This window comes from Brachyistius frenatus, unplaced genomic scaffold, assembly GCF_029030835.1.
Source record: "Brachyistius frenatus isolate BFR_SWC_R1_liver_20210118 unplaced genomic scaffold, ASM2903083v1 Contig_10, whole genome shotgun sequence".
NCBI lineage: Eukaryota > Metazoa > Chordata > Actinopteri > Embiotocidae > Brachyistius > Brachyistius frenatus.
The window spans coordinates 2,942,435-3,212,887 of NW_027210609.1; the positions used below are offsets into that span (position 1 = coordinate 2,942,435).

Genomic DNA, 270,453 nt, shown 5'->3' on the forward strand with positions numbered 1-270,453 from the left:
ATAAAAAGTTTCAGCCCTGCTGAAAGGTGTGTCATGTCTTTTTTGGGGCCTGTATGCAGAGTACTTAGAGGCCTGAGGTGTGTTTGGGAGATAATGAGTCACCACATATCACCTTTGCTTTGAATCAACCAACAACATAGCTGTTAGTGCGATGAATGCAACGTGTGTGTGTTTTCCCATGTCATTCCCACAGTCCCATCCTCCCAACAGGAACCATAGTCTTCCCTTATCCCATTAAGACAATTGCCAAGACTGGCATTCAAACATGTGCATGTGTGCGTGCGTGTGTGTGTGTGTGTGTGTGTGTGTGTGTGTGTGTGTGTGTGTGTGTGTGTGTGTGTGTGTGTGTGTGTGTGTGTGTGTGTGTGTGTATACACAGACACACACGAACCCACACATATGGACGAATGCACACAAATATACCAACCCATACACATACTGGGAAGAGTAATTTCAAAATCAATCCTTTTGGAGAAAAAGAGTGAGAAAAAGAATGAGAGCCCCAAAACCTCCACCAGTGTTGGCTGATTGTAAAGGACTGTCAGTTACTGCAGCCTTCTATTGGGCCAAAGGGAAGCAGCAGGATTCAAATTTGGGGCCCAATAAAGGGCTATTCTTCCTGGAAATCAGCCCTTGCACATGGACTTGAATGCACTCTGACGCTAATCTTCTGAGCTGTGGGAGCCCACTCTATATTCACAGGCTGTGCCACCCTGGCAGGCACAGCCACGAATGCTGATGCTACTACAAACACTCCCAGGCTAACGCTACGGCTAACAAAGGGTTAATGCTAATGTACTGAAATCTCTAGATTTGTCTGTCACACATCTTATATTACTGGTGCACAGGAATACAAATTTTATTTTAGAGATGCAATTTCTTTAAAAAAAAAAATCCCAAACGTTTCTCAAAGACCTTTGCATTAATTAAAACAAATTTTTGTATTAGAGGGGCAATGTAGACACTTTAAACTACCAGTTAATCAATTTCAATTCGTTGGTTTTGCACAGCACGCAAGTTGGACTTGCAACTATTTTGGAAGAGATTGACAAATCAAGCTATATAATAAATAAAGTTTCTAATAATAAACAATTGATAAAATGGTAAATTGGAACTATTTCTTTCCAGAATTATCCTGTTTTCTACAATAAGTTAACTAACTAAAATTTTCTTTCAATACAACATCCTTGAGGATAATTAATAATTTATGTACCTTTAAAATAAAAAAAAAAAGCTAAATATATTTTTTCACTTGTGTTTAGAGGTGTCATGCTGACAAAATAGTTTGGTTTTTAATTGCTCATATTTTGAAATATGACTTTGGAACCTCTGCCCCCTGACAGTAGCCTACCTATAAATAAAGTTGAAAACCACAGAAAATCTCAAGGATAAGTCACAGAACACAAAACTTGAAGTAAAAATAGTGACAGTAAAAAAACTTTCACAGCCAGGTCTACATTGCCCCTCTAATACAGCCAGGTCTGTGAAAGGGGACAAGGATTTTGGCAAGACACATTTTTACAATTTTGTATTGCTGTGAGCATCACAACCATTTAAATTCTATTCACCTGCTTTGCATAAACGTGGAAGCAGAAATCTCAATGGCGACTGTATGAACTGAACCGTACAAGTAAAACCATATGTATGGATAAATACTCCAAGGAACACGTGACAAAATACTGTATGTATGATGTTTTTTTGTCATTTTGGATGAGAAAGTCTTCTGTCTACGAGGTAATGTTTCACGGTTAGACAAATGAGCTCACCAAATGTGAACCGGCTCTAGCCCAAAATCTTTTGCCACATTTGACTTGGTTTTGGGTGTGTGGATTGGGGCCCTTTAGGGCTGCGAGATCAGTCACATTCGGACCGACTATGGACCATGTGTGGTGACCTTAATTTGAAAAGGATACAGAGCTAGTCCAGTTTCAGCACCTGAACATGGGCTGATTCTGGGGGGTCATTACCGTTCCTGGGCCTGAATTGCAGCAGGAAGCAAGTATTATGATCACAACCTGTCAGACTGAATGTAACCCAACAGTAATCACCTGTATTTAAAATGAGGCCAGGGCCAGAGCACTCACAGGAAGTGTAAATAAACAAAGCAGATAGAGGTCCTATTTCTACTTAATGTTGTTGTGTTAATCCTGTGAAGGATGACAGTCATCACCACCTATTGACCTGCAGACAAACAGCATTTATTGTTATTACACACTGACCCCGTTTTAACTCCTCCTTAACAGTGTCCTGAGTGTCGATCAATTTCTGCTCCGCTTGTGTTGAACCAGGTACCAGTCAGTTAATGATACACATCTTATTCTGCATGGATTGGTCAGCAAAGTAAACAGTCTGCATTCTAATTATGGCATTTGCAACCTTGATTTATCAAGCATACATTACCTTTCCCTTGATAAACAGTGTGTTTATGGATTGGGATTTTCATTCCTGTTCATAAATTGTTGAATTGTATTGTGTGTGATGCAAAACAAACAGACAAAATGTATTTGATCTATAAATGTACATGCATATATATTAGGTACTGCAAAGGACATAAAGGTTTGTAACTATAGATGGTGTACATAAAGCGTTTAGCAGCTAATGAACCAAATATTTCTGTCAAGAGCAGTCAAAGAGCTGACAAGAGAGTAAGTGATGGATTTACATGCATTAAGTTGCCCAAAACACAACTACAAATATACTAATAGTGCTCCATTGATAGGCAACTTGATGACACGTTCAATAACTTTAAAGGTGCCATATGAAAGATTTAGGTCCCATCTTGGCCCCAATTTGTACGTTGAGATTTAATAGTGAGTCACTGCACCTTCCAGTCTGCAATCAGTGTCTCAGCAGTTTGGTTGAATTTTGCATATTCTTGTCCAGCTACTGGTTGTTGGCGTTGTTGTTGTTTTTTAAATATATATATAACTGATGATTATAAAGTTACAATTGTATGAACCCAAATGTGGATCGACTAAAGAAAAAGGTTAAGCTTATTGGGTGCACTATAGCTTGCTTATTTCCTATTTTAGCCAGATCAAAGTAGCAGAAAAAAGGTCACAGATTAACCATATATTGACGCCATGCATTGTCCAAACCAGGACAAACATGATTTGTTTGCTACATAAATTCGTCCCAGTTTAGTAGATGACGAATTAGTTTAGTTAATTACATAGGTACAGCTATACTAACTGGTCTGATCCGTGTATCAGCAAACAGAAAACATTAATATAATCAGTAATGTTACCTGTATAAGGTATCGCTACATATCCAATGTTAGCATTAACAGCTGTTTACTCACCAATCTAGAAGAAACATTTCAGCATCAGACTTTATTCCTTTACTCGCTGTTGGTTTTCCATTCATTACATGAAGAGGCTGGAACTTATTCTTCCTCTCATGTTGAACTGTGGGCAGACTGGACGCTGCAGTGACTCCTTATCGCTTCTTGAGGTGTGGGGTGGCGTTACAAGACAGGGCAGGCCAGCGCTATCTGGTTAGCATTCTAGTTTAAGGAGATATCTCTGCAACACAATACATACATAAAACTAGTATTGTTTCAAAGTCTGTTGATAGTTTTAGTTCAATTTTGAACATTTTAAACCAAAAATTCTTACATATTGTACATTCAAGGTGATGATATGGCCCACTAGTGGCCAAAGATTCCATTAAAGTAGGTTTGATCATTTCAAATTGGGTATGCAAGGCTTTGAAATACTGCATACAACTTTTGTTTCAGATTACAATTAAGTAAACAAATAAAGACAAACGTCCCATGAAGCTCTTCTGTTTCACCTTCTAACTTGACAAACATCATCATTACAAGCTCATAAATACAGAAGCGTGAGCAAATACAGGACGTTAAATTTTATGTCAACGTGTAAACCAAAGTTAAAATTGGATATCTGAACAAATACATTGATAAAGCCTTCAGTGAAAAGAAGCCCAGGACATCTTTTTCTATTGACCGCTCCACTTCCTTTGCACCACTCACAAGAATCTTCTGATGTCAAAGTGCTCTTTGCTTCAGGATGGAGGACTGAATCATGATGACCTTCATATTATAATGAAAGAACACTGATGTTGAAGAGGCTCTTCATGGGGAATGTTACATGATGAGCAGGATTGTGAAGTGTCTTCAGTTATCTTTGGTGAAATACTGCCCTCCAGTGGACACAGACATTTAGATGAACTTCATTCATGACCTTGCTTTTACAGAACAGATAACCAGACATCATGGCTTCACTGACTGTTGACTACTGATTAATGAAAAACTGTATGCTGTGAGACACTAGCGTGCCACTTGAATTGTCCATCCATCCCTCCTGTGGAAACAGTTGTGGGCTTGACCTAAATCATACTGATGCTGCTGCAGGCGTAGAGCCATTTTAAATTAAATGTAAAGAAGATTAAGTCAGCGCTATGATGTTCTTCAGAGACCGTCACCCCCTCCCCATCAACACTGGAGGAGATCCGCCCTGTTTAAGGCTGCTTTAGCTGCAAGCATCAACAATGTTGCGTTATAGGAAGAAATTTGCCATTTTAATGTTTTTCACCCAAATACAGAGCTTTAAAATATGAGCATATTGCAGTACGCAAAAACTTCAGGATTGTAACAGATACATTGCTTTCAGTAAAACACCACAGTGACAAGTACAATGGCAGCGGTTTCCAAGATTAGGTTTGGATAAATCTCTGTGATGGAAATGAAATGCTTGCCATCCGTCATTACCACAACTGGGGTGGCCTTTAGCATGGTTCTTAACCCTTCACAAACAGATCAGACTTTAAGGTGTAATTGAGTGAATATGAACACAGCACTTCTGAAAAACAGCTTTGGTCCAAAAGGAAGCGCCCCAAAGTGAAAGAAGAGGATAGTGATACTGCTACTTGAAATTATCTTTGTTTTCTTATGCAAATTCTGGATCGTATTAACCCTTCAGGGCCCTAAAAGGGGTTAAAATATATACATGTAAAAATCTCTATTTGGTGGATCTCATCGCAAACATATTGGTTATATTTTTCAAAGAGTAACTTAAGACATAACATAAGGTGGAACGTTTTAAGCCTGTTCCACCTCTGACCATACCCTGAGCATCACTGAGGTGACATATTAGCCTCGTGTGGCATCGGGCCTCATTCAAAAATCCAGAATCCAGATGCTCATTGATTCTTAATATTTTTTAATGTTTGTATACCAGATGCTCCACCTACAATTCATGAAATCCATTATTGTCACGTGCAATGCAGACTTCACACTAGGATTGGGTTCAAAGCTAGTGTGATGTCACCAATTCTTCCTGCAGGTATACAAACCTCTAAAAGGCTCAGAGATACTTCCCACTTTCAGCAGATGATTCTAAAACAGCCCTCTAGTCTCAAATTTATTCTGCACAGGAAAGTTCAAACATCCAGGAGAAGAAACGCTGATGAAAACAAATCTTTCAATGGAGGGGATTTTGAAAATAACTGGTGCATTAATTCTGCTCCCAACCTCATAGCTGGGTGGGGTCAGGTGTGGTCCCTGCTGGCCACCCACCACCATGATCAACTGTGTGATGTCAGAGGTTCAAAAGACTGTTTAGATTTCCCTTCCTTAAAAAAAAAAAAAAAAAAATATGTAAGTTTAGAGTTTAAAGGTACCATGTGCAGTTTTTGCCCACAACTACTGCTGAAGCAGAGTTTTTCAATTGGGTCCATCTGTAACCAGTTTAAGTGCATTACCGCTGCTGGTTTTACACCAAAATCTGGGACCATAAGATTCTGTGACCTGCAGTGTTGGTTAGGTTTAGACATGAGGACTAAGATGGTCAAGGAAAAATATCAGGACAGGTCACAGCATCTGATGGGTCACATATTTCAGTGCAACACCTGTTTCACTTTATCTGTGTTGGCAGACTTCTGCTGGACACTAAAGAGGGATGTTCCTTGGGGCAAATATAGGAGAAAATCATACACATTGGAGTTTTGAAATTTAAATATTTTAAGAGTAACAACAGCCTTATTTATGGATATGTAATATACACTGCCATTAAAAAAAACATTCTGATTTGAATTCAGCATAAAAAGTATATAAATATAAATATAAATATTATATAAATATATTTATATAAATATAAAGTCCACCTGTCTTAGTTTCATAAATAAAGTAAAGTTAAGATTTCTTGCCCATTAGGCCCATTTAGTCAGATTTACTTAGAGGCAGCAGGGACGTGTGTTTTCTTGAGTTGAATCTGCTTGCAGTGGTTTATTGTGCTGACAGTAGAGATGAGGATTGATTGGAAACAGAAACCCTGAGCTAATTGCAAATGGCGGGTCACCATCTAAGATGTTCCGATGTTGCCTCATCATTAGGGGGCATAAAGTTAAAGTGCTGGGACCTTCCAGTTTGGGGTGTATAACATAAAGGGCTTCTTTTCCCAATTAAACTGAAAACCCAAAACATTTCAGCAGAATCTGCTGAAACAAATCAATAAAACTTAAGAGAAACAAAAAGGTAGTTTTTAGTGGGCATTAAATGGTAAAGCACAACGAATCAGAACAGGACATGTCACACGGGGCCAGGACACACCATGCTGGGTCATGCTGCTCTGGGAGATTTATTTAGTGATTTTTCCTTTTTTTTTTTTTTTTTTGTTACTGTTGTTTTTATTACGTTTTTCACTTGCGCTCCTGTCAGGAGTGTGTTAAATGGGACAGTCAAGCAGCAAGAGACACAGTTCATCATCATCATCATCATCATCATCATTATCATCATCATCATCATCACTGTCACCACCATTGTCATCATCTTCCTCACGGTATCATAATAATAATTTTCATCATCATTTAACCTTTTCAAACTAAAAAATAATTTACATCACATTATTTTTACTGACTGTTGAGACCACAAACATTCCAGCAACACACTCTAGGATTAAGGGTGGGTAACAATCAGAAAAGCATGACTTTTTGCATAGTATTAAATGAACAAAGACATTGAGTTCTTTATTTACAATTATTGTATAGATAAAAAAAATATCATAAAAACAAGATGAACACTTAAATCACTTACCCATGAATGGCTAAGTATGCCAAAAAGTTATCTGTTGGCATTTCTCTTTTTCTTTGTTCCACAAACTGCATGCTGCTAAATACAGTACATCGAGGCAGGTGAGAGTATATTGCAAGAAGTATCATTGATATCATCATCAGCATCATCATTGTCATTGTCATCATCATCATCATCATCATCATCATCATTATCATTATCGGTGTCATCATCAACATAATTAGTGGTTGTTACAACACGTGTTATGATTTGGATGTAATCACGATGTTTTGAAGTTGCTGACAGGAGCAGGGATTGATTACATACAGCCAAACAGCTGTGGCAGTATGACTTGCTGTGGTGCACGATGGGACATGTAGTCAGGAAGAAGAGTTCCTGTTTTTCACACCAGTCCGGAGTTTCTGTCCTCAGGGGACTCACTGCTGTATTTACAAATGTTATTTTTAAACTCAGTTTCTTTGCATCCTCTTAAAGCTGAATGTCCTCTTGGATGTAAAAGTGGTTCGAGAATGTTGGCTTAAGTCTTTTTTTCATTATTATTATTATTGAAAATGCTATTGTAATGTTTTTTTTTTTTTTTTAGTTCTGTTTATTGTTTTTATTTTTTTTTACAGACAAATAAACAAATAAATTGTCAAGTTAAAACATTGGAAACAAAATAAATCAACAGCTTCTAAGAAGAATATCAGAATCCAGACTGTTATTTTTTATTTTTTAACTTAAATAAAACAGATTTTTAATCAAATGGTCCATGTTACGTTTTCAGCACGCCGGAGCTGACTGGTAAAGCTTGTGCACCCTCTCCAGATGGACGGATCAGCTGGGAATTGACAGAGGAGGAGGATAGAAAAACAGAAAAAAGATCTGAAAAACTGGTCCGATAAATGATTGTATATACTGTAGTAGGGTATAGGATTTTCTTTAGGTAGAAAAATCTTTTTAAGTTGCATAATGAGGCTATCACGTCATGCTCGCCAATGACTTCAGTTAGTAATAGATATAACAATAGTACAGGCTAGTTAGGTGGCCTTGTCCTTCTGAGTGCAATAAGACAGGTAGATGTGCCTTCTGTATGTAACTTCTCTCTGGTAATGTCTGATTGGTCAAAGCACAATAAATAGTTTACAACTAGTGAGTACAGTTGAGATGCTAGAGTACTGTATATTCTGTGACGGCAGGAAGACAAGCTTGGTTAAAACACACAAAAGCACATCTAGAATTACACCACAGAAGTTTTCATTCATAACCAGATAGTGCAGAAAATCTTTTTTATATATATTCTATATATATATAGAAAAAGAGTCAAAGCAACATTCCATTTTGTTGTAATTTGTTTTTGTTTTTTTTTGTCAAGTTTTTCCCGTTTTTTTTCCGTTGTTGTTAAAAATGCCAACAGCTTTGTGGGGCTGTGCGTGTCTCTCTCTGCTCGAGGAAAAGAAACTCCTTCAAACAAAACAAAACAAAAAGTCATAATTGAATAAAAAATAAACAACACGATATATTCCAAGTTTTTAAACCCAAAAGTCTGATTTCCGTGCGGTACAGATAAGCCAAATATAACTCTTCAAATCTCTAATATGACTCAATTGCAGCCTTTTGATGGTCACACATATTTTCAAAACATCAAGTCCTTTGAAGAAGCAGGTTCATCTAGAAGACAGTTCACTATAAAGGTCCTGATATCAGCCTTTGACTCGAGCCCTGACCCCAGGCCAGCGCTGAAGCACAGAAAAAGAAAAGAAACATAATTTAAACAAGAAGAGTAGTGAAAAACAGAATTAAATATCCCCCTCTGTCACAAAAAGGAGGCTTCCATTTAGAAAAGGCAAGCCACTCCAACTTGATCCCAACAATCATATAGAGTAATACTAAGATTCCACATTTACTATGTATCCCATTATATTTTGGTTTCTTTTTGTTGTTAATCCTCTAAAAATATCTACATTATTTGACAAGATAGCAGGCAAATTCCAGCACATGGTTTTTCAGTAATAACACACCAACACAGCTCGGGTCTGTCTGAGCTTCAGCTTCGCATCCCTCCTTCTAGAAACCAGGAAGTTTATCTCTACGAGGTTGTAAACAAATTACATTCTCTTTAAGACATAAATAAGTCAAAGTAATTTGAGCCATTGAAGCAGGAACAAGGCAACATGCCAACAAACAAAGATAAACTCTCTCTAAATATATTTATATGTATTTATATTTATAGAATATATCCCATAAATGCTATCATCGTTATTGTTATTTTACGTTCCTCTTTTCCGACAGGTGCAAAACTACTGTGCAAGTTGAGCCCTACCACCTCGATACACATTTCCGTTTATGGATGAAATAAATTTTTACAGTCGGGTACATGTTCATGCCACACAGAAGAGGGAACTTTGCAGGCCAGGAACTCAGAGAAGCTGTCTTTAAAATAGCAGTCCGCTGCGAGGCCGAGCCCGTCAGAACGAAAGAACTCCAATAAAATTAAAACCCTTTTAAATAAAACTTGGGTAATGTACATTCATGCAGGAGCAACAATAATAATAACAATAATAATCAGAATCAGAATTAGAATAATAACAATGTTTTTCAATTTAATTTAAACTATTATCAGTATTAACAATGTTATTGTTGAGGAGAGCGAGTGTAAGGGGAGTTGAAAGCCTGTCCTGTTCTGCCATTTTGGACTCCTCAGCAGGGTCTCCCTCCTCATCGTCCTCCTCCCGGTGCCACTAAAGACACAGTTCAGACATACAGTATGTGCAGTCAGCCGCATGCTTATACAGTACATGCTAACCAGTACAAGCTTATGGTCATACACACCATCACGGCTGCCACCATACACATACAACCACAAAATCAGGATGGCTGTGTAGGTTGTTGTGGCTTTGTTGCACTTTTTTGATTGTATGTTAGTTCACATTGCCGTATTACTTTAGATTTTCTCCATTTTGAAAGGAGCGGAGAGCTTTAAGGGCTCGGGGTTAGGGGAGGAAGATGGGTGTTTTTTCCACAGGACCTGCACTGTGTAGGTGGTGAATGGATGTTTGGGAGACTGCAGGGTGAGAATTGGGAGAACATTTTTGGGTGACGAGATGTTACAGTTAAAGGTCTGGAGGAATTGGAGGAGGTACCCCCTGGATTGCAAGAAAATTACGTTAGAGGTTAGAGCTTAGGATCAGGGTTAGAGGCTGGTCTCCAAGCTGTGCAGAGGACTGGCGGGGCCGGAAGAGGCAGCTGATTTACTGGTGTCGATGGTGAGATTGATGCCACTGTCAATGGCGTTGTTGTTCTTGTTAGGGGATGAGGGCTGGCTGGAGTACTTCCCCTTCTTCCGAGCAGAGTCATCGTCCGTGTCATCAATGAGGGGGATGTTGGGTGTGGAGTCTTCTATCCTAAACTCTGGGTGTGTCATGAAGTTGTGGATGGATGATCTGGAGTCTGGTTTTTCCAGGCCTTCATAGAGGGAGCTACGGAATGCATTCACAACTCGGATCTGTCATGAAAAGGGACGAAAAAGAAGAACGATGATGAGAGGCAACGTCAGAGACTAAATGGAGGAGTGGGAGGGACCCTCGGGATGAGACAGGAGAGGGAAGAGAAGGGACACAGAGGAAGGAGGGATCCTCTAATTTGAGGATAAAGAGGTGAAGAAGGAGAAGGTGAAGGAGCAGCCAGAGAAGGTAACTGCAGTCTGTGTTCTGCTTTCACAAGATGACTACAGTTCACAAGTCACTCAATATTGGCGTGCACTAAGGAAAACTGTGAGGAACACAATCATAAAAAAACCACAACAAAATCATACATTTCAAGAAAAACAAATACCAAAAGCAACATAAACGCTCGTTGTAAGTATACGCTTTAGTCCAATGTGCTGTATACCTAGAAACAAGCCACGTTAATAAATGGAATGCTCACAGAAAAAATTAAAGGAGAATATCACATGCAAGTTGGAAGAAATCTGGTGGACGAGGTCAGTAAAAAAGAAGGAGGTTAGATCTGAGAGATCCAATCAGGTGGTTTAAAAACTTCTGGAGGTACCAGAGCACTGTCTGGGACAATATCCACACAGACTCTGAATGGGACACACAAACACAGATATAGCACAGGGTGGGGAAAGCATGGTCCCAAACAGGGCAATGGAGAGAGTCAAGTCTGCATGAGGTTGGCTCAACACAAGCATTGCAGTGGGGAGAGTCACAACAAAACAACACATCCAAAGGAAAAACGGTGGCATTGAGACAACGAGCGAACACAGTAGTTTAAAATACTGTGAACACAGGAAGTCATCATGAGGTAAACACAAACTACATGCAACAAGACAACAGGACAATGAAGTGGTGGACACCGGTACACTGACTGGTGACACAAAACACATGGAAGTGAATAATGAAAATAAAAGTTTTATTGCCAGAGGTTTGACGGTCAAAGCATGTTCTCAACTCCATGCACATCTAAGTAAACACTCAAGTATAAGTCCCAAACAACTAAGTGCCTCTTTATTGAGACTAAAACAGTGTCTGTATATATTTAGGTAGAAGATTATGGGACGGTGTTGTTTAAATCCAAACCCTGTCTGCATGTGCAATATCATCAACACGTGGACGTTTAGGAGGGATAGGAATAATTGAAAGGCTAAAAAGAAATCATTTGATGTTTTACAGCAACTGAATCATGTCAGTTTTTATACAAAAGAAAACCAAAAGGGGAATCATGTTATTGTTTTTGAATCAATAATGTTTATTATGTGTGGAATGTTTATTTAGTTACTTGCAGGATTACTTGACCGTCTGGGTTTACTTAGTAGTTGCCTATTCTTAAGTAAATGACTTCTTGTTTTTAAGGAGATGAAATTATAAGAACATATTTGCTATTATTATAGCAACATTTCATCCCGTGAAATACATTTACTAATATTAAAACAGAAAAGTGCTAATTCAAAAATATATTTATCAGCAGACAGAAACATTTTAGGCCTACAAATAATACGACTATTTTTCTGATTTCATGTACAAAATGCAAAGTTTTGTCCAGTTCCATGGAAAGTTATTCCATAAGAAACACTACTTTGCACTTATATTGACATACATAATTTATAAATATTAGGTTATCCAACCCAGTATATTTTTTTATGTATATAACAGTGCAGAAACAATGTCAAAGGTGTTAGTCTTTAAATTTGATGAGATTATCCTGTATATATTGTAGCACTGCAGTTGCTGTGGTAGGTAGAGTAGGGTGTAAGGAGACAAAACAGAAAAAAATAAGAATAAGAGAAGCCTGTCTGGATGAGTGCATATGACAGGATGTCTGACAAGTAACACTGATGGGGTGTCAGAAACGGGTGGGGGGTTGAATTTACGTTGCTGGTGCTGCTGAGGATCTATTTCAGTTACTATGGCAACGTGACAGTCAACTACACTGACAGTATGAAGCGACAAGATGGGATGAATTATTGATACATTACTGACTTATGGTGAGTGTCCTGCATCCCCCACCCCACGCCCCCGCCACCCTGTTCCACCCACCTCCTCCTATCCAATTCCAGTCCACACATCCTACGAACAGCGTTTTCATCTGATATTTATCAAGCAGGTAAAGAATAAATCAATTGCTGATACTACCAGTGCCCCCTTGTGGGATATTTTAGTTTCATCTTTTAGGATCCCCTTTTGAATTAAAACAAAAAATTGGCAAGGTGGCAAATGTCGAGCTCTTTAGGCTACTATTTTAAGCAACACATGCTGCAGCTTCCTTCATGTTTCCTCATCACTGCAGATGATGTGTGAGCTGAAAAATACATGAATTAGCAGGTAAAATCTGTTTCATCTCAAGTCAGTGTGATTTGCCACATCAGTAGCAAACTCAGCGATACAATGAGACAACACTGCAACTTATACTTGAATGTTCACCCAGACTCTGGGTGAGTTGATTGGAATTAGTTCACATTAATGTCTGTCAAGACGTGAAAAATGAGAGGATTGAAGGATTGGATGATGGATGGGGGATGAGCAGAGGGAGACAAACTCACAACCTGAAATGTCACGCCGTGGGTATCACCCTTAGTCCTGCGCTCCTAGCACTCTGGGGAAACAAACACACATTCACCAATGAGAGGACAGTACACCCAACCATGGCAGGAGATATCAAGATGAATTTGAAATCCAGTATGAACAGCAAAAAGATAGAAGAAAGAGAGAAAATAATAAATTTAAAAAAAAGCAGATAGCAAGATAGAAAAAGACAAATCTTCAGGGATGCCACACCCAGAATGGAGATTGTCATCGTAATTTGTTTAGAAAATAATACGCAGTGAAAAATAAGTGTTTATGACAGGTGGCACCCCTGAAACAAAGAGAGCAGAGAAGCAGACTGACAGAGTTCTGACTCACGGCCAGTAGTGGGAGAAGCAGTAGCAGCAGTAGTGCTTGTAGGAGAAGAAAGGGCATTGGACAAGGACACGTGACTAGGACTAGAAACATTGGTTACATCCTGGGTCTGGCTGGTGGTGGATGATTGGCGTCTCAGAGCCCCCGCCCCCTGAAAGGAGGTGCCGCTCTTGAAGGTGTTGACTACATCAATCTGTGGGAGGAGAGCGGAACAAGAGAGGACAAATGGCTGCTCAGAGTGAAACAGACCAAATGGCAACACAGGTTGACTGGCTGGGTGACTTCAGTGGTAAAGGGAGTTTCTCAGTCATGACACGTTGGGGGGGGCAGTTAAAAGTCAAGGTGGAGTTTCCCCGCAACAAAATGCTGAATCTTACTTAAAGGGTTTGTTCACCCAAATCAAAAAAGGGTAAAAAAAAAAAAAATACACCTGTAATGGTAGCCATGTAGATAGTTTTCAGAATGCTTGTCCAATTTCTTAGATTTCCGCCTCCATCCTGATAAAGTGGAGGCGCTAAAAACATTTGTTTAGCGTGCTGCCAGCAATTCATTTCTTTTAGTGTTGTTTTTTTTCCATTAATTTAAACAGCCAGTATTTTTCCCATGAAATGATGTCTCATCTCATGTGAGCAATCAAAAAAAGTATATATCTGTAATTGTAAGTTGGAAATAGTTCCAAATACACTTGAAAGACCTGCTGGGATTATATTTGCTCAATTACCTAGAAGCACAGTGACACTGTTTGTTGAAATAAGTATAACTTTTTCTATGTTGCCAACGCCACTGATCAAACGACCATTCACCTCTTTTGTATTAGTGATGTGGAAAGAGAGAACTCTCAGAGTCAGATATAAAAAAATAAAAAAATAAAAAAAACTGGACAACTAAAGCAGAACTAGTTGCATGTTTACATCCCAGGAAAGTTCAGTGAAAAAAATATGTTCATCTATAATTTTGGGTGGTCAAACCCTTTAAACAGACGAGCCAATGTAAGATTTTAAAATGTACAGATGCAGCCATTTATATCATACAATGCATTTGTTTTGTGCATCTTTACACACCCTAATTCTGGAGTTAAAAGAAAGCTAAGGTTTAGTACAATTGTGTTTAGTACAGAACTGCATGTAGAAACACACATCCTGATCTTAGAGATAAACTCAGTATGTACAGTGTTATCGTAACCTATGGGACAACAGTCTGTAGTGTTAAGAATAAAGTTAAAACAAATTTTTGTTCATCTTCAATACTGAAAACCTGATTTGCCAGCCCAGCAGCAGTCCCAGCTCAGTTGTATTACTAACTGTCTCTTCACTGTGTTTGGCTGCGTCTGTCCACATGCCATGAAATCGCTTCACCCAGCACAATCAGTGACACATCAGTGAGATGAAACCAAATCCAACACAAAGACAAAACTGCCTTGAATATCACAGTGATACCGGTCAGCAGAGTTTATCCCAGTGTCAATAATTCAGTGACTATTTCCTGTTGTTTTAACTCTGAGGTTTTGACTGTAGATCTTCTACACGTCCACGATGGTCATGGCCACAGTCCAGTGAGGGAAAACTGCATCTTCATGTTCCTATATAAGCCATCTTGAGATAAAAATTATTTTTAGGGCATTACTGACTAACATGAACAACATACAGCATCATCTACCATTTCTTCTTAGCTTTACGTGTAAAGTCTGTGGTGAAGTGATCAACATAAAATGTATCATATGACAAAGATAGATATATAGTAAAAGAAAAAGTCATTTTAGAAAACATCAAAGGTGCAATGTTTACCTTTTAATGTGTATTGTAGCTTAACTCGATGAGTTAAATTATATTATAGTGTAATAAATTATAAAGTAAAAATCTCAAATACTGTATCCAAAAATGTCATTTAGGTCAATTCAATGCAGCGAAATGAAACAGGAAATCACAACATGGGCACTGAACTTAAACCGTGTCTGTCACTTGTCCTCACCTGAGTCTGTATGCGGTTGAGTCCTCTGAACCAGAGGATCTGCCCTCTCCTCAGCTCCCTCTCTGCGTGGTCGATCTCCTCATTATCCTCATTAATGTCCTCCTCTGGTAAATCATCTTTCTGAGTCAATTGGCCAGCCCGTCGCAGGAAGCGCAGCCTGCTGTTGGGTATGGTGGCTATCACCTAACCCACAGAGAGGACAGAGCACTGAGTCAAAAGGAAAAGTGACAAGCTTACAGTAGAGACGCACAGACAGTGTGTCTGTAAATGAGCGAGGCTGGAAATGAGACCTAAAGACTGAGAAACAGATGAGTTTGATTGTTACCTGTCCCCAGACAAGCTCTCCCAGCCCCAGGAAAACACACCACATCCACTTTTCCAGGTCCAGAGGTTGACAGCTGAATGGCTTTCCTCCAAACTGCACAATCACAATCTACACAAAGAAAAACCCATCAACCTATACAGTACACATGGAGAACAGGCAATGTCTTTCACTTATTTATTCTGGAAAAACCCTTCATTCATGCAGTTTAATTTCACATGCCACATCAAGAATGTGAAAACAACCAACTAAAACTGAGTACTCAGTATAATCAAATAATAAGTATCTGCTTACCTGTACAGCAAATGTGCCAAAAACAATAGAGCAGAAGATGGGGTTCCTGAAAATACCATCAAAGACGTTCCTCTCTCCGTGGATTTTGCGGGCATTTATCTCATTAAACAGCTGCATCATGACGAAGGTGTTGAAAATGATGGTGTAGTGCTCAGATGGTGGAGAGTGGAGAGGAGCATGGCGGCCACTGTCAATGTCAAAGATCTGCTCACCTACATGGAGACAGTTTGATGTCATTAACTTTGAACCTGTACTGTGTCACATCATGACCGCAGAGAAAAACGACTGTACGTACCAACAAAAAGCAGAGTGAAGATGATGATGAGTTGATAGACCCCGTGTCCGAGGATGTTCTTTGTCATTGTGCTGGAGATAAGAGGCTTATTGCGGCCGTATGGCTTCCTCTTCAGCAGAGACTCCGTGGGAGGCTCTGTCGCCAGGGCCAGAGACGCAAAAGTATCCATGATCAGGTTCACCCACAACATCTGTACAGCTTTCAGGGGAGAGTCCTGGGAAAAGGTAACAGACAGTGCTGTTAGGAACTAATAACTTCAATACAACCGGGCAGTGAAAATAACAAGAAAGAAGTCAGCCCTTTTAATAACAGACAACAGTATTGCTATTGTAACCAAATCAGGAAGATGTTTCTTTTCAAAAGCATCTATTCTCAGTCTGGCAGAGATTTACACATTTGAGAGATGGTAATACCGTTCACACAAAGTTTTGAATCCCTCTGACCTGTGTGATGCAGGCACCAGTGAAAGCCACTATGACGGCCACAACATTGACAGTGAGCTGGAACTGAAGAAACTTGGAGATGCTGTCGTAGACATTTCGGCCCCACATGACCGCCTTCACAATGCTGCTAAAGTTATCATCAGTGAGAATGATGTCTGACGCCTCCTTGGCCACGTCTGTACCAGCAATACCCTGGAGGAACAATGACAAGCTGCAATTAGACATAAATGTGGGCTTTCTATATTATTTGATCATACTGTATCATTCAGCCTACCATGAATAAATAACATAGAAATCTCTCTGAATCAACGCTGCAGCCACAAAAAGAAAACTACTCTGGACATGAGTGAGCTCTGATGATTGATAATGATGAAGACTAATTACAGAGCCAGTGTGTGTGTGTGTGTGTTGGTGGTTTGATGACAGGAGGCTCCATATTTACAGGAGGAGCAGGACTTCCTTCCTATATTTTGTGAGTCATAGGATGACTGGCAGGGAGCAATACCTTCTAATCTAAAACAGTGGCTGCATTTGTGTTGTTAAAGTGGTCAACAATATTTATGAGAACATCTCTGTGAGTGGGTTCCATTTAATAAATGTAGAGGGATTCATCAGGCTTGAAATATCAGCCTGAGACAATGTCCTCCCAACACAGTACATGCATATAAACACAAGCAGAGAAAACTATAAAACTACACACTTGTTGTTTCCCATCAGCCTGGTAAGTACTACCAGCTTACACCCTTCATCTCATATCGGCAACTAGCGACCAGAGTTAGGAGCTAATTCTGCAGTTTTCAGTGGGTACAGTAATCAGGTTTGTAGATGATCAATTCACATGTGGTGACGCAGAGTGTATGAACTGTAGCTTTCAAAGAGAATCAGAATGCAGAACTTAAAGTTAACGATATGTGGTTGAATCACATTTAGTGGAACAGAAATACAGAAAACAGGCCAACAGAGAAGAGCAAATAAATGTCAAGTTGCAATTTACAGGAATACAAATCTGTATTTTGTTTGTTATGTACCTATATGGTCTGTAGTCTGACAATTCTTGAGTAGTCTACTGCAGGGAAACTGTGTGACCATAGAGATCCACTAGGGGGAGCTCTTTATCTAAACAGCCAGAGGCAGTGTGCCTAAAAAGAAACTCAAAAATACTGCAGAGGTGAGGAAGACATCTGCAGATTATGACTGAGATCAGTCCCACAGGAAAGCAAGACAGAAAGAAAGAAAAAGAGATTTTCTCTCCGTTTTTACCATGGCGAACCCAACATCAGCTTTCTTTAGAGCAGGTCCATCGTTGGTCCCATCTCCCGTCACAGCCACCACCTGCCTCTGGTCTACCATAGTGCTGTCAATAATGCCTGTTAAAAACACACATACACGTTAACAAAGCAGCATAGGCAAAACAGCACAAACAATATATCTGAAGAAAGGAAAGGCAACACAACCGTATGTGATCTCTGTATGCATGATATAATAATATCAGTTGACGAGTGTTTGTGTAACAAAGAACAACGCCAGAAAATATTTGTTTTTAAATGAACAGCGGTGAATCAAATCAACTAATTCACCTTTGACAAGTGTGTGTTTGTCGGTCGGAGATGATCTCGCCAGGACTCTGAGTTTGGGCCAAACCTTGTCCATCCGCTCTTGTTCCACCTAACCACGCACACACATGCCCACAAAACGCACGCACACACACACACACACACACAAATGGAAACAGAAGTGGTTGCAGTTAAGTTGTTGTTTTTCTTTCACTTTTCTAGTCTCAACTTTCTTCCTTCAGTCTCTCTCACTCTGACAGCAGTTCCTGTACCTCTCCTTTCTCGTTGCGGATCCTCCTGTTGAACTCTTTGCCGTCAATGCAGAGGAAGTCCTCTCCGGGGTGGATGATACCACACTTGATGGCTATGGCCCTGGCTGTGTTTATGTTGTCTCCTGTCACCATGCGCACTGTGATGCCTGCACGCTGGCACCTCTGAATGGCATCGGGAACCTGACACATAAACACATGTGAAAAATGATTTGGTACATTAGAGGCATGCATACAGTATAACGTTCACACCAGTTATTTAAACCTAAAATTAAAAAAAATTGTCACAAGCTGAAACAAGCTGAAACAAAATACTGATATTTAATTACCTATTAAATGGCAACCTTTTTAGTAAAGAGACCTTTTCAGTTGCATTTTTGGCCATCACATGATTGTAGGTTCATTAATCACTCCTTTTCTCTCTGGTTTTGGTCCCCATTTTGGAAAATATTATTTTTCCCTGTCTGTCATTTGGTCGTGTTGGTACAGTGGGTTTTTAGAGCATTTTTACTGAAAAGAGCTGACTGCAAAACAGTAAAGAGTGCAGGCTGATTAAATAAAACAATTATTTAATTGCTATATAAAACTGACTGCCTGCCCTACGAATGACCCCTTTCACATGCAAGTAGCAGTGTGATCCATTGTTAATATAAAAACATAAATTAGAATGCTTCGAAGAATTTTGCACTCCTTGACCAAACACATATTTCATTTTATCAGAACAGTTGCCTCTGTGTCTGCTGCCTCTGTATTTATTTTGTATTAATGTGATGTATATTCAAGCATTTTATCGAAGTTCTTTTCCCCCAGATAGAACAAAAGCTGCGTATTAATTCAGAAATACATCTTCTTCCATGCAAAGGTCAGTGTGGGAGGGAGTTCGGCTCTCCAAACCCACACATAAACAAATGTGTGCACATACAGTCACAGCTCACATCAATTTACAAATACATGCAGGCCTGCACTCTATGCTTGTCTCTTGTGAACACAGATATGATATCACATACACAATTAAACAGTGGCAGGAAAATGTATTCTTTCCACTTCACACTTATAGACACTTGGGCATCTTGAAAATACAGATGGGAGCATGCTTGGACTTGGACACACACGCACGCACATACATACACACACACACACACACACACATGCACACACACAAATTTTATAATGCAGGATGGAAGACCAAATGGATCTACCATGGCAAATTGTACACGTGTTGCATATTTAAGTGCCATATCATGCTGCTCATGCATGTAACATGAAGGAATAAAATCATTTAAAAGGAGGTATTTAATGAGCTGGAGATTAAATAAACAGAACCAGTCCGTAAATGGATTAACTATCACTTGTCATTATCACTATAACACTTGTGAATGTCCATTAAATAGCAATATTAATCCAATTTTGGCTAACATTAGCCACAGAATTAACAACTCCATTATCTTTCTTTTAAATCATGGTACAAATACTAGTAGTTAAAAAAATAAGCCAAATGACCTTTCATGCAATCACTTGCACAAAATAAAAAAATAAAAATAATAACAATAATAATAATAATAATAATAATGTTAGGCTACTAATACTTTTTAATATCAGTAATCATAAATGTGCTGATACATTGGTTAAACTAATTCATTCAAGGCCATCTTTTACGTAATAGTATTTGACAAAATAAAAAAATATCTTCCAAAAGATATTATTGCAAGTGGTACAAGTTATTACGTTCCACTTCTTCTTCTCTCACTGAGTCATTTTTATCAATATATCAAGTTCCCATTTGCTTGTCTATCATCCTCGTTTTTTTTTTTTTTAAACTCGTATTTCCTTTGGATTCTCACTGCTCTGGTTGACTGGTCATCTGAATAAAGGGTTGAAAAGAAGAGGGGAGGCTTATTAAAAATACAATCTGGCCTGGCAGAGGAAGAGGGTAGGAGCCTAGTACTGGAAAAACAAGCCTATCGTGTCTCTAATATGGATCTGGTTACACCCTGGTTTTTCTCCATTTCTCTCCTTACCCGTCTTCCTCCTCTTGCCTTCCGTCATCCCTCTGACATGAATCGGATTTTTAATCTGTTTCTTTTCTGTCTCCGTTTCTATTTCTCTTTTTACTCCCGTTCTCTCTCTACTTTCCTCCACTCTCTTGTCTCTCTGGGGGCAAACCTACAGAGCAGCCATTTATTCAAAGAACATCACATTCTGGAGGAAGAAATTAGAGACTAATAAACAAAAAACATGTTTACCCAATCTGTTTGACCTTTTTAGCAGAGGGGAAACTCATCTCCTTACTAATATTAGTCAGTCTTAGCAAGAGGGCTGGATATATGTTACTGGAGTGCAGCAGTGCTCTGTGCACTGCTTTTGTACCTTTGCTACTCAAAATGTCAGATGCTAGGTGACCTCTGGCGTGAAAGAAAAGGGAAATTCTGCAAACATCCAGGCTTTGTAGCAATGCAAACTAATATATTATTCTTAAAGTGTTAATTAATTGATCATACATTTTGCAGCATCTCCGCAAATCGACTTTAGCGTATGCTCCACGTGCAATATCTTGCTGTTTTTCCTGCATATTTCTTCTTATAATGGAGTTTCTGTTTTTTTTTTTTTTTTTTTTTTAGAAAAACACCTTCATAAAAAATATAACATTGAATATCACTGCAATAGAAAAGAGGTTTCTTGTTAACTTGTCTGTTCACTCATAAGATTGTTTGCTATTTTTCACTGTTGACTTTTTTTTTTAATCCTAGTTCTGTTCAGATTCTTACATAACTCGGCTTCAGACAAAAAGGGAGATTGGAGAGGGAACGGTCGCTGCAAAGAAAGTAAAAGAAAAAAGAAAGCAACCAGGGAAAGGTGGAAGTCAAACCTTATACTGTAATACATAGAGAGGTGGAAAGGAGAAAACATGTTGGGGAAAGGCTGAATGAGAGATGTTGCCGGAGAGTGAGGAGGGGGATGGAAAAAAAAAAGATGAAAGGAAGAAGTTGAATAATGCAGTAGTCAGTTAGTTTCCTGCTTCCCTGTACCTGCACTGGAGCTCAGTGAGGTCAGCTTTCCTATTGTCCAAAGATACCTCTTCCTTCCAATTATATTGCTCCTTTTCTTCATGTGAAGTTTATTATAAAAGATTTGTACAACCAAAAAAATAATTTCTTGATTAATCAGTCATTGCATTATAAAATTGCTTTATTCTTCCTTCAATAGTGCTGAAAGAAACAAAGTAGAATATGTTAGACTATAAACAAAATTCTGCAATCAAACTAAATGGTGAAATGATCAAAATGTAAAGATAAAAGCAGTAAAAAGAACTAGTATAAAAACTGTCAAAAGGAAATTGTTGAAAAGAATTTTCCATTTCAGTGTTAATAAATAATGTCACCTTAAATTGTATACAGTTTTTATCGTGATAAAGTGGTGTTACACAGATTTCACTGTTTTTGTGTCAAAACTTTGTCAATGTGTCAAACCTTATACTTTCTTAAGAGATTTGGGGATTCTTAGGCTTTTCATTTTTAGGATTATTTCCTCCTTCTAAACGTGGAGTCCATTCTTTAACTTCTAAAACTGTCAAAAACTATGCTTAAAAACTTCACATTTTGGAGATACATCCAACCAAAATGTGCCCATGCCACAGAAAATCTGTTACTGGATTTAATACTTTTGCCTATGACCCAGCAGCACACATTCAGTATTCAATAATGTCCTTATTAAGCTCTGCTGAAGCATAGATAAATAAAATAATGTCCTGCCAATTCTGGTTTCTCTTCCATTAATAGCTTGCAAAATATCGCTGTTCCAAGCCCACTTTAAAAAATTAATCATTACCATAGTATAAACACATTCAAGTGGTTATGGATGCACAATCGTTGATGTTGTTGTCAAGTGGCTCAGGAGTGCCTGAGAGATTTGTACCCAAAAGAAGGATATTTCGTGATCTTATTTTATATTAAATGTAAAACCCTTATTAACCAACCACAGCTAATGCATTTAGTAGAGTAGCAGTTATCTTTGTAGAGTATAAGTATAAAATGGGAATACTAAAGACAGGCAGTGACACCTTTACTTTAGTAAAGTGAATGTGCTATACCTATTCTTCCCATGTGACCTTTAAAAGTTCACCCCATTCAGAGCAAACAGCTGCAGGTCCATGCTTCAATACCAAGCATAATGTGTCTGCATGTTCCAGAACCCAACCAGGAGTCTTACATTTGACAAAACAAGATAATATATTGACTATTATGAAAATGATTATTGTTCATTCTAATTTTACCTGTAGAATAAATGATATTTTCACAATATGTAACCCTGTAATTGTAACACATATAAGTAGCAACTGTATGTTTAAAATATGATCAATGTATGAAAACTGAGCAGTGTACATTAAAGAATCAATGTGTAGTATGTAAGGGGATCTACTAGCAGAAATAGAATATAACATTTATATTTATGTTTTCATAAAACTAAGATTGGTTATGTTTTCATTTCCTAAGAATGGCCCATTCATATCTACATAGGGAGCAGGTCCTCCACCATGAAGCCTGCTATGTTTCTACATTAGCCCTGAGTGGACAAACAGAAAACTGACTCGAGAGACGGCCTTTAACGGCCACCCTAGATTCTCCGACATGCTTGGAAGGGGAGGGTGAGGCGCGGGGTATTTAGTTTGTTGCAATCTCCAACCTCAGCATTAGATGCCACTAAATCTTACACACTGCTCCTTTAAGTCAGAAATATCTTTGGCTAAAGGTGATTGGCCTCATATGATATGGAAGTGATCGCAAGAAAAGAGCTGATCTGATTTTTACTAAAATCCAATGAAATACTTCTGAGTTTGAACTTGGAATTCTTGGGAAAAAATAATGAACTTGGCAAAATATACAGAGGTTTATCAACAATCCCAGGATTGGAACTCAAAGAAAAATGGAGTAGGTACGAAAACTGTGAGCGTAAAGCTATATGGTTGATAACATGTCTTCTTAAATCCTGGAGTGAAACAGAAAACACATACTGTACTAATGAGACCTAAAATTTAGAAAAAAATATTCAAAATAATAAAGTGTTGAAACGACTGAGGCGAGAATACCTTATATGCTGCATAACTACCTAAAAACGTAAGGTGACACTGCACAGTTACAGTGAGGGCACACCAGTGACAAAGCTGCTGATAGCTGCGAGCTGCCCAACATCTCCTTCTCTCAGTACATTACCAAAATATCTCCCACTCTCCTACCTCTGGCCTGACAGGGTCCTCTATTCCGACAACACAGATGGCTGTGAGGTCATTGAGGATGTTGTTCTCATCGTCCCAGTGGGGCTCGGGATCGCTGGGAAAGTCACGGTACGCCACACAGATTGTCCTCAGGCCTTCACACGCCATGGGCTCAATCACCTTCTTCACCATCTCGTCCTTGTCTCGTGGACGGAAAACCCTTGACTCACCCACCTCGTTCAGGATATAGCTGCATCTGCAAGTGAGAGTGGTCAGACTGAGGGTTAACTCATGTTGTATACTGTAACACTGGTACGGTCAGTGTTTGTACCATGCCAAAATGACCCCATAGAAAACAATAAAAAATTTTTTTAAAAAAACGTTCAAATCCATCAGCCACGAGTCACTGTTTTGTTTAAATGAACATCACCGAACCAAAACAACTTACATTTACCTCATGTCAGGATTTCAGTGAACTGCAGAGTTGTACAAACACGAAGAGGCAAATTATAGGGACAAAGTCACCAGGTGATTAAAGACATGACTTAAAGAGCATTGGTCAAAGAGTTGAGCAAGCGAGGACTGGAAACTTCAAATGAACAGACCAAACAATTTGGTCTAAAAGATTATTATTAGTGTTTCATCCCTTTAGGACAAATATAACCTCTTAAACGCTTCTTTGCCAATATTCAAGCATTTTATGATTTATTTATTTTTTGCATGATGTGAATGAACGTCCCAGATCAGCCACTAAGTGAACCTTTAGTTGAGCTTGTCTTGTCCACTGCTATCTGCAAGGTTTAACATCAACCAATCTTTATGCCAACATGGATGAGAAGAACTTCAAGTGCTGATGAAAAAAGTGGACATTTGACCATCTTCAGTTCCCTGATAGCTGGTATACTCACAAACGCTATATGATTATGATCCAATGCTCCAGTACCAATTTAACCTTGTGGCAGAAACTGTCAGCTATCAGGATGCAATGCCGTGCTCACTCCACATAAATTATACTGTAAATTCCCTTGTAATTTCATCTTATTAAAAAAAAGAAAATTCTTGCACTTTGTATTTTATAAATATCACTTTTCCAAGCATTCTCAAAGGACATAAACTGCATCTTCACTACAGTACCAACACATGTACAGCAAGTGGATCTGAATGCATGAATAAATGTGTCAGGAGTTTCTGACAACTCTCATTCAATGAGAGCAGAATAAAAGCACAGCCAGAGATTTGGCTAAATTACCGCAGAACTGTAGCCAAAAGATTCTAACATCTAATCAACAGTAAATGGATTTCTCAGGAGCTAAATAAATCAACATCCAAATGGAAAACAAACAGGTATTTTGGCAGACAACTGAATTCAACAGCTGTGCATCATTTAAAAAAACAAATTAACTATAATTTGTGCAAATACGATTTGAGGACTTTTGTAAGTTGGGCAAAAATGTGCATTTATAATTTCCTAACTATACCTTCAAATTAAGCTATCTATAGCTTCACCTGTGTTATATCATGTATGTTAAATAAAAAAAAATAAAAAAAATTGTCATTATTAACTTATTAATTCTAAACAGAGAATACCATGCTCTTCCTTAAGTGGGTAAAGGAAGCCTAATAACTGCCTGTCGTGCTTCTTTCAGCTACTCATTTATTATTGTACTGTCATTGTAATGTACAGCAAAATGACACATTTGTGAGGGCTTTTAGTGGAAGCTCAGCCCACGCAGCACGCAGGGGGAATGTACATCAGGCCATGCCCTCAAATATATGATACACTCATAATAAATCTGCTTTACATTCGGTAAAAAATACAGCACCTGATAAATCATATGACTGTACAAGTGCTATTATTATCAGCATTATGTCATTTCAACCACAACACCAGACTCACTTTTTGAGTACAATCTCAGAGGCTCCCTTGCTGTACATGCGGAAACTCCCATCAGGCAGTTTGATGACAGTGCTCATGGACTTCCTGACAGAGTTGAAGGTGTAGACTTTGTAAAGCTTCTCCTCTGGGATCTGGTTTCTTATTGGCTGGTAATCCCGCTTCAGATCCAAGACCAATCCCAGCAGGCCGCACTCTGTCTTGTTGCCCACCTGCTTTGGCAGACCACCTTCCTTGTCTGGGGGCTGGAGAGAGGCAGGGGAAAAGAGTACAAATTATGTTGTGCTTCTTACAGTATCGATCTCTTTCTGTTTCCTAATCCCATAATGTTACATGTTACATTATTTCAACCTCTTCGAACAATTTAATTTTGAAATGTTTTTATTCCATCTATAGTTGTAAAATAATCCTACTTTGGGGACTATCTAGTCTTCAGTTGAACATATTTTACAAAGAGTTCATATGGTTCATTCTGCGGTCAATTCAATGAATGAGACTCTCTTTTTTTAAGTGCGGTGCAACCAAAGTAATACTTGAAATAGCTGCTAGTGATAATTAACTGGCTAGCAGGTGAAAAGGTTCCTGTGTGTGGGAGGACAGGAGCTGAGATAGATGGAATCAGATTTGAATGTTCTTATTTCAGGCGCGCAGCTCAACCCCTTGCAATCTGTGAATGTACACGTAGAACCAAGTATTTCTCTGGTTCAGAGAACATGTCAGTGAGTTATAGACGGCACACAAAGCATGTGATGTTGTTTCTTTTTACATGTGACAGGTACTGTATGGCATGAAATATGTTTCTTATAAGATTACTATTAGTATGTGCTTTCAATGTCCAATCAAAAGGTTTTATAAATTAAGTAATCTGCTACTTAATTTTCTCAATCAAGACCAGACAATGTCATACAGTTATGTGCATAATGTCAAGGGAGCAATTCTCTGCTTTTCAGAGCAAGAACATTTTTATTTTAAGCCAACAGCAGTGACTTTTATCGTAGGCTGTGTGTGAGTATGTGTGTGAGCATGTGTGTGAGTATGTGTGTGAGTGTGTGTGTGAGTGTGTGTGTGTGATACAGTATCTGTTCATATTTGTGCAGGAGGCTGGTCAGGTGCTACAGTACATGTTCGCACACTTACTGTATGAGCAAGCATGTGAGTGTGTGCATGTGGTCAGCTAGTGGAAGACTAGGCGTTGCCATGGTAACACTGTGCAAAGCACACTTGGAAGAAGAGACTTGGGGAAAAAAAAGAGGGTGCGCTCTCCACCACTTGGGGATTCTTACTCGTTGGCTCTGATTCACTTCACACATGTCTTCGAATCGTTTTGTGTTTCCCTCAATTATTATTATTTTCTGAGCCTCGCACCAGTTGGAAATCTGTTTTTTCCCCAATATTACACAGAAATACAAGCAAGAAAGTATATAGAAACAGTGCATCTGCTACTATGACAAAATAAATCTCATTATTGTCAATATCTTACACAAACACACGCACGCACACACTGACCATTGTTGTGACGCTGATGCTCATACGTTTGGACACATCGAAGGAGTGTGCAATCCTTTCTGTCATTATTCATAACATGCCTCTTCACACAATCACACATTCTCAAGCTGATTTTAATTTTAGCCTGATAAAAGAAGTGAGGATTTAAAAAAAAAGCTGTTCAACTTCACTCTTCACGTAAACAAATCATTTGCTCAGACAATGTCTGAAAATAATGAAAATGGCCTGCTTCTCATCTCTACTTGAAAAATGACTAAAACGTATAACACATTATCAAAATAGCTGCCAACTCATTTTAATTTTTTTTTCTTATCACGTAATTAATGAATTGCTTAACTTAAAAAAAAAAAAAAAAATTAAAAATCACAATTCGGGCAACATAAACCAAATTGGTTTTAAAATGCTGCAGAATTGCAAATAAGTGTTGATAAATGCTATTGTTCATCAGTATTACAAAACAAAATCCTGTTTGATTGTACATCATGTTACATTTGCTTTATTTGGATCCCTATTAGTTGACAGTGGGACGACAGCTAAGTCTACCCCTGGTTTTGCTACATAGTACCTACAGTACATTTGACACCTTCACTTACAGCTAAAGAACAGCTTGTCAGGTACACTCTCTTTCTCTTACACACACACACACACACACACACACACACACACACACCAGCTTGTCATAAGCACACTGAACATAATGCTTCTACCTTGCTGCTAATCGGACACCTCCAGTCTATGCTATTTGCCTCAAAATAGATTGACTTCCCGTTCTGCGACTAAACAAGCCCCAACCAAGATTAGATTCAAAGCTTGACATTTCAACATTTTGTATTTTACTTTATTGCTTTTGCTTTCTTCACTCAAGCATTTGCGTATGTGTTGAGGAAAGATTATGTGTCTGCAGTACAGTTAATCACATTCATAGCTTGTTGGAACTGATTCACTCACCCTCTCCATCCCAACACTGTCCTTGCCTACTTGCTAACAAAGTTTTGTTAGTGGACTGTAATAAACTGCGTTCTGTGCAGTAAATAAGAAAATGTTACAGAACTGTAGAATGTATTATTGACATTTATTTTTTCCATCGAAGAAGGATCTTTCCTCTGCAGCTCCTCCTGTAGTTTTTTGTTGGTTTTCTCATGATAATGCTTATATTCAAAGGTTTTCGTTACGTGAACAAAGGGTCGAAGCATAGACGGTGATATACAAATTGTAAAGCCCTTTCAGAAAACATTGTGATTTTGAGCTATACAATTTAAAATTTGACCTAATTTGACTTTTCTCAACTTGGTTAAGATCAACAAAGTAAAGGTTTCACTTTTTGGTTTTGTGATTTGCCATTTTTTTCATACCAATTCTCACATTAAATTATATAAATAATTGTGAAGGATCTTATACAATCTGAGTAAAATCCAGGTGAATTCTGCAAACTTTTTTTAAAAGCCTCATTCCATCTGTCTTCAACATGACACACTGGCTTTCAATGTTTGCTATAGCAGTTCAACATTTCGAAAACACAATTCCTTGAGTAAAAATGAAAATTGATTAATTCAGGCTCAGACATATTTACTTGTCCCTTTCGCTGCAGCTGCAGAGAGCCAGTGAGTCCAGCTAAGAGGGTCATCTAAAATCTCATTAATCATTAAAACCCAATCAGAGTGCTGGCCCATCTTCACCTAGTAATTGGACACGTCTGGTTATTGTCCAGCTGTGTGTCTCACAGACACAGACAAGAGTATAAATACTTTATACCGAGTTTGTGGTAACTAACAGAATTAATGCCTTTTCCTAATGACCAATGATTACATCAGGAAGGCACTGCCTGTCATTGGCTAATGAAGGGGTGGAACAAATGGCCTCATCTAAACTTCCTTGTAAAGTGTTTGGCTTTTGTGTCAATTCAACTATATACAGCTGGTGCTGTACACAATGACAGGAAACAACGTTCCTCCAGGACGATGATGCTACACAGACCTACACAGAATTAGATAAAGTGCACATGTGCAAAAATACAAACAGCACAAGATAGTAACAAATGATTAAAACAGGACAATATGCTCCGAGTGAGAAGACATGATCAAATCAAACCACTGAAATGTAAATGACAACAATGAAAAACAACACAATGAAAATTTCTCGATGAACTAGATTGTTGATATCTCTCCCTGGTTGGTGTAGTTTAAATTCTGCAACTAGAAGTAAAAATGAATTACTGTAGGATATAGTTTGCTTTTTCAAATTCAACCTAGCTAGTGGTACAACTCCTACCACAACGATAGAAAACTATAAAAGTCAAAGACAGCAACAGCCACTGTAATAACAACACAGGGCAGGAGAAAGGACAATGAATAAACAGATCATAAACAGAGGGCCGACACAAACATCGCTGCTTTATATTCCCAGAGATTCCTCAGAGGTTTGGCTTGACGTGAGTTTCTACGCACAAGAACAGACGTTGGCATGGGATGCCCGATGCTGGCATGACTGAGCTACTGTTGGCCTGGACGTGGCTAACGACCAGCTGCCCTCTCCCTGGTCCTTGGGTGTTCCTGCAGGCAAGGACATATGCCAGAGGGATAGCTGGCAACTTTACTTCCTATTCCACCTGGGGCTCTCCTTAATCCATCCCCCCCTGTTCCTTTCCTCGCTCTTTTCATGCACTCCCTTTTCTTCCTTTTTCTTTTCACACTCCACCCCAACCTTTTGCTACTCTACTTACATCCCCTTCATTTCACATTTTTCTCTCGTCTTTCCCTCTCTCATTCCCTTCCATTCCGATCCTCCTGTCAGGTTTTGGATGACTCTCTCCTCTTCCTCACTATCAGGCTCCCCAGTCTCTTACAAGGTGCTCCACCTTCTGTGCCTCCGCCTGCCCTCTCATTCCCTTTTTGCTTGTAGGAGTAGATGATTTTCTAGATCTCCACATGACTGTACCAGCCAACTGGGCTGAGGCCTGGAGGCAGGCTGGAGGGCAGTAATACAGTCTTCCACTCCATGATGAGAACCCTTGTCACGCAAGTGTGGTTGCTCTCGTGTCTCTTTTTCCTCTTTTATCTTCTCCCATTCTTTTTCTTTTGTGCTAATCCTTGCTTTGTTTCCCTCTGCCTCTTCACTACATCTCAACTCCCTTTCTCCATTAGCTTTCAGCTTCTACCTCTAACCATTTATTTCCTTGTCTCATGATATCCTTTACTTGCTCTTGTACTGTAGACTTCAGATTTTTCTAAAAACCAAAAAGTACAAGATAAAAGCTTTACATTTCAACCAAAAATCATGTCAAAATACACAAATACACAAACCTTAATACCATCTTGTAACTGCAAGTATAAGTATAGTCCTTCTCATTTTTACTTACAGTATTAATACCAGTGCACAATTTAATAAGTATCAAACACATTAACTATATAATTTCTATTTCTGCTATCATGAAATTATTGACTGTGTGGACATGCTAATTTGCTTGACCCTGATGAGATAACTATTCAGTGGTTTGGTAATGAACATACAATTCTTCATGGTGGATTGGTATTGACATAGGTTTGGTTTGTCTTGATACCCGAGACTGTCCTCCTCCAAAAACTGATCCTGCGGGTCTTTTGTGCAAGCATCTTACTGCAACCCACATCTGTGTTTTTAATCTAGGCCTGTAGCTGTCGTTGATTCATGACAATCTGGTGTCCCGGAGAAGTAACAGTTTGGCTAACGTCTATGTAGCTTTTCGTTGTTAGGAGGAGGCAGGTTGGGCGGATGGTTCGGTAGAACAGTGAACTTTGGTGCAAGAGGCCGTTGTTCGCTTCCTGTTTCCAATTTTTAGTTGGGACAGTATATATTCAAGCAGTGATCAGTGTTGCCATGACAAGGAGGTTGCATAACTTTAAAGTAGTAGTATGTTTAACGCATATCATGGTTCATTTCATCATTTCAAGCCAAGCCATTATCTTTTCCTAATCAAGAAGTGTTTGGTCCTAAACCTAACCTGGGGCACAGTTTTACGAGACACTCCTGTGGGTCACGTTTCTGGTTAGGAACAAACAAACTGTACAGTGGTATGGCTTGGAAGACTGGTTGTGATGCTCTTGCTATTATTGATTTTCCTCTTTACTTGTTACTTTAAACATTTTTTTTTTTTATCACAGATGCGCAAAACTCCAAATGTGGACTATTGTGTTCCCCTGGGCATTGGCTTTGATGTATGATTGACGGGTTATTAATTGTCTTGTTGGAATTGCGAGGCTGGATAAAGTCCTTTTCAAGATGTTGTGCCAAATATTCATTGTCATTGTGATTTAAATGAGATGCTTGATTATCATTCTGCCTATTGGGGAACAAACCATTGATATCTGCTGAACACTACACAATAATTACTATACAAATGTTAAAAAATGAGAAGAGAAGAGAAGAGAAGAGAAGAGAAGAGAAGAGAAGAGAAGAGAAGAGAAGAGAAGAGAAGAGAAGAGAAGAGAAGAGAAGAGAAGAGAAGAGAAGAGAAGAGAAGAGAAGAGAAGAGAAGAGAAGAGAAGAGAAGAGAAGAGAAGAGAAGAGAAGAGAATGACATTGTTCTGCTGTGGGAATCTCTGTCTTCTCAGCCTCCAAAACTATTCCAAACGTGGGGACACGTGGTGCTCAAAGCTAAAGACATCCAAGACACTCTCATCTCTCCTCCATGGTGAGCATACAAGCACGCAATGTCCAGATGACACAAGCATTGTGAGCAACAGCCAATTATACCAAGGCAACATGAACTGAATATTGTTCTTCTACAGTCTGTAATTTGACAGACACATTCTTAACCCTTGTGTTGTCCTTGGGTCAAAATAACCTGCAGCTGTGTTCAACCAAGTTCTATTTCATTTCTATATTTTTTATATTTTTGGGGATTATTGGTCATCATTCTTTAAAGAAACCCTCACAGCCTCCTTGTCACCAATGATCCCAAAAAATATGAAAATAAAATAGAATTTGGTTGAACATAGCTGCGGGTCATTTTAATCCAAGGACAACACGAGGGTTAAAACCACACAGTGAGCTCCCCAAACTGTCAGTTCCTTCCCAAAAAGCACACATATTTCAGAACTATTTGTGTGTATGCAAGTGCTATCTCCTGCACCTCCCTTGTCCCTGAACGGAATAATGACCCGAGCAGGTGGTTGAATCTACATGAAACTGAGCTCCCAGGACACTCCCACAGCCACGCTAAACACACACCACTGTGCTGCGAGAACACACACCTGTGACTGAATACCTCCTACTGTGTCAGTATGTCTGATAGGACGTGTCTATGAGTGCGCAACTGCAAAAGTGTCTTCACAAAGCCTTTCTGTGTTTTTGACAATTCTAATATGTCATGCAGATAATGAAACAACATAGAACATGGAGTTGAAAGGAAAAAAAGAGAATAAAAGCACGGCTGATTCTTTGGGGATACTGCCGCTGGGAATGACGCATGTTCCTTTGGAAATGACGTCGGTATATTAACGCCACTGTTGGTGTACCACGTTTGACTTGTCTATAAGAGACATCCAAGGCAAAGTTGCGTGTTGCCTGTTTGTCTGCATGTGTACATGCGTCCATTTTAGATTGTATGAATAAGTACACACATGCAAATGTGTACAGTATCCAGAAGGTGTGAGTGTGCATATACCGTTTGCCTGCACGGTTCATTGTGTAAATATGTGTGAATTTCTCCCCCGAGGATCAGTCTTCTCCATTTTAAACTATAGTCTGTATGTGCTGACAGAAGAAACACAGCAATACCAGTGGCTGTATTATGAAGCCAGAGAGGCAGTAGGGGGACTGATACGGGTATCAAAGCCTGCCTCTTTGCCTTTGTGCCTTTGTGTGGTGGCCATCAAAGACTTCCATAGCCATCCTGGCATCCCACAGGATTGGCCTCTTATATAAGAACACACCAGCCAGCATACTGCAGGGCTTGAGTGGTGCTGAGGGAGTGGGGGCGGCTGGGGGAGGGAAAGAGGGATGGACCAAATATCCTTCAGAAATCTTCTTTCTGCATTCTGAGTTACCTTCATTTCTTAATTAGATCTGTACTTCTTTGCCTTTGCTCCTTTCCTTTTTTCCACATAGTAAGAGCTCTCAGTAAATTAATACAACAGATTTATGTACATTTTGCACTTTATATGCATGTATGAACTGTGTGTATACTGTGTATGGGTGAAATAAATAATGATGTATGTATATAAATGAGAGTAGTCAGTGCTTGGCAAACATTGCATTTGCTTCTGTTAAAAACAGTACAGGTATGTAAGCTGATATCATTTGAAGTTCACTGAGAATTTAATTTCTACTTTGATGCATGAGGTAACCTCTTTTATGAATGAAGAGATTATATAAAAAAGAGAGAAAATGTGGCATTTAATCCAGGAAGTCTAAGCTCTGCTCTTCCGCTGCTTAACTCTGTTGAGCTAAGCAGCTATGGAAGTTCAATAGTCTGATGTAATGCTGCAAAGCATTCCTCCAGGTTTTTTTAGAGGGGATAACATCTTGTAAATGTAGCACGTCTTGGTAGAAATATGCTGTGGGAAAGGGGAAATGAGGCAGCCTCATAGTTCCAAAAACAAAATCTATCTGTATTTTTAACTGTGAACACAAATAACATGTTAAGATAGTATTTCAAGTCTTGCTAGTTTTTTGGGATGTAGGCAGGTTAAAGTAGTCAAGCTGATTCTGTCTTATCTTGGACTTAGTAAATACATTTTAAAAAACGATATATGTAAACTGGAACATTCATTCTGGAAACGCACCCCTGCTAAAGGGGAATACATGACCATGCACATTGTTGAGGAATGAAATTTAATTTGCAGCAGTTTTATATAATTAGATAAGTGCTCAGGAAACTGATATTAAAAGGACATAAAACAAATTAATGCCCAATCTGGATTCACGTTTGGGAGACACAGTTATCTCAAAATTTTTCACCTGAATTTTTCAAGTGTATCTTCTGTGTGTCAAAGGAACCAAAACTCAGACTAGAGTAGAAACTAATCTGCAGCTCTCCATCTTAAAAACCCAGTGACTAACACTCAGTTTCACCAAAACTGTGATTGTGCCTTGAGGGGTAGGAAGTGAAATCTGTGGGATCCTTCTATCGCAGATGTCCTGCCTGCCCAGCTCATTTCCAATGCAAGTTCCATGAGGACATTTGTCAGCTGGTCAGCCATCAATGAATAGGCTCTGCAGGAGTTTACAAGGAGGGTGACACATGGGCAGGTGCAAATAGTGTGTGTGTGTGTGTGTGTGTGTGTGTGTGTGTGTGTGTGTGTGTGTGTGTGTGTGTGTGTGTGTGTGTGTGTGTGTGTGTGTGTGTGTGTGTGTGTGTGTGTGTGTGTGTGTGTGTGTGTGTGTGTTTGTGTGCATGCAGGTGAGTAAACATGGCCATGCCAGGAAAAGGATTACTCAGGCATCTTGTACTAACAGGCAGAAGACATCCTGATCTTGGCAATCTTTGCTTCTAGAATACCTGACCAAGGGCTTTATTCAGGAAATCATATTTATGACTTGTGGCCTGAACAAATATTCATGCAAACAGGTTTCAGATTCTAAGATTAGAACACAAAAATTGTCTGCATGTGAGTTTATATGTATCCATCTTTTTGTTATTACATGCAGTTTTAATTGGCTTAGAAAAAAAAAATCTCTTCGTTGCATTCACTGTAAATAAGAGACTATCTCCAGCACTTAGACAGATTGGATTCAATTACAGTCTGCTATGCTCTGAACATCGGATAAGACAAAATTATACAACCGTTCTCAAGGTGACAAGTTGAGTGAATGCCTGATGAATCTAAAGCAGCAGCCAAGAACACTGGCTGCCTGCTTTGCCAAGAAGAAAGCGCTGCAGAACTGTCTCACTGTTTCAGAGCTGCTGTCATCATATGGTTTTACCTCTCACACAGGGTAAGCTGAACTATTTGCAGCCAACCCAAGAATTTAACTTTGATCTTATTTGACTTTAGTACATGAGCATATCTTTAATCACACCTGTTTAACTGGTATCCTGCAGGCCAGATTTTGATTTTTGTTTCCATGGCTGTCTACAAGTCAGGCTGAATCATAGACATACAGTATACTGGATGGATGTCAGCAAATAGGAGTGTGCAGCTTGGGTCACTGATGATCTATGCGGGTAATCTTGGTGACAGGATAACATGGAGGATGATGAGGATCAGGGAAACCCTGTGTGTGTGTTTCTAACAGCGTGTGCTTAGACTGACTACAACAGGATGACAGCTGTTCTGCACCTGCCATTCAATCAGTCAACCCTCACGTTGACTCATGTTAGCTGAGCTAACAAAAAGCCTCAAATGTCTCTGTTGAAGCTAAAGAGACATATTGTAACAATTGCCAGTTGTTTAGTTACTTTACGAGGCCTCTAAACTCCGGGTACAGGATGACTTTTACAGGTGACTTACCAGGATCTTCGTGGTATAGGCGCTGTTGATTGAGATGGAATTGACCAGTAACTCCAGTGATTTGGGTGGCAGAACTCCAGGTTCAGGAATCTCTTTGTAGCGCACATCCCCAACGTAACACTGCACGGCCGTCATGCGGTTGGTCGTCAGCGTGCCCGTTTTGTCAGAGCAAATGGCTGTAGCGTTGCCCATCGTTTCACATGCATCCAGGTGACGCACCAGGTTGTTGTCTTTCATCATTTTCTGTTAGGAGGAAATAATGTGTTTGCATTTGAAAATATATTTAAAATATTTAAACTGCCAGGCGGATGCCTGAATTAGGCTATTATGCACTTGAATTGCTAAAATTTCAGTGGTGACAAAACAAAATAATTACACAATGAAAAATGTACAACGATCTCCAAGTTTTCACAACTTAAATATAATCCTCTTTGCAGCAGCTAATGGTCATGTTATGTTTTAAAGTTAATTGCTATAAAGATCAGAGTGGTTAAATAAACACCCTACAAAATGTCGACATTGTGTACGTGGTTACAACAAGAATACAGCTTTGCTTCACGACATGCACGGTATTTGTTTTCTCCTTACCTTGACGGAGTATGCCAAAGAGATGGTGACAGCCAGCGGCAGGCCCTCTGGCACAGCTACCACCAACACAGTCACACCAATGATAAAGAACTTGACAAAGTACTGGATGTAGATGGGAGTGCACTCGGGCATCCAAGGCTGCTTCTGCAGCACAAAGTTGTCGATGGCAAAGTACAGGACCAGGATGATGACCGTAACGGCCGACATGAGCAAACCTGGAAAACGTACAGAAGACATTAGCTGAGGACATTGAAGAACATTGAATGAAAACAAGGGTGTGGCCCACCAGTGTAGCATATGGGGAGCAACTCTACTTCTTACCATTACTGGAACCCAAGGTAATATAATTTGATTTTGAATTCCTACTGAAACATATAGTGTGTTGGTACGACATCTAAAAAAGGAAATTAGTGCAACAATAAAAAGAGGAAGATCCTTTGAACTCCACACCGAAAGTTCACAGGATTTAACTAGAGGCTTGTTGCTATGAGTCAATAGTGATAACCTCTGAGCTGCCTAAACTGACCTTTGTTGACAAAACTGTAACTGATAATATTGAGTATAACTGTTTTACATGCTGCCTGATTTTTATGAAACTGAAACGGAACAGATCAGTGTGTTATGTTATTTGTTACACTAGTGCTTTTGCTGCAGTGACGTGTCAAAGGGTCTATCTATTGCACAAATGTTGTATTAAACTGCATTAGTTTAGTTTATTCCTCTTTGTGGCATTGGTCATTTACCATAAATGAGTGGTACATGAGTTGGACAGACCCTAAACATGACCATTCTTAGCTCTTTTCTTACTATTTTTTTTATTTCTATTATTCATCTTTATGGAAATTCCTACATGCCAGCACAGGCAGGGGCAATAATAATGTGCAAATGAGAAGTTGTGCTTTGTTAGACTTTGTGACCGTTGTTGCTTAAATTATAGCCACTCTATTACGATGAATGGTGTAAATGCAACGCAATCACAAAAAAACTACTAAATACTGCTTTTTTGTGATTGCATTGCATTTTAATGAGAACTATATTTGGGGTCAGTATTCAAGCTCTAATCGCTAATGAAGCACACCTGGCATCAGGTAACTACAGACCAGGTGTGGCTTTCAAGATAGACAGGCTCTGAAGTGTGTTATGTCCAAACATTTTCACAGGAATGACCTTACAGTGCTGCTCGTACGCTAATCAATTTGTGTTATGTCATTGTTCAGAAACAATGTCCTCATTCCATCACTCAGGACAAGTGTCTGATGTAACTGCACACTGTAAAAACATGGACTACTTAAAGGAATTCTCTGAGAAACCTTCAGCTCTTTCCTAAAAATAAAATAAAACAGCTGCTATAGATGAATGCTTTGGAACTCAAGTTCTTTTAACTTTCCAAACAGCAAGGATTAATATTGAGGCCTTTTGTAAAACAGCAACACATTAAGAAGAGAAAATTCTTCAGAATGGTCCAGTTTTCTTTAGGTCTTATTTTTTTTATCATCATCATTTGTTCAACAGTAATCCTACTCTGTTCCCACAAAAAGGATTCAGCAAGTCTCTTCATTTAAAATCATTTAATAAAATTTGATCAAAAAGCTCTTCAAGAGATCTATAATTCTGACACTTTGGCTTTCTTATAAACTGCTTTGATTGCTTTAAGCAACTGAAAAGTGGGCATTATTAGTGCATCGTTCTTTGATGGACAAGATGATCTTTCAGGACCTTCTTGTCCATGATTCATATGCCTGCCTGAGTGATGGACTTGTACCTGCTTTGCCAATCTGTACAGCCAGTTTGGTCAGCTTCCCTTGCAGTACAGACTTCTCTTTCTTCGGGGCTGACACTTTCTTCTTCTCTTTCTCATCAGACTCGCCGCCTTCAGCACTCTTCAGAGGCTGCATCTCCATGGCAGCTGCTCCATCCTGCTTCTTCACTGTAACACCACAAAAAACAAAAAAAATAAAGACAACACCTGCGTTAGAAATGGACATTAGGCAAAGAGAATGTGGACGAAGAGGGACTTCCTTGATCACCCAATGCAATATTAGCTCCGTTGCTTTAAGTATTGATACAATTTAGATTTAAAGCCAAGAAAAGATAACTATGTCATCCCATGATGAGATGGGAACTAAATGGTATGTATTAAGCTTTCACATACCAAACTAACCATGTTTGTTTTGTCCCTGAATTGTCTTCTCGGTAAGATCAATCAGGCTCCGAACCGTTTTACTGTGTAGAATCTTAAAACTAAAACACCGTACACTTCTTTTGCAGTAGTAAGAAACACATTGTGATTGGTATCATCCATCACAAACATATTTAAAATAAATCATTAATAATTCAGTAGGTCTGCTGAATTTGAGGAAGGTAGCTAAAATGAAACATTATAAAGCACATTTCATAAACACACATGGAAAATTGAATGTGCTTTACATTAAAATTTACAGAACCAGAAAAGAAACTGAAAGATTTAAAGAGAGAAAATGAAGAACTTTTTTTTTAAATCAATGCAAGCAATAAAGGTAAAAAAATAAAAATAAAAAAAAATTAAACCAAGACTGATGATATTTTGTTTATCAATCTAAACCCGAGTCTCAAACCTGACTCTTCAAACCTCAAAGCGTAGCATAATAAATAAACACACATGTTTGTTTTTACTGTGGGCACACTTTTCAGACCAGCTGAAACACTCATATTCTAAAAACACACCAGAAATATGTCTGAGCCTTAATCTGTTTAGTGACATACAAACCATGATGAATACATGTCTAGATAGCAGTGTATCCTTAAAATCAATGTTATACCATACTGTAAAACCAGGCCAGGGTCTATGGTAAAAAAAAAAAACAAAAAACATGGTTGCACACCAGCAATAATGTCATCATTGTTCTGTGTGAGAAACTGTCAATAGAATAAAACCCACATTGATGAAAGTTGGTCTCTTATAATCATCTAAAGTTATATGAGGAATCTAATCATACATTTTACTGAAATAAACCATCTTATCAGGGAGGAAACTGAGCACAAAACTAACTTTGCCATGCACAGAAATGAAACTAGTCAAAATCAAAGTGACCATAAAAATAAATTTTCTAAAACACATATTGGTACATCTATGCTAAATATATTTAAATTCTCTTTTTACTTATATTTGAATTAATATTTTATTCCATGTTATGACTGTTTCATGGCATAGAAAAACAGGGTCTTCTATCACAAATACTGTTGTCATTTACCTCAGTCCGTCTCCATCTCTCTCTCCCCCTCACACATGCGTCTCTGTTAATGTAACCCATTACCAAGAATAATTTCAGCCCAGTTTCCCAATCACAATGAGGCCTATGTTTGATGGTCATGAAAAACCTTTTAATGTTGAACATTTGTCATACTCTTTAGTTGTGCATTTAGTTTCTCCATACCCTTGGCAAACAGAATGTATCATCTGTATCCAGCAAAAGAGCAACACTTGAATTTAAAACATACTCAGGACGAAAGTTTTTCTTTGGAAAAATACATTTAGTTAAATGTTCTAGAAGTATATAATGGAGTTTTAAAAGGCCTCCATTTACTCTTAAGCCCCTTTGCTTTGGGGACACTGATGTTTTTAGCTTATATCTGTTATTCCATTTGACCATGCTTTTTGTTTTAAGACAGGAAACCTATTTTGACATGACATGAAAGCTTAAACTTACACAGAATTGTGGCTCTATTCATAGACTTATTGTTTAATAAACACCTCAGTAAAGTATGTAGTAAAGAATAACTTAAGTAATTAATTGGTTGATTCAATGAAACTATATAATTAAGCTTTTGTATAAAAAAAAAAAGGCTGTTTTTGCAGTGCTTTCTCAAAAGTTGCTAATAACAGCTATGTGAAAAGGAAATATGTTTTGTTTTATATTAATGAGAATTTGATTGCTTGAGGGCTTATAATTGTCAGAACACATTACGTATTTTTAAAAGCACCACTGTGAACCTGGGATGTGTATTTTCCTTGTGTTCTTTTCTTAGCCTAAACAACATTACTTACACCCCTATAAGAACCACATAATTTAATAGTATCCAATTAATCCCACACCAGTTTGTGTGAAATTATGTGAGGCAAACTTCATGAAACAGTTGAAAGGGTATATAACTTGAGGAGAGTACTGAGAGGACAGTTTTGGGTGTTTGCGGAGAAAAAGGCAACCCTGAGGCAGACACAGGATAGCTGAGGGACATGTTGCTGTCCGAAAGAACAAGACGAGTCAATGACAAAACAAGAACAACAACAACGGAACAACAGACCAGGGACAACACATCAGTGACAGTGAGAAAATGAAGGGGGGAGGGTTCTAACCTAATGTGACTGTGGGTAAAACCTGGGTCAAATAAAAAGCCACATTCTTTCACACAATATCTGAGACTTAAAAAAAAAAAAAAAAAAACATTCTGAATTAGCACTGCACAATTCGTTGTAAGACAGTGCGCTATTAAGACCAATGTGGGATGACATAAAGATGGTAATTTAGGATTTTCCACCTGCATCTGACCCAGAGCTTACACCGCAGACCACAAAAGGAAAAAGATGAGAAGAGGAAGAAGGAGGAGAAGGAGCGAGAGAGGATGCAGGGGAGGAGAGAGTGAAAGCACATGGTTTGGTTACCTTTAATCTGGTTGCTCTCCATATTGCCATCTTGCATTTTACCTATGATGGAGACATACAAGACAATAACAACAAAAATAACCAAGGCAGACGTCAACGAATTATCCGCACAAAGACAAGACAAACAGTGAGAACCAAAAATCACAAAGAGGGAGACAGGAAAATGACTTTTAATACAACATCTCTGACAGTCACATAGAAAGTTTTGTGATACGTAAGTGGTGTCATGAAACTAGTAGTTATTTCCGCTGGAAAGGAGTTTAAAATGTTTTTATTGCGTTACTCTAACACTAATCACAGACATAGTGCAGTGTGCTGACTTTCTTTTAATAAAGTGGGAGGAACGTGGATTTTAATAAATTATACTTTACTGCATAAGCAAATAATCAGGTAACTAAAAACAATTAATGGGCCTTTTTCAAATACAAATATTTTTGACAAAAATATCAAATATTAAGCCTAACATAAAAAACGGAACATTTCCTGCTGACTTCTTTTACTTTAAATATTGTTTTACATATTGACTCTATGAGCAGAGGTAATCCCACACACATTATCAACAATATGAGTCAAAATCGTCAGCTTATAAAATGAGATATATGACAAAGAGTAGATACAGCATTACACTGAACACTGACAGTGAGGGAGGGTACACACACACACACACACACACACACACACACACACACACACACACACACACACACACACACACACACACACACACACACACACACACGTACAGTATACACAAACAAGAGACAGCATGCATAAGAGGAACGTTCAGAAAACACATGCAAGATTACACACTGAGAGAGAGAGAGAGAGAGAGAGAGAGAGAGAGAGAGAGAGAGAGAGAGAGAGAGAGAGAGAGAGAGAGAGAGAGAGAGCCTGAAGGAAAGCCTCCCACATGGTGAAGTTACATAAGAACAACAGGAGAAAAATCGAAATCTATGTTCGGGGACAATGAATTTATTATGCTGTTGGATTCTGCTCAAAAAGAGTCAACTTAATTTAAATGTTCAGTTCAATTAAAAAACAGTTTTAAATTACACAATCAGCTTGTCAGTTGTCAAATGGAGCTGCTAAGAACCTTGTACAAATACAAATAGGTATCATTTTGAAAGCTGATGAAGGACATACTAAAAGAGTCTTACCAAATATACACACAGCATTTACAAAATAGAAGATTACATTAAGAAAGCATTCATTATATACTGTACAGCAGTCACTAGCCCATTATCGGCCTATACCCATATATACTTACTGTATAATGACATAGGTTTGCACTTTTTGTGTCGGTGCTAGGCGGACCAAAAATTTTAGATAATCTTTCTTTCAGTGCTTTGTACACAACTGTCACTTTGAAAATTATTCAGGTAGAGCTGGCAAACCAGCAGACCAGAGCTGGCTCATTTCACCTCCACATTAGCCAGTTCCCTGGAGTCACAATAAAGCTGAAAATGACAAATCGCCCTGTACCAGCCCAGGACAGCACAAGGTCACCATTACAGCGCAAATCACGCCTCTTCTGCCTTGAGTATAAACACTTCAGGGCTGCTCTCCAAGGAGACACAGATAAGAGAGAACCCAGTGCAACAATGAATGACGTTAATCTTTTTGCCTCTTGTCCAGCTAACCCAGAAATAGAGGATTTGCACTAAGTGATCTCAGAGGACACCCAACTACAGGAGATGGCCCTACAGTAGGATTTTACCACCACTTATCAGCTACCGTCCTTTTTCCTGTCAGATATCTAAACTAAGTTATTTACAATTACGTTTTATTACAAGGCCACAAAATTAGACCAACAGCACCACTTTAAAAAAGGGCTGTATAGTTTCGGAAATATCCACATCATTTATTGCCAAGAGTTAGATCAGAATATCAATACCAATTAGCTTTATGAAGCACAATGACCAGAAAGAGGGGAAACAACTAACATGGCTCTGTACGAAGGTAACAAGTTATATACATAGTATATGTAAATGGGGTATATATTGTATCTCAAGCTATTCAAAAACCAATGACACTTTGTGGGGTTATGTGTCAGACTATTTCTTGGCAAGAAAGGGAAGACAGCTACTTCCCAAAATTTCAAAAGATTCCTTTTAGACACCCCACTCTAAATATTGCAAGATTTCACAAATGTTGTCCTTGTTTTCCTTTGCAAAAGAATTGAAAGGTTACCACTACTTTCAACATTACAGCGGCCTAACAAAGGATTCTTATTTGTTTTTTATATTTGATTTTAAGATCCAGAAAAATAAATACTTTATTCAGTCATTACAAATATTTCCACGACTGAATGTATCATTTGCATTAAAAGCATTAGAGGACAAAAGACAGCATAAAGAGAAGAAAAAGAAACACAAGACTAGTTTCTACAACTAAAAAGGGCATGCACTGACAGCATGGGTACTGAAAGGTCCACAACAACTGAGAGAGAAGGCAGAACAGAGCAGAAGGTGAGCACCCACGGTAGGAGGCAGTTGGAGAATGGAGAAAGGTAGGAGGAGTCAAAAGTCACAACAGAAAGAGGTCAGAGATCAGACGTTTTGTCAACCTACCATTAATTAGGCTGGCACTGCCAGGGGCATTAATGCCTGCAGCCCCATCCGTGGCTATAGTTGCGATGGGGTGGATAGGGGGATGGGAGCAGTCTAGCCAGTAACAATGAGGGCCGAACATGAATGAACAAAAACACACGCGCGCACGTGCACATACACACACACACACACACACACACACACACACACACACACACACACACACACACACGCACACACACACACACACACACACACACACGCCCGTCCGCCCGCCCACACACACACACACACAAGCACACGCACGTGCACACACAAGACAGTGAACAGAAATAACATGGTTATAGCACATTTAAGAGATTCAGCATATGTAGACTGTATGTGAGACTGTGTGATCAGTGTGAATTATAAATATGTGTAAATGCAATTTTTGGCAATTACTGTGTTGTTTAAGATGTTTAGTAAAATGTCATAAAACAAACAAGTGTTACAGTGGACAAACATAAAACATGAATTCCTAACATAACATGTAGATTACAATATATTAAAAGGTGAAACCAGAGCTACAATAAAAGTTAAACATATTGTTAAATTATTTGTTTTCAATGTAGTGCATGTACTCTATATGACCTTGAAAAACTGTGGAGATAATAATATTCATATTAGGATTAATAATATGGCTATTTTTAGTCATGTGAAGTCCATTTAAACCATGTTATTCATGTACTTTCTTTTAGCATCACAAAAATCACAATTTGAGCCAAAAAAAAAATCTGAAACAAATAAGCTAAAAGGAGTTGCATAACCAATCTCAAATTAAACTACAAAATAAACAAAACAGAAGAGGGTACCCATTTGTTAGCCAGGGAAATACACATGTGCCAACCAGTTAAATAGAGGGACTAATGAACCTGAAGCCAGGGTTAGTAATTATATTCTTGTGTTCTTGCATTTTTTTTTTTTTGTGTGTGTTCAGAGTTCACCATTAAAACAAACACTGATTTATAAGCGTTTGGTAATTTCACCACAATTATTTTTTATTATCTTACTGCCAAGAAATTGCTTTATTTATTGACACAGCACCTCAGTGGTTTTGGTCTCAAATTCTTTATAATCATGAGAAGTGTTTTGTCAACAAATCCATGTTATGAATCCAACGGTTGGCTGTAAAAAGGCTCAGGTGCCTAAAGGTAACACTAATTAGTACTAAAAATCTAACATTTATTTAGTCTAATAAAGTTTTAAATGTATTTGTCTAAGGGGCACTAATTTGTCCAGCCAGTGTGTGTTAAAATTCCTGTTAAGATGTTAAAGGACATTTCTACCAGTGAAACTGTGCAACTATCAATTTTGATCAAATCTGCAGCTTTAAATCAAAGATCATGGATTATCAATTTTGCATTAGCATTAAGGGCTTTTCAGTAAATTACGGTTATAAGTGAATTTTAATATGATTACGCGCTACATTGTACAGTTTGTCATTGGTTTATCAGTCACCCTGGTTTAGTCATTCAGATCAATTAAACCTGGAAAAATACTGACTCTTACCACTGTGACTCAGCCAAAATTGTATTGTTAAAGCATTACAATTAAAGTACAACTCAAACCAAGGAGGCATACTGTACAGTATTTGTTAGTTTTCAGATCAGAGGAAGATCTCAGGGGATGATATGTTTCACTGTTACCTCTTAGAAAATGATAAGTCTGAGACAGCACAGTAGGAAAATACTTCAAAACATGTAGTATGTTTTCTATGCAAACTACTGTTGTATCTGCTTATTGAAACTACAAAACTGGCAATAACACCACTACTAAACTTAAGAAATATGTAGATAGTATGTAAGATGTCAAATTAACATCTTACAAATGCTTACAGTGTCTACATGACTCTCTACTGCTGGTACATGTGCTGTACACCTGCAAGGCTGTCGCTCTCATGTCATTGCTCTGTTATGCAGCAATAAGATGAGTCTGAGAGCCTATTTTTATTCATGGCATTCAACACGTATATGAAACAGGACTGATGTTGGATGCTCGCTAGTTAATTTGATGAGTGCAGTGACTGTTATTAGGGGGGAAGGATTATGCATTGTGAAATGTGTCATCTGTCAACACTTAAAAAGATGCAGTGTGGTAAATATGAGGCTTCTCTTTTTAAGTGAGGAATTAAACGGGGTACTCGGCTGCAGAAACAGGGTGAATAGTAACAGTGGTTTATTGGGAATCATTAGGGGTTGAAGGTCAAAGGGATCAAGTACCACTCCCGGGGGTCAGAGAAAGGTGATACTCTACCTGTATTCTGGTGTCCGTCTTCCACTGCCCCTCCTTCGAGGCGAATTTGGAACGATAAGAGAGTAAGGACAATGATGCACCTGAACCCACAGAACCTGGATACTGCAGCTCACAACTGTACCACCAATACTCATCTCATATAGTATTTATACACATTCAGCTTAGTGTCAGGTATTGTACTACAAATACCTAAAAAAAAAAAAAGTTAATACAGATTAACCCGGACTAAACAAGTGAACTTTCATTCATTTGTAAGTTTATTGTGTAGAACGCTTTTGATAACAGGGACAGTTAAAAACACTGACATTATGCAATGAGCTTGCACAGACTTACAGCACATAAGGTTATGAAATGACAAAAGCTTGTTTTCAAGGGGACGTTGCCGGGCAACACTGATACAAAAAGAAATTACCTCAGTATTCCTGAAGCAAGTGCACATACTGTAAATCTTATGGAGCATGTTTTAAATCAAAGAATTATTTAAGGATATAGTCATCTTACCTTTCTTTTCTTTCTTCTCCTCTTCCTCTACACCGGCCCCCAGCAGGGTGTAGATGATTCCAGTCTGAGAGTTGACACCGACAGCAGTCACCACCATGCGTCCTGACCCCTCCATCACATGGGTCCCTGAAGAAAGAGCAGCAGAGTGTTATGTTAAGATATTACAGACAGAAGGGATGTACTTTCAGTGTTTGCTAAAAAAGCAACACTCTTTGTGTACTTGTAACTGTGAACATCTGTGCTAATGAAAGCAGGCCTATACAGTGATTTCCACGGTGCTCTGGAGATGTTTATAGATCAGGAAAAACACCATTCAGATATATTCATACTAAAGTTTGAAGTTTTACAACCATGATAGAGAAATTCAAAAAAATGGTAAATTTAAACATTTTGCCCATACCATTTTGAAAATCGTAAACTATAACACTATGTCCCATTTTTATAGTACTGTAATAGTACTGTATATAAGAGCAATATGTTCCTATTGCAACAACATTTATGACTAACCTGGCCAATCAAGAACATTTAATTCAGCTCTAGAAAGGGACTGCTGGATTTTGTTCTATAGTGATTCTGTATTTGCAAACACTGTCCTGCTGCATTGACCTACAAGTTGGGGAATAATTTGTTTTAAAAATGGTTACAATTCTAAAACATGTTATAGAGAAAGTACCTCAAACATTACTAAAGTCAAAAGTCAGAATTGACCTTTATTATTATAAATCTAATGTGCTGAAGTTGAGAGCTAAAGGCAGTGCAAAATGAGTCACTGTACAAATATGTGAAATCTGTAGACTGCTTTAGGCTGCTGTGCATTTGTATATGCACAGTGTACACACAGAAAATCATTAACCTTTGGGAGAGAAAGTCAATGTGGGTGAATAAGAGGCTAATTAAGGAAGGCAGCAAAAAGGCACACAGCTAATTATCCACAGGAAGAAATGCTAAAATGTGGGATCAGATTAACCCAAATTCCTGTTATCAGTGATATTCTTCATTTACAAGAATCCCACTACTGCAAAGTCTGGTGTCTCTACAGCTGCAAAAAACCATACCAATAAAATAACAGTCTCCTGCATTGATATTCAAAGTATAGTTAACAAACCTTTGTCTTCTCTCTTAGATACTGAGATGACTGTGACTTATAATTCGCTTGAATTTATAAACAAAATATTTTGTAAAATAAAATACTCAGACCAAACTTAAGCCTAATAAGTGATGGCAGGCAACCCTCACTGTAAAAACAATTTGAAATATTTCTCTGTGGCTTTTAAAGTGTCTGTCACATTATTTTGTTGCCTTAAGCGAGTGGAAAAACACATTATTATTATCTACTTAAAAACATTTTGATTTTGTATTTCTGTAATTCATTTGACACATTTTTACTAGCTCACTGGCTGAAAAATGCCACAAAACATCCTTACTTTAAAAAACAACTTGCGGTAAAAGAGGACTGTCACATAAACTATATACCATCTATCTGAAAAAAAAAAAAGAGAGTGTCAACTGGCTACATACCAGACAAGAGCATGGGATCCCTGTCTGCAGCCTTCTTGACATGGTCGGATTCTCCGGTCAGTGATGACTCATCAATCTTCAGGTCATTTCCCTGGATCAACACTCCGTCAGAAGGAAGCAGATCGCCTGCAACAATAGAAGTGGTTGACTTTCTGCAATTGTTGATATTGTTTCATGCAATAAAATGGTGACAATAGCGCCTCACTATTCATTCATTCAAGAGTTAATGTACGGCAGAATAGACTGTAACCCTGGTATATTCTTGGTACCTGATGAAATTAGGACAGCGTTACTTTGTGTATGGGTCTGTCTGCAGATAATTAATTGCTTGACTGTAGCTTAAACATATTTGATTGCTTGAGGTGTACTTCATAACTTTAATCCCCTTCTGGAAATGAGGTGGTAGTCTATTTTCAGCTTATGAACCATGAAAATTACTTTACAAAGAACAATGGCCAAGCCAGTCGAGGCAGTCAGTGGGCTCATCTGACTCTGCTAAACTTTTCTAAATATTCCTTGAACTTTTGGTTCATAATTAAGATCCAAAAAGAGAAACAAATAACGCTGCAATCTTTCTGATCTTGAAAATATCCCCACACCTACCGTATTTGATTTGAGCGATATCCCCCACCAATATATCAGCAACAGGCAGCTGTATGACCTGGCTACCGCGGACCACCTGGAACTTCTGCTCTTGCTCGATGCGGCTCTGCAGCCCACGAAACTGCTTCTCTTTCGACCAGTCATTGAAGGCCGTCACCAGCACCACACACACTACGGACAACAGGATGGCGGCACCCTCAATCCAGCCGGCATCTGCCTCACCTTCGTCTTCCACGCCGCCCGCGGCTGCACCACAGGCTGCAGAACGGTGACAGGAAGGAGAAGAGGTAAATTATATAGATGATGTTTACTTGCAAGCACACTTTGTTTATTTTTTTGCACGCATACAGACTGAAGTGTTCTGTTGACGCACATTGGTTATCAACTCACATATTTTATACATGGGTATTTATACTTATAGAAGTATGAACAATAATGAAATATCTACAAGGCTGTAATCAAAGCTCAAACATATTGGGGACTGAAAAGCCGTGGACATACATCTGTGACTTGTGCGTAATCATAGTGTATATAAATGAAGCGAAGCCTGAATGCTCGAAGAAGCTCAACTAGGGTTTGCTTTTCGTTCGCAATAAACCCAGGCTTCCACTGGGCACAGCAACACTGTTTTGTTCGCTCTCTGGGGGGGCGTATATTGTGAAAATTGTCTTTCTGACTACCTGCCCAGCTGACTACCTGCCCAGCTGATATGCTGTGTAGTTTGACATGGCATTCATTCCAGTTTCCGTCAAACATAGAACAGGTACATAGTTCTATCAAATGGAGCATCAAGCTGCTTCTGATGTATGCTGCATGTCAGCAGCTTTTGGAATCGCAAGCATTGTCTGGAATGGCAGCAATTAGCTCCTGTGACCGTGTCAGAGCCAGAACGCGATGCAGCCGATTCCAGTGAAATCCAGACCTGAGGACCAAAACACACAGGTGGTGTATGGTGCGCGTTAAAACAGCCGCTCAAATTATTTTCTATGTATAACCCCCACATCACCTGTAAAACTCTACTGTAGCTGTTGCTTGCTGCTGCTATAGCTAACACCATTTCATGAGCTTCACCTCTACCTTAGCATCCACCTGTAGGCTCTGAATCGGGCATCCTTTCTGGGGGGAGGCTAGTATTGTAATTCCCCACACCCTGTTGAATTGACCTTGATGGAGAGCGTGGAGTCACAAGGTCAGAGCCGAGATGGCAACCATTAAAATTACATTTAAATAATATTCAATGACAGTTGGTTGACTGACGTGCATTTCCACTGCCTATTCAGGCAACAACTGTGCATTAAAAAGACAAAAAGACAACAATTTTTGGAATTACTTGAAAAGAATTCAGCTCTCCTCGCCTCTTCATTCATTTGCTCTACTTCAAATGAGGCTCTGCACTGTACTGGCTGTGCACTGACAGACTGGAGTATATTTGGGAATAAAACAGGGTCTATTCCCAGTCCTCCTTGTGCTGCTTCATCCAACACTCTAAGAGCCACTGTGCTCTATACTCCTGGCTAGCTGACTTCAAAAGCCCACAGTGCAGTGATTTGCTTTGGACTGTAAAACACTTGCAGCTCTCAAAAGAACTAGCCCAGACCCCGTATGACAAATATTACATACTGTATCAGGATGTGATTTAACCAAGAACTAGACTCCAAGGAGCTATTTGGACCTTCTGGTCCACTTCAATGGGGTTCCAATCAATATGATGTTCATTAAGTGGCTACACTGCATGAATGAAGTAAGTATTCATGCATTCACATTGCCTCTAGCACAAAGAGCTATATATTTAGTTAAACAACCAAATTAAATAAGCCATTATCATTATTTACATATTCAGAACTGATCTTCTACCTTTATTCTACCTACTATTATGAAATAGTATCCAGCAGAAAGGCTGACAAAGGAAAGGTGTTTTAAATAGAGCCCTTTAACTATCTTGCAAAAAAGTGGGTGATAAAAGTTCTAAGGACAACATCTCAAAAGAAGATCTTGTGTAAATCAAGCCATTACCATTTCTCTGTCTTTCTTTTCTGAAGGAACTAAAAACTAATGAATCATTCAACAATGCAGTAGATTTCTTTGAATCTAGTCTGCCCTGCTTGATCACTACAGTACATTGACAGTAATACAGTGAGTGTGGTAGCTGTCCATGGTTCTGAATTTACAGTTGTGAGATGTGTGTGTGTCTCTCATTGGAAGTCGTACACACAAACACACATAAATTCGTCGCTGTCCATGGTACTGAAGTGCCAACAAAATGTGCAAGCAAGACAAAGCACTTTCTAACTAGTGCAGTTAACTGAGAAACTTTTACAATCAGGTAGCACATAAATTAATAAATAAGTATGTATGAGCAACAAAGGAACTTTGCCATTTTGCCACACATTGCTGATTTATATATCAACTAATAGTTTTTTTTTTTTCTTTTTTTCACAGTTTTGTTTTGTCGCATTTCGTGTTTAATAGAGACATAATTAACAGCCTCCTCATTCAACTGCAGCCAGGCCGTTTCATGTGTAAATGATAATTAAGTCATCCCACTAGCTTCTATTTCTGGATCGTTGAGCTTTTTTTTTTTTACCTATTAATAAACAGCACAGTAAACCAGCAGTGAGATGTGTGTGCATGTGTGTGGATGATGTGTGTGGGGGGGGAGTCTTATTAGTCCAGGTTCTCTTGTTGTCAGTTTTTGTCTGTCTTGGTAGAGCAGGACCAATACAGCAAAAATACATATTATGAGCCAATATTTCCTTAACTAAAATCTTTGGGTGGTTTTTTTTTCCTTCACAAGGATTAAAATATTTTTTGTGTATTATTGTTGTGTAATACTCAGAATTTTTCAAGACCACGTCCTAAATTTACTGCGATTTCATATGTGGTGTTTCTATAATTTAGTCAAATTAAAAAAAATATATATATATATTGCATCAGAATAAGCCCCTTGTTCATATCATTGTTTTCAAAGGGGTCTGAAGACAGTCAAGTCATTCATAAAACATCCTTCCTTAGTACACATCTTTGTCAGAAATTGTAAATGAGAAAACTTTGCTGAATCTTTGCCAGACATTTTGATTTGTGTATTTCCCTGTTGGTGTACATATTATCCCTAATAGCATCCTTGTTTTTACCTTCAGATTTTGTTGTAAAGGGTCACAAAATCTACATACAAGTATAAGATGGCCTCCTATTTCTGGATGACACTCATTCCTATAGCCAGCTGTCCATATCTCCAAACATGTGCGACACATTCATAGCTTTCCTATTTGCTCTGCTATTCATATGTATTCATATCTGCAGTAGTTTATGTTCTAAATTTATATTCATATCTATTCATATCATTCGATGTGAAATGAGACTTGCACATCAGCACCTTTTTTGCTGTGAGTTAGATGCATCTGCAGATGGACACAGTTATTCGGGCCCGAGCACCAAAGGTGCGAAAGCCCTATTGTTATTCAAGGCATTATTCTCGTTCCTTATTCTTTATACAAATTAATTGCCTTTTTGGAGGCTTTATCATATTCAAAAACTCATGAAAGTTGGTACACACATCTCTCCCGGCGAAAAATTTCGTATTTTAGTGGAGTCACGCCAAATGGTTCGCTAGCGCCCCCTAAAGAGATGCCCCAGCGGCTACATTTACCTACATGCATGAAATTCGGTGGACGTGTATCACACCTAGACGTACAAAAAAGTTACGTTGCACCATTACGTAAACTCAACAGGAAGTCCGCCATTTTGAATTTAGTCATTTTTGGTGATTCGCACATATTGTACTTTTTGAACTCCTACGGATTTTGTCACACCAACTTGAAATTGAGTCAGTTCACTCTAAACATGTTTGGGATGAAAGGTTATCAAACTAATTTGTTTTCGTCGATGGGTGTGCCAGCGGCGTGGCGGCCATTTTGAGCGTCTCGCCATGAAACTACAAGTGACTGTAATGTTTATGTACATATTACGATTTTCCTCAAACATTACATCTTTGATAACAGTCCCGCGTTGAAGACACCTGTGTGGTAATATTCGCTCATAGTCGTAGCACCCTTTGCTGGAGACATAAAATGAGAAAAAAAAATTACATTTCAAGCGGGGATATGCAGTCCCTCGCGCGCTGCATGTCGGGGAACCGGTGGCCCCGAACCACTGGATCCCCAACGTGCACCGTGCGAGGGCTCGCATATCACTGCTTGCAGTTTTATTTAGCATTATAATGCCTCTGGCATTTCTCTGCTTTATTTGGACTCGGTGATGCAGGGAGCTCTTTTCATAAAGCGATTCAGCCCAAAATAAAGTAGCTAGTGTGTAGGTAGAGGTACTGCCCATAACTGATGATAAAATTCCAATTAACCACTATGTTTGCAATGTAATTATTTGGCTGACTGAATAAATAACGTATTTAGTTATCCACTCCGTCTTTACCTTCTTAATTGTAACACAACAACAACAAAATTATTAACTGAGGAATTATTATTCAATTGACTTAACCATACAACAGACAACTCAACCAGACAACTAAGACTGAGGCAACTAATTCTTCGTTCTCTGGTATTTCCAGCTTCATAAGAGCTTTTAAACCCCCTAAATTGATGACTGGTCCCTTTGGAAAGGTAACTAAATTCCATTACTGTGATAACACTGAGAGCAATGACTGATGTCGCTGACTCAGCACCTCGTTATGGTCTCTATCTTCATTTCCTGTTTCACGGCTCACAGGGCTGATCTATGGGCCCTAGGAGCTCAAGGTTATTTCTCTGCTCAACACTTCATTAACCTTCCCAGTACTTTTCATACGCACATTTAACACAGGCATAATGTGCACAGGCGCACGGGCGCAGACACACACTCCCCAAAAAAATTAGCCCTATGATCGAGGTGAGTCACTTGACCTCCTGAGGCAGGTCACAAACAAAGTGCGACCTTCCTCACCAATTAAAAACTGTGTTCTCATATATGTAGGTGTAAGTGTGTGAGTGAGTGCCAGAAATGTCAGTAGGCCAGTGCAATTATGGTCCTTTGCTGGTGCCAGCAATACCAGGGATGATGGTGAGTGTGTGTGTGTGTGTGTGTGTGTGTGTGTGTGTGTGTGTGTGTGTGTGTGTGTGTGTGTGTGTGTGTGTGTGTGTGTGTGTGTGTGTGTGTGTGTGTGTGTGTGTGTGTGTGTGTGTGTGTGTCTATCTCAAGACCTCAAAACAATTGACATATTTTACAGGAAGTGATGTTACAGGAGCTGCTTCACTCACATTCTCCGCCACTCTCTCCGGGAGGGTGGTAGAAAGAGAGGCCCAGGGAGATCAGGGCAGCGAGCTCCAAGATGATGAGGGTGACGTCCTGCAGGGCCTCCCATACCAGCTGCAGGAAGGTTTTTGGCGTTTTAGGAGGTATAAGGTTTCTACCAAATATTTCTTTTCTCTTGTCCAGGTCAGTTTGGTCACCTGCAAGACCTGAGAGAGGACGACAAAGAAAAGAGGGGGAGAAACAACAAGATTTATTGATAGCATAGCACATTATTATCAAATGAATATAAGTGTGTGCAGGACATTCAAGTTTAATACTGTATGTTATTTCTTGATATCATAGTCACAAACAGCAGTCTGCATTATTTAAATTTTTTTATTTCCACAAAAAAATATTTATTAAATGCTCAGCTGTTAGGTGACAAATTTAACAGCAGGTTTTCTAGAGTTTTTAATTGTTAAAAGCACTAATCTATAGTTTCCTTTGTACTTGATCTTTTTTCTTGATTTTCTTCCTTACCTTTTTTTTTTTCTCACTCTCAAACCATACAAACTATCTCTAATTACCCGTTTACGTTGTGGTGGGCCACAGGTCTGCATTCTTTAAATAATTCTGCTCAAGATATGAGGGTCTTACGCTTAGACCTCATCCACCTCCTCGTGAACTCTTGTTCATAAATATCTTTGGCTTTTTTTTAAGAGAAGAACCTCAAACTGGCTTCAGGAATACTGAGAACAAACTACGTCAAATGCAATACAAACAGTATGGACAATTTAGAATCACAAAACATTATGTTCTGTGCATTATGTACGCCATTAGGTTGAATATGGACATAATTTAGGGTTACCTCATTGGTTGACTGTCCTGGTGTTGATTCTTTAATAGTGCTGTAACAGCCACGGTTGGGTATGTAAAGTCTGTTTTGGGGTCATAGTTCAGTATTTTTTGGTTTAAAATTTTTTAAACATTCTCAAAAGGCTCACTGGCCACTCAAATAGAGAGAAAAAAAAAACAGAACAAATGCTGACCTGTTACTCTCAATTAAGAAAAAAAAATCATAAAAATTCCCATTAAGTTAAAAAAAAACAACTTTAATATCATAATCACTCTACCAACAATAAACTGTATTAAGTTGCCGGTGGATGAAGGAGAGGTTTGGTGCTTATATGTGAAAGCTCCACATAGTGTCTGGTTGATTGACCCGTGTAGTGTGAACAGAGAAGTTGCAGGCTCTGGCTGTGCAGGAAAGCCAATTAAAACATGCAGTGGGAGTTAACACATCATGCAAAAATAATCAAAATGGCACAGTACCTGCCCACTTTTAACAGCTAACCCTAACGGCATGCAATAGATGACCCACAACAACTGGTGCACTGCCAAAACATTTCAGGTGGAACACACTCTACAATTTCCATTCCGGGAGTGTGAGCACATAGATATAAATAGATTCTCAGCATCACTGTTTGGATCAGAGGGCATATCAAACAGAGGTCTATGCCTAATGTTGCATACTGAGCAGTTAAGGACAAACATGCCTCAGTTACAGCCTTGTTCTATACCGTTTTTTTTTTTTTTTTTTTTTTTTTTTTTTTTTTTTTTTTATCAAAGCAGATTTCATACAGTTTGATTTTTGCAGTTTTACTGAGAATAATCAAACATAACATGATAGAGAACCTAAGAACATTGTGTTCTGTGCAAAAAAGGGCTCAGTCTGTACAGTTTGTATTGTATTGATTTTTTTTTCAGGGACTCAAATTACAACCTCTTTTGACAAAATTGCACTCTGGTTGATTCCATGTATTTTATCAACCTTCTTGTTGTATGCTAAATTAGAGTATAAATTAGAGTATAACATGCTAAATTAGTGCTTTCTTTAGATATATATTAAAAAAAACTTCTGACAGCTCTGTGCAACATAAATCAGTCACACTAATGTATAAGAAATGACTGTGGACTGTAAACTATAAAATCCTTACAACTGAATTGGGGTAACATTGACTGCATTAATTGTAATGCAAATGTTTATATATTTTTTTAAGTCATTCATAAACAATAATAGATTAACTTTCATTATTCTATCCAGATGTTTTTCAGTACCATATCAATATCTTTTTCCTGAGCACACACAGTGTGTGTACAGTGTGTATGTGTGTATTCACAGTTGCTCTCTCTGTCTCTCTCTGTCTCTCTCTCTCTCTCTCTCTCTCTCTCTCTCTCTCTCTCTCTCTTTCTCTCTCTCACAACCACAGACATTACCACAGCATTATGTCATGCATGGTAAGTCACTGGGTCTCCCAGGAATGGCCCTGGATTGCACCTGATAACACTGCTGCTTCATGACAATGCTTCACATGTGAACGACTTTGAGAGGACTTATTAAGATCAGAAAATAACTGATGATCCATCAGAGCAGAAGAAAGAAAGCTGAGGACTGCACTGTTGTGTGAAAAGCAAACGTTTACATACTGCAAAAATGGGAGAAAACATTAAAAAAAAAAAAAAAAAAAAAGAGAGGAGGAGTAACAGACGTGAGGATGGAAGGAGGGCAGGCTGAAAAGAGGAAAATTCCCTGCTCCTACATTAGAGAATGCCCTGCTTACAAACAGATTAGTCTATAAATAGCCTCATTAACCATTCTCTTTTAATTGTCTCAGTGAGAAGACCTACCATGCTCTCCCATTGATCTCCACAGCACCCTGCCTTACATTACACACAAACATGTCAGTCTGTGCGCTTGTGTGTGTATGTGTGTGTGTGTGTGTGTGTGTGTGTGTGTTTGTGTAATAAGGCTGCCTAAGCATGCCTGCAGTTGCTTTCACTTTCAAATAATAAAACTAGAGCTCATGTAATCAGACTTTAGCCAGTTCCAATTGGTTAGATGCACACACACACACACACACACACACACACACACACACACACACACACACACACACACACACACACACACACACACACACACACACACACACACACACACACACACACATTTATACATATTCACATGCAGCTTTTGCAAAACCCCTTCCATCTTTTAACTACAGATGGACATCAAATGCATCTCTTACTTATATTTCTACCCACTACAGCATCCAGAGATTTTTTTTCCCATGGTGTTAAAAACAACAGATACATATGCTAATCCACATTTCTTGCATCTGTCCAGAGGCATGGGAGCTAGTTATAGCATGCAAATACACCATTATGCACCAGGGCAGCAATCACTTCACATTTCAATAGACAACATACTGCACACTCTCAGCCGTTATGCTGGTTGTCCAAGTGCAATGTGGTCGGTACTACTGTGTCTGATGATGCTTTGGTTCAGGATGACATTTAACATTGTTAAATATTTTAACTACATACCCCAGAGATATGCGATATGCTGTACTCAACCTTCCAAATATTAAATACTTTGTGCTTCCTGGACAAGCATCTGCTACGTTATCATTTCTTCATGGATTGCTGATTACAATACTGCTCACTGAAAAAGATGCATTTGCCAGATTATGAAATATCACAGGCTAAATACTGTCAGCCCACCTAACTGTGCTGGCAGTGGATTTTGAGGAGGCAGTGAGAGGGCAGAAAAATTGTGGAGATACACAGATGAGTCACAGCATTCTCAGAATGGATTAAGGCTGATTGCAAGGGAGTCGTTGTGCAGGAGTTCAATTCCATGTAGTGAAGCCTGAACACAATAAACTCACTGACTTCAATAATTATCATCGGTAGAGCAAAACCTGGATGGTTGGGACTTTTTCACGCCTCATTCCTCAGAATCTTAACTCCCCATCTTGACACACTGTCCCATTTTGTTGAATCATGTACAAAAAATAAGTAAATAGATGTTAATAAAAAATTACAAAAAAATCAACAAAGGCTTAATATGGGATTCAACCAAACTCAGATGAATTTTTCAGTGCCCCATCCATGCTTTTATATCATCCCACCTGGATAGCTGTAACTGTTTATACTTTGGTGGCGTACAGTCTCCTCATCTCCAACACATCCTAACTGTAATCCCCCCTACACTCCCTGTTTGATATTAAATTGATTTCAAAATCCTGTTGTTTGTTGACAAAGTTTTAAAATGTGCTATCTCTAAAGCTGCTTCAAAACTGTGGAGCTCTCTTCCTTCTGTCATATGATTCTGCCCTTCTACTCCTGAGATTTTCTAAGAAACAACTCAAATCAAAGTTTAAATGGTAAAAACCTTTTGCAACCCACCCTTGAAAAAAAATTGATGTACTATCATTAGTGTTGGATTGCAGTTCCCTTTTAGATCAGCAGCTGATAAAGTTAAAGAAGCAGTTGGCATCCTGGTGATTTAGCAGCTTGAGGCAGGAGCCATTTACTGCACCAGCAAGGAATCCTGTGTTTTAATCTTATTTATGTGAGTGAATGCATGCCTTCGAACTCTCAGTGATATCATATTTTTTTAGACACTTTTTCACAGAATATCAGCCAGTCACACACGGACGTTATACTCTATTGACGTGTACATTGTATAGTTACTCTTATAACATAAGTTAATGCCTTATCTTATAATTATGAAAACGTCTGCATCCTAAATTATTAGTATGGGCTTCTTTGGCTCTTTGGGTTCAGGGTCAAGAAAAGCTGCCTCTGCTTCTGTAATTTAACAGACTGGCTCTGAAATGAGCCTCTACTCTGCAAAGAAACCTGACCACGTAGTTTGGCACCGTTCTTATATTATACTATATCATTAAAAGTCCACTGATGAAGATGTTAATTATTACTACTAAAAATGAGAACCTGTTTGGCGTTTTATCGAAATAAGTGACTGACTGATTAAATGATTAATCAATATTATTGTGCCAGATCATAAAAAAATATGTTTATGACTAACGATTCACAGACACTCTTTAAACGATGGAACCTTGTTTTTCTCTGCTCTCCCCCACTGTTCCTACTGTATAATTAATGGCTAGTAATGCACTGATCTGTCAAATGCAGCAAGATCTGTGATCCAAATCTGCTTTGAACAATGGCACCTGCGTAACGTCCTGTTTCCAAATAGACCTGAAGGGATATGAAGAGTAAAAAAACAACAACTTAATGTCATCCTTACTGCATGAAATGAAATGGGATTTTTTTTTTTTTTCCCCCGTCATGATGGCATATTTTAACAGTTGCCCTTTTTTGTAAGTGGCTAAAAATAGATCTCCATGGAAACACTATGCATCCCACTCATTGAGTGGAAATACCCGTGACTCTAAACCTTGGAGAATGTGTAAATATGTAATATGTGTGTGTGTGTGTGTGTGTGTGTGTGTGTGTGTGTGTGTGTGTGTGTGTGTGTGTGTGTGTGTGTGTGTGTGTGTGTGTGTGTGTGTGTGTGTGTGTGTGTGTGTGTGTGTGTGTTTTGTGTCCAACAGGATGCATGTACGTGTGGGCAAGGCTACATTCCAACAAAGAAAACACACTGAAGAATGCAATGTTGCGATGACCTCTAAATGTCCTTGTAAAACAGACACGTCACAGTAATGCGGTGAAAAAAATAAAATGTATACATATAAAAATAAATTCCACATGATGAATTTACACAACATTATTTTTAAGGTGTCTCATTGGGTCCCAGCTGTGTCTCCTCCTTTGATTTTACACCTTCTTTCTCAACTTGTTTCCCCTTCAGATTGCTGTGTGCTACACTGTCCAAAACAAGTCACCATGGCAACACGGTTCTATAATGAAGATGATCGCCATCATCATAACGACGCAGAACATTGATGTTTTTTTTCCGTAGCAAATCAATAGCTTCAACATATATTCTGAGCTTTCAACATTTTGAAAAAGAGAGAGATTTGGGGGGGGGGGTGAAGAGGGAAGACACAGGGTTGACGTGTGATTCACAGGAGAGTGAGAAGAGGAGAGAGACGGGAACTGAAACGGAATGAGAGTAGGATGGATGCAGAGTAACTCTATGAATAATAACCCATCAGCGGCTAAAGGTGGATAATTATCGTGCTCTTATTAGACGAGAGATTGATGGAGAAATGTGTCACAGTGTCCTTGAGACCGACCTCCATAATAATGACACCATTTTATGCCATGAAAGAGGAGACTTGCTACTGTATGTACAAAGGCAGATTATTAGCAAAATGGCTTTAAAGGGGAAAATGTAAAAGTACTGGAAAAGGAACTATGGCATGTGAATATATAAATGGCATACGTTAGCTCGGGGGAAGAAGAGGGAAAGAATGGATTCTAAAAAATGATTTAGACAATAACAGACAGGTGCACACAAAGGCAAGAAAAGAAAGCACTGTATCCTCCAATAATCATCATTTTTGGACTGTACCTTTTTTATTGTTCTAGGTGTATGTTTATGTATGCATTGCTGTATGTTTACACAGAGAACTGTAAAGAAGTACACTGACAGCTACTGCAAACAAGAGTCAAATTCCTTGTATAATGGTCACCTAATATGCCATTTATACAGTCATTGTGATGGAGGGACATGTAATTTGTTAATTTTTTTTGCTATCACGTCAGACTGTAAATGATTTATTGTCAGTGGACATGGGCCTTTATGTTTATTTCTTTATTACCGGACTCTATAAATAAGGGAAGTGACGTCCCTGTGGGAGCGCTTGGGTAGGTGGAGAAGTCTGCGTCCGGAGAACAGTACCTGGCAGAGTCCAGGGATCTTTTTAAGGGAACCACATCATTCTGGAATATTTTCCTTTGGATTATCCCGACACATGGACGTTTACGAAAGGGAGGTCAAACTTCTGGACGAACAACGGTGGATAGATCTGCGTGGCTTTGTTTGGAGGCATTAAGCTGTGGCGGCTCACCACTATCGGACTATTCTTAAAGACAGTGAAGACCATTTAAGTTTGCATACTTTGGGACAGTGGGGATTTGTTTTTGTTTTTTAGGGTAATTCGGCATGTATTTATTGTGTGTTGGGGTTGGCCTTTGTGTGTTACAGCCACCCGCCCTTTGTTTGTTAATTGCTGTCCAGGTTGGACGTGTCCCAACTTGAAACTTTTCGTTAATATATTGCACATTGATAACCCACTTGTTTCACTTTTGTTAATATATATTTTTGTTTGATATTATAGTAAGGTGAAGGGTTATTATGTTTATTTCTTGAGTTTTTAGTTAATTAGGAGGTCAGCAGGCGGTGTCCATACGACAAATCAGGTCCGCCCGTTCCTTCAGTTTTCCTGTACAGTACTATGTGTGTGTGTGTGTGTGTGTGTGTGTGTGTGTGTGTGTGTGTGTGTGTGTGTGTGTGTGTGTGTGTGTGTGTGTGTGTGTGTGTGTGCACGTACGTGTACAAACAGTGATCAAATGGTTCATGGCTTTCTGGCAATGTTTAATATACATTTACTCAAATTTCAGTTTCCAATGTGATAAGTTTTCCACAGCACATACTCTCAAAGTTTTTTTTAGAAATAGAGATAAAAACAAACCATAAAGAAAGAGTGCAGCAAAAGTAATGTGAGCATAGAAAAGCATCTAAAGCTCTTATTTTGACAGCAGAAGTAGCTTTTGTATTCTATGTCACAGATTATTTGTTTTGTAAAACTATCTCACTTTAATACATGTTTTGCAACTTTGAGCCCCATGGCTCTGTAAATTCAATAAAAATATAAAAAAAGAACTAAAATATTTATGTGATGTGCAGCTTGCTTATTATCATATGAAGTAGTCACTTCATATGTAATCACATATTAGTCTTTGTCAGTTAGTGCTTAAAAAAATAAAAAATAAATTAAAAAAATTCCCCTCGACTTGTGACCCCCCCCCGCAATTTTCCTGCAAAAAAAACTCAGCTAAAACGCTGCAAATTACATCGCAATCTTTGAGAAATTCCACGGCAAAATGAAGCATTTTCGATCGCAACAATAACAAAAGAAACTCAGCAAAATCCTGGAGGGACTGACTTCCAACAAAGATAACACAGTGGGTTTCACAGCAAGCAGAATTCAAAGCTTGCCAGATGCACACGTGAATGAACACCTATATGTCTATGAAGACTTATTTCAATAACAACCAGGTGGAACTGGACTGTCTGGAGAAAATTCAATCCAAAGCCACTGGATCCAGGTTTAGTTTGAAGACACTTTCATCTGAACGGCCTCTCTAGTTTAAGACAGTGGGGAAGATAGCTAAGTTAATTATTCCTATAAGGGGGGGCCACACCCAGAAACCGAGCAAGTCCACCCACTGTTAAATGAAGACATAATTTAAGAAAGTAATTATGTTCTCATTTAACAGACATATGGCTGCAAGTTGAGGGGGAAATATCAGGGGATTATTAAATGTTAGTGCAGCACTTAAAACAGCAGGAAATGGTTGTGGTGTCAACCAGCGTCTTGTGTCCAGGGAGAGATACTCTAGTTTAAAGAATTGTTTTGTCTTAACGTCTCTTTTGGGTTTGTCTTGTTTTCACAGTCTCTATTCTCGGCTTCTAATGCGGTTTTGCGTGCACTGATTCTCTGTGCAGTCCACACTGTCAGAGCGTGAGAGGCCGTGGCAGGCGGCAAGCTCTCTCTGTGAGGAGCTGATGCGACATGTCTTCAGTGGAGCAACAAACATGCAATCTTGCACTGTTATGTACAGACCATTGAGCAGTCACATTCACACAGGCCAAACATGCAAGCAGAGATACTGCAGTGTATGTAAACAAGCAACTGAGAGAATTCTTTCATTTCATGGAGAGTCCCGGGATCACACAAAAACAAATACATGCTCACATGAACAAACGCACACATAGATCTATCATTGATTCCCCCACAGACAGCCCCATCTGAAATGTTAATGGACTCGACAGTGACACCGTGCAATTTCTGACACCATGACTTTTCCATCATGAGTGTACTGCATGTACAGTATGTGTGTATATGGTTAGATGTATGTGACACCATACAGCAACCTGTTATTGGTATGTGAAAGATGCAGTGTGCTACATCTACAATTATTTTTGTTTATGTTTATTAGACAGCAGAGAGCCAAAGGAACTGTGTTCACAGTTGCTGCTTTTACAGGAAGTTTGACATTTTGGGAAACATACTGTGAGTTATAGATAAAACTCTCATGTCTACATGGGGACTATGTAACTGGAGTCAGCAGCTGGTTACCCTTGCATGACTGAGACTGTAAAAAGGGGGTAACAGCTCGCTTGTCTCAGCACAAAGGTAACCATATCTACCTAACACCTTTAAAGCTCACCAATTCCACATATATTTATCCTGTTTTTTTAATTCGCACAAAAAGCAAAGACAAAGAGACGGAGACTCAACTGAGTTACTGTATTTTCATTATTTTTTTAAGTTACCGAGTCACATTCAGACTTGCTCAGAAAAAGGCGCACAGCATAAGGTGTCATTTTGACAATGCTACAAGCTGACCGTTAAAAAGTCAATTTTAACTTGGCATTAAAGGTCTATCATTATAAAGACTGCCACATGTGAACTTAATCTCTGATGTCACATATGCGTTCTCTTTAAAAAAAAAAAAAAAAGGCTTAAATGTTAGCCCAGTTTTTAACACCAAAATGAAATGTATGCTGCAATGCCGAAAATAAAATATGAAATTTTGTGTGTGTGTGTGTGTGTGTGTGTGTGTGTGTGTGTGTGTGTGTGTGTGTGTGTGTGTGTGTGTGTGTGTGTGTGTGTGTGTGTGTGTGTGTGTGTGTGAGTGGTGTGTGAGTCTGTGGGGGCAGCTGTACAAGTGGGTGAGTTTTGCTGTCAGGCACTGTGCTCTGAGTCTGACTCATGTGAGAAATGGCAGAGTGGAGTGAGACAACACAGCTCACAGCTCTCTCTCTTACACACTCATACATACACAAAAACACACATACATACACAAAAACACACACATCCACTCCACTCACTCTGCAGAATAACTGATAATTACTTAGTATTCGTACTTTGCACTATATATCAGCAACAATGTGAGAAGGAAACCTGTTTAGTGACAATTGAGCGAAGACGGAACAAAATCTTCTGGTCTAAAAGACTCAATAATGCAGCCCACATTCATTTTAAAGCCGTTATGTGCTGACCCAAAGTACACAGCCTCTTTTGTTTCTATGATGATACTTTTCGCAGTTTGTTTTTTAAAATGAGAAAAGGGCACATTATATAATGCTTAGAAAGGAAAACAGCTCTCTACAATTCCTAGTCAACAAAACAGCTATAGATGTGCTTGCTGTATTCTGCTCAGATCACAGAACTTGAATACCCAAAGGCTTAATTTACACTTCTTGGAAAATCAGACAAAAAACTGATAGTGACTTATGTGAGGCTAAAGCCTCAGTGCATATGGTCCATTTTAAAATTCATTACACAGTTTTTTGGGGGGGTTTTTTTGTGAGAAAATTCTGTGCATGGGTGAGGAATTGTGGGGTTTTTTGGGTGTAAAAAACTTTCATTCTCAACATGACGAGAACTGTGCAGTACTAGTGTGCCTATACAAATATGCTTATTCTAGCCACTGAAAGTGAAAAACAATTTAAAAAAAAAAAAAAAAAAAAAAAAAATGAGTGTCTTGCTGAATTTATTAGTCATTTAGTGTATCTGTTCTACCATCTGAGCCTCAAACGCTGTAATGTTAGCTGGCCTGACTGCTCTAGATGTGGACACAACATTAATGAGACATCTGTTTACAGCCTCTGTGTGTGTGTGTGTGTGTGTGTGTGTGTGTGTGTGTGTGTGTGTGTGTGTGTGTGTGTGTGTGTGTGTGTGTGTGTGTGTGTGTGTGTGTGTGTGTGTGTGTGTGTGCGTGTGTGTGTGTGCGTGTGTGTGTGTGTGTGTGTGTGCGTGTGTGGGAAAGAAAGAGATAGTGAGAGTGTGCAAGAGTGTTTAGACACAACTGCTTAGTGATAAGGGCAAAGTGTAATAGGGTCAGTAACTTCATCCTGTAATTCCAGACTGTCCAACCATTCATTCAATCAATCACTCTACCCCTGAATCCCTCTTTCTTCTTCATTCATCCATGAGGCGTCCATCTTTCCTTCATCTATCCATCTATGTTATTCAGCTAATTACTAAGATTACATAAATCCATTGACTCCCCCGTTTTGTTTTTGTCAAAGGTCATTTTTCCTATCTATTGACAAAATGTCATTGCTATTGTATTCTTATTTACCTTATAGACACTTAGATAAATAATAAAGAGCTGTTGAAGTCCATTGGCTGAAACAACCCAGCCCACTCTGTTTCCAACTGTCTCTTTTACACACATACATACATGGAAGAAACACATCTGTTCCCTATTCTTCTCGTGTGAATCAGTGCTGTTATATAGGAGCTGTTGTACGCATATCTGTACACATATAAGATTTTGACAGCATTAATAATGCTAAAGACGTAGAGTTTATAAATTGCTGTACTGTATAATCCTATTTACACATCATAATCTGAATCACAAGTTACTTAATCATTTTGAATAATTTGACTTAAAAGGCGGTAATGCCTTCCTACTGCATTACACTGAAAAATCTCAAATTCAAAAAATGTTGCTTCAAATTGTCGTGACTCTGCGGCTTTAGCCAGCCATGTCGATAACTGCACACAAGCACAGCGTATGCACCCACACCCACATGCATCACCAACCCTCCCCCCCTGGGAGTGAAAAGGGAGAGTATTCAGGGCCAAGAGGCTGAAAGCGAGAGTGACAGTGGTCTATCTGCTGTCTCCCATCTGGGTGTCAGTCTCTGGTTTCTCCCAGGGGCTCAGATAAGCCCTGGACACAATAGGGACAGCTATTAAAATTCAAACTACCAGAGAGTGTCATGAAATAGTCATGACAGGTAAGAGAAATCAACACACTCTAATGTGCCCCTTATTATCTGTCTGCTTGGAACTGGAGGGGAAATACATTGCTCAGCTTTAGTGCTGATGATCAATGGGAAGTAGCACAATATGTTTAAATCATGAACTATATGTTAAATTAATCATAGTAGTGGCAGACGTATAGTATTAAGTAGTAGAAGTACTTTAAGGAGCATTGATATCTTCCTGTGCTAAGAGGTAGCATTTTGAGTACACTGTAACTGAGCCAATGAAACTCCAGTCTAAAAAGCTCTATCACAAATGGATGCGTCTCCTGTAATCTTCCTCACATTAAACAGATATACTTAGACTGTATTCAACACAATTGATTTTTCCACATACCACTAATGTTAGACAAGAGTTATATTTATGTACTGTAATGATACGCTAAAACACCAGTAATAGTAGTAACGGTAAAATACGTCACAAAATGGAAGACGGAGGAATTGGCCTGTAACTAAAAATGGTATTCATAATAAATTATTGATTATTGTTTGATTATTCAATGAACACTTTATTTTATAAGATGTACCAAAACAATGTAAAATGTCAATCAGAAATTCATTGATCCAAAGGCAATACCAATGTTTTGGGAAGTTTGCTTTAAAAAATGATTTGATTTACTACTTGATTATTTAACAATATATTCTCTGTCTACTAATCACATAGTTGTTTTATTTTTTTATAAGTCCAACAGTTATCCTATACTCACAGAATGCACGTTATGTTATCATAACAAAGAAAAACAATCAATCTTCTATGTTGAAAAGGAAATATTCACCCCAACATGAGTGTTTGCATCCAAAACTATAAGCTTGGGTCAGAGTTTATGAACAAAATGACCCAGTAAAGATGGCTTTACATCCTGACTTGTATTGTATTGTTGTATGTATTGACTGGATAAAATTGCAGGAAGTGAATGACGCCGTCACAAGAGAAGGGGCAGATTAGTACAAGAAGCTGAAACGATGTGTTTGCACATCAGACAGTGTTTGATTTGGGTGCTTTGATCCTGTGCCTTTGGCTAAGTGTGACTATCTCTGTAGCAGTATCCCTATTTCCCCCAGGCAAGAATAAAAAGGCTCAGCTTCTGCTTTTTTAATGCCAATGGGCAAGGCACACAGGGATAAACTTTAAAGGTTCCGAAAAAGGTAAAATTCTAAGTTTCCGTATCCATGTTTTCGATCGCCTTTTCTTCAGAGGCTGGGTTGTTGTGGATTATTCTTCTCGACGTCATGTGCAAACTCAATGTTGAGAGACAGCTCCTTTGTGCCCTTGAGCAAGGCAGGGCTGGATCTGGTTCAAGACTGTATCTGTTTATGTGCCCTTGAGAAGGAAATGCTGTCTGTCTGTGTTGGCAGCAACAGTAACACCCTTCTTCTGCCCCACAGCGGGAGAAAAGGGAGGAGAGAGGTCAACTCAGGAAAAGAGCTGACATGGAGAGAAACAAGCCAGTTATAGCCCCATACTCTGCATGTACAGCTAAAAGCATCGCCACGCCTGTCAACTCACTATCCTAACCCCTGGCTTCCACCAGCCAATTCCGGTTCAGGACATTTCAGAGGAGAAGACCTGGAAGGAGATACGTGACAGCAATTTTGGACAGAGACGCATTTAGAGGAGTCTGTTTGTGACACTGAATTTTTCAGCAAAATGAATAATCAAAGGGCAGATTTTCAGTTAGGCTGGAACAAGAGTAAGGAGGCGGTCTATTGGCCTGGTGGTCAATAACTTTTTTTAAAACAAAGAGTTAAAAAGGGTGGTATGGAGGGAGGTGGTCACCTGTCCCTTGGAACAAGCATTCATCAAACATTTCAAAACTGTCACCTAAAGTGATTCTTTCCCTTTATGAACAGTGGGAAGAGAGAATTACAAGTAAAATGTGATTTAATTTCTAACAATGCTTTGGTATTACATCACAAATTCATTTGAAGGCAGGGTCATCAAAACATTGAAGGAAATAAATAAACTCTGTGCACTGCACAGTCAATCTTTGTGTGATAAAACTGTCACAATAACCTGCAATGGAATTAATTTTTTATATAAAGTGAAACTTGAAAACTGAGGTTAACTGAAATTAAACCAATGTTTCTTTTAAATTTGTCTCCAGAAAAAAATTGCTGAAGCACATACACGTTTTTTTCAGCACTCGCTTGATTTAGAGACACTACCAAGACAGCCACACTTAATTTTACATTTTCAGTCATGTTTACTGTCTTCCATTCTGTACACTTGAGCATATAGTCACACGGACAGATATACAGCATACTGCTGTGAGTCAGCACCGAGCTCCATATGAGCAGGCCAGTAGAGTCTGGTTTTTGGCATCTGTCCTCTTAATTCAGTCAGGCATCTCTGGGGACAGCTGACTTGACTGCTGGCCATGTCCAATATCCGTGTGTGTGTGTGTGTGTGTGTGTGTGTGTGTGTGTGTGTGTGTGTGTGTGTGTGTGTGTGTGTGTGTGTGTGTGTGTGTGTGTGTGTGTGTGTGTGTGTGTGTGTGTGTGTGTGCAAGCTTGTGTGTGTGTCTATATATCTGTCTGCCTGAGAGTACCTCTCATGCACACGACACAACATAACAATCAGTCTCAAACGATTGCTGCTTGCTTGACAAAGTCTCTTAAAATTAGATAAAATTTGAAAAAAATAAACCCACTTGTCTAGTTCATTAAATGCATGTTCTGTTGTAAATGGTTCATTTATTATAAGGTAAATCAACATGGTATGCAGGCTTTTCAGCTGACAGGCACCATTATTAATGTACACAGTTTCATGTTTGTTCATACATTAAAGGCCAGTTTGTTAAATAAAAATCCGGTCTAGCTCTCAACCAGGGATGATTGTTAGGGGATATCTAATGGATATGAATTTAGTTTTAAACCTTGTTTAATCGCTGTCTGGAGAACCATCACACGGTGTCCTTCTCTAGAGACACTAATCATACCCTGATATGACAGCCAAACTGTTTAAGAAGAACTTTTGTTTTATGCTGAATTTAACAGTTTGCACACCTTTGCTGTAATGCATGCAAATGGTTAATCAGTTGTCACTAAAAACTTTTGAAATGTGTATTTATGCTTAATAGATAAGTAGGAAGCAGCAAACTTGTATGATTGCTGGATGGAAGCTTTTGTGTTCTGTTTCATATCAAGCGGCCAAATCTACAGCAACAATTGTCTGTAAATCACGGACTTGTCATGTTACAGCAAGCCATCAAGCCAGCAGATTTAGATGTCAGTACAGTAAGTCATTCTTGAAAGGTTATTTTTTTCTGATGTCCTGAAGTATAAACCATGTGATCCTTGATGATCACATTTTAATGAGGTTTGTTTGTTTGCACCCATTGACATCAAGCTGTAAAATTATATGTTTTCCCCATTAACTGTATGTAGCATTTTCACAAACCACCAAAAAAAACCAACAACGATGTAAAGCTACATAATCATGGCACATGATGGTTTTTTTTAATCTTTGCCATATTTCCAGTGATACACCAACGGGATTTCAAATTTTACATTTGTGTGTAGATTGTGACAACCCAAAATGTCCCATGTTTCTTTATATGACTGGTGCTTTTCACTGATCCAAACAGCATTATTCACATGTTTATCAAGCAATAATACAAATCTGTCTGTTTTTAAAGACAGACCAAAGACATGCATTAGCTGAAATTTTACTTAAGACTGCACATTTCTTTCTCTGGTAAGTCTTCTTAATATTGGATCTATAACTGTGATTGAGTGTTGAACCACAATACTGCTTCAGTCTGCCTCAAGGTCACTGGCACTATACTGCAGAAGAACACCTGTGTGAGTGGTGGTATGTATGAGAGTGTGCATGTGTGTCTACCCACAGTGTGGTTTTGCTTCCTCGCAGAGCAAAATGGCTGTGTATCAATTATAATCTGTCCTCTGAGAGCCATCTCTCTCCCTTCTTCACTGCCTCCTATTTCATTCTCTCTCTTTTTCTACTTTTTTCTAGCCCTTTTACAGAGCCACTAGGGGAGGGGAGGAGAGGGGAGGGTAGATACAAGAGGAGGAGAGGAGGAGAGGAGTTACAGAGCAGGAGAATTTGTCCTTATTAAACAAGGCAGCTCCATGTGAGAGATCCCTTGTGGGACAGAGATTAAATAGACTGCGTCAGAGGGGAACGTGCTCTTGGTGCTGCGAGTGGAGGACGTGATTAGTACGATCATCAGGGAGGGAGGGTGGAAAAGAAAGGGAGCGAGGAGGATAGGTGGGATAAGGGACAGACAGACGGAAAGGATGGAGCAGAAGCAAAAACATTGTTGCGAACAGAAGAGAACAATGTGCGGAAGCTTTAGAGAACGGACATTGAAATGTGGATGATATTTCATGGAAGGGATAAAAACAGATTGGAAGGAAAACAAAGAGAAGATTTGAGTGAGTGAAGGAGAAAGAAAAAGAAAGAGGATGAAATAGGAGAGCAGGTGGTGTGTTTTAACTGAACTTTGTTCAGCTACAGGGAGGAAAAAGGGAGGAGAAGAGAAAATAAAGAGAAGGTGAAAAGAGGTAGATAATGGATGAGTGGCACAAACAGTTTCCTGAGTTATGTAAAGAATTCATAAAGGCCTCATCATAGTAACAGCACAGAACATTGAGGGCAAGATGTGTTCAGTGGGAGGAAGAAGAAAAGTAACAGTAGCAGAGCACTGTATTGATATTACAAAGAATGCTACATACTAGGTATGTAACAGTATGTGTAATCACTCTGAACCGCTCGGTATACGATGTCCGAATGTATGTATATATTTACTTGTTTCAGTACGTCAATTACTTTCAGAACTTTATTTATGTCTAGACCCTTGTGCTCCTGTATCAAAAATTCTAGAGTAAAGCGCCAACCGGAACATTCTGGTGTACACCACTTGTTGTCTTCAGCTTTAGCCAACTTTATCAAACATGTACGATGTGTTAACTCACACTGCACGTTGAGTTTCAATTCAAGCTAGCTGTGGGTTGACAAAAGGAGAGGAAGGCGTCGTTACTTTGTGGAATCATGAGACTGAAACTGCACTGCTGGCTTCAATGGTTAGTTGAATAATAATAATAATAATAAGTGCCTTAACTGTTGCAGTAACAATTATGGCCAATTGTCTTCTTGACAATCCCTACTCCATTTCATTTCACCTTTTATTTCCTTCTAGTCTCACATATTAATGTTTTATCTGCCAACCACAAAACATTCATATCTGTGTCCTTTGATGCAGAAATACCAATCACTTCTGTCCAATCAACAGATATATGTGGGAGAGGCTATAGTGTGTGTGTGTGTGTGTGTGTGTGTGTGTGTGTGTGTGTGTGTGTGTGTGTGTGTGTGTGTGTGTGTGTGTGTGTGTGTGTGTGTGTGTGTGTGTGTGTGTGTGTGTGTGTGTGTGTGGGTATTCTGAATCTGGTGAAGGTGTATAGTTTCGAGTCACATTCTGATAAATAAGTATTTCACCACGGAGACTGGAGTGTTTACACAAGAACCATCAACAATGGTCTCCCATGAGAAACACAGGCAGCATATATGATGTATCATCTGGTCACTAACCACCACTGTCCTCTGTCTGGGATCTGTCCTCAGTCAATTGATAGTCACCTGCATTTCTGTAGCACTTTTTTTTTTTTTTTTTTTTTTTTACTGAAGCCTACTGTTACCAGAGACAAATCAGCTTACAGTCAAATTGAATGTAGTTATAACCTTCTATTTGAACAAAGGTACATTATCTAATGTAAATCAAAAATCAATCTACATTTTGTAAAATATATTTTCCACAAAAGTAAAAAAAATGGTGTGCTACTTTTCGAGCATTATTAAACTGTGACTATCGCAGTAAAAGTAGTGACAGTAGAAGAGCGAGAGATGATGAAGGTTATAGATGTAGAGCAGGTCTATATAGGCTACACTGTACAATGGTCCACTGGGATACCAGCGACGGACCAGTACACTGAAATAGAAATGGGAACAGAGGAGGGAGGAGAGAGGCGACAGAAAAGAGGAGAGGAAAGGTGTAGTGAGAGGGAAGAATCGGAGGGAGGGAGATACAGGACAGGTGGAAGGGTTGATGAAGAGGAGGCCTAAAGGAGACAGACAAGGGGAGATAGGGAGATACAAAGGTAGGTAGTGAGAAGAACATTCATGATAGTGTTGCAAAGTGAAAGGAAACATTTTCCCCCATTTTAAAGTTTTTTTTTAAAATATGTTTGGAAATACAATTATTCGATTACTTGCAGAGATTTAGAAGACTGTAGTGGATTAGCTTAGTTTAGCATCAACAAAGGAATGGGGAAACAGCTAGCCGGGCTCTGTTTCTTCACAGTATAAAATTTCAATCCCATTTGCCATTAGCAATAAGAGAATTGTGTTCGCTTATTTCATGAATAATATGGAAGCCGTGGTCTCAATAAATGTATTAAATCACTACCTATCACTGAAGGAGGTAAGACAATGGCAATTGAGCCATTGACTTACTGATATAAGCCCTTGCATTTGCAGTATTATGAATTAAACAAGATGGGTGTCTGTGGCGACAGTCCCAGGAAAAATCGCAAGCCGCATACAGTTACAGGTCTTCCTTCACCCAGCTGTGGTTGTTTTGCCAGAGAGAGAGTGCAGAGCTAACACAACAGGCTCGCTCCATAACTGCCGACTGACTGACGTCACACAGGCGACACTGTTTGGATTCTAATAACCGTTTATCACCATTGGAGAACGAAACATATTGCCCACATATCTTAATGAACACAGACTTGCACCTTTTATCAAAAATGTATTTGCTCATCATTTGTACTGATGATTAAACTGGGAGAGTTTTACAACCACACCCAAACAACCTGATGTTGTCTACATAGAGGAAAGAGAAATAGATCTTCACTTTCAGAGCCATAAAAGCCTGAAATAGCTCTATTAACTTCCTATGGGGTGAAGAAGAGAATAAAAAAAAGGTGGCTAGGAGACATGAGGTGGAGTTGTTCATATTATTAAGCTGCAGGCAGCCCCATCATTGCCAGTTTAGTCAGGATGTGGATGATTAGGTGTAGATTTTCAGTGCAGTTAAGGTTAGCAACTGGTTTGGACTTCATCAAAAACAGGCGTAAAACTGTCTTTGGGGTTTAGGAGAGGTAATGATGAGGGAGGTTTGTAGGTAGTGTGTGCATGTGCAGTTCAATTCGGGTGAACTGAAGGCCAAGGAGAGGCGGATAGATGTAGGTAGTTGGGATACCGAGATGAGGCGTGGTAAAGCAAAGAAAAATATTTTAAGAAAAAGAGGTGAAATGAAATTAAAGGATCTTGGTTGTTTTATAATAAAATAGGTCAGTCAGTAGGGTTCAGGCTATAATATAAGTTATTAACCAAGAAATAATTCTTAATTTCACAATTGGATTGAGTTCTGTTTGTCTCTCTAAAGTTGCTGTTGTATTATTTTGTATTTAGTGTTATCTCTCTTCAGCATGCACAATATAGGATTTTCATACTGATGTGCAGCTAAACAGACAGTGAACTAGATAGTATGTAAAAGGTGACAAGGACAGTGAAGCCAATCTTTTAAGGCTAATCATAGGTGTTTATGATAAAGATTTAGTTATACTAAATAAAACAAGAACAACAAATTAGTGTAAACCTGTAGTTATGTGCATTTTTTTAATTATTCTAATTTGTACTTACGTAAATTACAAGAAAAGGTTGTCACTGTAGTTTTGTGGTCTGGCTGAGTACCTTCCCACCCTCACTCATTACATCAAAGACTGTCAATGCCTTGAGCACCTCTCCATCCTCCCAACCCTCGAGGAAAAGCTGAGCACTCTTTCATAATTCCTTTCACCGGCCCCAGAAGGACACTACCAATGTGTTGCAGCTTTGTACCGTCTAACGAGAAAATAATTGTACTGTCATCACCCAACAAAAGTCTTTTCGTCTAGCTCAGGAGAAGCAGGTCATACCCTGAGCAGATTTGTGCATCTTTTCTTGGAAGCTAAGCTGTAGCCTGACAACCCATCTGGCCCCTGAATGACTCATGCCAATCACCTACTGGTTGCCTAAAGGAAACGCTAGCTCTTCACCCTACAGTCACCTACAAGGCAAAATAGAGGTAACTACAACTTGGGTGCAGGTACACGATACAAGGCACCAGGCTAGTGAGAAAACTGAAGGGTAAGAACCAGAAAAAACATTATATACCGTGTGGTTCCCAAAACATGGCTATTATTGGCATGTGCTGTTTTTCAATTGCTGTCACGTTCATAATGTGTACCGTGGGTGTGTTTGTGTGAGATACTCCAGCAGTCCCAAGTGTTTCATACATTCTCTAATCACTCAGCTTGTAAATGCTTTTCTTTTTCAAATTAATTGATAAACGAGCTCCTAAACATCTCACTGCTGCCCGTTGTGCCACTTTTTATGAATTGTACAGGTTAATGCACTGTAGCTACAATGCAGCAGCAGCCTAGTGCCTGCTGAATCTAAAAGCATGCTGTCAAAAGTGTGACCTCTTTGCTGGTTGCATATCCATCCTCACAGAGCCATTATGCATTTATGTTGCATAATGCACTATCGCCATTCATGAACTGTTAGTATCATGTGAAAGGGCTGGTATTGGCTACAGTACACAGGGTCAACCCTGTTCAGAGCCTCTTAACATCAAACGCAGGCCCCTGGGACACATACATATTACACACACTCCACATGATGACAGCAGGCATTACAGTATACCTTAAAGGATAATTACAGTGATCATATTTCTGAGGTAACATATGTTCTGTGGAGCAACCACACAGCATGCAGGGGGGCACACACGGCAAACATAAAAACAGCTACAGTAGAATCATTTATGCAAATGGTACCGGATATCATGACTTAATTTGCATTTAGTCATTGTTCCTGAGAGAAAACAATTCATTTATAAATATTAATAAATAAAACCAAAGAAGAGGATCCTGCTTGTTAGCATGTCTTGTCCTACAAGACATCTACCAAAAGTTTGAATTTAATCAACATTTTTACTGGATAAATCCATTTTAACAATTAAAACATGATATAGAAGCACATCATTTAGCTAAACAGAGTACTGCATAAAATACACAATGTATTCTAGAGACCCAATAAATGGCTGTATGTTGATGGCATTAATAAAATCAATGGCGCAGACATTTGAGAGTGCAGTGTTTTGAGTAATGCATTAATTTACATTATATCTACATTCTAAAGTTCTCAGAAACATTTTTTTAATTTTTGATCATTCTTTTTATGATTATTATTTTACATATTGGACATATCAACCAGAAGGAACAATACATTGACAAGAAGATTGTGAATTAAATCAGTTTAGAACCCCTAAACTGGTATAAGAAAAGCTAAAGGCACATGTTTTATCTGAGAATTTGAAAGGTTTTAAATGACATGTATTGACTAATTATGAATCATATATTAGTGACATTAATTTTGCAATTATGTAATGTTTTAAGATAATTAAGTGTAGTTGACACTGTGTAGACATTAATGGCAAAATGCAAATCAGATTTCCCATGACAAAAAGATGGTTAATAATTACAATACTTTTGATTTCAATTCAAGTTTAATTACTTTAATTTTAGTTTAATTGCGTGCCTGCAGATTGTGATGCAGGGTTAGTGTTTAGCATACTAATAAAATGCAATGTTTTTGTATTTAATCAGGATGCTCGCGAGACTGGGAAAATGTAATTATAATTTTATGTCCGTTACGATCATTTTATTGCTCGTTTAAATTCTGGAACACTGCAGGCATCGTTCCACACTCATGTTGCAAATATGGTGATGAGCAATAGTCTTCGCTTCTTCTGTTTGGCACTCTTAGGCATACAGTACCTGGCTAAAAAAGTAGTAGTTCATTATCAAATTTAGCATAAGATGGTAGTTATGTCTCTATGTAATCATTCACTGGTTTATTCCCAATATTACAGCATTTTATCCAAATTTGCAGGCATGTTTAAATTGCCTGAAAAGCTAACCAGTGCAGAGTCTTTGAACACAATATGCTTCCACACACATCTATATTTACTTTTTCTGTTTTGCAAGTTCTGCCTAAGTATCCTCCTACTCTCCCTTCTTGCATCATCAAAGATTATCATTGGGACCTATCCATCCTCCCAACCCTTGAGGAACAGCACTGCCCTGAGCGCTATTTCAGAATCCCTTGCCCCCTTCTCAGGAAGACCTACTGATGTGTTGCAGCGCTCTACTGTCTCTTGAGAAAATAGTTGTACTGTCAGCACCCAACAAGTCTTTTCTCCCATATCATAAGAATCGGGTCATATGCCAAGCAGCTCAATGCCATCCCTTCGCAGAAACTAAGCTGTAGCCTGGCAACCTATCTGGCCTCTGACTGACTCAAGCCATTCACCTGCTGGCTGCCTGTGGGAAACCCTAGCTCTTCGCCCTAAAGTCACCTACAAGTCAACACATAGGTAACTACATCCTGGGTGCAGGTATACAGTCCAAGGAACCAGGCTACTGAGAAAACTGAAGATAAAGAACCAGAGTTGTTTTTGAGTCCGTGTTCATCTGCACTGTTTTCCTACTCCACCTAATTTCACTTTTTATACAACTTTGTGATAAGGAAGATACTCTGAATTTATCTAGTTTACTCTGCCATTTTTTCTCCCGCAGGCATCACCACGAGCTGACCTAGAAGTAGTTGGACTGGAATTGGAAGATCAGGAAACACAATCTTCCTTGACTGTCAGCCTATAAGGTTACAGGGTACCTCTGATGTCACACAGGTGACACTACATGAATACTGATCAATGATCCCAATGTCATTGGAGGTGGATGATTTCAGCACTGTAATAAATATTCAATACTCAGGAGTAGCTCGAAGAGAGATCCATTTTGTATGCTTGTTGGGCATGAAGCAAGAAAAAGTCCTAGCTTAATGCAATATGTAGATAGAGAATTTAGCATTTAAATAACAAGTGCATGTGTATATATTTGAATAGCCTGAAGGGCATATCATGACAAAGCTAAGGTAGGCATATATTAAAAATGCATATAAAAGGAATGGTGTAGTAGGTGACTTGACTGACATCATCACCACAAATTTTGTTACGCATTTCTTACATTTTCTTCCTTGAAATTCTTCTTAGAATAAACTAGTGCTAAAATGTAATGATACTACATTATATCCACTAGGATGAAAACATAGAAGCAGAAATTTGGCATTGGCACAGCATACAGTAAATATTTACTATTTATTACCCCCAAATATTTAACAGAAAAAAAGGAATTTAACAAATTTTGCTTTCTCATTTGCAGATGCCACAGCACATCCCACGTGGCCAAAACCTCTACGGTGTTGATCCAGCGACCTGTTCCTTAATAAGGCTACGTCTGATTGGCTGTAGAGCAGGATGACAAGAGAGGGTGGGATGCTTTTGCGGGGGAGGGGGGAGTGAGGCTGGCCAAACTGTCCAGAGAGATTTCTGTGCATACTAAACAGGTTTAACACTAGCTGGCTGCGAAGAATTTTCATTAGTCCCCTCAAACGGGACTCCCTCCCCTGTGTGCAATTCTGATGCTGTGCTTATGCATTTCTCCAGGTGCTTTACAAGGTTTCTGCATGTCTGTACTTTTACCAATTATTATAAAATCAAAAGTAGCATGTGTACCAAGTGAATCGATGTGCAAACCAAACAGAAAATACATTGGAAATGTAAAATCCACTGTATATCCAGTAGAACATAGAAGGACACATTCCTCAAGATGAGATCTCTCATACAACACACACCGGAGCATGCGTTATCACATACACACCCACGCACATACATAGATAAGCAGGGGGACTCACCTTCTGTGGGTGAGGTTTTCAGTCGTTTGCAGAGTCCCTCTACTCCCCCGTAGTCCTCCTGGAGCTTGACCACCGCCTCTGTGCTACGCAGCTCCATCAACGAGCGCAGCTCCATGAGCGAGCAGCCGAAGCCTGCCGCATGGTCCTCCTCATTTCTTTGGTTCTTGGCATAAAAATCGCTGTTGGACATGTCCCCCATGATGTCAGCTAGTCAAGTCAGTTAGATTAGTGTTTGTTATTGCTTATAGATCAAACAAAAAGCTTGCCCAACAGAGCTCAGTCTCCAAAATAGGTATCAAGCAGGCAACAACGAGCCAAAAAAAAAAAAAGAGGGGGAAATAGATCTTGAGGGTAAAGTGAGCAGATAGATTAAAAAGGGGGGGGAAATCCAAGTGGATAAATTGATGAGAAGCTTCTCTGTTTCAGGAGAGACAGATCTCAGCAGACCAAAAACCAATAAAGAGAAGAAACAAAAGAAGAGGAGAGAGAGCAGCAGAGAAGGAGGAGAGGAGGGGATGACAAAACACGAGTGGGGAGCATCCAGGTAAGCGTTGGACAGCCCCAGTGGTCAGGTCCTGAGAAGGGCAATGATGGTGGCTGCAAGTCCTGTAGTTCTCAGGCTCACCACGGCTGCAGTCCAGACCCGCTCCATGTGTGGCTTCCCATTGCTGCTATTCTGCTGTTGCCTCTGCTGCCTCTCTGTCTCTACATGGTGGTCTTCCCCATCACTGCTATAGAGAGAGAGAGGGGAGAGAGAGAGAGAGAGAGAGAGAGAGAGAGAGAGAGAGAGAGAGAGATGAATTCAAATAGGACAGAAGGTGAGGGAGGAGCGGGGAGAGACAGAGAAAGAGAGCACAAGGATGAGCGTTGCGTTCTCAGGGCAGGGGTGAATGCAGCAGTAGATGGTGCTCAGCTGAAGGACAGCCTCTCCTGGCTGCTGCAGTAACTGTGCCGCTGCTGTCTCTATCTACATCTACTGCTGCTGCTGCTGCTGCTGCTGCTGGTGCTGCTGCTGGTGCTGCTGGTGCTGCTAACCTCATTCTGAGGACACACCAACTGACAGAAAGAGAGAGAGAGAGAGAGAGAGAGAGAGAGAGAGAGAGAGAGAGAGAGAGAGAGAGAGAGAGAGAGAGAGAGAGAGAGAGAGAGAGAGAAGAGAACGCTCCTTTCTGGTGCAGAGCGGAGAGGAGGTGTGCACGGGCGGGAGGCTGGGGCTGCTCTGACGACAAAGCGGAAAGGCAGAACGTAACGCCGCGCTGTCACTGGGAGAGGATGGGCTGAGCTGTGGAGCTGCTGCTATCTCACCAATCACTCCAACACCAATTCTCCTTCTACAGTAAGCGACCTTTCCAAAGCAGTTGCATCTTAGACATTCCTCTCCACCTGTTGTCTTGTAATGTATTGCATTAATGAATTTGCTCCATGTCTCATGTCCTCTTACTCTACAAAATTACTTGGTTAAAAAAAAAAAAAAAAGTTAAAGAATTATAGTAATTCAAAGACTGTATCCAGTTTATATTAACAACACAAAGGTCTTGAAATTTAAAAAAAAAAGAAAAAGTGTTATTCTATGTTTTTTAGTTATTATAGAATCACTGAAAGCTCCAGTTGTTTTCTTGATTCTTTAACCTGTTTGTAGCACTCTGCCCAGGTCATTCAGTTTCTACTGAAAATTGAAACATTTAAAAACAGATCATACAGTTTCATTTCAAACAGTTAGGTTAGGTAATTTCCGAAAAGAACTAGACATTATAGTCAATCAGAAGATATTTTTTTTTTAAATTTTTAAAAAGGGGGTTTAATGGACATGTGGTGCTCTGGTGAGTATTTTCAGTATCAGGGCTCAAAAGAAAAATCAGTGCCGAAGCTCATTTTAATAGTCACATGTCACCCAGCATTATGTTGCAGCTCATTGTTGTTTTATTAATAGATTGAGGACAACAATAAAGGTATATATAACACAGGAAAATGTGCCACACAAGCAATACTTGTTAACAGGATCAATTCCTTGTAAGTCTTTGTATGTAATTCATTGACAACACAGTAAATATAGAATGTAGCCGGCCTTATTCTTCAAGTCACTGGGTTCTCACTGTCTACCCACTTCAAAACAAACCTATAACATCATAATACAGTACACAAAACACTATCGATCTGTGCCCAATGATTTACATGTGTGCCTTCATTTTCAATCCGTGACATCAGTGACCCAGCATGTCACATATTGATCCCCCTCCTCACGAGATGATTCTAAATAAGGTTCATCATTAATATTATTATCCAAAGTAATCCTTTGCCTCACAGCTGCCCTTTATCACCACCCACCCACTCAGGGGGGGACCTGGAATCAAAGCCCCATAGTTTTGTATTCGGCTGAAAGCTGCAGAGACTATGCTGCCTCTCCATCATCTGCACTGCACAATATTAATACCGCAAATAATTCCACGAGGTGGCCCTTAAGAAGCCATAATGCAGCAGTGCCTGCAGACACTTAATGTATTTAGATAATATAATCTGACTAAAGAGCAAAGTCAGCCAAAACTAAAAGAAACACTCAGAGCATGACTGGTCAATGCATCGTCAGTCCATCCAACAAATTATACGATCATACGATCAGGTGTGGTGTAGCATTCCTAAAGGGGAACCACGTTCTTACATGTAAAAGACCAAAAAAACAAATCTATGTTATAAAATCACCATGTGTGTAGTATAAATCAAAAGTGACTCAGTCCAGCACCTAAAAGACACCTCAAAACTTGACCAGCTTTGCACATTGAAATATAAGTTAATAACAGAGGGTAGCATGTTTCAGGATTCTGTTTGTTTGCATATTGTCTGCCGGTTTGGAAGCAGCAGTGGGAATGGGAAGTTTACTTAGCAGCAGATGAAAGCAACTCTGAGGTAGTGGGCAGTGGGAACTGTCAGATTCATTGCACTGGTGGCACGCACTGCTTAAATTGGTCAGACTAACACATTGAGCAAAGTGTCCAGTCCCAAATATTAAGAATGATGGTACCGATAGGACCAGTACCAGACTCAGCTGTGGGATTGGAAACAGCAGGGCATGACCTTGTCACATCAGGGTGGTGAGAGACCATGCTAACATGTGAATACACATCTGGACGATGGAGGCATTTTGTAACTCCACAGGATCCATCGTCTCTGTCTTTTTTTTTTTACAGAATAATATAATAATAATGGATGGTTTTGGAGGCTTTCTCAATTTCTTAAACAAAGATGGACAGCATGGGGCAGGACTGTATCCTCCCCTCTGTTTTTTTTCCCAACCTTCTATGCTACCCCACACTCCCCTCCACCCCACCCCACCCACCCACCCATCAGGTCCAATCAATGTTGGTGGTACTCTCTGCATGCCAAGACAGACATCTGTGCCAGCTAGTTCCTCCAAAAACATCAAATGAAAGCAAACAAATGCTCTCCCAGGAAACTGTGTGTATGTGTGTGTATTTGAGGTTGGCTGCAGACAGTAACTACATCACACAGGTAATTGTCTTTTGCACCAGATGGACCATCTGCAAGAGAGAGGGACACGGCCACTATCACGACTTCTGCTGGTATACCTGCACTGTACCAAGAATACGATTTTTTTTTTTTTTTTTTTTATCCAACTAGCTTATCCTTCCCAGGTAATCAATCAGTCGGATAATTGGGAAAAGTTGAAACCAACAAGGCTCTGGTTCCTGTAGATTCTGGTTCTGCCTAAACAGTTGTAGTTGTGGAGTATCCAAGATGGTACAGAGTATTTCAGGGATTTTAATGACAAATCAATAATGCTAATCAAAAAGAAAATATAAATAAAAACTTAATTGATCACCAGTATTTCAAAAACAAAAAGCTGCTAAAGCTGTCCATTAGTGGATTAATATATATGTAGTGAGAACAAAATATATAACTGTGGATGCAGTATTACATTATTAATGTAACACAGGGTGTCAGATGCTCACTCCACATATGTTCACTAAACACCATGTAAGACTGTGTGTTTCAGGCTTCACATTATCATGTTGGTGATATGAGTGACTGATGATGGTGGTGGTGGTGGTGGTGGCGTTTGCTGCTGGCATGCAGCCGCCTATCGTTCAATTACACTGACATGTCCAGGAGTGGGAGAGACTGAGATGTGAGAGGGAGGAAGGGAGAGAGAGGGAGGACACAGACAGCAGGCGACAACAGTTGAAAGATGGTGGAAGGAGGAGACGAAAGGAAGGTTCTAAAAGAGGGATAGAGAATCAGGAAATAAGTGTTGGAAAGCATAGGAAGGGCAAGGCAGAGGATAAGATGGAGGGGAGGTGCACCACTAATGCCTGAGCTGAGTAACTTCAAAGCAAATGATGCTCTACTTTTTATGGAATGTAAACACAGACGATCATGCATTTATGTGAACACAATTGATTTCCTCTTTCCTTGGAAAAAGCGGGCAGCTGCAAGTTGAGCCATTGGTGGTGTTTAGTATGCATTCACACATGGGTCTTCCTTACTGTAGAAGTACTTTTTTTTTTCCTCAAGTGTTGGTACATGAAGTTCTTATTGATTTTGTTAGCACCTCGTGAAACGGCAGGTAGATTTATGAGATCACGTGATAATGCGTGAATTTATCTAATCAGCGTCTAATTTATATGCTTACATGTATGTACGGACCACAGTGGTTCAGACCAATCAGTGTCCTGAGAGGAACTATTGGCAGCTATGGGGCTTAAACGAGTGATGACAGCGAGAAGCGTCTGTTTGTTCGAGGAACAACAACTGTGATTCCCCAAGAGGTTAGCGTGGATGCTACAAGACCATCAGTTATAGTTAATCCAATCACCTGCCAAGTATTTTTTTCTACGGACGACTTCTCAGATGGTTGTGTGCAACAAACCATCTGGCACGTCAGGTTAGCAAAAACTGTCTGTTGCCAATATTTCTCGCTACTTCGCCCAATCCTGCTTTGTACTTATCTATATACAGTCCAACCAAATCCAATGTTTTCTTCTTCCTCACCTTTCTGTCCAAACCTGACTGAAACATTTCCTGCTGTGCTTTCCTTCTGTCTACTTCCCTCCCCATTTGCCATTTCATTTGCATAATTGTTGGCATGCTCCCCATGACGTGACAGTGAGTAATGAATAACATCTGATCAAACACTCAAGGAGAAAGTGCACATTGTGCAAATAATTAACAGCTTTTTACCTAAAGTGCAAGACACACTTAATGGGACTTTATGAACTTGAACACCATATGGGAGCCACATCAAAATGTTAAGCTCGACGGCCAGATGCTAAGACCATCTGACCACCATACTATATTGTGTTTGCCTTATGACAAACCACTGAAAGACCACAGACGGATCTGCTATAGCTTAAACACAGATAAGGCTATTAACACAAAACCAGTGAAGCAAAATTGACTATAAAGTCTACCACATAACCCATAACAAGTTGTACAATCATTTCTGAGTGCTGGTGGTTTTAGTTTGTGCATTGTTTTTTGTTTGTTTCTTTGATGACCAATAACTCTTTTTATAACTTGTCATGTGTTGCACATTAAACAGATATAATAACACAATATTATATACCCTGCAATAGATTTCAGTTTTTGGTGGGGAAATATATTTTTCGGTATTATTTTTAGTACAATCTCTGGCAACCTCGGTGAATAATTTGAGTTTTTAAATATGTACCAAGTTGGGTACATACATTCATCTAATGTCTTGTCTTCCTATCCTAACAATCATTTCCACATATATTTGAGGCTTTGAGGGTTTGAAGATTTGATTTTAGAACATTCAGCTTAGGTTCACCTTTGAGGCTATAGAGTATAATGATTTTGAGCAATACAATAAATCCCATTAGGCAACTTCTAATGTGATTGTGTCGTTGCAACATCACAGTCTCTCTTCACGCTCCATTTTTTTTTAAAAAGACTTCAAATTCACACAATATGTACCATATGATATTACGTTTTCTATCTAAAGATTGAATTTATCCTGTAATGTTTTGCTGTGTGCCTCATAGTGCTTAGTGCTTTGTCGTCTGGGTCTGTCTGTTCTGCTCTGTGATTACAAAGAACAAGTGTTAATGATGAAACAACACTGTAATAATTGCTGCTTTCTCCTTGATGTCAAATTCCTGGTCTGACAAGCACTGGATAGTTTGCTGCCCTTCACGGTGAAGCCGGGAACACTGTCTGTGTGTCTTTCTCTGAATGTCCTTGAGTACAGTCAGGAAGAGCTGAGGTATAAGTTGTGCCCACCGCATCATCCCTACCAATATCACTGGCATACAGCCCCCCCTGCCTGTGAAAGGAAATAATGCAGGAAACTTCACTGACAGAGCATATCTGCACACCTGCCTGTTCATAAATATCACATAATTTCCAATGACAGGTTTACAAATTCTCCTGCGTTTGTGCCATGACATTATGATTTTCGTTTCAATACAGCTTCAAAAGTGCTGCTCACTCTCTTTTTTTAACAAGGTGTTTGATGGACCACATTACATGATCACCTTACGACGTGACACAGCTGATACATCCACACAAAGGCCTAATCAGCGTCTTACTGCCACAGTCTCAAAAATGTATAATATCAGCTGTACAAAATGTAGAAAGACAGGGAGCTGTTGATTGTGTCAGTTAGTTATGACACCGTTTAGCTGTCACAATTCAGAGGATCATCAACATGAAGACCTACTTTGTGCATGACTGAACAATGTTCGAGCACTTATGTATTTCAGTGCTGTATAAGAAGTCAAATAAGCTCGAAGATCTCTAAAAAGAGGAAAAAATGTAGTGTATAACATGGACTATACTGCCAGTTTCTGCAGTGAAACAAATTTCACTTGTCTCTAGGTACATGAATGAGGTATAATAAAATAATAAATGTCAACTGAGCAGCAGAAACAATTGCACTTTGATCAGGGAATCCCCAAATACATAGTGTATTAGATAGAATCTGCGTTGCAACACTGCACTGAAATATCTGAGTTCACACACACACACACACACACACACACACACACACACACACACACACACACACACACACACACACACACACACACACACACACACACACACACACACACACACACACACAGAAAGAGAGTAACACACTATCACTGACATTATCTCTGAAGTGAATTGTTACATAACAAGCACACGGAGAGTCTCCTTTCAGCCGCCATCAGTGCTCTCTAATTGGGTTGAAACCAGCTGTCATGCTAACTAAGCGCATCAGATAGAGTCTGACAAAAAAATGATTATTTCGGTAACCAGTACAGGAGCTCGAAAAGGACTGCAGCTCCAACTAACATCAGGCTGAAGAGAAGGTATAACGAAAATAAATGAGTCAGAGGGAAGGTGGGACACACATACGCAGCGAGCAAATACATACTTCTAAGTGTCCTTAGTCTATGTCTGTTTAAAGATGGTGGGAGGCTTTTGAAGTCAAGCAGTTGGCCAGGCAACCTCAATTGCTGCAGGGGTTGCTATGTGTCACTGCAGAGTAAGATTAAGAAGCAAAAATCTGAGAGCTGGTGATACTGTATACTACAGCTTTGGGATGACTGGGTTAGATGACAGAGGATGAGACACAGTGAGATAAGCTGTTGGTCCAAAGAATCAATAAAAAATAAAAAACCTCCTAAAGAGGACAAGCTGTGCCTTAATAACATGTAATGGTGGGCAACTTCATCTCTCCATCACTCGCCTTCCGACTTCCACCTGCCTCTTTTGCTCTCTGCCTCTGCAGTGCACACTCCAATTCAGGCTGGTTTACAAATGTCACCTTTCCTCTTACCTTGTCCATGCTTTTCTACTCTTTTCACACTGCCTATTTACTGTCACTGTCTTTTTTTCAGTGGAACAACTTTTTCATTAAATCTTTCTTCATTCTTTAATCGCTTGTCACAAGTAACTGCCTTTTTTTTGTTCTGTCCTTGTTCCTGTTCTAAGGAGTTCTGCTGAATTCGTGCTCATTTGAATACCTTGTTGTGTACTTAGCAAGCAAATGACATTATACTACGTAAGCAACACTGTCAGTATGCGGTATGGGGAGATATGGAAATGTAGAGGGTAGACTTTCCTGGAGCAGCAATGTGGATGCACATTAACAACTGTAACCAAATCAATGCTGGCAGTTTATTGCCAGGCATATTACGATGTAATAAACAAATGAGGGATGAAAAAAGACTTTAGAATATATATGATTGTAATTGTAAATTTCTAGATAATCCAAATGCTGTCAGAACATAATGATGTAATAATAAATGGTGGTATAGTGTTAGCATAACAATGTTGAAGATGCTGGTGCTTTAACAAGCTGTGGTTTTGCCTTTGTACAAGATCATCCTGTAAATCAGGAGCAGTTTTTATATCTGCTGATTAATTTTCATATCAAACTAGACTCAGCCTGATTCACCTCAAGCATGGCATGTAGTTGTCAGTCATTATGTGCGCAAACTCAGAGGAGAGGAACCGTGGTCAATTTTAAGATCGGGGGGGAAAAAAATGTTTTAAACAAAGCCACGACTAATATTCTGTTGTCTAATCAGAAAGTCTTTTGACTAATTAAAAAAGATGGTCCTGTAAGGACAAGATGCTGAGGAGATTTATTTCCACAAGCAATTATGATGTCATTAACTTCTTCACTCCTTCTGATCAGTGTGTGGGAGGTGATTTTGAAAATAATTTACTAATTAAGTAGATGTTAGGCCCTCAAGAGAAGTATGTTTAGGGGCATTACTGGCTTGATTGACATGCCTGATCTGAAATGACTGACAGTCCATTTGGGCAAGGCACGCCAGGAGGGTCATTCACCGGTGAACTCCTGTCACATGCACAATGTTTTAATTAAATTGTGACATAATAACTTTGTCATCCTTCGTCAGTGGAGTAGACAACACAGTTTCCACAGAGTTTGGGAGCTAGTTTAATCAGATTTTAGTCCACTTTAATAATGGCTTGTTCTTGGGTTAATTATATTAACAGAGCCTCAAGGGATACCAAAATTCAGGGTCTTTTTGGTAAGTAAATGTTTATTTTCTCGATGGTTTCTAATCTTAATGCACTTTACAGGTCTAATGTGCAATTCTTACATTGAGTGAAATGTGTGCAGTGCATGTTGCCTGGAAGCTAACACAGAAATGATGCACTAAAATCAGGTCCAATCAGGTTTAAGTGTCACTACCCTAGCTTTATCCTTTTTCTCGTATTTAAAAAGTCCTGACGGTGTCAACCATTAAGCAGTTCTATGGGCTTCAATTTGTCTCCAATGCAAACCAACGTCATCGCATGCCATGTCCATCTTTATATACAGTCTATGAAACAATATGGCTTTAGGGATGGTGGCGTCATTTGGCAAGTCCCTAATTTTAGTGTAGACTCAAATATCCCAGCAACTATTTGATGGATGGATTGCTGTGAAGATGCCCAAAGATTAATTGTGAAATAACACAGCTAAACATTTATCCAATGGACTTGCAAAAAAAGTAGCCAGGCAATCTTGTGGTCCCCTGACTTTTCCTCCTGCTCCACCATGGAGTCAAAATGTATAACTGTTCAAACAACTAGTTTATAACCAAATACTGGCAACAACCACAATATGCTAATATTAATAGTGCAAATTAGCAAACGTTGGCATGCTGACGTGCAAAACTAAGATACTTAACAATGCTAAACAGCAGCTCGTTAGCATTATCATTAAGAGCATGTTCACCTGCTGATGTTAGTGATTAGCTCCAAGCATTGCTGTACCTAGGTACAGCCTCAAAGATTTGCCAGTGTGGCTGTAGACTCTAAGTCTTGCTTATTAATTACAGGTTAACTTAAACTGCCTTACTCACATCTGAGGTACATTATTATATTATCAAACAGCCTTTGTGGGCATTCCTACAAAATACCACAACGCCATGTAGACTGAAATGCACAATGATGGAAAGAAAACAGGAAAATGTAGTTCGGTTGATGTTTTTAATTTTAGCCTTTAAACAGATAACAACTTTCACACCCTTTAAGCCTCATGGATACATCCAGCTATCATAACCCACTTGAACCTTAGACGAATAATGCATCAAACAAGTAGATGACAAATCTGCGCATTGGGATTTTACTAATCCACACACATACCGTGTGTATGACACACCGTGCAGTCCACATGTAATATGGCCCACATGATAGGGATGGCATTGAGTCTTACACTTGCTCAGTAAGGTTTCCAACCAGGAAAGGTTCTGAAAAGCAAACTGAGTGATCATAATTTTTGTCGTTGAATGCTCCAAAGCTTGTGTGACATTAGGCCGAGACTGTGAATGTCAAAGTTCTGGTTATTACCTGAGGCTGAGACCACTAATATGAGCATGTGCATAGATAGGGTCGGAATTTTTATATTTCTTGATCACTGATGCCACTTAAGCTAAGCATCATATGTGCACAATAGTTTATTGGAACGTGTTTTACCACTGCTACTGTCATGCGCAGATGAAAAAACAGAAGAGGTTACCTACAGTGTGTATTGATTGAAGGAGAGAGAATAACTTCAGCAATGCCTTCTCCTCTGTAAATCTCACAGAAAAGTAAATCTGCACGGTCTTACATTAGACTGACAGCAAGATTAACTTGTGGTCTCAGGCTACGTTCAGTAAAACAGCCTGATGTGTAAAGTTTCAAATTAATTTGTCACATCTGCGGTATATGTGCACTAATTGTTCAGTAACAAAACCCAGTTGTTAAAAACTAATTGAGTTTAACCGCTTTCTTCTGCTATGTATTTCCAGGGCGAAAGAATCCTGACCTGCAAGCCTTTTTCTAATGGAAACCAAGTGTGAGACAGCTTCTTACATGGGTCAATCCTGTGCAGCTAAATGGACAGACATGGTCAAAAATCATCTGAGGTAAGCAGGAAGGCTCTCAACAGCAGTGTCACTTCAAGAATAGAATAGAATAGAATAGAATAGAATAGAATAGAATAGAATAGAATAGAATAGAATAGAATAGAATAGAATTGATCAAGGTACCTGTGCTGAGAACACTGCTTGTCAGTTACAATTTCACCCTCTGAAAGGCACCGACAAATCTTTTCAGCTGTCAAACACACATGAACAGCTGGAGTGCGTGCTTGAGGATAAGTCTGATGTGGGAAGCCCACATGTGATAACAAGGTGAAGATACTACTACTTGAGTTCTAACCCCTTTATCTTCTCCTAAATCTGTAAAAACACTGTGCTGTCCTTGACTATCTACAACCAGTTGGCATTTTTATTTAACATTACACAACTTTAACTTGTAGTAGTCAGTACAGCACTAACATTGGTCTCAGATGGGTTGGGAAGCAAGTGAATTAAGCTGTTAATCCTTAAAATTCCAAGTTCAATATTGCCAAATGTTCCATTGTTTGAATCTAATGCAGGGTTAGTCTGATCTGAATAACAGTCGTATGAAGCAAACTGTAGCTGGAATTAGTTTTACAAACCAGACAACACACGCATGATGTGCTTTGTGTTCAGTCATTCTAGAGGGAAAGCTCCTAAATCAGCAAGAGTATGTTTTTTTAAATCATTTTTATCATTCTTGCATGATATCAGATCAGTTGGCAGAAATGTCAGATGATCCGTTTGTTCTTTCTGTCTTTTAATGCCTATCTACAACTAATCTACATATGTTTTTGTTTCTGCCATGTTCCCCACTTGGATTTAAATAAACGACCCCGTCCGCCTGCCTCTTTTCTCTTTGAACTTCTCCCTTGCCTGCTCGCCTCCTGTGCGCCTGCTGGCGTCTTTGCCCGTCAGTGGTTCATTATATAATGCTGGAATCATCCTACAGGGGGACATTTGGAGTGTGCTAGGATCCCATGTTGGGTAGGGGTTGACAAGTGCATGAGGAATCAGTTTCTGTTGACAATCTTTCTGATGATACCATCGAGCATGCAGAACTAACATCTACAACAACACCTACCAAACATCTGGATTTGGTGATTGATGTGTCCTATTGTTTAAAGAGAATAATCGTCAGTTCAAGCGCAGGAAGAAAAGGGCTGATACTGGTGTTCCAGGTTTCAGTGGAAAATAGGACAATAGGCATAAGGCCTAGAAAGATAGACTAGAAATAGAAAGAGACAGCTTTGAATTCAGCTGTCTACAGGAAGATAAGGAGGAATTGAAATGGTGTAATATTGGCTGCAGAATGCATGCAGTAGAACACATCTATCTAACTGTTAATAGAACAGAAGAGCAGGCTTAGAAAAGCTCCACTGGTAGCCATTTTAGTCCTGCTATAACCCATTTATCCCCTGAATTAGCTCAGCTGCACGCTGTTATTTTTCAGATGTTTCAAACTAGAACGGAAAAAGCGTATTACAACGTGACACATAGTTTGCTTATCTTGATTAAGTATCAAGATTACATTTTGAAAGACAGCAAAGCCAGACTTTTGTGGGAATGTGGAATATTCATAATTACCCTTTTTAGCTATGCATACCATTATATTCATGTACTAAGCAAAATCACACACACATCCACTGCAGGTACATGTTGCGTGCACATTCCTATACATCCGCACACGTGTACACGCGCGCACACACACACACACACAATAACTTCCTACTGCAAGGTCAATGGAAGACAGAGAGGGGAAAAAAGAGGCTGCTCTGGCCCTCTCTTTGCTCCAGATGAGCCTGTAGAATTCACAAGGGAGTTATTGGTCTAATTAAATTCACCACATACAGGCTAAGTGTGCTAGAAGGAGACTAAAGAGAGGAGAGGAGAGGAGAGGAGAGGAGAGGAGAGGAGAGGAGAGGAGAGGAGAGGAGAGGAGAGGAGAGGAGAGGAGAGGAGAGGAGAGGAGAGGAGAGGAGAGGAGTGAAGGAAACATTGAAAACATTTTAAGAAAATTGAATGCAACAACTGTCCTTTCAATCTAGTCTCACATAACATGAAGATAATATTGGCAACACGTGATTTTCAGGCTTCAGATAAATCACATGGTCATATTATCACACAGTGTTGCAATACATTAGATAAACTGGACTCAATATATATTATCCACGATTGTTAGGAATATCTCGTCACTTAGAGAGTTAGCCAGTTACATGCTATGCATGAGCATTTTTTGCTAAAAGTAAGATATACTATCCATCCATCCATTTTCTATGCTCGCTTTATCACGAACAGGGTCACGGGTGGCTGGATCCTATCCCAGCTCACTTTGGGCGAAGGCAGGGTACACCCTGGACAGCTCGCCAGTCCATCACAGGGCCAACACATAGAGACAGATGGAAACAAAGACCATTCACACCTAAGGGCAATTTCGAAAAATCAAACCTGGAACCTTTTCGCTGTGAGGCGACAATACTAACAACTGCACCAATGTGCCGTACCTTATAACTATTATAACTATAATCTGTAAACTCATGTTGTTCAAGAAGTAAGTTTTACTAGCTTTTAGTGGTAGCTACTAAATAATACACATTAACATAAGTTATTCTAGCCCAATACATTTTCATAGCAACAATCTGGAAATGAAATGAGTAGCAGAGGAAATCAAATTTTGACTGTTGATTAAAATTATTTTCTGTCACGACACTAACACCAATAACATTCTGAATTTTTATACCTGATTTTCCTCGAACTATCCAATCTAAATAATGGAGTTCCTGATTCAGCACGACAAGGTGAATTAGCTCTAAATATTGATTTGAAAAGTTTAAAAGGGAGTCTGTATTTAATTTGGTGCAATGAGCAAGAGGGTTGAACTACAAAAACACACTTTGCTGGAAGTCAAAGAATTATGTTATAGAGGGATGTGTGTCACAGTACAGTCAGCTGCTGGGAGAAAGCAGATCAACCAAAGGACAAAAGTTTTAGTGATATAGTATTAACATTAAGAAACTACAGCTGATATAGTCTACCAAAGGTGATGTTCGTCATTTGAATCAGTAAAAGCAATGGCCAGCGCCTAATACGAATAAGATTACATTAGTGTTTTCAATGCAGGTCTTGGCCAATACAAATCATAAGGTGAGATAGAAGGTTTGGTAAAAGATTTCTTAGCACCGTTGTGTGGTCTTGGGGTATTTTGCCAAACTGGACCCAGACCCAAATTAAACTGAGTTTTGGAACTCAACCCTGTCCCTTGACTTTCATTGTGTATCTCACACAGTGAGTGAGCGGCTGATGACACTATATCATCACGTTTAATGATTTTATCACTTTACTTTTTCTCCCTGCCTTTTTATTTAACAATTCAAGCAGATTTAAACTTTTCTGACTTTGGTGGGAGCATAAAAACAGGAAATTTGGCAAATAGAAAAGGTACACTATCTTCAAAAACATTGTTTAACTTGCCTAGGCCTGTCACACTTATTACATTGTCGCCTAAATGCAATTATTTGAGCTGACTGCAATCATTTCTCAAAATTATTAGTATTGCTTCTATTCATCTGTATAAAAACAGCTGAATGAATCTAATAAAATGTCCTATGATCATCAGTCTTTCCATGTTGTTTTCCACCATTTCAAGTTTGACTGGCATCATCTTGTTGCATCGCATCTTTTACTGCAGTTTAAAGAGACATGAAATTAAGAATTAACACCAACATTTTTTTATCTTGAGGTGTTCAACTTCCAGTATTTGACCAACTTAGTTTCGATTGGCATAGATTGACACTAACATCACCGATTAAGTTGCAAAGTCAAACACCAGAGCCAATAAATGTCTCTTCTTTATAACGTGTGTGTATTATTTAACTATGATTAGGTTTAAAATACAATAGCGGTATAAAATGAACAGACAAAGACAATTAAATAATTCATCAGATAAAATTTTATGATCAATGTCTAATTAAAACTGTAATTTAATATTGATTTAAATAAATATTAGATTAAACATGCATATCAAGAAAACAAACCAAATTTCATAAGCGTGGAACTTTACGTCATGTGGAACAAGTCCTCACCTCAACCAATCACGAGGCAACATAACCATAAATATGACCCACAGGTCAGAAATAGAGATAGACAAAAAGTATTAGTCATCGTGTCTCACTGGATCACACTCATGTGTTGGTGCACAAACACTGTTTGCTGTCAGATATTCATAAAATGGGTGACTGGAACTCAAAGTCTTTTCACCAGAATAAAACTTTAGAAAAACATTGGACCCAGTCATTACACCCAAGCACGAGTCAAGTGACTACCTTAGTGTTTACACCCTGCCTGTCAACCCACTTTATGAACTTTTGCACTTTGAGGCGCAATTCATGAGGCTGTCTCAACATCCAAAATATTTCCCAGAAACTGTGAGCACGTCCATTCTATCATCAAATATATTCAAGTTTGTCTGATACATTTTGGCACTGAAACTTAAAATTATATTGGTGTTTATTAACTGCACATTTAGCATTGTACAATAAATCAAAAATTGGTCCAACTCTTATTTTGTACATATGGCATCTGGTTTTAACATTTTAGAAAACAAGAAAGGAAAAAGAATCAACAAAAGCAGAAATTAACAACATCTAAAGGATTATATTAGCAAGCACGTGACATCATGTTTAAAGCCAAGTCTTATGAGTTGTATTCATATGGCTCAAACTCCCAACAAGCTTTACAATCTGTACATCTGTACTGTATGACTACCCAGTATACCTAGAAACGGAGGATCACCTCAGTGCATTGCAGTTTTCCCTCATGCATTCACCTATTCTTTACCTCTACATCTTTCATTCTTGTTTCGGCCTTTACTGCACTCGAAGTAGTCTTTAGCAAAACTCTAATTTGGCTGCTATTAATTGGAAATAAGAATTGAATGTAAACTGCCTTAAAATCATACGACAGCCTTGTCACTCTTGACTGCATCCTACACTCACCCCTCTCACCCTCCTCTCCTCTTCTTTAAATCATAAACTTACTAAGCAGTATGCATCATTTCCAGTTACTTATTATCAACAAGAAAAGCAAAATTAAACAATATATCTCACAGTACCTCTCCTTGACTCTTTATTTAAGATTTTTGTTTTTGTAGATAAAATGACTTCTTTACCACTGTGTTTGTCGCTGTGCTACATAGAGGTGATGATGACACAGCAAAAATGAATGCAGTGCGCCGCTCTTGACTACATAAGATATGATAGAGCAGAGCAGGCTATGGATTTTTTTCTGTGGTGGTTTGTTTTACCACAAACATTGTTTCTTCTTATTTATAGTTAAATCATTGTATCAATTATATCATGATGAAAGACATGTATTTTTGCGTGCTTTTTCATGGAAAATGCACACTTGGTGTTTCCCTTTTTTTCTAACTTTAAAAAGACTGGTACAATATGTCACTGCATGCCAATAGCGATATCCTATACTGTCACAAACAACTCATAATCTTAGAGTGTTTAAGAACATAGAGTTTCAAGGGATAACTCAAAGTCCAAGATAACCAGCACGTATATCTTTCACTGCCCAAATATGACTTTTTTCCTACAGCCTCAATCTGCGCGCACATTCATGTGTACTTTTATCCCTGTCTGTCTCATCTTCTGTTTATTTTTTTGTGCTTTAGAAGAGCATAATTAGAACATGAGAGAAAGAGTGCGGCAGAACAGGACAGAGAGCTGGGCTAAGAGAGGACTGACACTGCTTCTGAGCTGTCTGACTGTCTTGGTGCAGTGGTGCTGATGGTTGAGGTCACACAGTCATCCCAGCCCCAACAGGGGAATAATCAATTTCCTATGACAGCCGAACGACTGAACGACTGACTTGCTGACTGAATGAATGCATGAAAGACTTGGTGCCGAGGCAAATGGCTGACTGGTTGGTTGACTGCCGAGCTGTACTGTCAATTCTCTAAATGCAGGTTGTTGTTTTTTTGTCACACACACTGACGAACTGGCTGTCAACTAAAGTGAGCGAAACAGACAGCAACCCATCGACCCTGTCAGTCAGTTGCAGTGATCAGTCAGTTGATCAGACAAGCAAGAAAACATTCAACTAACCAGCCAATGAAATCACAGATTCATCGTCCACTGACTATAATCAGCCACAGAGTCAGTCAGCCAGACGAGAAAAGCTGACAGGCAACAGATCAAGGAGGAGAGGCGATAATGTTCCCTATTAATTCAGTCACCATGCCAAATAGTCAGGTGGCTAATGCAGTGAAGACAGCAAACACACATGATCCGCTACGGCAGCAAAACCTGCTGCTGTGTCAGAAGCAGTCAGTAAGTGTGACAGCAAAGAGAGACTGAAGACTTCATTCTGCCAACAGATGGCCTGAGAGAAGAGGTGTGCAATAAAGCATCTTCATCAAGAGAAATTAAAAGGCAAGGGGATTTGATTTATCCTAAAAGTCAGTTGAACAAAGACACAATTTGCATTACCTACATGTGCATACGGTACATCATGCATATGTAGATGACTGAAGCACAGATCAAACAGATCGCCTAACATGCCCCCGTATCGCTCCTGTCCCTCTCTTGCAGATCACCTGCCCCGAAACCACGTTGGCTATCAATACAGCGCTACTGTATTATCCATGTTCTACATACACAAACACCACACATGGAACAATGTGTATAATTCACAGCCTCCCCGTCACGCAGGTGATTTATGCCAACAGAACCAAAAGCAACTAACGAAACCAGCAGACACTGACAAGCTGTTCATTCATTTACAACAACGGATACTTACATGGCAGAAAGATTATCACCACCATCACCGGGACACGAAAATCCTCCCGCCTCAAAATTATATTGCAACGGCACATGCAGCACCGGAGCAGTGTGCGGTATGTGTATGTGTATGTGTATGTGTGAGTGAGTGAGTGTAGGTGTGCGTGTGTGTGTGGAGGCTTGCGAAGCTGCACTCTCACTGCTACTGCCTCAGCTGGAGCTGTCTCAATGCACAGCCTGTTCCAATGTCGGCAGGCAGCAGGGGTGGGCGTGTGTCTGCGTGCGCGTGTGTGTTTGTGGATGTGTGAACAGTGCTGCAGAGCAGAGCGGCTGCTCTTCATTTGACAAGGTTTTTCCCTGCCTGGATGGAGGGATCAGGATAGATAGATGGAAAAGTAAATTGATGGAAGTATTGGGCGGCACGGGAAAGCAAAAAAAACCAACAAAAAAGACAGAATAAGATATGACGCTGAATCTGTTTCTCTACATCTCTCTTTTCTTGTGGCTCTTTCTTACTCACTCTCGTTGACATTTTGCCCCCAGAGCAGAGCAGGAGGTCCAGTGTAGACACGCATGCAACCTAATTTCAGCAATGACTGGAGAAGGAGGAGAACTGAAGAGAAAAGAGAGGAAGGGATAGAGGGAATAGGAAAAATGAAGTTAAAAAAAAAAAAAAAAAAAGGCAGCGAGGTATAGGAGCACTAGAGCAAGAAAGGTGAAAAGAACAAGAGAGGGAAGCATAGAGGAGAAGTTAGAAATAATAGGGTGACTGGAGAAAACTTGGAAGGCAGTTGAGGTAAAACACAAGAATGAAAGACGTAGAGGTAAAGAGGAAGTGAGTGTATGAGCTAATCAGGCCGAGGAGGAGGGAGGGCTAGCGTTCAAGGACATGCTTCGTTGTCAGACTCACTCTTGTCTTCTGCAGATTGGGATTCCCATGCAAAACACAAACATGCATACAGCTCATCCCAGAGGACATGATAGCTGCAGGATATAATGCATTTGTGGCCATTTGTGTGTCTGACTGGCTCATCCACCACTGACACATACCGTATCCCCACAAACACACCTGTTCTGCCCCAACCAGTCATGTGGCTATCCAGCAAGCCAGCCACAACAGGGGAGGGTAACAGCTTTGTGTCATGTTGCCGTCACGTGACTATCTCACATCTCAACCTGCTATAGCTTGCAGGATGGGGAGGAGGAGAGGAGGTAGAGCCTCACTGTGACAAACTGCTGTCCATTCTCATCTCTTCTTTGTCGATATTTGTTTTGTTTTTTTGCTCTTTGTTTTACCCATGCCTATTTTGTACATCCTACTCTCACTGTGTAACGCACGCATTCCTGTTGTGTCACAGATGTATTATGTATATATCAGATGTTAAGACAGAACCAGCGTCACCAGCACCATTGCTCCACTCCAGGTTATTCCCACTGAATACATGTTAGAGCTGAGATCAGCACATCCAGGCTTGGGCTGGGACAGCAGACACAATACACGATATGTACTGACATGCCTACAGTATTGTAGAGGTCTCCGTTTTGACTGCATGCTATGCAGTTGCACAATTGTTCCAAAGAAGTGCATCTTCTGTTATCTGACAAGTTTTGAGTAAGAAAATGAAGCGTTCAGCATAATGTTTGCTACAAAGAGGAAAAGAAGGGGGCTACTGTGTGCCTGTTCAAAGAAAGAATAGATTCTGCCATAGTTAATGTCAAGCTATTAGGCTGGCTGTGCTTAGCAAGCCTCAACAACTGTAACGCTTTGGATGGCATTGATCTAATACACCATGTCTTACACTGGCCCTTTACTGCAGAAGGCCACTTTAAAGAAACTCACATTTTAAATGATTGACTAGAGTGGTTAAATGATAGATGTATACCTATTGCAAATTTGTATATATATAATGAATTGATTATATTGCTGATTTCATCTGAGACAAAAAAAACAACCTCAAATCAATCAAACTGGATAAAAAGTAGATTATTCATCAAAGCAACAGCTTGACTCCTGACAGCATGACCAGGAGAGCACGGATGCCACAGAAGATTCAGCAATGCAGGTGAGAACAGGTGGAAAGGAATAGAATAAATCAAAAATGACTTGAAGAATAGAATAGAATAGAATAGAATAGAATAGAATAGAATAGAATAGAATAGAATAGAATAGAATAGAATAGAATAGAATAGAATAGAATAGAATAGAATAGAATAGGGGTCTCCAACCAGTTACTGGTAGCTCGACAGCTACTGCATGTGTATGTGTTTCTTGAATATAAATTTGTTAATGTTCATATAATATAAAAGAAGCTTATTCAGCTGGTTTGGGTGGAGCTCAGGTGTGTAAATAAATGTTACTAAACATGAGCAGCTCTCGGACACTTTCATTTTGTCAAAGTAGCTCTCTAAAAAAAAAGATTGGAGACCCCTGGAATAAAAAGGACTCAAATGCAAGACTTGAGACTCAGGCAGGTAACAGACAAAAGGCTCTTTACTCAATCCAGACAGGGTTTATCCATCAATGGAGGCAGACATAGCACACAAGGATCAGGCAGGCAAAAATCCGGGGAATGTCGTAACGCTACAATTGCAACAGTACAAAGACTAACTGGCAACTGCCTCGTGAAGATAGATGGTATATATATACCACAGGAGTAGTGAGGGAATGCGGTGTGCAGGTGGGTGGAGAGATCAGGTCAATGGGAGGTAAATGCAGGGTAGGTGGGAGTGGGTATGACTGAAATAACAGGAAAGGTTACTGACAGCTAGCAAACACGATGCATATATTAATAAATATGAATAACCTAAGCAGAGGTGGGCATCATGACAAGAATAGAATAGAATAGAATAGAATAGAATAGAATAGAATAGAATAGAATAGAATAGAATAGAATAGAATAGAATAGAATAGAATTTGTCAGGCCTAAAAAAAAAAGACTATTGTGGTGACTAAATAACTTTGTACACAATTTGACTTAATAAGTTTTTGTAGTGTTTTAGTTTGGTGAAGGGGCCTGTGGTGGAGTGTAGAGAGAGTAAGAGAGAGAGAGAGAGCAGTGATGGGGATCAAGAACAGGCCCTGAATATCAATGCTGCAAGTCTAAGAGAATTCAGGGCTGCAGTGCACCAAAACCAGGAGACCTGGGAGAAAGAGTACGAGAGCACAGTAGCATCACAGGCGCACATGCGGCCAGAGGTACCAGTCCTGCGCAGCCAATACAGTACCTCCCATACAAACTACCACCATCCTGCACCACCCACACAAATCATAACACACCATGAGATTCCCCTTGTCTGAATTTCCGGCTTGACTTCACGTGTAAAATTTCCGAACGAAAGGTTTAAATAAAAAAGAGAGAGAGTGATACAGCTGTATAGCCTTCTTACTAAAAAGGGTAATGCTAGATACCTTTTAGCAGAAACTATCATTTGCCTCATTAACATGAAAGTCAGCTTCACCCCATTCAAAGACTGCAGGTAGGCCAGTTTTAAATAGACGCTGCAGGTACGCCTTTGCACGAAAGAAAACACATGTATTTGGCTTGAGAGGAACTTATATCATACATCTTGATTAAATGACAGTCATTCAAGAAGTCTATCAGACACTTGCGCTTGGTCCTCTCTCCTCTCTTTCATAAAAGCTATATTTCCTCCCAGAAGGGATATGTTAACCCATAAAGTGCCACGTCTACCTCAGGTCACTCAGAAATCCCATATCCTCATCACTTGCCTCGAGCCAATAACCATTACCCTTATTAATTGTAGAAGCCTTAGATCATCTCCTGAGTACTGTAGTAAAATAAGACCATGCGCCGTGTCTGCGTGCAGGCAAGCACACAAGCATGCGGTTAATGAGATGACTCCCAAAGGTCTCTAACCTCCAAGAGAGGTCACCGCTACACACAACCCCTCTTATCTAATATGTTCCGCACACGCTCTATGTTTATATTTCCTTGTAGCAATAATCTCAGACAGCTATGATAAGTGGCAACTAAGTGCTGATTCCACAACTGTACGTTAAGTTTTTGAACTATTACGTTTCAAGGATGATCATTTAAGAGAAAATTCTACTTTTGAAATAGGTCAAAAATCAATGTTTATGTTTTGTATGTATCAAAAGTCATGCGTTGTGTATCAAAGTAAAGCGGCTAATGGTAGTAGATTTGTAAATCACCCTGTACGTTTGTCAACAAGAATCATCTCTAAATAACGATCAGGATGTAAACTACTACACCATGTGATTTATTGCACCTGCTCTAAATAAATCTCTTATCTAATCATATGTTCTTTACAACGACAGCCTCACACAATAAGGTATTGGGTTTGAACCTTGGCTGAGGCTTTTCAGTGTGGAGTTGGCATTCTCTCCATCAGTGCCTGCATGGGGTTTCTTCAGGGCTCCTGCTTCCTCTCACAGTCCAAACACGTGCTTGTTGGGTTAATTTGTGACTCTAAATTGGCCGTAAGTGTGAATGTGAGCATGAATGGTTGCCTGCCTTTCTCTATAGGCCCTCCGATTGACTGGGAGGGGTACAACCTGGACAGGATATAGATATAGATAATTGATGGATGCACAATGACAACAGTTTGATGTGTGCGCCGCAGTCAGCAATTTTTCACTTTGTCTTTAAATGAACTATATACTGCACAAAGAATATTAAACCTCTGCATGTATATTGTTCACCATTTGCTGCTACTACATACTCTGCATTAATACCACCAACTAACTTCCAGTACAGGACTGCAACTAATGATTGTTTTCATTCATGATTAATTCTGAATTATAAAATAATCAATGTGTTGCTAGATATATAAATTATATATTAAATATAGATAATAATGAAAAATGTCACCCAATAGTCCAGAGCCCCACCCAACGTCTTTAGATTGCTGATTATTTTAATGAACCAGTTAAAAAAACAAAACAAAAAAAAAACCTCTCCAGACAAGGATACAGTTTTTCCTTCACTATTGTATAAGACAAAAAAAGAAAAACAGGAAACCTGCATATTTGGCTTGAAAATGTAAAAAAATTAGGATCTCTGGACTTGCCAGTTATATTTCTTTTGATTTGACTTAAAAATGTATCAAGTAATCTTTTTCATTCTACTCCAGATTATCGTGCAGTTTTAGAATAAAATATGTGAACTTTTCTTTTTTACCTGTTGGTAAATTAGATAGCACGATCCCACCCAAACATTCATGGTAATGGTATTGAAACAGAAATATAAAATACAAAAATAGTATTATTTAACATTTGGGAAATCATACTATAACTCAAACAAACCCAACCAGCATGACAGGTAATCCTTTGAGGGCCTCATCATCCCATCCCATCTTCCTCTCTTATACCCCCAACCGAACTACTATTTCCCTTTTGTCTCCACTCAGTCCTTGTTCCAAGAGTGATGGAGAGCTTCGTGCAACTCCCCAAGGACAGCCATAAGCCATAAGACTAATGGAAACACACACACACACACACACACACACAAGCCTGATAGTCCCTCAAAAACTCAAGACACCTACATCCACTTACACCCACACACAGAGCCAGCAGACAGGGAGACGTTGTCCGACAGTTGGGGTGAACGCAGTTAAATTCTCTTTAGCTAAGCTTCGTGCATACCAAAGCCAGAGGCAAGGGTAGACAGAGGAGAAGAGGACATTCTACAATGACAGATAGTACACACAATACATAAAACAGCAGCAAACACTCACTGTGCCTTTTAAACTCGAGCTTTATCCTTGGTGTCAAATACAGGAGTTTCGCCAAGATGATAAATTTAAAATGTGTCTGTGTGTGCGGACCGGCAATCTACAACTCCTGTCATGTAAGGACAACATCCCTGGATTTGATCCTACGCTGAACCATCTCTCCCTATGGTTCTGCTAACCCTTTACTGTGTCAGGGTGTTTACGAAGGTACTTTTGTGTCTTTTTTTTTTTATGCAAGCATAAAAAAACGTTTCGAGAGGAAATTTTGTAAATATATGAACTAAGAAAAAAGTATTTGGATGGCAAACAAATTCTCCCTTAGAGTTTTTTTTAGCATTGTTCACAGACTTGAGAACTTTATTCGTGTCACAAAAAGGTTTGGTTGTGAATCAAACCTCCTTTGTTGCAATTGAGTAATTAACCTCAAGAGTGCTTTGACAAAAATTTGGTGTGTATCAGGCTCAATATAGAAAAATATGCACAGCACAGTAACTGTTGACCTTATCCTGTTAGCACTGCATTATTCAAAACTAAAAAAAAACCCTCATATTTGTAAGCTTTAACATTGTTCTCTAATGTTTCACATGATGTTTGCTCAGGCCATTTCAGCACAGAGGATATAGCAGCTTGGATAGTTTTTAGAGTTATCACTTACGGACTAAACTTAGCCATCAGGTTAATGTAGCTACAGCACAGAAATGCAATAATGACTCATTCTTATATCACTTACTTTGTTGGAAAAACCTTGTTATATCTTTCTGGCATGTCCTTTGTTAAATCTGAATACATTGTTGTTGAGGCTGAAGAGCAGGGCAGAAGCAGCACAAACAGGTTGGTGGCTTAAGATTTGTGGCGATGCTGAAATATTTATAAATGACCAAATGGTCGATGTTTAACATCTAACAACAAGTGTAAACAGGTTGTAAAGAGTGTGGTGAGGAGTAATGGAGGTGGAGGTGAAAGATGAAAACTCACTGCTGAGACATCCACGTCAAACAGAGCTGTCACTTTTCCTCCTGCCCACTGGGTAATTGAATTTCTACAAAGAGCACAGTTAAGTCTTGTTTGCGTAAAAAGTTGTGATTGGATTAGCCACAGCTTGTTTATATGAAGTCTAATTTCAGCACCCCAATTCTTGCAGGGAAAACCCATCACCTTGCTGGTCTATGTTCCTGATTGGCAGACACCTGGAAGCAGAGCTTTTTTTTTTTGCTTTTTTTTTTAATACATTGTTGTATTGATAATCTTACAAAGCAGCCTGCTTCTGAAACCTGTTCAGATGGAAGGGGATTCAGTAGGGTCAGATGAGAAAAGCTGGATGTCCAAAGTCATTAATCTATCCAAGCTTCCTCATTTTTTTCTTTTCCATCCATCTCCCTTGGCTCTCGACACATACACTCCCTCCTAAATAGCCATATATTCAGTTCAGTTCTTTTTCCCCATTTCCAGAGGAAATTAATGCCTGGTTGAGGTGGGGTGTGAGGATTAAACTGTGCCAGAAGATTAATCAATCTTGCACGTCTGTAAGCTGGACAATTCCAGATAGTTTATAAAAAGATAGGAACATGCATTTGCATAGATACAGCAAGTTGAGGTTGAATATAGTTCATTTTCAATTGAATATAATCGTCTTCCTAGCCAGACTGTGTATTAGGCTGTTATACTTTTTGTTGCAGTGATTTTGCACATTATTTTCCTAGTGTAATTCAACAATCTAGTATTAAAACAATGTAATGATATTGATAGTCTCGCAGACTTATTTGCTAAGTAAAGGAAACTATGACATAAAGGCTCCTGGAAAAACCCTCATGCTGCCTTTTGTCAAATATATACAGTAAGTCCTCCACTTGCATGCATCAGGTGAAATGCACTGCCCCTCCACACCATGCAAAACAGTTCTGTTCTACTGAAATCAGCAATGATAGATCTTCTCAGCCAGTGATAGGAGGGTAAACAAGTGGACTCCGAACACTGTGATTATCAGTCAATATCGTTACAAAGGGCTGTCACTTTGGCTGCAGGCAAGGAAGATCCACTAAGCAAATATGGGGCAGAGTAAAGTCTTTCATCACAGGAAGAATACATCCTGTGTTAAGAAAGTGTGACTCTCTAAAGTTGAAGCAAACACAAAAACAAAGAGCATAGTATGCTTGATGGATGTATCTTTGTCTTTCACCTTGTAGTAAAATCTATTTGGTTCTTCAACTGTCAACCAAGGTTCAATCAACACACCTACGGTGTCGCTAGCTGTCCTAAATATCTTGCACCTCCTTTTCAAGATTCAGGTTTGTTGTGCTGGTGTTGTCATAATTTCCAGTACGCCAGCAGTCAACACTGGGTCCAACATTGCCATGTCATCTTTGATAAGAGAAGTGCAAGTAAGTGTATGATTAAGTTTATCAAAATTGATAAACGTCACAAAATCAGTTTTTCAGCAGATTAAAGACGCTTTGTTTCTGACAGACCTCCAGACAACATTTAAACTGTGGTGTAGATGTGACGGAGACAGAACACTGAGCACTTCACGCGGTGAACATGATGTGTCATGCTACGTACAGTTCACAGTAAGGAGGTTTGAAAGAGCATGTTCAGTACAGAAAGAGTTTGACATGCTGGATTTGCCTCTACCTTTATGTCCAATACAATTATGAGGAGAACCCACAGTGCTTACTATCTATAAATACCAAAGCACTTTCACACATCTAAAATTAGTTGCTTCCTAGTGATGGGAACTTTTCGAAATACCACTTTGTTGTTTTTTTATGGGTTTTTGTTTTTGTTGTAGTTTTTTTTTTTTTTTTAAACAACCAATTATTCAGAGCCAAGTAGTTAGAATAAACGGTTGCCAGCTCTCTCTAACTCAGAGCAGGACTGCAAAAAGAGAAGAGAAGAGAAGAGAAGAGAAGAGAAGAGAAGAGAAGAGAAGAGAAGAGAAGAGAAGAGAAGAGAAGAGAAGAGAAGAGAAGAGAAGAGAAGAGAAGAGAAGAGAAGAGAAGAGAAGAGAAGAGAAGAGAAGAGAAGAGAAGAGAAGAGAAGAGAAGAGAAGAGAAGAGAAGAGAAGAGAAGAGAAGAGAAGAGAAGAGAGCTGACAGAGGCAAGGCTTTCTCTACAGATTGACTCTGACCTTGAATGGAACAAATTTGGAGACAGATTATCTGACTGCACAGAGAATACATACAACACACCCAATGCTTATCTACAGGGCTCACAGTATTGTTGTTGTCTAGTTGTCTACACTCAAAATTTCTGCGTGTAAGTCAAATCTTTCTATCATCTATCAAATGGTCAACGGTAGGACTGCATCATTTTGGATAAAATGAGAGTCAAGGTTGTTTTTTTTGCTTAGACTTGTGATCATAATTCTCTCACATTGGGCCTCATTCACTAATATGTGCGTAGAAATGTTTTTACTTTGCGCTCAAGGTGAGTCCGTACTCAAAATCGCCGTGGGATTCATGACACGTGGGTAGCGGCCAATTGTGTTCTTACCACCTTGCGTATGTTAGTGAATCAGAATCACTCTAAATTGACAGGCGCGTGTCCACGCTCTGCAATTAGCATACTGCCACACCACCGTTTCTCCATATAAGGACACCCATTTGTCTGGCACTACATGAAGAAAGCAGTGAAGTGAAGAAAAGTTGAGAGATGGCACCAAAAATTACAAAGAAAAATTCCACAACAGCGGAAATTGAAACAATAGTGTCTGAGGTGGAAGAAAAGGAACACTTTTCAAAAGTGTTTCCTCAGGAGTAACTATGGTTCAAAAAGAAATTACGCGTAGGCTGCTATGACTGAGGCTGCTGTATCCCCTGACGTGCTCACTCAATGGTGCCTGATATAGGATATTCTATTTAGAATTTGATTCCATTCATAAGATGTTTTAATACAATATTAATGATAATATAAATCAAGTAAATCGTAAAAATTTCAGAACTGTTGTATCGATAAAATGCTCCTACTGAGTCTAATAAAATATTGATTACTCAAAATGTTTAAAAACTACAGACTTCAGATCATTTATCACTATTGATGAATCTGACAGAGAAGATTACACCATATTTGCAGCAAGCAAAACATTACAATGTCTGATCGTTTTCCTTCGCAATTTTATGATGATTAATTGTGCAGCATGACTCAAGGGTGCACTGCATTGTGGATTCAATTTCAAAACTTATTTCAGACGGATCAAGGGCCTCATTTAGAACTGATTCGTTAGGACAAAATGGGCCTTCAACGATGCATACGCCCCTCCCCATAGAAACTTCAGCATTTAAAAAAAAAAAAAAAAAAAAAACTTGACAGGAGAAGGTACAAAATTAAGTTAACACTGACCCAAACATATGGACATTTTAGAGAAGGGAAATTGGAAACACAGATGGTGAGGTAGAACATTAAAGCCTGACTGTAGAAATGAAATGTGACTCATCATTGTACATATAATGTTGCCTCTCAAGAGGGTTGCAGTAGTACACCTGTATCACAGTATACCGTGGTATTAAAATTGATGGTTATCATACCAAACACAAGTTCCTTTTACTGGTATTGAACAAAAATGTGATGGTTTAAATGTCATTATACACTTCCGACAGCACTTAAAAAAATGCAACTGTTAAAAGTAATAATAATAACAATGACGAAATACCGTATACTGTGATACTGTCATACCGTGATATCTTCTGAGACAGTTATCATACCGTGAAAAACACATTTCACTTCATATCACATTTTCTATACACCTAAATCCACTTTACCATAACTATTCAAACCAGCAGTGCAATTTGAGCAAGTGAGTCATAACTATTCCATGAGCACCATTCAGTTGTAAAAGATATAAGCAAACTGTCTCTCAAATCAAATTCCACTTAATATTTCATCAGCACTGTCACAACATCACATTCCCAACTCCAAGGCTCAGAAGACAGGGCTGGACTGACTCTCATGGTCAGCTGGAATGCTGCAGCTGTTAAAATGCAGGATGATGCAGGAATGTGGCAGTTGCCAGGATTCAAGTGTGGTTTTCCTTTCCCTGATATGAAGTCCTTTTTACCACGTTAACGAAACAATATGTGCTTTCTATCCTCCACCTCACACACAAGCACTCTGACTTCTGTCAAAAAAAAAAAAAAAGAGTTAATTTTCCCGGTTTTCTTCTTGGTTGGTGCCATGATTCACAAAAACAACTAGCAGCATGGCTAATTTGGTATGCATACACATTCAAAAGGTGCTTAGAATTGACCATTTATGGATGAATGTGGAAGTGTAGACAGCGGGATATGAAGCTGAGATATGCCCACACCGATGTCTCCCTGATGGTAACGATGGATAAAAATCAAAATAACTAAAGTGCCTAAAACTTTTCCTCAGTCCTGTTTATCCCTTCTCCGAAATCCAATTTAATGACTCATGGCTTTAAGCAACTGTAATGGTGCAGTAGTAGCAGAGTAAAGAGGATATAGCTCTATTTAAGCTGAAATATTGGATCCAGCCACTGACAACAGAGTCTTAACAATGTGGCAACATCCCCTCTCCCAGCACTCAGCATTGTTCAGGATGTTGTAATTCAAATGAAACATCTCAGAAAAGTATGTGTACATTACAAAGCCAACACAAACACTTGCAAGAACAACTGAAGTCATTGAATAGAATACTACTTATGTAAAAGAATGTAGCTAACTTGGAAAGTATATGATCCAATGATAAAGTATAGATGCAAACAAGTTTGCCTGTAATGTTTGAGCTGTTTTCTTATCCTGACAATGAATCATTTAGTCCGTTATAATCAAAACATGGGCTGAGAACTTTTCTGTGAACAGAAAAAAGAAAGAAGCAAGAAATACAAATGAGTGAGCAAGAAATGATCTACAAGAAATAGCAACCATAACATGACTTGTAACCGGAAAGCACAGTGTGTGAGAAAGCCTACGATGTGATTTAGAATATCATTACTAATAACAGCAGGTCAGTCTCACTGATAAACAGGAAGGAGGTGAGAATAAGAGCAGGATATACAGCAGAAAGAAGGAGGGAGGTGATCTCCAGCATGAAGCAAGGTTGTTGAACTGGATCCTGTTCTGACCTCTGGCACCATTTAAAACACACACACACACACACACACACACACACACACACACACACACACACACACACACACACACACACACACACACACACACACACACACACACACACACACACACACACACACACACACGCACGCACACACGCACGTTCTGCTGGGTAAGCACTCTACAGGGTCATAAATATCACTTCTTATTACAGCCGCTTCTGCAGTATTACACTATGGACTATCACGTTCACAATAATTTGTATAAAAGGTGCAGTACAAATAACGTTTACTTTAATGCAGCCTATTAGTGTGTAATCAAGCATATTTTCAAGTACCGTATTCAAGTTATTTCCGATAAACATTTTGCGTGTATAGCAATATCAATCAGGTCATAGATTAGTACAGATGAATTCTTGAAGATAATTTAAGAAAATATACGTTATATATATACCATTTAACCAGGCCAGATATATACTGTTGCTGTATTGTATCTCACTGTTTCATGCATTTGAAGTTACCACACACTCTGACTGACATCTCCCTGCTCTTTTGAATTATGTCAATGTGTGTCGCTCTTTAAATGGCTTTTGTTAACATGAAAACTAAATGTATGTTCCCATGAGCACTTGTGTGTGCCAAGAAAACGTGCGGTACAGTGCTTCAGTAGCATTGGAGTTTACAGTGCATCCGGACAGTATTGACAGCGCTTCACTTTTTCCACATTTTGTTGTTACAGCCTTATTCCAAAATGGATTAAATTCATTTTTTTCCCTCAAAATTCTACACACAATACCCCATAATGATAATGTGAAAAAAGTTTTTTTTGAAATTTTTGCAAATCTATTAAAGATTTTCAGCGGATATCTTGGTGACAACAAGATTGAGCGAGCTAAGCAGTTTAGTGTTTTTATATGCTGCACTTATTCAGTTTGAGAAACAATCTCTAGAAAGTAACAAAACAGACTAGATCTCGTCTCTACGTCGTTACTAAGGGTCGGACTACTTCCTGGAGTGGTAAACATTGCATACATTAAATTCGCTTCTACTGACATGACTGATTGTTTTCCAGTTGTTAGTCATACCCCATGTATTGCCATGGAAACTAAGATCAGACTAAAAAAAAAAAAGAGCAATTCGCTCTCAAAATACAAACCTCTTTTTTTTCCACAATATGAATACATTTTGATTAAATAATTTATTTACATGGTTACTTGTATAATTACAAAATAATATATATACAATAATATTGCTTAACTGCAGCATACAAAGAAATGTATATTTTGATAATGTTGATCATATGCTGAGCATATTAAAATTAAAATTTGTCATGTAATAATAATTTTCAAAGTTGTATTTTAACAAGATGTTCTTCTGTATTACAGTTTAATTCCACATTAATGTGGAATACAATGTTAATTAAGATTTCTTTAGGATTTACAGTTACCATCAATGTGTTGATATTATATAATTGTATCAAAAAGTATATGGGAATTTTGGGGTATGTACTGTAGGTATTTCTCTCTTTCCATTTTTACTGTTCTTGTTTTTGACACATTCCTCTGGTGAAAGATTTCCTGCCCTCAAAAAGTTCTTGTTGCTATGCAACTGATCTGCCTGGCACTGAGAATAATGCTAGCTCACATAGGCTACACAGAGTACCCCCAACTCCCCCCCCCCCACATCCCCCCACCACCACACACACACACACACACACACACACACACACCAAGCTGCTCTTAGCCTACATCCTGTGCTTGTTAAAAAAGATTGGGCTATTAAGCTAGTATGAACAAAACCATTTATAATCTGTATTGTTTTAGACTAAAAAGCCTTTTATATTACAGCTATTTTTCTTCTCTCCTGCTTAGTGCTGCACCATTTAGACAGGACAAAACAAAATCTATTACACAGAAATACAAACTGGTAAATTATCAAAGTCCCTTGGCTGGGCCTTGATTTCTTTTAAATGGCAAGATGATGGCAAATATATTTTTTATTTACATATTCACACTAACACTATAAGAAATGTTTAAAACTAAGAAAATTTTGAAAGAATACAAACATTCTTCAGAGTATCAGCATAATTTAATCTGCATAATTACATTTCTGAAATAAATGCAGATGACTACTTTTTTTTTTTAATAATTCTGATTTGTTGTATAATAAGTATTAAAACAGTAAATAATTACTGTTGTAATTATACTTTGATCCCTCATAGAAGACTATAACAAACATGTTGCTTTAAACCATAGAAAACTGCGAACACAAATTTACTGCTGACATTAAGAATCACAATATAAGTAAAAACTACATGTTGTGGGGAGTGTGAGGTAGCCCAATGATTTGGTGTAAAATGTAAAGATGTAAAATATTACATGACAAATATCGTAAATGACAAACAACAACGACAAGTTACGATGCCAGTCAGGTTGAATTCCTTTCAGCACAACAACTGAGTTTTAATGCTTTCATATATAACTAAGACCATACTTATCATTGTTCCTCATGGTCACTATAGTTACCAAAAAGTCCTGGACAAAGCAGAGTACACACAGAGTAGGAAAGAGAGGGAGAAAGACAGGGTGAAAAAGGGACAAAGAGAAAGAGAGAGAAACAAGTCCTGAATGACACCTTCAAGAAAGTAATCAGACAAGAGCCTCAATCCTTTTAAGTAATAAAATATATCGCCCTGTCATTAGCTATTTCTACTCCAATTGAAGTCCTCGGGATGAGACTTGAATGCTTACTCCTGGCTAAAGACTGCAGCTGAAAAGGCTGATTTATCATGTTAATATAATCTGCGTTCTCATTTTTGTGCAATTTGCCAGTTTACAAAAAGTCCTTGTAATATCTTTTGCCATTTACACTGTTATTTTGCTATTGCATTATGTTATGAGTCACAACTGGCCTTAAATCCTTTCTAGTAGACGTGGACTGAAAAAGTGTTTGTGAGCATCACAAGACAGTGTCTTAAATATGAAAGAATATTGCAGAAAGATTAGCTTTCAACACCATTCAAAGGAGGAGAAGAGAGTCCAATTAGGAAACCCAGAACCGTGTGATGACGAGCAATGGAGAAAACGGAAGAGACAAGGCTGATTTGGAAATGGTGAGCTTCATAGGACAGACAGCCTCGTCTACATGTTAACCAGGGTGTCCTGGGTGAGTTATATTACGCAAATACCACAGACGGGTGCTGTTGAGGACACATGCACACATACAAGCTGTGCTTCTTTCACTCCCCAGCTCATATTTTCTGAATATACACAGTCACATACACAGTGAATAACTCACTTACTCACTGGCTTACTACTGCAGAGCTTCAGCCCATCTCTCTCACGGTCATTCCAAGGGCATCCACTCCCTTGAAATACTACAGCAGAGCTCGTCAGGGAAGAGGAAGAGGAGGAGAGGAGAGGAGAGGAGAGGAGAGGAGAGGAGAGGAGAGGAGAGGAGAGGAGAGGAGAGGAGAGGAGAGGAGAGGAGAGGAGAGGAGAGGAGAGGAGAGGAAATTGTAATGATGGTGTAAAAGAAAACAGGCAAACCATGAAAATCTGAAATAATATTAAAATTAAAGGAAGGAAGGAATGGCACAAATGGAAAGAGAAAAACGAGACTTGGTCAAAAGCAGAGGGAGAAAGCAGGGTATTGCTGGTAATGGAGATGAGATGTTAATGTGCCTGCTAGTGATGCACTGCAGCAAATTGAGGGGAGGAGAAGGAGAAGGAGAAGGAGAAGGAGAAGGAGAAGGAGAAGGAGAAGGAGAAGGAGAAGGAGAAGGAGAAGGAGAAGGAGAAGGAGAAGGAGAAGGAGAAGGAGAAGGAGGAGGATGGAGGATGTGAGAAGACATGGGCTGATTAGAGGAAGAGAAATGTGAGAAGTAATAGAAGAAAAAGAGGGGAAGGAAAAAGGAAGATGATGAGAAGCATTAGAAAAAAGAGGAGCAGAAGAGATATGGATATGTCACACTCACATATCCATAGAATAATTTCCATTATTTATGACTCATTATTTATGACTCATTATTTATGACGTATGACTCAAATGGCATGCTTCTATTTACCTGCAACACTGTCAGCATGGATCCAGCATGAAACCAGCTTGACACAGTTTTCTACATGAAGGTATCTTTGATGTTACAGTTTAACTCCTGCTGAACCAGCAGAGAAGCAAATCAGTCTAAATGTGGTTGCTCTCTAAAGACTTACAAAACAGAGAAAAAATATCCGAGCAATTCCATTAAAAGATGAAAAGATAACAGATAGGAGGGAAAATAAAAGGCGTACCAATTGCCACAGGGCATAGCACCTCTGAAGAAACTGTCACTTGCCAGCTAAGAGACAAAAACACACAAAATACATACTGTAAAAGACAACTGTCGCTTCTCAATGGGGAATATCTATAATCCCAAGAAAGCAACCCAGTGTTATAAACTGTTTCGTGTCTTTGAAGAAAAAGTCAGCATGCAGCCTAGCCCTCTGTTAGTCTGTGAAAAAAAAGCACTATGAAATATCCAGCTAAGCGTTGAAACAAGAATAAAGCCACCACAAACATCAGAAGTAAGCCGTCTAATTTATATAATAATATTTTCCCGATATTATTTTGTCAAACGTAGCTTCCAGACAAATTTGTGAAACTGCCATAAGCAGAAGTGCACTGGTGTTACCAATGGAAATGTTTGAAAGCATTGAAGAGGTTTTTACCCTCTGCAGCCCTGACTTTTTCTGCTACCGGCATTGATTGCTTCCATAGTTTAACTAACTTGCACCCAGCAGAACTGATAATCAGCTCCGGTATACATACTAACCTACAAGCTACAAATATCCCAAATGCAAATAAATACTTTTCAATTTTGACAAAGTCCTGTTTCCAGTCTATGAGCTATGCTGAGCTGAATACCCTTCAGGACTATCTCTGTTCAAATAGAGACGTAACTGCTCCAGAGTAGTCCTTCTAGTTGTACTTCCAGAAGGCTTTGAAGAGCTTAAATATATTCGCTATGAATAATATTGCCATACAGTACAATTACAATTGGCTGTCAAAAAAGTAAACCCCCACTGTTATTAAACTGAACCACGTTGCTACAGTGGCTAAGAGGTATAGGAAAAGCCTTACCACCAGTAACAGAAGGTGCAGTGGCCATTTACAATTTTCCGTGTATGCAACAAAGCATTGAAAAACAGATGGAAGTGCTGAAGACCGTGCAAGCAGGTGTTCCCAAGGAGAAAACAATCAATCTCAATAAAGCCAAAAAATGCATGACTAAACTTTAACAAAGAACATTAAAAAAAAAAAAAAGCCTGATGGATGTTCGCTAGTCGTTATTTGGTGAAAAGAAACGGACATTTGTTTGGGCCAGATACTTCAAGCACGATTAGTGTGCACCTAATCAGGACTACCACAATGATCGTATACTCAAATACTAAATAAAAATATGACCCCGAGTCCCAAGAACATTGGCAGGAGAGGAATTTTCGAACATGACAGTGATCACAAACACTGCAACAACCACACGAGAGTGTTCTCAAAGTATATTTTTTTTTAAAAAAGGGAAAACTAAGGCTTGCCCAAGTATCTCTACTGACTTGTATGCAACAGAACACCTTTGGAGTATTTTAAAATGAAATGCAGAGTAACAAAACCCAAGCAGCTGAGAAGAATCATATGTAAAGAACAGCTCTCTAAAGATGTGTGCAAGACTGGTATCATTCATGCCCTAAAGGATTGAGTCTGTCATCAAAAATAAAGCTGGATATGCAAGATATTAAAAAAAAATAAAAGAGTGAAATCGCACCACTGTAGGATGTACACTGTTTGGGAGCCAATATATCAATATTGTCTATCTTTTCTTTTCTTTTCTTTTCTTTTTTGGGATTATTGATGAGCTCAAATACCTTAGACTTTAAATTAATACAATTATTTTAGGGTACATTGTTACATTTTTACATTATTTATGATTTTATAGATATACGGGGTAAACAGGGGTGCACCCAGTTTTGTTGTATGCTGTATATGGCGTTAGGTCTGGTGGGGTCTTTTGTTTGATGTAACATGTATTTCATCTTAGTGTGAATGCCTTATGTTTAATATTCAAATCCATATTGCACACACTTACGGCATGCTTCAGGTGATTCATAAGGGAAAAGGTTAAAAGACAAAAAGGGAAAGTGGAATGAGCAGGATGACACGGAATAATAAAGATAAAGAATTGAGGAAAAAAGTGGGACCTATGAAAGAGTGAAAATAAGGATCAAAAGAGTTGGCAGAGCGATGGCTGGCTAAACTGAGTAGGAGGAAAGATGATAAGACACAAGGGAAAATACAAGAAGCTATGCATGCCACATTACATTCTAATATAGACATATTGTAGGAGAGGAATTAAAAATTTTTTTTTTTAAAAACGACTCAAGATATGAAGCATAATAGTAAAGATAAAGAGGAAATGGATTTGAGAATGGACTGATGAAAGAGATCACAGAGCTGAAGGAATCAATAAATGAAGGGACAGATGGAGCGAGAGGTAATAAAGGATGGACGTAAGATGAAAGGTCGACGGTAGGTACAGACGGAAGGTGCATCTGTTTTCTTCATTTTTTTTTTTTTTTTACATGAAAGGATTTATTTTAAAGCTCCGGTGGCTGTTCTGCCATAAAACATTATGCCCAATACAACTGTCTATACATAAAAGTTACTGGAGTAGCATCATGTTTTAAAAATGAGACACAATTTATTACAACAGAGTAAGCCTTGTCACGTGCATGAAATATAGAAGGAGCAACAATTACTGCCACAAAGGACTATCTAGGGATTTATTTTATGCTGCACAGAGAAGATTATGCTTGAGATGGCAATGTTTTGCTTCCATGTTATATTTCTGGGGTTTAGTGTTACTTTGTTTTATAAAGCTGGAGTGTAGCAAAAGATTTATCTGTCCCATCAATGTCATTTGTAGTCGACACTAAAACCACGTACAGCAGCTGCAAAGAGCAGTGAACGTTTTCCACAACTGTTAAAGAAATATGCAGAATATGCTTAGACATTATTATGTTATTATTATTATTATTATTATTATTATTATTATTATTTTAGTAAGATGACATGCAACCACCTGTAAAAGTGTGTCAATCACCTTCACACTTATCACCCTTTCTGTGACCATTTTTCATCAATAAAGCTTCCTTCACCTGGAGGATTCAGATGTCACTTTGGCCAAACAAAAAAAATGCTATCAAGATCACGAAGCAAATTGTCGACGAGGGCAGTGACTCAGATGTCTGGAAACAGGCTAGCATTACTGTATTGCTCGCGCCACAACTTTTTCCAATAAATATGATGCTCACAATATAAATGTAACAGCATTAATGAGGCAGGAAACTCATTTGAGTTGTTTGTTAAACCTCAAGGATTCACACAATGTGTTTTCTCGAGAAATTGACTGTTAACGGGGTATTTTCAGTTTAAGACTGAATTGTAAATAAAACAAAAAAGGTTTGTTATGGTAACTGTCAGTGACATTTGAATCAATAACTTTATATACAGCACAACCAACATAAAATGTACAGCTCAACAAGGCAATAGCAACACAAATTGGCTACTGTGAAGTGGTACTGGCGGTTGTATTAAATTATATAATTGATAGAATATTTAAAGAATAAATTGACAAACAGCTAGTCATTATTCCTATTAAAAAAAAAAAAAAAGCCTTTGCTAAGACTGAAAAGGAAGACAAGCAACTGCTGCTGGGGATTGAACAAATATTTCAGCTTGCTTATGAGCTTGGGTGCACATTTAGCCTTTCTGTACATGCAGTTGGATGGCAATACTATATCTTTTGAATTGGTGGAAAATGCTTATTGCATTTCCGGTCTTCCTTAGAATGGGTCACCTGGATATCTTGGATCATTCTGCTGTTTATCCAGCTTCAGATATCCAACCCATTTACAAATCACGAATGTTGTATGATTTTGCTTTACCACAATTTTCTCATAGTCGCTCTTTTTACTTTTACAACGTGTGTGTTTTCCCTTGTTTTGGCCGACGTAACCCATATAACGTAGCCTACGGTGATTGTGCAGATGAGCCAAAATGCAGCACAGATACATTTGTCACACAATATATTGATCACTGTATTATCATTACTGAGCACTATCCTAAATGGACACTGAGACAACGGACCATCCAGAAAATACAATGCATCAAATATCCCTCTCATTATTAACAAAAAGAATCGTGTGCCCACCCACGATACAGTTTCAACGATGGTGCAAGAAACTGGGCAGGCATCCAGGATTACCTCTGCAGCAGAAGAGGGTGAAACCTGACTCTCTCTCACGATCACACATACACGTCAAACTCACACTATTTCTAATCATTAAAGCCACATACAGTTAACCGCAGTAAAGTGCACATGGAACAAGTGCACAGGGCACAGTGACTGAGTTCTGATATCGCTGTGACCACAGGTGCACAATTGTAAAGAGGGTACATTTTAGAGGAATACATTATGGGTGATTGACCTTGTTCATTAAAATCAAATCTTGTTCTTTCCTTCAAAAGCTGAGTGCTCTTTACTGTGGTGCGCTGGCAATCCGATGGCAGAAGAGAACAGAGTGCTTCATAGGAGAAGAGTGATGTCCATGACGATGCAGAGACACAACAGAATGTACACAACAATAAATAAGATCCTGAGAACAAAACAATGCTGAACTTGCTTGCACATTTAGTGAATGCATGTTACTTTGCAGTAGCAAGTTTGGACTTGTGCCCATACTCATATTTCGACATAACTGAATTAATAGGTGATTTTTTTTTTTTTTATATAAAAGCAAATGTACCCAGAAAACGTACCGTAAACTAATTCATTTTACATTATTGACTTGTTTTAATGTCACCTTATAATTTATCTTAGTGAAAAAGACTTTTCCCCAGGGGCATGGCCCAATTGATTTGTACTCAATATTCAAAAGATATTAGGCCCCAATTAATTGCAGGGGGCATTTGGGAATATGGACCTGCAGTTTCTCTGAAGGGCCATTTTCTAGTGTGCACAGGATTTTACTGTAAGACTGTCTGTTCCCAAAGACACGACATTTGAATGTCTTAGATCCAACTTGTTAACACCCCACTGACACTGTGGAGTACTGTCTTTTGCACCTTAATTAAGCTGTTCCATGAAGAGATAACACTGAAAAGCTTGTGCTATGGATTTATGTCAATTGTGATGCAGGACTGTGGAGACACCTGCATTACATTTTTGAACTTGCATATTGTTAATACGTTGTAATCTCTATTTACATCCCCTTACACTGAATTACTGCCACACAAATGGTTGAGAGGTTCATGCTGTCTCAAACAAAGGATTTAGCTGAACCTGGCAAGATTTTCACTGTTATACAAGAGAAATTAATATATTTTCAAAGTGTGACTAGATTTTAATCTTTTCTGTTGCCAAAGTACCAATCAAAATGTATTTTTAATGCAGGGCAAAGTTCACTTCTGTTGCACTGCAAAGTAGTTTTGTTTGTTAATTATGTTGTCCTAATCTGTGTTGTGTTTGAAAAATTAAATCAAAGATTCTCATAGTGTATGACCATTGTGTTAACAGTTAGCAGAAGGTCAAACCCATAGTAGTCAGCAGCGCCATTAAATAGGAGAATTTATTCAGTGAATCGGACACCAGCAACTTGTGGCCACAGTTTAAACTAACAACTGTCCCAGTTCAAGTGCCAATCCTCACTGGCTAGCTAACTCACAGGCTAAATGTTAGGTGCTATCTTTTATTACTCTAGTTTAGTGTAACTAATGAAATAAACAGTGATTCAGGAATTAGCACATACATTTAAAAAAAAAAAAAAAATCTTAAAATTAAGAATCCCAATACTTAAGTGAATTGATGTTTTTCTTCCACCCCTAATGCCAACTGAGATGGATTTATGTCATTAGATATAGAGAGACACCCACATCCAAGTCAGGAAGGCTGGATACAATACAGGTAGAGATAACCGAACTGTTTGGCCAAGTTTGTTTAAGCAGTATTATCCTTATTAGGTAACAGTTTGGACCTCAGGGTGTTGTCAAAGAGCCAAGCAGTCCCCTGAACTCACTTTACATGCAGTACACTGTAGATACAGATCTCAAACTATGATAACAGAGAAGCAAATGTTCAGAAGAAGAAAAAGAAAAAAAAGAGGGAATGGGGGTAAATCTGAACAGAAAATTAAATTAATCACCAAATATTTTGATAATCAATTCCAAATTTTAGCTCTATATCTTAAGTAATATATATATTTCCCCACAGCAGTAAATGGAATATATTTTGTTTTTGAACTGTTGGTCAGACAAAATAAAAAGTACCAATGTGTTAATTATGGCACTTGGAAAGTATTAAGTACATTTTTCACCATCTCCCAACATTTTATAGACCAAACGACTAATGATGACCCACAAAATCACATAAAATTAAAAACAATACAAATAATGGTTGGTGCAGCCAAAATAAATATACTGATCAAACAGGCATTGGAAATGGTTGCATATTCCCCCCTGCTAGTATAGTTAGTAAGTTCAGCAATGGAGGAACTTATGTGGTCACTTCTACTAACTGGTATGTAAATGTAAAAAAAAAAAAAAAGAGTACTACAGTTTTTAGTTGTGGGCCATTTTAATGTGATCACACCTTTTCTTAAATAATTATAATGAACAATCATTTACTTCGTTTAAGAAAAAGGTCACAAAATGTTTAAAGCAGAATTTTTTTAATTAAATTAATCTCTTGTGCACATGACCATTTCAGAGGCTTTCCCCCTCCTCCTCACTGTTTTCCCTTTTCATCTTTTAACTGTAGTTATTACAGAAGGCTAGTTCACTAAGACCAATGACTGAACTTAGTTGTCCAACAACCGCATTGGGACAGCAGTGCTATTTTAGGATATCTGTTGTAGTTAGGCAGTACTGTGATATTCTTCTCAGAATTAACCCAATCCTGATTCCCCATCAGAAACAAAGACAGTTGGCAGAGCCCTCGTATTTCTGCAGTAACTCTGTGCGAGCCTGGGCGTTTAGGAAGCTCCTCACTATGCTTAGTCCTGCGCTGTTCTGTGGTGCACTGAGTGCATGGGTTCATTGATTGTATCTCTCTCCTGGTACTTTAATGGTCGTGGTACACTCGTCTCTGAACCCAGCATTAGCATGGTCAAGTTATTTCCTCTCAGGGGCTATTTCCACTGACCAAACAGGATTTTTCCGTTCACTCCTTCAAACTTGTGTAAGAAAACGGCAAGCTGTGTTTTTCCATCATTTCCTATACACTGTGCGGGGACACAGGAAGCAAGAAGTGACTGTGTTTTGCGGTATTTATTCATAATTTTTTTTTTTTTTTTTTTTTTTTTTTTTTTAAGAGACAACTGCATGGATGCTTTAATTCTGAAAAAGTGGGTTTTCTGTAATTGTTATCATTAAAGCAGTAAACTGTCTACTTGATTCCAGCTGATTCCTCCCCAAACCTAAACAAGTACAAATATACACACACACACACACACACATACTTTTTTGTACTGTAGTTGACATACTGTACAGTACTTGTTCTGGTAAAAAAAAAAAAAAAAAAAAAGTCAGATCTAGATCTAAGTGTCTCCTAAATGCCTCAATTATAAACCAATCCTCTGTGAAGTGTACAAGACATCACTGAATGTTGAAACCCAAACAATGACCTAAGCGGTGATGCATACATTCAAGCACAGATGTGACCGAAAAGAAAAATCCCAGCGAGTGGCCCTTATGCCAACAATCAACCTGTCAATACTGAACTTTCAAGGGCACCATTTGTATTTTCATTTCCCTCTCAGGTCATAATGTGGCATATGAAAGTGATAGTAAATACCAATCGGTAACCAGAAATCCATAAATTGCTTTCTTGGCACAATGCAGGTAAACATATTCAATTCTGCATATTCTATAAAAGACTGAACCACAAGACAGAGGTATCCACATCCACACATTATCAACATCAATTTTGTGTGATGACTGAATTACACATGGGAATAGGAAGGGTAAAGGAAAAAGAAAAAAAAAGAATAGTTCAGGTGGGAGTGCTCTATCATGCAGCTTTTCCAGCAGCAGTAAAGGACGAGGGGATGACTTACTGACTTGCAACACACATGCACACACAAACACACACTCTCCACTGCAGGTAATTGGTGTCACGAAAACTAGCCTGTCAGTTCCCAAGAAGTTGGTAGTGCTCTCTTACACCCCACACCTCACCCACAACCTGACATCCACCTTCATCCCACTGGTGTATGCACTTTTAGAACTTTCTCAGTTTTTGCATTGCACAATTTTGTCGTTAACCAATGACTCTTCAAGGTTCTCAAAAAAAAAAAAATGATGGAGGATATAGGAGTTCTAAAATATAAGTATATTTAGTAAAACTTTGTACTTATATATGTAGGCATGTAAAATGCCATCCCCGCCAAATGCAATCGCAGTTAAATCTTGATAACTTAATGTTTCTGTTATTTGAATAGTGTCAGCTAAAGCCCATGGGCAACGGAAGAAGTTAATTACATTTTGTTTAAACGTAATCCCTGCTGTCGTACAGCATCCGCCCTGCAGCGTATGATGAGATCAAAGTTTGCCAATGAATTGTAAAGCCTTTATACATAATATATAGTCACATGATGTCTCCTTAAAGGCCACAGTACAGGGCAGCGGGTGAGCTGTGAGGAACATTGTGTTAAAAAATGAGGCATCATATTGCTTATGATATTGCTATTGGCTGTTTTTGGCAATGCCCAAATTCTGTGCTATAGTTAGCATATTGAATACTGACAAGGCATTCATAAAAAAAGGATCTTTGGTTGTGTTTTTTTTAATTAGCCAAAATAAACTACACTGGCCATAGATTTAATTCATCACTATTAGCAGAATCACTCATAGTATCAGCTCCAGTGTGCACTGGGACATGTATGTACATGTGTGCGACTCTGTGTGAGAGTATATTCAAGACTCTCTGGAGACTTTCCAGTCCCTTCATGTTGTCACAGGGTTTGGCACTGTGCTTGTTTCTCCAGATGTTCCCACCATCCTGTCTCTCTCGCTCTGCCTACTCTGAATATCCATTTTTCAGGGATGAGAAACTCACTTTTAAACTTTCCATGTCTTTCTGTCTGCTTCCTCGTCAAATGCAAACATAACTGTTGCCCAAATCCCACCCCCTCCCTTCTCTGTGTAACTGATGAGTACGAAAAATGTTTTCCCTGCAGACAAATATGTACATAACTGTAGCATTTCCCTATCTAAACACGTTGCAAAGATGGCAAAAAGGAAACAACTGTGAAAAATAGGGGTTAAAAAGCACAGGTACTAAAACGGAAAAAAAAAAAAAAAAAGCTACTAAGGTCAAACTTGACCACATCTATACACACAAATTTACATACAAACCAGCCTCTTCTCATTTCTGTTGAACAACAAATAAATAAATAACACTATTCAACCACATGTTTCCCTCCACAGCACAGTCTGCAGCAATGCTGATTACTGAGCTCATTCCAAAGGCAGTCTTATACACTGAAACAAGTTACTATGCCCACAGCAGTTATTGGATATTTCACCACACTACACAGCACACCACACTAGCCACCACACTAAAAGATTACAAGAATTGAAGTATTTCACAACATGTCAAGTGGAGTGTAACTGCTTCCAACTAATCCCTTGCTCTCTCCACAGTGTTAAAACTAGTCTCTCAAATTCAACAGAAATGCCATTGTTTTAAAAGGATTTACTTACAGTGAAACCGCAGAGAGAGGAAAATGTGGTGGCGGTGCTCGGTACAGCTTCTCCAGATATCCCTTTTGGTGCTGATGATAGTTGTAGTAGGAGGGTGGCCTGTCCAACACTAAATATAACCTAGAGAGCTTGTAGCAGGAGCAGACAACAGGCTGAACCAGGCTTTTCCACATCGCATGGACAGTGTATTTGCCATAAGTGAACTCATTGTGAACGGCTATAAATCTGCAGAGCACAGGAAAAGTACAAGAACAAGAAGCTTCACACTAGGGCTCTGTCCCTAGAACAAATGAAGGGAGGGAGGGAGGAAAGGAGGGAGGGAGGGAGGAAGGAAGGCAGAGAGGGAGAGATGGAGGGAGGGAGAGAGAGAGAGAGAGAGAGAGAGAGAGAGAGAGAGAGAGAGGGAGGTTGGGAGAGAGCGAGTGTCGTGTGTGTGTGTGTGTGTGTGTGTGTGTGTGTGTGTGTGTGTGTGTGTGTGTGTGTGTGTGTGTGTGTGTGTGTGTGTGTGTGTGTGTGTGTGTGTGTGTGTGTGTGTGTGTGTGTGTGTGTGTGTGTGTGTGTATATAGGACCTGCTAACATGACCTCTTGTAATGAGAGCACACACTTAGTCTTCGAACAAAAAAACGTTCTTGTGAATTGACAGTCATCAACATGTCCTCAGTAGGTGTATGTTTGGTTGGTTGATGTTTTTTGGTGATGTATTTGGCTTTTTTTTAATTATTACTTTTAACTGCTAAGAAAAAACTAAAGTTCTTGTCACGATATGTTTTCAAAAGTAACAGAAAGGATCACCACTGTTATCAGCCCTTAACCTTCTTTGATGTATTGTATTTTCAAAAACAAGGATAAGATAAGATAAAGTTGAACTAGAATGATACATTGTAGAAACGCGCAAATAAGTGTGTCATGTTGCCCCCGAGTCTCTGAATGCTTTGGAGCTTGAAGTATGGCTTTATCACTGACCACACCCTCTCCAGCAAAATCCAAATTGTGTGGGTGGAGCCTAATCGGGCAAGCAAACAGTAATCCCCACAGCAGAATGTCACAATATGAAGGACCTGTCAGTCAAGTTGAACAAGCTTTTAAACTTTCAGTTTTAATATCTTATAGTACAAAGAGTTTCAAAATTTCCACCAATCACACAAAGGATTAATGAGTTGAGATTTAAAGAAAACAATCGCATTTTCTTTTTTTTTCTTTTTGCTTGGGAAAAATTTGATATTTAACAAACAGTCAAACGTCTATTTGTGTTTCACCAAATGTTATGTGAATGCGGTGAAAATAGTCAATAAACAGTGCGAAAGCCAGATAGAGACCTAAAGACAAGGCACATATGAGAGGGTGGGCAATGCAGTCAAGTCTTCATGGCTTCATAGCCCACCGGGAGCGTTTCCAAAGCAGGCATTTTGTCTGCCCGATTTTGTGGACTTCCTGATTTGGTCATTTTTCCCTGATTTTTGTGGCTCTAGCGTGGGAAAGAAGGCTGTGTCATTAAATGGTTTCTTTTCTTGTCCATTTTGTGTTTAATGTTGTTATTTCCTTCTTTGTGCTATAGCCTACAGACAAAGTTAATAGAGTTTGTTGTGATTCAGTTGCTAAAAACATTCATCCTCATAATTATTTCATACCTAATTTACATGCAGTGCCGATAGCAGGAGGAGAATGCATTTCCTCCCCTACTAGAAAGACCAGAGGGCTAGACGCTGCTGTGATGTGATATACGATAGGGAGTCTGCACAGAGCATGATCTTAAACACATCACATCATACTAAGACATCTTCTTGACAAGTGGGTGAATCTTAACAACAGATGAAGACAGCGAGGTGCAGTTGAAACTTGCAGAACCAGCCAGTGGCTGGACAATGTGTTTAAAACATTTTGTGAGGTTATTTAATAACATAGATGGCGAAAGCTGCAAAGTACATGATCAAAGAGATTAAAAGTGAGCTTTTAAGGAGGTGAAGCCTATTTTGTTGACCCACAATGCATTTATTTGCATTAAGTATACAGGGAATTGAAATATTTAATTCAAAGTCAAATACAAGTTTTTCTTTGTTTCCGTTTTCTTTTTCTCTCTATCACTCTGAAAATAATGAATCAGCTGAAGAGAAAGTATTTGGTCTTGTAAACATGGGGGAGCCACAAGAAAAAGTCATGTCTTGTTAGACAATTCGCCTTTACAACTATGTGTGTGCCTGAGCATTCAAGAGTGTCATATTCTTTAACTTATGCACTGAGACTATTTTTAACAACCTTGACACAACACATTGTGTGTGTGTGTGTGTGTGTGTGTGTGTGTGTGTGTGTGTGTGTGTGTGTGTGTGTGTGTGTGTGTGTGTGTGTGTGTGTGTGTGTGTGTGTGTGTGTGTGTGCACCCACAAATGCACAATTCTGCACACATACACACACAGTGCTTAAAGTCTTAACACGAGAGGACGACACATGAGGCAGAGCGGAGGTCTTCCCATGCCCCCCCTGCCCTTTCTGTTGTACTTGGACATCTCCCACAGACTGAGCTGTAAATAGACTGTACCCCCAAAAACCTTCACACACATTCAAACAAAACATATGAGAGCGCACACAGAACTATATTTAGATACCTACTCTAGCCTGCCACCATGTACTAAAACTGCCTCCTTCCACAGTGAGACGGGGCACATCAGCTCGACCACGGAGACTAAGCCACATCTTGCCTCCAATTATAGGCAGATTCAATTTGTAATGTAAAATAGTTTTCAAGAACAACTTAACAGTTTTGCACAGGCTGGCCAGCTTAGGTTTAATTAAGTACAGTAGCGCAGAGGAATTCAATACATGCAGTGCATCTTCCAGCACCTCTGGCAAGCTCATTGAACATCTGTAACCATTAACGTCCAAACAGGTCACAGTAATAGTTTATGATATGTCAGGTCGGGTCTAATAGCCATACCACAGAATAGAAACAAAGTTGTATTGAATTATTTGTCAGGACCCAGCAACATCAAAGACTGTACAGTAAATTACCACACTAAAAACACTGCAACGGCCAAACCATAGCAGCACAGTAAATGAATGGAGTCTGAGATATTGCTCTTCCGCATTAGGATTGTCAACAGTAGCTGTGAACAAGGTACTGTGGAAAGATGTGTAAGCAAAAACACAGTAACTCACACATACATTGAGATGTCTTGACATATAATCAGATCCCTGTATCCAAAATGTTGAGTTCATTTGCTTATCAGGACAGAACATCTGTGAAATTAAGGCAAAGTAAAGAAGCAGAATGTTGCCTACAGGAGATAAAGAGGCAGTTAAGAAAATACTATGTCTGTTCAAAGTTAGATCATGGATATCTCAGTAAACTGCTTACAGTTGGACCCATCATCATGCATCTATTTACTGACTTCTCAAGTGAGCTTTAGTAGAATTAATTATTAGATCATTTGTGTGTGGATTTTTGTATTTGACTCTTTGTTTGTGGTTTGCAACAACAAAAAAAGAAAGACAAAAATTATGTTCAGAGAGCCAATATTTAGCATTTTTCTGATTATCGGTATCGGTATTTTTAGTGTTCAATCGCCGATAACACGAATTAATAAAAAATGCGCTGCTTTAGCTCTGATGCCGCGTCTCAGTCTGTAGTCACCACTATGTGGTGTTGAGCATTGTCCCGTCCACAGCTTCATCTGATTGGTTACATCTTACGAGTAATAGCCAATCGACGCTGAGAACTTCTCTGCCACAGAAGAAGCGCACTACGCTTCAGTGGCAGTGAAGTCTTCAGCACCACAATCGCGTCATATTTACTTGCTCTTTTTTTTTAACATTTTAACAACACACATTGTGTTTCATAAAAGTTTGTCTAACACGTGTGGCAACTCGTTATCCTGTGTTTCTTCTACCACTGTCTGGAGAGAGCAGCCCTGCCGACGGACCTCCTGCCCCGCCAGAACCAAACAAGATATTATGTTATTTACCGACTCCCTGAGCTCCCGCTTCATTTCAGCAGTGTGAGAGTTGCTCAAGCATTTTTGCTGTCACTGAAAGCCCTCGCTAATTTCTGTGCCGCTGTTCTTTTGCTCGCTCTGTCTATCGTGAAGGCCGGTGTGTCTCTCACAGACAGTGCAGCAGAGCAGAAGAGGCAGAACAGGAGATGGACACAGGTGAACGGAGGTTATGTTACTGACTGTAGTTGTTTATGACAACTACAGTCGTTATGCGACTGTAAAAAAAAAAAAAAAAGCGCAATGAAAGCCCAAAGTTAAGCTATTAATGAACAAACCAAAATCATCAAAAGATTACATAGTGACGGCATTTGTTCATTTAAAGTCATTTGAATTACGTTTTCCGTCAGAATTTGTTATTCCAAATTTTTACACAAAGATTTATATTTTTACTGCAACTGTATATCAGTTCAAAATATCGGTTTATCGGTCTCCGTGATTACCAACAATCAGTATCGGCCCAAGCAAACATGGTGCTCTCAGTTTTAGCCAATGAGTTCAAGTTTGGTTTCATCAGACTAGAGAGTATTTTCCTTTTGTTTGAAATCCTATATTGTTTTTATCATTTGCTTTGTCTTGACACTCTACCATGAAGGCCTGATCGATGAATTGTTGCAGAGATGGGTGTCCTTCCAGCAGGTTTTCTCAACTCTGTTAAAGTGACCACCGTACCTCCATGACCAAGGCACTTCTCGCTCGGTTAATCAGTTGTTTGGACAACCGAATGGTGGTTTCAATCTTCTTTTATTTCTCAATGATGAAGGCCACCGTGCTCTTCGGGCCTAACTTCACTCCAACAGATAATTTCTCACTACTTCAGTTCTCCTCACTGTGATTATAGTCTAAAACCCCATTCACATTATTGTTCACCCAGTTAATCTGAAGGGTGGATGAATCAGCGACCAGTGATGTGATGAAGTGGGTGTTTCAAAACGTAGTTGCAGTGGTAGAGTCTCGGCACATATGGTGGCCAGTACTGATTGCTTAAAGGCTGCTCAAATGGTTTCAAAATTAACACAAGGTGTACACCCATTAGGATGCAACGACTGAGAAAGAGTCTCTATGGAGGGACCCCAGACCCATATATTTAAGCTTTAGAAATGGTTTTATACCGTTGACCTGATCAACGGTTCACTGAAGTTTTTTTTGAGGAGGTCTACAGAGAGTTCCTTGGACTTGATGATGTGTTTTTTGTTCTGACATGCAGTGTAGATTGCAGGATCTTATATGGACTGCCCTGTGCCTTTCTAAACGATGTGCAGTCCATTCAGTTTGCCAGAGGTGGACTTCAGTCAATTTATAGACACATCACAGTTTTCAGTTTTTGATTTATAATAAATTTGCAAATATTTCTAAAATGTTTTCACTGTGTCAACATTGTTAATTGGGCGTAGGATGTAATACAATGACAATTGCATCCTTTTAAAATTGAATTTACAGCACTATAAACTGCAAAAAGTAAAATGGTCTTAAAACTCTCTAAAAAGCAACTGTCTATGAGGTAAAGTGTGACTAAAAGTGCAATAAATAACATCTGGATTTAAGCTGGATACAAGGAACTTGATGACTCTTGACAAGGGTCATTTAAAATCCAATATATACTACAAAGCCTGTTACCAAATTCAGGGCTGAGTAGAGAGCTCAGAAAATAATTAACAAGTATAACTATATGAAAACATGTCTGCCAGAAGGTAATGCTTGCAGTGGTGCAGTTTTGTGATATAATCGGAGACTGTGCTCTTAAGGAAAGATTATCTAACTGATCACAAAGATGTTATTAAGATGTTCTTCATTTGAGATTTCAGAAAAATGCTTAAAATGCTTGAAATACATTCTGTGAAAGCTAATTCTACAAAAAGGCAAGCTTTTTTGTTTTGTTAGTATTTGTACAGACAATGCACAAGCTTGTTTCCTACATGGGTTTGCAGCTACATTATTAATAAGAACCAGCATCGATGGCTAGCTGATGCTGAGTGGTGGAAAGAACGATACAAGAGAAACATGATCAGGAGAGTTGGAAGCACAGACGGATTTCCGACTACCCTTCACCTTGCAGGAATCCCGTTGCACAGCTTTAGTTGTATTTAGAGAGTCTGTGACATTCAGTAAGCACTGGTTCATCCACAAGGCTAAATGTGATTTACTGTGAGGCAAGAAACAATTTGAACACACAAGTGCAATGCAGGTTTCCAAAAGTGACCTGCATTTATTGTGCATTAATACTCCCGAATTTCTAAAAGCAGATACAGCATAGTAGCTGTGCACTAAAAGTGGTACTCGTGTGACAGAACAGTTTATTCTGTTAAAAGAGTGACGCAGAGTGCAACACAAGGACAGCTTCAATGCCCCAACTATCGTGTACAATGACAAATGATTGTGACTTCTAAATGACCTCACCGTTGTGCAGTATAATAACTGTGAACATCAACGCACACCCCTAGACTGCAGCGATGTTTGAATCTGGACTATTTTTGTGAGATCAAGGTTCTTCACACCTCCCGCCCTATTAAACACTCTTTAATATACTAACCCCATGACCTGTAGCATAACACCGGCACTTCACACAGCAATGCACTTCATAGAGTCTATTATATATCAATACCAACATGTCAATCTGTCAATTCAACATAAAGCCCTATATCCCATCTCAGTTCATACCACTGTCCCCAACACAATAACATCAAGTGGACATAATGTATCTATAACATACTGGACAACGGACAGTAAATCCTCTAACCTTGCTGTCAACATTTCTTCAAAATAATATATACCATACAAAACCAAAACACAGGCATCAATTTAATCCACCAATGCTGGTGTCTTAGACCAATTCTTGAACACCCAAACAAATGCATCAGAAAGATATACTCTTTCTCTAGTTTTTGATAATGTCTTTGTTTTTAATTGAGCTTCATACGCAGAGCGTAATCCCTTTAACAGACACAACATGGATAAAAAAAAAAAATTAAAAAAAAAAATTAAAAAAGGTAATCAATGGGATAAGAGAAAGTCAGAAATTGTTTTCAATTTTCAGAAATTTGCAACAATTTGGCTACTTTCTTTTTCTGTGACTTAAATTTTTTTTAAATCACCAACAATTTATTTATAAATGCATTATTACTTTCAATTTATAGCCATTGACCTACACAAAAGAGTGCCTAGCCCACATGGGGCACAATAATTTGTACAAAGTAAACAACAAAATATGTTGTAATTCCCCTCCAGAATGACTCATGGAAACAATTTCTGCTATAGCGCCCCCAGTCAGAAGACCATCAATTGTTGTGTCGTGACAAATTAAAGTTGCAAAAATAGACGTCATTTCTTATCTAATAACTATTTAGTGAAGGTTTAATTAGGTTTAGACATCTAATCATATTGTTAGATTAGGGTTATGGAAAGATCATGGTTTAAGTCAAATATGACTCTGTTAAGGTTAGGGATCTTTCTTCATTATGGTTGATAAAAACATTTCTGGTTAAGGTTATGAGAACAATTGCGGTCTGGTTTAATAAAAACACCGTTAAGGATGGGTAGGAAACAGAATTTAAACAGTGGTCTCCAGCATTTTGTTATCCCAGCCTACCACTCTCCTCTCTTGTGGTGTTTATGGCATTTTAACAACATTACACTATTTCCTCTTTTGTTCCCAACAGACATGGTTCACAATTTGAAAGGCTGATGGAGAGCTTCATTTGATTATAAGCATATGTTGTTTTGGGGTATTTGCTTGAACCATTAATGGAGTCCTTTTTCTTCGGAGGACAGTTTGTGCTTATATGACATTACAAATACCACATAAATATAAACATCAATTAAACACACAACACTAGTTTGGTTCATCAGCCCAGAAGTCTCTCACTGACCAGACTGAAGGGGAGTGAGATCATTTTCAAGATTTTGGAATTGGTTTTATAAACCAGGGCGCCTTATTATTCTCAAAGAAGACACAGAAGATTTTACAGAATAGGAGATAAACGGTGTCATTTTAAGGTAATTTATCAATACATGTCACTTGTCTTACTTCACCTCCACCAACTGCCTTTTTGAATACTTTTTCTGTGATACTAACAAATACTGAAGTACTAATTAAAGGCATACGCTTCTTGCTGCATACTGACCTTCGGGATCGGGAATTACTTCATGTGAATAAACAAAAGTCCATTTCCCAACTTTTCAAAATACAAGCATTAGCACATGTAAAGGATTGATCTTCTAATAACAGCACACAACAATTGGTTTGCTTTTTTTTCTGGGTCCAACTTGTTTATCACAGTCCAAACTACAGCACTAAAGAAATGTATGCAGATGTTTTATTTGGAGTTTTTAAATGAGTTTTTGTCATTTTGCAGTGAGATATACCTTCTAAAACCATGATGTGCACTCCAACCATGCAACTTTAAAATTTCCCACTCTTTTCTAATGATCAACAGACATGCACAGTGAATTCTGGGGGATTGTAACAAAGAACAGCTAGTCAGCAGGAAGGAACTTAGGTGACTACTAAGGAGGTACATGCTGTGCCTCATACGTGGCCGGAATTTTAAGCCTACAAGATATAAGGGTATGAAAGAAAAAAGAAAAAAAACTAACATGCATAAAAGTACATGAAGAAAGCTTACACAGAAACATAATACAGCATATAAAAGAAAATAAAAACATGAAACAATTTTCTACTAATACATTTGTTAGTTTTCTACAATGTTGTCACTTACTTCGCAGTAATGAGTAATTCCTCAAAAATGAAATGCTGCGAGTTCCTTTAGTCCTACCGAGAGCTTTGCTGAGCAAAAGGTTTGACCTGAATGCTCCAAACACAAACAAATAACTCACTGTAAACCCATTAATGTGCAGTTTATCCTGGAGTCCAGATTATTTAACTGCAAGTGCTGAAAGTCCACTTTTGCCCAGACTCAGAAATCAGGCTAGTTGACAAAGCATGGCTAACAACAGCATAACTTTTAACTCAAGTAATAAGGTAAACAGCAGAATTGGGTAATTAAAAAATGTGGCTGCTTATTTAAGAGTATATTAGGAGCTACAACTGTCACTATTAAACCTTCTGTGCTATTGCTTTTTCAAATGTAACAGCAGTCACCACAAAATGTTTCAGAGGCAGTAGTGCTAACATCAAACAGGTAAAACACACGCATAACAGTTGCTCAATTTGAAAATGTGTCCTTTGCAGAAATATTGCTTCATCCACACGGTGAACGGTGGCTCACAGTGTTTGTGAAAACCACGGCCACACTACTGACAACTGTACAACTGAAGAAGTTAGTGTCAAATGTTAAAAAAAAAAACAGGACACAGAGGCCCTTTGGCAGTCCGAGTGTAAACAACTTAAATCACCTGTTAATGCCATTATTATGTTCTTTTAAAGAAGAAAGTGACATGTGCATACTTTACTTGTGTAACAATAAAATAGGTTTAGAAACAGATAGCTGTGGTCTCAACTTTGTAATTGGCACATCTGGACTGACAAAACAACAAGCTGCTTTATCACGGTGATTACATCACAAACATGCATTCCATCAAGCTACTGAGCAAAATGGAGAAAGGAGGAGGGAGGGAACAGGAAACACACAATAAATAATTACAGACTGATTTTTCATCCATCTGTCCAGAGACTCTGTGAGGACCATAATGCCTGCAGTCGTGTTTCTGATTGTTGCAGAAAGAATTGGTCATGGTTAAATTAATTTTAATACTGTGCCATGATATGAAAATGACAGACAGAAGGAGCACTGAATGTGCAGCAGTAATTAACAGTCCTAAACGGCTCATTAGAATTCATGGTTTCATTAACTAGTCACTTATTCTCTGTGCAGGTGTTTGTGTAAACATAAAGAAGTATTTACTTAAATGTTGAATTTATGCCACGGCTGTTCAGTTTGTCCTGTTTTGGCCAAATTTCTACGATTGGATCAATCACTCAACCGTCATTTAAGAACTACACTAGACATGCGAAGGCTTCGACCGGTTCCCTCGGGGGGTTTTGTGTGTGTGTGTGGGGGGGTGCTGCAACGGGCCATCCGGTCTCTATACAACTGCAGTAGGAGCTGGGTTCGTATTCTCGGCAATAAGTCAGCCACGTTCCCGGTGGGTGTTGGCCTCCGCCAGGGCTGTCCTTTGTCCCCGATCCTGTTTGTGACTTTCATGGACATGATATCTAGGTGCAGCCGGGGGGGGGGGCGTCAAGTTTGGGGGTCTCGGGATTGCCTCTCTGCTGTTATCAGATGATGTGGTCCTGTTGGCCTCTTCAGACCATGACCTCCCGCATTCACTGGGACGGTGCGCAGTCAAGTGTGAAGCGGCGGGGATGAGAGTTATCACCTCCAAATCTGAGGTCATGATTCTCTGCCGGAAACCGGTGGATCGCTCCCTCCAGGTGGGGACGGAGTGCCTGCCTCAAGAGAAGGAGTTTAAGTATCTCGGGGTCTTGTTCACGAGTGAGGGGAGGACGGAGCGGGAGATCGACGGGCGGATCGGTTCAGCTGCAGCAGTAAAACAGGCGCTGCACCGGACCGTGTTGGTGAAAAGGGAGTTGAGCCGAAAGGCGAAGCTTTCCATCTACCGGTCGATCTACGTTCCGACCCTCACCTATAGTAACGAGCTCAGGGTCGTGACCGAAAGAACGAGATTGCGGTTACAAGCGGCCGAAATGCGTTTCCTCCGTAGGGTTCCCGGGCTCAGCCTTAGAGATAGTTTAAGGAGCTCGGACATCAGGAGGGAACTTGGAGTTGAGGAGCTACTCCTTCGCGCCGAAAGGAGTCAGCTGAGGTGGCTGATCAGGATGCCTCCTGGGCGCCTCCCACTGGAGGTTTTCCGGGCACGCCCGACTGGCAGGAGACCCCGGGGAAGACCCAGAACACGCTGGAGGGATTATATATCCCAGCTGGCCTGGGAACGCCTCAGGATGCCCCAGGATGAGCTGGAAAATGTTGCAGAGGAGAGGAAAGTCTGGGCCAACTTGTTTGGCCCGCTGCCACCGTGACCCGATCCCAGATAAGCGGAAGAAAATGGATGGATGGTTGGACTAGACATGCATAATTGTTGACTATACATTTACTTCCTCAGCAATGTCCAGCATTCAACAATCTCCCAAAACCCCTGAGATTTCACGCACCCAAACACACTGAGATGTTGGCCCTTACTAACCCAAGCCCAAACAAGCAGTGTAATTACGTATGCATTATTCATTCGAGCAGCTCCAAAAGAGCTACTGTTTGTGAGGAAGAATAAATGGGGATTACAGTATGCCTTTCAAACTCAGATTTGAATCACTATCACCTGTACGTTAAGGGAGATTGTATATCTATTAAATACTTTCTTGTTTTCATAGTTTTGAACAATACTCATGCAGGGTATTATTGGATTTTACTCTCTAATTTTAGTCCTGGAATCCAGTGTTGACCACACTTTTACAATGGAGTCCAAAGAAACAGACATCTAAAACACATATTTGGAATCAGGAGCAATTCTAGAGTCAGGGCAGCGATGAAATGTTTGATTTGACTCATCAGTCAGTTTTATAAAATAAACAATTATCACTATTATTATTTCTTCAAACACAATAATTGAAATATAGGTTCATTGTAGAGGTCACATTTGTTTGGGATGGGCATTTTAAGCTGATATACTGTTTGATATTCACTGGGAACTATTTGACAATTCTTCAAAGACCCTTCCCTCCCCATGCCGCCGCAATTTCACACTCACTTACAAAAATAAAAGAGAGAGACTCACTAACACCGTAAACTCAAGCACAACAAATGCTATCAAACTCTTAAAACCGTCACCTTTGACAAAGCTGATGAGAAGCCTGCCTTTTAACTATCAAAGCAGCGATATACCACCACACCTAAACTCCCATACAGACTAACGAAGTATAACAGATCATCCGTCCTCGGTTAAGACTTTAAATGAATGACTCAAGATCTGTTCTATGACAACTTCTACTTCATTTATGTCTGAGATGAAAGCATGATAACTTTTTTGAGTTTTGTTTGAGATTTGATTACCTGGCAGGAATCAAGGCCTGGTAAACAAGGTGAAAGATGAACAAAACAAGACAAATGCTGGAGAGAATACCTAGAGTTGTATTTGTAATGGGGAAAACAAGGAAGCATCCTCGTACATCTTAACAAAGTTCATAATCTTCTGAAAAGAGAAGAAAAGTAGATTGTTTCTAATATAAAATATAATGATATATACACATCTGTATATTTTGAAATGTTTCTTCTTTGTGTGCCAGCTCATCTTTATGTATCATTGATGTGAAGTGCGTCATCTTAATTTGCATTGGTTCACCTTGGACACTGACTGTTGACAACTGTAACAATTAACCTTGCACACCGCAACAACAAAACAAATACTGAGCCACAACTGGTGACAACAGTTCACTTACAGTATACAAATAGGGGCTTGGATCGGGGGTTGTGTTACTTCCAGTAAAGTTGGCTATGATTTGAAAATCTACAACTAATACCACAAGCCTACAGTTAACATCAACTAAATATATAACTTATCACATAGGATTTACAGTAAACAAATTAAATTCTGGCCAAGAGGCAGGTACTGTATCCCCAATTAAATTTTCTGTTGGGCTATTTAGGTTCAGCTCCAGTTTTTGCCTCTACGGATCCATTTAAAAAATAGATTAAGTAGCTGGTATCTATTACAACTCCAGGTGGTTGTTTAAACAGTTGGATATTGGGTAACAGTTTAATTGTCTGGGTATTTTCTGAATAATTTAAGACTCTTCGAACCATTGGGATGAAAAATATTCACTCTGTTGCACAAAAAACAAAGATTTTATGCCTTTTTTTTTTTTTTTAAAGTGACGTACACTGTTCAGCCATAACTGACAGATGAAGCAGAAAATAGAACACAACACCCCAAGAATAAATCCTCCCTGTAAACAGATACACCTGTTCAGCTGTGATTCAATCTGATTGAGAGAGTGATTGAGAGTTGATTTTCTTGGTGATTTTGGAGACTCTGATTTATGGTGGTGTCGAACTGCACCGGGTTATACTGAGATGTGTTCCTAATATTCTGGCAACTCAATTCATTTAAATGAAAGGGACAAAATATTAAGAACACTTCTCAGTATAACCCGGTGCAGTTTGACAGCACCATAAATTACAGTCTTCGAAATGACCATTTAAATAAATCAACAACTCTCTCAAACAGACTGAATAACAACTGAACATTACGATCTTCATAAAGGCTAGATTTATGGTGGTGTTGGTTTTAATGTTGTAAATGACTGATGTAAATCAAAATATATAGTTACCTCGAAATTACATGGTGTCCTTTACTGACAGGCAAACTCTAACCATACTATGTTAGTATGGCTTTTAATGAATATGAATGATTAATGTGATTATAGCTGATAATGGTTCATGTGGTACAACACTGCAGTGTAAGTTGGTTAAGAGATTTAAAACCTGTTTTTATCGTGTCACATATCTCATATTTTTTTAATCCGGATGATTAAGAGAGGTCCTGAGGATTATGGGGGAAAAAAAATCGTCTCGGTGAACAGTCAGATGTTTAGCTCTGAGAATTAAGTGTATTTGTAAGTCAAAATTGGGCTACTTTGAATTGTACCACTCTACATGGAAAGTATAAAAGAACAGAAAATGGGGTCACCCTATTATACCAATAACCAATCATAATATTAACAAACTGTATAATATCAAGACAGAAGATGCAGCATATGAGCCACAAAAATAGAGGTGGAAAATAAGAAACTAACTGGTTGCATTCGTCCCCTCTGCTCCACTGCATACCTGCGGCACAATGCGCGGCTCTGTGGCAACTCTAGCAGACAGAAAGGGTAGCAACAGTGTGCCATTCCTGCCGACGCATCTCACTACGGATGCCAGGACATCTTCCGATTTTCATCGACTCCTCATCTGACTGCGGTCTCCTAACAACCACGACATGGACAAGACTATAAAAAAATAATAATAATAATAATAATAATAATAAATAAAAATAAAAAAAAAAAAAAAAAAAAAGGGAGCGCAACAACTAGGATGTAGAAGACTATCTCCCACCTCCATCCCCAAACTGCGTGTGTGGGTGATATTTCCCAAATCGGAAGCGTGTCCTACCTGTTTCTGCTGTTCCAGGAGGAGGAGGAGGCGGAGGAGGAGGAGGAGGAGGAGCAGGCGCATCAGGATGAAGATAGATGCCGCATTTAGAAGATCAGGAGATACTCGAGCTGTAGCGCTGCTCTGGTTGCTCCTTCTGTTCAGTCACGACGCACGTCGCCAGTGCGTTTATCCACTTTGCGCTGCGCAAACAAAAGTGAACGAGGAGCACAATTGTTGCACAATATTACCTGAATCGAACGTAAGGGCTTATCGTAGATATTTATATTAGAGTGGCATCTAGCCAGAGATGTAGGAGTATTGTTAATCAAGTCGGTTAATACGTAGGCAACAGATAGAAACATAGAACATTACTTTTGACAACTGACACGTTTCCCGGTCAGCCTGGCAGGAGACTGTCGGAAGTAAATTAACCTGGGGTGACTTTCCTGTTAGCTGCATACCAAACATCTGTTTCAAAATCAAAAATCAAAAAAGTTGTCCTAATTTTGGAGACACCACAAACGTCATGCAGCCTGCAGCACCGAGCTGGTCGCGCTGGTGTCAAAGTCCCACTGCATTTTGCTTGACTCTCGACCTTAGCACTGCACAGACTTTCTAATGACGGCTGTACAATCTGCCTACTTTGACCATACCTTTGTATAAAACGTCTGGCTCGCCTGAGTTTGTGTTTCAAACATAAAGTAAATATTTGAGAAAAAAAAAAAAAAAAAGCACGGTACCTTAAAGCATACTTATTGTTTCGAGGATAAACACGGAGCCAAACTTTCAAACGTGACTTACCGCGGTGTTAAAGACATCTCCATATTCCTCAGAAATCATCCCAACCTCCAGGATGGAAGAATATGGAGTTTTGATGTTTAATTCCCGTCCGAAGTCACGTATTTCTTCCCCAAACACGTGGCTGCCAGAGCCAATAAAAGTGCAATAAAATGTCAGAAGAAGAGAGAGCTTCTTGTTGATTGTGTCCAAGAAGAGTCAAAAACAACTCATTGGAAGATTAATAAACACAATAAACCTGGTAAACAAATTAGTAATTGCAGATTCTGATATTTGATCATTTACAAACAATCTGATGAAAATACGTTGAAGGTTTTAGCCACCTAGGATATTTAGGCCCAGATTCACTTGCCAGCGAAATAAGTAGCCTAAATAAATAGGCCTATAACATAATCAGTTTTTTTCACACCTAAAAAAAAACCTGACTTATAAAGACTTGTTTTTACAAGTAGCCTATTTTACAGTTGTTCCATAAATATGGCCCTGGATTTATTTTTTTTGGTCTGGTTTCCCCTCTTCTTATTTTTGTTCATTTATTTGGGCTATCATTTTCTACTGCTGAAAAATAAATTCGAGGCAGCTGCTCTAAAAACACTGAGACATACCATATTATAGTCTACTCCAATTGTGTATTGCTTATCAGCCTAAATGCCCATTACAATTACAATACACTACATTAGCCTGCCCAGTGTATCAACCAGCCTCAAGTGTATAGAAGGCTCCCACAAGATATGTTACTACGTGGCATTAAGTTGTTGCATTCTAGCATGTAAATAAAGGAAAAGGAATATATTTATAAAGAGGCATCCACACTTTTCCAAACACCCTTTCACCTTTTTTTATTTGTTAGTTTTTTTCCTCTTGGGTTAATTTATGCTATGTAGGTTGTTATTATTGTTAAGAATCTTGATCTGTACAGCGTTTGTGTTTTCTGTGCATTCAAATGGTTAAAAAATAAATAAATACAATAATCAGCCTATAGCTTTTTTTTTTTTAAAAAAGATCAAATGCCCATGAAATGTAAATGTTAAACCTCAGGGTGTAGGGCATCCTGCAGTTTAAAAAAATATGACAAGTATTTTTTTTTAATTCAAAATAGTTGGAATAATAAAAAAGTACAATAGGGGGGGGGGGGAAGTCAAGCCATCCTGATAAATTGAGGGTTTTCTTATTCTTTCACTACAACCTTGCATTGAACTACATAAGTTGTTTGTATATTTAAAATACTGCCTTCCACTTTATTAGCAGGGAATTGGGTGGCTGGTGAATTCTCCCTATTTAGCCTGCCAGTTTACACAGCGTCTGCATCCAAAATAACAACTGTTACTACTTTTTCATCCTCTTACCCACTGTGCTTACTTGTTTGAGGTTGCATTTGCTGCTGTCATTCTGAAGTGGGCAACATGCAGGGCGCTGAAAATTGATTTACTGGCAGAGATTTAGATTTTTCCATTACGCGGTACACGTGTTGCCAGGACAGATTGGTTGTAAACTGCCTTTAAATATATTCTTGAAAACATCTGTCTTTACTCCGACAATGGCAACATTACAGTTGTGTTCTTTGCTGTCACTGCAGCACACTATATTACTTTTCACCTTTCTGGAGTACAGAAAAAGAAAAGAACAAGTACCAATAACACAGAAACACAACACAAAGACAGTACACTAGAGGTTACAGATATAACTATAGTTGATTGGTAGATTGTTGTATCACAAATATCTCGACATAAGAGAGTTTATTGCCACTGTAAGAGTATGATGAAATTAAGTTGGCAACTCCGGATGAGGAGCAATGAACAAGATAAAAAAAAACACCAGATAAAACTAAGGTAAAATAAGACACAGCAATGGCAATCTACAATAAATCAACAAAACTGCACTTATCTGCTCTACATACAAGGTTCCGGTTTCTCGTATTTTTAACTGGCTTTAATATCTTGGACATTCAAAACGTGTCTTATTCTAAATGTCACTTTTCTATAGTCTTTTATAAATGTTCATGGTGCATCTAAACCATCACCTCTCATCTCATCTCATTCTGCTTCTGTGGAATTACAGTAAATACTACATACTCGGTATAATCATCAGTGCAGCACAGTTTAAACGTGCTCAGTTGTCCACCATTATTGAGACGGCAGAGGTCGTCATGTTAACGTCACCTGTGCCGCATACTGTATTTTTGCGCTGCCTGTGGGCAGATGGGTCGCCGCCCTGTTCTCTCACCCGGGCCCGAGGTGTGTCGAGGCACAGAGGGAGCAGCAGGAGCAGATGGGAGCAAGATGGATGAGGGGAGGATGAGACAGAGCTGCGTGCTTAATATTTAACCAGTGAAGCTGCATGCTGCTCCGCCCAGTAGGGGTGAGGATAAAATCATCACACTGAAGGGACACATGATTATAGAGACGCCGGAATCACAGGTGAAAAGCACTGCAGTGGAAGTGCTGACATGGAGTGTTAAGTACTGTGCTATAGTCCTCGTTTTAAGTGGTGAGGAGACGCATGACACTTTCACGTCATAACTTTGCCAATGGAGCATACTGTATTTAAGAAAGAAAGAAAAAAAAAGTTTGCTGATACATAATGGATTTTAAACTAACTTTTAAAGAGAATTTACTCAAATTTTGAATCTGTTTATTTCATTACGCCCTGCTATCTTATTTTCCTCGTCCTTTTTCTCCTTTCAGACAAAATCTCAAATAGGAGACGTACAAAATTGAATGCAACTGTAAAAGTTGGGGCAAGCAATGTAGCGATAAACGTCACTGTAAGACAGTAATGATATGTGTACTGTTCAACATTTTTGCCAAACCATTTACCATACAAGCTAGTCCTTTAATATCTCCGGATATATCAAAGTTATTTTTTCACAAATCATGTTGCGGCATTGCTTACAGTAATATATGGTCGTATTGTTAAATGATTTTTGCTTCAATGTGTAAATCCCTTTGACAATTATTTAACTGAGCTGATTAAACATTAAGCACACATCCCTTCTGGCCATTTATATGTAAACCCGTTTTTATATGAAGAAACTTTCCAGTATATAACATGTCAAAGGCAAAATATTAAATAGAGAATATAAAAAGAATATAAAGAACATTATAAATACTGTTCATCCAGAAGCAAAGCTAAACACGGCATAAAGCTACACTTCACGTTTTAATGCCGAGTACATTTTACTGCTAACTCATGAATCACTGTGAAGGCACTGCAGTGAGCAAATGTTTATGAGCATTAGAAGCATAGTAGAATAATAAAAGCATATTATGTGTTTAATTTGGATGCTAATTAGCAGTCAATTTATAGTATGGTGTTGCATAAGAGATTGGAAGAGGTTCGGCGGCAGCGCCCCTAGCTGAGAGTTACCTCAACTGACCACAAACTGTTCTTTCTCCTGACCTGTTCATTAATCAAAACACACCAACCTAACACACAAACACACGCAGGCCTTCTCACTAGAAATGGGTTCAAACCAGTGGGAAACTTTTCACAGACACAGATTTAACACCACGCCCGTGGATGTTAGTACCCCATTGAACATCCTCCGGGAAGCCACGTGAGCCTAACATTATGTTTAATTCTTAACAGTCAAACCAGACCTCAAGGTCACCCATTTTATTAGACAATAATGTCATGTTACGAACTGAATCGCGGGTGGCTTGATTAACATCTTCAGTCTCTATTCTTGTACACAATGAAAATCATTTTTTTCTTAAAAGGTGACATATTTTAAATCACATCTACGGAGCATCTGTTCGTCTGACTGGCAGATGGAATTGAAAAGCATCTTTATGATAATAAATAGGTCCAGCAGAAGGAGCCAGTGGAAGATTAATACATCTCTCCGTGGATAGATAGTTACTGGGTCAGCCGTAGCCAGCACAGATGAGATAGTGGCTTCTCATCGCTCAAACCCAAAACTAGAGAGCTGCATGCCAGTTTATGAGTTAGTCGACACTGAACACGGTGTCATCACATGTACGAAGAAACCCTGAACATATACTTTCCACATGATGAGCATGGTTAGCCAAAGGAGTTCTAGATTGTTGCTTTGTTGAGGCTGACTTCTGGTTTGTTAGAGAAGAAAATGGAGAACATTTCCATCGTCAGACGGCCTCGTCGTCTCGGCCTCCTCGCCATCATAAATTATTTTTTTTCTTTTGCGAGGAGAAAACGTATCATCCTTCTCTGTTGTTTGGTTGTGCTGTACACATAATTTAAGGAACGGCTAAACATTTTGGGAATTACACATTTTTATTTCTTACAGAATTGGATTAGAAAACTGATACCACCCCCCCACTCAAAATGAAACCAACACCGACAGTCAAGTTAGTTTAGCATAAAGATGAAATAAATGGGAAAACTGTGAGCTTGACTCAGTCCAAGACAATCTTGTCTTCACGTACCTCTGATGTTCTCTGATGCATTATCGAAATAATAAAATAACAGTTTACGATTTTCACTTTGCAGCTACAGTAACAGTCTGGGTTGTAGACATCACATACCTAAAGAACAAATACCGTCAGAGTTTTTTAGAGATTCAGTCAATGCCAGGAGAGGAACTTTGAAAATGACTACTTAAGGTTTTAATAGGTATTATGTGTGGGTGTAGATGTATTGTTCTGCAGGTTTTGTTATCTTTAAAAAAATAAAATAAAATAAAAAGTCGACCTTTTTCTTCCTGTATTTAATCTGCTACTAAACTAAACTCTGTGGAATCAATAGTCTCATCCAGCTTTCGTCGAGAAAGCAAAGTATTTTCCAGAATGTCCAACTGCATCTTTAAATTAATTTACTGCTCGGCATTTGTGATCCATTTTGCGTTATTTGTTATCCGACCTTGCTGCTCAAAATGTCTCACTCAAGCACATGAACAAAGCCAAGCGAATTTTTCTATAATTCTACAGACATATTGTCTCTCCGTCATACAAAGGTCTGAGCGAAGAGAAAAAAAAACAAACATGTCGAGTCACCTTTGATTTATTCTGCTCGTCACTTAAAATAATAGCACATTATCCATTTGTTGCTTTTTTTTAATTTTTTTTTTTATTACAGAAGTCTTTTGTCCCTTAGGTACAGCAGCCCAAAAATCCATTTCACCTTTTAAATGCCTTTTCCATTGTCAAAGGATTCCCAATGCAACGAACACAATAGGTTTATCTGTTAAATTCAAAATGGTGTCTAAGCACAATAGCCCAAATTGCCTTTTCAATTATGAGCCAAAGTAATAATTACTCTGGAATAAGCTTGAAGGGAAGTAGCTCGCATCATTATCATAATAAAGACAACCATCCATTATGTAATGTTGACAGTTAATTGAGTCAGACCGTTTCCTAGAATCTTCATTTTGGAGAGTTTTTGAAAAAAAATACTTTAATCTGGGGTAAATGGACCTTTGTGATTTCTTTTAGAGGATTTTCACATGTGTTTGTCTTTCTGTCAGACAATTCCCAGTGTCCACGAACAGTCACTTCACACATCTCATTCACACATTGATCCACTGGGTCTATTCGCTGATTATGTATGAACGACCATTCTGTTGTTGAAGTGCATCGATTTTCTAGTAGAGTATGAAAACAGTTCCCCCGACAAATCTCTCCTCAGTCCACATCAAATACAGACTAACAGCAATTTCTTGAAAAACTATCACAACTGATGATGAATAAAGTATGAATCAAGGAAGGTGTCTGGTGGCTAGGGAGAAACGGGGAGGGAGAAAAACACTTAAGTCTTGCCTAATTATGACGAAAACTCATCTGGGATTCAGTTGAAACGCATTAAAATCTCAAGACATCTTGAGACATGTTAATTTTGTGCCATCTTGCAAAAGACAGGGGTGACATAGACTCTACCCAATAAACAGTTGTGAAATTGACAGAAAACCCCGCTTGGCATCAGGGTTTAAAAAAAAATAAAAAATAAAAAGCGCAAAAAAGAAAAAAGCATCTAAACTCTTCGAGCCACTTCATGTTGTCATAGATTTATCGTACATCAATGGGGCTGTTGTGTGGTAGAAAACTTCATTCGGGTGAAGTGATGTGTCGGAAACAAACGTTCCTGTGGATTTATGATTCGGCTGTGGTCGGAAGAACTCTCACAAACAGAGTTTTGGTGTCGAGAGATTTTACCGATGAATCAGCTGGCAGCTCTGGAAAACACAAAGACACAAAGAATCCGCTTGTTTATCATTCATCAGATTGCAGTTTTAAAAACCTTTAGAGAGAAAGCGCTGTGTTTTTTTTTTTTTTTCTTCTTCGGATCACATTAAAGCCTCTTACTCACCGACTTCACTTAAAGAAGGCATTTAACACTTCAGCACTTCACACATTTTAAAAATATGTTGTTAGCCCTGCTGCAGGCAGGAACCGTTATGCATGTTGGATAAAATAAAGGAAAATAAATATCTATATCCTCTGACAACACACAACTGGCATCCTACAGTTTTCTTCGCAAGCTAAACGTGTTTTTAAAAGTGTTTACAATCTTCCTTTCTGTACTGAAAGATGTACAATTGTGAAATGGTGTACAGTTTGTGTACTTCCTTCCTGGTTAGACAGAGGTTGTCATGAAGGTGGTGTACTCCACAGTCACAGCTTGTTGCCCCCGTCATAACTTTTTGAAATGTGTTGCTGGCATCAAATTAAAAATAAAAAAAACAACGAACATTTCTCAGTTTATGGGTCACATGGGTTTCATATGGGTTTTATTTACATTTTACACAGCGTCCTAACCTAACAGGGTTGTACTAAGCATTATTAGCCTTATAGTAAGTTTAAGTTCCCTTCATGGATACGAAGTTCAAAGATGATAAGCTCTGTCTCTTTTTTTTTTTTTTTTTATCTCACCCTGAGTAAGGTCCTGGTCAAGGTAGAGTTTAAGCCGTCGGCTGCGGAGGCCGAAAACCTTGGCAGCCTCAGAGAGCAGGCCCGAGTAGTCGAGCCCATTCTGGCCCACTGGGTTCCCCAGCAGGAGGGTGCCCACCTCTCCTGCCTGGCACTCTGGAGGGGGCGGAAAGAATATTTAGGACAAGCGAAGCCATGGGATCGGGAGGACAGAGAGAGGAAGAAAAGTGATGCCGGCTGATCAATCGGTAGATGCGCGAGTAGAGGAGTCAGGTGGAAGGCTTCGAGTCCGACAGACTTAAAGGATTAAACTGGAAGCTTTATTCAACGAGTATCTGTAATTCTAGTGGTGGAAAGAACTAAATACATTTCTTTGACTTGTTGTCATGATCACTTTAAACTCTATTAGGCATTCTTATAGTTTCAACAACACAACCATATATATTCTAGTTAAAGGAATAGTTGGACGTCCTGGTAAAAACAGTTATTCTCTTTTCTGGCTGCAGTCAAATGAGAAAATTGATACCACTCATATCTATACGGTAAAAATAAAGCAACAGGAAAAGCACAATAGATCTTGGCAGATAGCTCTCTGCAAGAGACATTTGATCTAGTGACAAAATTTAGAAAAATAAACCATGTAGAATGTCAAACTATTTCTTTAAAATGATCCTCATCTCAAATATATATATATATATGCAGGTCTTCAAATAAAAGATCTCATTTCCCAGGATTTCCCATGACTAAGAAATTTGTATCCCAGTGTCCGAGTCAGACTGTGATTAGTCTGTCAGAAACAAACCGTCACGTCTTTTAAGTTAAATAAATTGATAAGGATTACAAAACAAAATATTTCAAGCCTCGTCCTTTGACACCGAGATAGACTGGTGAGACTATTGTCTCTATATGTGCTGCGCTTCTCACCAGCCGGCTGTGCGTTGCAGAGCAGCAGGTTCACGTAAGGACACAGGAGGGTGTCGGTGGTGGGGACGGGGACGGGGGGGGACGAGCTGGAAGTCACTGACAAGGTTTTACCACTCAGAGCTTGAAGGTCCGTTTTGGTGGTCAACTCTGTTGTAAACACACAAATACACATGTTCACCAACAGTACACAGAAAACCTGTCGGGAAATGATCCCGGTTATTATGGACACCCTAAACTGAGAAACACATCAGACGAGGTTAACATACAGAAAATACAACTGAATAAATCAATAAATGATTTTTGTTTATTGACTGATAAAGGCTTTATACTTCTGCTCAAACAGCAAAAATGTCGGAATGAGATAAACAATTGAAGGCGCATAAAAAAATGTTGAAAAAAAAAAAAAGCCACAAACAAAAAATATTGAACAATATTAATAAAACAGTTGGAAAGGAATGGTTAATGAAACAACTGATTGGTGACAAAGGAGGTCAAAGGAAACAAAGTGATTTTTTTTTTTTTAAATACCATTTTAATCATTAGCTGTTAATGTGTGTATAATCATGTAATTTCCATATCTCTACAGACGATTACAATAATTCCTTATAATTAAAAAAACAAAAAAACAATAAAAGTATAATATAGTATAAATTGATGATAGGATGACCAGGAGTCACTTACATGAAGAGACGCAAGATGTGTTTACCGTAACAATTTCTCATTGGTCTCACTTAGAGTAGAAAGAGACACATTCATGTCTTTCTGAAAACAGTCCTCACCAGTCCTGCCACTGAAGAATCTCAGCTGCGTGTTATTGGTTCCAAAGATGCTGCTGCACACTTTCTTCAGCTTCTCAAAGTCTTGTCTGTTGTCGCCCTTTGGATTCTCCAGCAGCACGGCGCCCTCTAAACAACAAACCAGTCAAACCGTTTTACTGACGTAACCCACCGGTTCATCAGGTGAATTACAGCTAAGACAAGGGGACTGAATTTATGCTACATACGCAAGGCTACAAAGCTAACTTCAGTTATTTTGAATATTGCATAAATATAGTGTTCTTAATACTGTATGTCATCACCTCTCTTGCCGTTTTGAAAGTTAAACAATAATGCGTATTCTTGTTGATCCTGTTGGCTGGAAAAAGAAAAGACTCTTTCTCCATGTGCTACCTTGTTCTCTGTTGTTGACCTTCACCCTGACGTTGACATATGTGCAAGCTGGTCCATTCAGAGGAGCCCGAGGGGCTGAGGATCCCTTCACTATGGTTAACTCCAAGTCTGAGCCCTTCAGCTGCAGGAAAATAAACAGAGCAAGAAACAAAGGCATATATGATTTGAATGTTCTCAAATGAATTATCCCTTAAAAACAAAGTGTAATCGTGGCATGACATTTGTGGCAAATACATTCAGAGAGTAGTAATGGTAAGATCCTGATACCAATTTAGGGTGTTCAACCAACAACACGTGTAAAGTATCACTCGCACTTGTAACAACACGCATCGTTATATAAAATAAATGTTGTGATGCAACAGCAACGATGTAGCAAACAGTAACCCTGCTTGTCTCAAAGGTATCCTGTCATACCTGAGTCGTTTCCTCTATGATGATGCTGGCAGTCTTTGGGACAGGGAAGGGCAGAAGTGGAGCCTTAGTGGTCGCCAGGATAAAGTCATTGTGAGCCTGGATCACAGAGCCCAAGTACTCCCCCTGTGGCTGGCAGCGGTAGTACACAGTTATCTCATCTGATGGCACCAGATGCCCCTAAAAACAGGAGATTGAGAGACAGGTAGTGTTTTATTAAAATCAACATCAAGTGAGCGTGTTGGTTCTTGTAATGAAAGAAAGTTGTCTATGGTCTCATAGTGCTGAAAGACACCGGGCAGGACTAGCCATTTGGTGAAATAAGTCTAAAGAAACATAAAGCCACGTGTGTCAATATGCTAAAAGTACTTCTGGAAGTGGTCTTCAAATGACCGTACAAAACAGATGATTGAGAAGGACGCAGAGAATCACAATTTTGCCACAAGTGATTCTCTTTAATGCTTCCCCCCCAACCCCTCCTGCTCTTTTATAAGTAAAGGACATTTGGAAGAAACAATTACCAGAAAGAAGTAAGATGTGCGGGGGGTGGTGGGGTGGGGTAAACAAAATGGAAGGACAGACAAAAGAATGGAGGGATTAAAAAGCAGAAAACAGCGCATATTGGAACAAATAAAGCGGAAGGGGACATGGGGACGTTTTTACTGGATGAAAGCCCATCTATTTTGGCAATATGTGCTGCCAGCGTCCACTAACCTTGACATATTCAAACCCATTGATCTCATCCTAATCTGCAGTGTGCTGGTGTGCACGGCCATGCACACGTATATTGTCATACACCCACTTGCTCGCAAGCACACCTCAATTGCAGGATGTGGCTCAAGGGCAGAGGAATAACGTTAGCTCGATACACAGGAGCAGTCGATCAATGGAGGAAGGTTTATAGGCTTTTCTAAGTCAAGGTACTGACCCTAACCTGATGGGGCAAGAGTGTGTGTGTGTGTGTGTGTGTGTGTGTGTGTGTGTGTGTGTGTGTGTGTGTGTGTGTGTGTGTGTGTGTGTGTGTGTGTGTGTGTGTGTGTGTGTGTGTGTGTGTGTGTGTGTGTGTGTGTGTGATAAAGCTACAGGGATCTCCAGTTGGTGAGTAGTCCTTAAAAAAAAAAAAAAAAGGAAACACTGACCCCTGTTTCTCAACCCTGCATCCCACGCAAACATAGATAATACGTGCACACCCACCAAGTGCTACCGAACATGTACGAGAATTGTTAAAAAAAATTAATTCCCATCCACAGGGTGGAAAATTCCTATCAGATCTCAGTTTGAAATAACTGCAGGAATTTAGCCTGGCCGAGAGCCAGTGCACACCACTGCTATAGGGGGACGGAAAAAAACTGTTTGTTGCTTGTGAAAACAAGGGGCTGTTGGCTAATCCGTCTTTACTCTCCAGACCACTTCAAAGCTCCAACATTAGAATCTGAAAGGGGCCAGACTGTAATTAAGCTTCCATTAAGCCTGCCTTATGATGGAGAAACCTCTAACTGTGACGCTGCAGTGGAAAGATTTCAAAACTGCCCTGACAATATCACGGGACGTAAAGAGGAAGGGTGGAGGACAGGGGTGACCAAAGGGAGGGAAATATAACAAGAAAAAAAAAATACATAAAAGATTCTGTGCAAGGTCTACAATGTTGGGCTGCAATACCAGTCAGCTGATAAACTTAATGAAAATGAGAAGTGGGGGTAGTGGGGCTAACAGCATGCATGTGAGCACGGGGTGTGTGGTAAGTGTAGTGGTAAGATGAGTGTTTGAGGTTCAAGAAGACAAACGTAACTCTGTTTAAAGACGCCGAACAAAGAAAAGCTCCGGAAAAAAGTCGGAGGCTGAACTCCCGACTGCCTCGGTGGCATGTTTTGCTCACCCTGATTACATGCACTGGCTGTTTCAACTGTGTCAGAATCTAACAATTAAACACCGACTGTAGAATTCAGTACTAGTGTGTTATGCGTCACTCGCTTCCAGTACTAGTAGTACGGCTGAAATAATTGCCCCACCTTCTTGCGTAGTTTCTGAATGCGGTTGATGACCTCTCTGGCAACGCCTTCGTCCACCATGGACTGGTCGGGGCTGACATCCAGCAGCACCAGGACCTACCAGACAAAGACGAGGGGAGAAAAACCAAGCGCGAGATGAAATAATCACAGAATTTACGACAGAGTTGTTCTGATATATTCAGCTAAAACGGCTGCCTCATAAACAACTCTCAATGTATTTACATTCATGGGTCCGGGCCTACAGGGCCGGCTTCTTGTTTCAAAGTGTCCTTATGCAAATTGAGAGTCTAAGGATAGAAGCTGTTGATTGCAGCAGTTTTGAGAAGTCTTCTGATGCAAATCTGTGATTATTTTCCCTGCTTGAGCAAAACTGACTCAACTTGACTTCATTTCTAAAAGCTCATATTCTTAAATGATGTACGTTACCCTCTGCATATGATGTTTACTCATAAAACGGAGATATTCCTAGAAATGAGTTATAGTCAATGACTTAATTTCCAGATATTTTTACCAATCTAATTAATTTTGGATTCCCACAATTCAGCAGGCATGTCAGGGGTGAAATATCTCAGCACGTATCTGTACGCAGATACTAATGTTTGCTCATGATTTAGAAAACTGAAAAATGTATGCAATGTATTTTGAAACTGTATTAAAATTCTGTTTCTTTAAGTCAACTAAATATAAACCCTTTTAGGTTTACATACCAACTGCAAAAAGCTTGTTGATAATGGTGAGATTAAGGCATCTAGTAAATATTTTGCTGTTACTGTAATGATTAGGTGTGGAGGTGGAGCTTTGGTCTCATAATGTACAACCCACAATTACAGTAATATGCATTTAACAGAAGCATAGCAGAGAGAGACAGAATTTAACACAATATTAGAAGATGAATAATTGCTTAAGCTCTTATTGTTATGAGATTACTTTAGCAGCCGACCCATCCAGACTCTTTCATCTCCATGGTACAAACAGGTTAACATTCAGAGACAACAAGAGCAACCTTTCAGCAGTAAATCTCTTACACTATTGGCAAAACATTTCAAATGTGAAAAATGGAAAAAAAAAAAAAAAAAAGAAGAAAAGAAAAGAAACAGAAAAATAAAAATAAAAAAGCTGCAAAAATGACAATGTTATGTGTGTCACTCAAGTAAAATTAGTATCAGGTTGTGCTGGGCTGAGCCGCTGCCAGCCCCGAACACTTTATCCTGAAAAGAGGGAGGGAAAGAGATGATGGGTGGGGTGGGGGGAACAGACAACGTATACAAGAGCAACAGAATATAAGAGATGAGGAACAGCGAGACGGACAGATGGGAGCTGGAGAGTCAGTGCGGGCGAGAGAATTAAAAAGCCAGCTCAGTAAACTGGTATTAAGGTGCAGCCGTGTGGCGTGTATACGGTTGGAGGAGCACTGATTAGAGAGGGCCTGTGGGAAACTCATACATGCTGGTTCTCACTTAGCCGTGAAATGATTTCATATATCACACTCGCAGTAAAGACACATAAATGCATTTACAGTATATGGCAGCTTGGTGCAGCAACAGCAGCGTTTTTTTTTTGTAGATCCAGTTATATTACACTTTGTGGCTCAATCTAACCAACAATGGTAGGTAATCGAGCAGTGGCGAGAGAGAGAGGGAGAGAGAGAGAGAGGAGGACATGCCCGTCTCTGGCTCCAGACCTTTCCTCGTGCATAAACATTTTAGATGGAGTCAATGAACAGGATGGTATTGTGTGTGTATATATGACCCTGAACCGTCTATTGAATTTTGTTGAAAAAATAATTGAAGGATAGCCATGTTTCAGGGATGGGTAATGATTTAAAAATACATATATATTTTCATGTTTTTTTCTTTTACTAAAGGCCCAGAGGCAATGCCTTACTACCAACATAAGGTGGTGGTAATGCAGCCAAAAGCTGTTTGCCAAATCGCCATTAAACAACAAAAGGAGGAGAAGAAGAAGCTGGTAAAACGCGTGTAGCGCTGTGACATCAGGTGCTATGGTAAAACATAACATGCAAAGACCACTACGATCGTCAAAAGCTGTTAATGAAAAAATGAACACTAAAGAGGCGCTTCACTGTGTGACCAGCTGAAGTAAGTTAAGCATTGTTGCACATGCAGAGCAAACAACGGCCCTCATCTCAAAGATGATAGTTGAAACATGCTTTTAATCAGCTTTGTCCAAGGTTGCGGTTTTAGAGGTTTGTGTGTGTGCATGCGTGCAAAGGCCTTTGAAAAATAGTTAAACGGTTTCTAGCCAATATTAAACAGTATTTTGGGGTGAAATGCTGGTATTTACTATGCTTGTTGAATTCATTTTCATTTAATCCCTTTTTTTTTTTTTCTTTTCTTGAAGGGTGATCAATTTCAATGAAATTCTGAGCATACCTGTGCGTCCGAGTGCGCTTCGTACTGTGCAGCCGAGCCAGAGCTCTGGTCAAAGGTGTACATCAGCCTTAGGTCCTCCTCATGAAGCTCATGGCCATCCACCATGATGGAGCCTTAAAATATAACATTATTATAACATTAATAATGACAGTTATTCCCATTCGTCTAAAAATAAACCCAATTATATAGCAGTATACAATAACACGTGTTAATTAACAGTGTACAGTTTCAATACAGTGTATAGTTTCAATAAATATGCAGCTTATACACAATTCAAGACCATTGCGTGACTAAATTATACAATCTATTCTCCACCCAGGAATTACAGATGGAAATTAACTATATCTGGCACAAAAACTGAATTGTGCATTGTCCCCGTTATATAAACATCCATGAGAAAATCATACTCAAAACCAGTCATTAGACACCGCTATTAAACAGTATTTGTATATTTGGGAATCCGTCCAAATGTAGTTAAATGGTTCAAATCTTATGATCATATGTTTGAATCAATGCTGGCTGAAGACTTTTGTGAAAATGCGATGATAAACTATTTGTTTGCCCATTTTCGTACCAATTCATTTTGAATAAATTGCCAGCTAATTATGTGAAATTAGTCTGTATATAGTAGGGTTCATCTCTTGAGGAGGCTTCAAGAAAAGGTTTCAATTACAATCAGACTGAATTAAGTGCTCTCTCTGCATTTGCAATGTGCACGCAGGCTGCAGTTGTTTCAAATTAACTCGTGTCTGAACAGTTATTTACTTGGCTTTTAAGATTCCTTAAACTTCAGTCTTTCTAGCCGCTTCCACAGTGGAAAGGAGATTTGAAACAATACAGCAAACTCAATCTATTCAGGTTCATATCTCCGTTTTGCCAGTGGCAGCAATTAGCTGTGTCTGTGTTCTGACTAAAAACCGTGAACGTGTTCTCCTGTCCTCTTCACTTCTCCACACCCAGAGGCTGGGTGAAACAGTCGCTCTGTTTCTCTCTAATCGGAGATTTCCACGCTTTGATTTCCTGTGTCCCTCCTGCCTCCTCGCTGTTTTCCATCTTCTCTCTCTCTTAACCTCTTTTCTTTTAACTCATCAAAATAATGGGATCAAAGGTATAGGTAAGGAATAATAGCCACGAGGCTACAATCAGTTTCCAGCCAATTTACCACCCTTATAATATGAAAAGGAAGAAGGTTTTTTTTTTGAGTCATAGATTGAGCAGCAAGAAGTTGCTCAAAAGGTTTAAGTGGGCTCTCAAATGATTGAGAGCTGTTTTTCCAGCTTCAGAGACGGCCAAGTTCCACTAACTCATCACAGGTAGTTGTCTGATATATTTGGTTGCCTTTAGCCTGCTTCTCCCCCCTAAATGTTGAACTATAAAAACAAAGACAGGTGTTGCATTATTTAGTTTAGCACCTAACAATGGATCATGTATAGTCAAACATGACATTTTGCTTTTGATTCACTGAACTTGGTGGTGGTGCTGTCCACATTTTCATCTGTGTGTTTCATCTCTCCAACATCCATCTCTTTTCCTCCATCATTCATCCTCCCTTTTCCCTTCCAATTGGCTGGACTTCAAACATCCAAGTGATTGGAAATCTGAAGTTCCCACAGCCAAGCTGACCTCTGCGGCTTCCTTCCTCGGGGACTCTGGGGGCTCTCCTCGTCTTTCTATAATTGGAGAGACAAGATACCTTGCTCTGCTTTGATCCCTCCTCGAGCTCTGATTATAGTTTCAGACAGGTTAGGGCTTGAATTCTGAGGAAAACTGTCTGTCTGTGTGTCGCAGGCTTTATTGCAAGGATTCATTGTTGACACAAACTGACTGCTCTTCACTAATTCATTATTTGTTGAGCAACCTCCCTGCCTGCGGATACATTTTTGGGCAATTGCAGGAGAGAACAAAAATTTAATACGTAAAGAGGCTGTGAACGCACAACATCAGACCGCTAATATGCATTTACATCGTTGTGATTTTAGAATTGGAAAATATGACTTCGGAAATGAATTTTTTGCACAGTTTTACCCGTCTTCTGGAAGGCCTCGAGTTGTTCGTTGGTGAGCTCCTTGATAGAAGCGGTGATGGCTTTGAAGGCCCCCTTTAGTCTCTTGCCCAGCACCATGTGGTCTGGCTCGGCTCTCAGGTGGATACCGTACTTGTCCTTGTCTGTTGAAAGCGTCAACTGTCGCACATTAAGCTCCTAGGGGATTAAAAAAAATAAGCACACACTATGTGTTAGAAAAAGTGCAGTCACTATCTTATATTTACCTGTAAAGGTCTTTAATATCACAAGTATAGAGAGAAACAGTCATCTGTCTGTATTCAAGAGGCTAATAATTAAATTTGTCATTTGAACAAAATAGAAAAAACATAAGAAACACAACTTAAATTTAAAACTGAATCACAAACAATCTGACATAAAAGTTAAAAAGTTGAATTACTGCAAGAACGTATTGCAAAGAGTAAATAAACATTGATCACACAAAGTCATTCACTCATCGAGCGAGTCAGCCATGAAATCAAGTAGTCAGTGAGCCAGTCAATCTTCAAATCTCAAATAACCCATTTCTCCTATTCAGTCAATATTTCTGCCTTTCAATAAAAAAACCATTCTTTATTCTAAATGTGGAGAGAAATCTGTGATCAATTCATATCTGCTATAGCAGTAGAGATACTATTTGGCCGCTCTGGAACCCACCGTGACCTGCCACCCACAGCTTCTTTGAGTCAATCATACTGTTGCAGGTTGTAAGTGAGGCTGAGTTTCAGCATAGTTGACTTTCTGACAGAGAGCACAGCTAAGCTTGTGGGCTCAGTAATAAATTTAAGGGCAGTGTGGGGATGGAAACAGCAGCTCGAACATTTAAACGGGACTCAATTAATGCAGAGATTCCACAAAAAAAGAACACGTTTTATCTCGAAGGTTATTATGGTTTTGTGTGTGTGACGGCAATATACAGTAGGTTAATGCATTACAATGAACTGAAGCTTTGCTCAGCTCAAACAGAAACTCATTCAATATTCAACAGAGCATCTTGAGCTCAGCCGACAGTGGAGTCATCAACAAGCTGACCAAAGCTCAAATTCAGATGGCCGTCTCGTTCTGTGACGAGCCTCTTCCCTCTGAATGTAAGGAGAATAACTCGCATTTCTTTTCTTTTTTTACTTAAGAAACAGACAAAAACTGCCTTGTGTGAAATAGTAATTTGCTGCTTCCTGCCTTCTGCAGTCATCTTTAAAAAAAAAAAAAAAAAATGTTGTTCAAATGAGAAACATTAGCACAGGCCACAAAAGTGGTCAAACAAATGATATATAATGTCATTATTACAAATCCAATTATTAATAATCAGTTTTACTGTCCAATCGGCCCACAGATCCCTTTGGCTGATATTGGCTTATCACAGAGATATTAGTATCAGCGTATATATTTTCCAATATGAATACTTTTTTTTTACAGAACATAATGCAGAAAAAGGTGCTCAGAGTTAATTAGTAATTGCTCTATTTGTTTTTGTTTTTTTATTCAAAGTTGTTTATAAATATTAAATTAAGTTGTTGTTAAGTTGACCATTTCAGTACACTGATGTAATTTTGGACCATGAAGTTTATCATTGAAATGTAAAATATTCTGGCTCTATTGCATATTTTTGTCATAGGTGTATATATATAGACAGGAATTTTTTTACTTCCCAATACAGGTATCGGCTCCAAAAATGTCTCGGTTGAGCTCTACAGTTTCACGGGCACTACTTATAGGTTTAAAGAGTGTGTGGTTGTTGGGCAACATAATTTAATGGGAACTGACTGTTAAGGCGGTTAAGTGGTGGAAAAAACCCGGAATAAATTATAAAGAACTACAAGTTTAATAGTAGTAATTATAGAATACTAATAAAGGGATGCCAAATAAAGAAACGGCTTTACTGAAATGACATCACACACATTCAGAGAGTTTGAAGGTTCTTCCCTGGGCTGAAAGACCTTAACTGCTCTCAATTCTGATCAAATAAACCTTGTTTACTGAAGGGACGCGAGACGCTGGCGAGGTCAAATGTTTCCCCCACCAGAAATGAAACTCAGTGAGAGATAAGAAGTGGCTAGAACTAAGATAAAGCTTGCAGGGTCCCACAGAAGGTTGCAACACAAACCCTCTCGACACATGAACCTTAATCCGTTGAAGTTGCATCAATGTTCCCCAACACCTTCGTATGGGATTAAGATCTGGAATCCAACTTCCATCTTCGACACATCAGTAATTTCTCATCTTAAAACAGTTGAATTTCAACAAACAGCTACAACACTGTCTGCGTGAAGACAGTAAGGGAACTTGCTTTGTTATTTGAATATCAGGACTAAGCAGACTGGACAGGGCCAGTTTAATGGCTTCCTGCATTTAGAGACTGACAATCAGTCTGTAAATCTCCTCAAAAACACCCGAGTGAATCAGTCAATGAATCGATATAAAATCAATCAATTTATCTAAAATACATATATTGTATGATATGGTCTTAAAATGTATTTTCCTTTTAAGAAATTCACTAGGTGGGTTAATAAAAAAAAATCCAAGGCACCTGCTTCACCTCTTCTTTTTTTTTTTTTTTTTTTTTTAAAGTTTCTCCTGAAATTACAAGTTTAATAGTCCTCATCAAAGCGCAGTAAACCAACAGAAATCGATTTCAGGGAAACAGTCTGCGGAAAAAAATGAGGAAAATGCCTCTCCTGCCTTTACTCATGTAGAGCCCCAGTAAAATAACTCTGATTACTCAGTTTACCAAGACAATTTCAAGACCCCCCCCCCCACACACACACACACACAAATATATGAGGAGTCTGTGTATGAATAAATAAATAATACATAGTCAGTTTACTTACTTCCAGGATGTATTTCTGCAGGGACTGGATGTCTTTCAGAGCCTCTGGGTCCTGGTGAATAACCACCACCTCCTTCAGTGGGTACTGAAACACACACCAAAAAGCTAAAACATTGAACCACATCAAGCTCAGAACATTCAAAACACAAAAACAAAAGTACACGTAAAGCTATCTGATATTTGATATTGCAAATAATTAATTTTAGATGTCAAGTGATGTGTTCATTCCAAATTTTGGAATAGTAGTCTGACAAATAAACATTAATTTGCCTTAGTAGATCATTTCAGAGTAGAGACCATGGTTCTCAGGAAATGAGATCTGATTCAGGATATGACTCAGACCTGGTCCAAATTAAACTTGTTTGATTGGGTGGCTTTGTTTGACACTACTTGAAACGCAAATATATTTGAACATTTCAGGAAATCTGTAGACTACATCGGATCAGGTGCTACTGATTGACTGGAACTTTCTTTTTCCTTAATCAATGCATTCCTGTTTGGGTAGGTCGTCAGGTCTAATTTAGATTAGATCAATCTTTTTCCCTCAAGAGTGTCTATTCCAGAGCTTTTAAGCACACCACAAGAGAAAGACAGTGGATGATTTCACTGATAAAAAAAAATGTAAAGTGTGTTTAAAGCCCAGGACGTTTATACATGTTTAACCCTCCCAAAGAGGAAGACCTCCCCGAAAACGAGGGAAAGGCCTTGAAGGAGAAAGAACTCTAGAATGCTGCATAATAGAATAAGGACTTTAAAATGGCCCTGAAACATTATGAAGGAGCAATTCAAAACGACCCTACCAACATGACTTACAGTAATGTTTATCTTTGTAAATGAACCATACGTTAAGACTGTTTCCAAGTCTTTTTCTCTTTGGATCAGTGTGAGTGGATGTGGTAAAGGCGGTGCTATACCTTGACGGGCAGGGTCTTCCTGTCTCGGATCACTCTGCCCAGCTCAATCACAGACTGCATCTGAGAGACAGCGCTCTCAATACGATTGTCAATCAAATTCTTCCTGAAAAAAAAAGAGACACGGGACAAGAAATTTTGAGTCTAACCAATACTGTTAGTAGCATTAACATATCCACCACTTCACAGCACTGACACATAGTGAGTGAAACAGTGTTTGTATAACTCCTAAACTCAGCTGTTTTGATCACTTGCCTGGACAATTTAAGCTAATAGCGAGGGTGTGATATGACCTTGGTGCCTTCTTATAATAAAAGTAAAACATATTGGGCTAATTATTCTGTTTTCTGTGCATTTTTACAGTAATTCCTCATCTTCAAGTTAGTGGTGATTTTGTAAAATGGGTGATCTATTGAGGAAAATGGAGTAATAAGGCACGGCAGGGTCTGTAACGCATACGGAAATAAAGACTGAACCATCAGCGTAGCTCTGTTTAGCACAGGAACATCCTCTAATAAGGTACACTGAGACTTCCACCGCTGAATTCAAATTAGAGCTGCACAGCCACTGATAATCACATAACGATATTATCCCTGACTCTCTGCAAGCACACCGACTGCATGTGTGTACCTGCGCAATGCTTGTTCATTTACTCGTGCAGTATGCTTCTCCAAGTGTGCACACAACACCGGAGTAAAATGAGCGGAGGAGGGACGCCAGGGACAGCCAATCATTTAATTAGGTGATTGAAGAGCAGCTGTTCCCACTGCCTGATTGGTGGCTGACCTTTGGGAGGAGGGTGAAGTAGTCACATTTGACAGCAGGAAGGACAAGCGGCTAATAAAGCAGCAGCACTGAGGGCTGCTGAAGTGACAGAGGAGATTATATGAACCATTACACCAACTGTTTTTCTTATGCTGAATCAAATGGATATTTAATCAAGTCAAAACGTTTTTTTATAGTTAAAAGATGATGCAATTAAGTTTGGGTAATTACAAATTTCTCCCAGGCATTATAAAACTGATCAGCCACCAAGACACACATCTTACTGAAGTAATGGGAATGAAATGATCGTATTTTGTGAGCAATATCCGTTCACAGAGCTATTCTGAAGGTATTTCTTAGTCTTTTCTAAAAGTGCACAGACTCCTATGGCTGTCTAAAGAGAGAAAGGAAAGTTACTACCCGAAAAACTGGAAAAGGATTAAGCTGATTCGTATGAGAAGATATCAGTGAACTGAATCAATCTGACAAAAATCAGATACCACAGAGCAAAATGAACCCGAGGAACAGCAGGAATGAAGAGACAGATTGTTCAAAAGCTGTTGTGAAGCCTGACAGTTTTCTAGAAACCACTGTGTGGACCCGAAAGCTTCAAAGATTTCTGCTCTTAGGAGTTCAGAGTGTGATACAATTGGGGTAAAGCAAGGCCACACACTCTGGCTGAACCTGATTAGGCTTTAGATAAGCAGTGGATATCCTGGGAGAGAAGGAGCTAACACAAGGGGGTTTGCTGTGTTTGCTGCAGGGTACTATGTGGCAACAAGGACTATTTAACCCAGATGACCCTGGTTCAATTCAATTGGTCGAAAACCAGCTTCAGTAGGAATCGTACTTGCGGAAGACTCCTTAAACAAGCGATATTGATAGCTGTAGAGGCGAGTCTGTACATGATGCTGTGTTGTAAGAGGGGGTAAACAACCAATCCTCTAAAGAAATAAGTAATGAATGATTTTTATTACTGATTTAAACTTATAACAACTGAATATTCTGCCACTTGGGGCTCGCAGAAACGAGCTGTAAACACTGCGATATCACGCCCTCCTACAGGTCATATAATAGCAAACAGTAGCTTACAGACACAGATACAGAGCAACTTTAAAAATCATTTGGAGTCATTTGTCTTCAAAATTCACTTTCTAAATTTAGCTCCATTTGAGTCTCTATCAACCTCTGAGGGCACTGTAGCTGCTAAATGACCCACTATGTTCACCAGCAATTTACCAACTTTGTGCTTATGACATAGACAACGGTGATAAGAGCAGTGAGAGTGAAGTCAAACCGTAACGTTTTGAGGAGTAAAATAACAACAAAAAAGAGACCCAAAATCTGAAAAGGCTCTGTAGAGCTCAGGGCAGAATTTTCCATTTTTGTTGTATCCAGTTTATTTATTGTTAAAGTTTTGATGATAAAAACAGTGGCGCAAAGCCATCAATTCTTCACAACTTTATTGAACTGATTTTCTAACCTGACTTGAGGCAGCATTAGATAGTGGATGCTGCTGGTGTCCTTCTCCTCGACAGAGGCGGGGTCAATGAGGTGACGCAGATTATGGTACATCACCTCTGTAATGAAGGGTGTGAAGGGAGCCTGAAGGAAAGGAGGGAAGGAAGGAGGGAAGTAGACATTGGAGAGAAAAACAAAAGAAAGGAGGATTATTAGATGATTTGCACTGTAGTTAATTTACATTTTCCGACATCAAGGTCTAAAAGTCAGAAGTGAATTTCTTTCTCTATCTTTTCCCCCCTCAAATTATGCAAAAGTTCAAACACATTCATGCCATTGTGCGGTTACTTCTGATACGATTCTCTTTCCATTTCAACCATGCCCAATTAATTTGTGTTGCTCAAAGCTGATCTGTATTGATTTGGGTTAGGCTAACTGCCTCTTAGCGTGCCTGACATGCAAACATCTTCAATGTGTTATAAATAAAAACTCCTACTGCTCATGCATTATTCATGGCCATGCCGGCACACAAACACACCTCTCCCATACCAGCGTTATGCCTTTGTTTCTGGCATACACAAAAGCAAAATCTCACCACAAGAAATTTCTCTCCCCATACAATCTCTCTCCTCTCTCAGTGTCTCTCACACACACAACACGCGCACACACACACACACACACACACACACACACACACACACACACACACACACACACACACACACACACACACACACACACACACACACACACACACACACACACCGAATGACTCACCATCAACCTGCACATGGAGAACAGAACACTGAAGAGGGTTTCCAGCGCCCACAGGCAGTCCTCAGTGCCACTCTCTCCCTACAAAGTTCACACGCACACACACATCAATAAGTTCATTCCCTTTGGAACAGTAAAAAGATAAAAATGCCCTCGCAGACAACAGCACATGTATCCTCTGTCAAAGTCAAACAAATGTTCACAAGGAGGGCTACAAACTCATTGCTTTAACATTTGCTAACATGGAGGATGTAAAGACATTTAACAGGAGTTCAAAATCCTCATTGTTGTTTATTAATTGGATGTTACTGTATTAGTTTAATACATATGGTAAGTTTGTATCCTGTAATAAACACAAGAAAAACTGTAAAGAGTAGTATCATCTATAATCCTATTTATTCATTTTAATACTTATAGCTCATTTGATATACATTTATATGAAGGATATGTCACCCTTTGGACTTAGGAATCACATTTATGCTCATTTGCAATTAGCTGAATCTGCTTCACAAAACAACAAAATTAGCATAGAATAAGCACAAGTTTAAAACTTGTGATCTCACCTTCAGGCGGCGTCTGTTGGTCCTGACGTACCAGTTGGTGAGCATGTCCACAAACTTGACCAGGCGAGGCACAACGGTGTACAGGCGGTATGCTGTAACCAGAGACAATCGTCAGTTTAATTACACTTGACACAGAAACAGCATGACTGAGCTGCCAGTAAGCATTTATCTTAGGATATGAAAGAGTCTTCTTCTTTGCTATTGTAAAGATTAGCTCAGTGTGTGTGTGTGTGTGTGTGTTAAACATATCATTGAGATAAACAGTAAAGCTTTTAACAGTTACATTGTGAGGACTAAAAGTAAGACGCCATAACATGAATCATTCAATTTGAGGGTGAGGACTTTACATGGGTTAAGGTTAGGCAAGTAGCAGTAAGGGATAAGATAAGTTGGCAAATTTAAGTCAGAAAGTAAGCGTAATTTGAAGTGATGAAAAGACAGTTCCTGTGTGTCTGTGTGCGTGCTACAAGAATGCCTTTCTCACCACCCATCTCGGCCTTGAAGAACTGGATGAGGGACTGCGTGAAGGACTGAATCCATTTGTCCATGATGTTGTTGCTCTGCTTCGCCATGTTTTCATTGTACAGGAACTGAATGCCGTCCTCCTAACCCATGAATACAAACAGGCACATAAAAAACACTGTTCGAGAGAAGCATAATCACCAACATTTTCACTCTCCTTATAATTTGATTTGATAGGCACAAAAAGGACACAATAGTCACTGATGTGAAGAAACTGAAACTGGATCTAAAACCTGTTTTGCATATAAACAAGAAAAGTAATCTAATTAAAAAATCAAATTTATTGTCATTTTTACAAACATGTCTAAGTGAGGCAGAATGAGAGAGCGTTTCTCTGGAATCAAGGTGCAAAAAACGTTCATACAGCACAACAAAGTCCCTAAACCAGGATACCTGAGATGTATGAAGTGTAATTAAAATAGTGCAAGTTAAAAAATGAAAAAATAATAAAACAATTGTAGTGTCAATTTCTAAAACAAAATACAATCAATACATTTGTACAGTAATAACACATGCAAGTTAAGCCACAGCTACCATTACCAAATATCATTAAATATTGACGTGCGCCATCTACAGGCAAGAAAAGCAGTTGCTGCTGCAGTCTTGACACTTGCGCCACCTACAGGTGAACCATGTTATCTGAAGTTTACGCTACATATCCACACATAAGGATCTTTTTTTATAGTTCAAATAAGCTTAAGAGGACGTGACCCCTATTTTTGCATTGCCCCTCAGGAACTGAAGATGGTCGATGGTATTACACCGTTTTGAGGGACTTATTTGGCTCCTAATTCTGGGTAAGAACTCTCAGTGGAAATTACACATTTTGAGTGATGCAAGTGTTCGTTCATTTGTTGGACATAATGAGCCAATGCAGCACCGACCGTCATCATGGAAAATGTTAGCTGTGTAAACAACAGCTCTTAACGTTAACCTGAAAAAAACTGAAAAAGGGATCAAAACACGGACAAATACACTGCTGTTGTTGTTGTTGTTGTATGTCGCGTGTCATCGCTACACCAACCGCTGGCCTGCTTACGTCATTTCAGCGTTTATATTGGCGGTGCGAATGCAAAAAGAAAAGCACTTGGGGTATGCCGTTCTCAGGAGAACTGTTCAGTCGGTATGCTGTAAGCACCTCTGGTTATTTAATAGTCAACTGCTTCTCCAGACAAGTACCTCTATAAGCTTGATGTTAAAACTGTTCGTAGCGTTTTACAAAGGGACATAAACAGTTAATTCATGTATAAAATTGCCAAAAATTGAATCTGGCATTTTATTATTTGTCAAGCATTTTTGGTTGAAGTTTGGCATTTTTGACAGACTTGACAGAAGAGAGATGACAGGGAATGCAGTTGGAGAGGTTGGTGGCACAACAAAGGTTTCAACCTGGATACGTTGCAGTGCATGGTGGCTGCCTTAAACCTTTAGTCCACAAGTGTACCTGAGTATTTGGCATTTTTGCAGCCACACGTTGAATTTTAACGACAGACTGATTTGTTTGCCTGGTGTTCTTTTAATCTTGTCATCTTTTTCAGCAATGGTTTAATGGCACCGAACTAAAGCTCAGCCTCACCAACCGAGCCAACGCCTGATGACAGTAGTGGGTGGAAACGTACATGAATTTCCATGTTCTTTTGTCACTTTTCTGGAAATTGTATTAAACTTGGATGCATATTTGGCTACTGACAGGTCTACTGCTGCTGCTATTACTCTCCCACGGGTTGGTGTAAAACTAAACATGATCAATAACTCCCAAGCTGTCCAACATTCTCACTTCTTTTTTAGATTTACTGATACAGCCAGTGGCAGCTGATGAAGAACCTTCGAGGTGGAGCTGTGCCATATCGAGCCACTTTCAGTAACTCTTCCAACATGATTTAATTCAAGGTGTCAAACAAATGCAAATTAATGCAGCCCAATTATCAAAAGCACAGGATAATTGTTTAATGCGCTCAGCAGAATAAATCTTGTCTATGAGTTTATCAAATTGGGCTGAAATACACAGACATCAGTTAACCAATGACACGGGGACATTGAGGGGAATTATTTCAGCCTGTTAGTACAACATTAATTCATTGAACCAAGAAGAATTTCTGTTTTGCACCAGCAATTACCAAATAATCAACTGGGTAATTTCAAGCAGTATTGTCAATCAGTGCCTTGGTTTTTTTGAGCAGGAACAGTTGGAAGAACACTCCAGGAGTTGTAGAAATAATGACTTTAACCTCTGTTCATTACAAATGTACCTTCTGTAGCCTTTGTACGTTCTGCACCAGGAAGCGATAGGCGTTATACCAAGGCAGGAAGACATCCTTCAGCACATCTCGCACGCCCTCCTCTTTGAAACGCAGGTTCTCTGCTCTCACCACAGGAGAGTTGATGAGGTACAGTCTATGGAGAGAGACGGGGGAGGAGTTGCTCAGTATGTGTGTGCGGTTTGATTATGAACGAGTAAGAAAATGTAGTGTGGACATTGGTAAACACATTTCCAAAGAACAAAAGCTTAATGTGTACTTGGTGAATCTGAGTGAACCCACAAAAGTTAAACCTGTAGTCTAACTATAAAAATACTGTTTGTCAAGTCCTACTTAATAGGCTCTGCCATAGCCTACCATGTTGCTACTGTGGTGTTAGTAAAACGGTGGGTAAATTGATGTTTGATCAAATAAAAGGCGTCTTCACCCCTAGAAACAGAAACCTTTTGCGAACAGAATTTCATTCGTTCAGCCAGATAACATTTGGAAAATCTGAGAGAGATCACACACGATTGAATTATTTTAAGAACATTCAAGATAGCATAGGGTTAAACCGGAGGTTAGCCAGTTCAGCTGGAGCCACGCATGCTCTACCTGTATGACCTGTATGTATTCATCCAGCCAGTGCGGGAAATGTCACCCTGGAAACGGTTTTCTCCTCAAGAGATAGTTCAACTTTATTAAACTAAAATCATCCATGAAGGAAGAGATGGCAACATGAAACCGTAAAGTAGCAAAAAAGTGAAAAGGATTTGTGAACAGAGCAACTTATCAATAATAATTTATGACTTTACAATTGTTATGTTATAATGTGTTTTTTTCTTTACAAATGTATCTGTGCAACATAAGGATTTTTTTCACCATTATATAAATGCTTATATAATGACGGAGTTTCAAGCTAAACCTGATGGATGGGACGCAGTGGTCTATAAACTGTACAAGATTTAGGTAAAATAGTCTTTTTCAAATTATAAACTGCAAGAACATTATTATCTCTGTCTCATGCCACAGCGCAGGATTAGTATTTGGGCCAATAAGGTTTATTTCAGTTATTTAAAGCTTGTTACCACTGAATTTTTTTTTAAAACTGTAACCCAATGTGATGTGGGTATGCAAGCTGTCACAATTGCTCCATTGACTTCTGTTAAAAACTGAAACCATTTCATAACACACAAGCAGGCAAATTACAATCAGCATTGAGAGCACATGCCTCTGAGAGCCCCTGTCGGCTAAAGGCTACATTTGAGCTTCAGTATTTAGTTCATCCAGAGGACGCAGACGTGCAGTTCAGATTTTGTTGTGAAAAGCTAACACTCCTCTCTATGGACACCAAGCAAGTTCAACTGGACACTTGCATGAAACTATTAAAAGACAGCTGTTTGGAAAGTTGCATTTTCTTAAGGTAAAGCTATTCAGCTGTCCAACATGTCTGAATTTGATTTACTTTATTTCGGCTAAATGTCCACCTATGTTCTGTACATATTTTGGGCCAAAACCTATTTTTACCAACATCAGGCATCACAATACAAATTAATCTCTTTCCTCCAGTACAGCCAAACAGAAATACTGCTGACTAATTATAAACAAAATAATGCATATCAAAGTAATATACTGTGGCAGGCATCAGTACACTGATGGATAGAAAAGGGTTTTTTGATTCTGGCAGAGAACCGACATGATGCAAGTTCATGCAATAGGCCATGAGTGATTTTAATAGCAGCCACTCTGAGATACATTTGAAATAAAATGCCGAACAGACATGACCATCATCTGCTCAAATATGTTTGGGCACCTTGACAAACACAGACAATAAAGAAAAAAACAAACATTAGTCTGTACTTAGGTCTGTCAGTAGTTCACACTGAATTTATTAATTTTTGCTTCAAAATACCTCTAATGTCTACACTGTAAGAAAAGCAAGAAAGAAAGAAAAAAATGGTGGTCTTGAATAGAAACAGATTGTCGCCTTTTTTTTCTTTATCTCAGCAGCTCCCTTCTCATCATTGTATATGTGAGCATATGGTGCAACTTCATAGTGGTTTATTCATTAGGCCATATGGCCATAGCACTTTCTGCTCAGGGCAAAGGAGAGAATGTATGAAGCGGGACACGTGTATGTATAGTATGCCCGAGCGCGTGTAAACTGTATGTAGGACTGGGACAGATCCTACTTATGTGTAGATAGCGATTCAGACCTTTTAAAACCATGCTTGCTAATAATATAAGGTGGGTTAGCACACAATCTCGCCATAGGCACACAAGCATTTACACTCTGGAAACACGCACTCGCTCACATTCAAGCACAGAGCTGACCTGAGGGCATCGGCTCCATATTTCTGCACTATCAATGCCGGGTCTGGGTAGTTCTTCTTGCGCTTGCTCATCTTCTGTCCATCGCTGCGGGAATAACACAAGCAAAGACATTAATGCACATACATATGCGTGCACGCACAAGAGCGCATGTTGGAAACCATGCACTTGGTATTCAAATTAGTCGAGTCCTTCCAGGTCAGCAGGCCTGTGAGCACAGTGCTGCATTTAGACCCCGGGGCTGAGGACAAGCAGCTCGGTTGAAGAGCAGCTCTGAGGGGCTAAATGTTACAGCGCACATACAAGACTGATTATGAAAAGTAGCAGAAAAGGAGGATGAGTAGGCAGGTAAGTAAGCGGGAAGAAAACTAAAACAAAAACTGTGGTGAATAGGAGCAAAAAGTGGATCAGTGCATGCATGAGGAAAGAAAAACAAAATGGGGCAGAAAACAGCTGAGAAATGTGCTTGAAACTGACAGGAAGGATAAAGCTGGCAATATTGTGTATTTGCTTATTGTCAACGAATCCCAAAACACAAACAACTGATCCTACTATTGAGCACAGCATGTGTTGTCAAAGTTTAATATACAGCAGTGTATTCTTTCCTGCTGTAGACCTCCACTCTTTTCTGTTGCAGACATGTTCGTTCATCACTTTCAACATGAGTGCTGAGGTTTATTTTGAGTCAATCCCACATACACCTTCTTGCTGCCATAAATACTCCTCGGCACACAATTCTAAAGCTGAAAATACTCCCAAATGCACTAACAAATCTACCATTTAGTCTTAAAACTGCACATGTGTGACCTGTTAGTGAACATTTCCACCTTCAGAGGAAATGAATGGGCTTGGAGCTGACAAACACGGATAGGGTAAGGAAGCTGTAAAATATTAGAAGACTGTCACACATCTTTTCTTGGGAAAAAGAAAGCAAGTCTTATCCTTGATGATGAAAATAAATTGTCTTTGTAGATTAAAGAAAGATGAGGGAAAGTGGTTTAAGTCAACGGACTAACCTGGCGAGCACCAGTCCGTTAACAATGACATTTTTGAAGGGCGGTTTGCCAAACAGCGCAGTGGAGAGCACCAACAGGGTGTAGAACCTACAGCAGGACACAAAAGGAGAGTCGACAAGGTCAGGCTAACTATGAATCTGAAACGGTTCAGTTGTCCCCTGAGATAAAACTGAGATGTTACACGCAGATTTAATACGAATCCATTCAGTTCAACTTTAGAAACATTTGAGGAACACACCCATCTGCCTCTCCGTTGTCCATCCATCCATTCATGCTCTTCTCTCGTCATTTCCCTGAATGAAATGCGTAGGGAGGCTCGCTACGTCTCTGCTCTTCACCTGTCACACTCTTTCCATCTAACCTTTCCTCCCATCTATCCACTCATTCATTCACAGTTTACCATCCTCTGGTCTGGTCGATGCCTTCAGCGATGAAGTCTGCCGGGAAAGTGTCCTCAAACTCCTTCCTGTTTTCGAAGGGGTAGTGAACCTGGGCGTACGGCATGCTGCCACTCTCGAACCAGCAGTCGAACACCTCGACGACCCTCCGCAGCACGCCCTTACCGCATCGTGACGGGATCGTCAGACTGTCAATGCTGGGTAGAGAGAGCGTGGACAGCAGGAAGGAGAGAAAGAAAAAGAAAGTTGAGACAGACGGAAGCAATAACAGTTTTATTAATACGTGTCAAGGGGGAATTTCTTTAACATTTGTACACTATATAGATTCACAGGTCTATAGGCCTTTGGGCTGCAGTCCAGAATAACGATTTTATAATCCTTCACTGCGGAGAATGAGGTTTAGGAGGAGAACGGTGTGTCATGTTGCGCTGACACCTCCAAGAATAAGCTTGGGTTATTGCTTTGGGTCATAAGTTACACACACAAGGATATGGATTAATTTATTACATTTACTGACACGCTCAGATTCAGCTTATGAACAAAATCAGAGTTTCCTATGCTGAGGAAAATAGATGCACCTGAATGTTGTTGTAATTACATGTTGTATGAAATGCCAAATAAACCTATTCAATGTTTTATGGAAAATAGCATGCCCTTATCGGTAAATGAATACAACAACACATTATCAAAATAAAATATCCACAGAAAGTTGATAAAACAAGATTTACTTTTCTTTATCTATAATCTTTTTGATCTGCAGCAATACTCTTCTACTTTTCAGAGCCTTGCTTATGTGCCAATTAAAGGAAGGTAGTGTTTAGCTGGAACTTTCCAAAGAGAAGTGAGCTGTTGAGTATAGTTTGAGTAGCTTAATGTGTCATTTTTGCAGGTTGTTATGTGTAAGATTTTTTTTACAAAATGTTCCACAATGCAGGCACAGCCATTACCTTCAGTATCAGGCCACTCCACATTTCATAATGTGGACTGATTACAGTCTGCCCAGAGGAAGTGATTCATGCATCTTTTATTTTTAGCAAAAGAACTTTATTGCTTGAATTTTCCACCAGAAAATCAGCTGAAATTCCAGTATAAATTAACTGGAAAGGGAACTGCGGAAAATGATGGATTTGTTTTTTTTAGAGCTGACATAAACCCATAAAAATCTACTCAAGTTAAATGTTAGTCAACTAAGACACAGTCATGCAGTTAACTCTCAGTATGCTGTCTTAATAGCGCAAACAGGACATGTCCCCAGTTGGCTGGTATACAAGTAGTCATCCTGCCAGCTACAGCTGCTCCTATACGAAACCTGCTAGCAGTCATGTAGCTCTAGTAAGCCTCGAGCACCACCTATTTTGTGAGTATGCGTGGATTAACTCTGTTGAGCTATTTTTAGGTGTGACTAGACCTCTTCAAACTGGGTGCATGGACATGGGAATTTAATAATGAGCCCATCTAGAGAGATGCAAGAAATTAAAAGACAGGTTATCTAAACCTCTGTCTCACTTTATGAAAGTGCAAAACTAAATCGCTGGCATGCACCTGACAGTGTGGCATAAAGACATAATTAGGCATTACTTAAACTCAGAGAATCTAAACCCTCTCTGATCTCTTGTTTATGCAACCTAAACTTATAACTTTTGTTATGTAACATCATCTTAATTCATATGCATATCAGACCATTATGGGAGTCGCATGCGACATAACCGCAATGATTTACAGTTAAAGGGAGTGAAACACCGCAACTTCCAATTTCAAACACTGCAGACATTTCAAACATGGTTTTACACATCTGACAGACTGCTTCAGAGCTGATCAGCTTCTCTTCCATTAGGGGAGTCCATTTTTAATCTTGAAGGTTGCTAAAATCAATTACATTACTTTTATAAATCGTGCAGACCTGTATCGAAACCCAAGCATTGAAGCCTGACGAAAGCAACCTCTTCCTCACCCATCAATTAAGAGATGGCCAGCCCCACGGAGGTGATTAAACGTAATTAGCAGAAGAAGACCGGAAGAGTAAAGTGATCTGTGCACCACAGCACACGTCTGGTTCGAGCAGACAGCTCACATTAGAGGAAACCAGCACACATTTAAAAATAAATCCTCACACACATACGAACACAGACACTGAGGGCATCCGACCGTCAAGGCAGCAACACTGAATAATATGTTCAGGTGGGTGGCTGCTCATCTTGGTGCTTCATCAGTGACTCACCTTTCCCGATGCAGATCAGTTACTTTGACTCCGGTCAGCTCCTCCAGTTCGGCCATGGACCCAACACACACCACCTGATGAGTGCGTGCGCGCGCACACACACACACACACACACACACACACACACACACACACACACACACACACACACACACACACACACACAAACAGAGTGTATTTTCAGTAAGCAGTAGCACAAAACCGTATTAACAGTAAACTCAAATAAGGAAATTAACCATTCGTGCTAAAGTCACATGATTTGTCAGGCAAAACTGACATTTGCTTCTTCCATCTTCTCAAATGGTTAAAATAAACTGCTTTTCTCTCTTTTCTATCATTATGAATTGATTGGATATTTGTATGTTTGTTTTGTTTGCTCAGACAAGACTATCCTCAGTTAATTATCTTGATCTATGTAAAATAGTGTTTCACATATTTGAGTAATTCTCTGTAGTTTACACAAGTCAAATGTTGATTAGAAATAATTGTTCAACATTGCAGTCCTGGGAACAATACACCAAGAAGTTTTGTGGTGTAGTTGAAAAAGAAAATATTTTTGTTGATAACATACAGTTGGCAACACAAGGATCTAACATTTAAAGAATTCATTCTTTAATTTAATTTAATCTAAAGGAACAGTTCAATATTTGGAAAATAATTAACAATTGTTTACCACAATGATTAACAAAATGAACAACAACTGCAGCTGTATTAACTACAAACAATAGGTAATGCATAATATATACATTGCAGTGAACCAATAAAAAAATGTTTGTGACTTCAATTCCGATATCAGTATATCAAACAAAATGTTGTTATCTAATACTTGTGACAAGGATATGTAATAGGGACAGCATATTTTACAGTTTAATAATTAATTCTATTATCCAAAATAACATCGTTGCACTGAAACAGTAAAATTCACTGGGAATGTAATTATTATTAAAAAAAAATAACTAAACATTAAAGAAAAAACACACAAATAGAACAATTTCAAAAGGAATCCAAGCATCGTTTTCTGCTTTATGTTTAGTAAAAGGTTACACTCATATTGGACAACATATATGCGGATACCAACATATCTGTGATAGCCGAAATTGGCCAACTGATAAATCAGTTGGGATCTAATATAAACCACAGTTGAAACTATTTAGATATAGTTAAATAACTGATTTGATAATCAACTGATTTGATTATTTATTAGTCTTTTTATATATATATATATTGCAGAAATGCCAAAGGTATAACATTTGCCTGTTCTTAGTCATAGTAAACTGAAGTTGCATTAGAAACAGAAGTTAAAAGTAGGCCTACTTTAACACACTTCCTGAGTAACTCTACCTTAAAAAGTATAGTAAAGTGTGTTATCTGGTCTCCTCAGAGAGTTAACCTGTAGGCTCTGCTCTAGTTTTACCACAGCACCAGGTAACATGGCCTAGATACCGCCTGATACACCAGCGTCAGATACAAAAGAAGACACAATAAAAGAAACATAATCAGAAAGCTAGGGACAGAGAGAGGCAGAACAAAAAGAAAAAGATACTGAGAGACAGAAATCATACAGTCACGCTCAGAGAAACACACACAGACAGACACGCTTACAGCTTTAGATTTGGGTGTGATTTGCCACTGAGGGGTGTGTGAGGGAGGCACCAGGGAGTGTGAGTGCTCTGGAAACAGTCACAATGCTATTTCCAGCAAGCAGGTCACTGGCTGTCCTTCTTTCTGCCAGGGGACCAACACTTCATTTTTCAAATGCTCAAACAACCTAATTCTGACATCTCTATTCAGCGCAGTCTACTTCACACCGTCAGCTCAGTTTGGCAACAAACATCCAAAACGAAATGAACAATTACAGTTTGGCTCGCTTCTCCACTGTCCGCCTCTTTTTCCTCTTTCATTCATTTTCCTTTAGCCGTTCTCCTCTCTCAGTTTCACCCTTCTCTAATTCAATCTGACCCCTCCTCCTCCCCTTATAGTCCATGTCTTCTCTCCTGTAACACCCGAAAAGCAGTTTGTCTTGAGGACCTTTGAAGTTGCCTTAACTGGCATGAAGGGAAACCAAACACAATTTGGTTTGTGTTTATTTGCCGTTTCCATTCATGAATCATTTATGTGCTAAGTTTAAGGAGGAACTCTATAATGGTGCCCGATGGGAGCTGACTGACTGCAGTACAGAATCACGCTACACTCTCTGGTTTGACACTATGGTCACCTCACTCTCACCATGCCAGAAAGTCTCTCCTACACAAGCCTCCACACACAGAAAACGGGCCAGATATGCTAAATTACACGAGTGTCAAAAAGAGGTCAGTGAGAGAAATTTTCAAACGGCCAATTTATGAGAAGCGCTGGATGTTTGCAATTTTGCAGCAGACCAATCTTCTCTTTGGAAAGACACAAGACGTATTTGGTCATGACACAGACAAATTGTGCGATCTCTACAGACTACAAAGACACATTAGGAGCATGAAGTACTCAATTAAAGCACTATAAGTGCGTGTTTGAGTTTGGTGTATTCCTGACCTCTTCAAAGTCATCGCTGACCCAGAGTGGGATTGGAGTGCCCCAGTAGCGGTTCCTGGAAATCGCCCAGTCACGCGCGTCTCTCAGCCAGTTCCCGAAACGCTTCTCACCCACAAACTCTGGAACCCTGCAGGCAAAAAAAGCAATTTGTTTAATATATAAATCCAAATGTAAGACATGATTTCAGCCAGAAAAGCAGCATGAAATACTTAAATACCCATTTAAAATGATTACTTGTTCATTCTTTTAATTATGTTTGATGTTGGGCAGCACTTGGATTTAATTGTGCTATAGAGATAAAACACAATTTAAAATAATTAATTCATTGACATTTATTGTCATGTATGAGATGATGAGCAAACTTGCAAATGTAGCTGGACTAGAGAGTGCTTGCTACAAGTCTGATGATGCAGGCTGTCAAAACAATCCCCCATTTTATTCATAACATCTATAATGTATCCCGACGTCCCGCACTTGGGACACCACAGCAGGCTAAATATTTCAGAGTTTTGCTAAATTAATATGAAATTTGTTAATATCTTCTGAGGTCTCTCATGAAAACTGAACTCATTACTTTTCAAGACTCAGACGTGCACATACCCTGTATTTCAAGGTGCAATAAATTTTCTCAAGAAAATATTATTCCTTTATTGAGATGCTCCTTTTAGAGTGCTTCCTCATATTTAGGCCTGAAAATGAACTTGAAATGCTGTCCTTATGAAGCTCATCTGCAAATGTTAACATTCCCTCAAAGGCATCTTTCTCCATTCTACCCCTTCTCTCCTTTTCCTCTTTTGCCTCGGCAGATTTCTAGCTCAATCTCTTCTTCTTTTTCTAATTTTTTCCCCGTCCCCGTCTTGCTGTGCCAGTCCCTGTTGCTCAGGATGGTAGGGGGTATAAATCGTCGTCAGGATCCACGCGCAAAGCAAAGAGTTCATCAATTCCCATTTGTAGGAGGCATTTCTATTTAGGCCCCTAATATATCAATTTAATGATTTTTTTTTTTCTTCTGCTGCTGCTGCTCACCACCAGCCCTCCACCCATTACCCTCCTTCTCTCAGTTGCTAAATGTAGAATTTAAAGTATGCTGTCTTGTGCTCGAGACACACAAAGGAGTTATTTAACATGTGCAGGCTTCTATTATAAGTCGCAGACTAGGGGGAAGAATTCAACAGAGAGACAGAGGGAGAGAGGTTGTGGTCGGTGAAGGTTGACAGAGAGCGTGTATGATGGGATAAGAAAGGTCGGAAGGACGGAAAAATTTGAAAAAACAGCAGTGTAGGACAAGGTGCAAAAAAAAAAAAAAAAAAAATTATGTGAATTCCTCCCCCAACATTGTCTGTCCTATCATAGCTTAGCAACTGTAACTAGGCAGGGCAGAGCTGTCGAGCTTTGATTTATCTGCGTGGTGAGCAGATTGATGACTCATGGTTTCAACCCTTTCCAAAACCAAAAATAGACCAAAGGTGTATAAAAAGGTATATTAAACTGGACTGAAACTGTATTTATCTGCTCTAATGTAGACTGCAAGTGTCAGCGTGTCCAGCTAACTGGCTGACTACCTACTGTACCAAATGAATTTAGGATTACTTCCAAGACCAGGGCCATTTCATACTACATTAATATTTGGGGTTGTACCTTGTGAAGCACAAAAAAAATAATAACAATAATCTCTGCTCATGTCTACGTGCACTGTGTGGTATCTGCGCACTCTGTAGAAGCTGGTGCTGGATGCTACCGTGTTAGTTTGTAGGCGAACCCTAACCCATTAACCAATGTTCGCAAAGCAAACTGGTAAATCCTCATTCAAAACAGTGTACATCTCAAAAGCATGCCATTCTGTCCCATACTGCATGTATCTAATAGCATCGTTTGTATGCCAGCGTTATCATAAAATCACAGCCTTACATTTTCTTTATCATACATATGTTATTTGGACTGACACCAGTCTTTTAGCACAATGTCATGCATTCAATGCATCAAGACCTCTTCGGCAGGGTTCACATTTTAAAATGACTCAGCTCAAAACATCAAAAAGACAAATGAAAATAATATTTCTTAAACAACTGATTGAGCTAACATTACAGCTGGTTACAGCACGGCAACGTGGACAAAATCAAATATATATTTTATTATTTTTACCACGTAACAAAAACATTTATATTGCAGAAACATTGAAGGGATGACTATTGGTGACTTCACAATATATTTACACAATGAGATTTTTGATAAATAATTTTTATTTTATACACTTTATTAATCCCTGAGGGGAAATGTCTTCACTACAGCAGGGGGGCTCTCAGGGGGGAGATGCTGCAGCAGGCTGCCACTAGCGCGGCGCCAGGTAACCTGATCTGAGGTGCATGTTTTTGGATGATGGGAGGAAGCCGGAGAACCCGGAGAACCCACGCAAGCACAGGGAGAACATGCAAACTCCGCACAGAAAGGCCCAGGACCGGATTCGAACCCGGAACCTTTTTTGCTGTGAGGTGACAGTGCTAACCACTGCACCACCGTGCCGCCCAAATCATCACTGATGTGGATAAAAGGACAAAGTGGGTACCGCAAATAATAGAATAGATAGTCCAGTCTGGTGAGTTCAAAGAATGACATCACTTTACCTTATTGCAGCTTTTAAAACCAGGAAAAGACAACAATTATATCATCACAATATCCAAAACGTACAACAATATCTCGTCTGATATTACAATATCAATATATAGCAATCCATTTCCCAGCCTTAGTTATAGCTGATAAAATCTGCTATACATGATTGCAATTTTAGCCAACCAATTCACTGTCTGAAAATGAGAAGTCTACTTCAATCTATCACTCTGAGATCTACACAATACTAAGAATCTCAGGTATCAGTGCACAGAGCTCAGAAGTTAGCTAGTTTGAAACAATACAAGAGACCAAAAAAACTAAGAAAACAAGTTTAATGGAGAAAAAGATGCCAGATTGTTGACAGATTTAAGCCAAGTTTAAATTTAAGGATTAGTTGATCATCTCTTATTATGAAGAAATAAGGTACTACATTCACGTGACACTGTCGAGTTTTGAGCACCTTGAGCCTCAAGAGACAAACATCTCCTCTTGCAACACTCAGTAATTCAGTCGTTAATTTATTCTGACAGACAGGCATCTGGAGAAATCAGACTAAACTCTCTCAATTGATACTTAGCCCGAGTCTGCACTGCACCATTTGAGTACAGAGAGATAAAATGAACAAATCACTGAGAATATGGTAACGAGCACTTTGCTTTTCGAAGGTTTTTCTTTTTAATCCTCTCATCAGCTAATATGAACTTCATACAGAGGTACTGAACTCTACAAGGATTTTACTTTTATTAGGAAGCTGATGAGCTGGCAACCTTCACTGACAGACAGAAACTCTGCCTGGGACCCGAACTCGAGTACAAAAAGTGGAGTCTAATCAAAAAGAAAAAAAAACCTTCTTTGAACAGTTTCAAGTAATTAAGGTTGGAGGATAAGCTTAATGAGAAAGTAACAACCACAGAGCGCATCCACACAAACATAGAAAGGAATTACGTGTATGCGTTGTTTTTGAAGGTGCTTCAATTGTAACTGCAAAATGTATCGTTACACAAATATTTGAATACTATTACACTGACACTTATGACACATGCAGTAAACATTAATGCGCACTAATGAGTTACATGTATTTGCTTTGAACTCTAAAGCTCAAATAATCTGTCAAATTACTTACTGATTGACATAAAATTACATTTGTGATAATGAATTGGTTACTTTTAACCAAATTCCCCAAAAACAATTAAAAAAAAATTAAAAAAAAAAACACAGGATGAAGCTTCTTAAACAGGAACACTTGCTTGTTTATTTGTATTTTCTCAATGATATTAATTTTAAATATCTTGATCAGATAAAACAAAAAGCTTGTGTTTGCTATTTTCACATGTGATTAGTTAGTGATAAAAATATATATATATATTTTTTTTTTACAGTTAAATCAATAATGAAACTAATTATTAGTTGCAGTCCTTTCAACTAAAAATAATGTCAATCATACTGTAACATACTGTAGGTACCTTGTACATAACTCATGGTTGTCAGTAGTTACTCACACACCCACACTTAGCTGCAAGACTTTTCAGTTATAACTTATTCAATCTAATGTAATAGTCCAGCTATAAATTGCAATTTTATTGAGATTATTACATTCAGTGTATATTTAAAACATTTTTGAAAGGTGTTGATTCAATTGCATATGGTCATTTTTGAGGTAGCAGTTTGTGTTGTGGTTGAATTGTATTGCGCTATACTGTGAGGTGTTTACTGGCAACAGGGTATACGCCGCCTTCACCAAAAGTCAGCTGGGATAGGCTCCAGCCACCTGTGACCTTGTAACGGACGAAGCGGGCATAGATAATAGAAGGATTGATGGATGACAGGTGTTTCTAAAATTTTGTTTACCCCATTTAGTGAGGGTAGGCTAAATGAAGACTACTCCATTAGGCCACATACGTTTCAACCAGGTGTACCTGATAAACTGGCAACAGAGTGTATATAACACTAGTACCTCTTGGATAGCAACTGTAGCCCTTAAATTTGTGTGTGTGTGTGTGTGTGTGTGTGTGTGTGTGTGTGTGTGTGTGTGTGTGTGTGTGTGTGTGTGTGTGTGTGTGTGTGTGTGTGTGTGTGTGTCTGTAAGTCTTCACCTTCCGAGCGGCTAGTCATTCATCTCGGTTTGACAGTCCCATTACCAGAGGCAGCTACTGTGGCTCAGAAAAGAGCACTGGGAGCACCGGGGGTAATACCACTTAGCAAAGCCTTCATGCTGACATTTACTTTTTTCCCATTCTCTGCTATTACAATTAGCAACATGCTAATATTTTCTATAAAACCCCAGTCCCATGTGCGTCATAATGAAATGCCTTGATGACAATTTGAACTCCATGTAATTAAAAAAAAGAAGAAGAAGAAAATAGTCAATGCAACCACTTGCAGTTAGACTCAAATACCTTGCCATTTGAAATTACAACACCCAGTGGTAGCTGTCCTGCAGAGACAGGCCAACAACTTCATATAGCAGTGCTGTCATTTTGTTTTGGGACTGCATTTGTCATTGGTCTTGGCTCAGTGTTTAAGGCCACTTATTTGGCGAGAGACTCATAGCTGCCACTTCACTGTCACTTAGCTCCAAGCTAGTTATCACATGTGTCAGCAGCAGCTTACCAGTAGCATTTGCCATTGTTGTCCAGGAGTTTCTCCACCATGTGCTCCACTCTGACAAACCAGCTGGGGACAGCTTTGTAGATGAGTGGCGTGTCAGACCTGAAAATATAAGAACACATAAAACATTAGACTTCTACCCGCTGACTTATAACAAACTATTTTGTCTGATTTATTTCTGAAAATAGAATTCTAATATGAAATTTCATTTGTAAAGCCAGCCTATTATTCTCAGGTTGAAAATAATAAAACAAAAAAAATGGGGGGATACAGGAACTATTATAGGATGTACAACTGCTTTTTGCCTATTTCTTTTAAAAAGTTGCTCCCTCCACCACACGGTCGCGCCTTAATATTGAAGGTGTTGAGTGTTTAATAACACGACATTTTCATCTCTACCAGCCTATGACTTCCCGGGGTTTAGAGAGCACATTTTTGCATATTTACTGAGGTTAATTAATCCTGCTCAGGTCAGACTGCAGCTGCTTCAAATAAGAGCACGATTTAGCCGAATCGAAAAGGAAGCTTATGTGTTTATTTATGCATGTGTGTGATACTTACATGATGTGATGTGGGACCTAGAGAGGTTATATGCGAGTCACCACACTGACATTGGCTTTGTGAATTGATTCTGTGCAGAAACCACAAAATCTCTATTGAGTGATGTTCTTGAACGAGGCAGGAGCACAGAACCTCCAAACCTCGACATGAGCAAACTTGCACATCACTTTAAAAAAAAAAAAAAAAAAAAAAAACTCTGATCTTTGCATCTTCTACTACAAAATACGGCTGCCTGCATTGAAGCAGACAATATGTTTAATTTCATCAGGCCCGACATACGTGACCTCTAACCCTCGTCTCCAGCTGCTAGGATTATTCTAGAACTGCCCACAATGGAAGATTCAATGAGAACATGTTTGTATAAATGAGTCCAGGAGACATTTATGTTTCACAGGGGCGACATTGGTTCCACAGTTTTGAGTTCTTGTCTCACCTCCAGCAGAAAGGGTAGTTATGTTTGAAAGTGCTGGCATTGACCAGGCGACCCTTCTCCTTCAGCCACTTGATGATATTCTTGTCAGCATCCTGTAACAGAACATTAATTCATCATGTATTGATGTAAAAAAAAAAAAAAAAATACAGTGCAACTTCATGTGTCACTAGTTTTCAGCTGGTTGGGTGTGGTCAGATGTGTGCCGTGTTGCACCTGTAACTTCAGTGTACGGATTATTATTTTTCTTTCTGTATAAAAAAAATATGGAATTTATAAGGGACATAAAAAAAGAGGTTAAAATTAAATGCATCCAAAGCTTATTTTAATTAAGCATTCATGTTAATCTGCCTCACGATCGTTACACTCTTTTGCATCTCAGTATATTTTTCTCATTTCTTTCTAGCAATGGAAGCACTTCGAAGTTGTCCTGTCAACTTGTTTTTACGGTCAGCTGCAGCAACTTTAAATAAGCTTCTGTAAGTACACAATTTGCATTCGATCAGGTATTTATTTATTTTCCATCACTGTTGCGCCTAATATTTTTTGCATTGAATTAATATCACAAACACATTCTGCTGTAAAATGCCAGCAAAGTTTGATTTTAATTTCACACCACATTTTATGTTTTTTGGTTTTTTTTTTAAATGATAGTTAAACAGAACTTAATTACACACGATGGCCAATATTTAACTTAAAATATGTTTAAATGTCATCATGAAGTATTACTATGTTTTTTATTACATTAAAATATATTGTTTTAAATCAATAAGGTACAGTGGTCTCTACCTATATAATGTCCCTATAGATATACTTTACAGTAATTGATATATTACTTACTGTTTTTAGTTTAGTTTTCTCTTGGTTGATTTCCTCAGCCATGGCTAGAGTTAGAGTTGTTGTACCATACCTTTAAAACCAGGTAAAGTAAACGTATGCAAAAATTTCTTTCCTGGAGAGGAAGCCTCTGAAACCTTGAACACACCATGACCTCAAAGAAAAACCGAGGCAAGTTTGCAGCCAAGGTCACAGTCAGCTCACATAGCAATGATGAATAATAAAAAAAATTAAAAAATAGCGTGTTCCGTCATGCAGCTCTTTGATTATGGCAAACAATCTAATATGCAATCAGCCCTGTGTCTTATCACACACACTATATCATCTCCCTCTAACCAAGCTCACGGTGCAATTCACAGGAAGCTCATAAATATGACTTTTCAGCAAGGTGCTCAGCAGGCTGTTGGTCGTGACCTCTTTGGAGAGACAGCGTTTTTTTTAACGTTTTTCAGCCAGGAGTAAATTTTGTTATGCCCTGACCTAGGCTCATTAAAACATGAAGATACACCTGTGACGTGAAGACTCTGGAAATTCACCTGCAACATGCTGAGAAACTATTTCACCACCTGGCCAATTGAATATAAATAAGGGTTACTAGATATGCTACCAAATAAGTCACACATATGTATTTCTCTTTGCAGCACGGCATAATTAATCAGCAGAGCTACACTTCAAAAACAGTAATTTTACTCCTGTGTGTAATCATTTGAAATACCCTAGCTGAACCATCAAAGCCAGCTTGCACGCTGTGGAAAATAATCACGGTATAGCAACCCAAAGCTTTTATTCCTAAATGGCACATTCAGTATTTTCAATTTATTTTATAAAGCAAAAAGTGAAACGCTAAAAATATTGAAATTTCCTGGGCCCGACTCAGAAAGATCTGCTTTCCATCATATTTGATGTTTTGATGTCACTTAAAATGGGAGTAAGAGAAGGTAAAAAGGCAAATAGAGCACAATGGAAAATAAAGTTACTACAGAAAGACACAAAGTAGAGCATCAGAGAAAAAAAAAGAGGTTGATCTCTGCAGTAAAAAAAAAAAATCATAACTGCATTATTTTGAATGCACTCACTTAAAATCTTTATTAAGTAACAGTTGGGCAGCATCAGTGTAAATGGTCAACAGTTGTGTCTTGTCAAAACATTTAGAATAAACCGAAGTAACAGTAAAGACCATTAATAACTCTAAGGCTGTATGTTCTGCTTTGTTTAAAATGCAGTTGAGTGTTTCATTGTGAAGGCAGCAGGATCCAACACTTGGATCAGGAGAGGCAGTGATGGTGAAAAGTAAGCAAAAAGAAGTGACAGAGGTATAAAAGTGGGGCTGACTTGGCAGGAAAAGAGGGAAGGTAAATTTAGCAGGAAGGTACTGCAGGAGTAAAGGAAAGGAAAAGAACAAGGAGAAGTGAGGTCTGCCAAAAAAAAAAAAAAACTGAAATGGGAGGGGTATTAGTTATGGAAAGGCAATGAGAGGGAAGGAAGGTTGTTTTAGAAAGTGATGTCAAAATTTGCACCAAGGAGGATTGGAAAGGAGAGGGGAAGCAGGCAAATGCAAAAGGATAATGGGGTCAGATGTGGTAAGATAAATGATAGGGAGTAAGGAGGGCTGGGTATTGAACCTCAATACATCTTTGGTATGAGGAGAAATTTGTCTGCACCAGAGGATCCAAAACTCAAAAAGTACAGAGGGCTGGCACAACATGTTTAGTCAGATTAGTAGGCTTATTTTTCAACCTTGTACTTCCTGATTTGAATGAAAATTTGGGGCAAGCCTGTCAACAGAACAGAAATGTGTTTTCTCTTCATTTTTTAAATGAATCTAAAATCTTGCCAATTATATTTAGACAAAGTTCTAGCCAAATAACGTGTTTAGACAACAATTAACTTTGATATTATTGGCAACATTTGTTAAATGAAAAAATGTTTTTGTAGGAAAAAAAAACATATCAAGGGAAGTGTGGTTTTAGTATCTGTACTGAAACTCAAGTGTCATATTGAAACTAGTACTGAAAAATTTCAAACAATACCCAGCCCAGGGAGTAAGGATAAGATAGGGAAGAAATTAGTCTTCAATTTCAATGAGTAGATCTCTCCACTCCATGATCCTCTGCAGATCGTCTTCATGGTTGTGTTGGACTTGCCGCTGGTCTCATCCTCGATATTTAGACATCTTTGGCAATCCCAAGCCTCTGCTCCTCCCCCTCCAGCAGCTTCCTGTAGGTTGCGATCTCGGCATCCAGCTTGAGCTTAATGTGCAGCAGTTCCTGGTAATCTTTGAGATACTTGGTCATCTCTAGTTTGGTTTCACAGAGCTGGGCCTCCAACTGAGCGATGATGCTCTGTAGGCCCTCCACCTTATCCATATGGGACATCTCCATTTCCTCCAGCTGCTGCTCCAAGGCGGCGTTGCGAGCCCTCAGGCCGTCAATCTGATTCTGCAGGTCTGTGACTTGGTTGTGGAAGGTCGTGATCTCGTCTTTCATGGTCTTCATGTGTTCTTCGTGTTTGCCAGCATGCTCCTTGAGAGTGTCAAACTTGCCTTTGTACCACTTCTCGGCTTCCTGGACATTGCGGGCTGCGACGGCTTCAATCTCTGCGCGCATGCTGCGGAGATAAGCAGCCAGGTCAGGACGATCGCCGTCCAGCTCGGCTGTAATCTTTGAGTCCTCAATCTGCTTCATGAGGTCAGCCACTTCCTCATCATGCAGCTTCTTGAGAAACTCGATCTCGGCCACCAGTTGTTCTATGCGCTTCTCCAGCTCAGCCTTCTGCAGCGTGGCGTTGTCAACATCCTGGCGAAACTCCCTCAGAATCATCTCTGCTTCTTCTTTGAGCGCCAGCTCCTCCTCCAGCTTTAGTCTCCACACTTCTACCTCTTCTTCGATGTAGCCACGTTCAATATCAGCTGCCCCTTTCTCACTGGTCAGGGTCTCAATCAGCTCCCGCACCTCTTTAAACTTGAGCTCATATTCTTCTCCGATGCCTGTGGGGCTTCCCTTGTAGCGACCCTGCAGCGCAGCCAACTCAGCATTGAGAGAAGCATTTCTTTGCTCCAGTGCCTGGACCTTCCCGATGTATCCTGCAAACTTGACATTGAGTTCCTGCATCTCCTCTTTCTCGTTGGCATGGTGCTCGTGTATCTCTGTGCCCAACTCGATGGCGGTTCCACGATAGTTCGAGCGTCCACGGCTGTCGTACGAGGATCCGCGGCAGCGGGAAGGTGACGGGCTCTGAACTCTTACTCTCCCAGCGGCGCTGCTAACTTGCAGGCTCTTCTGGTTGTACGACGCAGCTCTCATGTTGTGTAAAATACCGGGTTGATTTTTCGGTTTACAGAATAACAGATGCTCTCTCGGCTTCTCACGGAGCGACTGACGCTCTCTCAGATCAGCTCAGAGTTTTTATGCGGCAATAAAGAATGTCTCGGACAGCCTTGAAACTCGCGCTACGTTACAACACTTTTCAAAAGAGGATTATGACAGACTTCCAGAGAACTGTGGCTGCATGCTCTTTATTAGCTAACGCTGTACTGTTAGTGGCCAGGCAGGTCAGGTCCACTCCCTGCCGTTTGCACCAGGATGTGAAATAGTGATCAGATCATCTACGAGTGCTATTTTTAACTCACTATCCACTTAGAATGCAAATGAACTTGGGTGTGCCAGACTGGATGAGGACATGCAGTGCAAACATTGATAAACAATGACGATGTGCTTCGGTGGCACGTTTTCCTACACTGCTCTGATGTGGTTTTCCTCAACTCCATATCACCAAGTTTTGCAGCTGAAGAATGATTAAAAATTACATGTGGAATATTTTTGATTAATATCTTGTATTCCTATTTCAGCTCCCACATAATTGTAAAAAGCAGTAAACTTCTAGCAAAAAAAGGGCACATTTCATGCAACTGTCCAGGATGAAAAATGAAAAAAGAAAAAATATTATGGAAAGATGAATTTTCTAGATACAAACAGAGGAAATGGGGAGCAGTCAGGCACTGGGTATCCAGGCGGAAAATGAAATACTGAATTAAACCAGCTATCGATATTGTTAAGGAATGTATCCTGTGTATCATACCGGTGGCTCTTTCCGGGGGTAGAATGCCTGAAATGTCTGCTAACCTAATCTCCATGTAAATGTATGATGTGTCACTCACTTTGACATACTGTCCCGCAAAGTCAGTGACCTCTGAAGTGAAGCAGCCCGAGGCGTCCACAGGGCAGATAGGAGCCTGGTCCTTCTGGATGATGTTGTATTCAGTGCACACCCGGTAATCATCCTGCAGACAGAATAATGCAAAAGGTTTAGATTTTTTATTATTGAATTAGTATTTCCCCGAGTTCACTGCCAGACATGTACATAGTAAAGTCATGTCCTGTCGATCAGCATCCTCTAAATGTATTTGAAACTAATCCAATTACATGATCTTGATGCTAAATAAGTTAGACATTTTATTCCTACCTCTGTTGTGTTTCAGTAATATTACAACATATAAAACTGGCTCCCAAAATACTCCTTTAGTAGCCCGTTTCACCTCAATAAATACCTCAAAGTTAATATTGCAACAATATTGTAGGGATGACTATTGGTGATTTCACAATATATTTTGGACTGGAATGAGATTTTTAATAAATAATTATCAGTAACAGATATAATGACTAAGTGAGTAAAGGCAAGTAATATAAATGTTAAAACAGTCTTGTATGTTCAGAAAATAACAATTTCCCAGGAAAAGACAAAAATTATGCCATATCATGACATTAGAAAGTCATAAAAGATATCCAAATCTCATATTATATGATAAAATATCCATACATCGCCCAGCCCTTGTTTAAAGATATGTTATGACTCTATAATAAATTCCTTACTGAGCTGGATACTTCTTGCCGTGTTGAAACTAGCACTACTGGTATGTGACAGCTATGCATGAAAGATCTGACTACTGTCGGCTGTAAACGTAATTTGTTTCCAAACACCCTGTCAAGATCCAGGATAGATGGCTCACAGGGTCATTTCACATCTAGTCACAACAAAATAAAATTTGAAACATGTACTTTGGCAGCATGTCTCCTCGTACTGTATATCTTCAGAGTAAATGCATTTGTGTTTCAGATTTTATTATTCAACTAATCAATGTCAATGTGACCACTCAATATAACATATATTATGGCAAATAAAAACAACAACATTTAAATGCATATTTAAGTCAGATGCTGACATAAAGGGTGTCGTTAACAGCCCCAGAGGGAGTAAACTCCAGTGAAATGTACAGGAAGTGTCGTGAAAAACGCAAAGATGGAGAGAAAGACTGTGGGTATTCACAGCTGGCTGCAGCCACGGGGGCACCCATCTGCCCATGGCAAGGGCAGACAACCTATTAGCAATGACCCAATACCTCTGATAGCACGACTGCACTGGTCTCTAGAATTCAGAACTCTATTGATACTGTAGCATTCAATACAAATATTGAATGAATCACCCCTCAATAGGAAAACAAATCAAGCTAAAGTGAATACACAAAAAACATAATACCCTCAAGAGGTTTAAAATATTTGAAATAGTCAGACACAAGACACACACACACATTTATTAGATAAAAAATAAGTCAAAAATTTAAAAAAAAGTCTGAAAATATTTTCTCAAAGTGGGTCATAGTACTGAAGATCAGAGGGCCGTCGCTGTTAACGTGGCCTTCACTTCAAATTTTGACATCACCCATAGGTTTTTGTGAAGAGCGGTATCGAAGCTCAGTCCTGGGCGTCACTGGCCGTCGCCATCTTGGCAGTGTCTGCCTCAACTTTATTCCCGGCTAATACAAAAACGGGCAAAGAGGTGTTGCATGGGCGGAGCTCAGGCCGACCGAATGAAGCCCGTTTGCTGAAACCTGCAGGCAGCTAGCCAACTGTGACGGCACCCACTTGTCCTTGTCACTAAAAGCAGCTTGTCCTTAATTATGCATAACTTTAATACAATTTAAATGGGTGTGTTCTATAAGAAATTCCTCCCTCATACAGTCATGAACAAGTAAATCAGCTACAGAAACAAAAACTGTGCCGTAAAGTTGGGCATTTCAACATGGGGGTCTATGGAGATTGTTTTCGGAGCCAGACTTGATCTCATTTTTCAGCTCCAGGAGTTGCTGCATGATTTTGACTCACCAAATTTGAAATGAGTAAAAATAAAAAATTCTGTTATTCTCACTGTCACGAACAAATCAAGTTTAGTATGTACACTAATGTATTCATGTGCTATGCATGCTTGAATTATGCAGGATCTACACTTGAGAAAGCACAAGGAAATGTAGAAAACATGTTAACCACTGTGACAACAACAATGAATGCAGAAAACACAAACATTTACATGCTGCAAAAACAGAACCTATTTGAGTCGAGTTATTTTGATAAATATATTAAATTATAGTAAAACAAATATAGAGGGACAGTCCTGGATACACTTTTTTTTTTTTCAAAAGGATGGCACAGAAGCCATCCATAGTTTGACTGGTGTACAGTAACATTGTTTTCCTCTCTATATGGGATACTGCAGGGCTGGAAAACAACCATACTAGAGGTAATGATTCATATCATGCACTATATCACACATCGGAAGTGTTGTATATTATACTGTAATTGGGGGGGGGGGCGTGGGGAGCCCGATAGGTAGCAGGTGGAGCCGCATATTATAGTGACGGAGAGGATCAGGACAAACAGCAAGAGCTACACACCGAACAAACAAGCGTCCATTCTCCCCTCCCAACAACCGCAGCACACGACAGAGCATCTTCTAAGTATTGTCTCACCGTGTTAGTCTTCGTTTTGTTTTACATTCATCAAGCGGACACAAACACCTCTCCGAATGGAAACTCATTATACTCCGAGTTTGCTAAACGGGTAATCTGCGCTTATGCGACTGCTATAACAATTTTATAAAAGTGCTAACATGTCGGTGTTGCGTTGACAGCTTGCTTGATTGCCAACAAAGGGCCAAGAAAAAGCAATTAAAGCAGGTTTAAACACCGGTATGCCACCAAGACAGTCACGTTAACAAAAAGCTAAATTTAGAAGTTGTCACTGAGTTTGTTGGGTGAAAATTCACAGTTTCTCACAGCAGTTTTCATGTCATGGTACCATAACAGCACAGAGAGGAAAAACAAAAGAGAAATTCAGAAAAGATGTCACTCACAGCTCCAAAGTAAGGCGCCTGGTGGACCACTCCTGTGCCCTCCTCCTCCTTGACGTAGTTATCCAGCACCACCTGGAACGCGCCTTTCTCCCCACACTGAAGTCAGATGAGGAGAATTAGATGACGGGGGGTGGGGGGTCAAGAAGTACAGCCACAAACAGTAAGAGACAGATTTAAATGTAAAGAGAGATGTCAATTTGTGGTCAGACAGGTAATTCAAGTGAGATATAGGTCTGTCTTCATTTTGTGAGGAACAATATTTCAAACCGTGATATATTCAGGAACTAAAACATAGTCTACAAACCTTGGCAAAGTACTGGAAAAGAGGCTTGTATTTTTTCCCTTTCAGCGTCTTGCCGGGAAACCTAAAAAAGACAAAAGGAATATTTTTTTAAACACCTTCTTTCAGCTTCTATAATTCACCTTCCCTGCAGAGACAAACCAGCAGAAAACTTGTACAACCGCAACTTTTGATAAGATACAGGCAAGTCTTCCATTAAAGGAAACGCTTTCATGTTAAAATGTGACTGAATATGAAGGATGTCATTGCTGACACTTATAAAAAAAAAAAATCCGGCCGCCGGTTTGATTTCCTCACTAAAATCTCCCTAAACAGTGTCCTCTGCCTGTGCAGCTGCCACAAATCCTGATGAGAAAAGAAAGGAGCTGAACAACATGTTGATGCGCTCATCTGAGTCACCTTCAGTCAGAGCTGCGAGCTTTAGCTTCAGGATTTATGTAATGGCCTTTAAGCTTTAGTAGCAACACAGAGATTTGAGGACTTCCTTTGCCTTGAATTTCACCTCAGTCTCGCGCAAAATAAAAAAAAATTAAAAAAAATCTAATCTATAATTAATTCTTAGGAGTCAGTACTCTCCTTAAAATATGCTCGGTTGAGTTTGACATCAATAAAATATCAAATGTTAGATTGGGCAATACAGAACACTGCTTCTTTTATTGGAGATGCACATCAAATATTTATAATTAAGTTTGACTTCTCTACTAATTACAATTTTTTTAAGTGGGTATGTGATTGCAACACTTCTGAAATTTTTATGAGACTACCATTATTTTGGAAAGGATAACTAAATGTATCCGAAGGTGTTGTTTTCCAGATTGAAAAAGAAAAAAAAAACGATGTAAAAGGCAAAGTTTTTGTTGTCGTTGTTGAAGGACCTCTGACTTTATGAAACTAAACCTACACTGTTGGGAACAAAAACCTTCAATGCAAACAGGAAAATGATTTGTTTTAATAGGAGGCATAGGATTCCTCTAAGAATCACCATCATTGAACATTTTTATTCGGTAAGCACAAAAACTGCCTCCGCATCTCCCGAAATCTCTGTTTAAGGGTTACGTTTGTACTGGCAGCTGAGTCAGTCACGATACACTGCTTTTGTAATCGTCGTTCAAATAAAGACGTCTGTGCCCCTGACTGCTGTATGACGACTTTGTCCTTGTGGAAAAAGAAGAGGCTCAATCGAGGGCGAAACATTTTTCAACATGGCTTCTTTATAGCCAGTTAATTTGTCCAACATATGCGACGAGTGGGGATAAATCATGTCTGGAAATGTGTTCCATCAGGTTTCAGTACATTCTGTCTCCATTATTCATTCAGGTGTTTTCCTCATCTGACTTTTGCCTCATTTTCCCTGCCATGTACCGCACCGTCTCTTTGCTCCACAATCATCCCGAGCTGGGAAATCGAGGATTTTATTTCCCTTCTGCTGCATAGAACACTCAGCTGCTGAAGTACATGTTTGCTAATTCTGCTGTCAGTCATTTGATCCACGTCTCTTCAGTCTAGAAGTTATACCTCAGGAGTAAACCTTTCTCAGTAAATGTAAATTACAAGTTTGGCACTTGCTAAAAGACAGCAGCAGCGTTTGAATTATTTAAGTTTCAGTGTCCCAAATATAAAATATGGAGGCTGTACTCTATCACTTAGTGTAAATATCATTTTTATACTCTATATAATGACAACTACACTTATATCAGGCCTGTCACAATTATTACATAATTGATTGATCTCAATTATTTGAGCTGACGGCAATTATTTTTGCATTATCATCATAATCGTTTACCTTCATCTGTATAAAAACAGCTGGATGAAGACCGTAGAAATGTAATATTTCCATCACGATTTTTCCATAATTTTCCACCATCTGAGGTTTGACTTGTGCTCTTTTAATGACATCATCTCGTTGTACCTTCTTCTGCGATGGTTTAATGCCACGTGTGTGAAGAATTAGAGCCACCGCAGTACATTGTTTATTTTCATGATTGTTACGTGTCACTGTCAGAAATGTCTTTGTATATTTCAGTATTATTTATTGTATGTAAATACTTAAATATGGTATATTAAGTGACTTATATCATAGCTGCCCCGGGCAACTTCTGTTGACAAACTCTACAAAGGGAAACAATTAAATATTTGTATTTACATTTTCAAAGCTAATACATGGCTCATGTTCTTCATTAAGGAGTTCAATTCAATTGTGACACAATTAATCGTCAACTGAAATTTCATGACTTGACAGTGCACCTTATGTACAAACTTTTATCGTCACTCAAACTTTTATTTCAACCCGTTTCAAGTAGAGGTGGAGTAAAAGCTAATGTGAACTGAAAACCACTGTAACACCCAAGTAACCACGCAACACACCACAGTTGCAAAGGCAACTCATATTAGCTTCACTGCCACTACCAGCATTTGCTGACTGCAACAGAAAGCAGACAATCGGCTTTTATTTTCAAGACAACTAACATACCTCACACTACTGCAGATCATCACCTGACTGAGTATTAGTCAAAAAGACACGTTTGTGTCAGTTAAAAAAAAAAAAGCAAAGAAAGGTTGATATTTGTTACTCGGTATGGTTGACAGATACTGTTGCCTTAATGCTACATAAATGACCATTATTTGTGGTAATGCCTGCAGTAGAGATTTAGTTACATCATGTGTAAATAGTATTTTGCGTACCATCTGTCTGGTTGCTATAATGAAGTAGGAGTGTGTTATTCCAACGTGTCGTACAGTAAACTTATTTTGAGGAAACGATGCTCAGCGAAGGACTGATGTTCTTTGGGTGCTGAGGTATCTACATTTAGAGTATTAGTCATTTGCACTTCTCATGTTTAAAAAAAAAAAAAAATTAAAGGGTCTTTTGTACTCACTTGTCCAGGATAGTGTATTCGCTCTCCGACTTGAACAGAGCTCCCAGCCTGGCCTCCATCATAATGTAGGTCTTGTCTGTGGCGTTCTCTGAGAACAGAGCAAAACACCAGTGATTTTAGTCATTCGTTGGTTTTCACTTTATTCCGTCAGGCCTGCGTAAAGAATAAATTCAGATTCATCATTAAACCTGCAGTGTGGAACGTCTGTCGACCCCTTCTGACAGTCATTAAAAAAAAAAAAAAAATATCTAACAGATACACATGCTTCTCCAGGTATTTTACAAATAACAACCTGTCCAAGAGCAGTGACACAGCGTTTGCATCCATCTTCAGTCTCTTCTTTCAGTGCTCTTCAACATGAGGACACTTCCCCAATGGCTATCCCTGTTTGTGTTCCAAATCAATTGGCCTCTTTTTTGACCCTAAGCCTCCCTCTGGACACAGAGGTTCTGATTATAGTCAGGATTATCCACTCCACAAACTTTTCTTGGATGCTTGTTAGGTCTTTCCGTCACACTTTTAGCTGCTGCTGCTGCTGCTGCAATGTAGTGCGGCAGTTAATCAGGTAATACATTTTCTGAAAATAATCAGCACCTATTTTGATAATCGAAAAATCGCTTCAGTTATTTACTTAAGAAAACAATATGAGTAAACTGAATATTTTTGGTTTTTGGACTGCTTGTCAGAAACAGACAAGTCATTTAAAGATGTGACTGACAAGCGTTTGGTATTTTTTTCAATTATTAAGAATCTTTAGTTGCAGCCTTACATGATGCAGAAATAGTACACACAAAGAGATGAACTATTGTGGACTGTTTAAGTCAAACAAACAAAAAGGCAAAAATAATAGAGAGTAGGACTCATCTGCTACATTAATGGCATCACATGACTCGAACATAGCAGAACACTGGCAAAATAAAATCTGCTGTTTTGAAGATATTTCTGTTTTCCCCCTTTTTATATTATTTTCCAAGCAGCTAATAAATCTCACCGTACATTAAATAAAGTCGGAACAACAATGCTGATAGAATATGATATCACTTTTTTACTTGGGGTGGGGTGGAAGAACTGCTCTGGTAATTTTTCAAAGTCTGTCCTCCCACTAGCTCCTGCAGAAAGACTTAAGTTTATTGACCTGAATTTCATAAATATACAATGAACAGCAGCTCAACGAACATGGTTGCAACACATCCTTAAAGCTGTGTCCTACATTCATATCAGCTTTTCCTAAAAGTCAAGTCCGACGTCACAATAATACTGTCATCCCAAAAGTCAAGATCAAGTAAGGAACCTATCATGTAGCTACAACCATTCGACCTCATAACAAGTGAGATAAATAATTTCCTACGCTTGGCTGGTATAAAATAACTGCCTGATATTTTAGGATACTGAACCATCTTGGAAAAAATGGCCAAAGGGAGATTCTAGGAAAAAAAAAAAAAAAAGAGGAGACATTGAGAACAGCAGGGACAACAGTTGTGAAGAGGGCAAAAACCAAATGGCTTATGTCAGTGAAACAAAACCAAAAAAAAGCGTGGGGCAGCATCAATAAAATATGTTTCTTCCCCTTAGTGGTGTGACAAATAACTGCACAGCTCAGACCTGCCGCCACTGACAGCCCTCAACTCAAACAGCGACAAAGGCAGCGAGGGAAGGAGACAGGCGTGAAAGGAGACACAGTGAGAGAAAATAAGAACAGTGAAGGACAAAAACAGGTGGATGTGAAGGCAAAGAGTGACATAAGGGGGGAAAAAAAATTGGGATGAAGATGGAGCGAGAGAAGAGGGGAGATAAAAAAAAAAAAAGAGAGACTGAGCCGATACCAAAAAAAAAAAACCACAGAAAAAAAACCCAACACATTCATTGGTATTCCAAGGCGGTCTCCCATGCAGCACAGCACAGGCGGTGCAGTTGGGGTGACAGACTGTGCTTCAACAGTGCCCCCTTCAGTATGGGCTGGACTGTGACAAGCCAAAAGGAATCTAGGTCATCCTTTTAAAAACCCACCAGTTCCTCTCAGAGGGAGCCAAAAACTACAGCAAGAGGGTAACAGGAAAACAGTAGCCATGTCTCTGGAGCATTCCCCTTTTTATATTTTTATATTTGAACAAGGACAATGCTTTTTTTAAGTGGCCTGATTTGAAGTTCATCCACATTCCTAGGTTTGAGAGACACACGGATGTACAGTACTGTACACACACACACACACACACACACACACACACACACACACACACACACACACACACACACACACACACACACACAAGAATGGAAAGAAGCAGGAAAGAAACAGGTGTAAATAACAAGATTAATGATAGCTGATTTTCTTTTAGATGTTTTCAAAAAAAAAAAAAGTATTAGTTACAACCACGCCTTTTTCAACATGTCTGCTGTAAAAACACCATTAGAAAGGACAAAATCGAAACAAAATCAGACCGACGCGGTTGTCATTTTGTCATCCAGCGCCTACGGTATTTAAATAACAAATGTACCCGCACACTGGTGGCATGTTGCTATCTTGAGGAACCCGAAAGTGATTCCATATTCAAATTTTAAAATAGTGATGTGCGACGACATAAGTGAGGGCACCCCGTACGTTACACACATAGAAACATGCAGCAACGCACAAACATGCAAAAGGTTAAAGACTGAAATATGAAAGATTATTGCATATAATGGACATCAATCTGTGCATGAGCAGATCTCTGTCCTCTGCGTTCTTTCCTACTATTTAGCAAATCTGCCGTTTTAAAAGCTATCCAAGAATCTTCTTGCGAGTGTACCCGGCTCTAAAAAAGAAAATGACACTCTCAAGGTTTTTGTTTTTTTCCCCTAACCACACCTATAAATAAAAAAAAAAAAACAAGTACGACCCATTTCAACCATGCACCTTTCCGCTCAGATTATCTGGCGTTAAACTGGGAGACGTGAATTTGGATACGCTCCTTATTCACCTGCACCATGCGCACAAGACTGTGCTTTGATCAGTACAATGCAACCCTTATTGTTTTCAGAGAGACAGGTGGTTCAGGTTTTGGATCCTGTCGATAAGAATTCATCGCTTGAGATAGCAAAAACATCTCTTCATTCACCCTGTATATGGAAACCATGCACATAAGTTGATAAACAACTTTAATTCCTGTTCTTTTGTTAAAACCGGACAGGTATTTTATGTGGGTGAATCTACATCCTCTTAAAAGGATCCTACATGAACATCAGCTGTGTCATAGCATCAAGTTGCTGCTCATGAATGTTGAGCAGCTGGTTGATTGTAGATAAAAACGAAGTTGTAGTGAGTCCCTCATCATACAATAACAACAACAAAAACAGTCTGATATTTTCAGCGAAGACTTTAAAGCCGAAGGCTCGAACGTCCACCAACACATTATGGTGCAAAAATCATTTCCTCTGGGTATAATTTGCCAAGGCAGCACTCCTCCTCTGCTAATTTGCTCCTGTTTGTTCTTTCTGAATAAAAAACACCCATCAGCTGATACTGTGGTCCAAAACACTGAGCCCACAAGGGAAACAAGATTTTCAGTCAGAAAACATTCGCCTTAGGCATCAGCATTTCAGCAACATCGCTCAACAAAACTACCAGTCCTGGCAATTCAAGTTACACAAACATGTTTGTCAGCAGGATGGGTGAGCAGCTATTTCCCTTTTCTCTATCTCGGCTTGAAGAAAGTACACAACAAAATAATGTTTTTGATAATAATTGGAAATTATCCAGACTACAAGAACATTAGGACCTGGTGGTACTGTTTTTTTTATATATATATATATATATATCAACAACTTCTGCAAAGAAATATTCAGACCCAGCCGGCACATCGGTGGTTGTTGTATGTGTCGACATGAGTGAGCAAACCCTGATTTGAGAAACTTGTGCGAAGCTTTGTTTCTCACCTTTGACCTTGACGTAGAAGAACTCTGGGTTGACACAGAGCGCCAGGTTGCTCGGCAGAGTCCAGGGAGTGGTTGTCCAGGCGATCAAAGCAATGTCCTCATTACCAACCAGCGGGAAGGTGACGATCACTGAGGGATCCTGCACATCCTGCAGACAAAGATAAATCAGAGATGAGGTCAGTTTGTTCTTAACAGGTACGATTATCTGCACTCTCTTGTCAGCTTTTAGGAATAAAATAATTCTGGACAACAGCAAACGCGTGAGGGGTTTGTGTTTCGTTCCAACCTTGTAGTTCTGATTGGATTCAAAGTTGGAGAGGGGGGTGTTGCAGGCAGTGGAGAAAGGCATGACTTTGACACCTCGGTACACCAGACCCTTGTCATACAGCTGTTTGAACACCCACCTGAAAGAACCACAACCAACATTTTGCATAAAGAAAAGAGCGATTAACTTCACACAACAATACGAGTCTCAGCATGGACTATATGACATCTTCGTTTCGTTTCTTTGGACCTTTTCAGACATGGAATACATAATTAAATTGGCTTCATCTGTCTGGTTACGTGAAAGCTTTTGGCCATTCAAATGTCTTACAGCTTCAGTGAGACATGACAGAGTATTTAGGTAAAGAGTTTAGTCCTTGAGCAGTTTTGGATACCTGGTGTGCAGTAGGAAGAGATGAGCAGAGACAGGCGAGATAATAACGTGAAGAAGAGCGTTTTCTGTTCTCTCGCAGGTTGCATCACTCGTGGATTTTAAAACTTTGTTTCCCGTTGAAGCATGAATTAATAATCAGTATGAGTGCAAGGAATGCTTCCCCTGAATTCACACAGTGCCTCCACCCAAACATTTTCTCTTCAATTTCATAATTTTGAAATAGTGAATTCTGCTGCCCCATTTTATATTATCCAACAATGCACAAGCAGTGAATGATGGGACATTAAATTGGGTCTTCCTGTCTGTTCGCATGTTGTCTGAAGAGTTTTGCTGGTTGTCCATTTATTCGCCGCGCATAAATAAACATTGAAAGTTTCAGGAGCTACTGTTCATCAGAATATTAATGTGCCCTTCTCCTGTGCTGTCCACACTAAAGTACGAAATTTAGGGGTAATATTTGAACAGTCAATGTCACTTGACTCTCATGTTAAACAGCTCACCAAAACTTGCTTCTTCCACTTGAGGAATATTGGCAAACTGAGATCCATCATTTCACCAACTGAGCTTGAAATGCTTATTAATGGCTTACTCTCCACTCGCATAGATTACTGTAATGCTCTCTTTACTACAGTCAGTATATCTACTCTCCATCGTTTACAGGTAATCCACAATGCTGCCGCCAGACTTCTTACTCGGACAAACGGACAAGCTCACATCACCGCTGAACTCAAATCCCTTCACTGGCTCCCGGTTGCACACAGAATTAATTTCCAGATTCTTACACTTACACGGCCAGGCTGATCTACTCAAACCCTCTTCCTCATCACACCAAATATGACCAAATATGCTAAACCCGCGACGACCGAGCATTTGAGGTTGTGGCACCTAAATTATGGAATGCTCTACCCGCATCCCTACGGTCTGCTGACACCGTGGACTCTTTTAAAAGTCGCTAAAGACATTCCTCTTTACACGGAGATTTGGGTAACCCCTTAACACCAGGCTTCCATCTTCTGACTACTAAGTGTGTACAATGCTTTTATCTTGCATTGTGTTTTAATGTTTTATATATGGCTTGTATGTTTGTACTTCTAAAGAACGTTGTGATTATGTCTGTGAAAAGTGCTACATCATAAATGTTACTTTAACCCCGTGCTGTTTAATGCCTTGGCAAGACTTGACAATAACCCAGTACACTGCAGTGGACAGACAGGTGTACTACACGGTTTGGGGTGATACTTGGTTGGATTGTGTCAGTAAATGAATTAAAGGGATCTTGGACAGTGGTACAAGATGTGCATTTCTTCTTTCTTCTTAGAGCTTTATATTAATCTAATGGTGCTCAATTAAGACGTGTGTCATGTTGAGAGTGATTTAGAAAGTCCAACCTGGCAAGACTGCTGTCAAACTTTTTGTTAAAAGTAACCAAGGTGCAAATTGACATGAGAGAAAGTTAACATTAAGGGATATGTGTCTGAAAGGGGCTATAGACTGTAGCTGTTGGCAGTTATAGTCAGACTCCTGTCGCCTGTGTGGCTGGCTGGTAACAAGTTGAAGAAACTATACAGCGAGGTAATTGCCCAACTTTCAAAAGAAATCTCTGCAGTAGGTGACTTTGTGCTACAGTATTATATGTCAAATAGCCCCTGAAACGAAGAACTGAATTCCTTGTGATGAACCAAACCATGTATTCTACAAATCAATATGCCAGATTTTCAGATATTCATACCAGACAGTCTCCATGAACCATGGGTAAAGAGTCTTGTAGTCATTCTTGAAGTCGATCCACCTGCCCATTCGCCTCACTGACGTCTAAGTACAAAAAGAAACACACATAACAATCAAAAGAATGTAATGATCATATCACAAAAGGTCTGCAGGTCAATTCTTTCCAAAATATTATTTTAAGGTCAGTGATTCAGAAGCACAATCCAAAACAAGAGACATTTACCTCCCATTTAAACAACACGTGTTGTACATTTGAGACATGTGATGCAACCTCACTATGTTTTAGTGCATGTTTAGTGCACTCAGGAGTATTACAAATATTCTTAGTCTATACTCACCTCCCACTCATTAGAGTATCTCATGACAATGTTCCGGCAGTGCTTGTTGTACTCAGCAATCCCCATCTTGGCCACATCTTCAGGCCCTTTGATCCCCAAAGACTTGTCAATCTCATACTCCTACAAAAAAAAAAAAAAAAAGGTCAAATTATGCATAAATCTTGCTAAATTACAGTACTCTTCAAGATATTTAAAAAATTGACAGAAAAGACAGTTGAGACAAATTCTTACCACGGGCAGGCCATGACAATCCCAGCCGAAACGCCGCTCCACATGGAAACCACTCTGGTGGGCAAAGCGGGTAACAATGTCCTTGATGGTTCCAGCTAGGATGTGACCATAGTGGGGTAGACCCGTGGCAAAGGGAGGGCCGTCGTAGAAGGTGTACCTGGTTGAAAGATTGGCAGGGAAAGTAAATCTTAAATATCTGGAACGGCACTGTTTTCTTTCTTATTAAACAACATGCATGACTTGTTGGACAAGATTACTGTCATATCTGGTCTCTGGAAAACAGCCTTGTCTTTGACAAACAGAAACCATGACTAGAAATGGCAACAAATTCAGTGATCATATGCGTGTTTATGTCGTAAAACTATTCCTGAATGAATGCTTTTCCTTTACTGATGGCGCTGTCAGATGCATTAGACTGATTCCACATTGAATCTGAATTGTCAATACAGACGCGGTAATGGTTAGTGGGATGAACCGAACATGCTCTTAAATGTCAGGTAGTGTTATTAGGGGCTGTTTGTGACCAAAGTTCTTCTTCAGTGCTGCAATTTTGCTTTGTTTGGCCGGCAAATGTCATCATGACGTTTAATCTTTTCTGGGCTAAAAAAAAAAGGAAAAACAATCCACATAATTTTTGAAAGGTTAATTAATGCATTTGATCTAAATAAGAGCTACGAGCAGAGATTTCAAATAGATCACTAACTGTATAACAACACTGTATTGTTTTTAAAACTATCATCTCATTTATTTGTTAATTTATTTTGTAAAAATAAACAGATTTTTTTTTTTGTGTACCTAACTTTTAATGTTTGTGCCGACTAATTTGTATTATTATAAGTCTGCTTAATGAGTCATTGCACTGATTTCAATGGTCCATTGTTTCTTACATTTTTTTAACATGATAAACAATCACTGAGACTATGAAAACTTACACTAGCGCCAAAGACAAATTAGTTAGACAGGAAATGAAGCTATTTTACTTGGCCATCAATAGCCGGGATGGCATTTAGTACAATCCTGAAGCACTTGCCAGCATTAAAATGACCCAAGATGACTATGTTGCTGTTCTCAGCCATCACACACGCAGCTATTACATTTTACAGACTAGGTAAGCAAGTGTGTCAAACTAAAGTGTAAATTCTGTTTTGGATTTTATATCTTTGGCCAAATAAATACACAAAGCTGATTTAAACTAAGGGGCTGTTCAAGAAAATGGCAACATCATCTTGTGCTTCAACAGCTACTTGTGGGAATATATTTTTGCCTAGTTAGACAACCAATAGAAACAAAGAGACAACTGGATTTACCTCGGCCTGTTTTTGGACTGTTTGAGGCATTCCTGAAAACATTCCTTTTCCAGCCACAGCTGCAGGATCTTCTCCTCCTCAGAGGGAAAGTTGATGGACTCGGGGACTGGCTCCACCATTGCGTCTGTCCAAACACACACAAAGCAAAAGTGTCATGTCCTAGACTGGTTGAGCAGGAAGACAAAGAAAGAAAGAAAGAAAGAAAAAAACAGTGTGCGTGTCACCAAGATCACCTGCATGACCTGTTTATGTTAAATCAAACACGTTAGGAGATGAACAGAAAGCATCAACATGTCCTCAGTCTTCCTCAGTTAAAGTCTCCCACTTTCAACAGATGTTACCTGCAGACAACCTGTCAAGGCTCAGTACATTGTTAACAGATCATGTTGCCCCCCCCCCTCCCCTTTATAACATTTTACGAGCTAAACTCAAGCCTATTGTTAAACGATATCTCTACGTGCAACACGCGGTCGCAGGCATTTTGTCCAAAGTAGTTTAATTTAATCAAGAGTCACTTTCCCGCAGCAGCTACTTCCCAAGAAGGACGCCTCCTTGTTGTTTAGCTAGCAGGCTAAGCTAACAGTTACGCGCTTCTGTTCGTTAGCTCGCAGCTAAACTTACCGTGAAGTTTGTTAAAGGCGGCGTTCAGACCTCACATACGACATGTTGCGCGGCGAAGCGTGGATGTAGTCAAACTATTTATGGTTTCATCGTTACTTGAGTTTGAATGCGGGTACTCACGTGTTGTGTCTGCACCCGGCTGCCCACGGACGAGGAATGACGCAAGCTGGAGAAAGAGCATGAGCGGAAGTGACGTAGCGGATCTGTCGCTTAAAAATAAAACGCGTAAAGTTGAATATTATATTACAAGTATATTATATGATACACGTATAAACCGTACTCCTAAACTTCACCAGCAGCTATGTGTTTTAGTCATCTATTTATATAGTTTTGTGCACTTCAAATGATCAATTTAACAATTTAAATGTTACTGTGTCTAAATGTGTTATTTTCATGTTTTGCTGAGTTCGTCACATGATTAAAACTTTATCTTTATAGTGCCAGTGCATTATGAGAAGTAAATCTTCAGTACAAGTACATAGAAATAAATGAAAACTCCATACATTAAGGACCTGTCAGTATTTTTGCTTTAAAATTGAGCTTGCTCATTTACATTTCTTTTGTGGTATTTTGCTTAGTTTTAGTTTTGACATTGCACAGAAATAAACAAAACATGCCTTTCTAAAAAAAAATTAATATATATATCTGTAATTTTATTGTGTTCCTATTACAACTGTTTAAATATCTTTGACTTCCCTTCAGGATTTTTTTTTTTTTTACAGCTTTGTCACTAGTGGGATATTCAAAGACAAAAGAGAAACAAGACAAAAGCTGCCAGAAGAGAAACCCAGATTCAGATTCACTTGGTAGATCTGTGCTGCAGGTATGTAACTAAAGTGTAGTAGAGCAGTGGATTTGAAAATAGCTCAGCTCAAAAGCAGCTTTATTGATTTCCATTATTTCCCTTGACCCCTAAACTTTGAGCATAAGACTGAACGACTGTGCAGGGAGATAGATTTCATATTTCTCTGTAGGTATAGACAGTGAAAATCTGAAGTAATGAATGCGTATCTACTAGTTCTTGCCCTTACTATTAATGATCTTGTACATAACTATGGTTCCTTTAATGGTAAGAGTGCCGTCGCATTTGAGAAGTGTTTTCCAAATAACCAGCCCCTAATCTTGTATTTGATTTACTCAAATCTGAGATTGGACATTGATTAGACAGGAGAGGTGTTGAAAGAGAGCAGAGGACTGACATGCAGTAAACATCCTGCTAGCCATCAAACAAACCAGACAGTAACTGTTGAGGGCATTTGTACCCAAGTGGTACGCAGCTTAACCATCCGGATATCAAGTCGCCCCAGATTACATTTTGTGGAGCTCATAGTTGCCTTTCAGAACACACTTTCTTTAATTGGCTCAAAGTTACCATCTTGGTGAAAAGGGTTTGGAAATCTACGCAGAGATCACATTTCTGTTGCAGCTGTGCAATACAATCACAGCAAATCAACTTCCCCCAATCTGATCTTAAAACGTCATTCTTTAACCGTCAGCCAGTCAGACTAAAATATTTAAATTTTGATGCACGATAACGGACGGCTACGCCGACACTAAATAAACGCTACGCTCCTAATAAAGTGATTTATTTCATGCAATCAAGACAGAGGCAGCTACAACAAACACGATTCAATCTGATGTTGGTTTGTTAAGAAAGCATAGTTTTATTGTGATGGTGGTAACACAATCTGGAACGCTGACAGACAAAAGATGACCGGATGGCAGTTTATTTCGCCTTGGCTGCCTTCTGTGCAGCCTTCATGCCCTTCTTGTTGTGCTTCTTAGCAAAGCGCATATTCCTCAAGAACTTGGGATCCACCTGCAACAAAGAAATAATACACACAGAGTGAGCGGGTCATGTGCGTCAAGATCAAGCAGCGCACAATTCAAACAACTTTAAACATAATAAAGCAATACATGGGCTCAAAGTGTAAAAAAAAAAGAAAAAAAAAAGCAATCTAAATATTTTCTAGTCCGCAGCATAGTTACATAACAGATTCTGGTGCAAAGGCTGGATGAAGGAAAAACAGATGTAGTTTGTATGAAAAAAGTCCGTTTCTACGTGAAATCGGGCTGAGATGATAATCGCAAGACCACAGTAACACGGTCATGAGTTGCCCGTCGAGGAGTTCAGGTCATTACTGTCATATGATACTGTGATATGAAATATGAACACAAGCAGCATTACTTATTTTCTGTACGTACAAATGCTTTTGTAGGAAGAAAATTCAGCTGCTCTGCATTTGTGGTAAATTGCCAAATCTCAGTAATACAAGGCTTTTTAACAGCAGTAAAAAAAAATAATATGAAAAGAAAAGTCCACATGTCACAGAATGGAATTAAAATCAAATCAGCTTTCTGTTGGAATCAAAAATATTCTGAGGATCTTAAGATGTTTTTATATAGACGAAAATAATCCTGCACTGGTATTAAAGACAGGCTGCAGCTCACAAAGTCTAGACGACAACCAGCTGTCCTCCAGTTCAACATCCAGACAATCTCCCCACAAATGAAACAAATGGCAACCAAGAGGAGGACCAACTCCCAGCTATTTTAGTGACTTGTAAGATGTTCTGGTTCACCTGAACAATTCCTACTATCTTTTAATGTCCAGAGGAGGTTTGCTTTGGATTGAACAGCAGTGGAACTTTGCAGGAATAAATCTCCTCTTAAGAACACATTGCTGGTCAAAAAGCAAATGTAGCTCAGATTAAGGTAAGGCTTTTAGCATAAATTCATTTTACCAAGGACTGTAGCACATTCACACGCCTTTCAGTCACCTGGTTAATATGTTTTTCGGCAATAATCTGATTCAGTGAATGTCAAATCTATGAAAAATCCCACTCCCGAGTTCAGGGCTGGAAATACAGAAAATGTGTGATTTCTTCGATAGGATTCCTGCACCAGACATAACGTAAAAAAACAAATTTCCATCTATATAAGTAACCGAATCTAAGCTCTTTATCCAACGTTTCTCTTTTAGATATTGCTTAATAAAAAATAAAATAAAAACACTTCTATGCTCCTCAGTGCAAACTGGGAACCCTTGAATAACTCTGGCTGAGGCCAAAAAGTGTCCGGACAAATATTTAACTTGAGCTGCAGCCTCTGAGGATTTCGGAGAACGTTAGAGGTTATAAAAAAAAAAAAGTAAAACAGTTCAATATGAGTGGTGAAAAGGCAACAGGAGCAAAAACTGCACACACTTTTTTTTTTTTTTTTAGACTGGCCTCCATCAGTGTTTACATACTGGTTTCCACACCTGAACACTTTTTGTGTGTCCCAATAACTTCCACTGGTGCTGGAAGGACAGTCTTCCAAAACAACACATTTATTTCCCTACAGCTGAAAAAAAAATAAAAAAAAATCAGATCTTGCATCACTCACGTAGCAAACCGGATGTAGAGCTTGCAATAAGCAGGTTGCCATGGCGTATTTGTGTGCCTATTCCCGACCTGATTTTTCAGAGTAAACACCTGATTTCTAATATGCACGCAAACACAAAAACAGGATTGGGACTGCACGTACCCCCTTCAGGGACTCGTAGCGCTGAGATGTGGGCTTCTTGATGCCATTCCTGTGGGCTTTACGAGCTGTTCAGACAAAAGGAGAGGGGGGGAAGATTACAATCCACTTTTTTTGTGTGTGTGCAATATTTCCCTTTATAAAAGGTAGGTAGGTATTTACTTTATTAATCCCAGAGGGGAAAAATGTTTCACTACAGCAGCATACAGAAGCAATAAGATAATAATAGAAATAATAGAATAAAATAATAGAATAGAATATAATAATAGAAAAGCAATAAAAAAAATATAAATATAAAATGCACAGTATATGCAGTACATTATATATCTATATATATACAAACAAACCAAGAAACACAGTCAACATATATATATATATATGTATATATACAGTACGGTATATATCTATATATATTATATACAAACAAACCAAGAAACAGTCAACAGTGTTATTGTACTGTGTGTAAACCTGCGTGTATTTGAATGGAGAAGTACGTAAACCCACACAGTGATTAAGCCTGTACAATTATAAAATGAACTTTTACTTACACTGGTTGTGGGTTGTGTGGTTCTTAGACTTGGCCATTTCGACGCTGGTTAATCTTTTAAAAGAAAAAAGAAACAGCATGAAACACCAACTTCGTATTTAGCATTTCTGCAGCTATCCGCTGTTAGCTCCGTTTGGATCGGTAAGCCAGGAAATCCTGAAGCTTTATACAATGTTGAAGGCGACGTTTGATGAAATAAATGACCTGTAGTGGTCAGAAAGCACCACGTTAGACCAAAGAACTGCCACCGAGAGTTAAAGTATGTCGTCCCGCAGCTGTATTTGTTCGTATCGCCTGATCGGTGCAGCTGCTGCGAGGCTGCTGCCTTTTTAATGCCTTTTTTTTTTTTTTTTTTTTTAGCCTTTAATGAGGGTCATACACAACCCATACCGACATTATCCTATGATTGGTAAAGTGCTTTATTACAATTGACGTCCGTTTCCGTGCGGACATTTGAAATACGCGCAGATTGATAAGGATTTTAAGAGTTCACCGAAGTAGGGAAAAGTAAGATACCTGCCGCACGAACAGACGACAACCGGAAGAGGAAGAAAATTTGACCCTGACGGAGGAGAAGAAGAAGAAGAGGACCCGACGGCAAGAGAGGAAGTCAGTCGAAAAAAAAAAAGACTCGTTTGTTAAATGACACCGCCGCCTGTTGGTGATTTCTGGTATAACAGGCAAGAAGTCCACTGTGGGCCACGGGGTGTCACTCTCAGCTTAAAAAAAAAAAGTTAAGACTTGTTCTGCTTTCTGTTTTACAAATGAAAGTAAAGCACAGACGTGACTTCCTGTGCCTGGTAGACCATGATTTCATCCCTTTTTCTGCTCCACAAGGTTTTTCTTTTCTTTTCTTTTCTTTTCTGCCTTTGTGATACTTCAACTCCATACACTTACAGGGCGAATTTGTTTTTATCACCACTGCATTTATAACACAGCTTTACAAATGAAGACAGAATTGCCATTTGAAAAAGCACATGATGAGCTTATAATTGTTTATAATATAATTGTTTGAGATGACTAGTTCTAAACTAGTGGTTTCAGATGTTTATGAGTTGTTAGCAGAACGTGGGGAAAACGATCCAATATTTCACCATAAAAATGTGTTGTTGCTGCTTATTTTCCCACCTTTTAATGAGTCTTGTGACCCTTTAGGTCAGAAACCGTGGACTAAACTGTTGATTCTAAATAATTGTTCCTGATGTGGTTAAATCAACGTCATTTAAACCAGCTACTATTCATAACACTTATAATATTTATAGTATTAAAATCATCACAGGGGCGGAGCAAGTACTATTACTTTTAAAATGTAATGCGTTTTCTTAATTACGAAGGCCAGGAGTGGGCACAGAGAGAGAGAGAGAGAGAGAGAGAGAAAAAGTAAATCGTGGGCACGAAATACTAAACTGAGGCCACGAATTCCTAAATCGTGCGCACAAATGAGCATTTCGTTCCCACGTTTTAATGAATTAATTTGCACGTTTTTATGCATCTGTTCGCACAAGGTACGTTTATATAGAACAGCGCAGCTCAACCGGCTTTCTCTTCTAAGTATGAAGTGCACTGCACCTGCTTCAACTGTCAGTTGACCATTTATAAAATAGCATCCTCAAAGTTAGCGTATTGCCGACGATATAATCCAAAAACTCTGAATATCATCGTTATTACCTTTTAGTAACAATAATCCTTTGCATCCCTTGCATGACAGCTGTCCTGTATTGTAGATCTTGGCCTGGATTTAGTATTCCGTGCGCATGTATAAATGAAAACGTGGGAACGAAATACTATCTCGCGCGCGCGATTTAGTATTATAAATATTAAGTCAAATATGACAGAAAGTCAAACAATTACACCTTTTTCATTTACTGTACCGACTGATAAAGGTGACGTGGGTTTTCACTCATTATCTTATCTCAAAATCTTGATTGAAACGACTCTTGTCATATTTTAGTTTCTAAAACGACATTCTTTTCCTGCTGTAATGGGACCTTTAATTATTTAGTGTATCTGGAACAAGAGACGCGCGCAGTAGTTTTCACTGGACAGCCAAAGTGTCACGGAAGGCGACAACAGAGACTGATTTCCAGTCTTAGTTCAGCACAAAACTGTCCTCAATGGGCAAAAAAAAAAATCTGAATGAAAGTTCGGCGGAGATTAAACGAGATTTCATTCTGACAGACTTGCTGAAAGAGACCGATTCAGTGCCGCTCCCGGTGGACTTCACAACTCTTCAACAACGCACAGCGCGGTAAGATGATGGACAGATTGTAAAGCATCCAGCAGTTCTAGACAGATCCACAGAGATCACTGCACTGCTGGCCCTCCCCTATGTTGTGATGGATGGGAATGGATGCAGAGCCACGTGACTGAGCTTACATCGCTCCCTCTCAGAAACACACCGGCTTCATCATACACTAACAGAACAGAGGGTCTTCTATATGTTCTATGTAGAACCCTGACTCGTTTAGTTTAGTTTCCTCTCCTCTCCTCTCCTCTCCTCTCCTCTCCTCTCCTCTCCTCTCCTCTCCTCTCCTCTCCTCTCCTCTCCTCTCCTCTCCTCTCGCTCTCTCAGCTGAGGCTGGGTAAATCCCAAGCAGAAGAAATCATGCAGCAGCATCCTATATTTAGACCCCTGTTTGATCACACGAGTCTCTCCTCTTCATTCTGCAGCTCTGCTCAGTCAATTACAGATTTGGGTACGTGTGTGTGTTATTTCACATTTTCTCCCTTATCCTATGTTGGTCATTAGTGCACTGGTTCCCATTTCCTCTGATATCTTTGACAGATGGTGATTTTGGTGGTGAGCTTTTAGTGGCTGTGAAAAGAACACATTTCAGCTAATACTTTTCTCTGTGTTATGATTGTTAACTCTTTATTAATAAGGCGAGAGTCTTTCAGTTGCTTCGCTGAAACTCAAAATTATCATAACTCTGAATAAATTAGCGAATTTTCACATTACACTGATGTGTTTGGAAGAACGTTTACACTGTGACAAGTGACAAACATTTAAAGCTTTTGAAAAACTGTATTTTGTTGAAAATGATTTGTATATTTTCTGCAATGAAAGTCTTCGCTGGAGTTTTTTTTTTTTTTTTGTCTCCGTCTGATCAGTTTTTCTGTACAGCGGATCCATTTACATGCTACATCTCTGCCATGTTTTTTTAAACCCCTGCTGCTGAAATGACACAAACTAACCTGACAACGCGGTAAAGTAACTGCATTGAGCCAAGAAACAGCCTTTAGCACATAAGCTCCAATCAAACAGCAACTTCTCACACTTTGGTTTTTGTTTGGATCAAACACACCTCATGTCTTGAGTTAAATTATGAGCTTTAAAAGCGCTGCAAACACGAGTAGAAGTTGTTTTTTTTTCCTGTTCCCATTATTTGTGCTCAGCTAACCGTCTCCTGGCTGCCACTTGAAATTTACTAGACAGAAATGAAAGCAAGGTTGATCTTCACATCTTAAAGGGTCTGAAAAGCTATCATAGCAAGAAACAAAGCTGGAAATAATGAAAACACCGCTTTGAACAGGACACATTAATTACTTTACTGATTGAAACACACACACACACACAAAACACACTTTTAGTATCCCAAACACGAACGTGATTACAGCGTACGAAGGTCTTGCTTGCTGTCTAACCTGATCTTTCATATTAGATTCAAACTGAGATTCTGAATGTAACCAGTTTTTCATGAGGGAAAAAAAAATTCACTCCACGTGCACATTTAAAAGTTGTTTATGTTTATTAAACTGGGTGCTATGTTGCTTCCCTGATATTGCAATGCCTATTTAATACCGCAGAATTTGTTTTATTACTTTTGCAGCTTCACTTCGAGTCACAATCGGTTTGTCGTCTTTGGGTGCAAAGATTTAAAGGCCTCTAAAATATGATCTAATTACACAGAGTGTATCATTTAGCATAATATAGCTGCAGTGTAATGATGGTTTTGCAGAAAGACGGCCTCTACAGAGGTGCTACGCATTAAATCTCACCAATAATAAGCCTATAGGGGACAAGTCTCTGCTCTGTTACTTAATCACTTCCCTGCCAGAGAGAAGACAAATATCACGCTGCTGCCGTAACTGCTGTCTCTTTGTCCTCCTTACTGTCACTCTTGATGCCATTCTTTCATTTTCTTCTTTTTCACAGAATTATTGACAGCAGTCGACGATAGTTACTTTGCAGGTTGGGATTTGACATCTATCTTATAAAATATGTGCAGTGTTGTTGAATGGATTGCCAAACAGCAGGCGACACAAAAGTTTAAATTAGCTACAGCTCGACCAGTTACATTAAAAAAATGACCACTTTCTAGTGAGATATGCTTTGATAAGGTATCAAATGCAACTACAATGGTAAATTAATGTTTAATCTTTTATCGGAGCTTTGTGGAGTATTCATAGACTTTTAGCTGCATGCTACCATGCTAACATGGTCACGACAACAATGCTAATATGATGTTAGCAGGATTTAAAAAAAAAATGTGTTTTTACCATTTTAACCATATTAGTTTTGCATGTTGATTTGTGACCAGCTTGCTAACGTTTTCTAAATTACACAGCGCTGAAGCACAGCTGACGTTGATTGGATTGTCAATAGATTCGCAGGTTCGTTTATTTTGAATCAGGAAGTATCGGAGAAAATGTTAATTTTTTTTCCCCAATTGAACGGTTGAGTGATCACAAATAAATTAATCACATTTCAACGTGAAGGTGAAACGAATATATACACCAAATGTCATGGCAGACATCCAGTTTCTGTCGAGGCACTTGACTAAAACCTGACAAACCTGGTGTAGTGGATCTAGAAAAAAAAGTCTGCGTGGATTGATAAAAACTCAGGCGATCACTGAAGTCATTAGTATTAAGATTTTACACAAAAGCCGCACTGTGATGTTGTTGCTCCTAAACAATCGGAGTACTTCTGCTATTATTGTTCCCACTATTACACTCTCTAACCTTTTTTCATCTTGACTTGTATTCACTTTTGCTCAATTGCCATCCCCCCCCCCCGCACCCCCTCACCCATGACCTCCTCACTTTCTCCTGCTTATTTTTATTTGAATTTTCTTTCAAGCCATTTCAGTTTTACCCCCGAACTCCCTCTCTTACTCTCTCGCTCTCTGCTTTGCAACACTTCCCACCCACTTTCATTTCCTTTTCATCTGTAAGAGGAAATCTCTTCTTTGAGCACCACAAAGTCAATCCCCATGAGACTCACTTCACCTCAATAGATGAAAGAAGCAGCTTATTATGTCTCTGGATTTTGATGGTATTATAGGCAGGATCATCCAAACAGAGTGAGAGATCCATTAAGTGTCACATATATAAGTGCAAATGACTGAAGAAAGAGTGACATTGGGTATGAATTTATAATGTGTTCTTGGTTTGGCTTTAAATTAGAAGTTATTTTCCAGGGCCCATAAACAATACTTAGCGTTTGTTGGTATGAGATTGTTAACTGTAAGTTCGTCTTTACATAATGCACTGTGAGTGAGAGCAGAGCTAATAAAGGAAGGTACGGCAAATCAATTCAGAAAATCTTATTCCATGTGGGGAAGAGAAAACCTTAACAATGTGTTTCATCAGAGACTTCCTATGTAGTCACCCACATACATCTGTGACAGACAATAATAGAGGAGTACACAGAATCTTAACATAGAACTTAAATGACATAATTTACAAAAAAACAGGAACAAAAAAAACAAAAAAACAATTGCCGAGTTTCACATGTTCACATAGCAAAACCAGAACTACGACCTTGTGGTTTTATGCCTCCGCCAACCAGTCAAGCTATAGTTTACATCTACATCTGTCCAAACCAAGTGACAACCAACAGTGGTGTTGTCCATTGGTTTGTCGACTGCCGTCATGAGTTCGGATTTTAGCCGTCACCATCTTGTTAGTTCAGAGTGTTTTGGAGCCAGAAGTGATCATATTTGGCCGAGGTGGGCAGGAGCGAAAGGTAGATCTGACTCGATCTGTTTGGGAACCTGAGGAAGTTATGCCTCTCCCAGCAATAGTGCAAACCTGACTGCACCAAAATTTCTAATTAATGACGGGATTATTTTCAGACGGACCATCAGAAATCTAATAAGGGATGACTTTAGCGAATATCACCAAAATGACACTTGGAAAACATATTTACATTATAAGTTAAATGGGAGTCTATGGAGATTTTTGGAGCAACCCCTAGTTGCAGTTTGCAGTTTAAGGCACTTCCGCATTGGCCTCATTTTACAGACGCGGAAGCTACGTCCACTTTTATATACAATCTGTGGTTCAGACTCATGCAGCATGATATATGGTGAAGAATGTAAAGGAACCCTTGTATTTGTTCGTTCAAGGCGTTCCTAAGATATCACGCTCGCAACAATGGGGCAACATGAGGTCACAGTGACTTCGACCTCTGACTCCCAAAATCTTAGCAATTCATCCTTGGGTACAATTGAACGGTTTTACCGACTTTGAAGACATTAGATATCACATTCACACGAATGAGACAGATGGACGGACAACCTAAAGCCTCGAGGCACAGCTGTGGCTGGTGCAAACATAAAAAAAACACTCTACAAATACCTGGCAGTGTATAAATAGAATCAATGTTTCTAACAACACTAGGATCACAATCTTGTGTTGTCTGCTTTTCAGTGCCGGACATGCAGCATTCAAAATCTTTATGAGAAATATTTTCACGAGAAAAATAAGTTTAATATCCAAAACATGTACATGTTTCTTTTCCTCATTGATGTTACGATAGAGAAAGAAGAAGAATAGATAGTGAAAACAGAAAATGTTGATTGATGTAACAACAGCACCTGGCCATTATCCATCTGCTGACACTGTGATTACATGCTATGTGTCTTTACCACCAGGTCACCAGGATGTCGCAGCTTAATGGATAAATACAGGATGTGAGGATCCAGTTCAGTGGTTGAAATAGGTCTGTTACGTGCCAGCTGTTCGCCCCGGTTGGAGAAACAGTAAACCAATTTGTTAGTGGTATGGGGATGTTATCTTCCTCCACAACCAGTTAGCTATCGCTAAAAGTGAATGATTCTGTTTTTAAATTACACAGTCCTTTAAAATAAAAATAAAAATCACTGATACTTCACACTTAAAGTCTCTCTCTCCGTTACCCTGATCAAATTGGCATTGCTGATTTGGTGATTGCCCTCACGCTTCTGTGAGCTTCTGATCTCTCCTGAATGTACATTTACCATACTTGACTTTAAATATGGCAATCGACTTTTCTTTTCTTCTGACCTGCAGCACAGGCATCAATTCACTAAACATACTCTCCTTCTTGCACTCTCTACCTTTTCATCGTTCTCTTCAGGCTGCTGCAGACTGCTTGTTTGCTTTGCTACACTGACTCCATTCATTGAGGTTGAAGGACGGAAATCAGTGTATGAGAATGAAAGGCAAAACGAACAAATGAGAAAGCAGAGGAGGGAGGCAGAGTGTGTGTATTCATGCTTGGAAAGACAGAAAAGTGAAGGGGGGGGGCTGTCCTCGCTAAGCTCAAGCGTGCCCATTGGCTAAAGGGAGGGGATGAATGAATGTGTGCCAACTTGAATGAAGGCTAGATGTCACCGAGCATCAGTGCATGAAAGCACAAGAGGAATGACAGGAGGGAGGGAAGAGAGGGGGTGACGGGGAGTATGAGTCATTCTCTCTTATTCTTTGTTCCACCTTTTTATCTATAACGTTCTTTCTATATATCCATCTATCGATGCATCCATCTATCTACGATGGGCAATCAAAAAGTTCCAAGATTGCTCCTGTGTTTTTGTGCGTGAATGGCGGGTAGCCCCATGACACGCACAGAGCAGGAGGAAGTTATAGGTTATATCTTGGGTAAGTATTCCAAGTTTTTGTGGCATGATCACGTGAGTTGCACACATGATTTTGAGCACTACAGGCCAGAGCGTCTGTGATTTCTCTGTGGACATAATCAGAGTGTGCACATCAAATTTTGTGTTAAATGCAGAAAATTAGCAACGGAGACCCTGGTGATGCTTCAGAAAGTCGAGGACAATGCAATGTGCGTGGTGAGATGTTTTGAGTGACATTCACGCATCAAGAGGGGAATAACTTCTCTGTCCAAATGCAAAGAAACCTGCATCAGGTCGGGAGCGCAACCAGGTCAGTTTTGTTTGACATTTGCGGGGTTGTGCACCATGAATTTGTCCCCCAGAGTCAGACTGTCAACACAAGTTTTACTGTGACGTACAGAGACATCTGAGGGAAAACATTCGGCACAAACGGCCTAAACTGTGACGCAGTGGCACTTGAGGTGAGTTTCTTGCCCACAAAAACACAATCTTTTCCCAAAGAATTTGACACAACTTTGATGTTCTCTGCTCAAGTTTTATGTGCACAGCAAAATTGCTGTTGATGTTGATGAAGCGACGAAACTCCGGGCTAACCTTCTCTATGAACATCATGATGCTACTTACTGTTAATGCACAACAGGACCAGTCTCGAAACGTTTTTATTGACCCTCGTATATATGTGCATAATAAACATATTGACAATGTTTAGCTCAATGCACTGCTGTGCCTAGGTGCTGCCTCAGAGATGGGCTAGTATGACTGTCTTGTTTAATGTACCCAAAAAGTTTTAAGGTTCAATTACTAGTGCTAGAGAGGTAAGCTACTTTAGATTATTACATAAGATTAATTTAGCACCAAATATGTCATGAAGTATGCTTTTTAGGCCTCCAAGTGGGTGAAATTGGTAGCAGGGGGCATACCATACATTTTTCGGTTGTTTGTTTGTTTGTTCTATTCTCATGAATGCGACATCTCAACAGCAATATTCTCCGGGATTGCCTGGAGGGAAAGTTTTACTTGAATCCAACGATGAACTCATTTAATTTATGGAATCAAAGGTCAAAAACACATTTGTGGCCATAACTCAAGAAGTGATTCGGTAATATGATAAAATTTCACAAAAATGTCTAAAAGTATATGATACATTTTTATATCCAGGAGGTCAAAGGCAAACTTTTTTGTGACATCTTTATGTCAGAAACAGAAGGAGACATTTTTACCATATTTCATATTGGCCAGATAGTGAATGAATGAATCTGTGGTTGAAGATGTTTGAAGCATCAACATCCATTTTGAAGCATTGTCTGCTATAAATTAGCTTTATTGGCTATGCATTTGAACACGTATAAAGATTTCTTGAAAGTTCTCACTTCATATATCATATTAGTCTGGACAAACATGGATGTAAAGTACAACTGGACTTGATTGAGGAGGCATATAATTGCGAGGTGGTGATTCTAGTTTTTTATTATTGAATATTATTAGTTACTCTTAAAATATTTTGCTCTGGTGATTCGTCCGATACGCACTTTGGTGAGAACTGTGTGCTCTTCCCATACCTGCGCCCCGCCTTTCCTCTTTTCTGTGCCCTATATATAAAAAAAAAAAAAACACACACCTCTGTGTATCCAATTATTGCCACTAGGAGTCCAAAAAATAACATTGCAAATCATCTAACAAAATAATTCAACATGCCAAAAATAACAGAAATAGCTGCTACACATGATATTAAATATCTAATCTTTCTTTACTCTTACATGACCTAGAAAATCTGAGATGTGCTGTTCTTCTCCGAGAACTAATTACTGTAATGCACTCGTCTCAGGCGTCTCTGCTCTACTCTCAATCAAACTAATTCAAACTCAGCAGCCAGAAAATGAATGTGAGATAGTAAATATGACTACATTATTTCAGTCTCTGTTCTGTGGATCGTTGTGTATTCACATATTGAAATTCTGGTTCTAACTACCAAAACATTGCACTGCTTCACTGCACACTATATCACCGCTTCACTCGCAGCTCTACTCACAGGTTATGTGTTCATTGTTATTTTTGAAACAGACAGCTAAGGTTGGAACCTTTACTACTGTAGCTTCTTGACGATGTCAAGGTATCAGACACTGTCTTATTATTGGAAACTCAGTTGAGACTCCACACCAATTTATTTTTGACACCCTCAAAGGTTATCTGTGCTGTTTCCCTACCAGCAACGCTTTCTCCTTCTCGTTCTTCTACACATAAAATATTATAGTTCCTTTCTGATACTTATGAATTTCAGAAGTACTCAGTCTGTCTACGTTGTATGAAAAGTAAAAAGACTTGTATGAAGAAATAAATAAGTCTTTCAAATTAGATGACAGAATACATAACTTGTACTGATCTAATGCTCACATCAGCAGGACAACATACATTTTCGGAGTCATCCAAAATTGTTGCAGAGATCATGCAGTTGTTTGCATGAAAAAAGGTGCTTAAAGTTAGGGTATGATGTTGTCATGGTTACAATGCTGAACATATGGTTAAGGTTAACAATTGTTCTCATGCTTTAATAGAAACCAGTATTGACTGTTGGTTGGAAATGGGAAACAGGCAGCTATCTCAAGCATTCAAATCTGAAGTTTTTGTCAAGTACTCATCAATTCTGACCTGTTTCCTTTGTGACTTATAATGTCACCTGCCGTCCTCCTGTTCTCAGAAGTACTGTAGCCACCAGTTTCATCACTAGATCAAAAACAAATGTTGGTTTGGGTTTGTTTAAGAAAAGACTGATGCTGCTGGTCTTCTTAAGAGGTAGAAATGGAAATTCTAAAACTTTGCTGATCCGTTGTCGCGGACTACATCGTTTGTACCCTGAGGTAACTGGCCACGCCCCCTTCAAATACACTTTAGTACAATCCACAATGCACACGTAGCTAAATGCATCACAACTCAGACACCCCACCATTCACCACTGTAAAATTAAGGAGAATGTTCAAGTTGTTGTGAGTCCAAGCTGCAGCATTCAGTTCAGTACGAAACAGACCTATACAAAAACTTTACACTAAGTCGATAGCTCATTGTTTCTGTGCCTTCACAGTCTGTGGCTTTAAGAAGGAAGAGACAAACTGTGTTCTCACACTTGGCTGGTCTAGAACCAAGAACTGCTTATGTCAGGGCCGGCAGAATCATCCCGGCCAACAAACATCACTTTTGTGCGCATGTTTGAACTATGAGGTAGAGCATGGACGTAAACTCTACAAAGACAAACAACAGTGGTATGTGGAGGAGACAAACTTTCTCCTTGCACTGATGTCCTCAAAGAAAATTCTGAATAAATTCGATGTCATCTGTGATTGTTGTCGTGCTTAAAGATGGTGCTGGCATTGCTGGTAAAGTGAAGACATGTACAAATGTGTAAAGTGACATAATGATGTGTCTCTTTAGCTCCTTGGAAACCAAGCCGGTTCTTGGAATTCACAAGTTGAACCAACTATGAACCGGCAGCAGGACCAGAACGCGTTGGTTGAAAGGAAGTTTCAGTCACCGGTGAGGAGCTCCATTGCTAAAAGTCACCGATTCTGTCAAAAACAGCACAACATAGTATGTTCATCTTGAGTAATTGGTTGAATACTATTAGGTGCCTTGTAACACATGACACAGATTAATGTAAAACCGTTCACTGGTTAAATAACAGGCCAGAGACTGAAGAACTGTATTAAACATTTTCTGGTGACTCACTCGTATCACAGCCACATTTGTTCTCATTCGTACAATGCACAATGCACACACTTTTACTGCACACTGGACACACAAATATATGTTTTCACAACACACCTACGCACAGTCTTGGACACATTGCACCTCAGCGCTGGGTATTTTTGAACACTGCTGTTGGTTCGCCTGTTATACAATATGTGTCTCAGGGACAGTCAGACTCTGACCTGTTTTCTGTCTCAGTGGGAAGAGACTGGCCTCACATACAGGCACGACTCACTATTGTCCTTCCAAGGATACATAGAAAGTGAAGGTTTTCATCTCTGGCACTGGGCTCTCTGCTGAATTATACTGACTAGATATGGGAACAAACATAAAAGGCTGCAGAAAGAAAAGTCGTGTCTGCATTTGGGTCTTGCTTCTTGTTCTCAGTTACCAAACAGTTAAGAACAAAATTAAAACTGCAAGTAGTGATATGCGGGCCCTCGCACGCTGCACGTCGGGGATCCAGCAGGTCGGGGCCGCCGGCTCCCCGACTTGCAGCACACGAGGGTCCACATATTCCCGCTTGCAGTTAAAAAAAAAATTCTCGATCTCGTTCCTTATTCTTCTTTAAAAAAAAGAGGCTTTTTTTCTACGACATTAACATCTTCAAAAACTCATGAAAGTTGGTGCCTGATGCATGTGCAAAGTTTCGTGAGGTTTGGAGCATCGCTTGACCTTAAACATCAACTTCCTGTGTCACGGCGAAACATCAAACTTAGCCACATCACCCTGGCTATACTAGATACTCTATACTCTATACAAAAATGGACTTTTTGGAGTATGACCTTTTTCTGAACTGAACTGACATGCATGCCTCAAGTTACTTCTCACTGAGGCAACTGCTCTAACCACAATGAAAAAAAAAGTCTCTTTTGGACTTATTTTTTCATTTGAGTTTTGTTGTTGACCTTTGGTTTGGTATTAGTACGACTGCACGTACTCATAAGGCTTACCCTTAGAGGGACTCACCTTAGGAGGTCTCGCCCTCCGAGAACCATGTGGCTTACCCTTACAGGGATTTGCCTTAGGAGGTCTTACCCTCCGTGAACCACGTGGCTTACCCTTACAGGGATAAACTCTCCGTAGACCGTGTGGCTTATTAAGGGGACTTGCCCTCTGTAAACCGTGTGTGTTACCTTGGCGGGGCTTGAACCCGTGTCATCATGAGGTCGTTTCCAGCTGGGGGTCAAGGTCAGCGTTGTAGACCGCTGGACTCTCTTCGGCACCAGACAACCAGTTGTGGCAGGAGAAAGTGTTTCACAGAGTTCGCTCAGAGCCTTAGGGTTAGAGTTAGGGTTAACCCTAACCAACAGTCTCCAACAGTCTGGTTAACTCAACAGGTAAAAGATCCTACTTCACCAAGGTTGATGTATATCTACTATCCAAAGAATGTCTGCGGCAATTTTGGTCGCATTTGAATGAATATTTATGGACGGTGGAGTTATAGGTTGCAGTGAGCCAAAGATTTGTCACCATGCTGTCTAACACCTGGGAAGATTGGTGGCGCAGTAGTTAGCACTGCTGCCTCTCAGTAAGAAGGTTGCGGGTGTATCCTATGCTACATAATTACTTATGAAATGTACATTACATCTTGTATAATCACAGCATGTAGTTGAACTAAATGTTACACTTTTATAATTATCATATTGAATCCTTCCTGATTCTTTGACCTGCTGCTCTAGTTCTGTCAACCATTCATTACTCTGTTAGGTATCAGACACCTTTCTCACCTGGGCGGTACGTTTTGCTGTGAGAGTTCATTTCCGACATGGCCTCCTGACACTTCCCAGTATTTAAGTGCACACAACACGCATAACATGGTGATGAGTGCGTCATCCTGTAAATAATGTGTGAATACAAAAATTTGATGGGCGAGGTTTTTCACTTGCCTACAAAGGCACAAGGTGACACTGAAACAAAAATAAACATGTTGAATTAGCCATCACTAGCAGAGGAACTGTGTCAGAAGCAAAGCATGGGAGTCACTCGAACGCCAATTCACACCCTGACACGCTACACTAGGTCTTCAAGGTAACGTAGCTGCCAAACACACAGTGACTATCGCTCCATGCATCCTGCTCACAGCTCCTGGCACTTCTGCTTACTGTGAGTTATCTCTTTTGTCGCAGCTTCACACTCTATAAATGGTCTTTTTAGATTTGATATGATATACAATGAAATACCAATTTCTTCACAATGGAGCAGAGATACTTTTTGTAATAATTTGAAATGTTTCATCATCAAAACAGAGTGTGTGTGTGCTCATATTTGCATGATAATGTACTGCAATTCAAATATAATTAGGCGGGTGTGTCTGTTTGTTGACAGTCTGTGGTGCAGCAGTCAGATACACCGCTCACTCCCCTCCCACACCACTCCAATCTAGCAACATGATGATGGCCTATATCCAAACTCGAGGCTTCATAAAGGCCATTCACAAACCAAGGGGTGACATCACTGTTGGTTGCCGCTTGGTTTAGACCTGATCTGAATGGCCACACCTTAAAAGTCTACCTAACTGCATATGTTAATGAAATAAGGAGGCATTGTGTATCAAACAGAAGAAGGTTATTATGGAAAAGCTGTCCACAAATGTCTAAGAGTAATGATGACTCATTTTAATAATAACATGTCTTTTAATCTCTAAAATAGCAGAAAATAAATTCATTGTATGTTTTTGCCTTGAAATGAGTGATTAGTCTCCTTTCAGTTTTAATTTTGGGGCTATGAATCACTAAATCATAGTTGTTGATTTTGGATTTCTGTCTGTACACTGTCTTACTTTTCTGAATGAAAAATAACACTAATAACAACAAAAGCAGTGTTATGAGGTTCTTACTCTGGTGTTTTTGACCTTCAGTATCTTTTGTTGAAGTTCTGTAAAGAGATACAGTATAGTAAAAAAGAAAATACACAGTGCCTCTAACAGGGACAGGCTCCTCAGAGAGTTGAGTCATGTCTATTGATGAGGTTATTTGGCTCTGGATTTGTTCTGATTATTATCTTGCTTCTTTTCTTCTGGGCCTGACAAAACCACTCGCCATTCTCACTGCGTGGTCTGCGGTATACTTGTGGTGTTCAAATCCTCTCTCTGAGGACCTATATTCTGAACCATTTTCAAATGAATTTGTTCAGACCAATGTTAAATGTTTATCCAGGTTTTCTCAATACCAGTATAATTAAGGTTGCCCCAAATCTAGCGGAAAACATCAGTGCTTACCAGGGAGAAAAATTATATTCTGGCAAGGTACTTAATTACAAAACATTATAATAGTTGTATTTGTGTCAGCACGTAGACAGCCAGAGACCTGAAGATCTGATTAAACAGCAGATCAGTATGTATCCAACTGGTTTTATATTTCTGCTCAACTCTGTGTTTCCAAAACTGTAAAACAGACCAACAAGATGATAACAGATCAAATGGCAATTTGTATATGAAAGTTGTTGCTTGTACTAATGGAGCGATACAGAGAATTATCACCCGGCCTTTAGAGCACCTTTCAGTTCAGTGTTTAACTTTACCCTGCAGTTTTGTTTTGGTTCCCTCTGACCACTCTCATTAGTGTCAAACCCAGCTGTAGAAGTCAACTGTTCTTAGCAGTTGTGCAAAAAAGGTCTGATAAAAATGTGGGCTGAGTAAATACCCAGCAGAAAACTGCAGATGAAATTAATGACCGGCTGGTGAATATAGCTTAGTATTTGCTAAAGAGCAATGTGGTTTCCTCAGGAGTTGTTGTAAGCTAGCTAAAGAGAAGTGAATAATGGACTAACATTCATCAGAAGTCCAGAACACAACTTTAAATCAATGCTAAAGCTGAAAAATTTCCCTTAACAGCTTGAAAGTTTAATACTCATGTTGAATAGGTAAATGAGGGGCAAACTGTGAAGAACTTTCAATAAAATGAAATATAAATGCAGCCATTTCATATTTTGAAAGGATGGCATACTTCAAATATTTTTTTAAATGAAACCTGAATTTCCATCAGCTTGTTCTCCCCTATTATTGCCACATTGCTACCGTTTACTACTACAATCACCAACTTTGCAACTGACAGCAATGTGTATCCGATCATCCTGTCTGAAACGAAATGATAATCAAACATGTTGCTCTACAATGCAACTAGTGATTGGAAAATCCACTCGGCGTCTTTAAAAGAAAGGGTTTATTTGATGTCCTTTGTGGAGGGATCTATATCATATCAATAACGACTTCATAAGGTTTGGCTACACATCAATTAACATATCAGTTGTTAAACACAGTGTTGTGAAATGCTGTGGCACCCCTTTCTGGCTGATTCCTTCTTATTCTCTCGCCTTTCTCCTCATGTCTCTCTCTGTTCTATTTCGTAGCAGGAATTAATCTGCCGTCAGTGTGTGAATAATTACAGTGGGAGCTCTTCATCAGTTGGCCTGTACATGCCGACACACTCGATGCAGAGAGAGCGGTGCTTACAGCTGGAACCCCACTGCTGTCTGTGTGATGGGGAAAAAGTAGGTCTCTCATCTTGTTAATCACACATAAGCAGTTCACTGCAAATTGAAGGTGTTGATTAAACACGTTGGCAGATAAAAAAAAAAAAAAAAAAAAAAAAAGAGCTGCAGCTCTGCTCAACGATTTTATTGGTGAGCTGGCTTTCACATCGGCCCAAAATTCTTCTCTTCTGATCAGATGTCTTACTTCAGGTCGTTTTTCTTAGCATTTAGCTTTTTAGAATATACTTTACAGACCATCCTTAAACAGAACCATCATTTGACATGCCTCCGCTAAGTCAGTTAAGTTGTAGTTCACATCCATCTTTGTCCAGATTCATATAATATGTACGTCGTGAAGACTTTAAAGGAATTTGGCCCCAAAAAAATAATTCTGATAAAACACGAAGCTGCAGTAGACAACGCTACAAATATGGATGTTGCTGCAAAGAAGCTACAAATTCTAAAATGTGGATGCCTAACAAACATCTTCAACATGACAGCACAGAAGAGCTATACAATCACCACAGTTTTAAAGTGTTTTTTGACCAAATGTATAATAAAATCACAAACTCCCCTTCTGTTTCTGAGTTATGGCATTTACCAATGGCCAGAGAAATGTTTTTGCAGAACCTTTTGTCACAGTGATGCTTGACCTTTGACTGAAAAAAAAAATCATCACTTCCTAATTTTCTCCTACTTGACATTTGTGTGAAATTTTGTCAAAATTTGAAAATTAGAGTATAATTTCTTGAGTTCTCGACAAACATATTTTGTAAGGTCACAGTGACCATTTACCACCAAAATCTAACCAGTTCATCCTTGGACCAAGTGAATGTTTGCATTGCAAATTTGAAGATACCAGCTGAAGGCGTTTACCAGAATGTATGGACGGGCAGACAACTCGAAACCATAATTAGCCAGATTTTTGTACTGTGTGCAACGCAGATTCAAGCTCATTAGCATTTTGGAGTGTTTTTTGCACTTGTTCTAAATTGCAAATGTTTGTGGCTCAATGTGAACCCGACTGCGCCAAGATGGGCAGAATGGCGCCACAAGGGGTTTGTCATTAAAGCACCCATGCAATGCAAATTTAGTGTCAATTGTGGACGAAAACAGCACCCAATGACTCCGGCCACCATTGTCGCCGGCACAGAGGAATAAAAAAAAAAAAAAAAGAAAGAAAAACATAATTGAACAATCTGGCAGAGAATGCATACAAAATTAAAAAAAACTCTAGAATAAATATATAGTATTTGTTGTAATGTCTACAATATACCCACAGTAATGGACAACCTAGAATCAGAGCAATATGTATGTAGATTATTAAAAATATAAATGAGATTTCCTTCATCATCCTCATTCTAAGACATATCTGCAATATCTTTATTACATTTCAATGTTTTTTAGGCTGTCATGCAATTTTAAACTCTGAAATTAAGTTTTTTGTAAAAAAAACAAAAAAACAACTAATAATCCTTTAATGTAAAACCCAAAATCTCTCTTAAATGAGGTACTCATCTTTATACTCACTCACCAACTTTTACTTGAGTGCATGAGAGATATACAGCATTTTCTGGGTGGCAGCAGACAGTCAGCAGCATCAGTGCAGGATAAATTAAATATACAGTTTATAAATATGGAACTCTGTTATTACTGGCTTTACCAGTGCATGGGTATACATACAGTGGTGGTGGAAAACCTTCAGAATGGTCTATATTTCTGTACAAGTATTGCCAGGCATATCATCATATTTTCAAGTCCTGAAAGTAGACAATACCACACCTTGTTCTTGGAGTGATCTTTGTTGGACAACTCACTCCTGGGAAGGTCGACCGTGAACTCGTGGAGTCCAAAGTCTTCAGAGACAGTTTTGTAATTGTGTGCATCAACAACTCTTTTTTTGACATCCTCAGAAACTTCCTTTGTTCATGCCACATTACACCTTTACAAAGATATGCTGTGAAGCTCAGACTTATGTAGATCCCGGTTCTTTAACTAAAACAAGGCGCCCACTTACACCTGATTATCCTCCCATTGACCGACAACACCTGACATTAATTTCACCTTCAAATTAACTGCTAATCCTGGAGGCCCACATCCTTTTGCCACAGACATGGAATATTGGATGATTTTTCTCAATAAATAAAATGGCCAGGTATAATATTGTTTTAGGTGATATTTATGCAGAAATATAGAAAATTCTCAAGGGTTTCAAGCACCACTGTATGTACACACATGCAGTTAAACCCAGTAATAAAAGAGTTCCATATTTATACACTATGTTTAATTTTATCCTGCACTGATGCTGCTGACTGTCAGCTGTTTATAAAAACTTTCAAGCCCAACTGAACATGGCTGTTCAGTAAACCATCCACTGTACGAAGGTGGATCAATAAGTTCTGAGAGTGCTCCTGTTGCGTGTGAAAAATACAGCCGTGTGTCACTTATAACCATAGTAGACGAGAAGAGTCAATATGAACAGCACCCGCATGTGGTATTCACGATGTCTGAACTCAAAATCTTTGAATTGTGATGTGTTTGCTGACCTGAAATGGCAGAGGCATGGAAGTTCATTTTCCGTTGGATGGAAAGCTATTTAATTGTAATTTTAGTCATGTAGAGTTTGTCTTCATAACTTAAGATAATAGGCTACATATGAGGAAAATGTGGATCTTTCCAACGGCCTCATCTTTTCCCTCATTACGTTATCCCCCTGTTAGCTCGCTAAATTGTTAGCCTTTGTGGCTTCCAGACGCCGTCCAAGTTGCCATTGCCTAGCAACCCTGTTTTTACAACTTAACCATTTGAACGCCAAGCATACGGTGCACATGACTTACAAGCACACGAATTCCCATTTGAATGCAGCAACACAAGTGTTACACATTTCGGCGGTTGTTAAAAATCAGCACTGGAGTTACACGTGCTTTTGTGAGCAGTGGTCCAGGTGGGTCAGCGATATTTTACACACCTGTAACTTGAGCAGAGAGCGCACATCAAAGGGAGGCAAATCTGATGAGTAGGGGTAATGGGGAATAAAGATTTTTTTTATTATGGGTGATAAAACTTGCACATTTTCAATGCGCCCTTAGTGGCCATGTTGTCATGTTGGAGAATCCCTGTGCCATGATGCCACAGTTCAGGTTATTTACACTGAATTTTCTCCCCTCACACACCTCAAAACATCACAGTTTAACTTGGTGTTGACAGTCTGACCCTGGATGACAAAATCACAATGCCAAAGCAAACTCACCTGGTTGCTCCTGACCTGATGTGCTTTTTTTTGGTTTTGGACAGTGAAGTTCTGCCACACAAACGATGTCACTCAAAACACCTCTCTAGGCTCATTGCTTCATTGCGATAGGCTTCCTGAAGCCTTTTAAAGGTCTCTGTTGCTGATTTCATCATTCACGTGCAACAGGAGCAATCTCTGAACTTATTCATCCACCCTCATATGCACATACTGTATGCAGGTTCTAGTTGAGTTTGTGCGTCTCTCTTGTAATATCCCGTTACATAAATGTATTTTTAAAACATCAATAACCAGAGGAAAAATGCCATGTCTTATCCAGCTCGGATCTGTAAACGGTAACATTATCACTGCTTCTTGGAAACTGAACACTCATCTGGTTTGTATCTGCTGCTAGGAGAAACAACACAAACTATCAGAGAAACAGAGACCCAATCCATAAATTTTTTTTTTCCAATTTTAGGCAGTAGGGCACAGCAGCAAGTACAATTCAAAAAGGCTGCATGTGTTTTATTCTGTTGCAGGGAGAGACATTTTCAACAGAAAACACCGGGTGATGCAGGTGGGAGAGGGGTGATTCATCTGCAGGAGGTTCGGGCGGATCAGGAATCCTGCAGGAGTGGGTGAAAGATTGAAAAAAACACTTTGTAGTTCCAGTTGAGCTTTTTCCACATAACCCTTAACACTACTAGTAAAATCTCACTTTTATAGCCACTGGGAATCTGTGTCAGAGCTGATACACGAGCCTCGTATTGCACCAAAATGTTTCTCACCTGCAGAAAGAGAGGTGGAGAAGTCAAGAAAACCCTGACAATGTGAGATGTGATCGTGTTCCTCTGCAATGCCGCTGCCTCGTGAGAGCCTGAGCAGAGGCCATGTGACAGCACATCTAAGCAAGCGGGCGGTGGAGAGCAACTGCATACACAACAATGCACAGGAGCAGGCACGCACAGTTATGCATTTATGCATGAGAACATGCTTTATTAGCACATACTGTAGCTGCACACAGACAAACACACAATTCTGTCAATGCACAGACAATATCATGTGCATGTACTCGGAGGGGAAAAAAAAAAAAACATGTTGAGAGTATACACAGCCATGAATGCGCACAAGCCTGCTCATTCCCTCTGTCGATCTATTTCTCTCTTTCACTGACTAAAGGCCAGTGATGTGTGAGAACTGAAATGTGCAGCATGTGATTGTGTTAATGAATGAATAGCTCTCAGCATAGTGAGTGTGTTTGTGTGTGAGCATGTGTGTGCGAGCATGTCTTGAGAACAGAATAATTAATTCTCCCTTTGATCCCCTCTTTGCAGATTACTCAGTAGTATATAGATATGCGTGTGTGAGAGAGATGGAGTGCAGTGAAGAAAGGGGGTGTTAGCAAATCCTTCCCATTCAGAAGCTAGCTACTGTTTGATGTATCATTCAACTAAAAATGGTTCTTGGCGGAGGGGATGGCGGGGTGAAGAGAGCGACACGGAATGAGGCGTAAAGAAGTGGAGCTGACAGAGATAAAGTGAAGAGCTATGAGACAAATTTGGAAGAATGAAGACATGAGAGAGGGAGAGGAAGGAGGGAGGAAGGAGAGCGTCGACAGAGAGGTGGTAGAAGGATGAAACGAGAAAACAACGGAGGGCACAGGAGAAAGGAGGCCACTGCAAAAGATAATGAGACTCTAGGACATTTCCTCTCCATTGATTAATATGAATGGAGCTCGGCAGTGCAGTTCAGCAAAGCACATGCAGGCCAGTCACTGTGTGTGTGTGTGTGTGTGTGTGTGTGTGTGTGTGTGTGTGTGTGTGTGTGTGTGTGTGTGTGTGTGTGTGTGTGTGTGTGTGTGTGTGTGTTTGTTTGTTTGTGTGCACGCTTCGGTCTGGCTTTCACTGCATACCGGAAAACACAAATGCGCTTGGGCAGAATCGCTGGCCATGTCCAAACATCCAGAGTGAAACACAGTAATCTGTGAAAACTCGCATGACCAGTTTCCCTCTGATGAGCACACACTGGTTGTCAGTGCTCCAGCAGTGACTGTGCTTATATTAAGAGAAGAGAAGAGAGAGGTAGAAAATTATAGACACTCCTTTCCTGCTCGACTGCCTGTCAGACTCAGCAACAGGCGCCGCACACACGCAGATGAAAACAAAACCGATAATATCACCATCTCCACCACTGAAAAAAGTGATGGGATAACTTTGGACATCTTAAAAAATGAACGTGAGGGGTCTCAAAAGAAGGAAACATATCAAAGATCTTTAAGAATCCCTCCGGGCAGATCAAAGTATGTGCCCCGTTTATAACTGTAATGCCTAACAAAAAACGTGTGATGGTTTAAACGTAGATCATAAAATGCACTATTGAAATCATTTTTCACATGCCGGCTCCCAACGCCATCTTTTCCAGCTTTGAGTGCTGACATCAGTGTGTTGGTTTAATGTACAGACAGCTCTGACTGAGCTGTCACACACCTCCAGTAAACTGTCAAGTTTTTTGATGATCGTTTAGATCACTTCTGACAGCACTTCAGACAATATAACTGATAATAATAATAATAATATTGAAATACTGTATACAGTGAGACCATCACACCGTGATATTTTCTGACATGGTTATCATACTGTGAAAAACTCAAACCACTGTGCTCACTAAAATGTGTCTAACTCAGGCTCTGATGTTGATCAAGCAGCATAACTTGGAAACTTTGAGTATTTGACATTCACTGGTGAGAGTATATTTCTACACTGTGTCACAATATTCCACCACGGAACGTATAAAAAAAAAAAAAAAAAAAAAAACAAAGCCGAAAGAGTTTTTTTTTTTTGCAGGAGCATGCATTTTGTCCAACAGTACTGCTGTATTGCAAACTGATGATGAGTGTAATGCTTTTTGTAAGTGAAACACAATCTGTTTTTTTTTTTTTGTCAGGGCTGTTTTGTAGAGCAGGCCTATGTGCTTTAGATCCCATGAGAGACCGGTTCATAACTCTGACTGTGCCAGAGCCTCCACAAACTATCGATCCTCTGGTGCACTTTAGCTGTAACCCAACTCCCAGCCCCCATCAATCAGCTCAACCCCCTCTGCATCCCACTGCAGCATCCAAAACAGCCTCCCAGGGTACTCGGCCTAACTGGAAATTATCGATCCTGGCGTGGACCATCTGATTATGATGTGGTTTATGACTCCGTGGATGGGAGCTTTATTGTTTTAGTGGCCACATCTGGTTTCTGATGATGGACCTGATGAGGTCAGCGTAAGAGGGTAGGGGAGCGGGGAGAGAGAAGTCAAGAGAAAAACACAGGCAACAATAGAGAAAGAGAGACAGAGTGATGATTTAGAGGGGAGAGTTTAATCGATACGCTGAAGAATGACATCATCGTTGAGCCGGTCTGGAGGGACATCAGGCACTCCGCCAGTAACCAACAACCATCAGACCCCGGCCATGAATCATTGATGTCATTCGCTCATCCGTCCCTCTACGCTAGTTCATCCCAGTCTGATGTTACAGGTCAGGACACCTTCAAGCCAAGCATTGTGTTTGTAAACAACAACAATTGAGATCAAATGCTGCAGTTGCTGAGAAATTGATTTATACCCTACATGTCATAACACTGTGTTTTTTAAACAACAGTTTTAGAATGATCAACTGGACAATCTGGCTGCTTATAATTTTATAGTTTAGATTAAAAAAAAAATGTTTTTAATAGTTTTTAATTCTGTTGTGTATACATTGACAGCATTTTATCCTCATTTTTATTTGTAGTAGAAGTAGAACTAGTAACAACTACTGAAATTAGCAGCAACCCAAAAATGATTTTAATAATTTATTCATCAATCAGGTCATATATAAAGCAGATTTTTGTATTTCTTGTCCCAGCTTTTTAGACATTGATACTTTTGGACTATTTTATAAATTTCTTTAAATTTAGTTCACTGAGTCTTTGGACTATTCGGACAAAACAAGATCATTAAAGATGTCTCCTTAGGCTGTAGAAATTTGGTCATTTTTCACTATTATCTGACAAGCTAAAACAACTGAAAAAAAGAAGAAAAAAAAATCACAAATTAATTGAAAAAATTTAGCACCGGCCCCTTTGAATATTTTCATTTTGCAACATCAATTACGTTTCTGACCCCACATATCAGAAAATGAAACGTGGCAGATGGAGGAAATCCAAACAACACCAGCCACATGCTAAATTAAGCAAACCTATTAGATGACAAAACAGGAGACAACCTCTACCTCACGTAGCTGACCTCCAGACGAAAGATCCTATCTTGTCTCGAGGTCATTTATAAAAAGAAATCCACATAGACACAAGGATGCAAAACATCCACACGCTTACACACACACACACACACACACACACACACACACACACACACACACACACACACACACACACACACACACACACACACACACACACACACACACACACACACACACACACACTCGAAGATATGCGAGACCAACAGAGTGAAGGAGAAAGGGAGAGTCTGTGAATGGAGAGAGGAAGGCGGGTGAGGTTAGTTAGTGTTCCTGCTGTCTGGAGGTGAATTGGTCTCCTATGAACTATTAATGAAGCAGGGAGAGCCCCTTGTAACCCAGTACTCTCACCTATTTTAATTTGAATGATCCAGGCACATCCGAACTGCTGTGTTTCAGCTAGTGTTGAACAGACGGGCTGGTGGACAGAGAAACAGTACCGGTGCAGTAGATACAGAGAGATAATGCCCTACTCTATTATCTTAAAACAACAATTATGGTCACATGTATTATAATGCGTATTAAGTCGTGTACACAAAAGACATAATGTGAATAGCACATTAGCCAGCCCCTCCAGGAATTTGCAGTGTTTCGTTCTTTTTTGTGGTAATTAGTAAAAAAAAAGTGCAAGGCAAGGAAACATTTTTTTAATTATTTTTTTTAACAACTACTTGATAAAGAGTCATATGTAATAACTACTTTGAAAATAAGCATGCTGCACAGATTGAGATGCTTCTTAATTTATATTAATTCAACACATAGGCCCACTGTATGTACAAAAACAAAGTGCATTCTCTTACAACTGCAAGTGTGTGTATAACTAATTTAATATACAGTATTCCTTATTCTCATGATAAGACCACATTTCCCCCAATTCCTGTCACTTTTGGGTATAATTTTTTTTTTTTCCAGTTAGTTAGCATGCAGTTTGTTTTGGTGATAAGAGGAGAGGGAAGACATCCTTTCTGATTGTAAATGAGGAGTTATTTTTGTTAATAAATTAGTTTCGAGACTACTTTATGCTGTAATACTTTCAGCAGAGCTTCTGATGAGGACATTTTCACAGAAGTCAGGGTAATTTTGCTTGTTTTGTAACCAAGTCACTTCCTCAGTACCAAAGTCGCTCCCCATTTGGGAACCAACTCCTCCAACAGGAAACCAACTCCTCCAACAGGAAACCGCTTTCAGCCATGCTTGTTGTTGCCTAAGTTACGCACTGAATGTATGTCACTCGGTTACACTTTACGTCATTACGTCAACAAGTTAGAATTGTTCCATTATGATTTTGTAAGTTTTTTTTATTATTAAGAATTAAACCAATATTATCATGAATGATATAATATGGCAGACCCCTACTTTAAGCATGTAAATATAAATTGCAGCTGAAAGGCATTTTGCAAAGACAAGCTGTTCGTGTTGCTCCCAGTCGATTGACTTTATATTGGGAAAGCCATCATACGCATATGAATGCTTTTCTGTGCACTTTTGCACACATAAAACCTTCACAGGTTAAAAAGTCATTATAAAGAGTAATAATTGACCTTGTTTATAGACTCTTGTGTTGACAGTTTTAGGAGACATCTCGTTTATAATGTTAGTGCATGGGCAAAAAGCTTTTGGGCCGCAGGGCCATGAGTGGTCACTGGGACATGTTAGCAGCACCCCTGAGTGGCAGCACCGTATCCAGCTCTGTTAACTGTATCAAAATGGGCATAATTCGAGACCTTATCAAAAGCCTGGCAGTTGCCCTCTGAACCACTTGTAAATGATCCAAGGAAGTCCTGCTAGTGGAAGTCAAAACAGTTAGTAATCCAAGTGGGATGAAATAAATGCAACAATGGCGATGGAGGAGAGAGAGACCGGAGAGTCTGCAGCCACACCAGCAGTTGTACATAGAAACTGTGCTGCTTTAAGCCGATTACAGTTATTAGTTCTATATCCCCTCTGAAATGTACCTCAGACTCGCATGTCAATAGAGTACTTGAGAAAATGAATTTAGTTACTTTCCACCACTCCAAACTAATTATGACTCATCGTAAAGTACAGCTTAGGATGACGAGGATGTCATTCAGGTTGTTGTGGCAACGGGAGTTCTACTACTCTCTGAAAGGAGCCCAGTGAGCAGTGCTTGACCATTCACATCTCAGTCCTCCTCAGTCCTGTTTATCACCCGTGCCAGAGTTTGAAAATTTCATTTGGTCGTTTAAAAAAAAACAACCAAAAAAACACTAGAGCCACTCAAGCACCTGAAATGCTGGCAAAGAGTCGAGGCCTGGTGAAAAGAGAAGTTTCTGAAGCCAAGAACTCACCTCTTTGGGACCAGCCTGCCTGAGGCACGAATAACAACTTCAGCTGAGAGACGGAGCAGATATTGCACATTTTTACAGGCACGTTCAGAGGATTCACGCAGGAGCTTGCTGGAGTATCTAATGAAAACCCTCTCTGAAGATCTCCTTCAGCGGCTTAAAGGGAGGTGAGATGTCACTGTGTATTCTCAAAAGTTAATCCCGACATCACGCATCCGCTCTCCACAAACAACAACGCGTTTACGTACACAAACAAGTGTGTAGGTGTATGGGGTTGCTTTACACACTCGCACTTCACCGCACTGGTAATTGCTGGGCCCCAGTTGCCATAGCGACAGGGTGACAGAATATTGAGCTCCGTTTTAGTGTGTGTGTGTTTTGTCACATTTCACCCCGGGTAAGTGTTGATTTGTGACGAGCTCAGCAGTGCTTTGGGACATCACTTGTTTGTGTGTGTGTGTGTGTGTTTGTGCATGTGTGCGCGTGTGTCTGGTCTTAGCTTTTGTCCCTTTTGCTTGTGCGAGTTGACTGTGTTCGTCAGTGTGTGTGGATGACAAAACAGAGGAAACACTTCAGCTCGTCTGTCGGCACTCCAACCAGAAATAGGCCTGATGAACACCTACTCACCAGATAAGAGCCTCTTTTCCATCGAGGCCCAGACTGAAAATCACTGCGACCGCACTGACTCAAAAATTACTCATTTTCTCCCCCTAAATCAGACAGCAGAAAACTACCTTTCACAAATCCTATCCTACTTTGTAACTTTTATTCCAAGAAAATACTAAATCAGTTACTTAATTGCAATATAAATACAGAATTACACTTATTCTAAACTGCAAAAACACCAATTATAAATAATTGAACTCAGATTCAGCCTTAAAGATTAAGAGTTTCTATTCAAGACACAAGTAGTTCAGTGCAATGTAAAATGACCCTGAACATTTTTATACTGGTTTATGCTTCTGGTTTAAAAAAAAAAAAAAAGTAAGATACTTCATAATAGATAGGATGATGGTTATTAAAAATGTGTCACCCAAGCGGCAACCAGCCAAATAAAATTGTACTAAAAATCTAGGACTATTTTCTGAGGTAAGTAGAAAGAGCACTCAAACTGAGAGGCAAATGGGAAAGGTAAAAACAAAGTTTACGGTGCCAGTGGATGCAAGCAGGGGTCAGACAAACGTGCAAAGCAAACATTTGAAAGCCTTAAAGTACAGACAAAAGATCAAGGAAGTCTTAGAGGAAGGACAAGACACAGCACTAAGGCTGAACTGCGAGTAGATGATCTGGTGGAGAACAATGAAGGGGCTGGTTACCAGTAGCTGCCCGCATCCGTTTCAAGACATTGGTACTTGCGTACCGTGCTGCGAACAGATCGGGTCCAGTCTACATCCAGGACATGGTCCAACCTTACATCCCAGCCCGCTCCCTCCGCTCTGCTTCTACCGATGGGCTTGTTGCTCCCTCGCTGAGCTAAACACTACAAAATCACGACTGTTTGCTGTCCTGGCTCCTAAATGGTGGAATGAGCTCCCCACCGACATCAGAGCAGAAACTCTGTACATCTTCCGCCGCAAACTAAAAACACACCTCTTCCGACTTTACCTTGAACAGTAGAACTTTAGTAGCACTTAAAATGGCACTTACTGATAGCACTTTGTAGTTTGGCTTTCTTGAAGAAACTGTATTTTCTTGTTTATTGTTGTTCTGGGTTTTGTACCCTCATGGTTGAAATGCACTTATTGTAAGTCGCTTTGGATAAAAGCGTCAGCTAAATGAAATGTAATGTAATGATAAGGTGATTGGAGACAAGTACGCGGGTGGGTGTGGAGGTCTGGTGATAAAAGAAAGGTGAGAACATGGGGACAACCAAAAGGCACAGAGGGAACAGGCCATTTTCACGGAAGATGTTTTGACATGACACAGTGGGAAAAAGCACAGCTGCAAATAAACAGCTGTTTTAAAGTTCAGGACCCTGGTCTTGTGTTTTCTCACCCACTGTCATGGCTCAGTGTGACACTTCAACACTTGGATTTTGTCATCGCCATCTTGCTAGCTTGGACATGTTTGGTGGCAGGAGGGACCATGTTTGGACGATCAGGGGAGGAGAGAGCGGTAGATGTGATACTGTGTCCGCTAACCTATAACAGAAACCCGACTGCACCATGAACCTGTCAATCAAACATACAAGCCCCCAAAAACATCTTTTTTGACGCTTAATGTCTAATTGATGACGGGATTATTTTCAGATGCACCGCCAGAAAACTAAGAAGGACCAACTTCATCAAACAACACTATGATAACTTATGGAAAAAAAATGTATTGACTTCGTATTTCTATGGAATCTATGGAGCGAAATGCTTTTTGGAGCCAACCCCTAGCTGCAATCGGTGGTATTGCACTTAATGGCACTTTTGCATCGGCCTCATTTTCCGACCTGGAAGCTAAATCCACTTTTATATTGTCTATGGCCCCGACACGCATCATGTGTGGCGGACTTCAGCTTAGTTTTTTGTAAAACAATAGCTGCGAAGCTTGTTGCTAGTACAGTAGTTAATATTGTTGCTTTTTGTTTTTAGGTGCTTGATCAAAACAGAAAACCAACTCAGTAATGTTTGCTCATCTTAGACCCAAGAGAGTGACAGAAAAATAAAAAATTAGATAACGCTTTATTGCAACGTGCTGGGTTGAAGAACCCAGTGCATTCACGTGGTGTCGTCAAGGGGGCATGGATCAGAAGCAGAGAAGTGCAATAACAAACAGAAAGTAAGCCAAAATGCAGATTTTGAAGGCACAGAAAATTATGAACACACTACAAGATGCTCAATATTATTGGAAGCATCTATAGTTCAATTACAATTGTATTTGTCGTAAGAAAAGGACATGTTGTTTGTAAACCGCAGTACTACGACGATGTGTGGAATTTAAAAAAAAAATCTGGGTAAAGCGGGTTCATTTTAAGCCATTCAGCTTCTTAAAAAAAAAAAATAATAAAACTGTGGCATGTGCTCCACTCTGTTCTATTCTACTTCTATTCTGTTCTTTTCTATATTACCATAAAGTATAAATGCATCTTCTCTTCTGTTCCCTCTAACTCAAAGCGCCCATCATTGCTTTAACAGGAAGCTCTGTCGTTAGCATATGTGATTTTAATGGTCTATTTTCAGGCTGAGTGCCGCAACCTGAGACGGCTGGCAGCTGTGTGGACCTTGACTGGGCCGCTTGCCCTGAGCACAGAGACAGGAAGGCAGATAGGACACTGGGGTTTAAGTGTCAGTACGTGTGTTTGTGCATGCGTGTGTGTGTGTGTGTGTGTGTGTCCGAGAGGGGAGGAAGTGGACGTGGACACCCGAGTCGTCTGATATGTCGAGAATCTGTCGCCTCTGATCACATGATGGAATCTGTCGCGCTGGGCCAAGAACAGGTCGAGACTTTCCCACAGTCAGAATTAGTCAGTGAGACACAGTCAGTTCTGTCGAGTTCAGCCGACAACACGAGGTAGAACAGGGCAACGCTTCCTAATACAAGGCAGCATGCATATAGACATAAAGTCATCTACCGAAACAAAACTCAAATACCAGAAGATCAACGCACTCTCAGACCAAAACACGATCCCATAATGAAAGATTAACATGCACACACACACAAAAAAAAACTGCAGTCTATATCCTGATGAAAATCAGCAGATAGACAAACTCAACTTTAGTTTCTCTTGCCTAAATCTGCCCGCTGTCTTATACAAGGTCCATCTGTGGCATTTAATGTGCCCCGTGATCAGGGTGTTTTAGATTGGAGAAAGATTCATGGACTTCCTGTCCATGTTGGCCTAAAATATGTAAAACAAACCTCCTCTGCTGAGGAGGCTTATTTGAAACCATAAAAACCTCTTTTCGCTCAGCTGCCCGTAAAGGAAACGTTGAATTGTTGGGTTCCTTTGTATAATGATCTGCTCTGAGATTCTGCTGCTTCCAAGGTTGACATACAATTTTTCATCTGAACTTTTAACTGTAGATTTCCTCATATTTTTTTTTACATATTAGAAGATTAAATGAAAATTTAAGTTCTTCAATAACCAAGTTTTACTCGAGGACATCTCAAAATTCGAGCCAATATTGTAAAATGAATATGTTTTACGCTGTAGACTAACGCACTCTACCCATTACACATTTCGATGTGAGACTGGGCTGTACAAACAGGGCAATGTTGGAAAATCGTAGCCATACCAATTAAGACATTTTTTTTTTAAATTTTAAATAAAAAGAGAAAGGGTGGGATGAGATGACGGTAGAGAAGACTAAACCAAAAAAGACTGACAACACCTACAAGCACTAAAATATTTTAAAATGACAAAAAAAAAATTCTGCTGATGGTGCAATGTTTAACTAATGTCTCTCCATCTAATCTCCTCTCGCGCCGACAGCAGAAAATCTTCCCTAGCGATCTGATTACAGATCAAAGAGTCACTACATGTCACAGTCAAAACTGTGTGGCTTGTTAACTGACATAGTGAGAGGTTAGATTTGGGCCGACCCGGTCACATGCTGCCAGTAACACAGAGAGGCCGACACAATATCAAAGCCGTCGACCTGCTAAGAGACAACAGGAACTCCGATTCATATGTTATGTTGAATCATAAGACGATTGCACTGTGCAAAATGTGTGGGTGACGGTGGGAAAAGCTGCAGGTGTCCTTATTTACAGTGACACGTTCATCATTACTGTATGTGCTATAATATGTTGTTTATTTAGTCAGCTGCTTCTGTAGTTATCCAGTTAGTTTGTGGTGAAAAGAAAAAGAAAAGCCAAAAATGCATTATCAGCATATTGTTCAAATTTTAGGCCCTTCAAGTTATTACAATTTACAAAATGAATTCTGAACAAACAAAAGTCGAATTTTGTCAACACAAACGGTGTCAGTTCCAGTTTGTTTCTGCGACACAACTGGGACAAACGCAACCATCTGAAAAAGAGCTTGTTCAATAGATGTTTTAGGGTCATTATTAACTTTAACGAAGGGCTAACAAGTTGACTGTCAGTCAATCAGCGACGAATCGGATGACTTTCACAAACCTGAAGCAGGAAGTGTTTAGGGAAAGTGGTGGTCGACAATGGGCAGCCAGACACATTTTACATAATAATTGGGGCAGCGTTTCCTTTTTGAGTTTGTGACCCGTAGAAATGAATTGATATCTGGCTGTGACTCCTTCTCGCAGGTTTTAGTGTTGGGAACAACTTCAAAGTAGGTCCATCAAACAGGGATTTTTCAGCAGGTCAGAGTAAACGGGAGTTTTCATGATTACACAAGAGGAAGTGAAAATGAGAGAAGAAAAACAATTACGTAATTTTGTTTCACAATTTTTTTTTTATCTGTCTTTTGATCCTGCAGATTCATCTTTGTGGAGAGTACCGACAACACTAGATCAAGAACCATGAAAACAAATATTTGTGTCTGTCCACCACTTCACAACACTATTTATTTGCCGTATTTCAGTGTCAAACTGCTTGTTTCTCTTCTCATTCTGTCATGATGAAGAAGGACCCATAATAATAATATTAATAATAATAATAATTGCCATAATCTGTATCGTTTTCTACCAGGCTATATTTAGCAGGTGTGATTTACTGAGCTATTACTTATAGTGCAGGAATCCCTCTTCTACTTAAAAGGGATTCCACTTAGTGTGATGATAGAAAACTAATCTGTGTGCGTGTGCGTGAGCGAGTGTGCACGTTCACACACATACAGTGGATGCAGACATCTCAGCTGCTGCACTGTAAAGCCCAGATTCATGTTCGCCAATAAGCACCACCGACATGGAGCTTGGGCCGCAACACCACCAGGGGATTTGTAGGTCATTAATGGCCCCGACACACACACACACACACACACACACACACACACACACACACACACACACACACACACACACACACACACACACACACACACACACACACACACACACACACACACACAGTGTCCTGTATCTCCAGCAGGAAATTACTTGTTGACATCCTGATTCTGAGCGCAGGCTGCTTCTTTTGCTCTCCCCACAGATAATGGACACTAATGAGGTGAGACAAAAAGTCAGAGTAAGACAAGCAAAGACAAAGGCACCAGATGAGAAGAAAAAAGAAAAAAAAACAGGAGAGAGCAAGAGAGAGAGAGAGAGAGAGAGGACTCCATGGGAAAAAAAACAGAAAGCACTAGCTGTGAAAAGAAAAAAAAAAAGAAAAAATGGTGACATGGGATGAATTAGCTACAGAGACAATTAGGAGCGTTTGAATGAAACGAGAACACCCAGTGAGCACATAATGAGATTACAATGTGGAAAGAACATTCATGATTATTTTTAATCCACCAGACAGCTCTTATCCCCGTTGATTCCAAAACGCGTGTACCCCTCAATAATAAAGCACTTGACATGCAGCCTGCGCACGTTTGCTTATAGTCTAAAACAACAAAGGCAGAGTTTGAAAGGACAGAAATGGAATTTAAAATGATACCCACTCATTATTTGACTCGTTTGCTCAAAAGACAGAAAAATGAAATGAAGCATTTAGTTTTCCACATCGTTAAATCTCCGGGCTTTGTCTGGATCTAACTTGAGCCGAGTCGGCGTTTGTGTCTGGGCCCCGGATCCTCGCGAGTCCCCATAACCTCGAGGTTTCCTGTACTGCAGGTTTGTGCGAACGGAAATGCGTCTTGGAGGAAATATACAAGACTGGTATCGTATCAGGTAATGTGTGGAAGGTGAAGCTTGACTGAAAACCAGCCTGCATTTAAACACAAACGGCTGTTTTGCGCCATGAAAAAAGGGAGATATGAAACACGATCCAGGAAGTCCACCTTGAGTAGCAAATCCGTATTCGATTTAATCCTCATGTAAAGAAATGAATGGCAAAGGTTTATGCCACAGAGGCCAACATATCCTGAGTTTTAATCACTAATAATTTAAATGAAACTCTCACAATACTTGCCCGAGTTCCACGATAAGCCCGAGTTGGATGCCCAAGTGATATCATTTTCTCCGGGGGCCGTTTATAGAGGCTGAGGAGTACCAATAAAGTTTAGGTTTACAGATAAAATGCGTGAAATGCCCCTTTAAATTCATTTGATTTCTCCTTCATTTAGAACAGTATCGCCACTCTTATGTCCTCCACACCTGGAGCTGGTTACAGAACTTTTGACACTTCTATGGCAACGACCCAATCGTTTTTTGTTTTTTTTAACACCATCCAGTATCGAAAATAACTAACACTAACACACTAACAGGGTTTTGTTTTAACATGCATAACTCCTGCTACTTATACACAGGACTAAATCTCATCAGCTTCAGTGAGCCACAGAGTTGACCTGTATAAACTGTTTGGCTCTGCGTGGGTAGCCCGCACAGGAAGATAAAATCCCTCCGTTTCAACTTAAGTTAACTTACAGCAGAGAGCACTTTATTTCAAACAAATGTGTGGCCACATACCTGTCGGATTTGCGTGCACAACAGTAACTGGACACCGGACGCTTCTCTGTACACAGCTGGCTAACTAGCAGCCGACCATGGCCGACATGTGAGGCGTTCACGGAACATCAGTAATAAATATTGTCTGGCCTTAATTTGCACGTGAGACGTTTAAGGTACGCTGGTACATTGGACCATGAAGCAAAAAACTTGCACGTGAGACTTTAACGGGACATCTGTAAATTGTACCATTTCCCGATAGTCTGCAGGTGGGGGAACATCTGTTAATTAAAGATACAGAAAACAACCTGGATTACACTGTTCCCCTCTAAACTGAAAACTAAAGATTTGCACCATAATGTAATTTAGGCTACTTTTTCTTGAAATGGACTTCATAAAATTAGTATTGAAAAAAGAATTGTTCGGCAACTGGTATCGAAGGTAGAGATACAGGTATCACAAATGTTTTGACAATTCCCAACTCTATGTGCACCAGTGTACTGTAGGAGAGCCCGAAAAACATACACGTAGATATAAATCTATGAGTCACGGTTTGCAGTTCAGTATTTCTACTTGCAATATTTTCTGGAAACTGGAGCTGATAGGGTGAAGCTTATGCAACGTTACTCTCTTTTCATCAAAATCGCTATTTTAAAAACTGCACTATGAATAAACAGCCTTCAGTGGGTCTTTCTGAAGGACGCAGCTCAGGGTCGGCCTTTCTGTCAGTGAGTTTGTTATTTTGAGCTGTTGGAACCAGTGAAACACCATCTGAACATAATGGTGCCTGAATAACGGTGTGGCGGGCAGAACCTGGTTTTGCTCACATTGGCATGGGGGGTTCTACACAAAAGTAGAGATTTCAAGGTTTTCTGTGATAGGGAAGACATTATCCAGGCTTTAGGGTTATGCATTTGGTTAACAAGCGTAAAACTCAACCCCCTGGATTTGAATTAAATTTAACCAGACAGGGAGAGGGGACCAAACTGACGTGTAAAGTCTGAATAATTAGTGGAAATTGTACTAATATGCATTTTTTTTACATTCTTGTGTGTGAAGTCTGCTCTGCAGGGAATCCTGTGGCATAATGTAGCACAACTCAGTGTAGATCAAGGCTTCCTAAAAAGAACAGAGCATGTAGTTTAAAATTTAGGATACAAGAGGAATACTTTCTCTGCTTCAGCAAACCAGAGAGAAGTGCCTAGTGGAGGATTAAAGAGTAGTTTCTGAAAGCTTCCCTCACACAGGGCACAATTCTCCAGTACATTTCATGAACTATCTCCAACCCCGACAAGTAGAGCTGGCTAGACTAATTTACTTCTGGATAATACACGTATTCTCCTTTTTTGCCAAGACCCTATAGACCTGACAGAATAGAAGTGAGTGTCACGGTTATGAGGCTCATTCCCTATTTTGATCATTTTCAGGATATGCCATTATATGGAACACAGAGAAATATCTCCCGTATACGAGATAGATACTAGGATCCTGGCAAATGATAGCTGAACGTTACATCCGCAGGATGATGATGGGAACCTTGTTTTGGAAGCACAGGCAAGGTGGACACTCGACACTGTCTAACCGGTCTTGAAACCTTATATGTCATGTCAGGAAGTGGATGCAAGTGTTTAAATCTGCCTTCATATACAGATGTATGAAGAGAGAGGCAGTGCAGAGAACCGAGTCTAAAAAAATACCCTCAATAGCGATATACACTTCCTGGTACACATAGCATTCAGACCTGATTTGTACTGTACCAGAGTATGCCCCATCTCGACCCGAGGTCACCTCTTCCAATTGGACCTGGGGGCGGATCGTTGTACCACACCTGGTGATGGTACACAGGGCTTGCACTTAAAATAAAGATCAGAATGTCTGGGATATGTTCCACTTGTTTACATCTTCCTCTCCATGGGTTGACTGGCCAAACAATCAAGAATATTGCTGTATACTGGAGATTCTTTCTCCCTTTCAACAGTCAGGCGGTTACAGTATCGATGTGCTCAGATCTTCTCAGCTTGAATTCAAGCACATTCTTGCATCCCACTTTGATTCATTGAGATCAAACCTTCTTTTGATCTGTGCATCAGACTCGGCCTGGGCGTGTTTGGATGTAGCTAAAAATCTGACTTTCTAACTAGTACGAGTATGAAACTGTTTCTCCTGTTATGAAAGTGAAAGTGGTCACAACAGTAGAAAGCACATTCATTAGTCTCTGGTGGTTTTACAGGCCTTTCTACCTGGTAAAGATTTTTTTTTTTTACGCTACAATAATGATCCCTGAAAGAGATATTAATCTTTTGCACTGTCCACAGTGAGCTCAAAATACAGCTTCTGACCCCAAATCTTACCGCAGGACAAATAGAGCTTCATTTTGCCGCTCAATGAGCAGCAGGGAGCATTTTTACTGCAAAGGGCGACTGAATCTTTCTCCCACCCCGCTGGTCACTTTTATGATGACGTCCCAGTCTTAGCTCATTTGATTTGAGTTGAGCCCAGTGCAGTCCAAGTCAATAGAAGTTTGCAGAGGCTGATTATGCAAACTGATAGATAATCTAACAGGGTCAGATAAGACTCTGGCTCGAGTCCAGAGTGCGATGATAAGCGCTCTCCACTACACGCACAACCTGGTACTACCCAGTAACGGGTGACTTTCCACTTGCAGGGGCTTTGACTGTTGTGCAGTGTTTTAATTATGCACACACACACATGCATCTTTGTGAGAACACTCAGTGGCATAATGCATTCCCTAGCCAAAACTGAATGCCTAACCCTAACCCCAACATGAATCTAACCTGAAGTCAAGTCTTCACTGTTAAACAGCCCTCTGAAATTATGAGAACCGATCAAAATGTCCTATCTTTGCAGAAATGTCCCCACAATGCAGAAATATATTCACACTAATGAAATGTCCGCACATTGCAGAAATGTCCTTACAATACAGAAATGTCCCCACAATGCAGAAATGTTCTCACAACAATGAAATGTCCCCACATTGCAGAAATGTCCCCGCAATACAGAAATGTCCTCATAATTTTTTTTAATTTAAACTAAAGATAAACAGATCTGTCCACATAAACATGAACACACACACACACACACACACACACACACACACACACACACACACACACACACACACACACACACACACACACACACACACACACACACACACACACACACACATACATGGTCTGTAAAAGCTCTTATTCTGGTTTCAGTCAGTGGTTTCGTCTGTTCCGCTGAGCTCGGCAACAATTCCACTTCCTTCCTGTTCATGGTTGCCGTGGTAACAGCCAAGGAGAACTCTGTTATCATCAGATGGATCAGGCTGCAAAAATTATTTTTATCTCCACTTCCCTATCTCTCTGCCTCATACAGCCAGGGGACTGAGTGTCCTCACAGGTTTCACACTGCAGCTGGAGTGTGCAGCAATTTCGAGGATGTGAGAGCTGCTACAACAAGACAGGAACAGCAAGACAATGGGAAGATATTTACACATCAAGTGTGTAAATATGTAGTAAAGTAGCTGATATGCACAAATAAACACACGGAGATTCGCATGCTCCATGTGTCAAAAAAAATTGCATGAGAATATCAAACAAACTATATACCTAATGATTGTAAAAAAGTATTGCCTGTGTGGCCAAAACCTGATACAAGTTATTCCTTAGTGCCCATGAATGTGCTATATTGTGTGTATTGGGTGACATGCTCCCATACTACGATGAACATGAGCATTGCAGTTCTTCTTGAGTCAGTCCCTCAACAGCGAAAGAGATGTGTGTGCACATCCTGTACTATATTTAGCGCAGGTGCTGGACAAGAAAGTCAGTGAGGGAAAAAAGTTGAGAATCTGCACACTGAATCCTCAGAAGGGGAAGGCGGATCTTGCCTGATGAAGACCTGGTAATGGGATCAAAACAAGTTAATAAGCCAGTGACCTAGGTTTTTGACTAACACCTTGATTTGGACCTAAATCTGGGATTTACTAGCCTTGTAGTTACCCCAGACAAGACACAAAATATTTCAGTGCGGGTTTATTTGGTGACACCTTCGGTTATTGGTGGAAGCAGCAGTGTATTGTAAACATTCTGAATCCAGTTTCTGTCGAAATTAACCTGATGTGCAAATAGTTTCATTACACAGAACCATCTGATAAGTCGTCCATGCCGTTCTCATTCCCCGAGTGTAAAAATGCCTTTTGTGTCATAGATACACACGTGGCGTCCAAACCATGACAGCCCAAATAGAAGGAGGATCATGTGATGGAGTACAAAGCGTGACAAAGTCAGTGTATGGAGGAGCTCGACCATGGTCATGACGTTTTGCTCACGAGACGGGTATTCTTGAGAAAGCAAAAGTCAACCGCAGTTTTTTAAGTGACATAAATAAATTACATAAGTAACATATTCAACTAACGTAACATACGTAAAGTAACATTACTTATGTATAATACTTATCTTTTCCTTACCACGAACCCTAACGGAGTAGCTTCATTACCTAACCCTAATCAAATTGATAACATGACACATTTAACCTTAACCATGATTTTTTCTAACCCTAATCATTAGGTTTTTGGTGCATAAGACTGAGACGCCAGCTGGCTGTGACAAAACAGCAGTATCTGATGAGAATGAGTTGAGTTGTTCCTGGGCAACTCAACTAATGGCACCTGTAAAAGATAATTGTAAGGTGGTGGGATGAACCATCTTTCTATCTCCTTGTATCACACACTAACTTCAACCAATGACATCGTTGTTGTTTTTAAATGAACAGACGTTTCTCAGTCACCGCACCTAAACCAACCCCGTAGCTGCCAGTTGTTCCTCAAAGGATGCTGATAGTTGTTTCAAACCACAAGAGTGACAATCGGGATTGTTGGGCGATCTTGGGAATCCAGCTGCCTTTGCAAGGTAATCTCGAAATGACATGCCTATTGACCACTGGGGGCAGCAACAAATGGCAACCAATTGTGACGTCACCCATTGGTGTGTGAACTTCTGCTCTGAAGCTTCAAATCTTGCAATTTGTGATCTAGAAGTGACCATATTTTGACGAGCTCTGGAGGAGCAAACGGCGGATCTAACTTTTTGGAACCAACCCCCAGCGACCCTCAGTTGTATTGCACTTTATGGCACTTCTGCATTGGGCTCATTTTTCAGACCCGGAAGCTATCTCTACTTTTATATACAATCTATGAGCAGCAAGCATGTCTTCAGCGCCTACCCTGTGGGCAATGTAACAAAGAAAGAGCAATTTACGTATTTTACCATCAAACTGTGGGTGTTTTTTTTTTCAGCACATAAGACAAAATAATTTCAGCTGACCATGGTTCACTTCTTTTGTATTGCATCCACTACATAAATGCATCATGTCCTCTGAATCCTGTGTGATGTGAATCCAGTGTCCACCAGTCAAAATTAAATCTGCTGTCCAGAGGGGTGCGTACAACCTACAAATACAGGGAGGGCCTAGTCCTGAGGAAATGCACCAAAATTGATCAGAACTGTGGTCTGACATCACAGAAACCTTGAGGATTAAAACTACACTACTTACTGATATCTGATCTGCATACAAATTAAGCTGTTATTTCACAAGTAAAGATCATCCGAATGCAAAGTCTCATCTGGTGCCTGTCTCACGCACTCATTTCTAATGTAACGGTTTGTCTCGGAGGAGCATCCGGGGTGAAAGAGGAGCACTGAGATAGTCTTAGGCTAATAAGGTGCTTCTGAGACGATCGCGCAATTTAAAGAAGTCATCGTGCTAATGGTCTGCTTATCCAACTCTGGGGAGCACACCGCTGTGTTTCATTCATCATTCATGAATGGCAGACACGAGATCATGTCTAATCACTGATTATTTTATGGGTGCATATTACCTGTGTGTTGAAAATGACTAGATATAACTTAAAACTACGCAAGAGAATTAATATGAATGGATATAAGTGAATGACGTGATGTACATTTAAAGGGGATGTTTGGGGTGTCACCATGTAAATGAGGTCCAGACTGGCAGGGAAGACTGGTACCAACTGTTATATTTTGAATTCTGTCACATAATCACCGTTATATGCAAGTTGTGTACACGTCAGAATCGACAAATACAACACAGTGGCAGTCAGATAAAAAAAGCAACTTAAATTTGCTTGCACAAAGTTACTGTGGACAGACAAACAAACAATGGGATCAGGGGGAAAAAAAAGAAGAGAGCTCCAGGTACAGAGAAGTGGAAAAAAAAAGACAAAGACAAACAACACAGGGAACAAAAAGCCATGGGAAAATCACAAAGACAATTTGGCAAAGAAGCAGAAAAGTGTGGGAAGCTGGTTTATATAGAGAGGAGCAGATGAAGTGAGAAACAGGTGAATAGGTAGGTGGTGAAGATCAGGTAAGGAGTTACTGAACTGCTTCAGCGACATAAGTAATTAGTCAAAAAAAGTTGGTTGCCTCAAACTCGCGTCTCTATCAATATTGTTGATAATCCCTCACAGACAGCCTTAATTTTTATAATTTCAACTTTATTCAAAACATTTTATTTTTCAAGAGTAGTACGAGTTTCTGTCAGAGGCAGTTTAATTAATACTGCAAGGGATGTCATAAAGATTTGTAAGAGACGCCGATTGTTGTATGCGCACACACTAACATGCCACATGCAAGATTATTACCTTAATCTCTGTTTGCCAGACACACAGCTCCCTGCAGTCTGGACTGTGGTCGCGTAGTGCGGTAATCACATGCTGCAAGTTACTCTTTAACTTGAGAGCGGATGTGCGGCGTACTTTGTCTGCCTTCCAAGCACCTGACCCTCACCCCAGTGTAAGTCATGTTCCACCGGCTCAGAGGGACGAGGTAGAGAGGTAAGGAGAAGGGGAGGTATGGATTTCAGGAGGAAGAGAAACTGAGAAAGAAAACGGAAGGGGATTAAAAGATAATCATTCTTTGAGATGGAAATGGAGAAAGAAAGAGGAAGAATTGACGATACAAGAAAGGGATAGTGACCTCTTCTTGATATCGGCCCGTGTTTACACTGAATTACATTTGAGCTCGGAGAGAGGTTTTAGTTGGTCAAAGATTGCAGGAAGATATATATTGCTTTATAATCTATACAAGCCTTAAAAGACAGAACAATAGCCAAGCACAGTAACAAATATGACTCCATTTCATACTTAACTGTAAATAATTGTAATAGTCAAATATTGCAACAGTTAAGTTGAAATTTACTGAAAAAAACAAAACAAACACATTTGTGACCATATGAATCTGATCAGAACTATATTAAACATCACAAGCATTAAACAAACACCACAGTGGCCTCTTGGGTAATACCACATGAAGCAAACAGATAAGAACAGACTGAATTTGTTTGCTCACCTGGGGCAGGGTCAAAGTCAAACATTCACAGAAGCACATGTGGCTGCTAATGAACACATACAGACATCAGGTGCACACATACTTGGTAACATTGTGGCTAAAAGAAACTAGATCTTTCTGCCAGTCTACAAGTGTTTTTAACTGTATTTGCCCTCATAGATTTATAATTACAGACGTATTCCAAAAATGACATCTGTCCATTTCTTGTGGTGTTTTGAGTTTTGTGGCAGCAGTCACTCAGTGATACTGTATGCAGTGTTCAGACTTTGTTCAGGTGTGTGTGCTTAATCAGCTACAATAAGCTGACACTCAGGTGACGTGACCAGGTGTGTATTCTCCAGCTGCTCCTTTCAGATAAGTGGTTCTTAACAAAGTCCCACTGACCTGCAAGGGTGCAGTAGCGCATTGCATTCATAGATTTTTTTTATTTATTTATTTATTTTTTTTTTACAGCTTGTCTAGGATCTAGGTCTCCTATTATTTGTATGAAATTATTGAGTATTTTACTAGCATTTATTTTCGGTGCTGCACTTTTCAGACGGTTCCTGCCCACTTGCGGCTGTGCATAGAGGCCAATTTGATTCCTCCAGCTCAGAGGACGGCTTTATTTAATGAACTACCTTCCTGCAATAGGAAAGAACCATCGATTGGGTTTTTAACAAAGTTTAGTTATTGATTCCCAAAGTTCGAATCCGACAATATCTTCGTAGCCAACGTTGGTGCCGACAGGCTACAACTTAACTTTTCTCATAATAACAAGACGCGGAAGATCCGGATCTCGTAATTTTTTCTTCTTACGTGAACGCAAGGTGCCTCTGTACAAGGATACACATGCGTCAGGGTTTGTTTTCCTTATAGTCATAAAGTTAGTCTGTCATTCAAGACTAAACTGAATTTAAAAGAAAAAATGCTTTAATGAAGAAAATGTACAGTTTCATGCAATGCTCCTTACATTTTCCAAACGAGTTCTTCTTACATACGAATTTAGATGTATTAATTTCAAATCCCACCAGCCTCATCTTCCACCTCTGTCATGATGTCTCTGCATTTCCTGCTTCACATTACCTGCCAGCTTGCTAAATTGTTTGCCCCTGTGACTTGTGCACATTGTCCATGATGCCGTTGCCCAGCAGCTGTGTTCTCACAGCTTGACCACTTGAGTGCAAAGCATACGGTGTACACGATTTCCCATATCATAATCACAAGCTCATGAGGTCCATTTAAAGGCAGCATAAGACCAACAAACCATAAAGAGCTGGTGGCCTCACCTGCTGTGAGGTGAGCGACACCTTGTTGCTCTGAGTAACGGGAGAATCAAATCCTCAAATCAAATCAAACAGGATATTACTGACGGTCTTAAACCCTCTCCCCTGAGGACAATGGTGTTTCAACTCAGAGCTGGGAGTTTTAGTGAAACTTTTATGCTCACCCCTCTTGGTTGGTCACTACAAATCGTTAAAATACAGTAACAGCCCATCCGACATCACTACTAAAACCAGAAAAGACGCAGAAGGAATATGAGCGGTGAATCCATACCAAAGCTGACTAGCCTGTTACAAAAACATCTCACCTGGTGTCAATGATGTTTTAGAAGCAAAAAGAGAAATTCAACATCGTAACAGTTGAAATTAAACGATAAACAGATCATGCAGGATGTAAACTGGTGACAGGCATCAAACCATGGAGAGCAGATTTAATAAATGCACACTACAGTACTGTAGCTGAAACATTCGTCTGTCTCCACTTTTCCTGCTGGTTTTGAAGTTTCCATTTTACAGGTACGCAGGCCTCAACATGATGAAACATGAACATCTCTCCCTCCCTCACTCCTCTCACCCTCTCTCCCTCCACTTCCACTCCCTCTCAGATCCCCCTCTCATTGTGCTCTTGAAGTGGCGCGTTGCTGGAGAGTGCTGAACTGGTTCTTTATATAACTGAAAGACAGCTGAGAGGGTACAGAACATCAGTAGTACTTACAGTAGGAGGACAGTGCTTGCCTAACTACTGCAGCAGCAGCAGCCATAGCAGCTATTTACTGTAATTATTTGGGCCCATTAAAGGAGCAAGCAAGAAAGGGGCTTTCGTAAAAGTATCAAGACCTGAGAGGCTCGATTTGCCACTGTAATGACTGTGGCCAATGTAATTTATTTGTAAGAGTTTCAGCTACGTCAATCAGACAGAGACGAGAGTCTCATTCAAAGAACATGGAAGCAGCATAACTGAAATATGTCTGTCCTGCATTCAGGAGGGCAAAACGACAGCGTCTCAAATGGAGGAAATTCAAGTCCTGTGTTAAAGCTGTTGCTTTTATGTGTTCACTAACAGTTATACTGTCAGTAAAATAGGAAATTATTTTAAGATTAAAAATGGGGAAACTGAAATATTCTTCTGGTGACACAACTTCCTCTGGAGAGGATATTTTTTTTGTCCTGGGCTTGTTGGCAGTTTCTTCCTAAAGTGGCAACGTTGGGTTATTGCAGTTTCACTATCAGCAGTAACAGTTGTTACCTTGGTTGTAGAGTTTGCAAATAGCTTCGTAGCGTATCATGATTAACTGTTCTGAAGAGGATTGCTATTTTTCTTCTGCCTAAAAGGTTATGTTTTTATTGCAGTTGGTTTGTTTGTTTTACTGACTGTCAGCAGTAATATGGAAAAACTGCCGGCCCATTTTTTATGAAACTTGGTTAGAAGGGTGTAGCAAAGATCAGGGAATAACACATTACATTTTTGAGCAAATCTGAAACAAAGAGGAAGATTTACTGATTATTTCACTTTCATTAACAATGCAATGGTGACAAAACAGGAAATACAGAAGATACAATGACTCCATATGACAATCTGCCACCACACATCACCACAATTGTAAATATATCTGGAAATATATAGTAGTTGCAGATTAGTATATCATAGAAGAGTGGCCCATTGGCCTTGGTGGAGGTCTACACTCTCCAGGAGCACTTATGGTTTGTAGAATACTTAAACCCAACTTTCTAATGTGAGGGTAATTTACAGTCAGACTGAGACCCAATAAGAAAACGATACATTTCCCGATGAATGAAAAATAACCAACCCCGGACCTCTGTGAGCACAAATTACATGGATGTGAATAACAACATGGACCTTTTGGGATAGCAGGGTGAAGTATGTTCATGAGTGAGCAGCGGAAGACGCGCTCTAATTTCTTGAATTCTTCCAGTTCATGGTAAACTCTCAGCCTTTTCATTCATAATTATTTGAAATTAAAGCTGTAAATGTCTCCTGTTACGTGAACTATCGAGATGATGATGGGCATGTGGGAAACCCTGTCATCGTGTTTCCAGGAGACAAGAAAGTAATCAGACAGCGGTGCCGATCATACAGTCCCCCGCCTCGTCAAACAGGGGTGGGGCCTTCATTTCCGTTATTTCACCTCAGCTGTCACTGTAATATCCTGTCTGAATTACTATGAGGTGAACGGCTCACTTAATGGTGCGACGGCAGAGGAAATCATCGCAAAAATGAAGGAGAGCCCCTGTAGAAGGAGGAAGGAGAAGCTAGATCGATGCTGGGGGAGACGAGGAGAGAAGAGCGGAAGATATTTATAGCCGGCTCTGCTCGACTCAGTGTTGTCTTTAAGAAGCACCTTTTTCTCCACCAACCTTCGCTTTTTACTGTCTCTCCCTCACTGCTGTCTTTTGTGTGCACATGTGCCTACTAATTGAAAAGACAGAAAAGAGAGGAAAGGTTATGTGAGGACACGTGGACACAAAGGTGAAGAAACTTGGAGAAAGAGAGACGCCATTCTTCCCCTGAAATACAATACAGATTTCTACTGGCAGCATATTGATTTAGAGACCTTGATGCTGATATATATTACCCCAAAAGACTGCTGTATGTACTTAAAAGAATGAGTCAGTGAAGCTAGACCCAGCAACATGTTAATTTAGCTTGGCATAAAGACGGGAAACAAAAGAACACAGTCCCGAGATAGCAACATTTGCTTCCCATACCAGTACACACAGGGCTAGATTGTGATCAAAGTATTTGAAGCGGGTTGTGTTTTTCTTTTTTTTATGGTGACCACAAACAACATGGTGCATTTTTTACTGCACACAAAACACACGAGAGGGGAAGTGGCAGAGTTTCTGTTTAATCGGAAATTGGATATGTAGCTTCAAGAAACCTTTGAAAGAACAGCAAAGACACAACAAGAAATACAGTGTCAGTGTGTGTGTGTGTGTGTGTGTGTGTGTGTGTGTGTGTGTGTGTGTGTGTGTGTGTGTGTGTGTGTGTGTGTGTGTACTTGTACAACCATCTTTGAGAGGAACAGTTTCCGTTTTAGACTGTCAGAGTGAGAACATTTTGACAAAGTGAGGTTAAGACTTAGTTTTAGGCTTACGGTTATAATTAGTTTTAGGTTTGCGTTGGGGTTAGGGTTGGGGTCAGGCACTTAGTTGCGATGGTTAAGGTTAGGCTGAGGGGGCAAGGGAATGTAAATATATGTAAATGAGTGTCCCCAATGTAGATAGTGAAACAGGTTTTCATGTGGAAGCAGATGAGGGGAAGTCTCAGGCAAGGCAAAACCAAAAGAATTAGAAAAAAGACTGTTTATAATAGGGTGACTTAAAGTGAAAAATTAAAGTGTACCCTTTGTGATGTGTCATTTTGTGAACAGATTCCTGGTAAGACTTTTTTTTTTTTTTTAACCAGTATTCTTTTTTTTAAATAATACTTATAAATTTGGAAAATGAGATGAGAAAATTAATAACACTTCACATCTGTCTGTTAAATATACAGGCACGGCCAGCAGCCGGTTAGTTTATCTTAATCTTAGTGTTTAGCTGAGTTAACTGGCTGTAGCGTCATATTTAACAGACAGATATGTCAAACAATTTATTTCCCAACTGTCTTGTCTTCTGAACCCTTAAAGTGAACACGTCTTCTGGCTACCTTTCAACCAGTTTTCCCCAAAATGCTTTTCTAATCATTTTTCTGTGTAGTTTCAGTCATTTGTAGAGATCTGAACTTGTAATTCACAAGAAAAATTAAATTAAAGAAAAATCTTAACCCAACCATCAGACCTCCAGTTGGGAACCAGACGAGTATAATGTGCTAACAGACTCATATCAATATCTCAATCCAACAATAATGCAAAACATTTTTTTTCCATGTAAACTGTTAGAAAAATGTAATTCTTCATTTATTGTATTTGACACCTAAATATTATTGTAATTTAGTTTTGATTTGAGAAATAACAGTGAAACGCTTTAAAGAAAAAAATATTTCAATATTTATTTGCGGTACAAACATGTCTTGTGTTGTTTCCATATACTGTACAATACATAGGGTCAATCATATTTCCTTCAGTAGACAGAAAGGTGAGACTGCCCCAGTTAACATGCCCCTTGTTTTTAATACACAGACAGATTGCATCTTTTTTTAAAAACTGTTTACAGCACAATACAAAACAGCTATTCAACGTGACTTTGAAGCTGTAACACGATGCAAGATGCATTGTCAAAAAAATCCCTGAAAAATTCCTCACTGAGGTAACAATTTTAAATCATTTACTTTTTCTTTCACTTTGTATTTATTCACACCGCCACCTCTCTCCTCGCCTCTGCTCTTGCTTGTTCGCGTCTCTACCGTCCCGAGCACATTCTTACCAAGATGTAGCTACAAGTTTAAGGACACAGAAACGGCCGTTCCCGTGATCTGGCAAATTTACAAACAGAGAAAAAGACTTGATTTCTCTTTCATTGTTACAAAGACACAAAAACACAAGAAAGCAGCTTGAAATCAACCATATTCTGTTTTAAATAGAAAAGCTCCGTACTGAAATATATTTCAATCCTAGGGTGCAAGTGATCAAGTCCTCTGTGTTTTTCTTATTGTACTGTAAGAGGGGTATGACTCCAGACTACGGAAGTCCTTTCAAGCATGGTAGAATTATTTTTCATCTCTGATGCTATAATAGGAGAGGAACTTTTGCATATAAATTCATAACATATATATACTGAGATATATATTCATATTCAAAGGCCACAGGAATAGCATAGAGCACATTATATCAAAACAAGACGGAAAAAAACTTTGTAATTATTTAAGCCGGATGGTGTAATTGTCTAATGTGAACATAACTGGCATGCTGAACCACAGCTCTGGCTGTGTGAATTAGTGTAAATGTGCATGTGTGTGTGTGTGTGTGTGTGTGTGTGTGTGTGTGTGTGTGTGTGTGTGTGTGTGTGTGTGTGTGTGTGTGTGTGTGTGTGTGTGTGCTAGCGAGGGCCTCTTTCAGGTTGGTACTGGCCCTACATTTTGGACACCCCAGGTGAAATATTACTTCAGTCCATAAGCCATAATCGAGCTGGATCTTGTATAATTATATAGAGTAAATATAGTACAAAAAGAAGAAGAATTTAAAAACTCTGAGGTCTTAGATCTACAAAATACTGCAAAAAAGGTGTTTTGATATATTGCAGAGTAACAAAGAGGACCTCGTGTGACCCGTTACGGCAAAAAGACAGCTCGCCGCCTATGATTACCGTGTTCTTATTCAAATAACAGATAAACATTTTTTCCACATAATGTTTTTCTAAAGTGAGATACAAAGAGTATTGAACAGTCAGCATTAGAAACAAGTTAGAAAGATTATATAAGGCCAGCTAAAACCAACCCTCTTCAGATTCAACTGCTGTGCCCTCTGAAACCCAGTTCTGTTTCTGTTTAGACCCCGTCCACATCTAGGTTTTAAAAACCAAAGTCTGCAGTCTGCTATGAACATTGGACCTCATGCAAAGAAACATAAGCTGTATGTGTGTTTTAAGAGCACTACAGGCCTGTACTTTACCTGTAGTTGCTTGAACGTCATTCATAAAAAATAGGCTTTGTTTCCTTTTCAGTTACCTCTTGCACTGAATTTCTATCATTCATTTTGTATCCAGGATCTATTCATTTTCTCTTTTTGAGTTGCATCTTTACACCAGTCGTATGAGTCTCGTTCAGATAGTCCGCCTTTTTCTACAATATTTATAAATTTGGAGATTTTATATATATTTATAGCCCAACATCAACTACAAGGAATAGAAATGTTGTAAAATGATTATAATGTTCACTATATCAGCATGTTAAAACATCTTGGCCTTTTTCGGAATTATTTGACAACATTAATACCATTTCCTTTCAAAACCTGCCTTAGCGTCTTTATAATGGTCAGTGTCATTTAAATATATTCTCCATTATACCTGGTATTAAACACCGCCTGTGGCACAATGTATTTGTCTCTTTACCACTTAAAAAATCAGTGACTGCTTTGCTTCAGCAAAATGTTTTCAGTATCTTACTTTATTTATGTCACTATACGGCTCAGCGATTACAGCAACTTAAATAATAAGGTCCTTTCTCTTTATTTCCAGTTCCCATGATGCAAATACTGTTACGGCTTAATTTGTTTTTGTCTGTTAATTTCCTACAGCAAGACTTCAAGCTGTGCAGTGTGACGTTCTGCTTTTCTACTCTTATAGTGACAATTATCAAGGCAGCTTCATATGATAATTTTGGGGTATAGGTTGTATTTATCAGGTTGAACTGCGATTTACAAAATGTTTGTGCAAGAAGAAGAAAATGTTCTTTCATGAGGCCTAATGTACCAACAGACGTTTCCCCAAGTCGAATAAGTGCAGTGTTGTTCCCTAAGTGGAAACCTAATTAGGAGAAAAATGACTGCAGCAGAGGAATATTTTAACACATTTTTAGAGTCTTTCTTAAAATGACTGCAGGATTCTCCCATTCGTTTTCCATATAACCATATTGAATTCAATAACATATTGGTTCAATAACCATATTGAACCTTTCGTTTTAAGTGCTACGGATGTGGACACTGTCTCAGAAAAACGCCTCAACCCCATGCTGTGTGCCGCCGTGTTCGGCAGCAACAGCAGTTAAAAAAACAGTCCTCATTGTTTGTCTTCCCGCCTTGTAAAGCAACATCCAACTGTGGTTACGTCTACTGTTAGAGAGCATACAGCACCACAGCATGCTCAGGTATACAAAATAATATAGATCTGTTTACTATTAGCTCTATAATAAATATACATATATATATATATATATACATACATACATATATATCCATACATATACATATATATATATATATATCCTTTGTGTTTAATATATCTTTTATATTATATACTCAAGGCTTAAGGGTGAATCAACTCAAGACAAAACTTGAATGAAATGGGTGATCCCTATTAAGAAAGGCTTTTCTTGTCAGTTTACTCCAATGCATTTCAGGGACATGAAGCTATCTCAGTAAGTAACTGCAGTTTGGAGCTGAGGCAAGTCCCAGTCCAGGTTACAATCACAGTCTCTTGTCCTAAAGACTTTTTTTGGCAAATTTCTCGAGAAGAAACCTACGATGGGCCAAAAAAAAAGAAGAAAGAAAGAGGTTTGCAGGATAAGAAGGCTGAGGTACTTCTTTGCTTGAGGCTGCTGAGATAGGCTGCCCAAAAAGTTGCTCAGAAATGTTAACGCTGCCTTCCTATCCCCCATCCTTTACCCTGACCCCTCAGTGACGTCTCTGCAAACGAAGAAAAGTAAGAAATCAGTTTTGGCAAAACACACTAATGAGAGAAAGGAAGTTCAAATTTTGGTTTCTAACTGAAATAAAACAAATGTCCAAAATGATGAGAACAGCTGGTGGAAGCAACTAGTAGGCAACGAGAAGAACAGAAATATGGCGAAGAAAGAAGGAAATGGGATCTGCACTCGGGAACAAGTTGGCCAAATACTAAATCTACAGTCGAATTTGTAGCCGTCCCCGACCGCCATTCATCTGATTCCTAACATCATGCCAGTTTTAACCCCTAACCTGGGCCTAACCCCGACCCTCTGCTCTGGGCCCAGCTCCTGCTCCCTCCCCACTGCTCTATGCAGCTGTCAGGACTCGTCGCAGCCTGGAACTGGCCTTTCCTCTGTCCACTCCTCCTCTCTGAATGTCTCTTTATCTGCCTGCTTCCCGCACCGTCTCTAAGTGCCAACAAGTCAATGGCTACTCCACTGTGCAAACTGCATTAGGTCATTACAAACCTAAAGAAAAGAAAAAGTAAAAAAAAAAAAAAAAAAGCCAACAACACCCATTACCCTTCTTTAGTTTTACAATCTCTTAAGCCATTACAGGATGGGACTACTTTGTTTTTGGACAAAGATAAGATGTCTATGTGTATATATTTATATAAGGTATAGATCTGTGCGTAAATGTACATAAAAATATACAAAAATGCATTTAGACATACTGAATTTGTTAAGGACTGCCCATACATTTTCTGCCATGTACGTTAACATACATACAGTACAAACATACTTTGTTTATGTGTGTGTGTGTGTGTGTGTGTGTGTGTGTGTGTGTGTGTGTGTGTGTGTGTGTGTGTGTGTGTGCGCGCGCGCGCGAGTGTGTGTTAATTCCTTGGTTTTTAAAAACTCTACATTCAGTAGAGCGAGATTTCCTACGAGTAAATCCCAGATTCTCCACTTGGCACCAGTCAGCTCAGCTCGGGAGCCGAGACAGAAAGACAGCGGGGATGTTGTCATCTCATAAATTGAGCGCCGTAGATTTTCCGAGTTCCTATCTTTGTATGAAGCTGTCTGTCCTGCTGCGGCCGTTCAGTTTCTCAGTCAGTTAAGTCTCCCTTGTTCTTCGGTACAAGATGAGTTGATCAGGGGTTTTCCTTCCTTGATTTCAATCAGTCGCCGAGCAGAATGCCATCGTAAACCCACAGTTCCCCTCTCCGGGTTAAAAAAAAAAAATACTCCCCGTACCCTTGTAACGTGGCATCTGTGACCCCCTCCTGTTCCTTCATCGCTGCTCCGTGGCCAGGCTCTCAGACAATGAGCCTTGGGAGGATAAAACATTCATTAAAACCGGCTGCTTTCCTTCAGTGCAGCCGCTTGTTACCGTGGTAACAACACCACCTTGACCCCCACCCCTCTTAAAAAGGAGGGCAGTCTCAAGTCTAAATTTCATGTGGACTCCAGCGTGTCCAGCTGAAACACATTGTGATTGGTCGGGGTGGTGAAGAAGAGCTGGTCGTGCGTCGGCGAGGTCGAGTGGTTGTCGCAGGGGCTGTTGAGGCCCAGCGTCCGCTCAAAGTCCAGCAGCTGTCCCATGAAGTTGAAGTTTGGGGAAATGTTCGACTTTTTCCGCTTGACAAAGTCGTAGGCGTCGTTGAGCGACAGGTTGAGCTTCTGCATCAGGTAGGCCACGGTGACGGTGACCGAGCGGCTGATACCGGCCAAACAGTGGACCAGGATGCCGCACTTTTTGGAGCGTGCTTCGTCTGAGGAGGAGCAGAAGGAGGACGAGAATGGCATCACAGAGGAGGAGACAGAGAGGAAAGCATGTTTAAGTCATAAACTCAAGGCTTCAAATTCAATTCAAATTATGAATGAGTCAGAAGGGGAAAAAAAAAAAAGTGCTTTCTAATTAGCCTTTTGACCAACATTTATATGTAAATGTATAAAAGAAATCATGAGAGTCAGGTTTATTTAAAGTCTAATTTAACACCAGATGATTCACTGCTCCCTCTGATTCAAATTTCAAACCTGTTTTAGGCGGCGTTAGCGATGCCCTTTGATGTATAATGATTTTAAAAACGATTGCAATCATTTACAGTCCAGATAGTTAATCAATGACAATACTTTATGAGTGTCAATATGAATGAACATTTGGTAAAACACAGCATTCATATTCAGGGCATTTATTTAGATTTATTGCTTTTCCTTAAACTGTTTTAGGTTGTAGAGCGTTATTTGACTAAAACAGGTGACTGTCAGGTGCTGGGGAAACTTTTCTGACATTTTATGAATGAAACAAGAAACAAACTTAATGAGTAAATAATCCAAACATTATTCAATGATGATAATAATAATAATCATTGGAGTCACCGTAGGTGTATGATAAATCAATAACACAAGCGTGCAACAGCTCAAAATGTGAACCAGAAAATTGGATGTCTCTTTCAAAAATACATGCATCATGGTTACGGAATGAATTCGGAGTGACCTTTCTCAATGACAGCAGAGAGCCATATTTCATTCTGCTTTCTAGCTCTCGGAGAAGAAAAACATCTTACATTATTAAGCGGCTACATCCATGCACCTATCGGTTTCGAGTTCTTGCACTCGCATCTCTACAGGCTATTAGAGCGAGAGTTAAGTGCTTCTTTCCTTCCTTTCTTCTCTCCCTCTCTTTCATCCTCTCCTTTATCTCTCTGCCTCTCCTCGCTGCCTGCAACTCCTGTTGTAGGATTGGGGTCAGTTGGCTCGCGAGCTCAGGCTGCCAAGTCGATGACAAATTAAATTTATACATGACGCGAGCTCACTTTCCACAGTAAAAAAAAAAAAAAAAAAAGGGGCCAAAAATCCTCGTCACGGAGAATCAGACCCAACTACACAGGGCTCAGAAGTCAAATAAGTAACTAGTTGTTAATCTGCTTGAGCTGATCTACTGACTGAGCAGCATTACATCACTTTACTGGTGGTCATAGGGACATAATGATCCAATAATCTTTCATTTATCACGCTGTTAGGTGCCAAAAATCCTGCTGTCTCTCCATTCTTGCATACAAAAAAAACAAAACATGTTCAAACAATAATTTTAGATATTTAAGGAATTTGCAACTTTCAGCAGCACAGTGTTAAGTCACATCTGTGCCTCTTTTACCCATAATTACCCTGCTGTTATAAAAAAAAAATCTGATGTAATCCCCCCATATTACAGCCAGCCAGCTCCATTTAACATCAGCATGACCCAAATCTGCCACGACCTCTGGCTCTGGCATATGTCACACTTCCTCCCACCTAAGCAGAATCATTACTCTAAAAAAAAAAAAATGGGGGAGGGGCTGTGTGTGAGTGGTCTGGACAATCTAAGACAAACATAAAGACTCCGGCATTGACTCGACTCCCTCCCTCAGAGGGAATTCTCTGGGAATGAAGTCAGAAGGAATGATGGGAAACACTGAAAATAGGACGAGGGCCGAAATTCCTCTCCACTCAGTGTGACCCCATTCTCAAAGAATCCATTTCCATGTTTTATTCAAAATGTTGCTTTTATATTTTGTGATTTAAAAAAAAAAAAAAAAAAAAAAAAAATTTTGCAGGCATGTGACAGTCTAAGTGTGGATTAACAATGAAATTTAAGGGAAATTGCCACTAATTCTATCAAAAACAAAAACTATTCACTGTGCACGGAAGAAACATTTGTCATGATTTATGATTGAAATCTTGACAGAATAGAGGACAGACAAGCAACAAACTTATCAAATATTAATATTACACACTTTTCTTCAGTTCTATGCGATAGTAAATTGAATATCTTTGGGCCTCTTAATAGAATCTAATTGATTATTTGGAGCTTTAAGATATAACTAGAGCTGAAGCGATTAATTGATTACTCGCTGGATAGAGAAGTTGATCATCATTTAATCATTTCTCAAACAAAAATAAAGAATGCTTGTTGGTTCCAGCTTCTAAAAAATGGGTCTATATGCTGCTTTACTTTGTCAAGTAGTGACAGTAAACTGAATATCTGTTGGTTTTAGACTTTCAGTCAGACAAAACAATAGTTTAAAGATGAGGCCATGAGCTCAACCGCCGATGAACAAAATGATATAACCTCCGAGGTCTATCTAAAAATCTGATGTGTATCTAAACATAACATCATAGCATTCTCCGCCTCCACTCACCGATAAATGAAATGGCCTCGGGGAAAAACTGAGAGAGGTTCTGGCTCCAGTGATCGGAGATGGGAATCTGTTTGTACTTGAAGTCCCCCTCATGTTCGAACATGTTGGGCAGGTTGGGTGTCACGTTGAGGATGTACTTGATGTTGTACTTGCTGAGCACATCCAGGTTGGTGGAGTCTTTGGCACAGCCCAGGTAAAGGTACGGCAGGATCTGGACGGGAAACGCTGGCTGGTTGTTGGGGAGCGGGCTGCCCTCCGACTCTGTGGCGCTGCCTGGCTCGCGGTCAGACTCCCCGTCCGAGCAGTCGGAGCTGATGCGGAGTCCTCCCAGGCCGAGGACGGAGGCTGGTGGGGAGCTGCTAGGACAGGAGCAGTCCAAATTGGTCTCGCAGTGCTCGGGGTACTCTGACTGGAACTTGTTGAAGCCCCCTGGTAGACAAAAAAAAGATCACCCCAAAATGATTCAATGCCGGTATAAAGCCAAGAAAGTCATCTCACTTGGTATAAAGCTGTACCCTGTACACTTAAAATCAACAAAATGGCAGCTGACTGTAAACTCTGCATGGTACAAGAGGTGGATGATGAACCTGAATGACAAGAAATTTACCTTTTGGGTCATATAACGTACACGATCAAAAAAATATATTCGCAAATAATAATACAGGCGGTCAAACTAAGAAAAATCTAATGTAGGACACGTTTTATAATATGCTAAACATTCGCTAAAGGTGAAGGATATCAACATAAAATGTCTTATTATATTTATATTTATTACAAGTAGGCTATTAAAATGGGCTTTTATGAAATGAAAAAAAAATCCACTTTTGTGAAAATGCTATTGTTCAATTCAAACCATCTCCTCATCACACACTGATGTTGCAGCTAAAAGGATAATAATAATAATAATAATAATAATAATAAGGTGAAGTTCACGTCAGTATGAACATGAAAACAGGCTGTACAGATGTGCTCCATTGAGAAAAGCTGCGCCCTGCGGAGAGTGAGCAGCAGCGCAGGACACTCAGCTGCGCTCCAGCACTACACAGCTCAGTGGACTTTTTGTGAATGGCAGCTCGGCTCTTGACTCCCGACAAACATTTATATTATTTACGGGTCAAATACAACCAAATCTGCTACTAAATCACCCTATTTTATACATGTTTCTTCGGGTTTTTAATTTTTTTTTTTTTTTTAAATTTTTGTTTAAAGCGAAGCAGCTTTTATTTTGGTGCAGGAGGATTATTGAGAGTGCGTCGTCGTATCCTCGTTTCTCTGTTCATTCATGAAAAAAAAAAAAAACCAAAAAAAAAACCGCCTGTCTTTTCCTGAAGGAACACAACATGGCGGTTCCATTTTTGCAGCATTTAACCGAAAACATACTGTATTTGACCCTGCTCTATAGACAAAGACAAAGTATATGGTTTTATTCAGCATTTCCTCAGAAAAAGAATCCCGCCTTTTAGTCGAGAATAGAAAATGAAGCAATAATTGATGTCGGCTGCATGAAACATCTGTCGAACATCAAAGTTGAAATATACACAGTGCATCTAATTTGCTCCACTGTATCTGAATTGTTTTAATAGGCAAAACTGTCGCATACTAATTAGAAACTTCAATCTGTAGACAGATGAAAACAGCTGGATTTACTTGAGGTGGCGCCACATTGTGACCCCTAAACACTTTATTCGTGTGATAATGTTTCATAGGATTCTAATAGTCGAGGAGTGGCTTGAGATATGTGACTCTTATCAAGATTTTCTTTTAAGCACACTGAATCTATCTGACCCAACTCAGACACCAGGATAATAAAAAAAAATAATGTGACCATCAATTTAAGCATCCCAGATCGGATAAATACTCCGATTTATACTGTTATATTAGCAGGAATTGATTACTGTGGTGAGAGTGAAACCCAGAGCACTCATTAAATAGTTCATCTAATTGGGGACAATTTAAGTTAATCAAATCAGAGTGGAATTAAACACTTCGCTGCACCACGTTATGAATGTGTATTTTATGAATTAAAGGCAATGCAACACCCAAGCAGACCTTTTTAAAGTAACATTAATCTGATCTTACCCTCCAGATAGAAAGCCTTGCACCCGTCGTCCCGCAGCTTCAGCAGGAGCAGCCCCAGCACGGAGCTCCCCAGCCCGGACTCCTGGCGCTCAGAGGTCGCCTCGTCGTAAAGAACCACCACGTCCGTCTTGCACCGCTTCACAAATTTCTCCTTGTCCTCGTTGTTGGGGATGATGGAGCGGATGGGGAGGTTGCCCTTCTTCAGCCTCCGGAGCATGAGGCCCGGGATGGCCAGGTTGATGGCCGACTCGATGTGCGAGGACTCGTATAACTCATGGGGTCTGCAGTCCAGCAGCAGCAGAGAGCTGGCCCCGGACTCCAGCTCCTCCTGCAGCCACTCCACGCTCTTACTCGACATCATCATCATAGTCACGATCACAGAGCCTCTCCACAGACGATTAATTTTCATTAGGGAAACGTTAATCCGCCTGTCCCCTGATGTGACATGAAAACAACACAACAGGGTAAAAGGAACAAAAATCACGACGCTAAACTTCCCTTCCCGCGGCCGCCGCCGCCGCCGCTCCCGCTCCTGCTGCTGTTCCTGCGGGCGCAACGCACCCAAGACACACTTCCACACACTCGCACACACATCCAACACGCACGCACCGATGCCCCTGTGGTCGGAGCAGGAAACTTGAACATGCAGAGGTTTCTTTCCCTCCTTCCTTCAGTCCGACAGAAGTGGAGGTGTCATTCCAGTCCATCGACGTCCATTCGGCGAGCCCGCTCCAACTTTGAGGCGTCCGCAGAGCCACGAAACGGCCCGAAGATGCCTCGTTAGTGCCTCGGGATGTGAGTTACAGTAGAGCTGCCGCCGCTAAAGCCCATGATTATTGTTATTATTTGACATGCTGGCCCGTTGAGCGCCTCTGGTTTGTCATGTCCACTGGATGCGTTAAAGAGGCTCTGCGGGCTTGTCATTGAGGAGAGGGAGGAGCGCCGAGATTTAAAGGTGCAGAGCTGCTGAGGATTCACAGGAGCTCGTGCTGCTTTCATAACATACCGTCCATTCATTGATTCTCTGCACGGTATAGTCGAACTATAGAGTAACAAAACGGACTTCTGGGATGGGGAAAATCAACGCATTATGAAGCCACGATTTGATTCCTACCTAGATGTCTGTTGTGTTTATGGTGCTGGACATTCTGGCTTTATTTTCTATTTATTTTTTTTCTATTGGGATTTTAATGATTAATATATAGGGGTGGCGCAGTGGTGCAGTGGTTGGCATTGTCGCCTCACAGTGGCAAGGTTCCGGGTTTGATTTTGGGGCCTCTATGTGCGGAGTTTGCATGTTCTCCCAGTGCCTGCGTGGGTTCTCTCCAGGTACTCCGGCTTCCCTCCCACAGTCCAAAAGCACAGGTGACACAATTGGTGATTCTACAAAAAAAAAAAAAAAAAAGTCCCTTAGGTGTGAATGAGAGCGTGACTGGTCTTTGTTTCCGTCTGTCTCTATGTGTTGGCCCTGTGATGGACTGGCGATCTGTCCAAGGGTTTACCCTTCATCCTCCCAAAGTGAGCTGGGATAGTGTTCCTGTTCAGGATGAAGTGGGTAGAGATAATGGATGGATGGTTAATATATCTTTAATGTTGTCTTTGAATAATATAGTTGATACCTAATATAGTTAAGACACCATTACCTGAAAGTTAAACATGTTATTGGAATTATTTACAAAAGTTTGTAAAGGAAGGTGTAAGGCAACAAAATTGTATTTTTGTTTTATCCTGGATAAGCAGCATCCACTTTATTGGGTACATCGTGGCAACTGTTCTGCCTTGAAGTGCAATTTTATGATATCTGTTATGTTCAATTTGTTTTGACGTCATAGAGGTGCTAATTCTATGATGTGTTAGTATTGTGTTGCTCTGGGTTGCATTCTACAACGAGGTGTTAATATGTATATTCAGAGGCGGAAAAAAAAATACAAACACCTGTCAGGACAATGAAGTCTGGTGCACCACCACACAGTAAAAAGCTTAATTTACATACTTTGTCAAACTGTACAGTATGGCAGGATTGTTTTATTCCATTGCATTAGATTGTGCAGGTGAAAAGATCATGTGCCCCCCCCCCCCCCCCAGTGAATGATTACACGTATCAGTTGTAGCGATTAAGCCCGAACCAATAGACAAAAGGTCTGTCTCATTGAAGTGAACCGTATTTGACACTGTATAATTTATGTTTTATAAGAACATTTACATTTTCATAAATTCAAATCACATTGACACTTTTAGAAACTGCGTGACAGCAGTATATTTTTGCATGCAAAATGTGTGTCTCGTAAAATGTAGTTTGACAGGCACTTGTGTTCGTCATTAGGCTACAGAGACACGGCTACAGCCACAAGCTGTAAAAGGCAAAATGTGTTCTTTCCTTTCTAAGCTGGCAGACATTGGAGACCTAATGTTTTATCTTTGGTCACCAGAGATACAAAATGCCTTCAATTCATTTGGTTCCGATTATGACTCCATGATTCGGGATTTCAGGTTTATTAAATATTGAAACATCCTCTTTTTTGTTAACAAGCTATAATGATTACGATATCACTCCTTTTGCTTTATAAAAAAAAGATGAATTAGAAATCGAGGTTTTGTGTTCGTCCATCGTGCAAACACGAGGTATCAAATATAAAAGTATGCATACATTTTGAATTAATATCAATGCTGCATTAATATGAATGTTGCGTTTTACTGCCACAGCTATCTACTGTAAGGTTGTTCTACTTTCAACTACTTTAAGTACTGATGGTTTGTTTAATCTATATTAATGTATGGATTATCACGTGATAACTCTTTCTGTTCTATAACCAAATAAAAAGTCTAAAAAGTCAGCAAGCTCAGAAAAACATGACATTTTCCGGCAAATCCAAGTGGGTTTTAAAATAGTTTATTTTGATTAAAACGTTGGGCGAATTTTCTCAAACCATAAAAGGAACATTTGATACTTCAGTTTATCAGAAAAATTCAAATGCGAAAATCACCAAATTTGAAGACGCAGGGTTTTTACTGAACAAGAAGAGTCTGAAAAACTGTAATCCTAGAAGTGATTTGTACCTACAGCTCTCAGACAAATACACTGGAGTAAAAAGTACAAGCTTTGTTTGTGAAATTGAATGTCGTAGAAGTATAAAGTTGCATAAAATGGAAATACTTAAGTATAAATATCTCAAATTTGTACTCAAGTACACAACTTGAGTAAATGCACTTAGTTCCATTCCACCACTCGTCAGTTGGTTTTCTGTCAGTTAATAATCTCAGGGCTAGCAGTGCGTAGTTGTGATGCTGCAGGTGACGTTTATAATCCGTGGAATCGCCCCCCCCCTTCGATCGCTGCGGCCGTAAATGTTTTCAGATGGACGGGTGTCTTGCATTTCCTCACACATTACTGCAGATTGTCATGGTGGCGCGATGTAGGACATTCGTCCATCTGTAACAGCTCAAGTGTGTACCTGCTACACTGAACAAACCATCACTACGTTTCACCACGAATGACCTAATAAGGCATCAGCAGGTTGTGACAGAGGCAGAGAGGGGGAAAAGAGGAGCGTTTGATTTCCTCACAGCTGCACAGAGGAGGGGTGGGGGATGCACCAGCTGCAAACAATGGCTCTTTATCCCCCCCGAGTGACTTACACACAAACACACACTCACTTACTGACAAAACACACACACACACACACACACACACACACACACACACACACACACACACACACACACACACACACAAACTTTGGGGCTCTTGTGTTTCCACTCCCTTCATGGACAACAACAGGCTCTCTGAGAGTGTGTAGCCGCACTGTGTGTGTGTGTGTTTTTGTTTGTCTACAAACTGCTCTCCGGGAGTAAACAAAAGTATCATCATTTATTTTTTGAAAATGCCATTACTATAAACTGAAACTTTAGTCATGATGAAGAATGTTTTTTTTTTCTACTTTGTTGGAGAATATTAAGAAAGCAAAAAAGTAAAAGACAGATTGCACATCCATTTTTTTTGTTTTTGTTTGTTGCCGATCCCTTTAGTGTCAGAGAAACAGGGACGATCTAAACAGGGAACATGAATAAAAGACTCAAAAAGGGATTCATTTTTGTGGAACTTAAAAAATTCAAAACAAGCTGGCTGTCGAAGCCCATCGTCTCCGCTGTGTAGAACGATACCAGAATAGTAATTTGTCCTAGAAGAAACCCACCGTGATGTCACCCGTTAGTTTGTGAACTGCCGTTTTCAAGCTTCGAGGTTGGCATTTTAGTTGTCGCCTTCTTGTTTTTGTTTTTTTGGAGTCCGAAATGATCATATTTGGATGAGAGGGTGAAGCTGGGGAGGAACGAGGACTGGATTGGACAGAGAACTTTAGGACACTATGCTCATCCACCTACACGGGCAACCAGACTACACCCCAGGTATAACATCTTTAAAGGCGCAATATCTAATTAACTAGGGAATTATTTTCAGAAGGACAACCAGATAGCACTGATCACGAGTGAATTTAGCGAACGACACCAAAATGACTTGCGGAAAGAAAAAAAATCTGTTGATTTATTTCATAATATCAGTTGACGCTTTTTGAATGGGAGTCCGTTTGAGGCCGAGGTTTTTTGGAGCCAGCCGCTCAGTGGTATTGCACTTCATGGCACTTTACTTTTCAGACCCGGGGACTACGTTTTTATCCACAGTCTAATTAACGCAAAAGTACGAGGCACCGTCATTAAACCATAAAATCCTAAATTAACAATTTGTTTGTTTTGGTTTCTGATTTTTTTTTTTTTTTTTTCTAAAATGAGGACAAAGGACAAGTGATTTACAGAGAAGGTGGGACATTTATTTTTAGTTAAACTGAGATTTTACTCTCAAAAACTCAACTGATCTGCTTCATCAGGACTATGCGGGTGTATTTAGCAACATATGCAAACAACTTCAAAACTGTCAACGTTTAATTCAAATGGAGCTAAATCCTGATTGGCTTTCAGAGATACGAGAGTTTTTTTTGTTTTTGTTTCCATCTAAAAGCGAGCCCACTTCAAACTAATGACTCGGTGCTCAAGAAAAAGCATTCCGGCCGGCTTCTGTCTTGTATTTCTTTATAAATGTAAAGAAACCAAACAGGATGAGCATCACAATAAAAGAAATAAGCTCATGTAAAGATTTGGATGTCTGTCTGAATAAACTCATTGAAAGCTCCCCCCCCCTCCACCCCCCTCCCTTCATTGTGAAACTGCTTGCTCATACATGCATCAACAGCCTCTAATCTGCTGTTTTGGAACGCAAAGGAGCTTTCCGCTTGCCTATGTACACACATTTCCTGTTGCACAATACCTCTCGTCTGTCAACGGCATCAAGTTTTTTTGAAAATTGCTCTTGTTCATACGTCACTGCTCCTGAGGGCTTCAATCAGGTTTAGTTTTCAAAAATATTAAGAATAACTATGAAGAGCAGCCGAATGTGACTGCACAGCAATATGAACAATATTTGCTGACAGAGGAATTCTTTGGTGAGGGGGAAAAAAAAAAAAAAAAAAAAAAAGGTCTGTCTGCCAGACTGAAGATCCTTTAATTCCATTTCAAATCTATACTCCAGAATGGTAATGTTATTTTCCCATTTGCAAATCCAAAGTTGGAAGTGAACTTTCCCATCTGTATTAAGTGTTGTTTCTCTGATAACCCCCCCCCCCCCCAACAGACTACAATACTACACAAATCCTTGCAGATCGTAAAACACAAGGACAAAGATAAATCTTATAATGTAAGGATTTTTCAGAGGTGAAGTGTTGTCTTAGCTGGGAGTTAGAGAAACAAAACAGAGGTAGAGCAGCTTTTGTCCCTCAGGAAGAAAAGGCTGTATAATTCAAGATCTTTCCAAACTGCATGAAAGGAGAAAAATCTGTCCTGAAAAAGTTTTTATATATCGAGTAGCTCCGATTGCTGGATCTTCTGTATTTGAATTTAAAATAACATTTTCTAAGAAATTAGTAGAAACTATAGGGTATTTTTTTCCATGTTTGTCAAAACTAAATGAGCAAAAAAATGTCTTTTTTTTTTTAACTTTTATTTTGCTGTCGTGGTAGTGCCCTTACATTGGTGTTCTCCAGCGAGTGTGGTTTTAGTTTGAACTGACCATGTTGGTTCTGGTAATTTAATAACCGATCTGCAAAGCTGATTCAGATGGAACACAAAGTTGTAGCAATGACAGAATAAAAATATTAGAATTATTGCTGCAAAGAAGCTACAAATTCTAAAACGTGGATGCGTAGTCACGTCTTCAACCCGCCAGCAAAGAAAATCCGAACAGTCGGTTTAGTTTCAAGGTGGACACCCAAGACTAGTGTCACCAATTCAGTGTCTGACTAAACGTGAAATGTGGTCACAATCTCTCTTTCTGTTCCTGGCCTGGATGGGACAAAGATGAAGTAGAACAGTCACCATTTGGACCACCAAAATATACTCAGTTCCTCCTTAAGTCCAAGTAAATGTTTGTGTTACATTTGAAAAAAAAAAAAAAAAAAAAAAAATCCTCAAGGCATTCCTGAGATATGGAGTTTAGAATGGGGGGGGATAGACGCGAGGTCACGGTGACCTTGACCTTTGACTCCCAAAAGGTAATCAGTTTATTCTCGGGAACAAGTGAATGTTTGTGCCTGTTGCCAATGAGTAAAATACAAGTAAGAGGGTGCCATTATGACCGGGCCACACAAACAACATACACTTCTCAAATTTCGGAAACAACATTTTTAGAGGAGATCCTTAGGCCCAACATCACAGTGTCTACCACACACGTCAGATTACGAATTGTAAAAATATATAAAATAGGTATAAGGAGAATTACAAAGTCAGTTCGACTTTTCTACTGTAAATTTCAACGGGGGGGAAAAGTGCATCTCTCGAACTAATTGGATCTTTGTGGGCTCATTTGGGCTTTCCTACACATGAACAGTTTTAAACAGATGATTTCTAAAGCAGAAACTCCGCTCATATTCCTGGAAAATGACTCTGGGCTGCATCCAGTATTCAGCGATATCAGCGGCACAGCCCCAAACATTTAAACTTCAAGTCTGAATTGGAGTTGATTAATAGGATAACATCCATAGATGTAACTCATCCTCATGCAGGATTTGCAGTGCTTTGTATTGATTAAAACTATGTTATAAATTCAATAACTTTTTTCATGTCTTGCTCGGGGCTGCATATTGTTTACATCGTGATGATAATGTAAATGTTCTCTCCTTCTTTCAAAAGAAATCTAGGAACAATGTAGCCCTGAGCTCGTTTTTTTTTTTTTTTGTGTTTCTGTCTGAGGTCTCTTTCAGGCAGACTGTGGTTTAAACCCACTCACCTCAGTGATTAAGTGAGGTGGCCACCCCTCTCCCACGCTGACGCTGGCATTTCCTCTGCAGTTTCCTTCGCCCCCAAACACAGGTTGTCAACACATAAAGAACAGGCCTGGAAAATGTATCAAGGAATTGGGTCTGTCTCTGTTTACTTACTTTGTGATTCAATTATCAAACATACAGTATGCAGGTACTGAGATTGGTATACTGGTAAAATGTTTAAATTTGTCAAAACAGTTTAATGGTTGAACATTTTTATAATCAGGTATTGATTTAAGTCATTTACTAAAGAAATTATAAATATTTGCTGGTTCAAGTTTCTCGTGCGAATTTTTTTAAACTTCACTTTTTCATTTTGATGTTATAAAAGTTTTGGCATTCATGCTGTTGGTTTGATGATTTAAGAAATGGATCTTACCTTTGGTTCTCTAACCTTGTGATGTGTTTTTCACTATTTTCTGTCATAGTAGGAACGTATTTATGGATTTTTTTTATTTATTTATTTTTTAAACTGACAACACTGACACAACACTCAAAATTAACATTTCTACAATAAAGTTTTAGACGCCGTGTGTGAAATAACTTTGACTAAGTGTAAAGTACTTGTATTACACTTACCCCAGACAACCAGAGCCGCTACTATGCTGGACTGAAACCTCACTCAGACAAACATCATAAAATAACTGAATCCTTTCTCAAAAACAGCCTCTGAAACCGAGAGAGAGTCCAAGTGTGGCTCTGTGTTTCTTTAAGTGTATGTTTTGTATATAGTCTGTGTGTGAACGCGTGCTTACACTGTGAACTCTGAGCCACATACAAGTCGCTCAGTTGAATTTATTACTATTGACCGATGTGGAACGATACGGAAACAGAAAGGCCCGACATAACACACAGAAAGAATGTAGACAATCTTCTGACACACACAATGCGGAGTGTATTTAGAGAGGAGACGACGGAGTGACGACGCAGAGTACCGCAGGCTACACGTCCACAATTTTTTTTTTTTTTACCAAATATGTCGAAGGAGATCAGGGTTTATCTTGGTCAAGAGCACATCAGTAGGACTGAAGTTGTGCTTTCGTACCAAAGATTGAACAGCCCATTGACCTTCGAGGACTAGGACATTTTGTCCGTCAAAGAGTTAACAAAAGAAACCGAGTCACCCAACTGGTCCTCAAAAATCCAGCTGTTTGGATCATCTCCAGAAAAAACTTTTGATTGGTTTTGTTCCCAGTTTGAGTGAGTATTTAATAAATCACTGAACCACCATGACAAAAGCAAGTGATTCTCTTTATTTTAAGGTTTAAATTTTTAATTAATTTATTTATTTTTTAAAACCATCTGTAACCCTGCCTTCGTATATAATCAGCCCGCAGAGCAAACACACTGTACCGACACGGGCAAGATTGTAAAAGCACTGAGGTGAGTCATCGTATGTAATCTCAGTCCTCACCTCTCCATCTACCTCTCTCTTACACACACACGCACACACACACACACACACACACACACACACACACACACACACACACACACACACACACACACACACACACACACACACACACACACACCGTCAGCCTCACCCCATTATATCACTATGACAGCTCAGAGGTAGGGCCATAAAGACAGATGGTCAAAGGTGGCCAAATAACGATCTGTTCAGTCACCTCAAGAGCTTCACTTTCCTCCTTTCTGTTTCAGCTCAGCTTGTCCTAGTCCGAGACACATTTATTCACAGAACATCAATACTTGAGTTTGATTTTAAGAATATTTGAAGTACTTCATAACTCCACGTTTAGCGTAAACACAATAAAAGATTCAGGTTATCTGTCATATGTTGATGTGAAAAATCAGTCAGAGAGTTTGGATTTGAGTTCATAATGATCATTTGAAGTGACAACAAAAGGAGATGGAGATGGAGTGTAAGAGGCATGATTTGTGTTTTCACATTTCCAAAAATAAAAAATCCTGGATCTCTACTACAAAAAATACAGTTGTTGTAGTTTTAAGAGCACAAAGCTTATATGACACTGACATTATGGTGTGAAAAGTTGCATGAATTTGAATCGGACTTATATTTTAAATATTTATGACCGAAGCCATTGAGTACCATTTCATTGATTTGATTGAAGTCAGTACAAAGGTTTCACTAACCAAGAGATCTATGTCACGACAACTTCCAATTAGCAGTGAGGGTATAACTGAGTATGAATGCATTATTTAGATACGAACGCCTGAACCTTCAGAATACAAATAGCATCCGAATAGTTTCAGTAATATCAGCATGTCACCGTCAAAAGAGCAAATGCAAAATCACCAGGTGAACTTTTGAAACTTTTGTTAATAGCGCAATTATTAATTTGCCATGATTTCATTTAATCTGAGCCTCCTTCCATTACAACCTCCTATTTCAAAGACAAAAGCTACTTTGACTCTTTAATACACATTACTGGTTCCAATAATTTGGTTTCAGACTCAGTTTAAACACATACAGATGGTGGCTAGTCTGTATTCTGCCATTTATTACACCAGTGTGATTACAGTGTACTAAACATTTAATAGAGGGAAACCTAACAACATTTAAATACATCTTTAAAAGCTTTTAAATGTTATTACTTTACCTGTAGTAAATGATTAAATGATTCAAGAGCGTATATAATGCAATATTTGTTTATTTTCCACCTATCAGGCATTTGTGCGAAATTTTGTCATCATTTGTGGCCACAAACAGGTTCTTGAGGTCACGTTGACCTTTGACCATCAAAATGAAAAAAGTTAATCCTTCTGTACAAGTGAATGTTTGATATATAACCTTGATATACAATGGTTATAACAGTGGAACAGATGGCCGCACGGACGACCTAAAAAATATCTTGCGTTTGTCCACGGTTGCCGTGGAGGCAACAAAATCTGAAAATAGGAGGGTTTATTTTGTCCGTTAGTTGAAACTTTCTTTGTTGGGATGAGGTGACACGGAGGGCACGAGGATTTATGAGCTTAGTATTTCTAAAATCCAGCTACAGCCTCGATCGTGCAGCCAAAGTCATAAACGTCCGATTCACGTTCATGTCGGACGATGACATTTGTTATGCACACCTTATGAAAGCGTCACTCTGGAACGCAACATAAACTTTACAAACATGGTTTTGCGTTTTTCAGCAACATTTCTAGGTGTATTTCTGTTGAAATGCTGCCTTTAAATTAAAGGTGTGTCAGAGCGGTCGACTTTCAGAGACTCAGGTGAGGTTGAGGTGTGGCGAGGCTTGAAGAAAACGATGGGTGTTCTCTGACTTATCCACAGGTTTGTTTTATGGGTTGGTCTGCAGTAAAGTAGGTCATTAGTTTAAAACTTCCAGCACACATTTACACAACTTGAAGCGTGTGCAAGCTGGTTTTATTTGTGTCACCTGAGCGGTAGCAGAACAGGTCAGGTGTGATTTAGAGCGAACCTTGGGGCATGTAGATAACATTACATTCAGTCAGGTTTCACGCTCTACTGTAAGGATGTTTTATTTCGGAAGTGAAGAAGCGTGAACTTGTATGTAGAAAATTAAAATTATAGATGGGAATAGAATAAAAGTCTTTGTTGGGCGGAAGATGTGAAAAAAAAAGTTACATTTTTGTTTGCTCGAGATGAATCCAGATTTGGACTGATGATATGACGACAGCTGGAATTACTTTTAAGATGAAGCGTAGCTCCTTTTTCAGACTGCCGGGCAAGTTGGTCGACAAAATTAAAAACTTTTGTTGTTGGAATAAAGAAGAAGAAGAGGAAGAAAGGAAAAAAAAAAAAAAAAAAAAAAATCAACCCCTCTCCCTTCATCCACTCGCTTGCTTTGGGATCGAATGGAAAAGATGGTTTTGGAGCAGAAGCCGAGGCGTGGGCTGGAGGAGCAGAGCGCCAAACCTCAGCCGCTGCCGTCGAGCATGGCTCGGTCTCAGAGGGGGAACGAGTAGAAGGCAATGAGGGGAGTGAAATGCGGGGGTGAGGAGGGGTGAAGCAGGAAATGAGGCACAGGGGAGTTTTGCCAAAATCCCGCAGTCGTCAGAGGAGACGCGGCGGGATGGACTCACTGCTGTAATAAGTTTCAACTTGTGCACGCTTACCTGCTTTATTATTGTTTGCCTCAAAAGTGGGACATAATTAGTTATTTTTAGTAGTTATTTGTCACCGACTGACATACTACTACACAACCTCCTTGACTTCCTTGTACATTTTTATATAAATATCCAAATCTGAATTCTTTCAAAGCTGAGAAACTGTATTTTAAGGTGATATGGGGCACTTTGTTTTAAAAGGCATGCTTCTAATTGTGGTTAACTTCCACTGCAGTTCAAGTATTTTTATACGGGGTGTTAACATTATTTTGTCTACCCCCTGTCTGTGGCTCTGTCTGTGTTTATGAACATCTCATTGGGCTTGTAAAAACCTACAGAGCACCTGACTTTGCTGTGACTCTCTGGAAACTTTTATACATCACAGCCTATGGTTCCATGTTGCTTTACTCACAGCTGTGTGTTTTGTGTCCTCAGAGCGCCTCTCATTTATTTCCTAGAACTACAAAACCTCCAGTTCCCCATTAGGCGGTGACCACCACGCTGATGAAATGACTATTTCAGTGTTTCCGTCAGAGAAGCCAATTTATACCATAAAACGACTTGTAGCTCTAAGAATACGTCCCGGCTATGGGTATTTTGGGAAAACCGTGTGGCGGCACAGCCTCCACCTGCTGCAACGGGGCAGACATTTGACCGTCAGTGCACCAGGGTATCATTTCTATTTCATAAAACTGTCAGAATATAACATAATGTTGGAGGAAACAAAAAGCCAAGAAGAGCAAGCGAGCGCAAAGACCTGACACACTGAACTAGTAAAGCACTAAAACACAGACCGACACACACACACACACACACACACACACACACACACACACACACACACACACACACACACACACACACACACACACACACACACACACACACACACAGGCAAACAGCGGCGGCAACCACAGCACACCAGGAAAAACATATCCAGATGTTCTCCTCATAGGATCACCAACCCCCCTCCTACACACACACTTGTGGCCACACATGGGCTACATATTACAGCGGCCGGCTCTTCAACTTTTCTTTTCTCCCCTCTCTTTCCAGAGCGCTCACACACACACACACACACACACACACACACACACACACACACACACACACACACACACACACACACACACACACACACACACACACACACACACACACACACACACACACACACACACACACACACATTCTTTTATGATGCTATACTTGTGAGGACTCCCTTTGACATTCCCCGTAGCCTCTAACTACAACCTTAACCATCACAACTGAACCCCGAACCTCACATATTAATGGGATGCTTTGTGAGTGTGTGCTGCTTCAGGTACAATGAATAATGAACCAAGAAATTTAAGTTAACAGATTCATTACTTTGAAAGACATATGTGCCAAAACACTGTTTATCTTGTTTCGAGAAAGGGTTTTGCTGCTCTGGAAAATTAGCACAGCGAGAATTATTCTAACTTGACGATTACATGGTCAAAATTTAGATTTCCTTTTATAAGGGAATCCATTAGGAATGCACACACACACTTCATCAGCCACTGCAATGTCTTGGTGGCTGTTGTTAGAGTTAAAAGATGACCAAGCTTCAACTTTTTGCCAGATGTTCTGCTATGTCAAATGAGAGGCCCAAATGAAGGGATTTAAGGTGGCCTTACCCCAAAGCTGATTGCAACTAAAACATGTTTAATTAATGATTAATCTGCCAGTTATTCCTTGATTATTAATTTGACTGATTTAAATGTGAGATAAAATTGAAAAAGGAGCATTAAATCTTCTTAAGAGTTCACCGTCATTTCTCAGATATCTTGTTTTGTCAGACCAAAACTCAAAAAGATCTTCAGTTCACGGTAAAATAAAGCAGACGGAAGTGGTAAAACCAGAGTAGAGAAGCTAAAAAAAGGAATGGTTGCCACTTTAACTAGAAAAATTACTTGCATAATTGATGGCTCAAAATAGTTGCAGATTTGCAGAACCTTCTGTCTATTGATTAATTGACAGATGACTTCACCTCTAAACTGAACCTCAACTTAATCATCAACCCAACTTTAACTTTAAAACTAAGTCTAAGCCTCCAGACAGCTCGATGAGGTTCCGATTTAAAGAGAGGACCAGCGAAAATGTTCCTCACTTTACAACAATGCCTGCACTAACATGATCCAAAACAAAACCTGGTCTTCACAAAGACAGGCGTACGGGAACACACAAACACACAAACACACACACACACACACACACGCACACACACAGAGTGTCAAGCTTAGCAGTTATTGAACAGACTCTTATAGCCCCTCCTCTCCTCGGCTGGGGCTCCTGGCAGGCTGTCTGGTTGAGGCCCATAGTAAAGGGAGCTGTTTTCTCTGGCTGGAGTGTGTGTGTGTGTGTGTGTGTGTGTGTGTGTGTGTGTGTGTGTGTGTGTGTGTGTGTGTGTGTGTGTGTGTGTGTGTGTGTGTGTGTGTGTGTGTGTGTGTGTGTGTGTGTGTGTGTGTGTTGTGTGTGTGTGTGTGTGTGTGTGTGTGTGTCTGCGGGCCCCAGACAGGAAGGAAGAGAGTGGGCCCGGCAGCACAGCTCCAGAATTCCGGTTTTGTTTTTCTTCTTTTTCCATCGGAGCAGAGCCAGAGCTGGGTCTTAAAGAAACAGTCATTAATATTTTGCCCTCTTAGCGACACTGCGCTGCTCTCTCAAAGTGATGGAGACCTCCACAACAGCACTCTGTATCGCTCATTACATTAGTATACTGCGTGCTCATACCACCAGGTTGTTAAATAAATCAAACAAAATGAACAGTTATGGCCGTGCCTTAAGAAATCAGAGTGTGTGACTGAGCTCAGCCTCGGGCTCATTTTCATTGAAGCCTCTAAAAATAAAAAGTACTGATCCAGCATCGGCGGTCAGGTTACGTAAATTACTCGAGGGGTGAAACATAAGGATTTTTGACACAAGCAGAGCAGGCGTGTTTTAGCTGCTACCCCCCGCACCTTTGTAATAAATCATCACTCGAAATCTGGCAAAGAAAGGGTTGAAAATGACTCGCTGTGAGCAACGGATGACACAGCTCACAGCTCATGATCTTAACATCTCTTCTGAGGACAATAAGGACGGGAAAGTCATGACTTCTCCAGTAACTGCTGAGCTCGGGGGACCGGTGCATGAACCAAGTCTCCTAAAAGTAAGCGGTGACATCATCGATTTGGCAACAACAATGAAAACAAACTCTATTTCACTCGATACACAAACAGCGCTCTGCATTAAGAAAGAGGAATCATTTTACCAACTAATTTAAAAACTTGTGTGTGAAACATTTATTAATAGTATTAACAATAACTTACTTTCAGTGTATGTACGTTTCAAACAGGATAAAAAGGGACGGATCAAGACAACTATCTTTCAAACCGCTGCAAAAAAAATAAATATATATATATAACTTGCTGATGCAAAAAGCACTATTATTCTAACAAAGCGTGAGGCTGGTGGTAATTTAAAATGTGTCTTAATGTCAACAATTCCCTTTAAAACCAACAATTAAGTTAGTCTGTCTCATAATGCTTTCAGATTTCCCTAACCCTGCTGTGATGTGTGCTTTCCAAAAACTTGACACAA

At 39.5% G+C, this 270,453-nt stretch overlaps 5 protein-coding genes across 17 annotated transcripts; all 5 read right to left on the minus strand.

The window, feature by feature from the left end:
- Positions 1-6,553: 6,553 nt before the first annotated feature.
- Positions 6,554-134,623, minus strand: atp2b2 (ATPase plasma membrane Ca2+ transporting 2). 13 transcript variants are annotated; one of them, XM_069690892.1, is made up of 25 exons: positions 94,856-95,043; positions 77,184-77,914; positions 53,547-53,747; positions 48,301-48,558; positions 47,698-47,823; positions 46,180-46,305; positions 45,679-45,711; positions 43,408-43,500; positions 40,838-40,879; positions 37,961-38,125; positions 36,199-36,413; positions 35,611-35,853; positions 25,679-25,920; positions 23,803-24,037; positions 18,576-18,755; positions 18,328-18,415; positions 18,011-18,117; positions 16,751-16,942; positions 16,308-16,521; positions 16,013-16,224; positions 15,722-15,829; positions 15,397-15,579; positions 13,432-13,621; positions 13,074-13,123; positions 10,448-10,535 (listed from the first exon to the last, which is right to left on the minus strand). In XM_069690892.1, the coding sequence occupies exons 2-24, from the start codon at positions 77,380-77,382 to the stop codon at positions 13,116-13,118; spliced, it is 3,660 nt and encodes a 1,219-aa protein (XP_069546993.1). In that variant the 5' UTR covers positions 77,383-77,914; positions 94,856-95,043; the 3' UTR covers positions 10,448-10,535; positions 13,074-13,115. The 13 variants fall into 13 exon arrangements, with proteins under 13 accessions (XP_069546988.1, XP_069546990.1, XP_069546989.1 ...); XM_069690893.1 differs by having other exon boundaries at positions 10,452-10,535; positions 13,071-13,123; XM_069690887.1 differs by lacking the exons at positions 13,074-13,123; positions 13,432-13,621; positions 94,856-95,043 and adding an exon at positions 134,521-134,623 and having other exon boundaries at positions 6,554-10,535.
- A 5,641-nt stretch (positions 134,624-140,264) lies between these two features.
- On the minus strand, positions 140,265-195,948 carry iars1 (isoleucyl-tRNA synthetase 1). The gene is made up of 34 exons (XM_069690912.1): positions 195,835-195,948; positions 195,214-195,337; positions 193,907-194,063; positions 193,676-193,795; positions 193,339-193,421; positions 191,238-191,355; positions 190,952-191,099; positions 187,040-187,127; positions 184,167-184,227; positions 183,863-183,958; positions 180,837-180,959; positions 175,847-175,938; positions 174,856-174,954; positions 169,639-169,765; positions 167,113-167,186; positions 164,897-165,091; positions 164,497-164,583; positions 163,484-163,567; positions 161,162-161,306; positions 158,875-158,995; positions 158,391-158,482; positions 157,831-157,908; positions 157,076-157,197; positions 154,831-154,933; positions 153,918-154,001; positions 151,074-151,248; positions 149,049-149,161; positions 146,656-146,751; positions 144,650-144,826; positions 144,236-144,356; positions 143,846-143,971; positions 143,067-143,213; positions 142,146-142,298; positions 140,265-141,448 (listed from the first exon to the last, which is right to left on the minus strand). The coding sequence occupies exons 2-34, from the start codon at positions 195,330-195,332 to the stop codon at positions 141,366-141,368; spliced, it is 3,807 nt and encodes a 1,268-aa protein (XP_069547013.1). The 5' UTR covers positions 195,333-195,337; positions 195,835-195,948; the 3' UTR covers positions 140,265-141,365.
- On the minus strand, positions 178,846-180,007 carry LOC138616346 (vimentin-like). Its single transcript, XM_069690588.1, has one exon. The coding sequence runs from the start codon at positions 179,980-179,982 to the stop codon at positions 178,846-178,848; it is 1,137 nt and encodes a 378-aa protein (XP_069546689.1). The 5' UTR covers positions 179,983-180,007.
- Positions 195,949-197,474: 1,526 nt separating the features above from the next.
- On the minus strand, positions 197,475-200,479 carry rpl29 (ribosomal protein L29). The gene is made up of 4 exons (XM_069690903.1): positions 200,423-200,479; positions 199,908-199,960; positions 199,363-199,427; positions 197,475-197,653 (listed from the first exon to the last, which is right to left on the minus strand). Exons 2-4 carry the CDS (start codon positions 199,942-199,944, stop codon positions 197,561-197,563), a joined length of 195 nt encoding a protein of 64 aa, XP_069547004.1. The 5' UTR covers positions 199,945-199,960; positions 200,423-200,479; the 3' UTR covers positions 197,475-197,560.
- A 45,386-nt stretch (positions 200,480-245,865) lies between these two features.
- On the minus strand, positions 245,866-256,088 carry dusp7 (dual specificity phosphatase 7). Its single transcript, XM_069690914.1, has 3 exons — positions 255,425-256,088; positions 253,346-253,774; positions 245,866-250,936 (listed from the first exon to the last, which is right to left on the minus strand). Exons 1-3 carry the CDS (start codon positions 255,831-255,833, stop codon positions 250,620-250,622), a joined length of 1,155 nt encoding a protein of 384 aa, XP_069547015.1. The 5' UTR covers positions 255,834-256,088; the 3' UTR covers positions 245,866-250,619.
- Between the last annotated feature and the right edge of the window lie 14,365 nt (positions 256,089-270,453).

What these genes read in the sequence shown, in the direction of transcription:
- dusp7 (XM_069690914.1), bottom strand. Translation starts at nt 255,833, where the DNA reads ATGAAAATTAATCGTCTGTGGAGAGGCTCTGTGATCGTGACTATGATG. An exon ending in CAAGGCTTTCTATCTGGAGG is followed by an intron (nt 253,775 to 255,424) that starts GTAAGATCAGAT and finishes TTTGTCTACCAG; the next exon opens with GGGGCTTCAACAAGTTCCAG. An exon ending in CGAGGCCATTTCATTTATCG is followed by an intron (nt 250,937 to 253,345) that starts GTGAGTGGAGGC and finishes GCTCCTCCTCAG; the next exon opens with ACGAAGCACGCTCCAAAAAG.
- iars1 (XM_069690912.1), bottom strand. Translation starts at nt 195,332, where the DNA reads ATGGTGGAGCCAGTCCCCGAGTCCATCAACTTTCCCTCTGAGGAGGAG. An exon ending in AACTACCCTTTCTGCTGGAG is followed by an intron (nt 174,955 to 175,846) that starts GTGAGACAAGAA and finishes TTATATTTTCAG; the next exon opens with GTCTGACACGCCACTCATCT. An exon ending in AACGGACTGGTGCTCGCCAG is followed by an intron (nt 163,568 to 164,496) that starts GTTAGTCCGTTG and finishes TTATTCCCGCAG; the next exon opens with CGATGGACAGAAGATGAGCA.
- atp2b2 (XM_069690898.1), bottom strand. Translation starts at nt 77,382, where the DNA reads ATGGGGGACATGTCCAACAGCGATTTTTATGCCAAGAACCAAAGAAAT. An exon ending in CCTATACCACGAAGATCCTG is followed by an intron (nt 25,921 to 35,610) that starts GTAAGTCACCTG and finishes GCCTCTCTCCAG; the next exon opens with CCCCCAGACAAGGAAGGTGG. An exon ending in CAAACACACACTTGTCAAAG is followed by an intron (nt 18,118 to 18,327) that starts GTGAATTAGTTG and finishes TGTTTTTAACAG; the next exon opens with GCATTATTGACAGCACTATG.
- LOC138616346 (XM_069690588.1), bottom strand. Translation starts at nt 179,982, where the DNA reads ATGAGAGCTGCGTCGTACAACCAGAAGAGCCTGCAAGTTAGCAGCGCC.
- rpl29 (XM_069690903.1), bottom strand. Translation starts at nt 199,944, where the DNA reads ATGGCCAAGTCTAAGAACCACACAACCCACAACCAGT. An exon ending in CCACACAACCCACAACCAGT is followed by an intron (nt 199,428 to 199,907) that starts GTAAGTAAAAGT and finishes TTGTCTGAACAG; the next exon opens with CTCGTAAAGCCCACAGGAAT. An exon ending in GCTACGAGTCCCTGAAGGGG is followed by an intron (nt 197,654 to 199,362) that starts GTACGTGCAGTC and finishes TCTTTGTTGCAG; the next exon opens with GTGGATCCCAAGTTCTTGAG.